The 288358-nt window shown below is 40.1% G+C and overlaps 1 protein-coding gene and 1 non-coding gene across 8 annotated transcripts; both read left to right on the top strand.

Annotated features, from left to right (window-relative positions):
• The first annotated feature begins 101512 nt into the window (after positions 1-101512).
• LOC128772676 (U6 spliceosomal RNA) lies at positions 101513-101618 on the top strand. Its single transcript, XR_008416823.1, has one exon. It is a non-coding gene; the product is annotated as a U6 spliceosomal RNA (small nuclear RNA).
• An 11374-nt stretch (positions 101619-112992) lies between these two features.
• Positions 112993-279420, top strand: SPATS2L (spermatogenesis associated serine rich 2 like). 7 transcript variants are annotated; one of them, XM_053906493.1, is made up of 13 exons: positions 112993-113151; positions 135717-135766; positions 195928-195988; positions 219322-219430; positions 222836-222885; positions 225483-225729; positions 241697-241903; positions 243261-243396; positions 263534-263592; positions 270090-270199; positions 272770-272872; positions 275720-275940; positions 278520-279420. In XM_053906493.1, the coding sequence occupies exons 3-13, from the start codon at positions 195950-195952 to the stop codon at positions 278913-278915; spliced, it is 1677 nt and encodes a 558-aa protein (XP_053762468.1). In that variant the 5' UTR covers positions 112993-113151; positions 135717-135766; positions 195928-195949; the 3' UTR covers positions 278916-279420. The 7 variants fall into 7 exon arrangements, with proteins under 7 accessions (XP_053762468.1, XP_019283922.1, XP_053762489.1 ...); XM_019428377.2 differs by lacking the exon at positions 112993-113151 and adding an exon at positions 113284-113363; XM_053906514.1 differs by lacking the exon at positions 112993-113151 and adding an exon at positions 113432-113690.
• Positions 279421-288358: the final 8938 nt, after the last annotated feature.

The following is a 288358-nucleotide window of genomic DNA, read 5'->3' as shown; positions in this document are numbered from 1 at the left end:
TGTCAGTCACCTGCATGACTCTAAGATTGGTTTTGCAAATGCAGGCTCACACCAAGCTGAACAAGCGGTTTGAAAGCTCCTCTCGGCCTCAAGTGGTGAGAGTTTCTTAGACACTGCTTCTCCAACTTTAATATGCATGTACAGCACTTGGGGAAAGGCTAAAATGCAGAGTCTGCTCCTTAAGGTCCAGGGTAGGACCTGGAATTCTGCATTTCTAACAGGCCCTCAGGTGATGTAGATGCTTCTGGTCCATTGCCTATACTGTGAGTGGCAAGGACTTGGAGGACAGTGTTCCCCAGCTTTCCTCCCCTATGTGGAAAAAGGACTGGGTTACTGGGGTTTATACAGCTCTCCTGCTGTGCTGGTGGATGCTCTTCAGTTTCATTTCCCTTATTTATTTGCACTTTTTCCGGTCAGCTACAGAAGGCCTTCCTGTAAAAAGTGAAGAAACTGAGGCAAGAATTCAAAAAACTTTATTTGAACGTCTGAGATTACGGTCTTACGCTTTACTTTGGTTTAGAAACATGATTTTTTTTTTCTTTTTTTCTTTTTTTGCCCAGCTTTGAAACAAAAACAACAGCAGGCAAATAGTAATTTGGAGATGTAAAAGAAGCAAAATGTACATACAAGGATGCCTTTTCTATGCTGATTCTTTTCTCAAATGAATAATAAGGCCAACGTGGGATTGCCAGGTTTTGCCATAATTTAGGCAATTGTTTCCATGTGTGGAAGTTGACTTAGGATTCTCTATTGGTTGTGTTTATCATTCCCTTTTCATTATTTCATTAGGGCAATGTATGCTTTCAAAAGGGCCAAGATCACACCACATGGATATGTTAGGGATCCAAAATTTGAAAACAACACAGACTGTAGATTTTTTTTTAAGGAATATCTTTGTGGTTCTGGGTATTCCTTTCTAGCCTTCTCAAGCATTTTTCAGTCACCCCATTTGGAATATGGAAATTTCCTGATAAATTCCACCAGCCAAAGAGTTCATACTAAGTGGGTGTCTGTATTAGTGGTGGAGAGGGGTGGTCAAAGCCTGGGACAGTAGAGCTCCAAAGGGTCAACATCAAAGTCACAATGTCATGATAGCAAACCAACACTGACACATCTGGATAATACTTTGCTGTTTATAAAATTCTTTACTGTGTGCTTTGATCCTGAGAGTAAAATGAGAAGGTTAAAAACGGCAGCCTCCTCTTTACTGATTCAATTCTAGTGTAACAAAGAATGTCTGGTGCTACAAGAAACTATAAAATCCTACAACTACAGAAAATACCTATTACAGCTAAACCAGCTAAACTTAGCCTCAGAGATCAGCTTCTTTTTTTAATTTTTATTATAAATGAAAGTTTATTTATTTTGTGAGAGAGAGAGCACATGCATGCACATGTGTGCTCACGCACATGCGAGCTGAGGAGGGGCAGAGGGGGAGAGAATCCAAAGCAGACTTGAACTCACTAACCATGAGATCATGACCTGAGCCGAAATCAAGAGTCAATTCTGAACACAGCCGTTGGAAAGGTCTTTTGCAAATGTAAGTCAGATGATACTCCCACCCCCTCAAAACTCCTCCTTTCAGAGGAAAGACTCAGATTCTTTCAGTGACCTACAAGTACCTACACAATCTGCATTCCTCCAATACCTTTCTGAAATCACTCACATGTCTGCCAATTGATGATGCCTATCATCAGCCAGAACAGCTACATGTGGCTTCTCCATGTGGCTGCTTGGGCTTCCTTATGGTATGGTGACTGAGTTCCAAAAGTGGATATCCCAAAGAGCACCACATGTATGCTGTATCAGCTCTCATGACCTAGCTTCAGAAGTACATAGCGTCCCTTTCACATAGTCACAAACCTACCTTGGCTCAAGGGGAGAAACATAGACTCCCACCTTCTGATAGGAGGGGTATCAAACTTACATTCTAAGGAAAGTATATGGGATGGGAAATACTGTGGTAGCCATCTTTAGACAATACAATCTGGCACACCTTCCCTGCCCACTTTATTTTAAATTGCAATCACTCTCTGCCTCCTGCCTCCTCCACCTCAAAATTCTCTATCCTCATTCCTTTATTTTCCCCATTGCGTGTAACAAATTACCACAAATTTAGTGGTTTAACACAAGTTTGTTTTGTTTTGTTTTGTTTTGTTTTGTTTTACATTTCTGGGTCAGAAGTCTGAAATCACAGAGCTAAAATCAAGGTAGGCAAGCCTGCATTCCTTCTGGAGGGTCTAGAAAAGAATCTGCCCCCTAATCTTCTCTTCCCAGTTTCTATTGCCTGCCTGCATCCTTTGGCTTGCTGCCCCACATCACTCTGACCTCTCCTTCCACAGTTGCAAACTCTCCCTGACTCTGTCCCTTCTGCCTCTTCCTTACAGGGCCCCCTGTGATTACGTTGTGCCCACCTGGATAATCTCTTCACTTCAAGATCCTTAATGTAGTTATAGCTACAAAGTCTCTTTTGCCATATTAGGTGCCATATGTGTAGATACCAGGGATTAGGACGTGGACATCTTTGGAAATGATTATTTACCCTACCAGAGCAGCTATCAGCATTTTAAACACATGACACATTCTAATATTTATGTGCTGTTTACTAGAATATAATCTCCATTACATTAAAGACTTTTCCATTTTATTTTCTGCTGTATCCCATGAGCCTAGAACAGTCCCTGGCACATGTTAGGAACTCAATATATATTTGTTGAGTTATTTGCTTGTCAAATGAATGGTCCCATAAAAGTTATTGACTGCCTATTATATGCCAGATTACATGCCTGAGTCAAAGCTTTGCTAACACTTTTTCCCTTGTTCCCCTTTTCAATACATCGTGTCCACAAAGAAAGCCTCATGTGTAGTTCATCAAGGTAAAAAGGGGTCCAGACCATAACCACAATAAAATTGACATTTTTCATGTCTTTTTAAATATTATGCAAAAAAGTTATTTTCTCTATTAACACAAGCATGCAACCTGAATCTCTGTGATCTCCCCACCCAGTCACTTGTCCTTTATAAAGATATTATGGGTGGAGGGAGAGTCAGACCTCGGGTCTTAATTACCTACACAGGGTTTGAGCACTGTTATTCATTTAGCTCTTAATTGAACTGTCCCACGGCCATGCTTAGAGTTTTGTTTCCATAACATTCCATGATATTTCTCTAGACAGTACACAAATAAAAATGGTTTTTATTTTGACTTTGAATTTCCTGATTCTCTCTGGATCAAGCCAGATGTGTGGAAGAGTGTGTGTGTGTGTGTGTGTGTGTGTGTGTGTGTGTGTGTGTGTTTAGACACCAATCCATATGCTTGCACGGATGTGAATTCTGTGACCTTCTGTTCTTTCTTTTGCTTGATGACTTGTACACACAACCTCATAAGGCAAATCTCATAATTAAGTTGGATCTGATTCAACCATGAATTTTTCAAAAGATCATAATCATCATGGTTTTCATGTTCATTTAAGAAACAATGTAGTCACATATGTCCACAAATGAACCTCACAAAATACTGCCCTTATCAATTTGGTTTTGGAACAAGGGCCAAATTGGACTTATTTATATTCATTTAAGATGTAATGCCTTAGCCTGTCACTAAACATCACACAGAAAGCAGAACCTCAAAACAACATAAAATTAAAAAAACCAATACTCTTTTCTGTGTTAACTAAAGTTAGAGACTATAGGAGCAGAGCGACAGAGGAAAGAGCTTAAGTTTCTTTTCAAGGCTCTGTTTTCACAGCTGTGAAATGGGAACACTAAAATCTTGTTGGCAACCTCCTTGATCTCTATAAACTTGAATTCTTTATATATAAAATCGAGATGATAGTACTACCTGCGGCACAGGGAGTTAGTGGGATGAAATTAGTTTCAGGCATAAAATGTTTCTTTCAATGCCTGATGCTCAGTTAAACATTCAACAAATTCTAACCCGTTATTAATATCTACTCATAGCATTAGGAATTCTAGACATTTGATTTACATTAATTAATTGGTAGTTATTGTTTTTGCAAGCAGAAAAGACTCCTCTAGCTGAAAGACTGAAGAGTCACTCATATAATGTGATCTCAGAGGTACTAAGAATGTTCTACTTACCTTTAGAAGGTTCTCTTCCACCTTGAAATAAAGCCTGATACTTCTCCAGCAAAGCTTAATTTATCTGACTTAAAATGTTAAGATGAAAATACTCCTAGGAGAAATATTACTTTAAGCATCGTTTGCTATTTACACTTTAGAATGAGTGAGTTTTATGTCTTGTTCTGAGAAATTTCCCCAGGGGTAGAAAGAAACAACATGAGACAATTGGCAGCAAGGAAAACAACTTCACCTGCTCCACAATTATAAATAACTTATATGATTATCAAATTTAATGACATATATAATGTTTGGTCTCCGTGTGTATCCCACAACTGCCTCCCGACACCCCAACTGAGTCACTATGCCTCACAGATATTACACATAAAGGCAAAAACCCTTTTACTGACCTTGATTGGACATCAAAATTATGTGGGTAACGTTAAATATTTTTCAAAGGAGTGTTATCTCTCTTTCTAGAGGACATTTATTTGTTGTAAATCTCATGGCTGGGACTAAAGCTTGAGAAAAAACATAGCCATTGCTTTTTTGCTCCTGTTTCTCCCTCTCTTCTGACCTTGCCAGGCACCCGAGATCCACACATCCCCCCGACAAGGCACCCCAGCCAGGCCTGGGCCTGCCAATAGCTTTACTGGCGGAAGGAGAAACACTGCAAAAAAGCCACAGAGTGCAATTAGGTAGATTGCCTATTGAGGAAGCAGTGAATATTTCACTCAGCTGGTAAGGACCGAGGCGCTCATCCCAGCTTTCACAAATGAGCTAACCCTGGCAAATCATATCCATTCTCTTGGCCTTGGTTTCCCTATGAGCGGAATGAGGATCACAGATGATAATAATCTGTAAGACAACTTCTCTAGTTCTAAGACTCTATGATTACTCCTTGACAGTTTTGTGTTTAACTAAATGCCAGATGTCATTAGTTCCTAGGGTTTCATGCCCAACTGGAAGGTAAGCTCCTTTAGGCTATGGCATCAGTGCTCCTAAGCTCCTGGGACAACTTGTCTTTCATTGCCTACATGCAGCAGTGATGGTGCCCAAGGATTCCAGCCTCTCCTTTTCTCCCCCAGAGTCATCCAGGTAGAAATTCTGGAATCTTATGCCTCACTCAAACAGGTTATCTAAATTCTCTGAGCAGTAATTTCTTCTTTTATAAAATGGGAACAATAATCCCATCTCACTGGGCTTGTGGTGAGAATGAGTTTACATAATGTATATGAATTGTCTAGCATGATGCCTGACCTCTACTGGCAATTGTCTCTTCCCTTCAGTTTCACTGCTCTGTGCTTTTAAAATTCTAATTCTTCCTCCACATTAAAGGAAAGGAAACTATTTGGTGAAGCTGAAACTCATTTATATTGGATGATGGTTCCCCCAGGCTCCCGTGGGGTTCAGCCTTTTATCTCTGACTGTGGAAGGCTTTGACGGTTCTAAAAATGATCCTAAACATCTGGGGTGCAGGTGGGAAGTAGGGTTCTCTTTCTAAGCTGGGACTTTGCTCTGATTCTGAGCTCAAATGTCCTCAAAATCAGTTCCTATGTCTACTTGAGTTATTTCCTAGGAAGTCACAGAGAGCTGGGTAAGTCTGAGTCGGAAGGAATGGCAAATCTCTACCAGCTCCACATGCCAAAATGACAACTGTTTGGGCTCCCTTGGGAAGCAGCGGCAGCTGCTGGAGATTCTGGCCTGGGAACTGGTGGTGTGGAGGGTGAGGTGCTGGCATCGAGGGTTGTTTGCACTGAATCGACTATCCCCTCCAGCTGGCCACAGGAGTCCGGGTGAGGAACAGGTGGAAAGAAGAGGAGGAAGAGCCAGGAGCAGCTGGACTGTTGCAAGGATCCCACAGAAAAGGCTATTCCAAGATCTGAGCACTTGGACCCAGTTCAGGGAATTCAGTCCCAGGTCATTAGCAAGGGACTCCCTCCCGCTGCTGCCTATTGCCTTCGAAGGGAAGTCCAAAACCCTTTCATGGTATCCAGGGCCTTTCCCAGCATAATTGCTACCAAGCTTCATCCCCCACAACTTTCCCCACACCAGCTCCTCAGCCTCCATGCCTCCCTGCCCCCTCAGTCTGGAAGGCCCCTCCTTTTCCATACTGAAAACTCTAACACAGTCACAAAGACCCATCTCAGTCTCACCTTCTCTGCATAGGCCTTCGAGTCTCCGCCCTGTGCCTCCATTGCATGCACACCTGGGCTGTGACCTTTCACACCACTGTATCACTGCTGTCTACTTACATGGCTTATTCCTCCTCTAGGATGCAGGCTCCTTGACAACAGGGACCTTGCTTGATCGCCCCTTATTGCCAGCCCTAAGCCTGTGTTGGCACAGGGCAGGTGCTCAATAAATGCTCTTTAAGTGGATATTGAGCCCCGGTTGCAAGAGAATTTATAAGGAGAACATGGGATTCCCCCATGACTATGTCTAAGAAGACCAAGAGGCTCATAGTACCAGGAACTTAATCAGCACTGACACTGATCAGTCTATTAGAAGATTAACCAAAAATAAAAACTAGAAACTTGACTCAACTGTTTAAAAATAGTATTCATTTTAGCCACTTTCTTCCATATTCAAAAATATTCAGATATTTTTTCCTTGCCCGTTTAAAAAAATCCTTTTATTGTGATAGCAGAATCGTATGCTCAGCCTCCAAGGAGCCTCGCGGTGCATTTCACCCCCTTCCTTATCTTTATTATCCTAGAGAAGCAGCTGAGAGAAAAAAAATAATGATCATTCACTGAGGGTTTCAGAACTTGGTCACAAAATGGGCATCAGGGCAGCTAGCTGAGGGTAATTTTTCTTTAAGAAAAACTCTGTACTGTATTAAACATGCAATAGCATTTTCTAGCTTCTCTATCCATTTCCTCCACCCATGGAGGAATTCCAAATCTAATTATAGGCATTTATGGGAACTGCTTTCATTTATGCCTAATTACCATGTAGTACGATAACTATTATGTACCCCACTATATGTGTCAGATTAACTTTGCTATCAGTTTTATTGGATTATCATATGAAACTCTACCAAAGCACACTCTGTCTGGTTAAAGCAAGTTGTCCACTCTGCATGACTGACCATTTGCTGAGGACAGTTATCTACCCATGTTTTAGAAAAAGTGGTCAGAGATTTGGTGACAGTTATTTCCTTTGCACCCTTGACAATACCTGCATGCCACGGGGCCACCCTGGGAAATTTCTTCAACATCTGTAGCAACCGTCTACATCCGAGAGAATGTGGAACGCCGTGGAAAACGCCCGGAGCGTTCAGAACGTTTAGTGGCCCAGAAGTCTTTGGAAGACTCCCCGGGACTTCTAATCTGGCAGGAAGAGCCACATATTTTTAAAGGGGTCTTTTGAATAGTTATTTAAAGAGAAATGTGATTTTAATGTTTTGTTACCTTTGGACCTTTCAGACACCCTACCATGAGTGCCTTAGGTCTAAGATGGGAGCAAATGTCCCCTGGAGCAAATTTCCTAATACGAGGAGGGGCAGGGCAGAGTGGGGTGAGGGAGAGAGAGCCCTGAGGGGAGTCAGTTCCAGTTCTGTCACTCCCTGGTGACTTGGGGCATTCCCTCTGGGCTTCCCACTGTGTAAGATGGACCCATGGCCCAAAGCTGCCGACTGCAGGCTAAAGCGGTGTGGATGTAAATGTCGTGAGCTAGGCACTGTGGAGGGCCAGGGTGAGATGTTGCTGGAATCGATTTTCATTTGCAGCCCTCCTACATCTGTATGTGGATCAGGGCATTGCGGAGGGAGGGAGATGTGTAACAGAGCCCTAAAGACCACAGGGAATATTCACTGCTCTGAAAGTCGTTCCACATTTGCCAAGCACAATGTCACCTGCCCTGTCCCCACGGCCCTTCTAGGCCGTTTGGGCCTTTTCTCTCTCAGAGATATCCCTTCCTGATATGTGCTACAAATGACTGTTCACTCTGACATCTCAGGAAAGCTAAGGAAAGAGCACTTGTAAAATCACTTGTTTGGATAGGCTGGGAAGATGGGGTGGGAGCAAGTCCGTGTGGCTGATGGAGTCATTAGATAGTCCCGAAATGGGAGTTGAGCCCCCAGTTACTTGGGGTTCACCATGGAGGACACAGTCCTGAAAAGCACTGTGTTTACTGGAAACCAAGAACTGAAGGAACGAAGCGTGTGGATGCTGAGGGAGAAGGATGGTGGCAGACACGGCGGCCGGGCTCAGATAGCCCTGGAAGAGAGAACCTGCATGGGGCATCTGTGAGCTGAGGGCCAATTGGTGGTGTTGGGGTCAGGCCACCCCCTTCCCAGGCCGCAACTGAGCCAGCAGGGAGCTGAGGCCTGGCTGGAACCGCCTAACACGACCTTCTTGGAAGAGGCAATCTTTGCTCCAGACGGGCCTCCTCACTGGGCTAGCCAAAATTTCTTGGAGTTTCACTGCAGCCAGTCCTCTGTCCTTCCCTCTCTCCTTTAGGGACAGCAGACCTACGTCCCGATAGGAAGGCTATCCCCTGCAACTCCCACCCCCCTGCTCCCGCTGCAGCGGCTCCTTCCCTTTATCTTTCCACAGTGGTTTCCCCCAGATTGCTTACACTTCTAATTCTGGTTTGATGTCTGCTTCCCAGAGGACCTGAACTGATCATGGGTATATGCCCCCAAGATAGGAGAAATTTATTGTGCCTTTAAAAGGTTATTTTGACTCAGAATACAGGTTCATAATATTTTACTCACAATTTAAATCCAAAAATCTCTGAAAGCACCAAACCTTGATCTGACCTTCTATGAGGCTAATTGTAGTCTATAGTTATTCCACTTGAGTCCTGCAGTTTATTACAGAGTTATAAGGTGTGTGGTTATGGGGCTGCCCCAAAGTCTGCTGGGTATATAATACACAGTACATGCATTATATTCTCTGTAAAATATTTTAGAAACCCGAATTATGGAAAATATGTGTGACTCCAAGGGTTTTGAATAAGACATTGTAGACCTGAGCTATATAGAAATTAAAAGCAGCATGAAATAGCTGGCCTTTAAAACAGGCTGTCAATGAACCCTGCCTCCCAGTCTTCACACCCTTGTGTGAAGATTCAAGGTCCTCTCACTTTGAACCTGGGTGCTTTACCCAGAGCATATGGCATAAGTGATGTTCTGAGTCTAGGCCTTAAGAGATACCAGGGAGTCTGGCTGCCCTGGTAAACAGATCACATCAAGAAGCTAGGCAGACAGAGAGATGTCCTAAGATTACTTGAGGAGTGTTCCATCTGCATCCATCCTTCTGGCCATCCCATCCAGGAAACTGACACGTTATTTAAGCCATCTGGAATGTTCCAGCTCCTGCCATCTGACTACAGTGGTGTGAGACACTCTAAGTGAGAGCACTATAAGAACCATCCAGCTGAGCCCTGGTCAGCTCATAATCTTGTGAGAAATAATAAATCATTGTTGCTTTGAGTTACTAAATTTTGTGGCGGTTGTTAAGTGGCAGAAGATAACTAAAACATTTCTAAAGCCCTTGATGACAAACGAGTTAAGGGTCACAGAATGGGAATAGGAAAAGCTAGGATGCCACCAAAGATGTAATGTTAACAATTTCCACAACGGCCCTAGTATCTATCGGCTATTGAGCTTATATGTGTTGTCTCAGAGCAACCCTGAGAAGAAGGCTTTATTACCTCCATTTTAAGAGATGAAAACTGATGGGAAGAGGAGTTCTGTAACTTGTCAAAGGTTTTTCAGCTCATATGTGATAGAGCTAAGGTTCACACCTAGAAATTTCTTGCAAGACTGACCCTGGCCACCTCCCTGCTATTTCAGCTCCAGTGGAAAGTAATCTCCTTTACGGCGAGCATGAGTCCTCTCTGCTCTCTTGCATCCAGTCACCCCAGGACTGCACCCTCAACCTCCTTATGGGGGATCACCCACCCTACTCTCAATGCATGTGCTTTGGGTGGAGCTCTGTCTCGTGATCTTGGCCTCAGCCCATAAGCACACCCATTCCCCAGGACACTGTTGAGGCTGGGGCAAGGACAATGACATTTAGTGGGGAAAAAACTCTTTCCTGTCTACACCAGACTTGATACAAAGGAATGTGCCCTACACCTCCTCTTCGACTTCATCAAGGTCTTCACAGGTTTTTTACTCCAAGTCTTACTGCATCCTTAGCATTTCCCTGAGCACATCCTTGCCTGGAACACCCTCCCCCCACCTTCTGTTTTTGTCCAGTTATTTCTCATCCTCAAGGCTCAGTTCATATCTCCCCTTGACCCAGCCTGACCTAGTCTCACCCATCCCCCTCACCCTAGAACCTGAGTTTGTGCTTCTGTGGTGCTTGTACATATTGTGTTACATCAATGATCACATTGCTGTATCACCTCTGGTCTACCGATTCTGCAAATTGCTCAAGGCAGGCAGCATGTCCTACCCATCTTTATATCCTCATCATTTTATACAAGGCTCAGTCTTTAAATGATAACATAAACTAGATGAATGGGTGAATGACTATAGGGTTATCGTGACCATCTTCACTTAGGGTGGTTTTCCCGTGGCATTTAATAGCAGCAAATAAACGATGAAAATGTCAGAGTCTGCTTTCGGTTTTCCAGGTGCTCTAGGTTGTTGATAGTTGGCACTGGCATGTGTGAGAGTTGAAATACTGGTTAGTTTTAGGGTTGGGAGATCATAAATAACTTCTTCTTCCAGTTAACTGAGAGCCAAGACATAAAACAAGAACATTAAGATTCAAATGTCAGTTTCATTACAGTTAAAACCAATTGAAGAACATGATTTTAATTTGGTGGCCAAGCTGGGCTTTCAAATACTCTCTCTCAAAGGGGGAGTTTGGGTCTGCAGAGAGAATCATTCATTCAGAATTATTGCCTCCTTTCATGACAGAGAAAGGACCCTTCAATGTTTGCAATGTTTTAATGGTTTCTACCCACACATTCAAGGAGCATGACCAATAGATGTTAATTCTTTGTAAGCCCAATCAATCACGTCACTATTCCTCTCATGTGGGAAAGTGAGAAGGAGCCTATGGGAGAGACCAAGAGTGTTACCTAGGAGAAGTCCCTTCCTGGAAACACAAAGCCAAGGGCATGTGTGCACATTATGTGATGGACATGTGGAAACAGGAACACCAGAGCTTGGAAAGCTGGTGCTATGTCCCTGGAGAAACACAAATGTGCTGGTGTCTTTGACAGTTGAAGGAAAAACCAAAATACCCAGTGAAAGTGCAATCATGAAGTGCCTATATGAGTGCTTGAAAACACTGATTAGGAATTTAAAAACCGTGCATTTTACCCACTCAAGCAATAATATTTATGGCATGTAGAATAACAAGCCTCTTTGCTCACATATCCAATGACATTTCTGAAACATGAACAATTATAGCGTTCTTTAGTTTACTTGGATATGTGGTAATTTCTTGGTTTTAATGGGAAATGCTGAAATGTTATATTACAATGTTCAGGCTGAAATAAATGAGTTTTTTTTTACATTGTTTAGAAAACTTGGGGGAAAAGTGCAACCCTGGCTTACTTCCTATTATAGATTCAAATGTGGCGTGTAGTTGACTGATTTTTCACATTTCAGGCTTAATTTTGTTCTGAGGTAATAAATGAGAGAGAAAGTTGAGCTATGTATTTTTTAAATGGCACTGGAGACCTGGATTTAAGCGTTAACGTGGCCAAGTCAGCCATTTCCATGCAAGTCAGTCCCCTGATCCCCATCTGTAAAATGGGGATATTACAATACCTACATCCATGGGCTGAAGTAAGAATCAAATGAGATGAAGGGCATAGACATCTGCAGGTCAATGCCAGGCATAGAACTAGGTGCTTGATAAATGTTTTAAAAAGTAGTCGATGGGTCATCCCATAATGCATTGCCAAGCCTCCAGCGGCCAGAGGACATGGGGGGGGGGTGGATCTCATTTCACAAGTTTATACCATGATGTGGACTTGCCCCTATGAATAGAGTACATCTGCTAATGTGGAATTAGAGACACACTAAGAGAAACCACTCTTGGAAAGTGTAGAGAAAAAAAAGTTTGAAGGACTTTCTCTAAGCCCTGTGCTAAGGGAATGGAGACTGAAATTGTTGTAGGGCTACTCAGGATGTAGGGATAGAGAGATGATGGGACTTGAGGGAGAGAAGCCTCTTCCTGTAGAGCATATGCAGTTGGCAAGTAGCTATACAATGTAAGAAGTCATTCATTCGAACCTGAACACTCAGCATCTTTCATCAAATATTCAGGTATGTACATTCAAGTATGCCAAGAGCCAACAGTATAATTCAGGCTTCAGGATATGTGCTGTACAGACCAAGTGACAAGAATACCAGACAAAAAGAGAAGTTCTGAAGGAATGGTCATTGCCCATCTGAAAGTTTTCTGTAAGCATCTGTTTACAATTCAGTCATCCTCCTGTGGGAACTCTGGACAGTGAACAGAGAAAAAACAACTAGATAACATGATGGAAGCACATTTCCCTAGCAAGTTACTGTGCTTCTTGTATGAAAGCACAATTGAACAGGATGCGTACGAGGTGTTTGTTCAAGAAAGGAGTACATGTATACCTATCTTCAAATTGACGCTTGAAATTTTCATTTCTTCATTTGACTATGCAAATAGGGGACTTGCAGAATTAATTTGATCACAGATATTATTAGAACTATATACAGGAGGGGCACCTAGGTAGCTCAGTTGGTTAAGCATCCGACTTTGGCTCAGGTCATGATCTCATGGTCCGTGAGTTCGAGCCCCGCGTCGGGCTCTGTGCTGACAGCTCAGAGCCTGGAACCTGCTAAGGATTCTGTGTCTCCCTCTCTCTCTGACCCTTCCCCATTCATACTATGTCTTTCTCTATCTGAAAAATAAATAAAAATTTATTTATTGGGTTCAAGCCCCACATCCGGCTCTGTGCTGACAGCTCAGAACTTGGAGCCTGCTTTGGATTCTGTGTCTCCCTCTCTCTCTGCCCGTCCCCTGCTTGTGCTCTCTTTCTCAAAAATAAAAATAAACATTACAAAAAAATTTAAAACTATATACAGGATTTTAAGCTCATTGAGAGCAGAAATTATATCTTTTTAATCATTGCACCCTTCTTAGCACCTCTTGTACAATGTAGAATCTCAATGCATATCAAATTAATATAAATAAATGTAAATGGGTTTCTCAATATAGAAGATTCCAATTGTTTTTCATATTTTTCTGCATCCTATAGTAGCAAGTGAGATGTAATTACACACATGGGTATTAGCTACACCTTAGTTCCTTTTTGAATAAGCGTAATGACTAAACAATAAATACTACTCTTCCTATATGGCTGCTGTTCGAGAGTGAGCTTGACAGAACCAAAAAGGCAAGTTAACTGACTCAGGCCACTGGGGTATCGTTTCTTGTGTGGTAAGAGAGCTCAGAATCTCGCAGCACTGCGTCCAATATCTCAGCCCTGCCCTGTGTCAGTGTCACCTTTCCCCTGGCTTTTCTTGCTTTCCTGAATACAGCCAGGGCTTCACTATTGGGTAGGTTTCGGGTTTCTCCATTAGAAAGGACAATGCAGCTCATAAAAGGTGATCAAAATATTACCTCAAATAAAACAGTTTTAGATGAGAAAAGAAAGCACCCATAAGTTTTCCTCTTCGCCTGCCCCCAAAAGTGTCAGAAAGAAAGACAGTTACTCTAACAGGAAAAAGAAAAAATGTTCCATTCTGCCAGTCGTGCGGGGGTTTACTGTGTAATGTCACAAAAGAGAATAATTATACTCCACCACCTTGTTTTTCTTCAAGATAGACTAATAGCAGAGCTACACAGCTCAACTCTGGAAAACTCTGAAATGAACAGTATGGGAAGAGGATCACCTGGGATCAGAATTGGGCTGCAATGTTTTACTAAAAGTTAAGTATTCTTCTGTTTAATTTCCTCCAGGATTTATGAAGGCAGAGCCACCATAAAGTTTTATTTCCCAGGACATTCCCTGAAACACTCCAGGCACCGGGGCTAAGAGAATTACCCCTAAGTTTTTCTTGTTGTAGCTTCAACTTGAACTGTCTTCTTTTGCTGTGGTTCACTGCCAGTGCCTCACTCTTATGCCACAATGACCCAAACTTGGAGATTGATAGCCTGAACTTCACTGAGCCAACACAGTTTCCCAAGGAAACTTGTGTATTTATTAACTAAAGAAAAATGAATACCTTCTTTTAAGCATGTGTTTCAGAAGTCTCTGAATGATTTCTATAAGCCACAGACAATAGGAGAAAATCCAAGAAGCAAGCAGGAAGAGAGTAGATAGGATCAACTCAGAACAGCTCCAATGAGACGGAGAACAATACGGTGCTTTGATTGATAAGGTGATTTAAAAATTAAAAGAGAGGAGTCTATCTGTGAGCTGAATCCAGTTACCAGAGATTGATGGATGGCATGAGTCTTCTTTTCTTTGTGGCGTCTTTCAGATAAAGCTGTGTTTCCTTTTAGAGAGGATCTTTGTAAGACAATTGCTAGACTAGAAGGAGTGTGTGTGTGTGTGTGTGTGTGTGTTCACGTGTGCACGCACTGCAGCATTTTAGGGCAGGGCTCTCTACCTAGAATGCAAGCCTGCTCCGTAGCTTTGTGAACTCTGTACTTTCTATAGCTTGTGCATAGATAGCATTCTTAAAAAACATCTTTCCTGGATAAGCCTTCATTTCCAATTGTGTCTATGCACCATGTGGTAGCCAGCATGATTAAGGAAAAAGTGATTGTGTGAACCTCCAAATCCATCTGTCATGTCATTGGCATTGAAGAGCCTTGCTGAAAAATTAGCCTCCTCCTTCCCCCAACTTGTGTTTTCCCATCCTCAAGACAATACGGGAAGCTCTTAGCTAGGAGAGAAGGGAACAAAGGGGCAAGGAATTCAATAAAAAAGAGATCCTAGGCAAAATGAAATATTGTTTCCCTGTCTGTATTGCTTTCTTTCTCTCCAATCTGCCTGAGTATTAACCACTTGTCTGCTGCGCTACGAGGCAGAATCATTTCTAGGATTTGTCTGCAGACGACTGTGATCTCTGAAGACATCAGGGACATCCAGAGTGATGAGTAGTCTGGAACACAAGAGACTAAACTGGACATAAAACTTACAGCCCAATGTGAGAAAATACTTACATTTCCTCCTCCGGAATTTGTCTAGTACACTTGCTTATTAAACTGCACATACAGGCTCAAAGGCTTATTGGATTTTTATATTCTCTGTACACATTTGAGGACCTCCTGAAATTGCATACAAAATTTTATTTACCTGTGCATGTGTGCGTTTTTCTGAGGAGAGGATTTTTGCAATCTTCGGTTTCTTTAAAGGGTCTATGACCCACAAAGTTAAAATTCACTGCAATGAGGTATGTGCTGTTCTGTTTATTTTCTCAGTTATAGAGGGTGCATCTTCCCTCTATAATTCATTGGGGATTAGGAGTTGGAAGACAAATTCTATCCACAAAATACTTAGACTGAGAATAGACCACAAAGAAAACACAAGTAAACCAGGCAACAGATGCTGAATTAGATGATGGAAGAGGATGAGGTGAGGGATATTAGATTTATAAGGACTTTTGCTTTGTGTCACAGTTGCAACTCAGACTCAGCCAAAACATATAACATGTACCATATATGGATTTGGGTTTCTTTTTACTTTTTTTTTTTTTAGAAAAAATTTTTTTTTGATTTCTGCTTATTTCAGTTGCTGAGAGGAAAGGATGTTGAGTATTTGGACTAATGAATTCATTTAAAATGTCCTCAGTTGATATTAGGTTTAAAGACAGTTAATTAAAATGGGAAAATTACAGGGTAGCAAACTTGTTTCAGGTTTAGGAGCTTTGGATGGAAAAGATTATTAACATAGCTTGCCACAAGCAGGCTGGCTTATAGTCAATGAATTTTTTTTTTTAATTTTTTTAATGTCTATTTTTGAGACAGAGAAAGACAGAGCATGAACGGGGGAGGGTCAGAGAGAGAGGGAGACACAGAATCTGAAGCAGGCTCCAGGCTCTGAGCTGTCAGCACAGAGCCCGACGCGGGGCTCGAACTCACAGACCGTGAGATCATGACCTGAGCCGAAGTCGGACGCTTAACTGACTGAGCCACCCAGGCACCCCAAGTCAATGAAATTTTTAACCTATGTACATTCATCTTAACCTGAATATTTTCTAAAAGTTAAAAAAAATCAGTATTCATAGGTATATTTTATAATGGAGTATTTTAACATTAAGAATAAACGATTTTTAGGTAGGGGTGCCTGGGTGGCTCAGTTGGTTAAGCATCCAACTTCGGCTCAGGTCATGATCTTGAGGTTTGTGGGTTCGAGCCCCACATCAGGCTCTGTGCTGACAGCTCAAAGCTTGGAGCCTGCTTCAGATTCTGTGCCTCCCTCTCTCTATGCCCCTCCCCCACTCGCACTCTGTCTGTCTGTCTCTCTCAAAAATAAACATTAAAAATTAAAAAAAAAAAGATTTTTAGGCAAGAAATAAACCCCTAATATTGGGATTAAATGGAGATACTATCTCTCATGAAGAACTGAACCCTAACATTGATTGCTCATTTATCAGAATATGTAAAGTAACCTTAGAGAGACTAAAAACATCCCTTCACAATCAAAACACTCAGCAAACTAGAAATAGATGGAATTTCCCCAAACTGATAAAAGACACCTATGAAAAACCAAAGCTATCCTCATACTTAATGGGTAAGAGTAAAAACTTCAGTTGTGAAGGTCAGTATGTTAATCTGAAAAGTCTATTGATTAACCATTTGTGATAGATTGGATTATTTGTTCCAATTCTTTATTCTCTTGGGTAATAAGAGTATAAGGTCAAACTATATATAATTGGCATTTTTGGGTAAGCAAAAAAATGGTTGGATATCAGCAATGGTTTAACCTAATACACTCATATCTTCATGTGGTTTAACCTAATACACCCATATCTTTTGCCATATAGATTTTCACCACTCTCCCAATGTGGGTGGACTGTCCTCCATCATCTCACTGATGTTTGGCTTAGGCTTGGCCATTTGACTTGCTTTGGTTGGTAAATGTTTGCAAGCAGAGGCTTTAAATACGCTTGTGTGGTTTGGCTTATACACCAAACTGTGCACATTAGAAGAACTTTCCCCGGGTAATCCCTAGTCCAAGGAGGGTGAGACACATATGGAACACACCTGGAGTCAGCCCACAGCCTGGAGCTGAGCCCAACAGACTTGCAGCCTAAAGCCGAGCCTCCCAGCCCCAAGTGGCTGAGCCCAAATCTTCCTGCAGGCTATTGTATGAGAATAATTGTTTCTGTTTTAAACCACCACGGTCTTGAAGCTATTTGTTACTCAGCATTACCACAGCTATAGCTAACTGACAGCATGTAAACAGTGAGCAAGGGAGAGCAGCTGAAACAAAAGCAGGTTGTCTGTTCAAACAGTAGTCAGAGGAAATGGAGTCTTATTAGACTTCAACTGGTAAGTTTCCTAAACTCTTAAAAGAAGACAGGCAGATGGTTGGAGAGCAGCAGTGGCAGTGGACCACCCCCCAAGCAGCAGACCATAGCTTGAAGACAGGCCTGGGATGGTCTCAACCTTGACCAAGGCCTGTGTTGCAGCCCTGCCTTCATAAATAGGGGGAAAGTCAAGAAAAGAAAGTTTGGATTACAAGCAAGGGTATGTTATTAGTTATGATTGTAACATGCTGAGGAATAAGCGCTTGGATTCTATATTGCTTTCATTTACTCTGAGTTTTATGCTCAGTATTTTTCACTTCTGCAAGTCCTAGAGTTGAGAACAGTTTCAGAAATGAAACCACAATTAACTAAAGTTGTTGGAAAATGTATAATCATGGGCTCGTGCATTTATTTATGTCAACAGTTCCAAAGAAAATTGCTATTAAGTCTTACCAACTGTCATCCATTTGTCCTTTTTCATATCCTGGGTTAAACTATTACAACAATATCCTCTAGTGTCCCTAATCATAACAGTAGCTGCTGTTTATTAAGTGCTCATTACCATGTACCACCAGCTCTGCTAGGCACTTTTTAAACATTGTATCTAATTCTCACAATAACATGGAAAGACAGGTATTATTATTTTAGAAGTGAGGTACCTGTGACTCTAATATTGAGTAACTACACCAATAATATAAACAGCTAACGAGAGGGGGAACTGGAATTTGAACCCTGGTCTAACTATAATCCTTTTTAATGTTGAGCAAACATCAGTTTAAGCTGGAGGTTTAGCTGTTGAAATAAAAATATTCTATCCATGGAGATTTAGCTACTCGTATAGAAAAAGATCCTTATGAAAAAGTATAGTCTCAGTTATCTTATTTATCTACCTACTGAAATCCATCAAAATTTTACCGGAAAATGCCAGTTTGATCTGGATTCTATGTCTCTTTCTTTGTCCCAACATTTAATTCATTTTCACTTCATTTATTTCCTGTGTCCTTATAATAGGCTCATCATGGACCTTCGGCTCAGTACAGAATGGAGTTGTTTTTGAAAAAGCATAGTCTAAATGAGAATTCCAATCTTTACCCATATTTCTGAAAAATACAGTGTGGGATAGGAGTACAGAATCCCTAACAGTTTTTAAAAATCCTATATCTCTTGGGAGTCTCTTGCTTTCAACCCCAGAAAATTCTCTCTCTCTCTCTCTCTCTCTTTCTCTCTCTCTCTTTCCTCACCCCCAGCTTCTACCCTCCTGCCCCTTTCCTTTTCAGCCTATCACTCCTGGGCCCTGCCACCCTCTAGACAACCTCTCCTTCCTCCACATCCCCACACTGCTCCCAGGCACTAGCTGACACTCAACCTACCCAGCCCCATAAAGTATTTATTTAGTGCCTCTTTCTTTATATAGTAACAGCCTTTTAGGCAAGATCCTCCCCTGAGGCTCTGATGTCTTCTGGCCCTCCCCCTTTCTTCTGTCACACATCTTCCTCACAAATGTCCAAGAAAGCAAAGTAACTCAGAATACTCTTCAGAAGTGTAACTACGTGGGCAACTCCGGAATATTCTATCTATGGAAAACAGTCTGTGGTAGAAAAAAATAAAAAGGCTGAGACCTTCCTAATCCCCCATATGAATGTTGTTTGCCCACCATGTGATGTGTTAGTTTCTTATTGTTGTTATAACAAATACGACACATTTAGTGGTTTAAACAAGGTAGCATACTGTCTTACACCTCTGTAGGTCAGAAGTCCAACATGGGTTTTACTGGGTTAAAACCAAGATGTCAGCAGGCTGCATTCCTTTCTGGAGGCTCTAGGGGAGAATCTATTTCCTTGCTTATTGGTGTTGTGGGCAGAACTCAGCAAGTGGGATTCAGACACAAGGATTGAGATCCCCGTGTTGTTGCTGGCTGTCAACTAAGGGCCATTCCCTGCTTCTAGAGGCCATCCACAGTTCTTGGTTCATGGCCTTTTCCTTCCATCTTTAAAGTCAGTAAGTGGTAGGTCAAGTCTCTCTCATGCTCCAACCTCCTTCTTGCATCTCATCCATCTAACACATCTGGGAAAGGCTCTCTGCTTTTGAGGACTCATGATGAGACAGGGCCCACCTGGATAACCCAAACTACCCTCTCCTTCTCTAGGTCCATACCCTTAATCACATCTGTAATGTTCCCTTTGTCATGTAAGGTAACATAGCCACAAGTTCCTGGGATTAGGGTATGGGCATCTTCGGGAGGGTCATTATTCTACCTAATACACGTGATAAGTTTCACTGTTATTTTATAGATGGAAAAAACTGAGACCATGAGAGCATTGCATTGAACTGGAAATCCCACTGTAATACCAAGATAATAGCCAAGAGCTGGGCTAACCTAGATCATACACGTCTCAGCCTAGGCTATACCCTTAGGTCGTATATGATTCTTATAGAAAAATAAAATCATTACCTTTGAAAGTCATATGATAACTTCATTTTTTTGGCCTGTCCTCCAAATGTTTTTATTAAGCTGCATGCATCTAGAAAGTTTTCACTTGTAGTGTAAGAAAAGATACAAGTTACAAGATGTATGTTCTTCGGGGAAAAAAACTTAAAAAATAAGTACATGTTGTCAACAAACAGAAAGCCCTGTTAGTAGTTCTGTCAGGCCATCTTCCTGTAAGATTTGGTAATTTTTTGCTGAAAGTTCTCCTCACAATGGTCTTCCAAGAAAATAACATTTTCCTACAACACCCTCTCTGAATGTTTTGAGTTGGATAGGTTGAGATAATTCAAAAGTCCCTAGTCACCATCACACCAAAACATCACATTTTGCTTTGCTTTGCGGAAGATGTTGAAGATGAGACATTTTAAAATATGTGGCTAAATGGAAGGCTTGTCAAGACAAGGTGGGGTAGGGAATATTCGTGTTTATTACCTTTCCGAGTAGCTACTGCTGATACTTTATGCTGTCTAGGAAAATTAGAAGCCCAAATGACATCAGGTAATTGCAACACAGAGAAACAAAACAGGATACACACACGGAGGCTGCCAGGAGCAACCATGATTACATTATCAACGATGCACAAGTCAAAAGGAAAACCATGAAGCAAACTGGAACACCAAAGCTGAGTGAGATATCATCACACATCAAAAACTCACAAGAAGGAAAGCATGTGGGAATTTTGAGGTGTTGCCTGAAAATGAGATAAGAGGCTTTACGTGTGGGACGGTCTGGGGGGGTCTCTCGAAGACCTTTCTCAAAATGTACTGTATTTCAGAAGTCTTGGCAGTAGATGTAATGAAATGCTGCAGTGCGTGCCTTATTGTGGGGGGTTTGAGCTGTGTTCTTTGTTGTGCGTTTTTATCCCACCTGCCAGAACTTTCTATTTATGCTTTTTCTCTTTTTTTTTTCCCATAGAGAACAGGAGAGTCATGATGGGCAGTTGACAAAAAATGTGGGGCTGAATTTCCATAGTCATTCAGTGACTGTCACGCGCCCTGATGCTTACAGAGTACAATTAAAGAGAGTCTCTAATCTGAATAAAAATCTGTTCTTTTGGTTTCGTGTCATATACAATATCACTACAAGCTCATCTACATAGTCTATTATAATGCATACTTTTATACTACTATAGCCTTCACCTAATCAGTTCTCTACAAGCTAATCAGCTCAAATACTGTCACAAGTGGCATAATGCATGCAATTATCCTTAATTCAACTTCTAAACATGGAGGTGAAAGATCAGATTTAACCAAACAGGCTTATCAGGAATTCATGAATTGATAATCATGATTAATGGGAAATCACAGTGCAAAACTTGTTTTAATTTACCTGTTCATGTGTTACAGAGAAATGTGAACTTTCATCCAGAGCAAACAAAGAATGTCTAGACTATCAAATGAATTTTAACCCCAGGATAAGAAACATGCATTCCCTATTTCAAGGATAATCTTAAATGACAGAAATCAGTGTGGCTAAGTCAGGATTACAGTTTTGAAAATATCCCGACCTTGACTCACTGAAAGAGAAATAATTACTCAGAAATGGAATCTCTAGTTATCACCAATAAATGTTTGAAGGGGGGATTTACTTTGAATGGGATAAATTTAACTGCTTGTCTCTGTAGATCCTCAGATTTCTGTAGAGCTGGGCTATTTTTGAAAAGGGGCCTTTGAAGATATCTGCTCTAGTTTGTGTTTCCCTAAATATTGACTACTTTTAAGGCACTCAGAATACTGACCTATGTATAATTCATTCATCTATTGAAATAATATATTGAGCAAATATTATATGGCAGAACCTATACTAAGTATTAGAGATAAAAATGATAAATAAAAGAAATCTCATCTTTGAGAAACTTGCAGTCAGTTCAGCAGGCAAGATAATACACAGAAACTGAAATAATGGATATAACAGGATGAGACGTTGAGGAAAATGCTGATGGGTGCCTTACTTTGTGAGTGTTGTACTATGATGAGTTCACCAGGGAAGAGTAAAATATATAGTAGCACAATCCCAGTATTATGTCTCTGAGAGGCTTGGATTTCCCTTCTAGACCTTCTGTGGTAGTGGGAGTAAACACCTTTCATGTTCCTAGCAGGAATGTAAGGGGTGAGAGCAGATTGTGCCAGCAGGGAAGAGTTGGGCTGGTGTTCAAGGTTAAAGTGGGGGACTGGCCCAGACCCAGGAGGCAGCTTCCCCCAAACTGAATGGGGATGGTGGTTATATGCAGGAGGGAGTGATGGCCAGGATGCTGGGGATAGTTGTGGAATCCTTATGGAAACTGGATATGTAAGGGCTGTGGCTGGGGTCTGTGTCACTGAGTCTTTAATCCATGGAAAGGACCCCTGACAGGCACATCTCTGAGCTTACCCTGCTCCCCCATAGCATGTCAGCATGGACACAGAGACAGCAGAGGACCCACAATGGGCAGAGCAGCGATGACAGGGTTGGTCCCATTCTCTGGGAACTGCTCCAGCACAGAAATCGTATACATTCCTGTGCATGTTCAGGGACTCCACAGACATGACTGTGATTGAATTTCTTGCTGAGGAATGTATTATTGGGGAGCAAATCCATACCAGGTGGTGCAAACTAGATGCCCACAGGTACTACAAGTACCACAAAGGAATCTGGTGATGAAGTGGGCCTGATGTGACTAACATAAACCAGAAACTACCTGCCTTTCAAAGAGAGAGATTGCTACCCAGATCCAACCGGTTATGACCATGTGGGAATGCTGGTGGAGTATAGTGGAAGATCTTTGATTTTTCTGATTTGTTTTCAAGAGAAGCTGAAGTTTTATGTAAACATCTTGAATTTTAAGTATTGCAACTAATTCAAATTTTAAAATGTTGTGTAGACCAAACAAATTTCACCTGTCATATTTGATCTAGAAATAAGTAATTTGCAACCTCTGGGCTACGAGGAAGGCAACAAAATTTTTTTTAAGTTTATTCATTTATTTTGAGAGAGAAAGAGAGTGAAAGCACACGAAAGGGAGACAGGAGAGAGAGAGAGAGAGAGAGAGAGAGAGAGAGAGAGAGAGAGAGAGAGAGAATCACAAGCAGGCTCTGCACTAAGAGCACAGAGCCAAAATCAGGGCTCCAACCCACGACCATAAGATCATGACCTGAGCTGAAACCAAGAGTTGGACCCTTAACCCACTGAGCCACCCAGGTACCCCTAAAAATTTTTTTAAGTGTAGAAAGTGGTGGGAAGTGGGTAGATAAGTTAGATTTTTGAAATGGGAACAGGGGAATAGATGTGGCTTCTGATAAGATATAAGATACCAGAAACAACTGAAAAAATGAAGCAGCAGAATTCTTAACCTTATTTCTCATTCAATCAGTATTTACTGAGTACCCCCTATATTAGGCACTGTGCTAAAATTTGGTAAAGATGTAGGTGAGTGTAAACAAGGAGTCTCTGCAGAGCCCAGGATAGTCTGTGTGCCTGGATGACAGAGTTCAAGGGGAAAGTGGTGAGAGGTAGCCAGAGAGGCTGGCAGGACCAGAGCCTGGAGTGCCCCATAAGGAAACCCTGCAGAGGAATTTGTACTAATCCTAAAGGCAATGCAAAATTAATGAAGGATTTTAAACAAGAGTTCCATGATCAGGTGTGAATATTCAAAGATCACTCACTCAAGGGTAGATTACAGAATGTAGGAAAGAAGGCTGAGTATGAGTCAGGACTATAATTCTGGTGAGAAAGAATGGCCAGGTAAAGCAGGAAGAAGTGATTTGAGAGAAGTGAATGGATTCATACCATTTAGGAGATGGAAGGATGATAAAAGGTAATTGATGAGTAAAGAATGAAGGAGATAAAGGATTTAAGGTAACTTCCCCAAGTTGCTGATTTGGGCACTGTGTGAATGATGGTGCCATTCCCTGAGACAGTAAACGCTGGTCCGAACAAACAAACAAAAAGAAGCAGGTTTAGGGGAAAAGTTTATTTGTTCAGCTTTGGCATGTTAAATTTATGGTGTCAGAGAAACCTCCACATAGATATACGCACAGGCAATTGGGTGTATGGGCTATGAAGTTAAGAGGAAGGTATTTAAGGTATGAGTAGAAAGGAAAAGATTATAAAGACACATAAGAAGGGCAGAGAGGCAAAAGAAGAATCAGATGTTTGTAGCCAGAAGGCAAGAGGAGAAGATTTATTTTTTAAAGAGAGCAAAACAACTAAAATATCCTTGAGATTTCATGACAGTGTAGGACATTGGAAATTTAGGTAAGAGTAGTTTCAATGGCCTGGGAAGCCCAAGGTTTATCTTCATCCTTGGTAAAGAAATATAAACAGCAAATGTAGACAGTTCCTTAAAAAGTTTGAATGTGCAAGAAGTTAAAGTGGAAATTAAAAAGTATATGGAAGCCAATGAAAATGATAATACCACAACCCAGAACCTCTGGGACACAGCAAGGGTGGTCATAAGAGGAAAGTATATAGCAATCCAGGCCTTCCTAAAGTAGGAAGAAAGATCTCAGATAGACAATCTAACCTTACGCCTTAAAGAGCTGGGAAAAAAAAAACAGCAAATAAAACCCCAAACCAGCAGAAGACAGGAAATAATAAAGATTAGAGCAGAAATTAATGCTATAGAAACCAAAAATAAAATAAAATAAAACAGATTGATGAAACCAGAAGCTGGTTCTTTGAAAGAATTAACAAAATTGAGAAACCACTAGCCAGTTTGATCAAGAAGAAAAAGGAAAAAACCCAAATAAATAAAATCAAGAATGAAAGAGGAGAGATCACAACGAACACAGAAGAAATAAAAACCATAATAACAGAATATTATGAGCAATTACACGCCAATAAAATGGGCAATCTGGAAGAAATGGACAAATTCCTAGAAACATATACACTACCAAAACTGAAATAGGAGGAAATGGAAAATTTGAACAGACCCATAACCAGTAAGGAAATAGAATTAGTAATCAAAAATCTGCCAAAAAACAAGAGTCCAGGGCCAGATGGCTTTCCAGGGGAATTCGACCAAACATTTAAGGAAGAGTTAACACCTATTCTCTTGAAGCTATTCCAAAAAATAGAAATGGAAGGAAAACTTCCAAACTCTTTCTATGAAGCCAGCATTACCTTGATTCCAAAACCAGAGACCCCACTAAAAGGAGAACTATAGACCAATTTCCCTGATGAACAGGGATGTGAAAATCCTCAACAAGATATTAGCCAAGCAGATCCAGCAATACACTAAAAAAATTATTCACCGCGACCAAGTGGGATTTTATACCTGGGATGCAGGACTGGTTCAATATCCACAAAACAACATGATTCATCACATCAATAAAAGAAAAGACAAGAATCATCTGATCCTCTCAATAGATGCAGAGAAAGCATTTGACAAAATACAGCATCCTTTCTTGATAAAAACCCTCAAGAAAATAAGGATAGAAGGAGCATACCTCAAGATCATAAAAGCCATATATGAACAACCCAACACTAATATCATCCTCAATGGGGAAAAACTGACAGCTTTCCCCCTAAGGTCAGGAACAAGACAGGGATGTCCACTCTCACCACTGTTATCAACACAGTATTGGAAGTCTTAGACTCTGCAATCAGACAACACAAAGAAATAAAAGGCATCCACATCAGCCAGGAGGAGGTCAAACTTTCAGTCTTTGCAGATGACATGATACTCTATATGGAAAACCCAAAAGATTCCACCAAAAAACTGCTAGAACTGATTCATGAATTCAGCAAAGTTGCAGGATATAAAATCAATGCACAGAAATCTGTTGCATTCCTATACAACAACAATGAAGCAACAGAAAGAGAAATCAAGGAATCGATCCCATTTATAATTGCATCAAAAACTATAAAGTACCTAGGAATAAATCTAACCAAAGAGGTGAAAAATCTATACACTGAAAACTATAGAAAGCTTATGAAAGAAATTGAAGAAGACACAAAGAAATGGAAAAAATGATTCCATGCTCCTGGATAGGAAGAACAAATATTGTTAAAATGTTGATACTACCCAAAGCAATCTACACATTCAATGCGATCCCTATCAAAGTAACACCAGCATTCTTCCCAGAGCTAGAACAAATAATCCTAAAATTTGTATGGAACCAGAAAAGACCCCAAATAGCCAAAGCAATCTTGAAAAAGAAAACCAAAGCAGGAGGCATCACAATCCCAGACTTCAAGCTATACTACAAAGCTGTAATCATCAAGACAGTATGGTACTGACACAAAACCAGACACTCAGATCAATGTAACAGAATAGAGAGCCCAGAAATGGACCCACGAACATATAGCCAACTAATCTTTGATAAATTAGGAAAGAATATCCAATGGAATAAAGACAGCCTCTTCAGCAAGTGGTGCTGGGAAAACTGGACAGCGACATGCAGAAGAATGAACCTGGACCACTTTCTTACACCATACACCAAAATAAACTCAAAGTGGATGAAAGACCTCAGTGTAAGACAAGAAGTCATCAAAATCTTCGAAAAGAAAGCAGGCAAAAACCTCTTTGATCTTGGCTGCAGCAACTTCTTACTCAACACGCCTCCGGAGGCAAGGGAAACAAAAGCAAAAATGAACTGTTGGGACCTCATCAAAACAAAAAGCTTCTGCACAGGGAAGGAAACATTCAGCAAAACTAAAAGGCAACTGACAGAATGGGAGAAGATATTTGCAAACGACATATCATATGAAGGGTTAGTATCCAAAATCTACAAAGAACTTATCAAACTCAACACCCCAAAAGCAAATAATCCCATGAAGAAATGGGCAAAAGACATGAATAGACACTTCTCCAAAGAAGACATCCAGATGGCCAACCGACACATGAAAAAATGCTCAACATCACTCATCATCAGGGAAAAAATAATTAAATAATCTCAGAGAAAAAATAATTAAAATGTTGGACTTTATGGTAGTAAACAAGGCCTTCATTAATAATAAAATCATAATATTTTTTTAAAGTTTATTTTGAGAGAGAGAGAAAGCACAAGTGGGGGGAGGAGCAGAGAGAGACAGAGAGAGAGAGAATCCCAAGCAGGCTTTTACCATCAGTGCAGAGCTTGATGCAGGGCTTGAACAGAGATAATTACCTGAGCTGAAGTCAGACACTTAACTGACTGAGCCACCCAGGTGCCCCCGTAATAATTTTTAAACTGTTACCATTATTACCACTTATACAATGCTTCCTGTGTCCTGGGAAATGTTCTAAATACTTCACGTAAATAACTCACAACTACATGGCATCAATACAAATATGTTCCCCATTTTACAGCCAAAGAAACTAAAGCACAGAAAATTTAATTAATTTGCCCAGTGTTACACAGCTAATAAATGAAGAGTTAAGACTTGAACCCAAGCAGCCTGACTCTAGAGAGGCCATGTCTGTAACAGTTGGTAACACGTTACAGTTGGTAACTGTCTCCATCCTTTTTCTGTCAGCAGGTCATTCTCTGACATCCACACACAGGCATTCTTTTCTACTCCAAAGGAGAAACGGATGAGCCAGACTTGCTACATTAGAATATGAACACATGCAGACATAGCCCGGAAATAGGAAGCAGAGTTGGGAGGTTCTTAATTCCATTTTTCTTTATTCTAAAATACTTAGATCAGATGCAAGGCTTAGTGTTCCATCCCAGAAGGACTGGGAAGCATGCTTCTTTGAAAACCAGCATGTATGACAATTGTAGCTGCACCCCATCCTGACCACCATCGCCCTCCCTGCCCACAATGTGGGCAGTGGTGGTTGGTGTAGCATCTATCAACCCCTTGATGCTGCGGAACATCAAGAAAGGATCACTGTCCCGCATTTCTCTCCTCTACCCGCTGGTGCTCTACTTCCCTGGTGCAGATTTACTCCTTTGCCTTCAGTTAAAGTCCACATACTCTGCTGAACATACCTAGTCATTTCCATCTCATTGTGAAAGTGTTTTCTGAACTCAGTGTTTAATAGATGGTTATAGATAACAAGGTCATGAAAGGGAAAGAAAAAGAGGGTGTAGAGCAGACAAAACGCTGTGCCCACTTAAATTTTATCTCCCAGCTGATGGCGACCATAGGGTTTACAGTTACAGAACAGTTAGACTGAACTATTCAGACCAACTCTAGGACTTAATCTGGACTGCAATTCACTCCTAAATTAGAAGAATTTTTTAGAATGAATGTATTTTCAGTGTCTTTTAGACAATGGAATCTTGCTTGGTCTTTTTTTTTTTTTTTTTTTAAGTAAAATAGCATTTTTTATAAAGTGTGGTTTCTTTGAGGTCTTTAAAAAGACTCCAGCTGTATAGAAATATCTCATTAGTGACAAAGACAAAGCAAGTTTTTTCTGCTTTGTTTGATCTAACAATGGAGGACTCATCACACACTGGTGCCTTGCGTGCTTTCAATGGATTGTATAAATTGGGCATTTTGTTACCATTTTTTAAACATTTCCTCCTCCTAGCATTTGTCCAGGTGCTCAGCTTTCTTTCCAAAGTCACAAAATACAATATGAATTGAACATCTGGCTCATAAAAGTCCTTTTGAAGGCAGAACAGAACGCCTCTCCAGTCAAAGAAAGATGCAGAAGAAAGTATACCTGAGGATTCCTACCAGATATGGCTTGGGGGCTCATCTTGTTCATTGAAAACTGGAAAGTTATTGTCCTTCCTGGATACTGAGCTGCCTGGTATTGTCATCAGGAAGTATTCACAAACTGAGCATTCACCCAGACAAAAGACTGAACGCACATCATTGTGCCCCTAAGCATGCACTCCAGAGAGGGGTAACAAGTATTTAATGCAAACTATCCAGCTGGGTGAAGTTGCTATTAACACAGTAACCCTCTAAAAGATGTGACAAAAATATAAAGCTCAGAAAGCAAGATGGAAAAGGTTGACGCCAGAGCACCTAGGTGGCTCGGTCCGTTAAGCTTCCAACTCTTAATTTCGGCTCAGGTCATGATCTCACAGTTTCGTGGGTTCGAGCTCCACGTCCGGCTCTGCACTGACAGTGCAGAGCCTGCTTGAGGTTCTCCCTCTCACTCAGACCCTCTCTTGTTCTCACTGTCTCTGTCTCTCTCAAAATAAATAAACCTAAAAAAAAATGCTGCTAATTAAAAACAAAAAAATGTTGAAGTCACTCATAGGAATGATGAAAAAAATCAGTATTTGATAAATCCTGTATGACCTGTCAAACTTAAGGCTAAGCTACAATAAAAGTTCACTTCACATTACATGTAGGGGTAGTGGGTTTTGCTTGGCCATCCACGTGTCAGCCAGCATGCAGGCCCTCTGAGGGCAAGAATCTTGCCTATCTTGGTCAACAACTGGATCTCTTTTGCCTTAGACAAGGCCTTGCACTAATTGGACCCTAAATAATTTGTTGACTTCTTTAAAGACCAAATTACCTAGCCTAAACCATTCTATAAATCTCCCATGGAACAATGGTAAACACACACACACACACACACACATTGAAGTATGTTATTACTAAGATTTAGCCTTCAAATAAATAGCTTATTAAAGTGGATTTTTTTCCCCTCAGATTTGTCCCTGTTTTAATAGACACTTAATTTACCTCAGGTCTTCTGTTTCAACAGGAAAGAAACAAAATGATCTTTTCCCTCAGGTAAGGCCTTCCAGAAGGATACATTTTCTCCAGAATTATTTAGTAAATTTCTACCCCATTGGGTTCAAATCCTGGACACCCAATTTAGCCAGAAAAGAAAAACTATTGCCTCAATAATTAAAAGGGAAAAAAACCCAGGCCCCTATTGCCCAATAAACCTCCAAGCTGTGTGACAAACAGATATCGAACAAGCACAAAGCCTGAGAGAAATCCAATAGCATCCACCTCGAGAACAAGCTAGTCTCGGGGGAGGACAATTATCAAGTGACCAGCGCTTACCTCTTGGTTATTTAGTGCAGTAAAGTACAAAGCACCTCTGAGATTTCCTGATGTTTCCTCAGTGCTCACCCATTGCCTTTGACTCAGCCCTCTGAAATTTTCAGAGGCGCTAACATTCACAGATGTCTTTTACTCTGCTTTAGCAACTTCATAAACACACCCTGGTTTCTTTCTTTCTTTCTTCCTTCTTTCCCTTCCTCCCCCCTTTCTTTCTGTTTATTTTGATGGCTCAAGGGCTAAAATTACACAGGAAGCAGAGAACGTATGGGGGAAAAAAAGATTATTTGAGAAGAGTTTAATAAAAGGGCTATTAACAAAAGGAGCAAAAGCATAAGGAATAATGTAGCACTCATCACCCAGGCTAGCATTCGTGGGACTCACCACACCTAGACTTGAAGGAGCAGGGTAGGCAGGGCTTTGTGAGAACAGGTGGGCTATGTAGGCAGGGCCTCCTGACAGGAGCTTAGACCTCCCATCACTTTTTGGGTATCCCACAGGAAGAAAACAGCCGAATAAATACCTGCTTCCTACAGTCTCCTTCCTGTGCTTCCTGTTGACCTAACACAACTGGAAGCCAGAGGACCAAGGAACCTGTTAACATCCTCCATACTTGTCAGAGTCCAGAGGCACAGAGCAGGGCAGAAAGAGGTAGAAAGTAAATCTGGAAGGGTAAACATAAGACATTCAGCATTGTACTAAATCCCTGGCTCCCACATTTAATTTCTAGCTTCATGACATAATTAAGATGTCTCTAAGTCCAATTGTTCCCTCCCTCAATTAGATTTCAAGGCATCTTTATTCTTCTGTCTGCTGACTATATAACCTATTTTATTTTAATTTTGTAGACTTTGATTGCCTACTTTCCAAACTCTATGATTATTTCAAAAGTCACAAACCAGAGTGATCATTTATTTAGAAAACCAATCTGGTATTTAATATCAGACAGACAATGACGGGTATTCAAATACTCACTGTTAGCACTTTAAATATGTAGGGTTTACTTCAACACACTCACACACACACACACACACACACTTTTCCTGGAGCTTACACCAAAAGAGTAAAAACTACAATCCCTCAGTCAGAAGCCCAGCTAAAGTGCTAGTTCTCTTAACATTAACCACATAGTCACCTTTGTGCTAAAATTCACCCAGAGCAGTTTATACTTCTTATGCAACAGGGGTTTGAATCTGGAATGATACATGCAATTCAAGCTTGGAAACCATAAAGAACGTTTTACCTGCAAAGTTTTTACATTGGGCACCTCTCTTCCCTGCTCCAATACCATAACATGGGCAGAGATTCTGCTCTGCTCCACCACACCCCACCCTCGTGTGACCATAATAAAACTCCCCCAGTTCAGGTTTCCTAGGAGAGCCATCAGCTGATGATATCTAGCCGGAGAATCATTTTGGTTTTAAACACAAAATTACTTCAAGTCACACACGGGTCGTTTTTGCAGCATGCACCAGTTTATATGAGTGTATCTTCAATCAAAACTCCATGTCCCTCAGGATAGCTATTTTGGATACCATATTTTCCAAGATTAAAAATAATCATGGTAGATAAAACCACCTGGCCAGGCACATCTCTCCAGCACTCCACATCGAAAGCAGCCATGACTGAAGGCAGATGCCAGTGAATGTCTCAAGACAAGTGAACATAAATACATGGAGACACTTGAGTAGCAGACATTTGATACTATCTCTTAATTTGTTCCACATATCTATACTCAAACCAAAGTTTCTTGAAAGTAATTTAAGAACGATCTAGTCCACAAGAGTACCAGGAAAAAGGAGTCACAAGCCCTTTAACACAAGCTCTTGTATATATGTATCTCTATCTATCTATCTCTATCATCTATCTATCTATCTATCTATATTACTTACCACAGGCTCCAGTTGCATTGTACTTAGAGTTAATGCTACTTCAGACGTGTCCATGTTTGGTCAAGAATACCTTTAAGGTATGGTAAGGATTCTAAATGTCTCCCATGATTATACTTTTTTATTGTTGAATTGTATATGGTATCGTAAATATTCCTTGACATCCACTCTTGCTCCATACGTCAGGCAGCAAACTTTGGTCAAAAGCAATACAATTCTGACCTCCTGGTACACTGACTTAATTCTCTTTGTCTATTTATTTGACCCCTTTATCAGGTAATCATATAAGAGGCATTTTTAGGTCCCACCATGTGCAGTATGATGTGATAAAAAGAAATGAACCTTAGGGAGTGTGCCTGACAGGAACCCTCTGGTCCAGAGAAGCAGCCAGCCTTGGAGACTCCCACATGGAGGGAGCTAGGGAAACAAATACCTGACCTCACTGACTTCCCTCTGCTTGGCTTGAATCCCATTTTCTCCACTTATCAGCCATGTGGTCTTAGACAAATTTATTAGGCTCTCTTAACCTTGAATTTTTTTTGTTGTTGTTGCAAATTTGGGATGGTGATAAAAACCTTTTCTACTAAGTTGATGTGGATGTTGCTGATCAAATGAAATTATAAATCCCTTAGGATGTCACCTATAATACTTATTAAACAAACAACACCTTCCATCCCTCTTCCCTCCCTTCCCCACTCCAGTGAGCCAGGTAAAAGCAGCACCTGCAAACAAGCTAGGAATAACAGAATTTTACCCTTCAAAATGATCATAGCTGTCACATCCCCTTGCTTCCCAACAGGGACCCTCTCTCCATCATCCTATCTTTGTTTCTCCTATGCAGAACTCATTTTTAAAATAAAGTCATTCGGAACACCTGGGTGGCTCAGTCAGTTAAGCGTCCAACTCTTGGCTTCAGCTCAGGTCATGATCTCACAGTTTGTGAGTTCAAGTCACGTGTTGGGCTCTGCACCCATCGTGTGGAGCTTGCTTGGGATTCTTTCTCTCCCTTTCACTCTGCCCATGCTCTCTCTCTCTCAAAATAAATAAATAAACTTAAAAAAAATAAATAAAGTCACTCATTCAGCTCTTATATAACTCTAACTGTTAAAAGTTACTTCTCATTGTGAACAGAAATCTATCTTCAGAAAACTTTTATCCACTTGCTATACATACAATGTCTAACGCTGCTGTGTTATGGAAACCCTTCTGGGTTCAGAATGAGAAGCTGTGAGGTTTAGGCCTCATTCAGACACAAGATAGCTTTGTGACCCTGAATAAATAAATCAACTCCCCTGGACCTCAACTGATCTAGGAAATGGGGACAATAGCACCTGCCCAGACTCCTTCGGGGGGGGTCTTATGGATACCACTTGACATTTCTCTCATGCTCCTCTTCACAGGCCATGCTTCACCATTTCTCCATATGACAGCACCCTCATTTCTTTTAGCAGTTTTTTCATTTGAAAATTTCAAAGGACAAGGAATATTATATAATAGGATCTGATGAAGCAAAAATGCTTAACAAAAAGTAACAGTGAGCAAGAGCCTTCCAGACAATGGGCAACATGGAAAACGTTCTGACTATGAAAATAAGCACTCAGGACAATGGGGAGATGGTCCCAATATAATTAAGAAAATAGCATGCCCTCCTCAGAGTGTGGCTGATTTGAGGAAGGAATTGGGATCCAGCTAAAAAGTTTAAATGAGATACAATAGAAAATAAGGATGTCCGGGGCACCTGGGTGGCTCAGTTGGTGAAGCACCTGACTCTGGATTTTGGCTCAGGTCATGATCTCACACTTTGTGAGTTCCAGCCCTGTGTGGAGCTCTGCACTGACAGCACAGAGCCTGCTTGGGATTCTCTCTCTATGCCCCTCCCTCTCTTTCTGCCTCTCTCTCTCTCTGAAATAAATAAACTTAAAAAAAAAAAAAGAAAAGAGGGACATTCTAAAAGTTTTGAAGCCAGAGAAGAAACATAATAAAAGTACCATAACAAAAATGTCATCTCCTTAAAGGAAGAGAACCTGGCCCAAACATGCAGGAAGGATGAGAAATATGAAAGTTTAGAGTTAGAGATGCCACATTTTTTTCACGCAGTAATACTCACGTGAGCAGATGGCAACCCACACTGGTGGATAAATACACACAGAAGATAGTCTGAGGGGACATCCGATGGGGTGAGAACTTCCTAGATGGAGGAGAAAGCAAGAAGAGTGAGAGTCAATTCTGAGATTTCACATCCACGCACCTGGCAGAATGTGGAGGCTTGGACCAGAGGCAGGAAAGTGAGAGGAAGATTTTTGTGGAGTCCAGAGCAGAGATACCAGTTTACCAGTCACGTGTGCAGTGGTAATAGCCACAGGGGAGGTAAAAGCATGGTAGATGGGCCTCTCCAAGAGAGCAGAGACACGTGGGAGCAGATGGCCCAGTCTGTTTCTTATACTACACCGACTTGGTTTATTTTGGTTTATTTATCATCTTTGAGTGGTAGTACTTTTTCTGTATCTTCATCATTTTACTCATACGGTTTATGAATCTGTGTGATATTGTAGATATTTATGTATATCTTGTCCTTAGCAGACTATAAGCTCTTTGAGAGCAGGGATCATCTCTGACTTTTCTTGATATCCTCCAGTATGTCTAGAAAAGTGTTTACACACAATGGGTGCTATTCAATATTTTGAAGAAATGATGAGCCAGATGGGCTGTATGCTCGATGAGATCTTTTACTAAAAACACTTGACAAGCAGGCAAGTCAGCATTGTAAGTTTGATTTGAAACCTCCAGGCACACAACAATGAGAGATAACATATGAAAAGAGTATTTATTTTTTAAAAGTTTATTTATTCATCTTTGAGAGAGAGAGAGAGCATGCGAGAGCGAGTGGGGGAGGGGCAGAGAAAGAGGGAGAGAGAAAGAATCCCAGGCAGCCTCTGCACTGTCAGCACAGAGCCCATGTGGGGCTCAAACTCACAAACCATGAGATCACGACCTCAGCTGAAGTCAAGAGTCAAACACTTAACCGACTGAACCACCCAGCACCCAGGAGCCCTTGAAAAGAATAAAAGGTACATCAAGACTGGGGCTCTTGGATGGCTCAGTAGGTGGAACATGTAACTCTTGATCTCAGGGTTGTTAAGTTTGAGACCCATATTGGGTGTAGAGGTTACTTAAAAATAAAATCTAAAAAAAAAAAAAAAAAAAAAAGACAGTTCGAAACCAAAACCAAAAGTTTTCTTGGATAAGAGATGAAACAGTAACTCAAAGCAGGAACCCAGGAGCCAAGGTCTGGGTGCACAAGCAGACAGAGGCAGCCGGAGGTCAACCCCTGCACTGCAGTTGGGGCTAAAAGGGTCCCACACCAGGCTGAGATGATCCACTGTTCCTTTTATGTATGACAGCCTAACAAGCCACCCACAAACTCAGTGCTATAAAGCAACAACCATTTTATTTATTTTTTTGAAACTTCTCTTTATTTGGATTCAGAGCAGCCCAAACTTACAAGGATCTTTTTTTTTTTTAATATAATTTGTCAAATTGGCTTACATACAACACCCAGTGCTCATCCCAATAAGCACCCTCCTCAATGCCCATCACCCATTTCCCCCTCTCTCTCACCCCCTATGAACCCTCAGTTTGTTCTCTGTATTTAAGTGTCTTTTATGGTTTGCCTCCCTCGCTTTCTGTTTGGAAAAAAAAAATAGTTACAAGCAACAACCATTTTATTATGCTTGTGGATTCTATGGGTTGGGAATTCAGAAAGGGCAAAGGAGACCACATTCTCTGCTCCACGGTATCTGAGGCTTCACCTGGGACAGCTCACACAAGAGGGAGTGATCTGAATGGCTCGTGGCAGGAACAGCTGGGGCTGGAGAACCCATTTTCAAGATGGCTTTTTGACTCACATGTCTTGAGCCCAAGCTGGGCTGACTGAAGTACAGAAAGTAAGGAAAGTAAAGAAATGTAGGAAGAAATGAGAAAAGATAGACAAAATAACAAGTGTTAGTAAGAATGTAGGAAAATGAGATCTACCACAGGTAGAGGTGTAAACTAGTCCAATCGCTTGGAATTTAGGAATTATCTAGCACAAATAGATGAAAATTCATATCCCTGGTAATCCAGCAATTCCACTTCTAGGTAAAAATCTTAGAACTCTCCTTTTATTTACAAGGGTATCTACCATATTAAATAGACGTTGTTGTGGAACAAAGACTACAACATCTCCATGGCATTCAAGAAGAACCGTGTATTGGGCTCATGCATCTGTAGGTTGGGTGGAGATTAGCTGAGGTAGGTGACTTTGTTCCTGTCAGCTGGGGTGGTTCACACCCATGTGGGTGTCAGCTGATATAAGCTGGCCTCCACCAGGCAGCCCTCCTCTGACCCACTTCGACCATCTTCCTCCTAGGTCTAGTTAGTGGTTTAGGCATGTTCTCATGGCGATGACAAAGATGTAAGAGCACCAACCCAACAACACAGTTTCTTTCCAAGTCTTCGATCATATTACGCCTACTAACATTCCACTGGACAAAGCAAGTCGCAGGGCCAAACAGAAAAATACATTCTAGTAGGAGTAACTCCAAAGTCATCTAGCAAAGGACATGGTTTCGGGGATCAGTGAAGAATTGAGTCTATTTTTTTAATGTTTATTTATTTTGAGAGAGAGAGAGAACGCATGTGAGTGGGTGAGGGGCAGAGAGAGAAGGAGAGGGAGAAAGAATCCCAAGCAGGCTCTGTGGTGTCAGTGCAGAGCCAGACACAGGGCTCAAACCCACAAACTGTGAGATCATGACCTGAGCTGAAATCAAGAGTAATAGGCTTAACTGACTGAGCCACCCAGGCACGCGAAGAATTGGGTATATTAATGTAATCTACCACATTCATTGCAAAGTTGTTTGTAAAAGGATGAAAAGAACCTAAATTTTCATCAGAAACAGGGGATGGGTGTTTTTACCCATCAAAGCACTGTATAGCAATGAAAATAAGTAAATTAGGGCTACCTATATCAAAATGCATAAACATCAAAAACAAAATGTTGATTGAAAAAAGCAAGTTGTAGGATGAAATGTGGAGCCTAAAACCATTTATGGCAGGTTTTTAAAAGCTCCGGACTGTCATACATATTTCTTACAGATATATACATAATATAGTAAAACGATAAAACATGGATAAGAAGATTGACCTAAGCCTCAAGACAGTGATTACCTCTGGAGAAAAATAGAGATAAAATGGGAACCTGGAGAGAGACAAAGTGGGCTTCAGCAGTCAGTATCTGTGACATTACATTTCCTGACACAAAAGATACAAAGCAAATATGGGAAAATATTAACAACTGCTAAATCTGAATGCTGAATGACAGATATTTCTTACATTCTTCTGAAGGCTTGGTGAGCAAAGGGTTACAAAGAGCCAACCAAGTAGTTTTGGGGCCCTGGGCTAGAAACAGTTCCCTACAAAACACAAGGAGATTCTGCCCACTCTTTCTGCCGGTTCCACTCTCTGTCAACATTTTGAAACTGTTCTAGATAAGGATGCAAAGCAAACTGGACCAAAAAAGATCACTAAGAATGAGCAAACTCCATTCACCTCATTCTGATCACTTGTGGGCTATGGTTTTAAATCTCAGACACACAAACTGCTGCTTGTTTTTGTGACATGTTTGGCTGCTTCATGAGTCAGCAAATCAAGTGACTAGGACAGAGTCAAGGTGCCTTTATGGAGAGGACTGAGCTTAAAGGGACTTATTTCACTCACCTTTTCTTTTTCTTTTTAAATTAATTGTTTCTCAGAACACCTCAGCATCTCTTTCTACCCCTGGGGAAAGGAAAAGGACTGTTATGGAAGGAAAATGACACCCAAATTTGGTTAGCAAATATTAGGACAATTTTAAGTCATGGCAAGGAGAAACTGCCAGTTCGCCTGGAAGTATACAGAAATGTCCATGTGGGAGTTGCAAAGAAGGACTGCAAAGTCCTTCACTTTGAACATCTGAGTAAAGCAAAAGTCAGAAAAAGAACATTGATGTTTAAGTAATATAAGTTCCAATACATTTTTCCCCTGTAAAGTTAAATTCACTGTCATTTTATTTTCCCTGTGATATTTCACTTTAAAGATGTTGGCTTGGAATTGAAATGTACATGCATATGAGAAAGCATATAAAAATTGCACAAGTATAATGTAGCCTTTCTAGATGGTCTCTGCTGTTGATCCACGGATGGCTGTGTTAGGATGCATTAATGGTAAACAGATGACATGTCTTTGAAATAGCTGCTTAATTGAAGAAAATAGGATTGTTGGATGCAAGGCCACGAAGGGGCTAGCCGGCATATTTTCCAGAAGCACTCAGCCCAAAATGAATCTATCTGCCTATTTGCAATGTTACATAATCTGAACGGTTTATCAATGGAATAATTTTAGAGTCATTAACTATAATTTTTGAAGTTGCTTATGGTGGTTTTTAATCAAGAAAAATCTCTCATCCCTCCTCTTACACCCCTCTGGAATTATTTACTATAGACTTCGACTTTCAAAGACCCACTTGAATTTTTTCCACTTCTCCCCAACTCTCATCCAAGCCAGCCTCCTCTCTCACATGACAATCTGGTCTCCCCATATCCACTCTGGCTTCCTCTTTCTATCTGTTCTCGAATAGAGAACAGCAAAAGGAACCTTTCTAAAATATAAAACAGGTTATGCAGTTTCCCCTTTGAAAATATCTTTCCTTCATTTGCTTCCTATTGTCCTTAAGATTCATAATATGGCCTGGAAGATCCCACCCCCCACTTATGACTCTACTCATGCTGCTGCCTGCTTCCTCCAGATACTCCTACCAGTGTGTGGTTTTTATTTTCAATCCAAGTTATAATACACTTATAGAAGAAAGAAAGAAATTTCTGTGAAGTTCGTAATGGCCCCATCTGAACAAATATCACATGCCTCTTCTCCCATAACTTCCATCTCCCCAAGGGCAACCCCTTAAAACTTTCAGCTGATTCTTTGGAATTTTGTGCTTACAATTCTAAATACCATACTTTTAAGCCTTTATTTACTTATTTATTTATTTATTTATTTATTTATTTATTTACTTATTTACTTACTTACTTATTTTTAAGTAACCTCAAAGCCCAATGTGGGGCTTGAACTTACCACCCCAAGAGTTGCATGCTTTACTCTCTGAGCCAGCCAGGCACCCTTTTTTTGTCTTTATTTATTTTTTATTTATTATTCATTTTTAAAAACTTTTTTTTAAGTAATCTCTTCACCCAATGTGGGGCTCAAACTCACAACCCTGAGATCAAGAGTTGCATGCTCTACTGACTAAGCCAGCCAGGTGCTCCCTATTTTATTGTAAGCATACTATTCTATTGAGTTCTTACTATGCAAGGTAAGAATTCATTCTCTGCTGCTGTTCTCTCGTCCTGCCCCCAACCGTGTCCTTCCCATTCTCTTGTCTTCTCAACACGACTACCTGATAATTGTGGTTAGACAATACCCTGTGTTTACATTTCTGAGGCTATGCAAACATTTTTATAGCTGAGCCAAGTTGTATCAAACATTACTTTTCCTTTCTTGAATAAATTTTACTTTGCCTGGAGTTAATAGTTGTCATTTTTGGGGCGTCTGGAGGTCGGTTAAGTGTAGGACTTCGGCTCAGGTCGTGATCTCTGGGCTCATGGGTTTGAGCCCTTGTTGGGCTCTGTGCTGACAGCTCAGAGCCTGGAGCCTGCTTCAGATTCTGTGTCTCCCTCTCTCTCTGCCCCTCCCCTGCTCACGCCCTGTCTCTCTCTGTCTCTCAAAAATGAATAAAAATGCTAAAAAATTTTAAAAAATAATAAAATATAATTGTCATTTTTTCCCATTGGCTTGATGTTCTTATCACTAAGTCAGCGCTACACTCTCCATTAGTGTGTAAACATCTTCGCCTTACTCTCAAACAACTAAGTTCATGACAATGGCTATACAAGACATTTCCTTTGTGTGGACTCCTACATCTGATGAGCAACTATAATCCTAGGTTTCCCCTTTATTCTCATTCAGGAGAAAGCTTCTGCAATTTTAGGAAAAAAGCAAAGTGCATGCATGATTCCATTTGCCATCTTTATCCACACTTCTGGCTTTCTTTCAGATCCTTACTTAGAGGCCCCAGGGCCTTCACACATGCTGTTCTCTCTTCCTCAAATTTCTTCCCTGGTCTTTGCCTAATCTCTTCTCATCCCTTAGATCTTAACTGAAAAGTCCCTTTTCAGCAGCATTCCCTGATTTCCCAGCCAGTCATCCTCAGTATATTTTTTCCTAACATCCTGTACTTTGCCTTCACAGCGCTTCCCGCAAGTGTTAGTGCAGTGTGATAATAACTTGAAATATTAATTTTTTCCCTCCACAACTTACACATGACCTTTTCCCTAATCAGATGCATTCAATTTTTTTCAAGGACAAGTAGGATTTTTATAGAGGGAGTGACAAGAGCAAGAAACATTTCATGCTCAGTTTTTCGTCTTCCAATAGAAGCTTATAAGAATTCAAAGGGCAGGTTGTGAGGATGCAGGTGGAGGGAGAGCAGAGCTGATGCTGTAACCTGGGGACGAGGTAAAGAGGAAAAGTAGAGTTGACATCAGGACACTTCCAAGGCTTATCCTTGGCCAGCACCAGGGAGCCCGGGAGGGAGCAGCAGCATACAGCCAGGAGTGTACTTCAAAGATTTGGCAATCTGATGTTAATATTTACTAGTATATAAACCAATATATAAATCAAAAATTAAAAAGATTCCCTTATTGTTGAAGTTATCTAAATTAGAGTATGAAACTGTTTGCCATGAACACAAGTTATAGTATGAGTCAGTCAATAACTCATTGTAACAATTGCCAAAGCATTTGTTGGGTTGTAACAATTGCTGTGTTCGTGTGTTTGATGCAGCTGTCACTATCTAGGGAAGATTCTCCAGGCACCCCATGCCTCCTCCCCTGGGCCTCCCTCTGATTTCAGTTGCAGCTGAGGTAGTTGGCTCCCGTGGACACCATCAGCATCCCAACACAACTGTCTGCTGATCTCTTCACTTTCCTGCCTTGGTGCTTTCTCCAAAGCCACAGGAGTTCACCCAACCCTTGTGCAGACACAGCTTGGAAGTACCCAAGGACAAATACCCCAGAGGCCAACTTCAGACAGTGGTAACCAGGCATCACTGGGAAACAGTGCCCCCCAGACTCCCATCCTTTGGAAAGACAACTTTGAGGTGTGCTCTACATGGTTTTTCAAAGTGTCCTTAATAGGATCTGGTCCCAGTTGTCCACAGTGAAAACCAATATAGTGACATCTCATCTGTTGACATCCCTTTCTGCCCCATCTCATTCCTACTCCCATACTGCTTTCTGGGACCAACTTGCAAATGCACCCCCTGTACATTTGTACATTTGTCGTATCCTTGTCTCAGCCTCTGCTTTGGAGAGAAACCCAAACTAACATGCTCTCTGAATTATTTCCTGGAACGAATCATGGTTCGATACTGGGTATTGTATCAAAATTTTTCAATGACTTCCCTCTTACAGTGATAATCATTTGGTGACTAGAGACCCTGTGAAGAACTGAGTGATGGTTCATGCAGCAGCCCTATCGCAGCTCAGCTGTGGAGTGCTGCCATCCCTAGGAAGACTTTAAAACTTGGAGTAATGAATATGATCTCAACAGGATGGGAGGAAGGCTTTCACAATGCGTATGTGTGTACATATATAGCACTCAAAGCCAGAAAAACAGTCTCAGTACTATAGTGCATGGAGTTTCTGTGATAACCACGTGTTCTGAGATATGCATACTGTAGTTACTGTTATAATTCTTCCCAACTGGCATGAAAATATTCCCATATTTTAGTAGCCAGTGCAGTCATATTAGTGGACCTGCCAGTGATCAGTCCTGCCTGCAGACTTTTATCTCCATTCCAGGACAGGCCTGAAAAGGCCTATAGATAAGCCAGCAGATTACCTAAGACTTTTAAGACTTTGTTAAGTCCTGTCCAAACGTCAACATGTGGAATTCACCCACCCCACCCATTTCAATGCCCCTTCAAAAATACAAGTCCAGACCCTGTTCCAGTTTTCTGCTGCTGTGTGAAAAACATCCCAAAACCTATGATTTAAACAAACATTCATGACAATCTCCAATAGTTCTGAGGATTGACTAGTCTCAGCTGAGTAGTTCTCACTTGGGGTCCCTCATGGGGTTGCAGTAGACTATCAGCTGGGGTTGGTCATCAAAAGCTTGACTGGGTGGGACATCCAAGATGGCTTGTTCACCATCTTCATGTCTATTCCTTAGCCTGGGATGCCTGGAAAAGCTGGAGGCTGTCCAAGCATTTTTCTCCCCACATGTCCTCTCCATATACTAGCTCAGGCTTTCCTGCAGCATGGTGAACTCAGGTAAATATCTGGTTTATCTTACAGCAAGCCTTCCAAGAGGCCAGGTGAAAGGCTTCTTCTGACCTGGTCTAAAAGCCACACCATGTAACTTTTGCTATATTCTCTTGCTTATAAGCAGGTTATAGGCTAGCCAGATTTAAGGAGATGGGATGGCTAAAACAATCTAAATCCTGGGAAGCCCAGTTCACTGGGGGCCATCTTTTAGAGACTACCTACCACAGGCCTAGATATTAGAGGGGGTGAGTGGTAGTGAGAAAGGTACTTGGGTAAAATCAGACAATAGTCAAACCACCCACTTTGCTTAAATATCTATTTGTTTGTGTGATCACGTGTTTGATTAATTCTATCAAGACCAGGGGTTGGCAAACTTTTTCTGCAAAGGAGGCAGTAGGCTCCGTGAGCCATGCATCTCTGTCGCACTTATTCAACTATTGCCCTGCTAGTGTGAAAGCAACCAGAAACAAGATGTAAATGAGTGGGTGGGCTATACAAAATAAAACTTTATTTATGAACACTAAAATTTGAATTTCTTACCATTTTTTTGGAGAGAAAGAGAGAACATGAGCAAGGGAGGGGCAGAGGGAGAGGAAGAGAGAGAATCTTAAGCAGTTTCCACGCCCAGCACAGAGCTGGACCTGATACTCGATCCCACAACTGTGAGATCATGACCTGAACCAAAATCAAAAGTTGGACGTTTAACCGACTAAGCCACCCAGGTGCCCCTTGTATATATGGAAATAAATAAATAAATAAATAAATATACATATTTAATTTCTTATAGTTTTCAGGTATCACAAAATATTGTACTCCTTTTGATTATTTTTTTCAGTTATTTGCAAATGTAAAAACCATTCTTAGCTTGCAGGCAGAACAGAAACACGCAGCAGGCCAGATTTGGCCCATGGACTATAATTTGCCAACCCCTAGTCTAGACTAAGGCAGGGACTGTGTCTGCCTTATCCACCCTTATAAACCCTGTATTTAGTACATCATAGCAGTGCTCAATAAATATTTATTGAATGAATAGTTGATTTATAAACAAATTATAAAGTCCTGAAATAAGAATTTCTCTGAAAAGCCTTTAGTGTTCACCTCAACATCAATCTCCTCCACTTAAAACCTAGGTCAAAAATTACCTTTGCAGCTTTATTGACATTTTCCTGGAAATATAGCAGGATCAGTACACCCAAGTCTCACTTACCCATGCTAAATGTGCCCAGAGTACCTTGAATAATCTGAGATTTCAATACGAAAGAGTGATGGAGGTTTATTGCCTTCTCAGCTTCTCAGAGAGGTGCAAGTGCAAGCCATGAATCAGTAGTATCATAACTCCTGAGCCACACATCGCTGTTAAGTGCTAGCAATATGACACCAGAGAATCCTAGAATTGCCAAAAGTCGTCCTGGAGACTCTTGCTCACGTTGCCTCACTTCCCAGCCATCCTGCTGGACATCCCTGCCATTGACGCGCTAACCACAGGACCTGATGCCAAACCAGTGGTCTTCCCTTTTGGCATTCGAACCTGCTCCTCCTCCTTCCTTGTTTCTTCCTGACTTCCTTGTTTCTATTAAGGGCACAATCGGTCCTCAGTCCCTGAGGCTCAAAACTTTGGAATTTCCTTTTTCCTCTCCCTCTCCCCCATTATCCCATCTTCTCCTTGCTACAGGCCCAATGTAGATCCTATTAATTCTTGTCTAGACTCTAGACTAATGCAATCTCCTAATCCTCCTTCCTCCCATCCCCCACATTCCCACTCACGTGCACACACCTTTTGCCTCTTCCACCTCCAACACAATCTCTAGATGTTAAACTAGGAGTCACTCTCAAATGATACTTAATAGTTATTGCCTTACTTCATAATCATTTCAGTAGCAATCTTCTTAAAGTATAAATTTGATCATGTCACTTGCCTGCTCCAAAAGTTTTAATGGTTGTTCATTGCCAACCAAATTAAACAACCTCCTTGGCCTAACATTCAAGTGCTTCTAACGAAACTTTCTAGCCTCATCCATCATATAGAGCCTACTTTTTTTTGGCAAAGTGGGGGTGGAAGAGACTTCCTGTCTCTCAGTATGTATTCTTTCCAGTTTCCTTAGAAATAGCACTCTAGGTTTTTATATGGGCACAGGGCCACTACATTTTCCAGCCTGCCTTGCAATTAGGCATGTCCGTTGAGACAAAATTCTGGCAAACAGATTGTAAGCAGAAATGTGTGCATCTTGCGAGAAGTATCTTTAAATGGTAGAGGGTGCACCTTTTTTCCCCCCATTTTTTCTGTCTAGTTGGGCAGAATGTGTATGTGATAGCTGGACCTGGACTACCATCTTGGGCTGCAAGCTAGAAGCCACTGATGAAGGATGGCAACATAACATGATGGAAAGGGCCTGGGTCTTTGATGTTCATGGCCATCCTGCCAACCCTGAACTCTCAACTCCTTTGTATCAGAGAGAAATAAGCGTCTATCTTACTTAAGCCATGGTTATTTTGTTGCCTGTTCTTTTGTTTTATCGTTTGCAGGCAAACCTAATCGTGAGGGATATCAGGGGTTACTTCTCATTTTCTCAGAACTTATCATTCTTGCCTCCAGGTCCCTCTGTTGTCAATGTTCCCTCTGGCCATTGTACGCACCATTTTTATATCCCCATTCTCTTCTGCTATGCATATCTCTATCTTTATAATCTACCCATTGTCAAGGCCTATCTCCAATGTCTTCTCCATGAGGCCTTTCCTAATTCTTCAGTCACTAATTGCTCCCACTCCTTAGATTTCTCCAGAATTTTTAATTCCCTTATGCAATGTCTTCCCTCAGAGTGGTCATCTGTAAACTAATCTTAGCCCATAACCCTCCTTTCCTATGCGAGGGCAGATAGCCACCCACGAGAAGCAGGTATTTGTTGAAACACATTTTGGGTGTTGCTCCAGCTCACAGAGACCCTCCTTTCTTTGGGAACTGCCACAGCCCCACACCCACTCCCGTGACCACCGCCATCACATTTTACTATATGACCGCCCATGACCCTGGCTGACTGGACAAGTGATGGACACCTCCCTTTTAGCAGGCCCAGTCAGAGTCTCTCATCTGAGAAATGAAAGTAGAATTCTGAGGCAGCATGTAAACTTGAGAACTATGGGCAGCCATGTTCTACTACAAGAGCTGGTGAAGTGATAAATGTCAGTCTGCAATATGAGAAAAGATGGATAAGTGATGGAGAAAGGTTCTGATGACTCTCCACCTTCTTGGAATTTAATTTAACTGAACTACTGGAGGGTCATCGATTAGTCAGTAGCAAAGTAAGGGAGTCCTTCAGCTATGTCAATTTGGTGGAACAACCACATGGGCTGAGAATTTCACAAACTTCTTTTACTTTCTCCCTTGGCCCCAATTGTACACTCTTTTGGCTTCTGTGGCATTTATTATCTGTGGCATTCACATGATATTTATTGTTTACTGCCTTATTTGGTTAGTCTCGATGTACAAACCTAACTCATAAACCACCGAGGGGCAAGGCTCTCTTACTTATCCTCCTGTTCCTAAAAGCTCAAAGAATCCATTGGTGTGTTAGCTTTTCTGTGTTTGCATTGGGAATAAACTGAACTATCACAGGCCAGTGTTTATTATCTGAATTAGATTAATACCAAGATTGAATTTGTTTTTAATTTAATTTGGTAGAAAACTAAGTCCACAGTGGAAAGAAAGAAAGAAAATGTTATATTTTCTGCACTACCTAAAAATCCTGACCCGAAAGAGAAGGAAAAACCAGAAGTGAGAACGTTGAAGAAAAATAAGTTTCAGTAAGTGAATAACTTTAGACTTTAACGTGAAATTCACTCTCAAGTGTGCCGTGCTATGGAACACGTATTCTTCTGTTTTCTGTGTTCAGCAGACAGCTGGAAACCCACACAGGATGCCAAAACTATGTGACCTACATTTGCAGCTAGACAGCATTTGCTAAAATGAAATCTAAGATTTAGAATCTTTTCGTTTAAATTTCTTTGGGAGTATTATGTATACTGGATGATGGGGTAACAAATGCATTACTTTGTTTTCTTCCAGGTATGTAAAACCACGTTAATATATCTCTACATTCTTAAAACAAAATAAGATTAACAAAAACAAAAAAATACCTCACTTTTGGAGGGACTTTTTTCAGGTATGAAATATTAATCTATTGAAACTTTAACCACATTTTTGCATCTTTGGAATTAAGGTAAAATCTAAAATAAATGGAACTTCTTGCCTTCTGGCTTACATTTGCTTTTTTGTTAGTGTGGATGAATAAATAAAGCTAAATAATTAACATTGCAGTCAGATTCATTCTCTCTTTAGGCAAATGGTCTGTGAGTACATCTTCAGAAGTCAAAAGCAAATGTTTTAAGGGGAACTCCACATTTTCACAGGATTCCCTGAATAGGCTGACTCAGATCTAGCAGCTAACTCCTTAAAGTGGGCACAGAGTTCGTTTTGATGATCATGGTAACCATGGAGGTAGGCAGAAAAGTATCTTTTTCTGAGGCCTGGTCAGGGAGGGATTTCCCTTAAAAATCAAGATCTGTTCTGAACTGAAATGTCCACACCCTCTGACTCTCAATCCCCAAATTGAGCAAAGGCAGCCTCAACCTCAAGTGACCACATATCCTTGCAGCCTTTCGAGTCAACTCACTGGGAGCCTTTTATTTTCCTGACTATCCAGGAGAAATTAACAAGCTATTTCCACATTTCCATGGCTCACATTTCTGTCTGGAATGTTTTTCCTACTCCTCTTTATTTCTCCCCTGCTCCCCCCATCCAACTAATGTGCTGAGATGTATCACAAAGGTCATTTCTTCAGGAAGCCTTCACAACCCACCAGAATGAATCATTTTCCTCTCAGTGCCACCCACAGTTCTGCTCTCATATCTACAGCTCTTACAAATCACCTTAGTAAATGTTTCTGTCCCCTTTTCCAGGGGGCTGCCCCTCCCGACCCATCCCCCAATATATAACATTTCTTTGTGATGTGGCCCTGTTTTACTCATGTTTGCATCTCAGTACCCAGACTAGTCAGAGTTTAACAGAGTCGCAGAATAAAAGTTAGATGCTTTGCTACATCAATTATGCACTCTCCCTCCCGAATTTTCCCTGGCTTTTTTTTTCCTATGCCTTTAAATGTGCTCAAGTGTGTTTGTTTGTTTGTTTGTTTGTTTGTTTGTTTGTTTGTTTTAAACTACCCAGAGTAAGAATGAGACCTTGGCATTTGCACCAACATGGATGGACCTGGAGGGGTATAATGCTAAGTGAAATAAGTCAATCAGAGAAAGACAAATACCATATGATTTCACTTTTATGTGGAATTTAAGAATCAAAACAAACAGATAAACAAAAAAGAGACCAAAACACAAACACATAAGTGCACAGAACAAACTGGCAGTTGTCAGAGGGGAAGTGGGGTAGGGGTAGGGGTGAAATAGATAGAGGATTAAGAGCACACTCATCTTGATGAGCGTCGAGTAACGTATAGACTTGTTTATTTACACATGAATATACACATGAAACTAATATAATGCTATGTATTAATTATACTTCAATTAAAAAAACTACCCATAGTAGATGATTTTGACTCTTTGAATGAGTAAGAATCCATGGGTCCACAGTGACATGAATGAATAATTAAATGAATGGAGGAGAAGGGAAAGCTCTTCCTCATACTCTGAGGGAATTAAATGTAGAAAGGAATAATGAATTTAGAAAATTTCCATTTGCAACCAGTATAATAATAATTGATTCAACAAGAATCATCAACAGATGCTATAGCTAGGGGTGAAAATTTGAAGAGAAATGGGCCATTTACTTAGTCCAAAAATATCTCCTGTAAGATTCTTATTAATTATAAAGAGAAGAACAGAAAGTTTACAGTGAAAAAATCTATCAAATATCACCACCTTGATCAAATAATTACAATGACCAGTACGGAACAAATCAGCACCGTGTGCCTCCTAATATAATGCACTGAGAAAGACACAACATCACTTCTATAGTATTCCTGCAGTAAATGCATTACCAGAATGTAATCAGGAGAAACATCAGACTAACCCAAATCAAGCAACATCCTACAAAATAACTGGACTATTTTCTTCAAAAATGCTAGTTCACTATAAAGTATGAAGACTGATGAACTATTCCAGGTTAAAGGAGGCTCAGAGTTATGACAAATGAATGAAACACTTGATCTGGGATTTTCTTTTGCACTAGAGGACATTGTTGGAACAATTGGCAAAATCTAAATAAGATATGTAAATTAGATAATAATATATCACATTGATTTCCTGATTTTGATTATTGGATTATTGTTATATAAAAGAATATCCTTCTTTTTTAGGAAATACACTGAAATATGAAGTATAAAGCAGCATCGTATCTGTGACTTACTCCCAACCAGTTCAGAAAAAAAATAAATAATGAGGTGTGTGTCAGGGGGCAGGATAGTACATGGACAGAGAGAGAAATAAAGCAAATGAGGAAAATGTGATAAAAATATTAACATTTAGGAAACACGAGAGCTATACAGGAACTATCTGCACTATTGGAAATGATCTGAAGTCTAAAATTCTGTCAAAAAGAAAAAAACATCACAAGTCAATCATACTTCTTTTAATTCCTCATCTTGCAATCAAGATTCCAGAAGAAGGTGTCTGGAAATCTCTGCACCTCTCATTGACGCTCACCCACTGCAATCCATTATCCTTATCTATTATCCAACTGAAATGACTTGATTTAATCTCCAATGATCTCAGTGCCACCAAATTCAATAACATTTCTCTGTCCTCCTCTACTTTTCGTCCCTGCAGCATTTGACACCCTTTGTAATTTGTTCGTAGAAGTACAGGTCCTTAAGCCCAAACACAGTTTATGACCTTTTCCTCATATGCCTTTGTAGCTTCCCTCCCCACCATTCCCCACAAGGATTCTTCTTTACCATTATTGGAAGAGTAGTACTATTTATGTATGGCTCTTCTCATGCATTTACTTTTCCTAGATTACTCTCATTTTCAGTTAGCCAAATCAAACTCATCCACCACTTGTTGGCACACATATCACCTCCTTTGAGGAGTCTTCCCTGAATGCCACATCAGATTTTGGTGACTCCTCTCCACAGCACTTAGCATATCATATAATATAGGTGTGAATTTAATTATCTTTCTCCCCGCTATAAAATCCTGAAGGACAGAGACCATAGTGTATTCATCTTAATATTCTCAACATCTAGAACAGCTCCTGGCACAAATGGAGCACCCAGGGTGCAATGGGTGAATAACTGATTGAAAGAAGTGACAAGTTGAATCTGGAGAAAGAATCTGGCTTCTAGACCTCGAAGAACAGAATTTTATTCTAAAGCAGAATGTTGTGGTTGAGAGAAAGCATTCATTTTTTTAAGTAAGCATATTTCATAGTTATGGCTATTTAGTACACTGGAACTGTAATACCATTTGTGGAACTACTGTCTGACTCCTATAAAACAGACTGAAATGGGAGAGTAAAAGCCTTCCATGCAGACTCTCCTTGATTTGCAGGGCTTCTAGAGATTAATGCTGGTTGTATTTCTCTTTATACTCTAGTTTCCTACGGTTTTCCATTTTATAGAGAAAATGAGGTCTGGCATAGGGCATAAAATTTGTTCATTAATCTGACAGCAGCTTCAAAATGATGCTTAAATAATGGCTTTATTCTTCTGAAAAAAATATTGGTCAAATTGTTGAAACAAAATTAAACTCTGGAAGAGTTTCACAAGAGAAACACTTTATTTTTCCCCATAAGGATTCATCCCAGATACTAGCATTCATAGCATCTTCTCTCAACTAGAAACGAACTGAGCTCTATCTTGCATCTAAAACCAAGAAGATGGGGTCGCCTGGGTGGCTCAGTCGGTTAAGCGGCTGACTTCGGCTCAGGTCATGATCTTGCGGTCCGTGAGTTCGAGCTCCGCGTCAGGCTCTGTGCTGACAGCTCAGAGCCTGAGGCCTGTTTCAGATTCTGTGTCTCCCTCTCTCTGACCCTCCCCTGTTCGTGCTCTGTCTCTCCCTGTCTCAAAAATAAATAATACGTTAAAAAAATTAAAAAAAAAAAACAAGAAGATGAAATAGAGATGACACATTAAACAAACCCTTGACAGAGTTTACATCAGGTGACATCTTACGGAATAACAAATTGGGTGTTGCTATTCTTTTTTAATAGTAACAAAAAGAATTACTTTTTTTTTTTTGAGGGCTATATGGAAAGGCACATTCAGAGCTAAAATTGGCCTAGAACCCAGTTTTATTGGGCTGAAGTCAGTATCCTTCTGTACTTTTGCTTCTTCTGTTATCTTAAGGAAAGCATGGCTTCAGCTCAGTGTGGTTTTGTGGGGTTTGGATTTGGATAGGCATTCTGGAGGGACAATAAACTATTAAAGCACATAAAAGTCTCAGCAAACTGGGAGGGAGGAGAATTGCTGAGAATTCAAGGGTTTTTCTCAGAGTCCTTTTCCAAACACCCAAAATATAAATGCACGTGTTGCTCTTGTGCAATACTCTGCACACAGAGATTCGACATTTAGTGATGGTGATGATTTAGAATACACACAGTCTCTCTTCCTTTTTAAACATTTTTTTAATGTTTATTTATTTTTGAAAGAGAGAGACAGAGTGTGAGCGAGGAAGGGACAGAGAGAGAGGGAGACACAGAATCCAGAGCAGGCTCTAGGTCTGAGCTGTCAGCACAGAGCCTGACAAGGTGCTCAAACTCACAAGCTGTGAGATCATGACCTGAGACAAAGTCAGACGCCCAACCAACTGAGCCACCCAGGCGCCCCTAATACACACAGTTTCTGAGATATAAGACTGGAAGTGTTACAGAGCAATCTTTCTTGTTCCACAAGAGTACGAGAAGGAGAAAAGGTGACAACAGGACGAGTGGGGAAAATTAAGTATTTGGAAACTAGTTTTCAAAGGAGAGTACAAAAGACACAGAAGAACATCTTTATGCTTTTGAAGTAGGCAAAATGTCTTAGGCAAGACACAAATAAAGCGCTGAGCATAAATGAAAGATGGATAAATTAGACTATCTTAAAATATATACCTTCTGTTTATAAAGAGATGCCATTAATGAAGAGAATATACCCCCAGAAGTGAAGAAAATATTAACTAAAGAATTTGATTCTAGAATATTTAAAAAGAAAAAAAAAAACCTCCCGCAAATCACTAAGAAAGGAAAAGAAAACGCAGTAGAAAAACTGGTTATTGATTTGACAGTACTTCACAAACAAAGATATCCAATTGGCCAATAAACATATGAAATGGTGTTCAACCTCATTAGTTACCAGGGATTAAAATTGTTGATCATCCCCAAAGATAAATGGCTGTTTCTGTCTTTGCTCATATGTATAGCCAAGTATTTGAAGATGTGGTAGGACATCTTTTTACTCTTTCTGTTTACTTTGTCCTGAATTGCATAGAGGGAAAAAGAAAAGGGGGGGGGGTGTTCCGAGATGCTAAGCTTCTGTCCTGAATAACAACAAGTGAATTTTGAGAACAGATCTTGGATATTCATTAACAGACCTGGCCCTCACTGAGGAAGTAGGCCTTCATGTCTGGCCTCCCTTTTACATGTATTAGTTTTAAAAATCACAACTCAATCACATCAAATATCTAGATGACCATAACTGTCTCAAACCATTCTCTTTAAAGTGAAAAGCAAAAAAATAAACAAATAAAAGCAAATCTTTAAAGTCTCAAATGGCAACTAATTTACCCAAATTCCAATAACAAATAAGAAATTTTAGATTTTAATTATTCAAGTATTATTTGATCCTTCCTTCAAATAAACAGTCATTTCTTAAGTATCTACTAACTGTCAGACACAGAGCCAGGGTTCCAGGGATGGGGGGATATACACACTTGTGACAGGTCTCATATTTCCAAATAACTAGCTTGGAAAAGCACACATGCAATTTATTTTTTGCTAACTGGAATCAGCTTCTGTCTGTTGGCATATCCCTTAACTTAGTCATTTCCAAATAAAACCAGTTGTTTGGGGGCAACTTGGTGACTCGGTCTGTTAAGCATCCAACTTCAGCTAAGGTCACAATCTCACCACTCGGTTCATGAGTTTGAGCTCTACATCGGGCTCTCTACTGTCAGCGCAGAGCATGTTTCAGATCTTCTGTTCACCCCCACCCCACCGCCCTTCCCCTGCTCTCTCTCTCTCTCTTAAAAATAAACAAACATTTAAAAAAAATCCATTGTTTCAAAGTCTACTCCCAAATTTTTCCTTTCCAACCTTGCCCTCTCCAGGTCACGGGGTTCTGAGTTCCCATAGGCTAATGTAGCAGGAGGAGGAGGAGGAGGGATCCGATTGTCAGTCCTGTGCTGGCATATGCCAAGGTGACTAATCAATCATTTGGGTTCTCAGGCATGGCCACACCTCTGTCTGGCATTAATCGAATCATGTCTCCAGTCCACCGTTTCTGTGTCTTCCTCATCCAGATATTACAAGTCTACCCTCAGCCATTTGCATAACCCTCTTGGAGCAGAATTGTCAGAGACTTTCTTAGGCTGTTGGGGACGGTGTCAAGCCTCTCAGTGAGCACATGCCATGATGAACATTTGTACTTTATTGAAAACACACTGTTGTAATGGGATTATTGTTGCTCTTTACCACCTTTTGGATGTGGTAGGCCCATGTTTGGTAGCTTAAAGTTTGGTTGGATTGGATTTCAAGAGAAGAAATTCAGCCGAGTCCAAGGTGGGGTGGAAATACTTTTATTAGTAAATCAACATAACATCCCAATGGATGCTCTCCAAGAACTTACAGCCTCCTAGGCGAGACAGACTTTTCACCAGTAAATATGAAGAAAACTCTCAGATCTGTGTTAGATACATGTATGCAAGGAATTTATTGCAATCCAAAGGAGAATAGTAAGTTCCATCTGGAAAGAGGCATGAAGAAAAAGTTTCCTGGAGAAGACGATTCCAAAATAAAATTTAAAAGGTGAACACAATTCCTACTGGTGACAAATTAGGATAAAGCCATTTTGGCAGAAGAAGAAATATGAGTAGTCTGAAGGCTTTCTTAGATATAACCAATTTTGAAAGAGACATATTGACATCTCCTATTATCATTTTTATTCAGTTCTCCTTGACTTCCCAATGGATTTTGCTTTATTTTCTAGGTTGTTTGGTACATATGGATTTGTAAGTATTATAGTTTCTTCATATATTATGCCTTTTACCATTGTCTAATTTGCTTTTTTGTGCTATTTAACACTTTTAATCTTAAATTCTAACATGTTGAATATTAATATTATTTTCCTGCTTTCTTGATTTCTTTTTTACCTTTTTATGGTTTTCTGTTTTTGTCTGTTTTGTTTTGGTGTCTCTTACTTTACTTTTATCCTTCATTTCAAGTGATTCTTCTTTAATCAGTGTGTAATTGAGTTTTGTTTTGATCCTAATGTAATAGTCTCTGCCTTTTATGGAAGAATTATGTCGGATCCATCACTGATATAATTGATTTTATTTCATTTATTTCATATTTATGTTTTATATATTTTTTCAATATATATATTTATATTTATATTTCAAATAGTCCATATTTATTTTACATTTTCATTTCTCCCTTTTTCTCTTATTTTTCCTGATATGATCAAATTGCTTTTCATTCCATTTTTCCCTAGTCTTTCTTTCTTTTTTAAGTTTATTTTTTATTTTTGAGGCAGGGGAGGGGCAGAGAGAGAGAATGAGAGTCCCAAACAGGCTCTGTGCTGACATCGGCATCCATATGCAGGCTCTGTGCTGACAGGCCCAATGAGGGGCTTGATCTCACAAACTGCGAGATCATGACCTGAGCTGAAATCAAGAGTCAGACACTTAATCAACTGAGTCACCCAGGCACCCCCTCAGCATTTTTCTAATCTATTAAGTTGCTACCTCTTTTACACTCTTCTCATCATTATTCATCAACTTCTCTTTTATTATTTGAAAACAAAATACTATTTTCACCAACACGATATACTGTTTTCCCATTGATAGGCCCTCTTTTCCTTCTGTTTGTCTTCTGCCTCAGTAGAAGGTGACCTTTAGGATAATATGTTTACTTCCCTCTTATGCCCTCCCACCCCTAGTTCCTAAGGTTTTATCAGACAACTTAGCACTTTAAATCTCAGACTGCTTTAGAATTCCCCCTGAAGTATGTCACTGAAGAGTTTTAAACATGGGATTGAAATGGTTGAATTTGTATTTTTAAGAAAGCACTGTGCTTCAGTGGAGAAGCTTGATAGGAGACAGATATACTTTATAGCTCACATTTTCAGATCATCCATATGCAGAGTAAACATTCAATAATAAATGATGCAAGCATGAATGAGTTATGTGCAAAAATATGTATATTGTTTCCCGTGACAGACATGTTTTTATATTTTGTACTTTACAAACATTCCTTCAAAAACCTCGTAAAGAACAGGTAGATAAGCAAGAAGCAACTGATAGAAATTCAGATGGTGATGGGATCACGAACTGAGGAACTTAATTTTCTGATCCCCATCCTCAAGTCTAGAATGCCCGAAGCTTAGCTTTATGGCAAAAAGAAATTAGGGAATAAAAGCACTGATCTAGAAGTCTCAGAATGCCAAAGAGACTGAAATGAAATGTCGAATTCTACTTCTTTTTCCAGTGGTTTGTGCTTTGTTTTCATGAGATATATGCTATGTATCCTATTTTACCTTTACAGGAATCATGGGATATACTTTCTTCATCAAAGGGTGGTGTTCCTCTAACATTGTACCTCCTTACAGTAGAACTTTAACAGTAGAACTCCTAAGTCTGATGCCACAACATCTCAGGATAACTCTATCTCAAAAGCATAGCAGTGACAGCAATAATATCTAATGTGTATTGAGTGATTATAATATGCCCAATGTTGTTCTAAGTGCTTTATATGGATATTGAACAATTGTAACAGAATTCTCAAAACACAAGAATTTCAATTCAGGCTAAAAATGCACTGTGCCTAATCTTCTGTGTTGGATTCAAGCCTAATGAAATGATTCAGAATATGGAAAATACCATTTACATGATTATGAATATTGCTCAGAATAGGAAACATTGGGGAAATAGTTAAGTAAAACATGGCCTATCCACCTGATGAAATATTAGCTACAGATGTTAGATGATCACACAACTCATCATACTTTTGTGATTATCTCTTTAATGCCTAACTGCCCTTTGAGAATGCCCTTTAATCTATATGTCTATTTTCTTCCCTACTATATTCTTGGTGGCTGCATAGTCTCAATTAATAATGTTATATTATTATTAATAATAATTTACATTCCATTAATAGTGTTAAATTATTGGATAAGCCATATAGAAATAGGAAAAGTGCTCATAACCAAATAGTTGAGCAACCAAAGAAAAAAAAAGTCATTAATATTGAATTTACGACTACATAAAATATGCCTACAAAAAGGACTGGAGTAGAATCCTGAAGCTGAAAATTTCCCTGCGGGGGTGAGATTATGGAATTTACTTTCTACTATTTTCACAGTACCAAGGTTGTAACAAGAGCCTAAATGGGACTTTTCTAGTTTATGAATTGAGACAGAACAATACCTGTTAGTGCTCACACATTCTTGTAACATTTCCAAACCCTGTGTGCATCACTTCTAGGCTCTTCTGTCTTCAGTGTCTCTGTATAAGAAAAGGTCAGCATGAGGAGAAGGTTAGCAGAGAAGGTATCTGGAGAAGAGATCTGCTGGAGTGCTCTGCTTTTCTCAGCCACTTTCAAAGAAGGGACTGGCTCAAGAATACCCCTCAGAGGGCTTGATGTGGGCCCATGAGGTTTGAAGGACATAGACCTATACCCTCCTTTCGCTTAGATAAGTCCAAAGTGAGGGCTGTAGGCAGAGAGAGCTGCAGTGGAAATACTCAACACTTCCAGCAGCTGTCGAAGTGAATATTCCTGGTGCTTCACATGGAAAAGTGGACATCACAACAGGCAGCCGAGTGTGATCTGTCTTGGGATGACCTCATCCCCGATTCTGTGAGAAGGGTACCATTAGAAGTAGTAATGAGCCGCTGCACTGCCCAACTCCATGTGAGATAGGGTGGTACTGAAGGGTAAGCCTATGTGTCTAGAAAGGGTACAGTGAAAGAATCTTAAGAGCAGAAGGTCGCTAAAGAACGGCCAGATGTCCCGCATTAGAGAAAACCATTGCTTGCACCTCTCCTACTCTGAGTCAGGTAACAAGGAACAAGAAGAGAAAAGAGGGCCCTCTGTCTCCTCCTTTCCTCTCTGCAAGTGTCCAAGCATGGGTCAGGTGGAAGCACTGAGAAGGAGCAAAGCTTTAGAATGCATGAGAGATGGGAGATTATGACCTAAATGAAGCTGGATTTTTTTAATACCTGAGGCTAGCATTGTTTGTTAGGATATAGAAGTGACTGGAGAAAATGATGGGGCCTGCCTTAGATGTCTTTGAGTGGCAGACAAAGGAGGGCAGATGGAGCAGTTCTGAAACACTCTGGTGTGAGAAAATAAGGCTGCCTCACAATACCACTCCACAGACTCTAGCTCATTTATTAAACTGGTTCTATGCAGCAAAAGAGAAAAATATGCTTTATGCCTTTTTATTGTGTACATATATATGTGTATATATGTGGTGAGGAATTGTGTTTCTTGCAGAAAAACACAAAAGTAAGTAATAGGCATCTTGATTATAAAGAACAGAAGGAGGAAAGAAGGCAATGGTAAATCTTGATATAAAAGTGACAGAATAAAGCAAAAACTTCAGTCACCAAGTATTTCTTGATTTCCCTCTTGGTTTGCTTCTCCAGATCTGCTGTCTACTGTCTCTTTCCCACCCTGAGTCCTAGGAGGCTGACTTCCATGGACTGCTTCACCTAGTCCCTTGTCTTTGGTTGTAGAGACATCAGTAGTAGATCAATCAGTAGGCTGGAGTATTTATTTCCTGTCACCCTACCTCTCCCCATCACAACCCTGTGCCAGTCCAAGGATTTGGGCAGCGGCCACATTCCTCTGGATTCTTCTAGGCTTCTTGATGTCCTCAGCTTTTCTCTAAAGCTTCCTCTTTTAAGGACTCAGTTTGTACTGGATTCCAGTGATATCACTCCCCTTCCTCTTCAGGCTTAGGGGTGGTTGTGGCTTCCTGCTAACTCCTGGGTGCCTCACGATCCCCTGCTGGTTCTTCTTATCCTACCCACACCTCTATAAAAAGAACTTTTCTTAAATTCTATCCATTAAACCTCTTGATTTAACCATCTGATTCTTTCTGAGAGTATAAATAAAACAGTACCTCTCCTCAATATCTCTATTATTCAAGGGGAAGAGACAAGATAACTCCCTTTAAAGAATTTACTTGCAATCAATCAATGATGAACAAGATTACTGATGTGCCAGGCATATTAGGCACTGTGAAGGGGACAACAGAGGTACAAGATCAATGTTAGTATGATAGTGAGCATGGAATCAGAAGAGCTGGAATCAGAAGAGCTGGAGCTCAGCTCCAACACTTACTATTTACACTTTCTTGTAATTACTAAAGAAGAATAACCTTAACCCTAATTGTTTCACAGGAGTGTTTAAGAAAAAAAGAAAAGGCTGTACATGAGAGTGCTTTGCATATCAGGCATGGACATCTTTTCAGAGTTTTACAAGGATATGACACAGTGCATTGGCTTCTACTGTCCCCTAGCAGGGAGGGACACAGAGCACTCAGAATATGGGTGAAACAGTGGCCATAGGAAAATGTTCCTATCACAAACTTCTGTCTGCGAAGGATCAAGAAGGGGTAAAAAGGACAGGGGGGAGAAATATGATCCATTGAGCCCCCAGCCTTTAATCAGGCACCCTGAGCCTCACTCTGTATGAATCATCACCCTTGTTTTTAAAACCAACAAGACTCCACAGTAACTTTGCCTTTACCATCTTTCTTCTAGCATTCCAACATTTCTCACACCTTTCCAGATTGCCCACTATTTCCAGACCCCATAGAAGCCACATGATACAAAATTATCTGATGGAGACATCACACGTGTATGCATTTTGTGCATTGTAGGGAAGCACTTAGGCAGACGAGCTCAGACAGAGAGAACTTTACAAGGCACACAGCTTCTTGAGGCTGTGCCATCGCCATTCAGATCTTCAGAACACATAATCACATCACTTCCTCTGATGATCAGGAATGGCAGAGACAAGATTAGGTGACTATCTCTGATCTTCTGTTTGCTGGCACTACATATTTATTAATGAGACTTTTTAAGCACGTACTTTTAAACCACTCAGAAAATTTTAAATACTTGTGCTTTAGAGGCTAGTTGGGCATATTAATTTTCCACTGGGACAAATTCAATTGGTTCTATTATATGCCTCAATATTTGCAGATCTTGAAGATCAATACATGCCAGCAAAGAGTTTGCTAACTTTTAATTTGCCCTTTAATTTTTAAGCTGTGTGGTTCTTAAGAAAGAAATTTAATATATTGATTTGAAATTTCATTCAATGAAAAATTAGTTCTCTCTGGGCTGCAGCCTTAAATTAATCATCAGCGAATTTATTGAGTCACTACAAAGGACCTAAATTTCTGTTACATGGGTGGTGGCATGTCATTAAGCAGCCTCCTTCTGCAAAGTGGGAAAAAGATGCTCACGCATGGGGAATGAGTGAAATGCTTCTAGAATGGAATGAACTTTCCTGAACGTTTGCATTCAGCATGCATACTTAAATAATGAGGAAAATAAATAAGAAGGCAATTTTGAAGAAGAAGCTTCAAAGCTTCTTGAAGCTACTTGAAGACAGGTAAAACTTCTGGCCCTAACCTCATTACCCTTTTCTTTTTACTTGGTACTTCTTTCCCTTCTAAAATCTCTCCAAGACCCCCAATTTTTAAGCCATAAACAAGAACCAATTTAACTTTAGTAAACTTGCCCAAATTATATGCTATATCTTTAAAAGAAATCCATTCATTTGTTCAACAAACATGCATCTATCACCTTCAGTGTAATATTCGATGAGGGAACACATACAAAGTAGACATAGGAATTTAACTGTGTGATTATGTCAGTTACATGATGAGGATAGTCATCACCATGATGATGATTTACCAAGCATTGTGCTAACTGCAAGATGTATTTTTGTGAACAAGAAAAATATGGTCTCTGGCCTGGAGTACCTTCCTTGCTCATTGGGCAAGACATAAGATACATAAAAATAAGCAAGATAGTAACAGTGTGATAACCAGTTTGAAGGAAACAATGGAGTGTTTGATAGAAAAACCGGGAAAGTCATTTTTGTAAAGTCTTGTGTAAAGCGTTGAACCAAGGGGTTTAGGTTCTGTTAAAATACCCTATTTTTTTTTTAATTATCATGTGAAACTAAATCTCTTAATTTAATACATTTTGTTACAACTGTTAAGAATAGCAGATAATCATCCCTCTCTTCTTTCACTCGGGCTGTATATGGTTGGATCCATGTTTACTAACTTTATCAGGAGCAGAATATAATTCATAGAACTGTCTTCTGAGAGGGAGATACACAAAATGAATCACCCTCCCACCATGAGGAAACTGAGATATCAGAAATAACCAATTCTAAGTCAAATCTGTCGTTCTAATTCCTGCCTAAAATTAGTCGTTGGATTCATTACCCCCCCCTTTTTTTTTCTTGAGTGTAATCCAATTACTAAATGGTTTAGAAGAAATCCTAACGAAGCAAGAGTACTGGTTAAAGGGGAAAGAAAATTAGACTTTGAAGTACAACCCCAAAGACTGATTTTTTTTCTCTGTTTCTTTGCAAGCATGATGTTTTTGCGTAATTTAATTGGCTCATTTCTCATTTTTTGTCATCTCTTTCTTGTTTCCTAGCCCAGGGCCAGACCACTGTACTTTATACCATTGTTTTAACCTCTATCAAAGGCCTTATTATGCATACCCCATCATAAGTAATATCAAAATCCATAATCCTTACCTTCAACGGAGTTAAATGTAATTGGACTTAAAACAACCAATTATGTCCTCAATTCAGCTGGTGTATAAGGTGAAGAATGCAATTTCCCTGGAGGAAATGGGAACACCCTGATTCTGTAAAATAGTTCTAAAGGAATTTTATAATTGTTACTGTTCCTTGCCAGGCCTATCTCTCCACACCTCCCGAAACACAGATTCCATTTGTGTATGCTACCTACTTTCCCCCCAAACACCCCATCTCCTTCCCGGCAGTGCTTTTGTTCTTTCCTCCTCTGTAGAGAATGCCTCTCTCCCCTCCCTGCAATTCCCCTGCTGAAATCCTACTCATCCCTCCAAGCCCAGCTTAGATGTTCCCTCCTTCTCAAAACCTCCCTCATCCCCAGAATTATTCCTCCCCCTTGTTTGCTCCTGTAACATCTAGCATCTCTCCTCACATTGTGCCTGATTTTATAGATATTTTGTCGTCTTTGCTGTTTCACTTTCTAATTTGTAAATCTTTAAGAACAGGCATTTAGAAATGTATGTTTAGATCCCTTTATCTTCTCACATGTTGCCGTTGGCCTACAATGCATTCCATAATTGTGTTTAGGGAATGAATAATCAACCAGTCTACATACTACATCCATCATGGTTCTCTTATGTTCCAAATCCTTGTGGAGTAGAATATGTTTTTTCTCCCCAAAAAAGAATTATGCACTAATAGGACTTTTTTTTTTTTTTTCCTGCTCACGTTTATAGGAAATATAAAGCCTGGTACAGAGGGAAAGGCTAATGTTGGCTTTTTTTTTTCCCCCGCAGCAATTGCATGTCTAGAAAACCGTTTTTCTCTAATCATTGCAATGAACATGTAATGTACTCTGGTAAACACTGCTGTCTGATGTGAACCTTTCCTTATGCAGTCAGCTCCCCAGCCAGGGTTTTCATTAAACAGTGCACCATGCTGGGAGCTGGGAGCTGTATTATGCATATTCTATGACAAGATGTCTGACTCTTTTATCGGCATGTATCTGATGGTTTCAGAGTAGTAGTATTTTCCACCTCTTAATTATTGAATGCGAAGGTAATTAACATATGTTTATTGGATTGGTAATTTCTTTTCATTAATTCCAGATTTGAGAAAGAGTCTCCTAGAGGATGCCCAGTCCACGTGGACTCAGAGTCTCCAAAACGGGAGTGGTCAGACATTCAAGTCATTAAATCAAAGAATGCTCCTCTCCCTCGCTAATGTTTAGAAGGAACTTTTAGCACACATGCATACACACACTCACACACAGTAATTGGTTTTTAGAATACTTCATCAGCTTAGCTAATCTAAAAACAGAGCAGAACATTTGGTTTTTACATGTGTTGGGCTGATCACCAAACTAGATTACCTCTGCAACAAAAGGCTTTATGAATGAGTTTAAGAGCAATGTCCCAGTTATGAAAACATTTGCATGAGGCTCCAGGCTTTTGGCCACCCTTTCCAGACCCCTCAGACTTGCCCTGTGGTCAAGGACTGCGTTACCTCCAACTCTAGCAATTAAATTTTCAGACAAGCTCCAGACCATGCTCTGGAGAATGGACACAGTGACTATTTTGGTTCATGCCTCACAAGATGTGCATCAAGATGAAGCCAGGCTGTGCCGGCTGCATACCGCCCTCCCACCCCCACCCCAGAAGACCATCTCTAGTTGTGCGATGGTTGCCCTATGACACAGCAGAACACTGCAGACGTTTTCCTGCAAGTTTGAGACTTCACTGTGTCCAAAAATAACTAGACAGGCCGGGTTTGGATCTAGGAAACTTTTTAGCTCATAGACATATTTAATAATGGAAACACTGGTCCAAAATTTCCTACAGAGACCTCTGCTTTGGAAATGGTTTTATTTATACACAGCTAAAAAAATATCATTTCTGAAATAGTTATGTGGGGCCCAGTATTTAATCTTTTCATGACTTCTGGAAAAGTTCTTTCAACTGGCAAAGTCCAAAGCTCTTCTGTTTTTCCTCAACAGCCACCTCTGTAAGTGTAACCAAGACTACAAAAAGCAAGTAAAACAGGGCCCATCCACCTACTTATGATTTGATGTTTCCTTGATAAGGATTTTTTTTTTCCAGAAAATCTAGGTGCATTTTGTTCTGTTTCATACCATCCTATATTTAAACTTGCAAAAAATGGTAGTGGATATTTTTTATTTCATTTAATGTTTAAAAATGCTATGCATATTGTCATTATGCAGCTTAAAATAAATGTTATAATTTCAAGGGAGTTTTGAATTCCCTGGAAAACCCTGCAAAATGTTTAAATCTCATTAAGTCCAAAAACTACTCTTTTTAATCACCAGAGTCTGTGCCACTCTGTTTTTCACTTTTTAACACTATCTTAATTAATTCAGATTTCAGGTCTGTGGTCACTGCTCCATTGCTGGATATAAAAGAAAAAGCATCTTCCCGCAGCAAAGATGACAGACCTTTATAATGTCCCAGGCTGGTGCTGGAAATACAGCAGCAAACAAGACCAAGCCTTTTATCATCTCAGAGAAGAAAAGGACTTGGGCTCTAAAACTGTGGCATTGAAGTGCTGGCTTTGCTACTCTTGGCACAAACTTAACTTCATTTTACAAAGCCTTTATTTTCTCATCCGTAAAATGGGGCAATTCATTCTTGCTTTCCTACCAGCAAGACTGTCGGCAGAATCAAGTGATATATCATATATGTACAAGTACTTTGCAGGCTCCGCGGGATCAGAGAAACATATGTGTTACTTTAAAAAAAGAGAGGGGCATTAAGCATCTGCCTCTTGATTTCGGCTCAGGTCACAAAGTCACCATTCGTGAGATCAAGCCCCCAGTTGGGCGCGCGCTCTCTCTCTCTCAAAATAAATAAACATTTGTAAATAAGTAAATAAATAGAAATGAAAGAAGTTATTTTAAAACTAAACCTACTCTGGCTTTCTTTCGATGCTGAAATATGCTGTCTTTTACTTTCTTAATTGCTATGAAGAGGCTATCACAGCAGAAGAGAGTTTTTCTTTCTGTTCTCTTGCTTTTTGACAGACAGGCAGAAGAAACTAATATGCATTCAGAAAGTTTTGGTCAAAAAGGTGAGCAAAAGGCAAAACTACTAAACACATGTTCTATGAGTTCTTAAACATGCGACAAAAACACAGAACCTAAAACAGTAATTCAGTACCTCCAGCTGCTGGATGTCTCTGGATTAGCGAGGGTAACACTGACTCTAGGACAAACAGCCCCTCACCATTTTATAATAGTCCAAATACAACAGAAGTGTATTTCTTGCTCATGTGAAGACCAACCAAGATGTCCTTGAAATGTAAGGGCTGTTCTCCAATCAGCATTTGAAGTACAGGCTCCTTGTATTATTTTGAATCTTATATTAACCGCTAAATGTGTATACACACACACACACACACACATTTAGAGTTGTGTATATATTTATATATTTAAATGAGATGACCACTTATAGAAATATTACCTGTAGTTTATAAATATTTAAGTATTTTGAATCGAGTAAGTTTAAAAATAAGGATTAGATTTTGTTTTCCCTTTTACACATCTGTTTTAATCCTGAAATCAAATTTCTCTCAGAAAATATTTAAATTCTAAAAACGTCTTGCCTCACAACGCTAAATATACTTGTTAAATCTCCACTCTTAAAAAAAAAATTCTAAGCACACAGGTATGCAAAATTCTAAAATGATATGTGGGCTTCTCTCTTTTTTCACAATGTGATTTTCAAATTACAGGGTCGCTTGGAGAGTAGAACTAAAAGGTAGCTTTTGGAGGAGGAAGAGCACCATCCTTGGTGGAAACACCGCCATCTTGGTCTTAAAGGAACACCAATCATTAAGAAGCAAAAACATCTCTGAAACGAACACGCCCTCTAAATTCAGTTGCGTTTTTATTTTTCTTACATTCTATGCAAGGCTTATGATGTTCTTATGATCTCTTGCCAACGCTTTTGATTAACAAGATTGTGTGGGGAAAAAAATGCTTTTTTGAGCACACCTCATACATTTTGCTAGAATTGCACTGCAGAGGGTAATTAGTGTTATAAATAGTGAGTGTTTATTTGTATGAGCAAACGCCTAACTAGGTGCAGGTTCCAGCTGGCTAGGTGAGTGTTTCCTCAACTGAGAAATGCACACAGCAAGCACAATAGCAGCATTACCAGATACTGGTGCGATGTGGGAGAGGAGCTCAAGGATACTATCCTAGGGAGGAGAGATGTCCACCATTTCCTCCAAGTTAACAGGAATTGGCCTCTGATCCTGGAATTGGACTTCATTTTCTGGCAGCATCAGTGTGGCATCAGGTAGTAGACATGTAGAAGGAAGCTGAGAGCATGGGCTTTGGGCTCAAGCAGACCTGGTTCTAAGTTCTGACTCTTCTTCCTACTACCTAGGTGACTTTGGGCAATTTTCTCAACTTCTCCAAATCCTCCTCAATTAATTTTGTAAAACAGGACTACCTACATTACAGGACTATATGAGGATTGAATGAGATAATGCTTGTAAAGTACTTGGAAAACCTCTGGTATATGGAAAATGAACAATAAATGCTATTATTAAATTAAATTTTAGGACCCAAAAAAGGAACTTCACAAGGACCTATGAGGTTTAATTTTTTAAATTACTCATGAGCAGATCCCTTTGGGTTAGAGAAGCACTATTATTGTTATAAAACTCCAGATTTATTTTCAAAGGCTTCTATAGACTGAATTTGGTCTTCTCTAAAATTTAATAAAAAGGCCCTTTACTGGCATCATGTGGCAAAATAATACAGCTGATTAATTTATATTTAGGGAGAAAAAGATGTATCATCAGTCTGATGTAGTGACATACATATCACATTCCAGAGTGTAATTCCCTCTTGCACTCCCCTGATCATTTGCCTGCCCAGAATCCTGGATGAGAAACACTCTGGGACTTTCCTGGGTTTCAACACCACACGCCTCAACAGATACACAATCCTGGTTTGGTGATTTGAGCAGTGCAAGGAAAATCTCTTTATATTACTAAAAGATCTGGAGAACTAAACAATACTAAGTCTTGTGTTATCTAGCATATCACTCAGGTCATCTTTAAAGGTAGAGAATTGAGACAATTATCTAGATAATTGACAAGTCACGCTATGTCTCAAGGAAGGAAATCGAGGCTTTTCTCAACGTGATTTCCTTGTCGTTGTCTGGCTGATGAAATCCAGGTTCTTTTCCTGGCTCTTATGCCATTTAAATCTTAAAGACTTAGGAATTTATGAACTTCAAAAATTATTTTCTATTTAAATGCATTACTTACTTTGAGAGAAGATTTCATCTATTAAACACCAGTATCAAAGCATGATATTTTCTGCCTTTTGGGGAACTTTCTTTTTCACTCTAGGGACAAAAATAATAGCAATTCTATATTTGTTGGTAACTTTCAATTTCTGCATCACATCACATTAGATTGACCCCATAAAATACTTTATTTCAAAGGCAATTTCACAGGAAATGCTAGCTTACCTCTTTGGCAATTACTACACAACAGCTTTAATGGTTTTGTTAACTGCTGCATCCCAGTACCTAGCACTATGCTGGGCACATACTTGGCACACGGGAAGTATTAGTTGAATATAATAATAATCCATTAGATCAGCCTTAGACATATCATCATATTATAAACCATAGTTTTAAAATAAAGTTTGCTGCAAGATAATTATGGAATCAAAATAGAAATCATGATTATTATTCATTAAAATGAGACTAATAAAACATCTTTATTGATTGTCACGCATTTTTCAAGAGTCAGTAGTAAATAATTGAACAGAATTGTCACCCATATTCCTTTCTACAAATAAATCTTTGATTCTTAAAGTTTAAAGTCAAAACCATCAGGCACTATGAACTCTTTCGATCAACTGCAACTATTCCTTTGCTCCAGGAACTGCTCCAATGAACAGAATTTTCTTGTTTGCAATTTTTAGCTGGCAGATGAGAAACGCATGAAGCTTTATCCAAATGGAAAACTCAGTCATTCTTGGTAAAGGAGAAGGAAAAAAAAAACCTGTCAGTTCTAAGAATTTGTCACTGGGAAGAATATTAAGGCGATGCACCTTATTTGCACTTTATTTGAAATGCAACAGGCATAGACTGGCAACTCCTAATTTTCACACTAAACTGGACTCTCATCACAATTACCCCTACTCTTCATTCTCTAAATGTCCTGTAACACATAGCCACACACTCACTCACTCATTCACTCACTCACTTACGAGTGGTTTCTAGGAATTTCTTGGTGGGACTGAAAGGGTAGCAGACAGGAGAGAGATTCTCTCCCACCTACAGTTGCATCCAGTCCCACTCAGCCTAGGACTCAAGGAGGAGAGGTGAGGCAAGGGTAGCTCTTGTGATACTCCTGGGTCAGCTCTCCCCTCACCCCCGCCTGCAAGTTGCATGGGAAAGTGCATATTGCTGATGATTGCAGAGGCCCTCCTGGGAGGAAAAGCAGTGTTTACACAATTATTACTGAGCTGGATTCCAAACTCTTTATTGTTTTAGCTGTCTGTTTTAAATCAGAGAGAACGGTTAGGAAGTATTTTGGAAACCAACTGAAAAAGAGAAGTGATGTGGACTAATGCAGAGGTTCCCAGACTTTTGAGTTTCATGGACCAGTAACATGTCAAATAAGTTTGAGAACCAAGAGACAGTTGCCTCCTTGTATTTTGCCAAGTAAGACATTAAAACAATACCAAGTCATGATCACCAGATCCTTCATAAAAGGAACAATACTCTAATACCAAAACAGCAGGAAGAACATAATCTCAGAATAAAGGACCATTGTTCCCAAGACAGGATGGTTGGTAACCTTAAACAGTGGGGGTGGGGGGAAGCACTTTTAGGGGATCCCATGGTCATCCTAGAACTCTTCCGATCTCTCTTACTGGTTTTTGTGCTCACCCCCTACCTTCTCTGCTGTGCTTCTGGTTGTTTTCACCAGCAACTTTCTTTAGAGGACTGCCCTCAGGCTTCTAGAGTTGCCTTGGGTTCATGTCCAAGAAAGCCAGAAGTAGTTGGGTGTGCCTGAGTGTGCAAACCTTGCTCCCTTCCTTAGAGGTGGACAACCACTGGGGAGTAAATTCTTCATGTTCAAGCTGAGACTGGGATTGTCCCTGAAGTCATACCCCTATTTGGCTTCCCTCCCATCCTGTCCTGCTTCCCCCACTCCTTTACTGCTTTCTCCCGGGAAATATTCCCTAATATTTCCCGTGCACATAAATCCTTGTCTCAGCGTAGCTTCTGGGGAACCTGACCAAAGACAATTGGGTAAACATTTCTTCCCAGATCAGGGTCAGTGTGTTTATGGCCTTTGAAGGAACATCCAGAGAAGAGACTTGAATGAGAGGGTTTGGGTTCAGGTCCAAGCCTCACCATCAACCAGCTGTCTGATCTTGGTCAAGTCCCAAACCTTTGTCTTTTTCTGTTCCTTATGCATGCAATATGGTGGCTGTGTGGGGGATACGAATGAGGGTGAAGTTGGGAGGCAATTTCACAAACAAAGGTAATGGGAAAAATGTAGTTTCTCTACTTCCTAGAGCTGATCTCGTTTTTCTTATAAGCCTCTGGAATATGCAGTTCCAGCCTAATCAATGTAGTTCATCCAATAATTTAAATAAACTCTATATATAAGTCAGTCTTTATCAGACAAATGCTATTCTTTCAGATGTCCTACTCCTCTCTGAGGTGTCTGGGAGAACAGAAGGAAGATGTGTTACCTCCGAATTGCAGGAGAAAGGAAGACCTCGGAGCTGTGGGTCAAGGACTCAGACCTGACTTTCCTGCTGCCTGGTCTCTTTGACCTTGTCCACCGAGCTCTCGGGCACCCTGCTGGTATTGGGGACTGAATCTACGGCTCAGCAACAGCCAGCAGTTCCCTTGGCTGGATCAGAGCATAACCCACTCCTCTGCTGTCTAGACTTCCCTAAGAATCTCTCTGACATTAGGACCTCCTGAAGTTTAGCTGTGACTTCCATTTGATAGCCACCTGGATGGCACTCTGTACATCTTGTCACAGGTCATTATGTCCCTGCTGTGGTGACCCCTCTGGTGGGTTCCCCAGCCACACTCTCAGTCTGCATATGTTCCTACAGATGATGAAGGACATTCAGGTCTCTGTAATGCCACAGAAAAGCAGAGCAAGCCTAGCCCCATCTTCCTTTCTGCCCAGTCACACTGTGTCATCACTTTATAGTAAATACAACCTACATGCAGCAAAAGGGTATCTTCCTGGAGTCTCAAATAGAAATAGGAGTAAATGTATTCTTCTTTGAGCTTTCCCCTAATACTTATCCCAGATGCTTTACCCTCTGGGATTTCTCTCTGAAGAAGGAAGATCAGGGCTCATAGTTGATCTTTCTCTTATCGCTGTCTTTCTCCTCCCCACAACCCCCTGAGGCCCCGCAGGATGAGCTGTATTTAGTCAGGTTCAGCCCAATGGTACATCAAGGGCCACCACGTACCCTTGTACAGATTTGCTGCACAAGAATGCCCAAATGAGACAATGAGCAGGACTTGAAATCCTGCTCTCTGCTTACCGAGCCAGGTGTTCTGGCATTGGGCTTTTTCTCCTCAGAGCTAGGAGGTCCTTTTTCTAGTTGGCATGAAAGTATTGTAGGGATGAGCGGCAGCTCTGGGCATATCCATTCTCTTCTGAGGGCATTACCCCCCTTCTCTGGAGCTTCAATGCTGTCAGAGGACACAATTTATGAGGGAGAAGAACGACATACACATTGCTGAGTATTTTCTAAATGTAATCCACATTGTAGAAGATGAAGGCCTGACACCAAAGGGGTTTGAGTGATTGGTTAATGAACAAGTAGCTGTTGTGCTTTGCCATGAAGCAGTGCTGTGCAAAGACTAAGGTGATGCAGGAGACGGAGGGGGGATGTACAGCATGAGCCCTAAAGAAGCAAAACTGAAGTGAGCTTTGGGGAAGAGAGCAAGACACCACGCCATTGGTGCAGCGTGGGCTTCCATTCTGTGGGGCTTCAGCGTAGATGCAGGCCCGTGAAGTCAGGAGCGTCCAGGCAAAGCTGATGTCCATGACTGGGATACAGGCAGGGGTGGCCTTGCTGACCTCTTAAACATGGCACAATCAGACTTTTCTTTTCAGAATTTTTCATCAGTCTTGGGCTTTTCTCTACTCTATCTATCTCTATTCAATCCCTTAAAAAACAATAAAAGACAAGCTCCTAGAGGTGGCTGATTTTTACACATGTTCCTAGAACAGGGAGGTTCCTGGACTGCCCTCATGAGGAAAACAGATACTTCTACTGATTTCAATTTGATTTATTTTTCCTGGTTAGAAAAAAACTCAAATATGATTATTAAAGAAAAACTTTAAGCGGAAAACACAATGCTGAGCAACTGTGGATTTAATCCCACCTCCTTAACAGGACACAGACCTGCCATTTAGTTTGTGCCCCACCCCTACCTCGTAAGACATGCTCGGGGGGTGGGTGGCGGTTGTGCCAAAACCTTATTTGGCCAGTGTCCATAATATGACATATGGACATCTGAGCTTCGGTGGTCAGGTCTCTTTACTTCAGATATATCCCTCAGGCTGTCAAGGATCATGCCCTTAAAGGCCTCCCTCATACCCTTGTTGGTTGCCCAAAGAGGTAATTTGTGTCAATCAAAGCAATCGGCTCACTCAGAGGTGGTCAGCATAATGGTCCTCCAATACCTCACAGACTAAGTAAGGGTCAGCATCCATCTAAAGAGGGTGCACATTTCAGAGATTCATAGAAACCAATGAATGACTTATTTTTAGTGAACTAGGGTTCATATCTACTTTATTTCTTTAAACAAATAGATTTATGAATCCATGTAATATCTATAAATATTACAGATTGTTTCTAACGAAGAGGGGAGAGAAAAAAGAGAGGAAGAAGAGAGAATAAAGCCCTTCTCAGAAAATGTTTTCGAGTGCCTTTTCTTTTCTTGTATTTATCAGAATAGATGCACTATGGAAAAATAATGCACTACGTAAATTCTACTTATATTAGCATAAAAATGAAAAGTAATCACAGGAAATGATTACAGTGTAAGTATGCTTATAAATTCAATATTTTTCTTTGTAAAAGATGCAATGCATGATTTTTAGTAGGAAAAAAATGCTTATTTCATATCTGAAAGTGGACTTTTTTTCAGTTTGAGGAAAGAAAAAATACCAGGATGCTTAATGTGAGTTAATAGAATTACAATTAGTGTGAACAACTCTCCATACTGTCTGAATCACTCACCAACATTTCACAGAAATGCCAAGTCTGATGGGCTATCAAATGAGAATGGTAATATTCGTAGTGGTCCCTGCCCATCCCACAGGGATGTTCTGGAAAATAAAATGAGCCAGTAATATGCACAACAGGGGTCCAATTCTGTACCAGCACAGGGGCTTTTCTGTCCATTCTGTCACAGCCCTCTGATCATCAAGGCCCAACACTATCTCTATATAAGATGCAGGGTACACATGTTTTGGGTCATTGAAAAGAATGTGCATGTATCAAGGGAGTTTGGGTGGAGCCTGGCAAAGTCTCAGAGATGGGCCATCTTCCTCCCAATAGGCAATCCAGGGCCACTGTGCAGGCAATTGTGGATGACAGAAACATACCTCAGGGCCTTCAGGGAACAGCTAACATGGCTCCTACCCCTGGTTGACATGCAGGGTTACCTCTAAGTATGACAATGAAAGAAAGAAAAGAAAAGAAAAGAAAAGAAAAGAAAAGAAAAGAAAAGAAAAGAAAAGAAAAGAAAATAATCACCATTTTAAGATTTCTCCTTTTTTAAAGTGTTATTTATTGTGTGTGTGTGAGAGAGAGAGAGAGCCTGCACAAGTGGGTGAGGGGCAGAGAGAGAGGGAGAAAGAGTATCCCAAGCAGGTTCCACAAAGCACAGAGCCTGATGGGGAGTTTGAACTCATGAACGGTGAAATCATAACCTTAACTGAAATAAATCAATCAGAGGCTCAACCAACTGAGCCACCGAGGTGCCTCAGATTTTATCTTGAAACAAACTTACATTTGTGTCCTCTCAACTTCCCTCTCTCCCCTACCTTAGAAATAGCCTTCTTTCCTTACCAGCCCTGTTTCCAGGTTCTGTGAAGCAGAATCAGGTAAATGGACATGTGAAAAACAGGACTCTTGTATAAGCCTTGGTAAGAGACCTGACCAGAAGGTAAGGGGTGAGAGTTTAAAGGATGAGAAGCAAGGTGCCTGGCTGGCTCAGTCAGTTGAGCATCTGACTCTTGATTTTGGCTCAGGTTATATTCCAGGGTTATGGGATCCAGCCCCGTGTTGGGCTCTGTGCTGATCATAGAGCCTGCTTAAGATTTTCTATCTCTCCTGCTCTCTCTCTCTCAAAAAAAAAAAAAAAAAAAAATGAGGAACTTCTGTTTACTATGTCTGAGAAAATGAGAGGAAGAGAGACCCTCAGAAAGGTTTCCAAAGATTGCAGAGTGGCCCATAAAGTAAAACCATACACTAGCCAGAAGATAAAAGTTCCTTCAGAAGCACAAGTAAGGAGGCACCTAGGTGGTTCAGTCAGTAGAGCATCTGACTTTGGCTCAGGTCATGATCTCATGGTTTGTGGGTTCCAGCCCTGTGTCAGGCTCTGTGCTGACAGCTTAAGAACCTGGAGCCTGCTTCTGACTCTGTGTCTCCCTTTCTCTCTGCCCCTCCCCTGCTTGTGCTCTCTCTCAAAAAAAAAAAAAAACAAATAAATAAACATTAAAAAAAAAATTTTAAAGTAAGGCTTGAATGACTCTTTTTTCATTAATTAATTTACTTTTTGAGAGATATCACAAGCAGGGGAGGGGCAAAGAGAGAGAGAGAGAGAGAGAGAGAGAGAGAGAGAATCCCAAGCAGGCCCTGGGCTGTCAGCACAGAGCTGGATGTGTGGCTTAATCCCATGGAACATAAGATCACGACCTGATCCTAAATCAAGAGTCAGATGCTTAACCAAATGAGCCACCCAGGTGCCCCAGGCTTGAATGGCTCTTTAATTACCTTTGGATGCTAGACTGTGGTTTTTTTTGGATGATACACTAACACAAGGCTGCATGAAGCTGGGGTGTTAATTTAGGTGTTTATCTAGGCACCCTAGCCACAGTATCTTTTAATGGCATATATATTGTCTGAATGATATCACTGACAAAACTCATCTGATAAATCTAGTGAGAGTTTAGTAATGAGACCTTCCTCATGTGCCTCAAAAATTCTTGAAACAACTAGAAAATCTTTCAGATCTTCACAATGATGTGGAAAGCAAAAGATTCTGTTTTCCACATGAAAGTGAGTATTTCTAAGGATGCAATATGCTCTAGTAGGAATTAATATGTGAGTCGTGAGTCTTATCATCTATTTCCAGTTACAACCACAGATATTTTTTCACTTTGGCTAAGTCATCCTTTCTGACTCTTTATAACTCTCCCGAGAATGTAGTAAGAGAATAAATCTGATTATCATTTGTATCAGTATCATATATGCCATATTGAACATTTCAACAAAATGAGCCATGTTATCGCAAGGCTCGTGCATTAGTCAGCGTTCTGGGCACCCTGTGGCCCAGTCAAGTTGACACGTAAAGTTAACCATCACAGCTGGATTTAAAAACTTATAAATAAAACCATGTTTTCATCTGACAGAATGTAGTATATGATGTACCCTTCTGCCTGAGAACTAGCCAAGAATTCATCTTTTTGGGTAAGGCCATGCCGATGTTGAGGGAGGCCCCTCATAGATGTTTTCCTATTTGGCGTTGCTCCTGAAGAACAAGCCCTCTCATGAGTTGAAGTGAAGGGAGGTCAAATGCAGGGTCAGCAGCAGGCTGAGAGCAGGATGGGCAAGGTCTGGTAAGAGCCAGAGAGGGCTCATGGGAGCCCAGAGACTCATAGCTGGATGTGTCCCTAGAGCACATGCATGGAAACCACTTCCTCCCACATGAAACCCCCAAGACCTCGTGCCTCCACACTAGAGATTTAAGAGTTGGACAACCTTTGAGATCTACAGCTAAGGGCATGATGAAGTTGCTCAAAGAGGAAACAAAGGAAGCTCAGACCAGTTGTTGAGCTCATACATCAGCCCCAGCGAGCCAATTTCTCTTCTTTGCTTTGTCTCTCAGAGTTCATTTTGTTTTGCAACCAGAAATAAATTTCATTTTAAAACTATATCTAAGTCACACCCCCACTCTTCTATATTAGGGGCACCAACTCTTCCCAAGGTGTGCCTTGCATCCAGATGAGAAATCCTTAGTGAATATCACTCTGGAGTAATAGCTTCTTTATAATAATGACTTACAAGTAACTCATTACCTTCTCACCAGCCAAAAATATGCACTTCTCCAGGGCATATCTACATGACAGTAAGTAAATATAGAAGGAAAGAATTAACTGCTTTACATGGAAATATGCGTTAATTTCTTTTCATGAAAATTGACTTGACAGACTGATAGTTCTGCCCTGATTCTTCAATAGGTAACTGTTCTTAGTTGATTAATTCTCATAATAAACAAGACTCTGGTATACTAACTTGTTGCCCAGTCTTCAAACTAATTTTTCTCTCTCTGTCTCTCTGTCTCTGTTTCTCTGTCTCTGTCTTCTCTCTGTCTCATTTATCTGAACATCTCCTCTGGATCATCAGTCTTATGGTATAATTACTTAGGTATACATTTTACCTTTCTACCACACTGTAAGCTCCTTTACCTTTGTGTGATTCACCTATCACACTTTTGTCTGATAGCACTTAGAACAGTACTTTGCTAACAGAATGCGAATGTGTATTTGCATACAAAAGCTAGTTAATACTTACTGAATAGCCACTAAGTAACCAACATTATGCTATCCCAATGGAAGGACATGATCTCCAACAAATATTTAAAATCATGTTAGTGAAAGGAGAGTTACTTATCCAAGAAACCACCAGACATTTTATACACAGGCTGTTAGGGATCTACCTTCTCCTTCAGTTAGTATCTACTTCAGCTTAGTGCAAAGAAAAATATAAGAAATTGTTCAAAATAAGTGATACTGTATTATATATTACATGGTTTTCAAAAATATTACTGCAGTGTATTGAGAAATACCAATGTATGTGTAGGCAAGAAAAATAGTAAATATAACTTAACTGGCAAGATATTTCTGTTTTATGGGTGAGTAATATTCCATTGTGTATATATACATATACATATATACATATACATATATATATATCTTCTTTATCCATTTATCATAAAAAGAATGCAAGCTTGCCATTTGTAATGAGATGGATGGAGCTAGAGACTATAAGGCTAGTGTATTAAGTCAGTCAGAAAAGGAAAAATGCCATATGATTTCACTCACATGTGTAATTTAAGAAACAAAACTAATGAGCAAATGGAAAGAGAGAGAGAGAGAGAGAAGCAAACCAAAAAACAGACTATAGAGAACAAACTGATGGTTACCAGAAGGGAGATGGATGGTATAGGTGATGGGGATTAAGGAGTACACTTGCTGTGAGGAGCACTGGGTGTCGTATGGAAGTACTGAATCACTGAATTGTACACCTGAAACTAATATTACACTGTATGTTGACTGGAATTTAAATAAAAGTTTTAAGATTTTTAAAAAGAGAAAAAAGATATTTCTGTTTTAGTAAAAACCATATCTATTAAGAATGAGGACCTTAAGTTCATTTTAAAGTTCATTTGCAAGAAAAATAAGCAAGAGTGGCAGGAAAAACCCTTTTTAAAAATTTGTACAAAAAATAACCACACACAACTAAGCAATAACAGCAAGGAAAACTAAAAAAAGGATCAATTGTGAGGAGGTATTTTGAAATATATTATCAAGCCTCTATAATTAAAATTGTGTGGTATTGGCACATAAAGAGAGGGAAAGACCAATGGAAAGGAATAGAAAACACAGAAACAAACTCAGGTGCACGTGAGAATATAATGTGTGATGAACTTGAAATCTCAAATCAGTGGGGGGAAATGTACGTTTTAGTAAATGGTGAGTGATAATTGAAGAATTACAAGGAATAATGTAAAATTGGATCCATTCCTCACACCACACACCAGGATAAATTTCAAATGGATAGGAGACTTAAATGTAAAGAAGTAAAACCATATAATAACTAGAAGAAAATGACATGAGTGGATTTGTAATCTGGGAATGGGAAAGACTTTTGTAAATTTTTTTAATGTTTTTATTTGTTTCTGAGACAGAGAGAGAGCATGAGCAGCGGAGGGGCAGAGAGACAGGGAGACACAGAATCAGAAGCAGGCTCCAGGCTCCGAGCTGTTAGCACAGAGCCCCATGCGGGGCTCAAACTCACAAACCATGAGATCATGACCTAAGCCAAAGTCAGATGCTTAACCAACTGAGCCACCCAGGTGCCCCATGGGAAAGACTTTTGTATCCAGAACTCAAGTATCCAGAAGTAATAAGGGGAAAGATGGATGAATTTGACTATATATAATTAGAAAAAAAATCTTTGAATGGTAAAAATATACTATAAGCAAAGTATAAAGATGAATGACAAATATGGAAACAATATTTGATAAAGGGTTAATGTTCCTAGTATACTTGATGATATGAAAGAATCATTGCCAAATTCTTAGGTGTGATCCTGCTCTTGTGGTTATGTTTTGGAAAAATAGTCTATTGTTTAGAGATACTTATTCAAATATTTATGGATCAAATTGTATGCTGTCTTGGATTTGCTTCAAAATAATCAAGAGGAGGGAGGAAAGGATAGATGAAATTAGAGTGACCATGAATTGAAAATTGTTGACGTTGGGTGATGGGTACATAGGGGGTCATTCTACTATGCTCTCTCCTTCTGTATATATTTGAAATTCTCTTTTACAAAACGATTAAATCTTTTTTGGGGGAAAAACTATATAAAGCACACAATTAGCTTCAGAAACCGTCATTAGAGTCATGCTCAATACATATGTGTGAACACAAATGAAATGCAAATAGTCTGACTCATTTGGCCTAATAAATCCTTATCCTTCATATTTTTAAAATAAAGGTCACCACCTTCATCATTATGGATGACCAGATGCTCTGAGGGACTCTCCTTCTGCAAAACAATGAAATCTTTTGAAGACAAACTCTGAGACCTGACTGATTTCACAAAAGATGGGGGATGTGTTCAGAGGTCCTTCCCTCCCCTACCTCTCCACACCCCCCAAATCATTGGAAACCAGAAGTACCAGAGTCTGGTGCAACTGGAAGGGACAGGGTTACCTGAGGCTGCTCGGACAGTAGTGGGCCGGTTGGCCCACTGGGGTAAGTGTAAAAGGAACCTCAGACTCTGTGCTAACCAAGACACTTAGGAGGCTGACCTGATCCCTGATACAGAGCTCCCAGGCCACCAACAGAAGCAAATCAAATCTGGGGAAACACAGCCATGCCATGTGTTTACATATTACCCATAGCTGCTTTTTGCTACAAGAGCAAAGTTGAATAGTTGCAACAGAGACTGTAAAGCCCACAAAACCTAAAATATTTACCATCTGGACCTTTACAGAAAAAGGACCTTTACACCTTACAGCCTTAAGGATGATGTCAATTCCACTACCACCTCCCTCCTCCCAAATGGATTCTGTTCTTGATTTACTATCATGGCTGGGCAGAGGAGCAGTTTCACAGGCCTCAACTTCACTGCCCTCCACCCCCACAGACAAAAGATCTAATATGGGTGTTATTCCAATTACCATGTATAGGAATTCTAACTGTAGATTCTGAGATCAAAGAACTGACTATGGACCACTGAGTCAATAAACCCAGGGAATACACTATAAGTTGACTTTGGCCAGGACTTTGTTACCTGGCCCTTGTGTGCTCCATGTTAATGGGCCATGATGTCACCTTCTAGCCAATAGTCCTGGAAATATTCAGGCATTACCCTTTCCCAAGTGTATAGTTACCTAAGTAAATGGTCATAAGTCTTTGTGGGGAAGCTCCGGGGTAATCATTATCATGTGCCCTTGTCATTGTATACCAAATTCTTCCTCCCCAGGACCTGGCCTTCTATTCAGTCTCTGGGTCCTAGGTTTACAAACTGTTGCTGGTTCAGAAATTAAACAAAGGATTGTGACTCTTTATTGGGGCTACTGTCCTTAGTCTCCGGTTATTTACCTTTTATTTTTTTCTGACTGCACAAGCTAAGTACCCTTGTCAGCTGCTCATCTATTTTGCATCTAAAAATGCCATGTTCAAAAACAATAAATAAGTAAAAATAAAAATGCCATGTCCTATTAACCATCTCTGTAAGTCTCTACAGGGCAGGCTCCCTTGCCTGCCACTCCAATTTAGCCACTTACTACAATAATTGTGTCTATCTGGCCTTTATCGTATCAGGTCTTATCATCTCCAGTGTCATCCTGCTTGCAAATGTAGACCTCTCCTAATCCAGCTCTGGACTACAGAGGAGAGCCACCACTGAACCTTCCGGTGACATTGACGCCCCTCTCACCAGCAATTCCTATGGCTGTTAACAGTATTTCCTTTGGATACTCCCATGGAACATAATTTTCCAATGAGCCTTCATGCTCACTTCACTAAACTTTTCAGTTGCTTCCTCTGCTGTTTCCCATAGCAATTTGGGCATTTCAACTTCATGTGAACCATCATATTTTCCACATTTCTAGAAGAAGCTCTAATAGCAAGGTTGAAGTATCTCCTGAGGTCCCTGTCATAGTATTAAATCCTAGATCTCAGGACAGTTATCTCAAATCAGTATATTTCTTCCCATCCAACCTTAGGTTCTTACCCCCTCAATCAAGGTCCCTTAGACCTCATCCCATGCACATGCTCCTTGCTTGTACTGGTATGTGCTGATTAGATGCTGTAGCTCCTTTAGCGTATAGTCCCTTTCTTCTCTTATCAACCACCTTACACCTCTAAGCTGGGGGACTTAGACTTAATTATAGGTCAAGAGGTCCAGAGGAGGGCTAGGGGCAGATCCCGAGGGGGCACATGTTGTCATGGGCGGTAGAAACTGCTCTGTTGTCTCAAGGAAGTGGAGTGCGCTCATTCTTAATAGGGACAAGTGGAACACTTCGGAAAGCTCAGAGGTGCAGGAAATCTGTGCACTCAAATTGCAAGGGGTGATTAACCAAGATGTCTACATCCCAAAAGTGGGGCTCCACTTTTCCCCAAACTGGGCCTGACCTGGCATAGCAGACCCATTTTGGTTGGATCCTTAACCTTCTCTGGGGCTTGGTCATTTGATTAAGTCCTGGGCCTTGGTCTTATATTCAACTTTCTCCACCCTTCTGTTGCAGGAGATGAGAGCTCCTTTGTAAGTTATCAGAGAAGTCCTCTGTTTTTCATGACTGCTTTTCAATTGCTTGTTCAGCATTTATAGTGTTTCATCATCGGTTTCTAAGGCATCAACAGTGTTTAGCAATAGTCATCCAATCTCATTGCTCTTAGAGTTGCTATTTCCCACATATTTCTCAACTGCCTGATATGTCATACCAGCTAGTGTATTACACTCCCACACACCATGCCAATTCATCTTTGGTGAGAGCGTTAACCAGCAGATTGCCATCTTGGGCCAGGTGTTACAGGTACTCATCCTACCACAGTGATGGGGGCCTTACTTTCAATGTGGTCCAGGTCCAAAGTCTCATCTTATCATCCAGTTTCTCTGACTACTCCTAGTACTCCAACTGTCTCAGATAAGGTTACTTCTGCAGGAGAAATGGGAGCTATAAGGCAAAGCAAATAGATTTATGGAAATTATAGCTAATGTTCTTGTTCTTGGGTTGAGTGGTTGAGATTCACTGTTGTTTATTTTATTATCTGGTAATTTAGATATATTTACATATAATCTTTTGGGTCTTTCTAACAATATTTTTTAAAGATAAGTAGTCAAAAAATAAATTGCTTATTAATTGTTTATAGTGCATAGCATCTTATGCTACCATAATTAGAAAATTATGAAAAAGCATTACTGTAGTAAAAACATATTAAACCAGTATACATATTCTTTTGTTGTTGTTAAAAGTATATATGGTCTGTTGGAATTAACTAAGAATAGTGGTAGTTCATTATCTTTGTCACTTTTTATTGTAATCTTGGTAATTGATTTTGAATAGAAAAATGGCTCAACTAACTTTTAATAATATATTCTACTTTAGCTTTTAACCAATCAATGTTTTAAGTCTCCATTTTGAGGTGCAGATAGAGATTGATATATCTCCATAAGAAGTCATGATCTGAACAGGACTCTTGAGGTAGCATTCTCAATGTGATGAAGGATAGTTTCCCAGGTCAAGTTTTAACAAATTGCTTATGCTGATCTTGCTTCATTGAGTTTTGTCTTTCCATAAACTTTGTTGCAATATTAATGTATTGATTCTCAGTTCTTTGCATGATGGAATCCTTAAATATTGATAAGATTTTACATGGGCCAGAGTCATCAACAAAAATCTTGGACGACTATTTTCGGTTTTTTAAACAAGAGAGTAAATGACTATTTATGTTTTGTAAAAAATATATCCTGCTGTTTCTGTGGATAATGAATGGAAGACAAGGGTGCAGGGAAGAAGAGAAAGAAGGCACTGAGGAACTCTTACCAAAGTCCAAGTGAAAAACAGTAAGTGTTGGAGTCAGATAGTGACAGTGATGATGGAGAGAAGGAACCAAACCAAGAAACCTCCTGGGTAATATCCTGGAGAAGGACTTGGTGCTCAATTCAATAGAGAGATAAAGGTAAACTATCCAAAGGTAACTCAAGTTTCTGGTCAGGTGGACTGGGTGGAAACGGTGTCATCCACAATTTGGTAATCAACGATGAATTGACAAGTTAAGTAAGGAAAAAACTAACTCAAGTTTTAGCCATATTGATTGTGAGAAGCCTGTAGGGCATAGAGGTAGAGCCGTTAGGGATTATCAAGCAAGATATTTGCCAAAGAAATACTTTGTTAAGATTTTTTAAATTAAAAAAAAAAACCAAAAAACTTCTTCTCTGCTATTACCTCAGTCATGCCTTTCCTATTTCCTGAGAGGAAACCAAACAGATCTCGAGGACGTGTGGGAAGGAAGACAAAATAGCCATAGAGACAGACCAAACTTGAAACAGCCCTAGGCCAAGCCTAGTGCCATGTACAGGTCCATGAAGTCTAATATGGAACTGAATGTTTCTCCATATTATTTTATATTTTATTCTTTTTAAAATCATAGTACAAAATGTTGTCAAAACTATGAAAACTCCAATTCTTTGTAAGTTTGTAACATATGGCTTATACTAAAAATGAATGATTATACACTGATGACCACACAATCCATAATTCCCATTTGGGATAACATAGAAATAATCAATACATAACAACAGGCCCACCAAATATCAATATACAGCAATAAGCCAACCACTCCTTTAATAGATGGGATGTATAAAGCATTAGCAGCAGGCCCACTTTGGGCTTTTATTTTTAGTTGAGCTTAGCTGACCTTTAAATAGATTTGCATTCAGAGAAATGTAAAACTTCCTCAAATATAGTACTACTTAATTCAACACAAACCATGGCAGGGGAAGTGGTGTCTCTGGAGAAACTTTTTATCTTCCAGTAACTATAAAAGAAAGGTTTAATACTAAGCTATTTCCCTGAAACGTTCACATTCTAGTGAAGTTTATAAATGTGTCTTTGGGATTAATAAAAATGCCATGGAATTGTGTGCCCCCTCAAAGCTGTGCTTACCTCTGGGATTATTTTTTTGGCATCTACTCTCAGGGTGATTGTTTCACTTTGAAAGCTGTCCTTGCAATTTTGTTGTGATGCCACCAGGTGGTGATAAAGAAAAAATATGATCAGGGGCACCTGGGTGGCTTGGTCAGTTAAGGGTATAATTCTTGATATTGGCTCAGGTCATGATCTCACAGTTTGTAAGATGAAGCCCCACATTGGCTCTGCATTGACAGCATGGAGTCTGATTGGGATTCTCTCTCTGCCCCTCCCCTGATTGTTCTCTCTCTGTCTCAAAATAAATAAATAAACATAAAACACACACACACACACACCACATTGTGATCAAACTATAGAGACTGTACTCCAGGGATGCAAGATGGGCAGGCAATTAATTGATTAGTGGACACATCTTTCCCACTAATGATTTTAGCTTTTGTTATCACAACAGCGCAAATACACTGTTGTGGGCAAATCTTAAATAAATGAACTGTCTCTTGGACCCTCAACTTTTCCATCTGACCCCTTATGCCTGCAGTTACTTCTTCCATTCTCTTGCCCACCTTTCAGTACCTGCCTCTGCTCCTTCAACAATCACAATATCTGTCTATTAGGTGCCAGGTTTCTCAAGTATTATTTCAGTAATTCCTCATATCAATCTGCGAGGTAGGTGTTGTAATTACTCTTTCACTGAGGAGAATAATACCAAGGGAAACTGAGAAGCCAAGAGGTTGAATAATTTGCCCAAGTTAACCCAAATTATTGGTAATTTCATTGGAATTTTTTTATTGAGATATAAATGACATATTGGTTTCATGTGTACAAAGTAATGATTCAGTATTTGTATATGTTGCAAAATGATCACCACAATATGTCTAGTTAGCACCCATCACCACACAGATACAAAAACTTTTTTCCTGTGATGAGAACTTTTAAGATCTACTCTCCTAGCAACTTTCAAATATGTAATACAGAATCACTAACTATAGTCACCATATTGTACATTATATTCCCATGACTTATTTATTTTATAACTGGAAATTTGTGCCTTTTTGACCTCTTCACCTTTTTCTTCCATCCCCACTCCTCACCTCTGGCAATCATCAGTCTGTTCTCCATGAGCTTGGGCTTTTGAAGCCTCTGGGTTTTTTTTTTGTTTTGTTTTGTTTTGTTTTTTTGGTTTTTGGTTTTTTTTAGATTCTACATATATGTGAGGTCATAAAGTATTTGTCTTTCTTTGTCTGATTTATTTCATTTAGCATAACGCCCTTGGGGTCCATCCATGTTGTCATAAATGGCAAGATTTCAATTCTTTTTATGGCTAAATAATATCCCATTGTGTATATATACCATATTTCCTTTATCCATTGATTCATTAGTGGACATTTAGGTTGTTTCCACGTCTCAGCTATTGTAAATAACCCTACAGTGAACATGGGGGTACATATATCCTTTCAAATTAGTGTTTTCATTTTTTCTGGATAAATACCCACAAATGAAATTTCTGGATCATATGGTAGTCTTATATTTTATTTTTTTGAGGAACCCCATACTGTTTTCCAGAACATTGGACATTTTTAAACCAGGCCTAACTCTAAAACCTCAGCCATTATTACACTATGCTGATCTCATATGTTACCTGCCTGGGCTCCTATAAGGTCTTTAGCTAAAGAGAATCCTTTTGGGGAAAAAAAAGGTAAAATTTTCAGTATGGAAGAGTTGAGGGAAGCTAGAAGTTCTCAGAGGATGTAGATTCTTTAGCTACCCACCAAACCCCCAAATGACATGTTAGGTTGGCCTACTTGATTAAATTTAGCAAGCAATGATTTAAGGCCTCCAGGTGCTAGGCACTGTGCTCAGTGTTATAGCAGAAATAGAGATAAATGAAACCAAGTTCTACATTCTAAGAAGCACATATTTCTTCCCAACCTTTTTTTTTCAAACGTTTATTTATTTTTGAGAGATAGAGAGAGACAGAGCACAAGCGGGGGAGGGGGTGGGCAGAAAGAGAGGGAGACACAGAATCAGAAGCAGGATACAAGCTCCAAGCTGTCAGCACAGAGCCCCAAGTGGGGCTCAAACCCATGAGCCGTGAGATCATGACCCAAACCCAAGTCAGATGCTTAATGGACTGAGCCACCCAGGTGCCCCTGTCTCCATTCTTGGATATCAAACATCACTGAATGGCATGCTATCCTAATGGAAGAAATTACCTTAATGAAGGCAGCAATAACCTAAGGTTTATTAGGTGTAGATTAGTACATAATACAGGACTTTCTTGGACCTATGCCAAATCCATTCATTCCATATAGTATCAAAGACCACCCTGAATGGCAGAGGAAGAGCATGAGTGGAAAGGAGGAGCAGCTGGTAAACTCTTATTTATTTTTAAGCCTATCAGAGTTGTATGGACCACTCATATGTCGTAGTGGGCTTTCTTTTTATGTGTCACCATCCCTTCCTTGGAGAATCTATTCCTTTCATTCATGGTGAGATCCCCATGGAGCTATTAATCACACAGCCTTGCCTCCACTGGCCATTGGAGTGGGCACATGACTTCTCAGATTATACAGTCATGTCCCTCAAGGCATGGTGATTGGTCCAGAGGTGTACATGTGTTCCAAATAGAGCCAATAAGAATCCACTTTTGAAATTGATATATGGACACCAGTAGAAGAAACTATTTTTCCACTGTGATTTCTAACAATGGGCTATGTAAAATTTGCCCACTAAGTGGAGCAAAATAAAGTGTGCAGGTGAAATAAAGCCAAACAAAGGCAAAGCAGTGCCAAGACATGGAATGAGTCACAGGACTCTGATGACATCATTTGAGCTCTTGGTTATATTACTTAGACTTTCAGTTTTATGAAACAAACCCATACACCCATAAGCAAAACATCTTGTATGCATCCAGTTTTTCAGAGTTTGTTTGTTGTCAGTTGATCCAGCTGAAGAAGCCGAATGAGAAGTTAGATTGAAAGTATAAGAAGTTAGGTTGAGTACCTGTTGCTTGGAACCAAGAGTCCTGACTTAAAAAAGAAAAAAGTCTGTAATACCCTTAAACCTAGCAGTTAATGGAGCCACATCCTTAAATCTCTGAGGTAATGAGGCACAAATTAGAGGGCCATGTGCAGATGCCCCATTCTTTATTTGCTGTGCCCATAAAAACAGCTGTCTTGGGTATGAGTTCACTGTGTTTCCCAGGTCTCTTCCGGAAGAATTTAGAGCAATTTCCGCTATTGTCTGTCAGTACCAAGGATGTCACTGAAAGCAGCATCTTGGAATCCTAATATCAAAGCCAGCCTTCACTTCCCTATTAGAAATTTGAACAGTTTGCCATCAGGTATTGGGACTTGACCCTTTTTCTTTGCTCTGACTCTCTGCAGATGCTGAGTAATGAATTGAGATCGCTGATCTAAGGTTTCTATCTCCACAAAGAGAAATATTTTAGCTCATTCTTCTTAGTGCTGAATAAATAGACTTCTGACTATGAATAATCTGAAAATAAGCATTTTGCGGGCCCTCACTGACCATTGTTAAATTGCTAAGTCATTAATCAATTTCAATGACCTGGCATGATGGGAAGGTGAGGTCTGGAAACTAACCTCATGGCTGATATGTGGTCTATGGTGTACTGGTCTGGAATTCAGCTACTGAAACAGGGAAAAATAGCTGAGGTTTCAGCCTCACAAGCTCTGATAATTTACCACTAAAAATAAACATGTGCTCAAGAGACAACTACTATGTAAACACCCTCAGAAAGATTTTTCAGCATCTGCATACAGAAACTGCCATCCAATACCCAGCGAAGCTGAGGGCATAGCACACAAAGAATGCTTTATCTTTGGGGGAGCCAGCATCTGCTGAGCATGAAGGAAAGGCAGGACAAAGAGTTGCTTCTCTTGTTCAGGCAGGGAAATGAAACGTGATTCATTGTTCAGTTTTAAGCAGTCACACGTTTACTATTCCAGAACTATGCTAAATACTGGAGTTTGCCTTTCATTAGAATAGAATGCCTATCCCTAGCATTGGTGTTGGGCTACAAGATACTTCCAGGAAAGCAGAGGCATCTTCCCTGAGTCCTCTGTGCCATGTCCAGAATATTACCTGGCACTGAGTAGGTGCTCAGTCGTTTGTATTTCTTGTCCATCTTTCCACTAATACCATCTTCTTTAGGCAAATACAATTTGTAAAAAAACAAAACCATAAGGCAGCTAAATTAGGACACAAATATGCAAAATCAAAGGACTCTTTCCTTTGCCTCAGGTTAATTTTAAACTGAAAGTTTCCTTACTTGAGGTGCATTTAAAATGCACAATTTACATACAACTTTTCAGCAACACTTTTAGTATATAAGAAACAGGGCACACATTTGTGCGTGCCATTTCACCTCCATCAGGATTTGCAAAAGAAGGCTAGAGGAAGAATTGACGGAACGAACAGCTGTTTCATGAGGCAAGAAGTTAAAAACTTAAAAGCTTTTAACTTAAAATTAGGTTTGGGGATTATCTGAGGTCTTCAAATATTCATACAAATTGTATTCTCCGTTATCACAGGTCATAGGAGAGACTGCAATGCATGAGAATGTACTGTCCAGCATTGTGACAGGAAAACCTCCAGAATCATCAATTCATGGATTTATGGGTTTTGAATATGAATTTTTGCCATGGATCACATACTTATCATGATGAGGAGTTGCTTTGGCCGAGCTGTGTGGGACACAGAAGCCCCTGCCAAGATGAGGAAGGGTGGGGAACCATATGAGAGTGGGAAAGAACTACAGGAGCGCCTGGGTGACTCAGTCGGTTAAGAGCCTGACTTTGGCTCGGGTCCTGATCTCGCGGTTCATGAGTTCGAGCCCGCATCAGGCTCTGTGCTCTCAGCACAGCACAGAGCCTGTTTCAGATCCTCTGTCTCCCTCTCTCTCTCTGTCCCTCCCCTGCTGTGCTCTCTCTCTCTCTTTCTCAAAAATGAATAAACATTAAAAAAAAAAAAAAAAAAAAAAGAACTGTATGCTACTTGATTTCCTGCTTTCTTGGCTTGTTTGGAAGTCTGAAAGCCTAAGTCTGCCCCTCAGCAGAGATCAAACTTCCCTGAATAGAATAGCCTCCCAGTTGAGCTTAGCTCCTCACTAGCCCCAATCTACCCTAGGCTGTGGTTATTTACATCTGTACTAGACGTAATGAAATTCTCCGCCCAGATCTCCCAGATCTAAACTTGAACATCTCTACAGGTGTCTTTCTAAATTTAGGCAGATGGTTTCATTTCTTTTCTCTTATTTTGAGTTTGTTTATGAATTTGTGATTTTACATAGTTACACATAACATTTAAGAAGGATTTTGGTTTCTCATGTTCCTAACTAGCTGGGGTCTGATTCTTTCTTTCAGCATCTGCTGAATAACTGACATTTCTGACCACCAGCTAGCTCCTTTCCATTCTTACTCCCCACATCAGAATTTATGAAAAACTATCATCTAATTCTAGTGCTCAGTAAGTCTCTCACGAGGCGTAAATGTCAGAGACCAGAATTTTAGAAAACATCTTGTGACTAACTCCATAGGCTTGAGTAATTCCCAGACTCTAGGACCCTGGTGATGGTTAATCTTATGTGTCCGCTTGGCTGAGGCACAGTGCCAAGCTATGTGGGCAAATGCTATTCTGGATGTTTCTGTGAGGGTGTTTTGGATCACTGAACTTAGTATAAAGCAGATTGCCTTCATAGTGTAGGTGGGCCCCATCTAATCAGTTGAAGGCCAGAATAGAACAAAATTACTGACCTCCTCCAAGCAAGAGAGAATTCTGCGGCAGACAGCTGGCTTTCAGATTAACTGCAACATTGACTCATCCCTGGGTCTCCAGTCTGCTAAGAGTTGCCAGTCTTCCAGTCTCCATAATTATGTGAGCCAATTCCTTAAAGTTAATCTGTTTCTCAGTGAGTGTGTGTGTGTGTGTGTGTGTGTGTGTGTGTGTCTAATTGGTTCTATTTTTCTGGAGAACACTGCATAATACAACACATTTTCTTCCATTTTAAATTATGGAGTAAACTGAATCCATTCTACAGACATCATGACTGGTATGATTAGCTAAAGAAATAATATGGGCAAAAGAGATTTGAAATAAAGAGCTGAACAAATATAAGGAACTTAAGATTAATAGTGAAAATCAGCAATTTACTTAAAGATGAGCACAAGAAATTTCTTTTTCTGAAGAGAAGCCCTTGCATGAATTTCTCTTCTTTGGTCAGGTCCCCACCAGTGGGCTCTAACAAGTTTGACCCAAGTATGGCCCCAAGGGCCTCAGATGAAGTGGCACTATTTCTAAATGAAAATCAAGGTTGCTCTCTCTGAGTTGCTTACCCAGCTCTTGGGAAGAGAGGGGTCTTAATCAGTCTCTAATAGGTCTGGGTTTTCCAGATGACCTCTGATATTCATATACATTCATATACATTTTGTTCACCAAGACCAGACTGATGACAGAGATCTCTTTGTTCATTCATATTTTTAAGCATTCAACAAGGCTTTATAGAAAAATCCATTGGTGTGCCAAGTGTCCAAAGATGATAAAGACACCATCCCTGCCCAAAAATATACCCTACAGATTCTTAAAATTGCCAAGGGGATGACCTGAAACACCCTCAAGTCCCTAAAATTGAGAATATGGAAATGCTTTATAGCATCCTGGCTTTTCTCCTGAATCATATTTTTTGCTTGGAGTCACATACAATCTATGAATATTTTCACACCACACGTAAACCACCTTTTCAACTTTACTCAAGCTTAATCTCTTTTACAAGGCAGTCATTTTTTCCTTATGCACAGAAACAATTGTTTGTTATGTGTTTGCTCCTTTTACCAGAGTTAAAATCAGTGATGAGCAGAGGGTCAATAGAATCAATGGGTCAGGAGGTTTATCCATTTACCTGATAGCCAGCCTTAGACCAGAAAACTATCTGTCTGGGCCTGATGTCCAGTCTCATAATTGAGCTGATGCCCAAGTGTACATATTGACATTTTTCTCTTTGGTAGTTGACAAGGTGTGTATTAAATACTTAAATGCCAAGAGTAGACCACAAAATAATCTTTGTTCTCATGCCCAACTTGGTTCTCTAGGTGCTGATGCCATTCTGTCCTCTGGGACTTCACACCTTGCCTAGTCATTCTTTATGGTAATGTTTGTTCCCCACCCACCACCACTGGCCTCTGTTCATAGGTCCCTCTCCCCACTCTACCTACCCCTCCCCCCACCGCCAACTGAAAGGCTTGATCAGATTTGCCAGACTCTACCAGATTCATGCCAGTCTGCATGGACTGCCCTAGTCCACACTGGTCCATTTCAGCCCAATTCTAGGCCCTGACAAGAGACTGGGCCAATTGTTTCATTTTTTATTATATTTGAAGTAATTACTTGATTTTTGCATCAAACTCTTTGCTATTTTCTACTACATTAAACTCTCCAATATTATTTTTCTTTCATTTCATCTTTTGATGTTAACATTACCTAATAGAGAAAAATACTACCACTATCTTGACTTGTCTGTTGTTTAACTTTATGTAAATAGGAGCAAATAGTATCGTAGCAACCACAGATATGCGCCATTCAGATCTCCCTTGAGGAAAGAATTTGCGATGAGGACTGCAGTGAGCTGACTGCCTCTACCTATTGCACCATCAAGATCCATTGCAGAATTTATACCAAGACCATGTTCTCCCTAGGCTGCACCCAGCCAATGATTGAGCATAGTGGGGGTACCAGAATCAAGCTATTTCTGCTCAGTGCTGGACCCATTAATAGGCAATCTTTGCTCTAGGTTATCCCCATCAGCCTAGCTGCCCTATTTTCCGAGAGTCTTCTTACCTATCCTCCTTCCTTCCCCTTTTTCTTTCACAGGTCTCAGACTACACTGTGGTATGACAGCTCTCCCTGTCTATTTCCACTCTCTCTCCTTTATTTAGCATATTACATCTCTTGGAACTTCAATTCCATGTGGAATCTGCTCCTAGAGGACCTGAACTGATACACTTTTTGGGGTCTGGTTTCTTTTGCTTAACATTATATATGTGACTTCAAATGCTCAGTAGTCACATGCAGCTAGAAGCTACTGTACTAGACAACAGATACAGAACATATCTGTTACTATAGAAAACTTCATTGGCAGTACTGTTCTAGTGGTTATATAGTGTTTTACAGAAGAGAATACCCTATGGTAAAATAGACTGAATAATGACACCTAAAGATAATCAGTTCTTAATTTCAAACCTGTAATTGTTACCTTATTTGGAAAAGGGTCTTTGCAGATGTGATTATGTTAAAAATCTTTTTTATTTTTTATTAAAAAATTTTTTTTGCGGGGCGCCTGGGTGGCGCAGTCGGTTAAGCGTCTGACTTCAGCCAGGTCACGATCTCGCGGTCCGTGAGTTCGAGCTCCGCGTCAGGCTCTGGGCTGATGGCTCGGAGCCTGGAACCTGTTTCCAATTCTGTGTCTCCCTCTCTCTCTGACCCTCCCCCGTTCATGCTCTGTCTCTCTCTGTCCCAAAAATAAAAAATAAATAAATAAATAAATAAATAAATAAATAAATAAATTTTTTTTGCATTTATTTATTTTTGAGAGACAGAAAGAGACAGAGCACAAGTGGGGGAGGGGCAGAGAGAGAGGGAGACACAGAATCCCAAGCAAGCTCCAGGCTCTGAGCTGTCAGCACTGAGCCTGATGTAGGGGCTAGAACTCACAAACCATGAGATCATGACCTAAGCTGAAGTCAGACACTCAACCAGCTGAGCCACCCAGGCTCCCCTATGTTAAAAATCTTGAGACGGAAAGATAATCTCGGATAATCTCTGTGAGCCCTAAATCTAATCACAAGTGCCTTTATAACAGGGAGGCAGAAGGAGATTCCATGGTCAAAGGAGGAGGCCATGTGAAAAAAAGCAGAAAGAGGTTTGATTTTGGCCTTGAAGATTATGAAGTGGTACAACTTTAGGCTAGGGAAAGCTGGGAGCCACCAGAAGCTGGAAGACTCAAGGAACAGACACAGTCCCCACCTTGCCCCTCCCCCGCCAACCAAGAGTGGGCACTTGATTTGACTCAGTGAAACTGATTTCTGATTTCCCGCCTCGAAAATTGTGAAAGAATAGATTTCTGTTGTTTAAAGCCACCAAACAAACAAACAAACATTATATATGTGAGATTGATCCATGAGCAATCCTTTTATTAAAAAGTCTAATTATAGGGTCACCTGGGTGGCTCAGTCGGTTAAGCCTCTGACTTCAGCTCAGGTCATGATCTCGTGGTTCGTGGTTTGAGCCCAGCATCAGGCTCCGTGCCAGCTCAGAACCTGGAGACTGCTTCGGATTCTGTGTCTCCTTCTCTTTCTGCCCCCTACCTCCCTGCTCCCTCTCTCTCTGTCTCTCAAAAATAAACAAACATTTAAAAAATAAATTTAAAAAGTCTAATTATATATCAATAAGGCTATTAAAAATCTATGGATACATATGTTAAAATTTTATAACTCACTGTAGTCTCTCATCTTTGTGATTAGATCTATTCTCCCAACTGCCTGTTTCCTTGAGCCTCAAATTCTCATTGAAAGTCTAATATAATTTGAAGTTCATCTCTGATAAGAACATGTCTCAGAAACCACTCACAAACTATCAACAGCTTATTCATTCATATAACACATAGACATTAATACCTACACTGCCAGACACCAGGAGGAACGCCCATTGGCAGGTCAAATAAATTCCAAATTCAGTATCCTAGCAGTTGAGAGCCCCACAATGTAGCTCCAGCCTGCTTTTCCAGGTGCATCATCATGTAACCCATACTTACCCTTGAAGATGTATGTTCCTTCATTCCAAGGATTCCTTAGATCTTCCTATTTGTACCAGTCTGACCCTCAAGCAGAGTCAGGGTAGGACTGCATTCCCTCCCTATTTGCACCCCCAAAGGCAGAGCCAAGTTTTGCCTTCAGCATTCAGGGAATGTCTGTGATGCTGGTAATAATAGAGATAGGCCTTAGGAAATAAGGGGGAAAACACTGGGCTGTGAATTGAGAGAACGGAATTCAAGACTCTGTTCTTCCACTTACTGCCTTTGTGATTTGACCTAGTCACTTAATTTTTCTGAGTCTCATTTGTTCAATAAAAAGTTCAAACTGGATTGATCTAAAGTCCCGTATGGCCCTACCGAAGACGCCAACCTCTGATCAAACACAGAAGAGACACTACTGGTGCATTTGGCTGCATGATGAGCCACAGCATGTACTGAATGGTTTGGTTACTTTCATTTTGTCATTTACTTGGATATAATCTTCTGTACTGCCTTGCCCAAATACTGGGTAACCCTAGTCTCCATCTGGTACCTATTCTGTGGGCATGTCAGGGACTTTCATTTCCTGTATTCAAGTCTGGAATCTTTGAGAGCCCTAATTTCAATTTGGAATGGGATAAAATCGGCCCTGCATTTCCAAACTTAGAATAAGTTCAACATTCTATGGTCCATCTGTGTCATTAACATGTTCACACACAAACACACCCAAAAATCCAATGACATTAATATGTAACATCTGTTGTGCATATTAATAACTTTGATTTTTAACTTGATTTTATACAATTGAGTCTTTTGTATGGGTCTAAAAATTTTAATTGTAGGAAGCAAAGTGTTCATAATTCATAATTAGTCATTTCAATAATATTCTTTTGGTTGAGAGTTCCTGCCAATGACCTAAAAATAGTTAAAGAAGTTCTTTTACTTTGATTTTAAATATGAATTCCTTTAGACTTGATCATCTGTCATGTGAGGTTCCTAGCTTCCCTCTGAATTGGATTCCATGTGTGAATTTGTAATGCCTGAAAATAGTAGTTAAAAACACAAGCATAAACAACATACACACGACTACACTCAAGTTAAAATGTTTACTATTAATGAGTGTGATTATATAATATTTTAAGCACTTACTCACACTTAGAAATCTTCCTATAGCTCTAATTTTCCCCAGAGTTTTAATTTCATTTTCTAAGTATATTTATTTGCTGTGTTAAGAATGGCCAGAGAAAGCCTAGATAAATGTCTGACCAGAAATTTAGTTAAGTCTCTTTAGGTTTATGCTATGACAGGGAAAGAGAGGACACTAACATTGATTATGTGTATATATGCTAACTCATATGCCAGGTACTTTCATATGTATATACTCTCATTTAATTATAGACAAAAATATTATAGTAAAACCAAAAAAAAGTATAAATGAACTGCTAGGATTTAGCAGAAGTCTGATGACTTTACTGAATTTATGAAGATTTTTTTCAATGCCTACTTAAGTTCAAGTTGAATAATGAGTATTTATTTGAGTTCTCTAAAAACATCCTCTCTGATGTATAATTAAAGTAAAATCTTCCAGGATAACCTTGATTATTTAAAAACAGGTTCAGCATTTTGACCCTTCTATTTCTCCTATTCTGTCATGTTCATGTAATATTAAAATTACATTTTTATTTAGTCCCCTTGGCTCAGTTTATTTTCTAGGGAGTCTGAGAACAGATTTTCATTAGGTATGATATGTTCTTCATTGAGTGTTGCAAAAATGGGTATCATTTGTATCTAATAGACTTCATTGACATAAAGTAAGACATTTTTAGGTTACTTCTAATTCAAGTTTTGAATTGTTAATGAGTCTGCAGCAAAAAATAGCAATTAAAAAAAATAATAGCACTTAAATAGACCCATTCGTACCTCTAAAGCGTACTGAAATTGTCCAAGCATGTTATCATAAAATAGAAATTATTGGAAGGGCAAAGCTCTTTTATCCTGATTGGCAATGAATAGTCATCAAGAGAAAAGGTTACAAAAATTCCATCCTTGTAGAGAAAGAACAAAACAAAAGCCTGCCCCTTCTAAGAGCAACTTGTAGAAAGTATAGTGTAAGAACGCATTCTTTAACTATGTATAAATAGAAAAACATGGCTAAGAGACTAATAAATATTTTCAAATATTAAAATCTACAGTAGCAATGACAGTGGCATTTTTACTGATTTAAAGTTAGCATTTGGGGGGAATGGCCACATGCTATTGCAGTTCACTAAAGTGGAAATTTAATAAATTGGACTCCAGTGACTTAAAAGAGTCATGTTATTAGAAACAGTTATTGACATTTGGGAGCAAGGAACCATCACATTTACCTTCTGGTTTGATTTGCACAACAGCTCAGGAAGTTCTCCAACATTATTACCATTCTCTTATTATAGATGATATTGATGTTAAAAGCAGGCCAAGATAAGAATGGTCCCTAACTGATTTTGAACTCCCTGTTTGGCTCCATTTTCCAAGAGGTTTAATTAGGGGCATCAGACATATGCACTTATTTACCTTTGTTCTTTCTCACCTATGTTCAACTCCTGTTAGCTTAGCCAGTCAAGAGATTCTATAAATTATAGGCCAGTGCTTCCCAAACTTTAACCCGCATAAGAATTACCTAGAGAACTTGTTAAAACACAGACTCTCAGACCCAAACCCCAAAGATTCTGATTCGATACATCTGGGTGGGACTTGAGAATCTGCATTTTAACAAATTCTCAGGTGATACTCCTAACGCCAGTCCTATTGATTATGCTTCTCTGGAGAATCGTGACTAATACCAGTATACCATGGGAACCCCACCCAAATCATCTTGGCATCTTGGCATCTTGGCACTGCCTACTGCCATGCATGCTACTCAGTGGCTTCTAACTGAAACACTTGCAACTCTGTCTAATGGATTTTTCAGGGCAATAGAATCTACTTGACTGGTACACAGAGCAGCTGAAAGTGCCAGACAGAGAGTGGATCCTGAAAGCACCCTCAACCACTGACTGACAGGAGTTAGTTGTCCCTTACTTCTCAGGGATAATCCAAGGCACATTCTACACTACCTCTCAGACTTCATCCATAGGACCGCAGGACACTGCAGCTGTCCACAGTGGCAATATGCTTGAAACACGCTCTTTATGAGGCTTTCTTCGCTTCCCTCTCTCATTTCCCCGTAGTCCTACTTGCACTTCTAAGGACTACCTCCTAAGCAAACTGTTTTATTCAAGTCCTTGATTCAGGGTTGGCTCTGGGTGCAGCCAAGCTACAACAGTAGTACATACAGTGTGAAAGAGTCAATAAATAACAGTCTGTAACAGTCTAAGCATATTATTTAGAAACATTGAGAACAATGCCAGAGAAACAGATAAAACAGCTGAAAGCATTGCCTCTGGGGAGGAGATCTTGTAGAGAGCTAGGGAAACAGGTAGGCAAGGAACAGCTGGTGTTTGTTAAAACTTTGCAATATTATTTGATTATTTGATATATATATATATATATATATATATATATATATACACACATGTATTTCTTTTATGAAAATAAAAGATATTAAGTATGCTTTTGACTTACTTCCAGAATAGGAGCAGCAGGGGAGAACAAAAATAAAGAAATACTGGTTGATTAAGCTGGAAGAAGAAAGAGATTTTCTTGGAAGAAATGGGACCTTAGTAATCAGGCCAGAAAGATATAAAGGGAAAAAATCTACACGGATTTCATCTACACAGTATAGAAGGGAAGATGTGCCTGAGTCTGAGTCTAACCACTCATAAATATGGGAGGATAAAACAGTGTAGTTTGCTTTAGTCATTGCTAGTCCTTGAAAGGCAAATAATGCTCAAAAGAAATGTAAAAGAGAAAGACCCAAGATTTCAGGGAGCAAGTAAAATAGCATCCTTTGAGAGAATTCAGATGTAAGAAGTAATGAATAGCACTCTCTTAAAGCCATAAATAGGATGCCCATAACAATACAAACTGGGAAGTACCCCTTGGAGAATGAAAATATCTCTACTCAATGATAACAGAAAACTTGAACAGCTTTTGAGAGAAGACAACTAAGAAGATCAAGATAGAATATGCAAAACATTATTAGGTAGGTGAATTTCACAGTGGCCCATTTATTGTAGCATGAGCCCAGAAACTGCCAGTCCTAGGAAAGAACACACTCCAAGCATTCACAGAATTAAGTGGTTCAGCTTCTAGAAATAGCTGAACAAACTCCTCTCAGACCGCAGATGATAACTACAAAGTCCAGGAAAAATACAATAAGAGAATAATCTCAAGTCTAAGAGAGTGAAAGAAAGAAGGTAGATTTTGGAAAGAAGTAGAGGTTTGGAAGAAGAGGATGAACTAAGGTGAATTTCCCGTTTTTGTGACTTTTAGCTCAGGGATAAGCTGCAGTTGGCATCATGCAGAGGAGCTAGAACTCTGAAAGGAAACCAGTTATTCTGTCTTGGAGAACCGGAAGACGTCTTGTGAGGAAATACAGCTGTAAGAAATGGAGAGAATTCTCCCAGAAAGTACTTAGATAGAGCTCCAAATAACTCTTCACAAATCTCTGCTGGACCCCTCAAGTCTAGATAATGATAAGAGAACTGAACTGAGATTTGAGTGCCCACCTAAGAAACAGGGTTTGAAGTATGAACCTAAGCAAGTCAATTGCCTGATAAAGCAACCAAAATTGAGATAAATTGGAGAATCCTGACTAATACCAGTACACCATGGGAACCGCACCCAAATCATCTTGGCATCTTGGCACTGCCTACTGCCATGTATGCTACTCAATGGCTTCTAACTGAAACACTTGCAACTCTTTGTCTAATGGATTTTTCAGGGCAATAAAATCTATCTATATTTATCAACTGAGATAAAACAAAAAATTTCTTCAGAGAAATTTAATACAATCCAGGCTCCACATAATAATAATAATCACATTGCCTGAGATATAGTTTGAAATACCCAACAAATAAAAACCAGGAAATTGTGACCCAGACTCAAGAGAAACAACAATCAATGCAGATCAAACCCCAAATTATTCAGATATTAAAATTAGGAGACAAGAGCATTTTTTAGAGAGAGGGAGAGAGTGCACATGAGCAGGGGGAGGGGCAGAGGGAGCCGGAGAGAGAGAGAATTTTAAGCAGTCTCCACACCCAGCTCAGAGCCCAATGCCAGACTTGATCTCATGACCCTGAGATCATGACCTGAGCTGAAATCAGGAGTCAGATGCTTAACCCACTGAGCCACCCAGGTGCCCTGAGACAAGAGAATTAAAGCAGCTATTAAAGGATGGTCAATGAGGTAGAAGAAATTGCTCAAAATACATGCAAGATAAAAAATCTCAGGAGAAAAATAAAAAGTATAAAAAAAGTCAAACAATAGAAATTCTAAAACTGAAAAGTAAAAAAATAAAGCATTCACTGGATGGAGCAGAATGGAGATGACAGAGGAAAGAATCAGTGAACTCAATAGAATTACTCACTCTAAAGAATAGACAAGGGAGGAAGGAAGGAAGGAAGGAAGGAAGGAAAGAGGTAGGAAAGGAAAGGAAAGGAAAGGAAAGGAAAGAAAAGGAAAGGAAAGGAAAAATTAATGGACAGAAACACAGAGACCTGAAAGACAATATCAAAACATATCAAAACATCTAACAAATTTATAATTACAGTACCAGGAGAATGGTAGAGAATGAAGCAGAAAAGAACACTGAAAGAAACCATGGTCAAAATTTTTTCAAATTTGGTAAAATTCATAAATTGACAGATTGAAGCAGCTCAGGAAACCCCTAGCAAAATCAATATGAAAAAGCCCTTACCTAGCACATGATAATCAAACTGCTAAAAAACAAAAATAAAGAACAAGTCTTGAAAGCAGTCTGAGAAAAATGCATTTCCTCTTGGTTATCGTTAACTTCATATCTGAAACAACAAAGGCTAGAATACAGTGCAGTGACATATTTAAGGTGGTGCTGAAAGAAAAAAAAAATTACATCCAGTGAAAATATCCTTGAAGAATGAAGATGAAATAGAAACATTTTCAGATTTAAGAAAAAGAAACTAAAAGGATTCATCATCAGAAGTCCAGTACTACAAGAATTACAAAGAACATTCTTCAGGCTGTAGGAAATGATACTAGATGGAAATATGAATCTTCAGGAAGGAATAAAGAACACTGGAAATGGTAAACAGCTGAGTAATTTTATATAAAATAGTAAAGAATAATTCTAAAAGGCCATAGAACATTAAGGATAGATACTATAATTCCTGTAGGAATTAGTTGAAACATATAATGGGAACAGGTATAGCTAAACAGCCAATAGATAGATGAAATAGAAATTCTAAAATATATTCAGTTGATCCAGAAGAAGGCATAAAAGGATAAACAGAGGAACAAATCAACAGCAGTAACAAACAGAAAATGAATAACAAAATGATAGACATAAGTCCAACCCTATGAATGAAAATAATTCAATGGTGATAGGAGTCTTTCAACAAATGGCATTGAAATAAGTGGATTATCCATATGGAAAAAAAAATTGAACCCTAGCTCACACTGTACACAACTATTAATTTGCCATGGATCTGCCAAATCCATAATAAAAATCAAAATCATAGTGCTTTTAGAAGAGAACCTAGGAAAATAGTTTCATGACTTGGGGATAGGCAACATATTTTTTAGGCAGGATACAAAAGTGATCATGGATTATGAAAAATGATAAATTCTACTTCACCAAGAACAAAAACTTCTGCTAGCAAAAGTCACTGTTAGGAAAAAAGAATAGACAAGCCACAAAGTAGGTAAAAACTGAGATTTATTTAGAAGGGGACTATTTATAAGGATGTGATCAGGATATAGGGAAACCAAAAGAGATAGTGCCGGACCAGAGCTGGTAACAGCAGAGGGCAAGAAGAGGTTACTGGAACATAGAAGGAGAGAATCGCGTGGAAAAAGTCACCTTTTATAAAAGCCGAGCCCACTTCTAACTTCAGGTGTAAAGCATTGATATGTTAGCTTTGTTAATGCCCCTGCCTCTTGAAATTTGTTCATGGATGGGAATGTGACATGAGTTGACTCAATGAGAGTGAATTGAGGAGTTGTGATCTCCAGAATGCAGATCAGTGACCTTCAGTCAAGAAACATAGCCAGCTTGGGGCAATCCCATAGCATAAGAGCCAGGGGAAAAAACAGCCTACAAAAAAAGATGGAAGGACTTTTCTCTTCCATCTCTCGCATCTTTCACTAGGGCTCCCTTTTAACTGAATCCAGCCAGAAGCCAAGGGCAGGGAAGCTGGTTGATACAGTCGTAGGAGACACTGTAGGGGGCCCACCCTCATCACCTTGGCGTTTACATTCCCATATGATTTTTACCAAAATCACATTTTAACATTTTTATTATATGATTACACAGGACTTGCCAACAGGACCATTCCAGAAGTCCTCATAGACACATGATCAGATCTCTGCCAACTCTCAGCTTCCCAGCTCCTTCAGCTCTCACACTACCCATCATAAGTTTAGGGATTCCAGAAAGCATAGTCTTGGACAGCACATTCATGGTGCCTAACAGACTCCTTTCTGAGAAAGCTCAGCATAACTTCCATACCCACAGCTTACTGTGGAAGATTCCCTTACCCCCTCGTTGCCATGCTTTTTAACACTCCATCTTGAGTTGATTAAGCCAGGTATCTGTACATTTGCCAGTGATGTTTGACAGAGATTTTGAAATTGTAACTGACTGACTGAACTAAAATTTGAATGTGAGACAGAGTCAGGTAACTGGTAGTATTTGTAGCAGAAAGCAGCTAAATCACTAGTATAATAGAGCACTTGAATAGAGTTAGATTCTAACTTCTGAGAAGATTTTTGAAAAAAACAGATTTGCTAAATCTCAACTGTTTCTTGAACCAATTTTCAATTTTTCGAGAGGCCTGCTAAGGTTTTGTGCTATATCCCAATAAACCTGAAGAAACCCTAACAGATCTCAGTTCCTTGCAAACTTAATATACCCAATTGTATCTTACCTTTCATTCAGTGACAGGCATAAAAGAAAAAGGAAACTTACTGCCTTCACAGTTGAGCAGTCTTGAAGTAGTCAAGTGAAGTTTGATCTAGCCACCCAATTATATCACCAAGGACTTTTCTCATTGTCTATTCCTTCTGCCATCTACAGTGTTGGCTTCATTTCTAGGTTTCAGACAGAACCTATCCTCTCAGCTCTTACCATTTTATTATCAAGTGCTTAGAGGGGTAGAGAAAAAACTTCTGATAGTTTCTGTACAAGTCTTGAGATTCACTCTCATTGAGTCAACTCATGTCACATTCCCATCCATGAACAAATCTCAAGGGCCAGGGGCATTCATAAAGCTAACATATCAATGCTTTACACCTGAAGTTAGAAGTGGGATCAGCTTTTATAAAACGATCTGACTTACTAAAGATATGGGGGCTATGAAGAATGAGGTAAGTGGAGAATGGATGCTGAAAGCAACACACCTATCCACATATGTCCACCACCTAGCCTAAATGGTGACCCAAAGATATACATACCTCTTCCAGTGACTTACTGAGCCATGGCATTTGGCTTTAGGACTTCAAAGACCATTTCAAATATCTCAGATATATTTTATTAAGCTCTGGTAAGCCACACCAAAGGGGAAAGATGGGTCTATCCCAGGACTTGTCTCTCTACTGAACTGAAGTAACATCTATAATCAGCCATCTTCTTCCTGCCTCCTACTAAAACACACGGACATACACACACTGTTAAAGTATTCAATTCTTGCATGGGTCAAAATCCACACAGAAAAGATGCTTCATTCAATAACTCTGGAGTTTCTCTAATATGGAAGTTAAGGGTTTTTAGCATTTTAATGAGGTACCAATTAGATACATTCATCCCCATTTCATACCGACCCTGTTTCCTATTATTTCTCTCCTACCTGCAAGGCCCATGAGCTATCTAAATCAAAGCAGACTTATAGAACTCACACTGGGTAATAAGCCAATGGAACACAAGATACAAACAATGTTGATTTATTCCTTTACTACAAATAAAAAAGTTAATAAGTCACCTTGAAAAGACAATAAAGAATATGTTTTTAAAAATTAGGCATACAGTTAGTTTGAGCTGTTAGCATATTGTCCTTGATTACAGAATTTTAAAGTAAAGGTTTCCACTGATTCACAAGAAAAGGCCCTCTTATAATTTGTTTAAATTTATATGTGTTTCAACAAATTAAATACCCTCTTGCATCACAATGAACTTGAATCCATACCTTCCATCATATATGAAAATTAACTCAAAATGGATCATAGACCTAAAAGCTAAAATTATACAATTTCTGGAAGAAAATAGAGGAGAAAATATTTGTGACCTTTGGTTAGGCAAAGATTTCTTGGAAATTATATCAAAAGCACAATCTATAAAAGAATAATTTGAACCTCACTAAAATTAAAAACTTCTATTCTTCAAAAGACAGTTAAAAGTGTGAACAGACAAGCCATAGACTGGGAAATAATATTTGCAACTCATATATATCTGGTAAAAAAAATGTATTCAGAATATACAGTTGATCCTTGGACAACATGAATTTGAACTACCGTGGCCTACTTTATATATGGACTTTTTTTTTATAAATACAATATCATACTATAATGTATTTCCCTTCCTTAAGATTTTCTTAATAATATTTTCTTTTCTCTAGCTTATATTATACTTATACAAAATATGTGTTAAATTGACTGATTATGTTATTGGTAAGGCTTCCAGTTAACAGTAGGCTATTAGTAGTTAAGTTTTGGGGGAGTCAAAAGTTCTAAGCAGATTTTCAGCTATGTGGGGGAGTTATTGCCCTTAACCCCAACGTTGCTCAAGGATCAACTATAAAAATAGCTCTCAAAATAACACATTTTAAGAATGGGCAAAGAAAATTAATAGACACTTCACCAAAGAAGATATAGGAATGGTAGGTAAGCACATGAAAAGATGTTCAACAGTATTAGTCAATAGGAAAATGCAAATTAAAACCACAGTGAGACACCACTTTGCATCCGTTAGAATGGCTAAAATTAAAACTATTGACCACATCAAATGTTGTTGAGGATGTAGAGGAATTAGAACAGACCTCTAATGGGAATGCAAAATAGTACAAAACTTTGGGGAAAGTTTGGCAATTTCTTATAAAGTTAAATATATACCTACCATATAATCTAGTCATTCTGTTCTTATTCATTTATTCGAGAGGAAAGCATATGTCCACACAAAGACCTTTCCACAAATGTTCATAGCAACTTTATTTGTAATTGCTAAAAACTGGAAACAACACAAAGAAAGGTCCATCAATAGATGAATGAATAAACAAATTGTGGTATACAGATATAATAAAATACCATTCAGCAATAAAAATGAATGTACTATTGATACATGAAGTAATATGAGTAATTAAAATAATTATGATGAATAAAAGGAGCCAGTCTCCAAAAGAGAGTGCATAATATATGAGTTCATTTATATAAAATTATAGAAAATGGGAACTAGGCTATAGTGACAGAAATTGGATCAGTGGTTGCCTGGCAGTGGGGGGTGGGAGGTAGGGAGGACATGAGGGATGGATCACAAAGGGGCACAAAGAGGGAATTTCTGGGGGTATGACTATGCTCCCTGTCTTGGTTGCAGTGAACATTCAACAAGTGTACATATGGCAAAACATCAAATTGTACAATTTAAATGTGTGCAACTTTTTGTATGTCAATTACATTTCAGTAAAATGTTAAATAAATAAATATTTACTGCTTGCTTCACAGCATATATACTAAAGTTGGAAAGATACAAAGAAGACCAACATGGCCCCTGCACAAGGATGTGAAGCAAATTTGTGAAGCATTCCATATTTATAAATACATACATACATACATACATACATACATACATACATTAATGACATTTAAATGTGTTTGTTGAAAATATCCAGCCATGTTGTCATTTGACAACATTTACTGAATACTTCCATGTACTGAAGCTGTAAGAAAATGCATGAGACTTAGCCCTGTACTCCAAAGGCTTTCAAAGTTGTTGGCGAGTTCTCATTTTGAACTCATGGGGTTGGAGCTATTTGTAGGACATATAATATAGATTTAGGACCTAGAAGTCTAGAGCCAAGGAACAAGGTATGAGCTGAAAATATAGATACTGGAGTTGGGATACAGAGAGCTAACAAAAACCTTGCATGAGAGAGGAGTCTAGAAATAGATTATAAACTGAAAAGTGAAAAGACTGAGCCCAGAACACTGGGGACACCAACCATCAGAGGCAGGAGAGGGAAGATGTGCCCAGTGTGAGATGGATAGGAGGTGATCGGAGAGCTTGGATGAGAACTCTGAATGATGGCACAGAGGAGCTGAGCCTTCTCCAAAAGAAGGCAGTGTCAGAGGAGGCCATATATAGGAATGAACAACGTCAATTGAATTTGGTAAATAGGAAGTCTCTTGGTGACAGCATTTTGGATGACATTGTAGAGAGGAAGCCAGACACCAGTGCACTAATATTCTTGCATTGCGCTTTGTTTATTGTAAAGGAGGCAGAAAAGAATCAGTTTTAGACATTTGGATCATCCCTTGTCAGATAAGATTCTATAGCACACCAGAGCACTGAAAAGATAATGAGTGAGTCTAAACTTCTGTTTTTTACTGCTCTTCTCTTTCATTTCTCCAGATAAACACAATCATACTCTCCTAATTTTCATCAGAATTAATGGCAGGCACCATTTCATTATTCTCTTTCTCCTGCACTCAAGCCCTTCATTTAAATCCCTTATTTGTCTCTAGCTCCATCTCTGTCCTGCAAACTGAATTTCCACTTTCTCCTCTCCTCCCCATCTTCAGGCATCTTGACATCTGGTTCTGACATGCTGGTGGGTGGGGATTGTAGTGTCAGATCAGGGATAGCCTAGAGAGTTTGATCACCAGACTGTGAGAAGCCAAATGTAGTTGATCTTCTAGATGGGAACTACAGTTTCTCATGAAACCTTTGCATGCCTTGAAATCTTCTATATGTCTCTGAAATCTTCACTACCAATGAAGTTCACTCTTTAGAATAATGACCTACCTGGCCCCCTTCCCTGTGGTGGCCCCTCTCTTTTCACAGCCACCAGGCACTTGACTGCTCTCTCTAGACCATCTGCTACCCTGCTTTTGACTTATTGGCAAAAGGCAATGCTGGGTGGGTGACTTTAGAATTTGGGTTTAAGTAGCTCTTTCAGAGAAGTAGGCTTCAAGTAGTATTGCTAGTTTGGCTCTTATCTCATGTCCTTGTCCTAGTAACTATGCTTCTTCCTTCTTTTCTACCTTGTACTAGAATTCTTGAAATAAAATCCCCATCTCTGCTTCCTTCCTTTTCCTTGGTACCTGGCTTATTGGCTGGCTATATCAGATAAGAATTTAATTTGGTACTAAAGTAGTGAACAATAGTGGCTTAAACAAGATAAAAGTTTATTTTTCTCTAATATAAAAGACACCCAGAAGTAGATAGTCCAGGAATGTTATGATGGAGCTTCAGTGGTCAGGGACCAAGATTCTGTCTTTCCTTCTAGAATAACATCGTTAGTACTGTTTCTATTTTCAAGGTTACCTCATGGCCCAAATTGTCTGTTGAAGCACTAGCCATCATTGCTGTCTTTCAAGGAAAAAGCACAAGAAAGAGGTAATGGGGGGTGGGGGGGGGAGTAGGCAGGATAGAGGAGGCACATAGCTCTTTGTTCTCTTCTTACAGAACTTTCTAGAAAGTACTACCTAGTACCTTGTTGTGCAAACCAAATAAAACAAAGGTTCTAAGTAAGAAGGAAAGAATGGATTTTTGGATAGATAATCAGAAGTCTCTGACATAATTGCTCAGCTTAGGAATTTTTGCCATTCATATTATATCCACCTCTTTCCCTAGACCAGTGTCCTAACCTCTCTCTGAGCCTAATATCTGCTGATGGACTTCTACAAATCTGACTGCCTGCTGTTTACCCATCTGGGTCTCCAAATTTTGTCTGTTTCTAGAGTTTCTATTGCTATCAAGTGTCAATATACTTAAACAAATTACTTGATTAGTCCTAATTGGGCTTCGATGATGTTGACACCAGGTTTGGACTTCTTGTCTATGAATTCCTGGTGAACAATACTTTCCAGTATTGCCAAAGATGCTTGAAGTTCCCTCAGGGACAGGAAGATAGATGAGCATAGTACACAAGAGGCAAATGTGGAGAAGGGTGATGACAATCATTATGTCGGACAGAAACACATCTGTTCTGAAGTAAGCAGATCCTTGCCCTGCTTGAACTACAGCATCTTTTTCTCCTCCTTGTCTAATCAGTTGTCATGTCTGGGATATGCCCCTGCATCCAAGGCCTTCATTTTCTGTTTGCTAACCAGATTGCTACCTTCCAAAATTTCTCCCCATTGTGGCCTCCTTGGCTCAGAATCATTTCTGGCTGTAATTCTTCAGTCTTAGACTTTATCTTAGAAATTATGTTTTCTTCACTTTCTCCTTCACCTGAGCTGTCAGACGCCCATTCTCAATAATAGCATCTCCAGGCTCTATCCCTGAGAATGGTGATAAACAAATTTGTGAGAACAGGCTCATACTGGCTTGAGAGAGCCAATTGTTAAATTTAAAATATATTAAAAATACAAATAAATATATAAAGTTGTTGAACTGTTGATAGCTTGAAACTGGCTGTGATAGGAGTATTTAAAACATGGAAATTGGCAAATGCTACCAATTAGGGCCTTTTATTCCCCTAAAAAGTGGTTTAGTAGCACACCGTTGCTTGTTTCTCTCCATAATCGTCCTTTGTGCACATGCATGTGTGCATGCACACACACACACACACACACACACACACACACACACACACACACAGAGTGCACAGTCTAACTCCAGATCCTCATCTCTTCAGTCTATCTCTTAGCTTTCAATGGCAGATAATCTTTTAATACTTAGCTACATCCAACAATTCAATATTTTGGCTCCTACCTTAAAACAAACACTTGTAAGAGTTGATAATTGAATATATATTTTAGAAAGACATTCTGGACCCTAAACAGACTTATCCAAAACTCCTGACCACACCGTTTGAAAACTGCTAATGTAGCATATCTGTCTGTCTGCAGAACACATATAACCATACGCAGAAATCATTTGTGGGGGGGAAACCTAGATACTTAAAATGGTGTTTCAGTAGAGGGAATTCATGTATCAGCATCAGAGATGCCTCATCACAGAATATTAGCTTCTTTAAACTTAATATTTGAAGGAAGAGAGTCAATTTGTTATTATAGGTATTTCGGAAAGCCTTGTGTAAACTGTGCAATGAAAAAGCTTCAAAAGCCAACCAAAATTGTCAAGTTGCTTTGCCTTTGACAAGAATTATCAATTCAGATAATTCTGTTGCCTCACAATGACCAGGAGCTTTGTGACATAGATCTTTGATGAATAACAATAAAAAATGAATTACTGCTTATCATTATAGTATTTTAGTAAATAAAACCATCCAAAACATGGAAGGGAAAATAATAGAAGGATGATGGAAAGCTAGGGACCACTAGACTATGAATTTTTTAACAGTGTGTCAATTTCTTACTTTAAAAGTCCAATGTTTATAAACATGTTTATAAACATTAGAGTTTCCACATATAGTGACTAGAAGCACAGGCTCTGGAGACAGACTTCCTGGGTTCGTATTAGAGTTTCGTCACTTACTACCTCTATGATTTGGGTCAAATTACTTCATCTCTCTGTGCTTCAGTTTTCTCACCTATGAAACAGAAATAAAAGCACCTACCTTACATGATTACCATGAAACCAAAATTAAATGCCCCATAAAGTGCTTAGAATGATGTCTGGTATGTACCAAACAACTAATAAATATTTGCTATCATTTTTATTATTAATGCTATTTTTGGAATGCTTATAATGTGTCAGCAACTGTGCTACACGCTTTAGATTCAATCTCCTGTAACAGTGTGAGGTACAAATTAGGCCCATTTTATAAGAAAATAGACCCTCAATGAAATGGTATAACTTTTCCAAGTTCTCCTGGATAGTAAGTGAAAGAGCCTGGCTCAATGTGGTCTAGGAGTTCCCACTTAAATGATAGAAAGGTGTAAAACCAATCCATTCCATCCTGATATTTAGTATTCTATTGGGAAATTCTTCCTTCGTAGTCAACCAAACCCCTGCATGCTGTAGCATAAACTATTCTTGTTCTGTCTTCAGCAAAGACAGAAAAACCCAATAACATCCTGTGTTTCCACTCAAAGACATTAAGTTTCCCTTCTGACTTGTTTTCTCCAGGTTTTGAAAACACACAAGTCCCACAGGCCTTCTTCATGAACTGTATTTATTAACCATAGAATAATCTCTGCAGAAGCATTTCCATATTCTCTAACCATAACTTTAAAATTAGACTTTAAATCTGAAGTTCATTATTAATGTAAGTAGGGTGCAGTATCCTTTGGCTGAACTTGCTTTGTTTATGAAGCAGCTGGATATAAGGGTCCTTATCCCGTTTTAGACTTTCTTATCCCACCTTCTTATCTAGAAGCTGCTGTCCACAAAGTGTTCCGACATAATAAGAATTTAAAAGCTTTTCAAGTTTGCACATCATTTTATTTCATGGGGGTGAGTACATATTCATTTACATTTAGTTGTGAAACCAAGAAGACATTTAAATAGTTATGTGGACTGGTGTTCCTTAAAAGATGAATATTATGTCATTGTTAATCATTCATTCATTCATTCTCCTTGTCTGAGTCAGGCACTGTGCTAGATACGGGGAACAAAAGACACAGTCCCTTCTCACAGGGAATGTGCAGGTCTCATCAGGGAGATAAATGCACAATTACCTAATTACAATAGAGCAATGCAGAGAAAGCAACAGGAACGTGGGGAAAAGGGGCAGGGAAGGTACCCTGGAATGTGGAGAGGGTCTGATAAAAAGTCCTGGGTGACCAATCAGAGACCCAGGCTCTAAACCCAGGCTTACTATTTACTTTGTTATTTATTATGCCATCTGTTATGGTTGAATCATATTCCCTCCCATAAAAAGAAAAGATATCCTACCTCAGAATGTGACCTTACTTGAAGATAGGGTTATTAAAATGAGGTCATTAGTGTCGACTCTAATCCAAAAGAGAGGAATTTGGACACAAGGACAGAAGCACATGACAGGAAGACAATGTGAAGAGACATAGGGAGAAGTCAGCCATCTATAAGCCAAGGAACGCATCTTCCCTCACAGCCCTCAGAAGGAGTCAATCCTGCTGACACCTTGATCTTGGACTTCTAGCCTCTAGAGCTGTGAGGCAATAGATTCCTGTTACTTACACCACCCACCCAGTCTGTGGCATTTTGTTATGGCAGCCCTAGCTGACTAACAGACCATTGCACTGTGACAAGTATACGCCACAACTCAGGCTCCATTCTAGGCAACGCACTTAGAACACAACCAATCAGAAAACTGCCTGAATCTGCCTTTGGCTCATTAGTATGCTGTGACTCAGAGGAATCTTGAGGTTTCTTTAAATAGTGACTTTGAGTCTGCAACAAGTTTCTTTTACCCTCTCTAGTATGGATACCACCCATCGGCCTTTGTTTATAAGGTAAGTAATAATACAAGAATATGGGGAATATTAGAGTACAAGCAATACCCAATGGATAAAACTTTCTGGTAAGTAACAGATCAATATGGCACTACTTACAAAATGGTTAATAAACATACAAAAAGAAGTTCCATCTCACATGTGATCCGATTTTTGACAAAAGTACTCTTGGTAAATGAAAGATGCTAATACACATCAGAGAACCAACAAATGCACGCATCCAGAGTGAACTACAGCCTATTCACCTACAACACACACACAGACTGGTGCCATTTGTCTTCCTGTTAGCACAAGGTTGAATGAACCCGAAATTATCTTCCTAGGATTTACAGTGACATGTAACCTTTAAAACCCAAAACCAAAACCCCCAATACCCACCTTCCACTAGGTGTATATTCATTTCAAGCAACAGATTTTGAGAGGAGGTTTTTAACCTGAACAAATGTGAAGCAGTGAAAAGATAACCTAGTAGTTAGCTCCTGGATAGACGAAGCAAGTTCAGCCAAAGGACATTACTTGTTTTGTTTTGTTTTGGTTTTGTTTTGTTTGTTCCCAGCATGCTTTGCCCTCAGGCCGGCAGGGTTACCCTTTCTTTTCTCACCCCAAGTCTTCCTCTTTTCTGGAAAATTTCCAAGCAGAACCCTGGTTCCAGGTCATAACAGCTCCATCTGCTGCCATTGGAACTTGGAGGGAGTGACTCACGCCTGTGCATTTGCCTCAGCAAGCCTTCCACAAGCCTTTGTTCCTCTGCCCAGCCATCCCTCAGCCCCTTGGCCTTGGCCAGTGTCCACAATGGGCTTTTCTTTCAGTCTTTCTTGACTTACGTCCTTTTACTTAAAAAAAATTATAATTATAAAAATGATATACAAAGGGAAAAAAGAAGTGTATAAAGTTAAAAATGGAATAAGTCCTTCATTCCAAGGGTTATCAGTGTCAACAATGTGCATATCCCTCAAGATACATAGATTTCTACCTCCTTTCCTCCCTGCCCCCTTTTTACAGGACATTCTGTACAGATTGTTCTGACTTGCTCTTATCACTCAAAAATATGTCAGCAGATATATGTCTCTCTCATTTTTAACAGTTATTATTCTACAATGTACATGTATTAAATTTATTTAACCATTCCTCTACTCATAAATGTTGAGGTGTGGTCCAGTTTTTTTGGCCCTTATGAGTGGTACTATAATAGACATACACATAAATATATTTTTGCACACTTAGTGTTTCTGTAGGATAAATTACTTGTGATGGAAATGTTTGATCAAAGTACATATGTATTTTTAATATTTATACATACTGAAACTTGCTTTCCAGAATTTTTATCAATTCACAGTCAGTTGAGTATGCAAGTTGTTACTTATACAAATTCACAAACACTTGATATTGAAAAATTTTTTTGCCAAACTGATAAGTAAAACTCACTATCTTGTTTTTACTTACACTCTGATTATTGGTGAGATTGAGTATGTTTTCACATGCTTATTATCACATATTCCTTCTTTTGAGAATTCCTTCTTCATATCCCATGTCTATTTTCTTACTTTGCTGCTTCTTTTTCTTATTGATTTCAAGAAGCTACTTGTTGTTTTGCATATCAGCCTCTTCCTGTTGTGTACATATGTTGCATATATTTTCTCCCATTAGGTAACGTTGTTTATAGTATCTTTCACTGCACAGAAATGGGGGTTTTTGTACCCAAATCTGTTTAATCTTTTCTGTTATAGTTTCTAGAGTTTTTATCATGATTTTTCTAACTAGTATTATAAACAATATTGTGAGTCTGCCATGCTTTCTTTAAGTCATTTTTTTCTTTGTTTAGATTATTAATTCACCTGGAATTTTTTTCTGAAATATGGAATAAGATAGTGGAATAAGATAGTAGTTACACTTAACTCAACAGGTTTTTTTTTACTCAGATAATAATTCCCCATAGGTAGTCAGCAAGTAGATACCATCGAGTGACTCAGAGACTCAAGTTCCTTTCACTCTTACTCTCCTCTAGGTAACTAGTCAGTAAATGACTACTCAGGACACAGTGACCTACTGCCTGGTTTTGTAAACAGAGTTTTATGAGAACACAACCATTTCCATTTGTATACGGAGAGTCTGTGACTGTTTTCCCATAAAACAACAGAGTTGAGTAGTTGCAATAAAGACCTTATGACCCACAAAGCCTAAAAACGTTTACTATATGACCCTTTACAGGAAATGTTTGCTGGCTCTTGCTCTAGAGTCCCAGATTCCTTAGTTTTCACTTGGCAGATTAAAAACAGAGATCATGTAGTAGGTCTTCCATGGGTGGGGACTGGAAGTGGGGTATAAAACGTTGGTCAGAATTCAGTCACATGGCCTCACCTAACCACACAGGAGAATAGGAAATGTGAATTAGCTGTGTGCCCAGGGTGAAAGAGAAACAGATTTGTGGAATTATTAGCCAATCTCTGCCACAGGTACGTTGCAATGATTTGTTTCTTTCTTCCTCTCTATTTTTAATCAGAATAGGCTAGTTTATACTGCAGAAACATTACAACCCCTAAATCTCAGTAGCTTTAACAAGGTTTATTTTCTTGCTTGCACTACATATCCAGTAAGGATGAGCAGGGGTGGCATTGCTCATTGTGACTGCACGCTCCAATCCAATGGAGAAGCCACCACCAGGCACCTTGCTGGTTGCAGGACTAAAGAGAAAAGGGAGTGTAGTGTGGTGATGGATGAAGCTCTTAACTTCTGCCCACAACTGATACTCATCACTTCTAAGCAAGTTGCAGTGCTACACTGCCCTTCGGTAGGGTGGAGAAGTGCAATCCTACCATGAGCTTCAAAGGAAGTAGGGCTGGAATATTTGTGGACAGCCCTAATAAATGTCACACTCACATACAAAGAACACATTCATCTCCTCCCTGCGGGAAATCACCCAGACTCCATCCAGTCACTCCACCTAGTCAAAGTCAAGGATTTCTAAATAATGGCTCTCCAGCAGGTCTGAACAGTGGTCTGGAGCCTGGTGGCCTAGTAGTCTTACGCTAAAGCCTAGCAACTAAAATCACTCTCTGTCCCCACCACTTATTCAGATGCCAAAATTCTAATAGAGACAACAACTGATTATGGCCTAAAACAATCTCCTGGGATCTGAGCTGCTTGCGTGAGAGTGAACCCTACTCTGAATGCCCAGAGAATCAGGAGCTCAGCACAATCTAAAGGGGTGGAATATGGGATTTTGCCGAAATCCATACTGCAGAGAAAGAGTCAGCCTCATTGAGAGATAGGTCAGTGTTGCTTCACAATTACAATTAAGCACATTGGACAAAGGGTGTGGGTGACAATATGGAAGAAAGCATATTGAAAATGCCTTTATAGAAATATTAGAATATATAACATACTTTGTCCATCTCTCAGAGAACATTTACTCTTATGATTCTTGTTTGTTGGCATAAGAAAAGACCTTCACTTTTTATTTCGTTTAGAAAATGGTAAAATGAGATTCATGGATTATAATTATGGAGAATCATTTTGAACAACAGCATCATACTAGCATTAGATAAGCCCCAGATAAAAATTTCAAATAATATAATTTTTCAAATAAATTTTCAGTATCTGGTACAAACACTGATTCTTATTTTTCCATATTCTATTTTTCAACTTTTATATCTCTATGCAGTTATAGAAATGTAATTTGTATGTTTTTTTAATCATTTATGCTTAACTCATCAAAATATTGCTTTGTGAGTTATTCGATGTGCAAAAAGTTTTTACACACTTCTCAATAAGCATTTAAAACCCTCTCTCCCAGAAACAGAAGTTTTCATTTTTTCCAGAGTCAATAATTATTTTCTCTAGTTACTTTATAATTGTCTTTCCATGGGCTAGGCCATTTCCAGGAGAAGATTAATTTTAGTCTAGTTTGTGGTACAGGGGCCACTACTACACTTCTATTCTCCATTTTTTTTTTTTAATCAACTCAGTGCTTTAACATTTTGCTCTCAATACACATGCCAGTTATTGTTGTAGCTACTACCTACTTGCTGGGAAATAGCCCTCAAATGCAAAAGGCCATGTATGGGCTTCTGAAAACTCTTTTTTCTCTCTGGTCATATTCAGTTCTTGAAAGCATTTTTCTTTCAGATTTTACTAAACAAATCAGATTTGGCATCCTGGGAAGAGTATGAAATAGTAGAGGAAAGGAATGAAGTCTGAGTTCAATGTTATTTACCAAGCCTTCCCAGGAAAACATTAATTTATTATTCATTTTGGAATTCTAATTATGGAGATAACCCCCTCCATTAAATAAATTATTTTGCCACAGAACCTAAAAGGTACATCAAATTTAAGTCTAATTGCTACAAGTTACCTTTATACCTAAATTTAATAAGCAATGGGATGTTTATCCTTCATATTTATATGTGATATGGCTTTTATTTTTTTACATTTACTTATTTATTTTGAGAGAGAGAGAAAGTGCAAGTTGGGGAGAGGCAGAGAGAGAGAACTCCAAGCAGGCTCTGCACTGTCAGCGCAGAGCCCCATGAGGGGCTCAGTCTCACAAGCATGAGATCATTACCTGAGCCAAAGCTGGATGCTTAACAGCTGGAGCCATGCAGGCCCCCCATATGTAATATGGCTTCTAGAAGCAAGTTTTCCTATTTTCAGCATAGGTGGGGCCAGACCGTACAAGTTCAAATCCTCACTCTACCATTTGCTACCAGATAACTTAGGCAAGTTATTTAACTTCTCCATGCTTGTTTCTTTATCTAAACAAACAAAACAAAACAAAATGGACAAAAATAGTACCTACCTGATAGGATTGTTTGAAGATTAAATGAGTTAATACTTATAAAGCATTTGCAAATATTTAAATAAATTATGTGATCAATACATAAATCCAGTGTAACAAGTATTGCCACCACAAGTCGCATAAGAAAATGAGTTCCTGTACTTTTAACTCCTCTATTTATTATGGCTGTGCTTTGTCAACAGAGGCACATAATGTTAGCAGACTTGAACTTTACCGGAAAGGTGTTAGATTTTATATCAAATTATGAATTCCTAAAGAGCGGAAGATGTACCATTCTGCTATACACTCGGGGACCCCTTAGGAGTTCGGAGTGTGAGATACATAACTACCCTGGTCTGAAATTTGTTAAGGGGCTTTGACATCCAAAGAACCGTTGAGAAACAGTTACTAGTATTGAGAATACGGGAGGCTAAGAAGTCACCATTTTTAAAAAATAAACTAAATTGGAGCGCTGCCTGCATTTCACTCTACTGCCTCTGGAAGAGGTGTGTTATCTAAAGTGCTTCCATCATGAATAATGATTGAGAAACTGCCTTTACTCTCCCGACTACTGTACTCCCAGGTACAAATCCGTGGACGGATGCCCAGGTGTCTATCTGGAACTTGGTTATTACACACGTTAGAGTAACCCATCCTCCAGGAGCCCATTGTGAACAAGAAGGAAAGGAAGGGGCGGGAACACTCCGGGTTAGCAGGGTTTCTAAGGACAGACCAGAGCCCCGGTACTTTTTGAGCGCCTAGTTAGTTCTTCAGGTCATTTCGAAATCTGCTATCTTTGTTTACATTTTGAGCTTGGCCCAGCACCAGAAAGCATTACTACCTTCTAAAAGGAGAAGCATCCTGCATTTGTAGATAGTGCTGGGGGGAGCAAAGTTCATTTTCCCTCGTGTGGGAGGACGACTCTCCTGCAACACGTGCGGGTTGTGACAAAATCTTTGAATAGCAGGGGCAGTTTAAGTGAGATGGAGGATTGGGGAGAGGCGAGGAGGTAGGTGTGGGGCAAGCAAGCAAAGTGCGGAAGCTGTACGGGGATTCTTCTAGAAAGTGGGGTGGGAAAAGGAGCTAGGGAGGGCGTGTGGAGGGAAGGCATCTGTGTCAGAGCGTGCGTGTGAGCGGATACAAAACCCGAGAGAGGCGTGAGCAGCGCGCTGTGTGTGCGAGCGGGAGCGAGGGGCGCCGGCTCGGGGTGTGTGCGCCTGGGTGAGTGACACTGAGGGGCGGGCTGGCCGGTCGGCCGGCGGGCGGGAGCAGCCTGCGAGGGGCGGGAGTGTCCCTGCGTGGAGCGGGCCGATCCGGAGTTGTGTCAGTGAAGGAATCCAGTCCGGGGGCCGAGCTGGCTGCGCCCTCCGCCGCGAGCGCCGGCAGCGCGGGGCGAGCTCCGGACGGCGCGCGGCCCAGGCAGCGGCTCCCGCTCGGCCCGCCCTCCGCGCCGCAGGGGCCGCTACTGCCGCTGCGCCTCCCCCGGCGACCGCGCCCCCGGCCGCCGTCTCCCGGCCCGGGACAGAGCGACCAACGCTCGGCACAGAGGTAAGCCCGGGACTCGCGGCCGCCGCCGCCCGGGACCCCCCCTCCCCGCGCGCCGGGCCCGGACCGGGATGCGGGGCTCAGGCGGACGCGGCGGGGCCTGGGCGGCCGGGACGGAGGCTCGGCCCGGGCCGAGCGTTCCGCAGCCTGGGCCGCCCAGCCCCCGCCGCCTCTCGGGGCGCTGGGTGTGGCCCCCGCTCGGCGCCGACGCGGGCTGGCGGCACAGACCGGACGCGGAGGTCGCCGTCCTTCCTTTCTCAGGCCGGCGCGAGCGAACGAGCCGGCGGGCTGGAGGAGGTGCCGGGTCCGGCGCACATTTGCGCGCCCAGGGCGAGCGTGTGGCCGCCGCGCTCCGACGTGGACCCGCCCGCCCCGGATCTGAATCGGCCGCGGTCCCTCGCCGGCCCTCCCCAGCGCGAGCGCCCCCTTCCACTCACGGGGCGGAGTGAGACCCACGGCCACCCGCCGCCCTCCTCCCTCGCTCGGAGCCGCGGAGCTGCCCGCCTTAGCCGGGACCGGCCCACCCTCGACCGCGTCCCGGCGCCCGGCGGGAGCGGGATGCGGTGGCCGCGAAGTCGTCGCGATGGCAGGCGGGGTGACGCGGGCAGACGCCGGGCGACCCGGCCGCGGGACAGAGCGGTCGCGCCGCCGCGTCCGGGCTTGTGGACCCGGAGTCCGCAGGCGGCGGCCGGGGTTTCGGATCCGGCGGCGGCGGCGGACTGAAGCCCAAGGCGTCAGTTGTTTCAGAAACGCGGAGAGCGTTCTTCGCGCCCTCAGCACGCTAGACTTTGCGTGTCTCAGAAGATCGGCCCTGCTCGCTCGCACCGTGTTGGGTTGTTAATACTTACTGCAGACGTAGGAGGTGAAGGGCTGAGACTTCACCTGGACCGAGATGCTACCGAGGCTTCACATCTTCGCAAGTGGAGGCTTCCCGTTCTTGGGGGGTTGGGGTGTGTGTGTTTGTGAACTTCGTGAGCTTTCAGTTCCCAGCAGTCCTGGTTTCAGCGGATGTCAAGGTTTTGGAGACCTGACGCTGTAAAGATTCTTTCGGTACAGCATTTTCTTTTCAGTGTATTACAGAATCTGTAGCTTGAGAACTAGTGAAAAACCTAGAACTTCAAACACAGCCTCTTTCTTTACGTGAAATGTTATATGTAATATTTTTCACTTATTTAAAAAAATTAAATGTTATGTTAACTTTACTAGTCCTCTCAAAAGTAAAAAAAAAAAAAAAAAAGACTCACATTTTAGAATCTATGCAGAGGAAAAGGCTTATTTCAGTATTTGAAAGAGTATGGTCGTGTGACCTTTATGACATGGTTTTAGTTGGTCTTAGAGGAACAATTCATTGCCATTCTGATTGATTTTATTTTCTGGAGATTAAGCAGATGTGCAATATGGCAGGGAAAAAAGAGGACAGGAAGTCAGAAATTGCTTCATTCTGAAAAAGAAAATATTCAAGTAGCAAATCCAATTATTGTGAAAGATTCTCTGAAAATAAAGACTAAGGTTGCCTTCTGGATAAAGTATTTCATTGGCTTTATAAAACTGTATCATTAAACCAGAAAGCAGTGTGTTGCATGCATGGGGGCAGTTTTAACAAGTAACTGTACTGTTAAATAATATCTGTGTATGTTAATATTTATTGGATCTTTAACTTGGGCAAAATCAACTTTGGAAATGATTTTCTATTTAAACAAAGCAAACATTGCTGCAATCTCTAATTAGTGTTTTGGATTAAACTCAAGCTTTGTTAAAACCTATTTTATGGAGGAATAGAATGTAAAATATATCAAATTCTGTATCTGTGTGGATTTACACACACACACACACACACACACACACACACACGACTAGCCCCAAAGATAATTTGCATAAAAATACAAATGACTTGAATGCAAAGAATATTTAAGAGCATAGTAAAACTCAACATCTGGGAAAGGAGTAATATACTCCTTTTTTCTTTCTTTAATCCCTGCCTCTGAAAATATTAAATTATTTCCTAGGGATCAATTAGTTTAACGTACTAATTTAGACAGTTGAGACTCCTTTTGTATTTACGTTGTTTTAGGGAGCTCCCTAGTGAAAGTCTTAAATTTATTTGCTTCTGTGTTCCCACTGGTTTTCAAGTGGCCATTGTGGGGATGGGTATCTATGGGCTTGTGAAGCTGTTCCACCACCTCATGATGATCAGGGAAAGAAAATGCTTAGGCCACACCATTGCAGTCTTTGAAGTGCTGCCAGTCGGAAGCATCTCCTAGATCAATTTTGCTGTGCAGATAGAAATACCGTAAGAAGTTAAGCTTTAGAGATGTCTCATTTTTGGTTCTAAGTTTTATCAGTTTCTCAGTCTGTGATCATAGAATGGTCCTGTCATTAACAATGAATTTTCACTTATGGCATATGTGTGAAAGGCGCCTTGGTGGTCTTTATTCTATTTTCTTTACATAATTTGAATCAGCATCTCATGATGTGAGCTAGGACAAGAACTTTTGGTTACAGTTTTGATAAAATGGAAGAAGTTGAGGTTGCTGGTAGTAAGATCCAGGCTGCCGCCACCTGTCTGGCCACATGATAAAAGTGGAGCGGGTTTTGTATGCAGTAGAAAGATATTGGCTGCTCACTGCCCTGTCCTGTTCTGTAGACCCTTTCCTGACTGTGATAATTATATCATATGTCTGTTACAATTTTTGTGCGCAGAATAGCCACTTTTATAAGCGTGGCACAGGACATGAGGGAAGATACATAATATGGAAAGACTTAAGTGATGGAGGCTGTTTATTGATTTTTGAATGATTGTGCATAATTCAGCTAATCAATTCATTCCATCACTGTTATGCCTTAGAGTGTAATCACACAATTAAAATATGATTTTCATGACACAAACAGTTAAAGACCAAGTACACATAATTATAGAGGAAAAACAAACCTTTCTTTTTGCTTTCCTTTTTTGAAGTAGTCTGCTATGAAGGTGTTATTTCCTTGACACATCAAAATGGCTAATTTGGAGTTGTGATGCTTGTTATGTAAATAGGCCATATGCCATATTTCTCCAGTTTATTCGTTCAGTGTTGTAATGGATAGGATCCCCTAAGTACCATAGCTAAGAATAATAGTCTGTGAAGATGTGTTTCTCTCTACTATTTATGTCGTCTCCATTATTTTTGTTTAACAGCTAGTATTTTTATTTTCTAATAAAAAATTCTTAAACGTGGGGTGCCTGGCTGGTTCAGTCAGAGGAGCATGTGACTTTTGATCTCAGGGTTGTGAGTTTGAGCCCCACGTTGGGTTTAGAGATTACTTAAATAAATAAAAACTTCAAAAATGTTTTTCTTAAATATGATGGTGTTACCTATTTGTATAGCATGCAAATTTTTGTCTCTAGTATAGACACAAACTCTGTTCCCATTTATGCATGCAAATTTTTGTCTCTAGTATAGACACAAACTCTGTTCCCATTTATGCACCTGTTTAATAGACTTTTCATGGCGGATGTCCTGCTGTCAGACTAAAGGCTGCATGCCTGATACAAAGTTTTTGTATTCTTTGCTAAACCTATTCTTTTCACAATGAGAAGATGTTCCTTGATACTCGGCATTCTCTTTGTCACCTGGACTTGAGACCCAGGGACCATCCTCTGGCTCCTCCATCTTTCATACTGTGCATCAAGTTCTGTTAACTTTTCCTTTTTAATAGTGTCTCTGAACCGGTCCCCATATCTCCTCTGCATTCCTCACTCTCCTGGATAGCCCAGGCCATCTCTGTTCTAGGATGATTAGAGTGAGCTGTACCTTGGTCTCTCACTAATTGAGTTCTCCCCACTCTGTGTGCTCCCACCACATCAGCCTTCCTAAACTCTTCTCCTTAGAACTCCTCTCCAAGGATTGTCTCGCTGGAAGGCGTGTTGACCTCAGGTTTATCTGATTCTAAAGCCAGTACTCTTTCCACTAGTTCATATACTTTCCATGCCCTTGCCTTTAGTTCCACCTCTCAACCTGGTTTGAATGTACTTTACAGTCTTGCCCAAATTTGGTTTACCAAGTTTATTTTCTAGTCCTTTCCAACATGAACCTTCTATTCCTGGTAATCGGATCTCACTGCCCTTCTAAGATGACTTTGTACCCTTTTGTTCATGCTCTGCTTTTTAGAACATTTTTTTTCCTTTTTCCTCTAACCTAACAACCATCTCCCAGTTAAAGTCAGCCTGATCATGTTACTCACTGGTTTCTTCTTCTTCTGCCCTTTTGTCCACACCATCCCTTTAGACCATCAGGTACTCTCCGGTACTCTTGTATGCTTAATTCTTGCTTTTCCAACTAGACTGAAAGTTCCTTGAGGGCACTGTTCTAACTTGCATGCTATCCTTTAACTGTCTATGGGCCTTGGCATAGGAAGCTCTTGATAAGTATACCAGTGGAGTCCATAAGCCATAAGGGTGAATTTTTTCTAAATAGTGGGCTTTGATATTGCCTGTGTACTGCTCACCATTGTGTCCCCAGAGCCTAGCTTGCAGCTTGACACCTAGTCATGACCTCAATAAATATTTGTTAACATAGAAATTAATGTTGACATTGGATAAAAGGGAGAGGCATTTGAAGGAGGCATCTGTCAAGAGTTTTTCCCATTTTTCTTCTGTGGTTCTAATCAGCCTCTCCATTCATCAGCTGTGAGATTCTGAGACCTCGGCATTTTCCAGTCTTGAGATAATGATGGAGGCTGGCAGTTGTGAGTTGGAATTAAGGAGGCTGTCGTTATTTTAAGGTGGAGTGATGGGTCCCAGTAGTGAGCAAAAAATAAAAGTATTCAGGCTTTATGCCAGTATTTTATACATAAAACAATTAGGCTAGAGTTCTCAGTTAAATAAAAGTTCAGCTAATCGGCCATAAAATCCCAGACTGTATCACAGGACTGCCCAACCTTTTTCATTTTAAAACTTCCTTGTAAATTAAAAAAAAATCATCTGGGGATTCAAGCAGGGATGAAAGGTAAGGTAGGGAAGAGTTGGCACCCATCATACTGTGTTCAGGACAAAATTAAATTCTTCAAACTTCCAATAAGACTCACCTTGTACAAGACACTGTTTTTTGCCAGGAAGGAGTTTATAGTCTAACAGGAGAAATGACAAATGTATCCCAGAAACAAAGGTCTAAGAGAGCTCAGAAGGGAAAATTTCCTTTCCTGGGATATGGTGGGGATCTTGAGTTGTTTATTGCAAGAGTTCAGTAGCTATCATTGGGAGTACAGGGGTAAGGGAATGGTGGCTGGGTGTGGGGGTAGGGAAGGGCAGGCCTATTCTAGAGTTCTGAGTCCAGTATCAGTATTCTTTTACCCTGCCACTGCTCCTAAGCTGAAATCCCACCAGAGCTCTCCTGGGCATTGGTGGGCTGCAGCGTTCAATAATGAAACTTAAAGCATCTACAGATCCCTGCAATAATTACTTTTGGTGCCAAGTGCTGAACTGACCATGACATAAAGCACAAAATAAATCTTGTAAGCAGTATAACCAGTGCATTCCTGGGTAGCATCCAACTTGCTCAGAATGCTCAAAAAGGTCTCCTGCATTATGGAGACACAGCTGAAGGTTGAAACTTTGATAGTGCTCTACATACAGGGAGAGGTCTGCCCTGACTGTGATCTCAAGTAGCCAGCCATCTGTGAGACGCTGCCCAGTGCATCCAGCAGAGCTCAATGAATGAGTAAACATACTGTTATACAGAACCCTAGTTCTGATTCTGTAGAAGTATTCCCATGAGCTGTAAAACTTGGACCAATGGGTTTACGTTTCAGGGAAGACAGATTTGGGGTCAGTGTAAGAAAGGTGGTCCTATTATGAGATTGTGCTATTTCATGAGGTAGCTAAGCCCCACATGACTAAATGTATTCAAGCACATGCTATAATACGTAGTGTCTCATTTAAATACATGCCCTATCTCCATTTTCCCTCAAAACAGTGCTCTGAAGTACATACTTTTATTACCCCTGCCTTACTGAAGAGCAATATTGAAGCCTAGAAAGGTTGAGTAGTGAGTTAGGTGTAGAGCAGATGTCACCCCTGCGTTTGAGGGCTGAGACTGAGTATGTATCGTGATGAAGAAAGGACACAAACGTCAGATGGCCATTAGGATTTTTTTTAAGTTTATTTATTTTGAGAGAGAGAGAGAGAGAGAACACGTGCACAAGCAAGCTGGGGAGGGACAGAGAGAGAGGGAGAGAAAATCTCAAGCAGTCTCCATACTGTCAGCATAGAGCCCGATGCAGGGCTCGATCCCACGAACCGGGAGATCATGACCTGAGCCAAAATCAAGAGTTGGACGCTCAACTGATTGACCCACCCAGGCGTCCCCAGACGGCCATTAAGATTTTTAAGGACCCTTCCTAACAGTAGGATTGGTGGTTTAATTCTCCTTAGGGATCAAGATGTTGATTATTGCAAAGCACAGATTCAGCAGCAGCAGAACCCAATGCTAGAAATTCAGAACAAAGTGAATACAATTATCACCATCATGATAGGTATCACTTATTGATTATCTCATTTAAACCTCAGGGTTATCTTGCAAGGTATAGATTATGTACCTTTTAAAAAAGGGAGACACCGAAGTCAGGAAAGTTACATAATTTGATTGAATCTGCATCGTTGATAAGTTGCAGGAGAGTCTGTTTGGTGTCTCACCCCCACAAGTCCGGGCTTTCTTACACCGCTCTTTCTTACACTGCTTTTTTTCTTACACCGCTCTGCCAGGTAATGCGTGGTGATACTGAAATGTTTACCTATCAGTTCAGCACAGACACTGACCAACCAGAGAGGCCACAAACTATAAACAACTGCTCTGGCTCTCCTGAGTAACCTGAGGTGATTTAGTTAGAGCCCAAAGGTATGCAAAAGGCTTGGTAGTATACCAAGACCACAAATCTCGGGCTCCAGGAAACTAGTGACTTCTGTGCTCAGTATTTATCTGATTTTCTACATGATATGTAGGACTATTTTTAAAAAGCCTTCCTGTGTAATTTGGGGTGCATGGGTGGCTCAGTTGGTTAAATGTCAGACTTCGGCTCAGGTCATGATCTCTTGGCTCTTGACTTCGAGTCCCGCATCGGGCTCTATGCTGACAGGTCAGATCCTGGAACCTGCTTCGGATTCTGTGTCTCCCTCTGTCTCTCTGCCCCTCTCCCACTCACACCTGTCTCTCTCAAAAATAAATACATATTTTTAAAATTGTATTTCATTTCTATTTCTAAATAAAGAAAAATAGTTTTGCAATGGTAATGTTATATCTTCCTTATAAATGGCAGGTTCTTCCTCGTCACACCTTTTCTTCCCTTTATTATCTTTAGTCGGAGACTAATCTCTCTGGACAACATCGCTTCTTGCTTCCTCAGGGACCTTGTTCCATTATCTCTCTTTTCTTCAGGGTCTCAACCAACCTTTTCTTTCAGCGCATTAACACATGCAAGTCTTCTCATTTTTTATAAAAACAGAAGACAGGACGAGCAAAATCCCCTTGGCCCCTTCCCTCTTGGTCTGGTTGTGTTCCATCCCATTGCTGTTGTCAGAAGGACTTGTTCTTACACAGTAACTGCACATCCCTTTTTCCCCTTTCTCTCCAAACCCCCACAGTCCTGTCCTCTCACGATGACCACCTCTGACCTTCAAACTGGCAGATCCTTTGTCTAGGATTCTCTTCTGATTTTTGACCTGTGTGCCTTTGTGATTACTCTCTGCTCTTTGAAACTTTGTCCACTTGTTTTCTGAGGCATTCCTCTCTCCTGCTTTCCATTTACAGCATATTCCTAATGTATTTTCTCTCTCAATGAAACCCACTTCACCAGTTTTTAAATCTGGGAGTCGTCCTAGATTCCTCCCTCTTCCACAACCCCTACATTTCATTGATCACCAAGGCCTGGAGAAGCCATATCTCTCAATCTCATTGGAATCTGCCCTGACCTGTCAAGACCACCACCACCATTACTGCTTTGGTCTAGGCCCTCATCACTTCCCTTGAGGATTACTGCAGTGGCCTCATAACTGGCCTCTGCCTTCTGCTTGGCCTGCCTCCAATCCATTCCCCACACTGCTGCCTTTCTAAAAGGCAGATTTGGTCACGACTCTCTGGTGCTTAAAATCCTTCAGCAGAGTCGGAGAAGCAGTCTCCAGGATAAAATCTAAGCTTCCTAGCATGGCACAAAAGCTCCTTTGTGATCTGGGCTCTCCCTTCGTGTGTGTATCAAAGTCTTCTCTAACGATCCTGGTCCCTGCCCCTGCCCATGGCATCCTTACTAGAGGAAACGAGTTGTTACAGGAAAGAAATGAGAGGAAAGATGGGAACAGAGAAGAGATTATAGAACTATGCTATCCAGTACTGTAGCCACTAGCTGCATGTGGCTGTGGAGCACTTGAAATAATGTGAGATGTTTTGTGAGAGTAAAATACACCACAGTTCAAAGACTGTATATGAGAAAAAGATGTAAAGTGTCTCATTAAAAGATTTAAATTAAAAAAAAAAAAAAAGATTTAAATATTGGTTACTTAATGAAACAGTAATATTTTGGATATAGTAGTTTAAATAAAATATATTATTAAAATTAACTTCACATATTTATCTTTACCTTTTTTTTAACATGGCTACTAGAAACGTTTAAATTGCCTGTGTGGCTCTTATTATAGTTCTGTTGGACAGCATTGTTACAGAACATCTCCTCATTCCCAGGAGATACATCCTGTATGAGCCAAGCCCATGAGCTTGTTGAATGATTAAGTCAACCCTACAGATATAGAGAAGCAGCAATTGCTCAGTTTCTTAAATCCAGAGATACAAAGTGCTTTAGATAAGATTCGGAATCAAAGAAACAGATTGTGAAAGCTACAGCCAGGAGTCATGCATACAATGTGCACAGTGCTGAAATCATGATTAAAGCACATCTGTCTCCCTAGCCTACCCAGTCGCTGTCAGGAGTGAGAAGCAGGGATACTTGTGTAGTAGAGGGAAGATTTGAGATAAACTGTAGGAGCCGGGGAAGGGCAGGTCGAGTCACATTCCTGAGAAGCCTTCAGCTTGTGTGGCACCAGGTGGAGCACCGGGAGCCTTCCCCGGGTCTCTGAGATGCCCCATCCTGCCATTGATCCCTTCTGGTGGGCCAAGGCCCAGCTTCCCCACTGTCTAGCTCTGGAATTCTGAACAAACTAATGAACCAGTAGGTCTTGAGCCTTAACAATATGTGTCCTATAGAGTCATTGTGCATCAAACAAAGTGATGTGCCAAACAACTGTTGGTAAAGCACTTAAGATACTAACAGCAGGAGTCTGTGGATCAGTTGGCCCAAAAGGCTAAGGGCATGAGGGTGGTCAGAAAGACCCAGAAGATAATATACGGTGTCCTAGGAGATACACAAAGCTTTATGTCTTCACAGTGGAAAAGCCAACCAGTGATAGAAACCAGAGCTTATCGAGTTGGAGCAAGAGGGAGATACCTGGAGGTGAGGGGAAGAAACCATAACTGTCATGATAAAGGTTCAGCAGGATCGGATTCCAGCGAAGTCTGATAGGCAGAGTGACTCAGTGCCTTCTCTCCTGGTCTTTTGCAGATTGTTCTGTTAAACCCTTCATTTCAGGGGAGAATCCCTTTGAGCAGTTGTTTTTATTTGTGTCTACTTATTAGGCATTAGTCTACAAACGGAGAAAGTTTCATGTGCTAAAAAGAAAAGTTTGAAAGTCATATATGTACAGAAAAGGGCCTGAGAAAAATGGCGACCAAGTCGATGTGGTTATTGTTCCCCCATCTGCAGGGTGTGGGACCAGTGTAGGCTCTTTGCAGGAGGGTTGCCACTCCCTTGCGTATGTACCTTAGGGACTCTCCATGGGATCAGCCCTGCAGTTTGCCTAGGAAGCCAGAGCTCAGCCTCATTCTTGGGTACCACATTTTCACTTTGTGCCCCAGATTTCACTTTGTCTCCTTCATTCCCAAGTCCCTGCTTTTCGTTTTCATGTAGGAATCCCAAGTTGCCTTAGGTAAGGGTCCCATCATGTACTTCCACACTTTCTTAGGACAGTAGTCTTGCAGCTGAGCTACAAGCCTTAAAGGTAAGTCCCCTGCTGCTCCCTTCCAGGCTTCTTCAATACCAACACCTGCCAGCAATGGGCAGGAAACTCAGTTTGATAGATGTTTGAATAGCTTGCCTGGATACTGGCTGTTACCTGGTTCCAGACCCATGACACTGAGCACTGCTTATTAATGAGCTGCCCCACTGGCCTCTGGGTCCCATTTGTACCATATGTGCAACTTGGGAAGAGAAGAGGAAAGCAAAAATAGGGCGTTTTTCCTAAATTATGCTACGTCCACTTCTTTGTCTCCTATGGGAAGGCTGGTCTCATGTGTAGATGAGAAAGGTAGCCTTCGTGGTGTGATTTCAGACTCTGTACTACTGGAAAGGGCAGTTCAGATATCAACAGCTTCTCTTTTCCTGCTCTCTAATACGTGAAAGCCTACATTATACAAACTCTACTCCCTTTCCTAAGATCAATATGGTTTATCGGAAAAAAGAGGACAAATTTGTCACTTGAAAGACTTGGTTTTGACTTATGTAATTGACTGTCTATATTATTTAAATTATTTAATCTTCCTGAATCTCCATTTTCTTATATATGAAGTGAAATTAATAATACCCGCTTGTTTTGTTATGACTAAATAAAACAAGATATAAAGTGCCCAGCAGCAGGGCCTAAAATGCAAACGCTAGGGAAGTGGTAACATAAACTTGTTAGATGTGTGTTCTTTAGGTTGAATCATTTTATAGACCCTTACCCAAAACTGATAAGGAAGAGAAGAAGCAATCTGGGTCAAGGGGCCCAGATTTCACCCATGCAAGGGTGACAAAGGACCATAAGGAAGTTGCCTTCATGGTTTGCTTAAGGCCAGTCCTACCTAATGGTTTGCATTTGTGAAAATATTCATCTGGGATTATGAGTACAGCATGAAGGCATGGAAAAAAGGCTTGTTTACATCATCTGCCAGGATAGCATAAGAATAAACAAAGCAAGTTTTTGAATCTCTGAATAGCCAGGTGCACTGCCATCAAAATAAACTTTTATTTCTATTCTTTGCTGATACATTACAAATAAAGGAAGTCACTAAAATACCCTGAAAAGGAAGATTCATATACAAATTAGACACTGGGGACAGATTTCACACTCATTTTGTTGGAGCCATTCTTTCCTTAACTGTGGATGTTTGGAAAGTTCTTTTGTTGTAGTCTTTGTTGCTTACAAGAAGGGAAGAAAAGCTTTAGTATACTAAGGAAAGAGTGGTTTTGATCGGAGGCAATATTGTTCTCAGTGTGGGCTGGTTGTAGTGATTTCTAATACATAGCTGAGAAAATGCATTTATTGAAGAGCCGTAAACAGCAGTGAAATACTCTGATCTGACATACTGCCACTTCTGATCGATGAATGTTATTATAGGAATGTGGGCAGTCCTGTAATTTTTAAGGGAACAGTAGATGTTATGCTGGCTATTGTGGCTGCTAACATCCTGATCTAGAAGGTCTTTGTCCCTTCTATTTACTTCCCCTGTGAGGTCTGAATAGTGGACTGAATTCAGTGCACGCATGGGTCTCCCAGTGACTTCCTCAGCTCTTGATGCAATTAACCCCCCCCCCCACTGTAATACGATAGCCTCAGTATAGTGTCATGTGAAAACTGTAAACTCTCAAGGAGAAAATGCAAATCAATTGCTCCCAAAATTAAAAATAAAAGCATTAAAAATATTATTTAGTGCTGGTTTGTGGCATTGAATATATAAAGTCGCTTATTGTTTTGATAGTCCCAGAGCAAGAACTGTTTCAGCTGCGATGGATGATATCAACTAAGGTTGCCATGACAACATTAATTTATAATTTCCAAACTTTGGTCGAATTTCACCTTCTGGACTCTTCCAGATTGCATTTAAATTTATAGTTATTTCTCATTTATTAAGGCAGGCATTTTTAGGTATTGCATCCATAAAGCCCTAGGACTATCTTCATGAAAGTTACTAATGTGAAATTAGAAGCATAGAATGCACGTTGGAAGGGGATAGAGGGTGCTATGGTTTAATGTACCCCCACAAATGCAGTGTTCCTTTCCGTGGTATCCCAGTCAGCCAGCTGCCATTTGAACACTGCCAGGAGCGAGAACTTCACAATTTTGCTATGCTGAGGAATTTTGACAGTCATCACAATGCTTCTAGATCTGAAGCGCCTTTAGATTTGGACCTAGTCTCATGTGTGGTTGGACCAGTACTCATTATGAAGCACAGGCAGACAAAAATGTTGAAATCTGCTTCCCTGCAGCTTCCCCATTTGTCTTTTGTCACCCTTTGGAGTGCCACAGAATAGACACCTTCTGTGTGGTAGCTCTTCAAATATTTGACCGTAGCTATTGGACCTCCTACTCAGAGTCTTCTCTTTTCAGGCATACGTGGTCCCAGCTCTCTGAACTGAAATCTCCCATCCTGTTAACACTCCTCTGGTCGCCCACTGCTCTGCCCATGCTGTTTTAAAAGTGAAGATCTTCGACTCCACTCCCTCCTCCTGAGTTCTCTGAGCAGTAGGAAACTCCCTTGTTCAGGGCACCCTTCTTTTATTAATCTAGTCAAATATTGTATTGGCCTCCGTTTTAAACCTGGGCCAGCACATTGTTGGTTTGTCACTAAAGTCAAATAAAATTTCCAAGTCTTTTCTTAAACAACTACTACAAAGCCAAGTCTCCCTTACTCTGTGCTTGTGCAGTTAATCGTGTGAACCTATGTAGATGATTTTACATTTATCCTTGTTACATATTGTCTCTTTTGGTCAAATCATTTTTCTTCTCTAGCAAGACATTTTTGACTTCTAATTTTTAAATTCAATTTATTAGTGATACTTCTTTCACTTATTATTTATTACACATTTGAGAATTGTACTTTCTCATTGATAAAATGTTGACCAGGACAGGCCAAAGATAGAGACCTGTGACTTTCTACAGGAGACTTGGCATCAGTATGTGAATTTTGTTAGTCTTGTCTTGTCTTTTCTTTTTTTTTTCTTTTTTCTTTTCTTACTAGTTTGATAATCTTTCACTTGTGTTTCCTTTCTTCTCCCCAGGCTGTCTAAGAGGATAGAGTCAGGAAATATTCAGTCAAATGCCTAAGTAATGCTATCATTGTTGATCTTCTTATTGCCAATCTTAGAACCTCCATTTTGAAGTGAAACAAGATTAGTTTGGGGCTACTTTTAGATGGCATTTTTCTTTTGAAAAATTTACTAAAATCATATCTAAATGACCTTATTTTAAATTTAATTTAAAAAGAACAATTTGGTAGAATAAATTCTTGTCTCATCTGCACATTCAATTCATATGAACTTGTTTGGTTCAAAGGAATTGCTTTTTCGTACATCATTCAGTTCTCTTTATAGAATCATTGCTCTGAAAATGTACCAGTGGTGTGACAGGAAATCACTCCTTATGTGTCACTTCAACACATCATTATATTCACACCTTCTGGGGTAGACAGTAATCAGGCTGAGGCATGTCCAAACAGTGTGCTGGTGTCTACGTAAATGGCTCCATGACAGTGTCACTTAACATGACCATGACAGGGAATGCACTAACGGCATCATGTCACTAATGGATGTGTTTTCACTAAGTGGAAAATTCTGTATTACTTGAAAAGATTTTTCCCCCTCACACAAGCTCTTTCAGCTTTTATATTAATATTGAATGTCTGTCAAATACACATACGGTGTTTCCCATACTACATTTGGTTGTATTCATATTCAAAATAGTTTTTCTTTTTAAGAGAGAGGGAGTGTGTGCACACTCTCATGCATGCAGTGGGGGGAGGGGCAAAGAGAGAGGGAGAGAGAGAACCCTCAGCAGGGTCCACGCCTAATGCAGAGCCAGACCTGGGGCTCCATCATGCAACTGTGAGATTATGACCTGAGCCAAAGTCAAGAGTCGGATGCTTGACCAGCTAAGCCACCCAGGCGCCCCTCAAAATAGTTTTTTACATGCTCTTTACCTTGGACTCAGTGGAAAGAAAAAAAAAAATTGAAGGAATACTAGCACTGAATCTATAAGTCAAATCTGGAAGTCTATGGCTTCATAAAAATACTTGTATTTATGTAATACTTCACATTTTACAAAGTACTCTCACACATTTTCTTCTTTGAAATTTTTTTTCTGATTATAAAAACAATTCATACTCCTTGATTTTGGAAAAGATACTAAAATGGATAAAAATAATTAAAAGTCAGCTAAAATTTCACCACTCAGAGATTGTCATTGCTAGCATCTGGTGTGTTTTCCTTCCAGATATGCATGTGTGTGTGGATCTGAGTATTCATGCATGCATACGTGTGTGTGTGTGTGTGTGTGTGTGTGTGTGTGTGTGTGTGTATGTGTGTTTAAACTAGTCTCCTGGTGGAGCTAGGAAGTTTGTATTGAAGAATCAGTGTGACATAGTAGTTAAAAATGCTTTGGAATCAGACAGTTTGAGATTCCAGTACTGGCCATGCTACTTTATATAGTGACTATAAGTTGCCCAAACTATCAAAATTGTAGTCTCTCTTTCTATAAAATGGGGATGATAATAATAGTATGCATCTAGTTGGTTTATTGTAAGAATTAATAAGGTAATACATGTAAAGTACATAGCATGGTACGTGGCTCATAGTCAATGCTCAGTAAATGTGAGCTGTTATCATTATACAGACCTTCTTGTCTGTTTTCCTCACTTAAATTCTAGGAGAGCAGTTTCCCTTGTCATAAAATATTATTGGAAAAATATTTAGAATAACTGCATACATTTCAATATATGAATATGCCTTAATGTGGTCATTTCCCTATGCTTAGACCATTTCAGTTCTTTGCTATCATAGGCGCACCAGCATTAATATCCTTTACGTTATTTTTTTGTGCATAGACAACAGATTCAAAATGAATCACTAATCACATTTTACAGGGAGGTGGGGAAAAAATGAACAGTTCCTTCGTATATACTAAAATACCAGGTTGTATGCTAGGTTTTTTTATAGCAAAATTCTTGTCTGCCTCTTCCACAGCCCCTTTGAGGCAAATCTGTTATCCCCATTTTTCGGATGAGAAAGCTGTGAGGGGAGATAAGTAGTTTGCCCAAGGTCACAAAGACAGTGGTAGTAGAGATGGTATTTGAAGCCAGCTGTCTGATTTCAAAGCTTAAGCTTTTCCATTTTGGCATGCAGTTCATGCCTATCCTTTTAAGGCTGGCGGAATGAATAGTTACCATTGTGCTTTTTACAAACTGTCGCTTTGTACCACGTAAAAGATAGGACACTTGGCTGGAACTCTTGGCTTACTCAATATAGTACCTCTTGTGTGCGTATGTTCTTATATGTTTTGGAATCAAACCTCATTAAAATAAGGTGTTAACTAAAGGAAATAAGACACTGATATGATTGATGAAAGCAAACCTCAGGGAAGAAGACATTTATTTGGTCAATAATACAAAAGTCGGCCGTGTTTTAGTTGTATGGACTGGGCCAGAATTACTTCTCTCCCCAGGAAGCAGGGTATTTCACACAAATCCATGTAGGAATTAACTGATAATAATAGCCAAAGTAAATTGATGGTGTCAAAAGGAATTGTAAGTTTCATTACTTGTATATTAAGGGTTGAAAGGAAAAATCTTTAGCTTTAGCTGTAAGATGATACATCAGGAAAGAGCTATAATATTTGCTAAAGGTATAAGTATAGGTACAGGGGAGACATAGAATATACTGGGGTAAACCCCCACAGAATTATTTGGTGAACTGACAAGTTGTCTTTAAAAAGTCAACCATTCGGAACATTTATCTTGGCAGCTCTCAAATCTGACTTACAGCATGTAGTGTGGCAGTCAATTTTGTAGGAAAAATGCATAATTAATATGAAGATCAAGGTGTAGATATTGCCAGTCAGTACCTAACACAGTTTCTTAGAACAAAGGAACAATTGAAGTTGTCTTTTAATAGGGTAATCCTGGTTTGTCATTTTGTAGGTTTCAGTTCTTAGTAAAAATGAACAAAAAAAAAAATCCTAGTAGTAAAATTTCACATTGAAGAGGTACTTTGTTGCAGAGTTTATAACCAACTATTGTCTAGTCAAGGAAGCTATCTTTGGTTTTGAGCTCTTGAATTTTTATAGCCTTTGAGCTTACACATTCTTACCTTAGAATTGTCCCAGTTTCCCTTAAGTCATTTTAGTTCTTGCAAGGGATAAACAATGTTGCCCATAGCCCAATAACTAAAAAAAGTTTGAATCTTGACAGAACATGACTACCAATTTGACCTGATGAGAGAATATCCCCCATGGTGATATCTTAGCTGGGGCGGCCCAACAAGTTAAATCTGGGCTCTGTGTACAGCTAGTGAGGTTTTAACTGTGAACAGAGAATTGGATATGAATCTGCAGATTGGAGTCAAGAGGTGGCTTCATTGCATAGTAGCTGTCTAATCCTGGGCACAGTGCTTTACTGTCTCTGATGCTTGACTCCTTGGGCTCTAAAACAGAGATGATGACTGTTGCACAGGCAAAGGGCATATGGAGGATTAGATGTATTGAGCAAACCATTTGGTTAACTCAAAAACGCTTTTATGATGAGTTTCCAAGTTATTAATTAATGGCCACAGGTCATCCCTCTCAAAGAGAAGCTGATTTACCTTTTAAAATGTTTTCAAATGGGTGCGCCTGGGTGGCTCAGTCGGTTAAGCATCTGACTTCGGCTCAGGTCATGATCTCACGGTTTGTGGGTTTGAGTCCCACTGTCAGGCTCTGTGCTGACAGCTCAGAGCCTGGAACCTGCTTCATATTCTGTGTCTCCCTCTTTCTCTGCCCCTCCCCTGCTCATCCTCTGTTTCTCTCTCTCAAAAATAAGTAAACATTTAAAAAATAATAAAAAATAAAACAGTAAGATTTTGGGGCACCTGGGTGGCTTAGTCGGTTAAGTGTCCGACTTTGGCTCAGGTCATGATCTATGGTTCGTGGGTTCAAGCCCTGCATCAGGCTCTGTGCTGACAGCCAACTGAGCCACCCAGGTGCCCCACAAAACTTTTATATTTGATGCATTATTGTAGCTTTTAATAAAAAAGACTCAAAGGAAAAAACTATCAGGTGGTAAAACATATTCCAAATAGATTGCTTTATAAAAAATTATAGGAAACTCTTTGATTATTAAAGTAATCATTGTTGCTGGAGGTGAAAAGAAAAGAGAACAAGAAATTGAGAATTTAGACACTGGATAGTGTCTATGCAAGCTTTTCAGTAGTCCCTCTTGGTTTTCCCCCCAGCCTTGGTTATGTCCTTGTTAAAGGCACAGAAACTGCTTCTGAGTCTGGCTGTAAGAAAGTAACTCCCAATTCTGGAGCTGTGCTAACTCCCTTTCCCTGGGCTGCTGTGGGCCGACCTCTCTGCCTTTATTGCCTCCCAGTCATGGTGGTCCTTTCTCAGTCCTTTAGAAGGACAGAATTTGATCAGTAGCTGCCCTAGAGCGGAACGTCTGTAGGACTTTTATGAAGGTGTTTCAGGTAATTAATGATTGAAATGTCTCTGTGGCATTCCCCAGCGATGGGAGTGTGTGAGCTGGGTGCTGGACATTTTAGACAAGTCTCATGACCATTTAGCAATAGGGAGCCAACCGAAGGTCCACAGATGCCTGGACACCTTGAACATGCTAGCTGGCAATGGCTCAGCCTGCTTGCTGTACTCATTTTGAAGCAATTTCTAAAATCTATTTCTCAGGGCTCCTGGGTGGCCCAGTCAGTTCAGTGTCCGACTTCAGCTCAGGTCATGATCTCACAGTTCGTGTGTTCTAGCCCCACGTGGGGGTCTGTGCTGACAGCTCAGAGCCTGGAGCCTGCTTCGGATTCTCCCTCTCTCTCTGTCCCTCTCTCTCTCTGCCCCTCCCCCAGTCTTGCTCTCTTTTTCTCTCTCTCTTTCTCAAAAATAAACATTAAAGAAATTTAAATTTATTTCTCTTACACTGGGGATTATTTCGAATTTTCCTCATTTGCTTTGGTACCACATTTTATTCAGCTCATTTCTTCATCAGCTTTTTTTTGAGTGTCTACTCAGTACTAGGCACTGTGAGAGGGAATAAGAAGTAATCAGAGAGTGAAAAGGAGAGAACATTATATAGCTTTGGTGGAAAGCAAGATATGCCTCCAGAGTTGGGAAAAGGGAGAAGTTAAATACATAATGATTTTCTTTTCTTTTTTTTTTTTTTTGCTGTACTTTCTACAATAAATTATACCACATAAAAATCAATACCAATATTCATTTATGTAGCAAACCCCACTGTAATGAAAATTCATGTTGTCTGTGACTGGGGCAAGCATCATTAGAACACAGTTCCAATACAGTGGAAGACTTTGGACAGTCCCTTGGAGGGAGGTGAAATGGGACTTGACCTATATATCAAGCTGTTCATGGATTTGATATTTTTCATTTCCACGTGTCAACAAATACCTGACTTGATATTAAAGCCAGTTAAATCAATATTTCTTCCTGTAGTCAAGGTACGGCAACATATATCCAAAGGCAACATATCCCCAACAGCCATATTTTGTTGAGTACATATATTTTGTCATAAACCTAACTGATTGAACTACCTTCAGCTGAATAGGATGAAAATATCAACATAGCTAGCATTAAAAAAAAAGCCATAAAAAATATCTTGTCCCTCACCCCTCATTTAAGCAGTCCCATACTTTATTTTGCTCACTTTACTCATAAGGAATGACAAAATGGAAAAGATCTTGATTGTGATAGCTGTGGTTTCTCTGTGCTCCATTGGGTCCGCCTTAACCCTTCTCTCAACTCCCATCCCAACCAGAGGATTTCTGAACATAGCATAGTGGCGTGTGCAAGTGAACCCAAGAGTTTTAGATTGTAAGACCCTAATAATTGTGATAGAAAGGAGGGTAGGATGTAAACCCGTTCCTACTTTTCTTCTGAACGTTTAACTATCAGAAGATTTCTGAAAATTACCTGTTAAAAACTCTCAATGTTTCTATAAACAAATGGCTGAAATACAATTTATAAACACCAACAATTTATTTACTGTTATCAGGAAGGCCTTTCTTCCTTGTGTGCTCTGGATGGAAGAGTGATTATCATTCACTGGGCTCCTACTCTGTGCTAAGCAATTACAATATATCTCACCTTTAGTAGGCAACATGGTACTTCAAGGCATGTGTTATTATTTCCATTTTATGTACAAACTTGGTCTGCTGAGTAGCTCATCTGAGGGCACCAAACTAAAAAGGGATTTGAACCCAAGTTTGTGTGATCCCAAAGCCTTTTCACTTTTCATATCAGGCAATTTTCCATAATATATCATGAACTTGAAAAAACTTTTTTTTTTCCAAAATGTTCAAGTAGCACACGCTCATTATAGGAAGTTTGGAAAGTAGAGGGATTATAAAGAAAAAGGGAAAAAAAACACCATAATTCTTCACTCAGGAGTAATCACTACTAAATTTCTAATTTTTTTCTTTCCAAGCTTAAGAAAGCTATAATTTATATATCCAAGAGAGTATTGTTCCTCAGAGTTGTCATCTTTGACATTTATGCATGTACTCCAACAATGTTGTCATTGCTTAAAACATTTTTGGAATCTCTTTCAGGGCCAATTTAGGAACCAAATTCTCTGTAGAATGCCATGGACAGGTTACTTTACCTGAAAACCTATCAAAATGATACATTTTTTATATGTTATCTCATTTTTTTGCCACCTAAAATTATATGCTGAAAATATTTAACCATCCTGCAAAGCATACCATCATAGCTTTTTTTTTTTTTAAGAACCACAAACATCTTGGGGCTCCTGGGTGGCTCAGTCATTTGAGTGTCTGACTCTTAATTTCAGCTCAGGTCATGATCTCACGGTCATGGGATCAAGCCCTGCATCGGGCTCCACACTGAGCGTGGAAACTGCTTAAGATTCTTTTGCTCTCTCCCTCTGCCCCTCTCCCCTGCTCATGCTCACTCTCTCTCTCTAAATAATAATAATAATAATAATAATAATAATAATAATAATAATAATGGAACCGTAAACATCTTGTGTTGACTTCTGTTGTGGTGGGAGGTAGAATTTACCAAAATGCTACTTAAAGGTTGATGGACATTTTGAAGTATGTTTAAAAGTCTTTGCTAAAATTATATCTGTAAATATTTAATAGCTCATTTGACAACTCATATTATTCATTAAATTGTCTCCACAGCAGTGTTTACCTTTTTTAGTTCATAAATAAAGTCAGAAATTGTTTTTATCAAAAGTTTGAAAAGCACATTTTAAAATCAGTTTCTTTTCAATAGAAGTTTTATACTCATGGAATTATTCCCCTCTGAGGAGTTTCTGTGAAAGCAAACATAGTTAAGTGTGATGAACTTATCTTTAAATAAAGTCAGTAGCACCTTGTGTCAAAATAAATGCTTCTTGAAGAAGCAGTCACATGTGCAAACATACATGGTATGCACACACATACATAGAATAAAAGATTGCTATCAAAGTGGCCATTAGTATACATTAATAAAGTCAAGAAAGTCAAGTAAAGTATCAACAGTTTTCATCTCTTTGGTTTATTGCATACAGCACTTACTTTTAGAAAACAAACCTAACCGTCAGCCCCATTTCACTGGTCTAGTTTCTGCCTTATTTTTCGTAGAGATTCTTATCTTCCCCATCATACTTAGCATGGCACCCTCTTGCCCAGTGTGGGACCCTGGATTTTGGATTGGTGCAAAATTCATTGGAGCCACTCCCAAGGTTCACATTGGGAAGAATGGGCATGTGCTGCTGTCCTCAGGGCTGCAATCTTCCCTGAGATTTCCATGATAGGACTGGATCATGCTCTCAGAGCTAATTACAAAATGTTAAGCCAAGCCTTGTGTTAATATCCTGAGCACTGTTCACAGTGCCTGGCATTGTGTTCAGTCAATGTTTGTTGGATGAATGAAGGGTTATAATGTATTCTCTCAAAAATGGACTGTTGGGAGAAAATAAGTCAAATTGAAGGAGAGAATAGAATTGTAAATTAGAATCTCTGAGCTTAAGAACCTCTGGGCTAAGAACTCTGGGCTAAGAATCTCTGGGCTAAGAACTCATTTAAAGATGAAACCCAGTGAGGTCAGCTGACTTGGGGAAGGCCACCAAGAAAGCTAGTGCCAGAGCCAGACACGGCATCCAGTGTCCTGACACCACCCTCTCCTGTCCTTTCTATGGTTCCTTCTTGTTGTCATTCCCCATTTGCTTCGTGAAGGTTTATCTGACTGCAGGGTCAATGACCAGAGCCCTTGAAGTCCCACATGGTACTTAACAGAGCATCAGGTACACAGGGATTTTCAGGGAACACTTGAAGAGATTGTTGACTTAGTGAGTGATTGGTTGGTTGACTTATGACCCTGGCACCTATCTCTGTGCCTAAGTGGTTACTAGCTAAATGGTGAGCTCCCTGGGGTCGGAGAGGAGAATATTATAACAGCAATAATAACAATAGATAACATTTACTTGTAATAAATTAGGCAGAATATCACTATCCAGCTTCAGAGGCCAGATGGTACTATGTCCCCACCCCACCACTTGCCAGGGATACTTTTACAAAACATGATTTGACCTTTCAGTGCCTCACTTTCTACATCTGCAGAATGCCAGTGATAAGTGTTGAAGAGTTAGCTTATTTGAAGCCCTAGAGAAGTGGTAGGCACTGTCTAAACAAGCCTTAAATGTTAGCTCTTGTACTTGTTAAAATAGCACTGTTGTGTTTTGAATTCATGGTACGAATTACGGCAACTCTGTGAGGAGGGTACTGTTATTATCTCATCTTACAGTTGAGTAAACTGAGACACAGAGAGGTTGCTCTCCCTAGTAGCTCTTAAGTCACAGGTAAGGACCAGTTCCATGTCTGCTTGACTCCACATCCTGTGCTTGGATGTGGATGTGATGGAAATGGGTGGTGTGGCTGCTAAATGTGAGATCTGACCTCCCAAATTTACTTTTTTCCTAGAGCATTCCGAAACGCAGGCTGCTTTCAGGAATATCTCTGTGGATAGTTGGGTAAGTAGAGATGTTCCTTCCCTTCTCCGTGTGCTCCTCCACTGCCCACCACCAGAGGCTTCTGCAGACTCCCAGAAGCCTCCTCACAGCCTTATCAGTCTCTCAGGATCTCAACACCGGTTCTTGTTTATAGATGTGTGGACTAAAGTCACTCATGATGGGGTGCGGGGGAGGGGAAGTGGACCCAAGGCACTCCTACCTCACCTGCATCCCCCTTCTCCACCTCCATTGGCATTTCTGTGGATCTCTTCAGAGTAGTTTCATGCATGTAAAATATTTCAACGCACCAAAGGGTATTTTATAGATGCCCTTGTGATGTAGAAAGGAACTATGGTTAAGAGTGGCGGGCTCTGGAGCTAGACTGCCTAGCTAGCCCTCCTTGCAGTGATCGCTATTTTTGCTGTTGTTGTTGTTGTTGTTGTTGTTGTTGTTGTTGTTGTTGAAGAAGAAGAACTTGCTCCAGTGACTCTAGAAGTCTGACTTGCAATCTTCAGTGCTGACTCAGTGTTGAGTTGGGGTGAAAGGACACAGGCTTCTGAGCCAGACCACATGGCTTTGCATCCTGCTTCGGCTGCCTAGTGATGGTTATGTCTTTGTGTGTTACCTGCTTCTCTGAGTCTCAGTTTCCTCCTCTCTGAGATGGGGATAATTATATACATCTTGCAGAGTTGTTGGGATAGTTCTAGCTCATGTATGTAATGTGAGCTATATAAGATTGACACTTAATTAAATGGTAATTATTATGGTTATCAGTCACTGGTATTTTAATGGGTTCATGAAAAGTGTTTGCTGTACAGGAAGCATGTTGTTATTTTTGATTCATCATGCTTTACCTGAATTTTTATTTTCCCCCCAGCAGTCTTGCTCGTTTAAGTTAATTTGCTTAGCAAGCTGTTGTGAAAAGATCATCACTGGTCCAGACAACTGTCAAATGATTGTAGATTCTAAACTGAGGTAGTCCAAATGAATGAGGTCTTATTGCACCTGAATATTTCCATGAATGTTAATCTGAACTTGATTCTTTTTCTATAACCCTGAAATTTCAGTATTAAGGTGACTGTAACTTTTTGAAAAGAGCCATTAACATTGGTGGGAGTTGGTGGTTTTCCATGAGTGGAATAGAATACTTTTACTTCCTCATATTTGAAATCTGAATCACCATGGAAAACACTTTGTTTATAGTTGTTCAAAGAGAATTATTATGGAAACTATTGGCTCTCTCTCTCTCTCTCACTCTGTTGCGCACACACACGCACGCACACATGCTCACACATACACACACTGCTTAGTTTTTCTTTGGGTTAGGCAACTGAAGAGTTACTATGTAAATTCTGGCAGCCTTCTCCCTATCAGACAAGCAAGGGCACAATCAATTACTGTTTTCTTGGAACATACGAAATAATCAGAAACTCTGATTATTTTGCTGGAAGGCAACAAACAGCTTGATGGAAAGATATACCGATTGAAAACAATTCTGATCATATTTTTGTCAGGAGAATGAGATGCCTCCAGCTGTCTGTCACTAATCATATTAGAGGTAGAAAGCAGGAATGTTTCGGCCTGCAAAAGATTACTCTAATCGCATGTTGGGACACTACTTTTACTGGCTGCTTATCCCAGAACAGTGACATTGGACATTCATTCTGTAACTCGCCTCGCCAGTTGGTCGTAGTCTCAAACATATGTCACATGAGCACACTTAAGGAATTTTCTAATTACAGTTCACAGGCTTTTCTTTTATCTTTTTATGCTTGCTCTGCAGACATCAATGATTGAAATGATTTCTCCCTCAGTATAATCCTATTGCCAGCAGTTACAAAAGAGTAGGAAGATGGCAAATGAAGCCCACAATAACTGAAGAGGTGTCCGAATTCAATTAGGAAGAGGCTCTCCCATGTGGACACATAAGCCATATAAATCCATTTTAATTGTGAGCTTGTGGTACTTATCTGGTCGTGTTTATTTTGGATGCAAGTGCCAAAGCTGGATATAGACCAGAACTCCAGATCTTTGAGCTCTGATGACTAATTTGGGTATCCATTGAATCCCTTAATTCATTTCTTAATTACTTCTCCCAGAGTTAGAGTTGCTTGGTTACAGTCATTTTCACAAAATTTTCATAAATCAAAACAAGTGTACATAGATTTCCCCGCCCTCCTATTGGTTCACACATTTTGCTCTTGTCTTAGAGAACTACTCTTGGTGTTATCAAAATAATCACAAGGCCAACAGTGACAACAACAAAATGAATAAATGTGTTGCCAAGCAGCATAGTAGGGTCTGGACTGAGACACCGGGAGGCTTGGTTTGGATGACTAACTCAACTACTTACAGCCATGGACATTGGTCAGGTTACTTTCCTCTCTGTGTCTCAGCTTCCTTTTGTAATTGGGACCTATTACATAAGGTTATGTACCTATCTCATAGAGTTGTTTTGAGGATTAAAATAGCATTGTATATGAACTAATATGCAGAAAGTACCTGGTGCTACAGCAAATGTTAGTTACTGTGTTTATGATCAATAAGACAATGGGAGACTGATGAGCAGGACGATTTTGCTAGTGCCACAATATTGTCATCTAAGCGTGCCCCGTTTATGCACTCAATTTGGAGATCATTCATGATAGTTATGAAACATTGGAGATTCTAAAGTTGGAATTCATCTCTTACTTGTATTTGTATTCCTCAGTTTGACTATAGAATTAATATTTTTGGCTTTTCATGTTTGATCAATATGAGTGTTAACTTGAACCCTTTTGGTGCAAAATTGCTTTAAAATTTGAATGAACTTTTTGTAGATATAATGTTTGCCCTCATTAAAGTGAAAAATGTGATTATAATATATTAAAAAATATATATATGAGGGGGGTGGGTATTGAGGGAATTGGCCTCAATAAATTCATTGGAAATTTTCAAACTATTTTTTAACAGAGTTAAATGTATTTAATATTGTGGTTCAAACCTAACGAATGTGCAGGAGTGAAAATCCAGGGAAAGATAAATCTAGTAATTTAATGAGCTTTCATCATGGCTACGGAAGAATTAGTTGATATTAAAATTGATTGCCAAGAGATGTACTAGAATTACCTTCCCTTAGGTGTATTTTGTTTTTGGGTTTTGTTTATAAGCTGCAGTAATCTCTATTTTCTTTTCTTTTTTTTTTAAGTAGAAGTTTCAAAAAAATAAAATATAAGTTTCAGGTGTACAGTTTATAATTTGACATCTGTGTACACCACAAAGTGACCAACACAACAAGACTAGTTTACAGGTCATCACCATACAGTTGGCCCTCATCATCATTTCACCCACCGCAGTTTCCTTCCTCTCTGGTAACCACTTGTTTATTATCTGTATCTGGGAGTGCGTTTTTGGTCTGTTTTGTTTTTTTCTTCTGTTTTTTGTTTTGTTTTGTTTTGTTTTTTTAGTTTCCACATATGAGTGAAGTCATATGACATTTCTCTTTCTCCATCTGACTTGTTTTGCTTAGCATCATAACCTCAAGGTCCATCCATGTTGTTGTGGATGGCAAGATTTCATTCTTTTTATGGCTGAATAGCATTCCATTGTGTAAATTGACCACATCTTTTTTTATCCATTCATTCGCAGACACATAAGTTGTTTTTATATCTTGACTATTGTAAATAATGCTGCAGTGAATATAAGGGTGCATATTATCTTTTTGAATTAGTATTTATGTATTCTTTGGATAAATACCCAGAAGTGGAATAGCTGGGTCATATGATAGTTCTATTTAATTTTTTGAAGAACCTCCATGCTATTTTCTACGGTGGCTCTACCAATTTACAATCCTACCAACAGTATGCAAGCGTTCCCTTTTCTCTACATCCTCTCCAACACTTGTTGTTTTTTGTCTTTTTGATAATTACCATTCTAACAGGTATTAAGTGATATCTCATTGTGGTATTGAAATGCATTTCCCTGATAATTAGTGATATTGAGCATCTTTTCATGTACCTCTTGGCTATATGGATGTCTTTTTTTTGGAGAAATCTCTATTCAGATCCCCATTTTATAATAGAGTTTGGTTTTTTCTTGTTGTTGAGTTATATAAGTTCATCGTGTATTTTGGATATTAACCCCTTATTGGATATATGGTTTGCAAATACCTTCTCCCACTCAGTATGTTGCCTTTTCGTTTAGACAATGGTTTCCTTTGCTGTGCAGAAGCTTTTTACTCTGATGTAGTCCCATTTATTTTTGCTTTTGTTTCCATTGCCTTTGGAGTCAGGTTCACAAAGGTGTCATAGAACTTACCACGTGTGTTTTCTTTTAGGATTTTATGGTTTCAGGTACTACATTCAAGTCTTTAATCCATTTTGAATTAATTTTTGTGTATGGTTTAAGACAGTAATCTGGTTTCACTCTTTTGAATGTGACTGTCCAGTTTTCCCAAAACCATTTATTGAAGAGACTGTCCTTTATTCATTGTATGTTCTTGGCTCCTTCATCATAAATGAATTGTCTGTATATGTGCAGGTTTATTTCTGGTCTCTCAATTCTGTCCCATCTTTCTGTCTGTTTTTTGTACCAATGCCATACTGTTTTGATGACTGTAGTTTTTGTAGTATAGTTTGAAATCAGGGACTTTGATTAGGGTTTTTTTTTTATTTTTTATTTTTATTTTTATTTTTATTTTTTTATTTTTTAATATATGAAATTTACTGCCAAATTGGTTTCCATACAACACCCAGTGCTCATCCCAAAAGGTGCCCTCCTCAATACCCATCACCCACCCTGCCCTCCCTCCCACCCCCCATCAACCCTCAGTTTGTTCTCAGTTTTTAACAGTCTCTTATGCTTTGGCTCTCTCCCACTCTAACCTCTTTTGATTAGGGTTTTTAACTATGTTAGGACTCGGCAGTTTCACTTGTGCACAGATGCATGTGCATGAATATATGTATTCTAGAGACATGTATACCCATGAGCATCCAGAGGCAGGTGTAATATGTCCCTAGTAGCATTGCTTGTATTCATCTCAAATTAGAAACATCCAAAATACCTCTCAGTAGCAGAATGGCTGAATAAACTGCAGATGTGATTGTAAGATAGAAAGCTACACATCAGTAAAAAAGAATACACTAGAGCTATACACATTAACACAGATATATCTTACAGACAGGATGTTGAAAGGAAGAATATACAAAAGCATATATAACAATCTTATTCTATTTATATGAAGTGTGAAAACAGAAGAAACTAAACTCTGTTGCTAAGGGGTACATACATAAGTGGCTAAAACTATAAAGAGAAACAAGGAATTTATTACTGAAAGAATTAGGATAGTGGTTACCTCTTTGAGGAGGGTGTGCTAGGGAAGAGAAAGGACCTGGAGGGCTTGCAAGGTCCTAACAAGGTCCTGTTCTTTTACTGGTCTGGTAGTTACAATATACAGCACATTGCATCAAACATTAATGTTTTATGTGCTTTTCCGGTTGTGAGTTATAGTTCATAATCTTAAAAGTTTTTTTTTAAATGCAAAATAACTTCATTTGTGGTCTGAGTTGGTTTGTCCCTTGTCCTGCATAGTTTTAGGCCTAGAGATTCCTGTGATTATAAGGTGCTCTAGAAATAAACTATTGCTTTGTTTCATGGCAAAGTGGCCTCCAAGTGGAATATACACCCTGGGAAGCTCTTGAGAAGAATCATTTGGGTGGAAAAGAAATTGATTAGAACTTTCATTTAGATTCATTTTGCTTTCATGAAACATTATGATAACTGATGGTGACTGTACTGACACTGGCATCGTCCCTGGGCCCACATGTCAGGTGATCAGTTATCACCTGGAGAGAGGGAGGTGAGGCCACCCCCTTCACAGTGACTTCCCTGCTGGTTCCTCTACTTGGGTTATTTTGTGAAATATATCATGCCGCTTTAACTGGAGTTGCAAATTCTATATTTTAGTTTTAACAAACCCTCACAAACTAACACACTCTTTAAAAGATTCTATAAAGAATTTCCATAAATGGAAGACAGTTTTCATATTGCAGGCAACAAGAAAATGACCGAGTTGAGCATGAACTCTGTCAGCCACATTACAAAGTGATGACTGTGACCATCTAATCAGATCTTCTAAGAATCTAGCCACGAAAATTATAAATTACTTGGGAGACATGTGGATTTATGTTCACTGTGGTTAATTGATCCTTAACCTTGTCCTGTGTATATTTGCCTTGAGATAATCATGATTAGCAAAATCTGTCCTTTTCTATTTTGTTCATGTTTATAAGGTATATAACATGTTAATATAATAATATATGTGTATGAATTATAAATAAACAACCGCACATATTTGAAGATACATGTTGAAAACATCTTGAACACCACTGCCGTGTAGTTCAAAGGACATTTCCTGCTAATAGTTAAAATATGTAGAAGATGGTAAGCTTGCTACCCAAAAGGAGGCACCTCTCAGGCCTGATGGTTTTTTAAATGTTTATTTACTTATCTTTGAGAGAGACTGCATGTAAGCAGGGGTGGGGCAGAGAGAGGGAGTCAGAGAATCCAAAGCAAGCTCCATGCTGTTAGCACAAAGCCTGAAGCAGGGCTCAAACCCGCGAACTGTGAGATCATGACCTGAGCCAAAGTCGGATGTTCAACCGACTGAGCCATCCAGGCGCCCGAGCCCTAATGTTTTTTTGTTGGCAAATATCAACACCAAGGCAATACCCTATATATTTTACTTTATTAAAACTTTTCTCAAGCCTGAGTTGGAGTTGGAGTTGGAGTAGAAGAGCTCAGAATAGTTCCATTTTTCTATTTTGCTTGTATTCTTTGTATAAACCTAACCTTTTTTCTTTTTCATTTTAAGTTTATTTATTTTGAGAGACAGAGAGATTGGAGGAGACGGAGAGGGAGAATCCCAGACAGCCTCCATGCTGTCAGCGTGCAGCCTGATGTGGGGCCCAAACTCACGAACGGTGAGATCATGACCTGGGACGAAACCAAGAGTCAGATACTTAACCAACTGAGCCACCCAGGAGCCCCTAAACATATCCTTTTAATTAGGGTCTGGTATGTTAAGAAAAAAGTTGATTACCATCCAGTAGGCATTCCCATAGCATAAGTGATAGAAAGTGCTAGATGGCGTGTAAGTCATGGGTTGCAATGGGAAGGGCACTGCCAGCAGTCAGGAGACATGGGTTCTAAGCCTGGTTCTGCCTCTTGCCAGCAGCCAGGCCCCACAGCATGAGGTGCTACCCTCTCTGAGCTGCATTGCCTTTTCTCTATCATGAGGGTGATAATAGCAGCCCTTCTCCAACCCTTACAGAGATCATGTATGAGAGCATCTGTAAAATGTAGAGTTTCCTACAAATGTGACCAATTATGATCATGTCTCTTATACTTCTCTTTTAATGAAATGTAACTTTTTATTAAAGTGCTGATGTCCTTAACCTACAAGATTCTTTGATTGGAAGCTACAGAGACTGACTGACTAGCTTAAACAAAATTCCCAATTATTTTAATATTGTTTATTGGAAGTATCCTGGGGTGTCTCACAGACTTGAAGGAAGGGAGGAACCATGAAACTGCATGAAGGGCCGCGACCAGGGAAGCTCTGGTAATCACAACATAGGGTTCTGTGTCCCTCTTCTCTAAGATATTGTTAGTGTGACCAAGCACTGATGTCCTCTGTTCTCTGTTTCATGCTTCCAGGTTTGAGGCCCTTGGAAGAGAGAATCTAATTCATCCAATTTTGCTTGACTGACCACTTTTGACCAGTCATCCTTGGGTGACGGGACAGCATCACCTAGTATAGACAGCATTCCCAGGAGGTCTAGTCTCATATGCCCTGGGCCATCTCAGAAAATCAGGGATCCCTGGAGCCCCTGGGTGGTTCAGTTAGTTAAGCATCCAACTCTTGATTTCAGCTCAGGTCATGATCTCACGGTCCTGAGAGACGGAACTCCACGTCAGGCTCCATGCTGATGGTGTAGAGAGCCTGGTTGTGTTTCTTATTCTCTGTCCCTACCCTGCTTGTGCGCATGCATGCTCTCTCTCTCAAAATAAATAAACTTAAAATTTTTTTCAAAAAAAAAAGAAAATCAGGGATCCCAGTGAGCTTCCACCTACAACTGGTAGTAGTGTTTCAATAATTGCTGATGACTCAATTTTCTTTAAGGAATTTACATAAAAAGAATCAAGTATAAGTATGAAATTATATATGAGCGATTTCTTCAACAAATGTCAACACACCTGATTGAGCCTGCGCTGCTTCTCTTGTTCTTCTTTGGGTGGACACTGACCTTGAACTCACTTTCATTGACGTAGTAATTGCTGTGTAGGTCCCAAGGGCCATCCTTCTGCTTAGGCTGCTTCTCTAGGGTTTGACTCCGTGTCTGCCTTTAGCTACTGCTTGACCTCTTGTTAGAAACAAGGTATTAAATCCACCTTATCATTCCTAATGCCTATATTCTCTTCACTGACTGCCTGACTTGCCCTGAAATTTTATGCCAAAGCGGAAAGATGGTAAGAAAGGGGCACAGGATCTGTGTGCTGTCAGCAACTCATCACACTATTGAAGGACCTTAACTTTTTTCTCTTGGGGACCTATTAAAATATATTTGAATACATCACAGCCATTCTTAAACAGGATGTTTATAGCCATTCCTCACACCAAACCAGTATTTCATAAGTACCATTTGTTCTGCCAGAGCTTAAGCAACTATTTGTAATATTTCAAGAATGGAAATGATAAAAATATATGCCCGAAAAACTGATGAATATCTTCCAAAACAAGTTAAACATCACTTTCAAACATTGCCCTGATAGGTCCTAAATTGAGTATTGTCCCATTTGCACCATTTACTATAAACCTATAAAGAGTTCCAAGATTCTTTGTTTTTCAAGCACATATATACATCTGAATTCACCAGGGTTTTTATTGTTAGTACACAGTGACATGGTCCTTCTGTAAAAAAATATTTCTTTCTTAAGAAGAGAAAGTGTACCACTAAGAAAGAGAGACATTAATAGCAATCACCATTTTACTTAGCCTCCATTTTCCAAAATGCTGAGTTACAACATAATCTGTAGTTCATTTTTTTTACCAACTCTCAATACATTACCAACCAAGTGCCTCATGCTGGTTAGAGGGATGATTTATTATTCATCATATTTTAAGTGCTGAGCCATGAAATGTTAAACTTGTATTGGCAGCTGCTGTCCAAAAGTTTGCAGGTGTCCTGTCTAATGCTTTGAAAGTCCAGCATTAGCAATAAATCACAGCATACATAATTTTTCAATAAAGTAATGGAAAAGATTGTTGTATTCTGGTTCCTCTAAGCTTTGGTATTTGGAAGTTACTTACATGGGAAATTCAAGTCAAGGGGTAAAACATTCTCAGGCTTTAACCCTTGAACTTTGAGTCAGCCATAGTCAATAGCAAAAGCATCTTGGTAGCTTTGTTCTCCTAACCCTGAGATCTCTTGGCTCTGGGAACTGACAAAGTGCCAAGTATAGGCCTAATTGCATTCCTTGTTACTGAGGAAAAAAAAAATCTCAAAGGAATTTTCCTTTTCTTTCAAAGGAGTACCTTGAACATTAACATTTTCCAGAATAGCAAAATTGTTTCTAGGACTTTTGCAAAGCTTTCTGAAAGGAGATCTTGAAGACGGCTCTGGCAGCCAATTAAGAAGGCATGCGTTGCTTACCTAGAGCAACCAAGAGTGAAGGGAGATTAAATCAAAGAAGTAGGAGAGATATGGCTTTGTCCTCTGTGAGCTTGCACTCTGATTAACGAACCGATGTCTTCTTTCCTTCTTCTTTCTCTGTGGTCTGCTCAAAGATTTAGCAAGATAGCACCCGATATATTCAGCCAGACCCATAATAGACTACCGGCTGTCTGAACATAAGTTCCATTCACCAGTATGCCCAGTGCTGTGCCCATTGCCAGTACATAGGGATGTTCAATTAGTATTTGGTGAAAGAAGGAATATATTCTGGCAGTTCTTTCTGGGATCTATATATTGATGAATTATATATTGGGCCAGATAAACTCTGATCAAGGAATCGGTACCCAACTTTAGTAGATTGGGATCTTCCAATGCACAGAGCTAATATTCTAGTGGAGGAGCCAGACAATGAAGACACAGGTAACCAAGTGAATAAACAGAGTAATTACAACTAGCGATAAGGGCTACCAAAGACCTAAACGGGGTGAATGATCAGAACTAAGGGATTGGAGAAACCAAAACCTAGAAAAATGTAAAAACTCAGTGGTACAGAAGGAATTGATACAGAAGGCTTAATTTACTCCAGAAGTTAACATATCCAAAGAAAACCTTCAGCTGATTGCAGCATTTCTTAGTGTAAATAGGTTTGCAGAGTTCTTACCATACTGACCATATGTGTTTCTACTTTGTAGAATTTTGCTTTAACACATCAGTTAATGCCGAGGCCAAGGGTTAGCTCTCTGCTTCACTTCCCTTCTCCAGGCTGCAACTTCTGTCCCAAAGCCAGGCAGCTGCCTCCCCAAACGTATGATGCCGGTCACATAGGAAACCAGGTGACCAAAAGAAGGTAGATCAGCACAAATTTATCATCAAAGCTGAAAGAAAGAAAGAACCTCAGAGTGAATGCTCTGTTGACGGTGGGTCAGAAGTGTTATCTTTGTATCTCAAGGACAGAACATTTAGTAAGATTTGGGTACAAAGTACACATCACCCTCCAGGCATGCTGAACTATGTCAACCAGAAAACTGTTCCTTAGGGTTTACAATTTCCTCTTTTTCCTAAATTAAAAAATGCTAATGTGAACTCTTGACTCTCAACAACACGTGTTATTATTGTATATAGGGCAAAGAGTAAATAAGACACTCGCCTAATGACATAACAGTTCATTTTAACTCAGCAAGCTGGAAGTAATTTTAGCTTATTTTCTATTCTCCCTGCTTCTTTATGGAAATAGGCCACAATCATTTTTATTCTACCATTCTTCATAACCTTATAGCATGCTTCCTGTTGATGCTATTAAGAGCTGTTTTTAAAGACCCTTGAGGGATATCTTTTAATATATTCGTTTAAAAATAATTACTCATCTATAGTACCCCCTTAGAATGTCTGAGGGTTTGGAAATATAGAAACTTCTTAATGAGATATGCTTAATGGTCTATGCAGAGTATAGCAATGTTTACACCTAGTTCAGTTAATGTAAATTATATTTAACTAGTCACTCTGGAAGAGTAGTAGATGTTTTAGAGTAGATTCAATACCTAAAACCCACCATTTGGCTTTTATATATAATATTTATAGATAAAATTCTATGAGTAGTATTTATAGACTTAAATGTTTGCAGTAACATAAAAAATTGTTAGGGACTTTTATAATGTGAAGAATGTGTCTTTTTGGGGCATAAAAATATACATGTGAGACAGATCACTTGTATTAAAATTCTTTATAAACTTTAAAGTAGTATACAAATGTAATTCATTATTGTTCTTTTTAACACTTGTGACATGCAGGACTTCTGGGCTGAACAGCAGTCTGTAACTGTGTGTTTTAATGCTCAGTATGTTCCTGTTTCAAGTGAAATTTCCTTTTTCATATAACTCTTTTTTTTAATGTTTATTTATTTTTTGAGAGAGAAAGAGTGTGAGCAGGGGAGAGAGAGAGAGTCCCAAGCAGGCTCTGAGCTGTCAGCACAGAGCCCGATATAGGGCTTGAACTCATGAACTGTGAGATCATGACCTGAGCCGAAGTCAGATGCTTAACTGACTGAGCCACCCAGGCACCCCCTTCACATGCAACTCTTATGTTAGAGACACCCTGAGTTCCTTAACTTGGTTCCTTTACACTACACTTGACTTTTGAACCCCCAGTCCATACTTGTGCCACTAGAAGCATGCTTCGCACGTTGCTTTAGAAGGAGGTGCAATTTCTAGGAAGGAACCTCAGCCTACATCACATCTGCAGTCTAGATGATGGCTCAGAACCCAGTCCTTCCCGTGCACGAGAAAAAGACTGAGCAGTCACTCATTGCTGGTCTTATGTGGCTCCTTTTATGGTCCTCTGACATGTCCACTTTTCCAGAACCTCTCTGCCATGACGCTCTCTTTGCTCTTTGCATGATACTTCCTTTGTTGCTTTGGTATGTTCTGCAGGCTGGTTCTTTTTTCATAGTTATTCCAGCTGCCTGCGGTTTTCGTCCGACAGCCCTGAGTATTGGTTGTTCTCTCTGTTCCTTCCTAGCCTCCCAACACCACGTTCTCTACACTTCAGCCTCTTCCCCCCGCCCCCCCACAGCCACAGGAAACTACAAACAAGAATGTGTGTCCTGGTGGTACCCCTCTGCTGATTCCCCACTGCCCTCTTCGCTGAGGGAAATTGCTGTTTTCCACAGCACTCTAGAGTTGCCAGCTGCATCTTTGTTCTTCTCCTTTCACAGAAAGCTCACGTGGAGTGGATGCCGAGGGAGGCGGAAGGGCTTGGGGGGAGCCTCAGCCCTTTCTCTCGGCGCTCACCCAGAGAAATGCTTCATTGTCCACATCAAGGACCAGACCATGGGAAACAGACTCCCCGACAGTCACCATGGGCTACACAAATATTACTTCCATTTAGCCTGACCTTTCATTGTGCTCGAAAATGACTGAAAATACTTAAATCGTGTACAGTATTTTTCTGGAAACAAAAATTAATGGCGTTCTTTCAAGAAACCACACTTGAACTTTTGCCCTTTTCTTCCTTTTTGACTCATTATATCCAATTCAAGGTTTCCTTTTAGTATGCATTTTTCTTTTGTGAGAAATAGCTAATTTTTCTACTGATAAAATTATGAATCGTAGAAGCAATGTAATTGTTAAAAATAAGGATACCTCATTTGGCCTTATAATATTTAGCTCTGGGAATTGAGTCTTCTGAACATTTTTTAAGTGCTTACTGTGTAAGCCAGACTGACTTTCTAATTCTATAACTGCTCTAATGTATTAACTCAATTAATTCTCAAAACGGTCCTATAGTATTGTCATTTGTCTATATTTGATGACATAGACACTGAGGCACAGTGAAGGTAGGTTGCTCAGGTTCCCATAATTAATGGTGGGCAGGGCCTGGGCTTGAACCTAAGTGGTCTCACTTCAGCGTCCACGTTCTCAGTCGCTGAAAAAACTACCTGAGTGACCCGACTGTGTCATGTAACCTTGGGGAGCCTAAGTTTCCTCATCTCTGAAGTGGGAATAATAACACCTACCTTACTCAGTTGTGGGGAGGATCAAATAAAATAGCTATTTGAAAGGGCTTTGTACATTGTGAAGATCTACAACATGACGTTTAAGTTTGGGCCAACTGTTGATATTTTCTATTAGTTGTGTGGGTCTTATTATTGACTTTGGCCCTTGCTCCTTGGATATACTGCTGGTTCAGATGAAAAACTGCGTGTTTTTCTTGAGGTTTCCTGGAAATTTCAGGAAAACCTCAAATTTCACAATGAAAATGATTTTTTTTCTTCCAAAATGGTGGCATTTGGGAATATTTAGAGCATAGGCCAACTCAGCCTAGCACTTTTAATATGCCAGGGAATTTCAGTGACACTTGTTCCCTGTAACTCTCCCTGATTAATGTAGCCCCTAACACCCCTTCCTTTTTTTTCCCCCTAAAATGGGGGGGGGGGGGAAATCAATTTTCTTTCAAGTCTTTGCTCACCATGTACTGGTGACTTATCATTAAGTGTCCTTGAGTGTGTAATACAGGGTCTGGGACCTTGTCTCTTACTGCTAGCATGGGCCCACGAAACAGAAGAGATGTTGGACAAGGTTTAGGTCAGTGGAAATCAAGTGCAACGGATGAGGATTTAGAAAAGCTATGCTCCCCACCACTACCCCCCACCCACCGCCGTCCCACCTCCCCTCAAAAAAAGCTTCAAAATGTAGGACAGAGAAGCAGAGCTAGACCCCAGAGAGATGTGATGGGTGGTGCTGGAAGAGGAGGACCAGGGAACAAAAAGGAAGAGGAGATTGGGAATGACAAGCCTATTGGAGATGGGGTTTCCTTGCCACTGTTCTAGGGAAGTGGGAAGCTTCCTCTTCCTTCTGATGTTGGGCCTGCCTTCCCTGCTGTCAGCCTCCTGAATTTTCAGGTCTCACAGTTCTCTCACAAATTAGAATGTTGGGATCTGAATTCTTACTGTCCCTTGCGGAGAATGAATAGCCCAAGGGCCTGACTTTTTGTGATTCTCTGAAGCTTTTATGCATCCTAGATATTGAGTTATTCCTGTTTTGGTTTGATTTTGGTGGGACTGGTGTTGCATACCGAGGGTCACTTTGTTTTAAGGGGTCTTCCAGGCAGGATTCATGATCGTAATGAGTTATTTTTTCCTCTTTTCTGGATAAGAACAATATCTCTGTCATTCAGTCTCCAAATATAGCAAGCAGTTATGATAGAAGAATATCCTTCTGTTAGGAAAGAAGTTGGCAGCCTCAGTGATGTGAAAATGTCCAATTTAGAAAACACGTTTAGAAAGAAAAGCTGCTTTAAGTCCTTTTTGGAATCAGGTGGAATAAAAAGGAATAAATAAAAAACTTAAAAGAATGTGTGTGGTCTGACAGCACATTCCACTTCCTCTCTTTAGTCTTACAGGTACTTGTTGATTTTGCCTGAATTTAAGATGTTATTTCTATCATTTCATTAAAATGTCAGACTGAAAACTGGTTCTGGCATCTAATTGGGAGCATAACTTGGATGATAGATTTTTTAGCTGATGCATGTAATCAGAGCACTACAAGAATGTTGCCAGGGACTGTCTAGAATCTCTTTACGAATGTTGTTAAGTTTATAAAAAGACTATTTAACCAGGGAAAGAGAAAAAGGCATCAAATCCCAAAGAAAGAGTCAAAATGAAATGTATAAGTTAATCATGGCTAGAGGTGTATATATAGGGAACTTCTAGTATAAAATCATCTAATTGATTAAAGTGTCTATAGTTAACATTCATCAGAATTATAGATATAAGCACATCTATCCCATTTGACCAACCCAAGTGTACCTACAATTTCTTTTCATGAAGTGCTGAACTGACCAAAAAACTTGATGTGCAGGTAACTCAAGTAAATTAAATTGTGTGAGTCCCTTTGCAGAGGGTAGTTTGGCAATATGTGTTTTTTTAAACCTTTACTTAATTTTTTTTATTTTAAGTAAACTTTATGCCACACGTGGGCTCAAACTCACCACCCTGAGGTCAAGAGTCGTGGGCTCTCCTGACTGAGCCAGCCAGACTCCCCTTTTAGTCCTTTAAAATGTGTTCACTGTTTCATCACAGAAATTTTATCTCTAGGAATTGACGCTGAGGAGGTAACTAAGGATATGTGCAAAGGTTTTAGCCACAAAGATGTTAATCACATCATTGTTTATAATAGGGAAATAAGAAATTGCTTACGTGTACAAAACAGATTAGTTAAAACTATTATGCTGTATAGTCAGAGTGAAATACTATTCAGCTACTATAGATGATATTGTAGATAAATGTTGATAATGAGAAGATGTTCATTCTATATTGTTAAGTGATAAAATCATGTTCTAAAAAAATAAGTATGCCCAGGGTGATGACATTTTTGTTAATGTATGGATGTATTCTTAGAAAATGACCCAGAAATATATTTAAGGGTTAAGTGGTTCTCTGGGTGGTATGATCATGGGCATTTAAAATGTTCTTCTTTTGTGTTTATCTGGGTCTTTAATTTTCCTAAACATACACTGCTTTTATAACAAGAAAGAACCAACAAAGTTTATTTTTAATTGAAGAAAGGAAAGTATGTGAGCCAAACCATATGAAAATGACTGATTGTGGATAACTAGAGACCTCATGTGATGTGTTTCAGCTGAATTTATTTGTAAACACATTTCAGCTGAATATGTGTGCCGTGATTTGAGAAGAGCAATTGCTGTTTCATACACCTGATTTAGCAGAGATTATGAGCTTTTTTCTGAATCTCTGCAAAATGAAGGAACTCAACTTATTAGACCAACTCCGGGGTTTCTTCCTATCCAAACCCCAGGTCTACACTTTCTAGGTTTATGCAGAGAAACTGCTGAGTTGGGAACTCCCTGCATTTCTCTTATTTATAAGTTGTCAAGTGATGAAAGTATATTAGTAAGGATTCATCTTATTATTTGTAGTACACAAATTAACCCACTCTACAAGTTTCTCCCTGTTGTCTATTTTCTGCTCTTTTGAAGGGAGACCTTCAAAAGATCTAGTTTTTCCATCACCTGTTGATTACCCTAGTTTTGAACTTTTGCCGAAAGCTTATGGTGAAGGTCACACAGCCGAGAACCACTCCGTGTTCCAGGGAAACTTTGGCAGTAGATGGGAAGCAGTTGAAGCAGACAGTGGCAAAGAACTCACTTCCATTAGAAAATAAAATTTCCACTAGCTGTTAAACCCTGATGACCTCTCAGCCTCTTCCTTTGGTATCATGGAGACCTCTGTCTGTCCACGCTTCCTGGGCCCAGCTTAGTTCAGGGATGGGTGATATCATACATTTTCACTCATTTATCACTCTTGGCAGATGTCATGGTATTACAGTCAATTTTCAGGGGCGCCTGGGTGGCTCAGTCAGTTGAGCATCCAACTGTTGATATCAGCCCAGGTCATGATCTCATTGGTTTGTGGGATCGACCCCTGTGTTGGGCTCTTCAGTGACAGCACGGAGCCTGCTTGGGATTCTCTCTCTCTCTCTTTCTCTCTCTCTCTCTCTTTCTCTTTCTCTCTCTCTCTGCCCCTCCCCAGCTCACAAGTGTGCTTCCTCTCTCTCAAAATAAATAAACAAACTTTAAGAGTATAGTTTCAATACGAGTTCACAATAAACATAGAGGTAAATTACAGTACGCATCTGGCGGGCAAGCTTCTTCATTCTGTATCTTCTGAAATGGGCGTTAGTGGAAAGAGTGTTGTGCCATGGGGTAGGGAACCTGTGTTTTGAATCTGGCTCTGGCATGAGCTTGTAAAACATTAGAGAGATGACCCAGTCTCTTTAGGTCCAAGGTTTTCTCTGTACAGTGAGTGGGCTGAATTCAGTGGTTTTCAAGCTTTCTTTCAGCTCTGAGATTGTATGAAAATGATCTGCAAAGGCCATTTATTGTTGTCTACATAACTCAAGACTGAAGGCAAAGCTTCTGTTAACAATCCAGCCCTGTGACTCCCCTGCCTCTTATCTCTCTTGGTGTAATAAACCATTGTTTTCTTGTTTATCTTCCTTTTCTGATGCCACACTACATGATTTCAGGGAGAATCTCATTTTGGCATTCTCCATATCCTCTAATGTATGATATGTCTTTGTGACTAGTGAAAAAAATTCTTAAAAGCAGCTACTTTCATTATTCTCCAGTTTTAAAAGCTATCCCCTGAGAACTAAATGTCAATTCAAACATTCCTACATTTGTTATCATTTCTAACCTAACCTATAGAAGTCTAAGACATAATTTGAAACAGAGAAATTCCTGCCTTGAGACAGTGGGCTCATAAATATGTAGTATGATTTACCCCTATAATTTAAGAAAAAAATTAGGATATTTGATATTTTTAGCAACATTTTTTCAGTGTCTACGTTGAATATGAAAAATTGTGCTGCTGCACGTGTGCCAATCTTGCATTTTTAATTGTAGATAGCACGTTTTAAAATTGAGCAACAATTTCAAATGAATCTACTATAAAAGAAAAATCAGGTTACTATAATGAAAGATTTACAAATCAAAGATTTTACTTGTGTGTTTTAGCTTGATGTCTCATTTGTAGACTCTGAAAAATGTAATAGCTCCTTAACCCTTGTATATAAGAGATCTGCTTTCTGCAGTAAGCACAGAAAACCCAACCTAAACAGGCCACAGAAGAAACTGGGAACTGCTCACTCAGTACCAGTTCTTTCTTTCTTCCTTAGTTACACACTGATTTGATTCAAGGAGGCAATGTGCCCAGCCAAAAGACTGCATTTCCCAGCCTGCTGCCCTTAGAAGTGGCCAATAAAGAAATCTTTAGACGGGACTTCGAGGAAACCTCTTCAGCAACAGTTGCCTGGGCTGTGCATTTCTTGACTCTGCTTCCTCTACGTTCCTCTGTGTTGGCTCTTCTCTGAGCTCCACATGTTCACAAGATGGCTAAGGCAGCTTTAGTCCCATCATCATCTTCCTTCAGACCCAGCAGAGAGAAAGTCCAGTTTCCTAATAGCACAAACAAAGCTCCAGATTTGCTTCTCCTTGGCCTGATTGTCTGTTGGAGGTTGCAGCAAAGCCATGGCTGCGACACACAGAATGATGTGCTTTTGGGTTCATCCTGAGACATCTCTCCCCTGCCCCCAGCTTCCAGCCCAGTTCTGAAGGAGGCTTCACTGAGTCCTCCAAGCAAACTAGAGCTGCTGTGGGAATGGATAGATACTGGATGATCAGGGCACAAGTACCCACCCTACCGAGTTGGCCAGTTTCTTCTCTTGAGTTATTATAGCCTCTAGTAATGGGGCAAACTAATCATTTGGTTTGCAGAGTTACAGCAAACAACGATTTGGCCATTGTATTCATTTATGGTAGATGAGATTGAAGTCGCAAGGTCATACCATTAATCCAGATTAGATATCAAAATATATCTGTCTTTAACTTTCCAGATCAGTGTCTTGCAATAAGCCATCTAACTTCTCTTTCTCATCACCACCCTTTTTGTGGCCCTGTACAAGGGTAGAATCAAAGTTTAGCAAAAACTGTTTTTAAACCCCAAACAACTGTATTTTCTAGTATAGCTTGTCGACGCAGCAGAGGACATTGTTTCCGAACATAAAGTTGTATAACAAGTTAGAGCCAAATGGAATTTAAAATGACTTGTGATAAACCCTGAAAAAGTGGTACTTTGAAACAGTAATGTCAGCAAGCTGCCTATTATGTAACCATAATACCAGTGCTCTGAGTTTAGATGGAGGAGCTACAGGGCAATGACAAAAAATATTGTGGGCTTCTGTTTTGTATGAGTGAACATGCAGAAGTGATTTTGAAGTGATTTACTGCAGTTGCATGTTGGGACATGGTATGCAGCAAGACAGATGATTATGGCCACAGTTCTGAAAATGTTCAGATGGCTTTCAATTAGCTTTGGGAAAGTCTGCTTCTTGCAGAAGCCAGTATTGATTTTTCAGAATGCCTCATAGCTGTTCAGCAGAAGGGCTGATCATGTCAATCCTTTGAAGTCACAGGAAATGTCATTGGAGAGTAGACTGCAGAAGCTTTCTTGCCGCGGCTGGGAGACTGGCTATCTGGGTTGAAGATAGTAGGAACAAGAGTACGGGTTCGGTTAGAGCGAGACCTGGGTCTGACTCCAGCCCTTTCACATGTACCAGTAGATCACGCCAGCTCTTGGAGCCTCGATTTCCTCGTTTGTAAAATGGAGGTACATCAGAATCTAATGAGAAAAGGCATGTAAAGCTTCTAGCAAGTGCCTCAGACCTATCTAAGTGTTTAGTAAGTGTTAACTATCGTTCTCTTTTCAGAGTTGACCCTTGAAAAGAGGGAGGAGTGTTGAATTTTTCACTCTTTTTTCTTGAGTTTCATTAAGTAACAACAACAACAACAAATGTGTGAGAGTACAGAAGTTGAGTTTGGGTTGACTCTACCTAGTGATGCTTTAAAAAAAAATTTTTTTTAATGTTTATTTATTTACGAGAGAGGGAGAGAGAGCACAAGTTGGGGAGGGGCAGAGAGAGAGGGAGACAGAGGATCTGAAGTGGGCTCTGTACTGACAGCAGAGAGCTCGATGTGGGTCTCAAACTCACGAACCGTGAGATCATGACCTGAGCCAAAGTCGGATGCTTAACCGACTGAGCCACCCAGGCAGCCCTACCTGATGATGCTTTTGCTTTTTTTTTTTTTTGGTTTCGTTTTTGATGATGATGATGTGGAAAAATGGAGAGCTGATATTGGGGTGCTGTAGGTCCCCTAGAGTCCTGTACTATACTTACTTGGGATGCAAGTGTGTTGAAAACAGCCTCTCTGGAAGGATGGTGTCACTGCATTACATGTAAGAATGGCAGCCATCTGCTGTGGGAGCAACAAGGATTCCAAGAAGTCAGTGAAATTTAAGGCTGCAGATGGCACCCTGTTGAAGACCCCTGACATTCTGTCTGTCTGTCATCTTAGACCTGCTAGTAACAGTGAACATCTGAAAATTCCAGGACCCAAGGATGAGAAACTGAAGCTTAGAAAGGAAAAGTGACTCAGAGGTCGCATGAAGAGTCAGTGACATAGACAGGACCTAAAGCCAAGGTTTCTGATGCCCAGGTCAGGGGAAATAATGACTGTAGCTACTAGAGCCACTAACTCTGTTGGTTATCCTCAAAACCTCTCCTTCTGGTCTCCTGTTATTTGCCAGGCTTATCCAACCGCTGATGGACAGGAATTCATTCCCTTCTGCAAATTCAGTTTGTTAGAAGCTACCTGCCCCCTCCCCAAATGTCAACATCTATAGGTCTTCCTATTGTGGTCACTCTATTTCCCATGAATTGAATCCATATCTCTTGCCTAGAGGTCTAGGAGTAACCCCCTCCTACGCTGTTGAGTCAGAGAAGGGCCAAAGGTCTCACTTTGAGTGCCCAGACTTCCTCCTAAGCCCCTCGTTTCTAGCCTGGTGCCTCAGACCACCCTCCATTACACCTGAAGCCTCTTGTTTCTTGGATGCAGTTTTTTCAGAGAATAAACCCGTGTCTCAAGGGCTGGGGAGGATGGTTGCTTGGCTGCTCTGAGTGGGGTGGATATGTCACCCTCCTGAGCCCTCTTGGGGTTCTTTGGGAGCCAGTTGGCTGGCTTCTCCTTTGTATGTATGTCTGTGGGCCCTGAGGTCTCAGTCTCCTCTGGAGAGTCAGTTGCCACTCTTCAGTTTGCCTTCCATCTTCCCAAATTGTGTCCCATCTTGGCCATTTGTGTCTCCTTGCCCATTTGTTGTTCCTTTTGGACTTTTACCATTTATATTTATTTCTCACCATCCTAGTAGGTTTTGGAAGGAAGCAGAGATCAGCATATCTATTAACCACCTTCTCCCAACCCCCCAGAATGTTTGTAGCCTCCCTTTTTGGTGTATTGTCCAAAATTTCATCTCTCTTAATAGAAGGATGGACTAACAGGAACCATTAGGTCTAACATGGACCTAAAGCCTGGTGAATAAGGATTGACCAGGGATGACTGCACTTAATTTTTTTTTTTTTTTTTTTTAATGAGTGTTCCAGACCTTGGCCTTCAGCTACAGAGAGCGGGTTAAGGAAATCTCTCAATACTGATGTGTGAGGCGTTGCCCCCAGCAACAAACACACCATATGTTCAGTCACTACCAAGAACCTCCCAAAAAATAAATCTCAGGTTTTGTGTTATCACTAAAAATTAACCTCACAGCATGGTTCACAATCATGTTTATGAAAGTGTTTTGAAAATGAAATGCACCACTATGAAATCAATGGATGGAAATCAATGAGAACTCTGAGAGAGAGGCGGATTTGTATATTTCTTCTGTAGCTGAGTGCTTGCTGGGAGGAAGTGCCAAACAACTCTCTCAGTGTTTTGTGTTTTTAGAGGCACTAACCAGCAATAGAAAGCCTTCCCACAAGTGTGCACATATCAGGGATGCAGGGGAACAAATATGTGCTAAGTGAATACACTTAACGTATGGTAGTGGATTTTTGTGACTGAAGCAACATGTTTGCAGTAAAAACATTTGAAGGCAAGACACTTTTCAAAATCCTGAGAAGTTAAAATTAAATGAGTGGCACATATTTTATTTTGCCAAGGACTAAAATTTTCCATTAAAAAATAAATATATTAGCCTTTCAGTAACTTTTCTCCAACATCTGATGTATTTTGGTTAATACTACTTTATTCCTGGTGCTCTGACATGCATAATTGTTACCAAAGGGACTCACTAATACTGTATTCAGAATTGATGACTGATTTACATAGCCTTAAACTGAAAGGTGAGGCATAAAAATTTTTGCATTTACCCCTTCCCCCATTCCTCCAGTGGGAGATTATAAATTGAGCTTTTGCTTTAATACCACTCCAGTTCAGCCTTGTAAAAACATAGCTAACAATAATGTAGACTTTAGTGTGAAGTAGCCCTGTGGACTGCATTCAGGATGTACTGGATTCTAGAAATACCTAAAGAGCTTGGTTATAAATCCCTGCCCCTTGACGTCGTTCTTTAAGAGGGTAAATCTAGTTCAGTATTGTTCAATTAATGGTTGCTTTCTATTACCTTTTAATGGATTCTGAGAATGTTGTCCTATCTCTTCTCCATTGTATTTGGCTACCTTTCTGGTTTGGGTAGATTCCCATTTCAGTGTACATCTCAAGTGTTAAGTGTATGTTCTTTTTTTTTTTTTTTTAATTTTTTGAACGTTTATTCATTTTTGAGAGACAGAGACAGAGCACAAGCGGGGGAGGGGCAAAGAGCGAGGGAGACACAGAATCTGAAGCAGGCTCCAGATTCTGAGTTGGTAGCCCAGAGCCTGACGCGGGGCTCAAACCCACGAATCATGAGATAATGACTTGAACTGAAGTCGAATTGCTTAACCAACTGAGCCACCCAGGCGCCCCTATGTGTATGTTCTTGAAGAAAGAACCAGAGACTAATGTGTTTCTGTGTCCCCCCTCTTGGCGTTTTGTTAGTGCCTAGCTGATGAGACAAAGCCTCATGGTTTATAACCAAAAGAGAAGCATGCTGCATTTGTATTCAGAGTTTGTTTTCTTGTGTGAGCAAAACTGCCGATTTAAGGACAATAGAAAAGGGCATACACTTAAAGACATAAAATGAGTTTTGCATGCTCTCTATAAAATGCAAAACGTTTTGGTTTTGAAGCTGCTGTATAACCAGCAGAAGCTAAAACAACAAGTAAAGGCAAACAAGCAGTGTTTCTCTTAAACATCATTCCAAATAACTGGTTTAACTAGTTTTCCCCCACTCTATTGATCAGTTGCTCTGGCCTCGTACAGATGCAGCTATGGAATGCTCTTGTGAACCTGCTGCCTTTTTTTTTTTTTTAAACCCTTGGCTTTAGAATAGCTGGATTTAATGGCAGGGGGCCTCAGCCTCTGTTCCTGAAGGCTGTTTTCCTCCCACTCCCTTGGAGAGGGAAGCATGATTAATTTCTCCCCTTCCCTTTTGATTATAGGAAAAATCGGGTACAACGTTACTCAGTGCCAGCACACCTGAATTCAGGGGGCAGCTCCCCAGACAATTGCTCTCTTGTTCCTTAGTCTCATGGGCCTGGGGAGCAGAGAGGGTGAAAGGGTAATGAATTCCTCTAGGTGGTGATAAGAGCTACATTCCAAGAGGATTAACAGCACAAAAAGCCAGCTTCTAGGAGGAAAAAAAACTGAAAAAGGGGGGAGGGGGAACACCCACATTGACACACAAACATAGGGGCACAGTGAGCTCTTTCGTGTGTGCTCAAAGCCACATTCCAATTTTAGCTGTCAGAAAACGAAGCTACTTTGACGAGAGCATCTACAGGTTGTACATGGCAGAGATGGTCTTTAAAAAGGCTTGGGATCATACTTGGTTTGCAGAAGGGGACTGTGGTCATATCCTCTGCTTTACCATAAGAATTACATCCAGCTACCATCAAGTACCTTCTTAATCATAAACATTTTCAAAATACCTTGATTTCAGATTTTTCAACCTAGAGGAGCAGAGAAGAGGGGAAGAAGAAGTCCGTGTAATTTGTTAACCACATCTGAGAATGGTTCTGCAAATGGAAATTTGGCCCCATTTAAACTTTGCTCAAACAGCATGATCACTGCATTGAAATGTGGGATCTTGCTTGTGCAACTCAAGTGGAGGCCCCTTGTATGTGTTTCAATGGATATATTTGGTGAAACGTAAAGGCAGTATCATTCCTGTGTGCTAATCAAGGGCCAGAACCAACCCACACACATCTGCCTAGCGATTCCTCACTGCTGTTATGAAAATAAACCTCTCATTTTTTTATAGGAAGTCACTACCCCCAAAGGAGAAAATGAGAGCATGTGGATGTAGTCCCTGATTTTCTCACTTCTAACCCTTAACCACCCCACACCCCAGTTGCTGCAATCCCCCAAATGTTCAAAATTTAAATCTAAACACTCCTTGTCTTGTCATATCCCCTCTTGCACACACACACAATCTTAGTTTAGTTTATCTGCCAAAAAATAATTCTGAAGGTGTTTCCTAATCAGACACATTTCTTGAAAAATAAACATATAATCAATTCTTATTGAAGCAGTGACTTTTACAAGTACTGTGCTGTAACCATAAATACATCACACCATTGTAGGAAACTACAGCTTTTACATTTTCTTGTCTGAACTCTGCTCCTCTTTTTAGTGAGAACATTCCATAAATATCCAAGTGGACCTTGGGTAAAGATGCTCAATCCACATTTTGCATGGCAGAGTCCATTGGAAATCTACCCTCTTGATGTCAGTACAGGCTTAATGAAGTTAAACATTTGCCTAGTGAATTTGTTTTTGAGAGGAGTTACTTCAGGAAGGCATGTTGGAACAGATCTAAGCTTAGCTAACCATGAGTAATTCTTTGCCTATGTCCATAATTTTAACAATGTGAATCATTAGCTCAGACCCTCTCTTTATCCCAAAGAAGAAAAAATGCATTGGCCAAGACCATGAATTTTAGTGAAGGCTCTTTGTTCTTAGTAGAAAAGAATGTTGATGTTCCTCACCTTTGTACGATGAGATGACTTTAGCGTTAGCCTCATGACCCTAGAAATGGAGCCTCAGGTGTTACACAGTGTAACCAGCCCTAGTAAAGAGCCACATTGGGCAGTTTCCATCTTGCCTATGCACTTTGGTCACATGCCTCTGGAGTCCTCACCAAAGTGATGCCAAGGATTCTTGTTACTATCCCTTCTTCCCATTTTGAGGGGTAGTTTGTGGAAAATATAAGTGGCTTTAACTGTAGATAGGTTTTAAAGTGCTTTCTGGGATACACAAGAAAATGCTTTTCAATTGAGTTTGTTAGTCATTTGCTGTGACCAAACAAACCAGATTTTAGCAACAGAGGCACTACCTTTCACGTCTTGCCAGGGTTGTGTTTTGTAGCTAAACATGACATTTAGGAAATGTCAACTCTGAATGACTTTTTAAAAAATTGTAGTAAAGTATATGGTTGGATATACGTACAATCCCTGACTTACAAGAACTTGACAAACAAGTTTCCAGTAGACATAAAAGGCTGCCCTTCTTCCCTCTCTCCCCTTTCAGGATCCCTTTCATTTCTCCTCTTTGCCCTACTACCCACCTTCCTCCTGTCCCCCCTCAGTGCCAGGCCATTTCAACACTGCTATGGAGACCGCCTGTGGAAAAACTTGGCTCTTCTGGAAAAAGCTTGGTTTCTATAGAAAAAAAGTGGAAGAAGAAGCTATATATACAGTAGGCACAACTGGGCCTGGCCCCAGAGATAGCTCCTGGGGAGGACCAGGTGGATTCACCAATATTTTCTTTAATGTGGCATGATTCCTTTTAATTTCATTTACTTCTATTCATCTTGACTTAAAAGTATCCTTTTTTTTTTTTTTTTTTTTTTTTTTTTTTACGATCTAGATGTTTTTGAGAGAGTTGAGGAAAACCACCTTTGTTCATTTATATGTTCATGTGGATTGGGTCAGGCTATAGTGACCCCACATACAGACACACAACCCTTGTGTATGTTTAGTGCTTTCTGTCTCACTGTTTACAAAAGGTTTCCACACACACATTTGTTCTTCAGCTGCTTTACAAATGGTGAGACAGACTCAGAGAACTTGAAATATTTGAGCTGCTAGAAGCAGAACTAAAAACTGCAAATTTAAATTCTGAATTTAGTTCTCCTTCCATTCCATATTCCATTGTGTGTGTCAATATTTTTATGCATGTATGTGTTTTTGTATATGCACACATGTGCACACATCTCTGCCTTTTTAAATAGTGAAGCAAACCCATGGACAGATGATTAAGAAACAATACAATGCAGAGAATCTCAACCATCTCTCATCTTGATATGCTGCTGTTTTATAAGATTCTTATACCTGGATGGTGAAAATTAGATAACTGGGCTTTATTTCAAGAGCTTTAGAGATTTGAGAGTATTGTGTGTGCCTAGAAAACATACTTAAAAACCTGAATGTTAAGGTTTTACAACTTGACTAAGAAATAGCTATGTAACCATTAATTAAAAAATTAATAACATTCATGAAATATATTTTTATTAACAGGCCTAATCCCAACACTCATAGTATTTTTCCATCTGTGGTTTTGAATTCCTTATATACAGTAAGTCATTCCACTCTTGGTTAATGGGTATTACTTGTATCTACAGAGTGTATTTGAATTCCATACCAGGAAGCCAGGTTCATTAGATATTTTCATGTGTTAACCTTCTGATCAGGGTTTAAATAACAGAGTTCTGAAACTGAAAATGATGAAACATGCAGAAAAGCACATTTTACAGGTCTATTTATAGTCATAATAATGAGAGTTCTAAACAGATTGTTTCGCTGGCAATGAACATACAATGGGGACATCATAAGAGATGAACTAGTGCCATTTTCTGAGATAGAAAATTCTCACATTTTACATAAAGCCAGAAGTAAAAATGGTTTCCAAGAAAAAACATGTGTTAAGAATTATAAGTGTTTAGCTTAGAAGGAGGGAAAAAAATTGGGTTATCACAAACATTGCTTTTTTTCCTCCCAAAGTATAGAAACAGTTTCCATTCTCTAACTCCATGATGTCATACTCTGAATAAGAAATGGTGAAGGAAATGGAATTATGCAAATGAATGATAAACTTGTTATCAATCAGATTTAATAGGAAATGAAAATCTGAAGAGTGTGGTAAATAGCTAATAAAGCCTTAAGGATCATGCGATTATTATTTGTTAGAATCTTGTTTATGATTAAAATTATGTAAACTTCTACCTAAATGTTTTTTTCAAACTATAGCAATTGTCTTCCAGCATTCTTCATAGATGTTGAATTTTTGTTTCACTGATTTTTATTTTATGGCCAGGTTTTTGAGGACATATATCTACCCCTCTCATCTGCCTCACCAGGATAGTTTACCCCTATTCCTGCTGGTCCTCCCAATGGCAGTATCTATAGAATTACGCCTGGACTCTGCTGCAGTCTTTAGCATTGCTGGCCAAGTGAGACCACTGAGAAATGAAGCCAAACCCAATGTCATGAAAAGACTTCTTCCTGTCTGAACCTGGCAGAAGTTTATAGGCTGTAAATCTCAGCTCACCCTCTCACTTTCTTTGGAGGCAGGTAGGCATCTATAGAGACCAGCAACTTCTGCCTTTTGAAAGCTACTATGTAACTGATGTGATTTTTTTTATTATTAAATACCTCTTTTCTTAGTTTAAACATGATTTTAAAAGCCTACCCAGACCAAATTATTTTTTCCGTACTTTAATACATCTTGGCTAAATTTTAAAGCACAGGTTGTATTTTATATACAGTGACTAGAGTTTCAGTCCATTTACATGCAAGTAGACCATCATAATGTTAACTGTGAACTAACATTGGGTTTAAAGTCTTCGTAGTTAATTTTAGAGCAGTGGTATATATGCAGGAGCAGTACCTGTCTCAGAGTGCATGGCAGACATCATGTTTGAGAGATGACAAGGATAATCAGTTTGACTTCATAGCTGAAGGCACCCAGGCACACAGAGCCAGGGAGAGACTTACTTAACCACTGAGACAAGGAAACTGCCCTCATGTCAAGCAGCTAATGTCTTGTCACTTGCCAAACATTCCTGCTACAGATTCATGTTCTGAAATCTTCATGAACCAACTAGACTAACAAACTGTGTGGTCTGGATTAAATAATATCTGCCGAAAAAGAAAGAAGTGAAGTTAGCCAGAAGGCCAGATGGCAGCTGTATTTTCTGCAGAACTCCATTTGGAAAGTAAGCTTTATGTAATTTTTGGTCATTTCTTCCCATCTTAGGAGAGACTGTTTTCAGAATAAGTCACACAGGTTTCAGAAGATGAACTGCATGGACATAGACACATCATATAACCTGTCCACAGGATTATAGCTATTTGACAAAAAAGCTTGGTTTCTTTTCTTTCCAGCATTGTTATCTGTTCTATCCTCTATCCTTTTTTATTATTCAGCTGTCTGAATTACCCCAGAGTAAACTCCATAGCTTAGAATAATGTGGAGTTCACATATAGGAATAAACGTGGCTGAAAAGGTCATGAACTTATTACTAGTCTTCACTTTGTGGTTGACTGGATTGTTCAGTTGTGTGTGGGAAACCAGTTGTTGTCAACTACATACACACAAACATGATGTTTCCTTTTTCTTCAAGGCCAAGTGCCATTTCTCAATTGCATCTTCCAGCAAACTTAGTAAGTAGTACCTTGGACTCATGAAAATTTAGTCCGTGTTCCATGTTTCAGCATTTTACTTTGAGGTTACAGGGTGAGCCTCAAGCATTTAAATAGGAACAGAGACACATCAATTCACACTGGGAGGGGCGCCTGGGTGGCTCAGTCAGTTGAGCGTCCGACTTTGGCTCAGGTCGTGATCTCACGGTTTGTGAGTTCGAGCCCTGTGTCGGGCTCTGTGCTGACAGGTCAGAGCCTGGAGCCTGCTTCTGCTTCTGTGTCTCCCTCTCTCTCTGCCCCTAACCCACTCACATTCTGTCTCTGTCAAAAATAAATAAACATTAAAAAAAATTTTAATTCACACTGGGATTACTTACCATAGCAAATCAAGATAGAGGAAAATTTCCAGAAATCAAGTAAGATTGTTCATTTTCCAAATGGTGGGATCATCTCTAGACATATTTGGTTTCTTCTCTTTCTTCCTTCATATCTTATTGGTTATGAAGGTTTGATCATATTCTTTCTAATTGACTATTTGTTTCATACTTTCTTTTCCCTTATCTCCTTCATCACTCTAGCCAGACTTTCATGGTCTCATTCTAGACTCTTCAGAGCTGCTCTAACCAAATGCAAATATTGTTCCATCTGATATGCCTCCTAACCCCAGTCTGATCTTCATAAAAGATCTTTAAAGCATCCAGAAGTTCCATATTTTGTTCTTACAGGGAATCAGATGCTGATATATCTGCCTAGATTTCATGGCCCAGAGCCACCTTCTCACTTCTCTCTCTCTTCCAATAACCAACTTCATTTCCTGCTCCTTCACATTATGTGGTTCTGAAGCCAGTGTCTGATGAAAGCCAACCTCTATCCCATTTCTGTGATGTCTGGTCTTGGAATAAAGTGTTCCAAGATAAGTCTCACTTGGAATATCCTTCCCTTTTTCCTTCTAGATCAATAAACATCCTATTCATCCACTTTCTCCTTCCAAGTCAGTTCAACACATTCTTCCTGAGGATGCACCATTAAATAGAAATTGTCCTTACTACGCATGGTGAGGAGTGCAAGGCTGTGTGAAACAGAGTCCCTGCTGTGCTGCCTGAATCTGTCTGGACTGCTCCAGACCTCCAGATTCTTCTTCTCCAGACTTGTGTAGTACTTCAAGTCTAGACCGGTGGGCTACAGAGTGGACTGCTCAAAATAATCCACTGGTGTGCAGGAAGAAAGTACTGGAACTTAACATTTACATTTTTTCACCTCATTTCAAATTTCTATCTTAGAGTATTTTTATAAAGTATATATTAGTACAAAGGTACATGGTTAACGTTTACAAATAAATAGTATACACATATTAGATGTCCATGTGCAAGCATTTTTACTAATGGAGTGAATGATCGAAAAATATAGATTGTTGCCTGGGTGGCTTATTCGGTTAAGCATCCAACTCTTAATTCCAGCTGAGGTCATGATCTCACTGTCATGAGATCGAGCCCCACATTGGGCTACATACTGGGCATGGAGCCTGCTTAAGATTCTCTCTCTCTCTCTCTCTCTCTCTCTCTCTCTCTCTCTCAAAAAAAAAAAAAAAATAGAGGCTCAAATTCAGAACTTTCTTTGGGGTTTTAGGAGGTCGGCAAACTGGCCCACCCAGGTCCATTTATTCTCTCATTCAAAAACTATTTGCTAATCCCCTAGAGTGTGTCAAGCAGTATGGAGAGAGAGAAGTCAGGTAAGAGGAGATCAAAATGTCTGCATTATTTCTGATAGATGCTCACTGGAAAATGTAGCTTTATATCAGGGCCAGGATGGTTTGCTAATACTTCACCCCTGCAGTAAGCAGACCCAGTCACAGGCAAAGTGGGCAATTACAGCACAGTTTCTACCTCCCTCCTTCCTAGCCTGGGCAGGGCCTTTGACCAGAGCTTTTACTGCTTGACCAAGAGCAGCTAAGAAGTCATCCTCTTTGTATGCAGGCAGAAAGATCCTAACAGGGGAGAGAGGGAGGGAGTTGAGTGGGATATGCTCAGTTTATTCTTTTAAATGCACTTACGAGATAAGCCACTTCTTCACAGGGGAGGGAAAGTAGGTAACAGGTGCGGAGAGATCACGGTGTTTCTCTAATATAGGGGTCCCTCCTGTCAAATACACCACTGTTTTTTTTGGCTTTTATCACCTCTTAATAAATAAGATTTTTCTCTTGTTTCAAATGTATCTCCCTAAAAAGGAGCACTCTTTTCACTGAAAGTACAAGCAAAACACATAAAACCTGTTGACAGGATTTTGAATTGAGTGTTTGAAGGCCTAAGATGTATCTGGACTGAGGCCTAGAACCTGATGCCATTATATGGCCCTTCCCCAGAGTTCTCGATCTGATTTCCCAACCCTGCATTAGAACAGAATGCGTGTGTGTGTGTGTGTGTGTGTGTGTGTGTGTGTGTGTGTGTGTGTTTGAAAAGAATGGCGTGGCTGTCAGTCTTATCTGGATATATTGTAAAACTCTTTTCCTAGCTCTCCCTCCCTATTCCCCACCATACACTCACACACGCACACTCACATGCACACGCATGTGCATATGGTTCCCTAACATTAAATTTTGCAGTTTGGAGCACATAGTGGGATGAAAGACCCACTATGATGGTGGTGGTGATGAAAGGTGAAGGCATGTGGTCTGGGAAACAAAGCAAAGAGAAACAAAAGCTTATTGCTTCTCATTGTTTGTAAGCAGAAGGTAATTTAATGTCATTCTAGAAAGAGGAAGGGAGAAGGAGAGAGATGCATTGAAAGCACACTCCATCTTGGAGTGAGGGACTTCGTTAAGGTCCATTCTAGTCCATCCTCGCTCCTCCTGCCTGCGCTCACAGGGAAAAACTCTAACATGACATTCTGGAAAATTAAAATCTATCCAGTTTTTAAATACTTACAGAGAAAGACTTTACAGCCTCCCCTCAATAACTAATTATTCAAATGATTAAACATAAGCTCGGATAGCACTTTTCTCCAAACTGTCAATACATTCTTGCTTCAGTTTAAAATGGTTTCCGTTCCATAGTGGAAGAGACAGTTCATCACCATCTTCTGTGTGATACAGCAATATTAAGTTGACCACTAGATTTACAACTGAGCAAGTCAATCCAGTGCCATCATATACTTCTTTTTGTTTACTTTGAATCTTCTGGGTGGTGCCTCTCTGTATCCTCTTCAGTTTTTCACACCCTGATTTAGTTGTGGAAACTAAACAAAAGAATTATATGGTGGTTTCTGTGTGTTTCTGTGTGTGTATCCCAAGTAGTCAGCTTGAAACAAATTCAGTGCTAATTTACAGCTTCTTACCTGTGCATTTTGATTTCTTTGGGGTATTCGGACATTAATACATAATTCTTTAGGATACAGAAATCTTCTTAATCCAAAAATGTGAATCCTGGAAATTTTAGGAAGGTCAGTGAAGGAAATTTTTGAGTAAATATTAGTTAGGATTTTCTGCTGTGGTAAAAGCAAAACAACAGTGGCTTCAAAATGTACAAATCAGTTTGTCCCTGTTTAAGTGTTCCTCAGCATGCAGACTGACATAGAGGCTCTACGCTGAAGGGGACTAGTCTTCTTATCTCGTTGCTCTGTCATCCTGTCTTTATGGCTTCCATTTCAAGATATTGTCACCCTTTAGCTGTCAAGAGGGGGCGAGAAGGAGAGGAAACCACATCTCTCGTTTTAAGGGGACAACCAAGAAGTTGTGCATTTCCCTTCCATTCACATCCAACTGGCCAGAACGAAGCTGCATGAGCATACTGACTGAGCTGCAAGGGAGGCTGGAAAATACTCCAGGTCCTCATGTGCCCAGGTAGGACTTCACAGTTCTAGTACTAAAGAGAGAAGGAGAGAATGGATAATGGGGATAACAGCCCTGCCCCTGGCTTTGTAGATAGAGCCAGCCTGAGAAGCATGCTTTGACCATGAATTCAGTGAGGGGACTCTTAAGTGGTGTAGACAATACCCAAGGATGTGAAGAAGGAGAGAATCTTCTCTGCCATAGAATAGCAGTCTGCTGGGTCATATCGGCATTGCAACCTAGTGGATCTCAGGCTTGGCATTCAGTAATAAAGGTACACCTCTCCTGCTACTAGGAGTGAAGTTGAAACTTACTTAACTCCGAGAATATTCTTTGGCTTCTGTACAACCTAATTAAAATAGTTTATCTAGGGGCAACTGGGTGGCTCAGTCAGTTGAGCATCCGACTTGGGCTCAGGTCATGATCTCACAGTTCATGAGTTCAAGACCTGCATCAGGCTCACTGCTGTCAGCGCAGAGCCTGCTTTGGATCCTCTGTCTCCCTCTCTGTCTCTACCCCTGCCCTACATGCGCTCTTTCTCTCTATCAGAAAAATAAATTTAATAAATAGATTATCTAAGTGAAGTTTCCAAACTAACTAGGTTCGGCATAAAACCAAGATCACAGCTTTGCTCGGTTACTCTCTTTTCAGGACACAGAAACCACACTGCTCTATTGCCCCTTGATCTAGGTCATCCTATTAGTTTAAGGTATTGCTACATTTCCATGAAAGAGTCAGTAACATATATTTGAGGACTGTAATGAAAAAAAAAATAAAACTTTTTAAATGATAGTAAATGAAAATTTTAACTTAAAAAAATTGTACTACCCCATTGTAAGATCTGCATCACTTTACGAATGTTCTAGGAAAATAACCATAAAAAGACATTTTGCTGATTACAATGCTATACATACTCCATCTGGGACTTGTAAGTCGTATTTGTTTACTCGATTAGCCAGGCGCTTTTTCCTGTTAGTGTCCACATTCATCTTTTTCAAATGTAAACCTGGTTTTCATCTCAGCCTGATAAGACCAACCTGGATTTTGACAGTCACACTGATTTTATCTATTTAAACTGCTAGAAGCAAAATCTGATTTTGTTCCTGGCTTTTGTTATTGAGAAAAGTAATAAAAACCAGGGCAGAATTAGATCAGGGACATCCATTATTTTAACCAGGAGCAAAAAATAAATATATAGCTTTACCTAAGTATTGGATTAATTTAAGTATATGGGGATGTTAAAAATTGCATTCAAAATATGTTTCTCAGCTGATTATTTATTTGATGTACACATTTAACATTTCTATCGTCTCTTGTAGAAATAATAATATAATAATAATGAAAACTCTCATGTGTTAAGTTTTCAGTATGCACTTGCCCTGCACAAATTTTTCTGTGCTCGGTGCTTAAGCCTTGAATCCATTCCATTCAAACTACATGGCTGCTGACACAGCAGAGGAAGGAAAGCCAAGGAGCTTTGGGTGGAAGATAAACAGCAGTTCTAGCTCAGTATTAATACTCCCAGTTGAATAGATTGTGCATTCTCAACAGGTGCTACATTACCCCCAAGAGGGTGAAAACTGGCTCTTGAGGCGTGAAAGAATCAGATATTATGGCTGAAGTCAGAGCGTGGGGGGGAATTGTGACAGTGGAAGAACAATCAGAGAGATGCCACAATGCTGGCTTTGAAGATGAAGGGGTACAGGAGCTAAACCATGGAGATGAGCCATAGAATCTGGAAAAGGTAAGGAAGCAGATCCTCCTCTGGAACTTCCAGAGAGGAATGCAGCCTGGTGACACCTTGATTTTAGCCCAGTGAGATCCATGTTGGATTTCTGACCTACAGAACTGTAAAGATAATAAATAAATTTGTGTTCCTTAAAGCCCCTAAATTTGTGCTAGTTTATTATAGCAGCAATAACAAACTAGTACACCAGTTTCCTCCCTGTTCAAGAGAAGGATAGAATGATCTATGTCACAGGTTTCTTGTAAGCATTAAATAAAATAATCCATGAGAAGTACTTAGCATCAGGAGCATAGGGACATCCTGGCCTTGCCAGTATTCAGATGAGCAAGGTTTGCATTCTGAGTGTACTTTTCCCATGTTGATGTTGCTGATAGATTTCTTTCTTTATGTCAGTGACAACAGTCAAGTTTTATGCTGGCCCTGTCACTTTAAAAGGATTTTGTAGATTTCTCCTCAGATCCATGATAATATTGATTGTATATTTCAATTGTGGGAAATTCCATTTGCTAACTTCCGTGTACAACCAGCTCTTAGGTCCTTCCCTCAAAGCTGTTCTCTTCCTGTGTCTTCCCTCTCTTCTGCCCTGTCTGAAGTAATACCTGAAGCTTTGGTGGGGTCTGTGAAGAGGTAGAGGAGGAAATTCCCAGCAGTGGTAGAGAGGAGAGAAGGGCCAGCTACCAAGCACCCCAGTAAGGGAGGGGGAGTGCCATGTGGGACTTCCATTCCAGAAAGAGGCATTCCAAGTTAGAGCCTGGCTGGGCTGGGAAGGATGAACTCGGGTGTATTGTTTTCTTTTTTTTAACTTTAAGAAAGTGTGTGTGTGTGTGTGTGTGTGTGTGTGTGTGTGTGTGTGTGTTCTTACTTTTTTAACAACTAAGAAAATCCCTGCTGAAATGAGAATCTTCACAATGTAACATTCACTGACTTGCTTCATTAAGTGAGTTGGGTAGAGCCTAGTGTAAATGAAGTGAAGTCCACAGGTTTTTCTCTATCTTTGTCGAGTCAATTATTTTCACAGAGAACAGCTTTTGCGTTATTACAAGAAAAGAAACTAACAGTATTGTATTCTTAATACCCTGTGTAAAAACTCTGTGTGTTTACATATGTTACTTTTAACTCACAGCATTGCTATGAAATAGATATTACTACTCTCATTCCCTGCTGAGGAAGAGGGAGTGTCCTCACAATATCATTATGGAGTAGATAAGTAGATATAATTAGCCCCATTTATAGCTAGGTGCTCAGGGACCCAGGGACGGTGGCATCTGTACTGGTTTGGCTGCAATAGCAGTGTGACTCTTGACTGGGACTGCTGCTAGCCTGTTGCCTATGCAGGACCTTTTGGTTGAGGCCATATTTTAAACCTTGGTTTTTAGTCTTCAAGGTCCATAAATTGGACTTTTTCTGTGAGCTCAGAGATGCTCAGACTCTACAGTGCACTAACAAAGTTTTTTTTTTTAATTTTTTTTCCAACGTTTTTTATTTATTTTTGGGACAGAGAGAGACAGAGCATGAACGGGGGAGGGGCAGAGAGAGAGGGAGACACAGAATCGGAAACAGGATCCAGGCTCCGAGCCATCAGCCCAGAGCCTGACGCGGGGCTCGAACTCACGGACCGCGAGATCGTGACCTGGCTGAAGTCGGACGCTTAACCGACTGCGCCACCCAGGCGCCCCTGCACTAACAAAGTTTTAATAAGAATGATGGATCAGGGACACCTGGGTTGCTCAGTCAGTTCAGCATCTGACTCTTGGTTTCAGCTCAGGTCATGATCTCACGGTTCATGAGTTTGAGCCCTGCGTCAGGCTCAGTACTGGTGGTGCAGAGCCTGCTTGGGATCCTCTCTCTCTCCCTGTCTATCTCTCTGCCTCTCTGCCCCTCCCCTACTCTCTCTCTGTCTCTCTCTGTCTCTCTCAAAATAAATAAACTTTTAAAAAAAAGAATGATATATCAACCTTTATTATTGGGGCATTTATTTCTATCTAAGGATCAGGACATCCCCTTTCCAATATCAGGGGCTCATAGACTTCTCTTGCCCTCCACACCAGTCTGATCCCCACACTACCCTAGCATTCTTTCTGAAATGTACACCTGGCCATTTCACTCCCATGCTTGTGACCCTTCAGGGACTACTTGCTACCCTCAAGATAAAGTTGAGGCTCCATAACCTGATTCACAGACCTCTTTTTCTCTAGATTCATCTTTTTTCTCTTCATTTGGTTCTAGGGATACTGAACACCCTGTCAGGCCTGAATGTCTTTTGCATCTGGGTTTTGGTGTATTTTAATCCCTCTGCTGAGATCACGTTCTTCCCTTTTGTTCCCTCCTCACTGCACCCCATTCATTTGGATAATTCAGGGCCCAACTTAGATCTAACATCCATCTTGAAGGTTTCCTTGACCCTCCTGATCTTATTTGCCCCCCAAGTCAAAGTGCTCTAATAAAACCTTGTATATCCTCTATAATAGCATGTGTTGACTTGTGTCTTGTTTATTTGTCTGGTAACCCTCATCAGAATCAAAGTTCTCTGAGGCCAGAGTTTGTATTCCGCTCACTGTTTTTCTCCCTAGGTACTTGGTACAAGTCCATGTATATAGCAAGTTTTTGATAAAATGTTCTTGAATATATAAAGAACAGAAAACCTATATTCAAGTCCTGGCCCTGCCACTTTCTAGTTGTGTGACTTTTGACAAGTTCCTTATACACTTAGGGTCTCAGTTTCCAAATTTATAAAAAGAGAAATTTCACTGAGATGTTACAAAGTTCTCTTCAAACATGAACATACTGGGATTCTAATGCAACTCATTAGCTATCCAGAAACCATAAATCCACAATCAAAGTTTACAAATGACAAGTTGGGAGCATTTCCATGGACTTAATTTCTTGAACATGGATTGATTATTTCATTCCATTCACTTATATACATTAGTAGTCAATAGATTCATACCTGTTCTTATGTTGATATTTTTGTTCTTGACCCAAGGGTTTATTTTCTGAAGGATACTCTCTTCATCTTACACTGATTGATACAAACGAAAAGAGCCTCATAAGCCTGAGAAAATAACAAAGTCTGTGTATGTCTACTCTCTTATTCTTATGTCCATCTATTTTTGGGAGTTAATGAAACTTTTTGCTGTACTAAGAATTTCAAGTGAAGGTAATTAAAAAAAAAACTACTGGGTGAGAATAGTAGTTACAAATAAGAAAAAGGTCTGCAATTTTTACTGATTATCCATGGACTTGAGTTGGTAATAGATATGATACCATATATAACTGTGTGAAATATTTGATATGAAAATAAAAGGAAAAAAGAGAACCACTAACATCCCGTTGTAAAATTGTTAATGGCAAATGTAAACCATTGTAGTAACTCACACATGGTGTCTGTTAGGTTAACTTCCTGGTGAAGGAATCCATGTCAAACTACCAGATTGTATTTGTGCTTATATACTTTGGAGGTTGCTTTCTCCTACATTCCTAGCACTAATTATCATAGGAACCAGAATCTTAGTATATCTCAGATACTTCTTGCTAGTAAATTAAACATGTTTAGATATTTCATTTGTATATGTAATAATCTAAAGTAGTCATTTACTAAGAATTTCTATTGGTATAATTACTTTTTCCTAAAATTTCCTCTATATTTCCTGTAATTGTGAATAACTCAAACTTCAAAACAGACTTAAAATTTTTCAAAGTTAGTTCCTCAGCCTATTGCAAAGTCTTGATCAATATTATTGAAATGATACACCTACTGCGATAAAACATCAGTGCTCTAAGTAAACTCACTACAAATGATTTTTATTTTCTGCTTTTAATTGAAAATTTTCTGGCCCAATGCCGAATTCCTTTTATCTTTGGACAAAACTGTATTTGGCCTAGCTTATGGGCTAATTAGCATTAGGGTCTTTTCCCCTCTGTCTCCATTATTTTTATGCATTATTGCTTACTTAGCAATCCATGATGATCTCTGACCTCCTGACTCAGCAGAGCCCATTTCCAGGTCAGGTGGCCATGACCTCATGTAGACAGAGCAGTTTATTAGCAACACACCAAGAAAACACCAAAGACAAATGGATTTGTTGTTCCTTTACTGACAAGTTACTCTGAGCTCAATTCACAGCCAGTGAAAATGACCTGATTCAAATATTTGGTATAGAAACCTTGATGAAAAAATGTATACTTTTCAGGAAGATAAGAATATATCTTTATTTCATATGGAAAATAAATTGGCATTTATTGGGAACACAGTTTTTGCATTTTGATTACAAATTGCTTAAATTACTTTGTAAAAAGTAGATCAAAGAAATTAAGAAAATAATGTTCATATTTACATGCCTGAGTGTTGAAAGTGAATTCTAATTTTTAGGCTGCATGTGGGGTATACGGATATATAAATTAAAGTTCAAACCCTAAAAGTTACTGGTCATGTTAATGACCAACTAAATTATACTAGAGATTTGACTATATTCTGTTAGCATGTTAGTTATTCCCATCATTAAGATCAATGATTCTTAATGGCAGGTGGTTATAGATGCAGTTCATAAACAATGTAGTGCTTTCTCTCGTAGCTCTGATTTTTAAAAATTACTTAATTTGATATTTCAATAGCATCACAAGAAAATAATAATGTTTTCCTCATCAAAAGATTGAGAAACCTGCTTTAATTAATCTGCACTTAAGAAAAAGTTGGTAAACGGCAGTTTTTGACAGAGACGAAACAAGGAAAATGAATTGTTCCTATGGAGCAGGAATCCAGATGTTTTAGGATAGACAGAAAGGTGGGTATCTAAAAATCCAAGAGAGGACACACTTGGCGAAGTTAAAAGGAGGAAGGAAAAAATAGTGTCCACAACAGTTTCTTGCATGTAGTATGCACTCAATAAATCGTTTTCACTGAATGAATGAACTGAAACCACTCAGCCCTATAAGCATGGGTGTAATTTACTTCTGATACAGCATACAAAAGTAGCACAAAAATAGTAAATAGGAGTGACAAAAAACTTAAACTATTTGGGTATCTGCTAGAAGTCTTAGTCATGTTTAGGGGCACCTGGGTGGCTCAGTCAGTTAAACGTCTGACTCTTGGTTTCAGCTCAGGTCATGATCTCACGGTTCGTGAGTTTGAGCCCCACATTGGACTCCATGCTGACAGTGTGGAACCTGCTTGGGATTCTCTGTCTCTCTTTCTCTCTCTCTCTCTCTCTGTCTCTCTGTCTCTGTCTCTCTCTCTCTCTCTTTTGCCCCTCCCCTGCTTGTGCTTTCCCTCTCTCTCTCTGTCCCCCCACCCCTCTCTCAAAATAAATAAACTTAAAAAAATAGAAGTCTTATTTGTGGTTAAAGGAAAACAGGGTTTCAGATACCAATTTACCTCATTTTCTTCTCTAAGAGGGTAAAGGAAATGAAAAGAACTGCTATTTTGGATCTGATTTTCACCAAGAGATTGGTTGGTAAAATAGAAGTAGAAGGAAACTTTATTCATTTATTCAATAATATTTGAGTGTCTACTGTGTGCTCAACATTTGGAAAATTGTGACCATGTCATTTTAGCTTTTGTGATAACCAAGGACCAGGTGATGGATATAGCCAGATGTGTACCACAGATTTTAGGAGGGAAATTTCACATTTCAGCGAAGAAATGGCCTGAAACTCTAGACTAAAGGGATGAGAAACTCAATTCTTCAAATGAAATTGGGGCTCTTGCTATGTGCTCTCAGTGTCATGCTAGATCAGGATTGCCTTTTCAGTCACTTCTTTTTTTTTTTCTTTTTTTTTTTTTTTTTTTTTGAGACAGAGAGGGACAGAGCATGAACGTGGGAGGGTCAGAGAGAGAGGGAGATACAGAATCTGAAACAGGCTCCAGGCTCTGAGCTGTCAGCACAGGGCCCGATGCGGGGCTCGAACTCACAGACTGTGAGATCATGACCCGAACTGAAGTCGGCCGCTTAACCGACTGAGCCACCCAGGCTCCCCCAGTCACTTCTATTTGTTGCAAAACTTCAGGCTTCAAGAGGGCAGGAGTGTATCTATCATGTTTATCTTTATATCCTAGTAAATAGGACAGAACATGGTACATAGTTGATACCCAATACATCTCTCTCTCTCTCTCTCTCTCTCTCTCTCTCTCTCTCTGACACACACACACACACACACACACACACACACACACATTTTATTGTATATATAATGAGTTAAGCAATAAACAGTAATGAAATTCTTATAATCATGAGTATTTTCCCAAATTATCAAAGCTAATGCATGAGCACACACACACACACACACACACACACACACACACACACATTTGTCAAGTCTAATAGTCTACAATGTTTTGAACAATTGCAACTAGAGGTTTGAATGTTCAAAAACAATGAGGAAGAGAGATGGCTATGGCTGCAAAGGGCATGCTCAGATTAACTCAAAATATAAGAGATTATTTAAAGAAGAATGCAAGGACAGGCAAATAACCAAGAACAAATACCAAAGAGAGAGATAATCCCATTAGATTGGTGTCAAGAAGCCTAAAGTCCAGAGTGAGCTGAATTATGTTAAAAAAAAAACAAACTAAAACAACAAAAGAGACTTAAAAAAGCTCACAAGGAACAATCCTACAAAAAATTAAAGTCATAAAGTAAAGTAGACATAGAACACTGGAATGCTCATGATGTCAAGTGTGTTATTCTCATTTTTGATAATGACATGGTTACAATTTCTGTCAAGAGTGGAATATTATTTTTAGTTGTACTTTTTACCATAGAATTTTGTTTTACTTTTGGAGAAAAAATAACAAGAAAAGTACAGGACCTCTGATGGGCAAAACAAAGGACTGTACATCTCTTCTTATTCTTGGCTTTTAATCAAGGATCATGATTTCCCACCTGATAAGGGTAGAACAAAATGTGGATGAGGGAATTGAGGCCCACCGTAGCATTATACCAGATCCTAAGCCCTTCCTCACGGATTGGGGTCTCCTGGCCCAGATTGCAGCTATGGGACTGAGAACATCACATCTGTGACTCTCCCACTCCAGCCAGCCATCTTCAGGGAATGTCAGCAAACAGATAAAGCCCCAAATGCCTAGAGATTAGCAAAAAGAGAAAACGTAACATCTCAGCAAAATTTTAGAATTTATTCTGAAATTTTTTAGAATATTCAGAAAAGAAAGTGATAATTATTAGTCACCAGCAAGAAGTCCAGGGGGACTAAATGATACTCCTGGTCAATAAAGTAATCGGAATGCAAGATGAAGAAAATGTGGTAGTTATGGTAATATAGAAATATGATCCAGCCAGTTTTCACAATATCTCAAGATTTCATTGTGGATTTAATAGAGAAATATAAATGGAATAACAGTACTTAAATGAATTCACAAGTAGGCTTGCATAACCAAATCCAAAGAGTGCTAAAGAATAGGTCCATGTTATCACAGAGAGGGATCTATAGACCTTTACGTCTGTTTTATTCTAGATTTTTCTTTAGCAATGACTTCAGTGATGATGAATTTGATAAAAATAATAGAAATAAAAGACACCTCTTAAAAACAGAAAACAAACTGAGGGTTGATGGGGGGGTGGGGGAGGGGGAAAGTGGATGATGGGCATTGAGGAGGGCACTTGTTGGGATGAGCACTGGGTGTTGTATGGAAGCCAATTTAACAATAAATTATATTAAAAAATAAAAAATAAATTATTTAAAAAAATAACAGACACCTATGAGATTCTTAGGTGTGAAATACTGTTCAGTTACTCTGCATGCATCAGTTTATTTAATCCTTACAATAATCCAATGCAGTCAATACTTTTATCACCACTTTATATATTTTTTAAAGTTTATTTATTTATTTTGAGAGAGAGGGAGCCCAGGTGGGGGAGGAGCAGAGAGAGAGGGAGAGAGAATCCCAAGCAGGCTCTGCACTGTTAGCACAGAGCCCAATGTGGGGCTTGAACTCAATGAACCACGAGATCATGACCTGAGCTGAAATGAAGAGTCAGATGCTTAACTGACTGAGCCACCCAGGTTCCCCCTTATCTCCACTTTATAAATGAGTAATCTGCAGCACAGAGAGTTTAAGTAACTTCCTCAAGGTCACACATTTCTTAGGTGTCAGCGCTGAGATTCAATCCCAGACTGTTTACTTAATGGCATAGTTTTATCAATGATATCCTTCAAGCTTGTTAATGACCAAAGTGAAATGTATAGCTGAAGTGGCAAGGTGTAGATTTGGTGTCCAAAAAAATTCTAGTAGACTGTAAAATTGGCTGAATTGATAAGATAAAATTAATTTGAAGTAAATATAACCTCATGCACTTAAGTTCCAAAAAAATCATCTGTAAAAGTAAGGACTGAGGAAATGAGACTTACTAATTGATTGAATGAGCATGTCTTAGGGGTTTCATTAATATAGGCTCATTATGACCAATGTACAGTGTGATGTGATTTCAATAAAATGCAATCTTAGGTTGCATTAAAAAAATAATAGGGGCACCTGGGTGACTCAGTCGGTTGAGGATCCGACTTCAGCTCAGGTCATGATCTTGCAGTTGATGAGTTCGAGCCCCACATCAGGCTCTGTACTGATGGCTCAGAGCCTGGAGCCTGCCTCGGATTCTGTGCCTCCCCCTCTCTCTCTCCCCCTCCCCTGCTCATGCTCTGTCTCTCTCTGTCTCAAAAATAAATAAACATTAAAAAAATTAAAAAATAATAATAATAAAACCATAGAATCAATATATATACATACTGGTATATAATATTTTGGTACCTGATAGATATAACATAACAATATATATGGTATAGATATCATATATATCAGAGTGAGAATACTCAACGCAATGTCACATGAAGAATGAGTGTACTCTCAAAGTTCTAAAGGTCTGACAATACAAAATGTTTTGTCCATAAAATAGTTTAGAGATTTATGAAGTCCTTTCCAAGTCTAACATCCTGTGATTCTGTGAATGATTGTGTACTAGTATAGAGAAAGCATACTTAGGACAAATGTGACACTTGGGGAAGAGTAGTTAGATTTATGGGTTAACTGAAAGCATGACTAGGAAAGCATTGCATGGGAAGTTATAGGAAGGTGATTGACTCAGTTTTACCTAAGAATTTACTCACAACTAGCCTCATGCAGAAGAAGCTATGTTAAGAGGCATTGAATCTCCATCAGGGAATTTGTTTGAGAAGATGTTGGATGGCCACTTATTGAGGATATTGGAAAGGAGGTTCATTTACAGGTTAGGAAGACAGGAGAACTCTGAATCCCTTATAACTGCAGATTCTGGAAACATGGACAATTACTAGACCTTTCTTTGTGAAATAAGTAGTGAGGGATGGATGGTGAGTGTTGAAGCTGTTCCAGCTTGCAGGACTGTGAGTAAGTTGAGACCTGGAGATGCATTCCATGGGAGTCAGGTTGAGTTATGAACCAAATCAAACAAAAAAACTAAGTTACGCAGAAGGTATTCATGCCTTTCTGGTGACAATTTTCTTTAGATTTTGCCTTAATGGTAAGTCATATATTATTTTCCAACAGAGCCATATATTTGGAAGCATTTCCAGTCTTGTCTGCAAGCAGGCCTTTTCCGTGACCATTTTAGACTCCTGGGCACAAAGAGCCCAAAGGGAAGCTATCACTTCTGGGAGCATGCCTAGCAAGTGTCAGCTAGACCTAACTTGGTTTCAGTGTTCATTTCAAGCTTTCAGACAATACGTGACTAAGACAGAATGAAACCATTCTAGATGCTTCATGGGAAACTTAGAGGAAAGACTGAGGAAAGATTACAAAACTAGTTTGTCTCCCCTTTTGGAATCCTGGAGAGATTCTCCAGGGGGAGAATCAAGGGACTCAGAGGTCCCCTATTTTCCTGAATTATAACTGAATCCCCTCTCCGGCATCCCACTAAGTAGTCAACCAGCCTCTGCTTGAACAAATTCTGTGACAGGAGACACACTACTCTTAAGATTTGTCCTCCCTGAGAAGGGGAGAACAAAAGTTAAAACACAGACAAAACATTGTTCTTCCCATTGATAACTTTTTTGTCCCATTTGACTTTTTTTGCCAAGCCAGCTTTACATTTCTGATTCTAATTCTTGTGAATACAAAGATTTCCCAAGTGGAGTGAACCCATTAAATATAGTTTTTAAATTGTTTTCCTTTATTTGCATTGAACCAAAATAATGACAGTAGTCTAATAGAATAAGCACAAACTTGGGAATCAGTTTCAGAGGTTTTGAGTTCCTGCCTTGCTATTGACTGGTTCTGGGACCTAGGCCTTAACTTCTGTATGCCTACTTCCCCCATCTATGAAATGAAGATAATGATACTTTCTTTGCAGGAGCATTGTGAGGACTTGGTGAAATAGACATAAAGAGATAAAATCCAGCCTGGTGCTTGAGGAGTCTATTTTGTTTGCTGTTGTATTCCTCAGCACCTAGGACAGTGCCTGGCAAAAGAAGGTGCTCACTAAGCATTTGTTGAATGAATGAATGAGCTCCCCATATGATAGCTCTTGCTAAAGGCATGGCAGCGCTATCAGATATGGGAAGCCTTTGTAAAGCAAGAAGCTGATTGATTATTCAAAGGTTTGAAGAAGGAGAATGCTTTGTCACAGCTAAATTTATTTTCTTCCCATAATGCAGCGTAGCTTCAGGATTTTTAAAAACTTAAACTAAAACTCTAAGCATTATTTAGTCTTTGTAGTCTTTCCTCAGTCCTTACCCTATGTTTTCCATGAGATATCTAGAGTGGTCTCATTCTGTCTAGTCATATATTGTTAGAAAGCTTGAAATGAAAAATGAAACCAACTGAAGTCTGGCTGGCAGCCATTCAGAAATAGATTTTTTTTTAAGTAGATTAATTTCCAAAGACATTTTCTCTCTTTAATACTTATTCATATTTTTAAAAGAACCACTTAGTAAAACAAACAAGAGTGTCTTTTCAGCATCTGGTTATCTCTTTCTCAAGACTGAGTTTGGTTAAGTTGGTTATCTCCCAGGATGCAAAACCAGGTAAAAATAAAACCAAATGAAATATTCAATGTAATTTATGAGTTGCTTTCCTGGAGCGAAATGAAACTCAGCTACATAGCTTTTATTTGTTTTGGAGTGTATATTTAATATTAGTCAGATTAAAGAGTATATTTTTGCAAAACTAAAAGGACAAAGAATTAATTTGCTTCAAGTTGAAATAATTTTTTTTTAAAGTCAAGTTTCAATTCAGCATTTCAAAAATAATAGAGAAAATTGGGTCTAGTTTCAGAACCCATAACCAAAATGACAGAGGAATGGGTCAGAGAATTGGGGTGGGATGGGGATGAGAAGGAACTCTCCCATTTGCTAAAAGGAAAACAAAACAAGGACATTATCTCTTTGCAGCATTATGAACACAACAAGCATACAGCTGAAACCACACCATATAACACCTTTCACGTATTGCTTTCTGTTGTCATCTAATCGCTTACTGCCTGCTAGTCTTATCTCTCTTCAGAGCCAATCTTAAAATTATACTGCATTACAATAAGCTGAACACATTGCATCTAGCCAAGATACATAGTGGGCCCCCAATAAATATTTATCAATTGACTTCTCTGCACTATGGAGGTAGGCTTTCTTTCTGGCCTCACATGTGACTTACTTGTTTCTGCCGGAGAGGTTTCAGTTTTGCTTTTCTTCTTACCTAAAAGGCTATTCCCATTAATTGCCACTACTTCCTTAAAGTAGTACCAAAGAGCACCTCGCCTCAGGAGCTCTAATATACCCACCTAAATTAAAGCTGTCTTCCCCTCTAGAAGCCCCTTTAATAAACATGATTAGTCATTTCAGAATGATTTAAGATTCCATTACTGGCATTCTTAGTTCTCTTGGTTCTGACCAAGAGAACCGACGCCCCATAACATGCACTCCTCAAGAATAGGCATCGAGTACCATTTCCCATATTACACACACGTGTGGATGCCCCTCTACATGCAGTGTCCAGCCCATGGGGAACTCACTCAAAGGATATGTTCTGAGGCTGGATGATGAAATTTTTAGCATTAGTAAAAAATCAAACAACTCTAATTGCTTGTCTCTATCAGTCTGCCAAGAATGGGTATAAGTGGAATCAAGGCTGTGAGAGATGGATCTTTTTCATCAAACAAGTGATCAAAACCTAATACATTTATACCTGAAAATTGCTTTAAGGTAAATTGGATGACTAACAGAAAGTCTTCCAAAGGGAAATAATGTATTATATTTATTTGAGAGGCCTGTACAATATTTGAACTACTGTACAAAAAACCAGTTTTGATTCAATCTTTATAAAAATGATTTGGAAGAGATTAAGCTACATATTGCTGAGGCCTGTAGACCATTGTAAGCATTTGGTGCTTTCCCAACTTCCCCCAGTGTGAGTTGAGCTGCAGGGCAGGCTAGAGCTCAGTGCAGGGAGAGATGGTGCAGTGTCTGTCTGCTCCCCTCTTACAGCTTCATGCTGTAAACTAAAGGAGTAAGCAGGCAGGCCATGGGAAAGGGTTACAAAGAGCCCTTACTGTCCACAGCCAAAAAAAAAAAAAAAAAAAATCTGTATCTATGGGTAGAGTTAACAGGGATATATAAATGGTAAGGGTAGTGGTTCAGTGTATTTAGCATTGGGTTGAAAAGCAACTATTTTTTGTTTTCTCATATTCCATAGAAAGGGTACAATTTCAGTCTTCTCTTTTGGACAGAGTGTATATAGGTTTTGATAGAGGGGAACTAGCGGGCCAGTCTGGTGCCCTGGTTACCCCAAATACAAGACTCTGCATGAAGAAGTGGTAAAATAAGTAACAGACATTGGGGAAGTCACCTGGTTAAAGAGTTGGGATATATGGGGTTCGATATGGGAAGATGTGGAGGGCTTCAGTGCTCATGATGGGACCTTGGCTCTGAGAATGACCAACACATTGCAGGTTTGGTAATACGAGGAGAGGAGGATTAGGAGTGAATTGGAGTGTGTGTAAAGTGACATGACTAGAACAACATTTGACAAAGCTGGGTTTAATGGTGGCGTTTAAAGTGATAACCCAGTCCTAGGTGTTGAAAACTAGGGAATGAATTAGTAAAGATTCACTGCAACCAAGAAGGGAAAAACAGAATGAGAGGACATTTATTCCTCTTTTTTCCACGTCTTTCCTGAACATTTACTTATCAAAGGCATTCTCCTAAGTATTTTGGAAAAGAGAAAGAAGTGTAATTTATCAGAGATAGGCTTGTTAGAGGGAAGGGATTCTTTTTGTAATTCATTAAATCTATTAATCTTGTACATTTGAAATGCTTTAAAGGACTTTACTAATTTTCCCATTACAGCATATTTCAGGTGACAGATTTCTATTTTTCATTACAGTTAGAAATTGAAAGAAAATTTACTAAGATAGTAAATATGACCTGTAGAATTTTTAGCATATCATAAAATGGTCAAAATGAGTTTTTATTATGTGTGATTGCATTAGAATAAACCCAAGGGCATTAAAATCATATTAATTCTCTCTTTTTTATCCATCTTAATACAATTAACCTGAAATCAGAATGTATAAAAGGAGATTTAGTAATTTTTAAGCTGTTCTCTAATTAGCTCTAAGGCTTTATTTGAACTTTGCTCTTTCTATATTGTAATTGTTTATTGTCCTCTGAAGACAAGTACCTTAGCTATGAATTTGGTCACCAGAGCACTGATCACATCTGGCTATCCCCACGGCCAGAAACTGTGACCTGGCATGAGTTTCCAATCCATCCTAGGGGAACAGGTATTCGTGAAAAACAACACGAAAAACAAATTACCCTGTGGACATAGCCCTGAGAGTTTGCGTCCTTCGTAGTAATGCTGCATTTGGGCCTTAGCCTGCCACCCACTCCCCTCCAGAGCTGCCCCCATCCTGTAAGGTGGCAGTGTCCGAGATGGAGGTTAGGGAAAGTGGACATACAAGGGCAATTTGTCTTTGGAAGGTTGTGTTTCAAGGGCCAGCTCCCTCGCTGGCTTGATGCATGACCGTGACCTCTTAAGGCTTAGTTTCTCATCTGTAGAATGAGGATTATAGGAAAGCAACCACACAGGCTATGGAGGAATCTAGTGAGATTATTTCTCTATTTCTATTTATTTTGTGTGTGCCAAGCACTGTTTTAATCACTTTTACAAATATGAACTCGTTTCATCCTCATTGCCACCCAGTGAGGTACTTATTATTATTATCCTCATTTTACCGATGAGGAAACAGAGGCATAGAGACGTGGAGTAATCTGCCCAAATCCCAAAACTAGTAAGAGGCAGAATTGAGTTTCAAACTTGGTAAATTGTAATTATTTGTTTTCTAGCATAAGAAGATAAGGAAGAAGCTGAATAGCAGAAAATAGGCAGTTTCCTCTCTGCAATCAGTTAAGGGCCCAAGATGCTATGCACGTTGTAAAAAGCACCATAATTCATGCACATGCCTCTGCCACTCTGCCACAGGGCCAGCTGGGGGTGGTGGTGGGGCTCCCTGGTGACTTTGCCTGTGGGTGGTTACTGACATGGTGGGGACCAAGACAGGCCTGACCCTAAAGAGAAACAGCACCTTTCTGACAACATGTTGAACTTACAGGCTGGGTTTTTAAAAATCAAACCAGCAAACATAGGTATCGTATATAGGATTAACTTGCCTGCAGGCAAAACAGATGTAACAGTTAAGAAAGCCTTGCCCATTCTGCCCTCCAGCCCCCCACCCATGGTTATCCCCACCCTCATACGCCTCACATTAGCTTTTCACTGGTAAAGACAATGTTCACCATGAGAACTTCATTCCTCTGAGCAAGAGCATGACCCCTCGTAAAATGTATGTACATGTGGACATGGTAGTACATTATTCATTTAGTGCAGAATTAGCCAACAGATGCTTCCAGTTAGGTCTGGAACCAAGAACAGGTTTTATTTATTTATTTTTTTAAGTTTGTTTATTTATTTTGACAGAGAGAGAGAGAATCCCAAGCAGGCTCCATGCCATCAGCCCAGAGCCAGACATGGGACTCGATCTCAGAAACTGGGAGATCATGACCTGAGCCGAAATCAAGAGTCTGGCATTTAACTGACTGAGCCACCCAGGCACCCCTAAAACCAGGAACAGGTTTTAGAAGGGGGAGGGGAGAGAGCAAGCCTCAGGGTATAGTGCCAGGAATGTTTGCTAATTGATTCATATGCTGCACGAGTGTCACAGGAAGATTAGAAGCCTTTAGCAGATGACCATACCCAGAAACTGACCTTTGGAATGATGACTGGAGTCCCAGCCTGTACTGTCTCTTAGCCTCTGGGGCAGTCAGTGTAAAGGTTGCAAGTTCAGTCTTACAGTTACGCCTTCCCTAAGATAAGAAGAATGAAGAACTGGGCATTCACTAACAGGGACCCAAAGGCAAAAGCACTGGCCAGTTTTACAGAAAGGGAACAAGCCGTTTCTCAGAGGGTGAGTCCTTCTGAGCCTCAGGTGGCTGAGGCCACCAGCCTACTGCTGGTTACTCAGCCACACCCGGGATCCGGCTACCTACCCTGTTTCTGACTCCACCTGCGTCACTACTGCGATGACGTACTGGTCATGGTAAAAACGTGTTGATAAAGGTGGGCCAGTTGGGGAACAGGGCTTATCTGCGTGTTGACAAAGCCAGAAACTTGGGCTTTGCGCTGGGAGCTGATTTAGAACACACCGGGAAGCCTTAAAAAGTGAGTTGAGGTTGATTTTGTCGGAAAGTCCCAGGAGTAATTATGTCCAGGAGTTTGGGGGTGGGGTGGGGTTGGTGTCATTGTGTTAGAGGGGCTGGCTGCTGGTGGGTTCTCTCCTGCTGGATAGTGAGGCACTGCCTCAGTTTCCTAGTATTCCTTTCCCACCAAATGCCAGTACATGTAAGGTAGACATCTTCTACTGTCTTTACTCAGTCAGTGCCAGTGCCATTTCAAGACAGTAGGAAAAACCTTTCTCTGCCCCTCTGAGAAAATCATTAAATGTTTCCTAAAAGAGTTCTGACTTAATGAATTAGGAATATTGTGAGCTCCTTGGAACAGAGGTTTCTGAAACCAGACTCTGCACTGAAAAGATGATGGTTTCTCTACCGGTGTTTATTCCGTGACAAATAAGCCAGCTTCCCGAGTTGGCTTTGAACGTGTAGCCTTTCTTTGCCAAGTTTAGTTAGGACTTCTCTTTGCCATTCTGGAGTTATATTGCAGAACCATAATGCATGTTTTCTTGGGAGATGAATATCTATGTTTTCCTTATAAAGTTGCTATAAAAAGTTTTAAGAAAGTATACAGCCCCTGCTGACTGCACACATGCCTCCAGCCCTCCGCTATGCCAGGAGACTTGCAGGCTGGGCAGACCACAGTCCTGATTCTGAGCCCTGCCCAGAACCTTAAGCCAGCTCAATTCCAACTCTGATTTCCTGAGTCCACACTCTGATTTCCTTCACCACCTCCTCATCTGGCTCTTGTCTGTGTTTTTGTGTATACATCTGTCTCCATCCAGTAATAGAAGGAATCAGGAGGTCCAAGCTGAGAGCTCAGCTCAGGCACTTATTAGCAGTGTGACTTGAGTAAGTAGCTTACTCTCTGTCACTCCATTTCTTTTTTTTAATAAAATGAGGATAGTGTACTCCATAGAGTTATTATGAGAATTAAATGGGTTAATATATGAAAAGTGCTTAGTGCTGTATCGGGTACACAGTAAGAATTCAGTAAGTGTTACTTTGTAACCACTGACAGCATTCCCCATAGAGCCAGGTACATCCAAGGTGTTTAGTGAATGTTTGTCAGATAATAAGAAAAAGCATTGCCCTCTCTGTAGGGATTGCCCATGGCTAGTTGAAGAACTGGGAGCAAGGGAAGAGAGGGAAAGCGTGTTCTTTTTCAGCATTTGGGGAGTCTGTGTAAGGCAGTTGGTGCTCAGGTGTGCGAAGAACTTGCTTGGTTTTTTGTCCATACCCCTCTGGGATTAGAGATTCGTTCAATGGGCAGTAGGGGTATGGGGGGCAAACTAGCGTAATCTGCAGAAAGAGAAACTATTATGGCGTGCTTGGAGAGGATAGAATTTCTTCTTCTGAACCTCATAATGCCAGTCACTTCACCTTTCCTGAGGCTTCTCTGAGGACGGGCATGTTTTAAAGACTTGAGCTGACATCACTGCATCTTGAAACATAATTGAACTGCTGGTACAAGTAGGTACTCGCACCAGGCCCGGGTCACCCATATCTCTATGGAAACACGTGTTTGCTTGAAAGCCCCTCGATCAGAAGCAGAGCCTTCCAGGAGCCAGCGTTGGGTCACTTTTAGAAAAAGGCATTTATTTATATTCTCAAGCTGTCAAAGACCTATGAAATGAAATCATTTCAAATTAAATAGGAAAATCTTGCCACAGCTGAATGCTAATAAAGCCTGCCACACACCCACCCCGTGTGCTTGCAGTGCCTGAGATCTGCCGCATTCAGTTTAGCTGGCCTTTGCTCTTTTGCTTCCATTTACACTCTGCTGGCGTGGAGAGGTGGTTTGGCACTTTATGCAAAAATGGTTAATCTTCATTCATACGCCTTTGCCAGTACTAAAATGGAAAAATTCAAAGCTGGGCCGGCCATAAAGTGTGCTTTGTGCTCTTCTCTGCTGGCTCTGGGTGTGCAGCATATACAAGGGCGCACAATTGGGATGACTCTGCCCTCCTACCCCCGCTGTGGGGCTGTTGAGTGAAGACGTTCTCCCATAGAGGTCTGAAACTTGCATCAGCACATCTTGCCCTAGATGCGCTCAAGTGATATTCTAAGTGATTGGAAGCTTTTATCTGCCTCTGGAAGCAGGCCTTTTCAAATAAGTATTGACTGTTAATGACCTGTTTAAATAAAACATTCAATTTTCTTTCTTCCCCCCACAAAGAACTTCGTAGGCAGCGACATTTCTAAACCAAAGGCTAACCCTGCCTTTCAAAAGAGGCAGAGCCTGGGCTTTTAAATGTGAAATTTTTTCTGACATTTGCCCTTAAAATGCTTTTCAGCAAAGTTGTTCTAACAGTGAGTTTAGTACATTGAAGTGTCTTTGAATAAAAATGCAACCTTGAGGGGTTTTTTTTCCCCCTCCGAATTAGCAAAATTAAACAAAAAAAGTCTAGGTAAGTATCTTTATATGAAATTCATATTTTAATCACCATTCTCTGTTTCATTGTTTATGTGTCCCCATTCCTAATAATTAAAGCAGCTTTCCTCTAAGGAACAAGGCACTGCACAAGAACTTTTATTAAACTGTGGGAATTAAACCACAGAAGAAAGAGCTAAAGCACTTGGAATATAAGAGACCTCAGTAATTACAGCACCAGATAAGGGGCAGCAAAGGACTGAGGGAAAGGGAAGAGGGCACAAAACAGAAGAGAGGGCTCAGGCAACAGGAAAGTCAAGCAACAGAGAACCTATGTAACGTTAAATTTAAGCGAAGCCCCAGTTTCATAGAAGGAACACTATTTCCCTCTTCAGCTGGCATGCAAGTACCCCTGGTCATGCTTGGGGGACTGGACAGTTAGTCCGTGACCAGTTTAAAGGTGATCTTTACAGGAAGACAGCCTAGTACATTGGAGACAGCCCCCATGCTTTTTTTTTTTTTTTCAGGTGGATTTTTAGCTTTCTGCTGCCTTGGCTGCTAAGTGCTCCCTTCATTCCCAGGACCCTTACACACTTGCAAGGTCTGAGAGCTGAAAAGGGCCACAGAGGTCCTACTCGGAAGGGTAGAGAATATGCCACCCCAAAATGTGATTGTAGGAGTTCAGGACGTACTACCAAAATATGCCACCTTGACCTATTGATTATTGTGAGCTCTCGGCATTTGAAAAACAGCAAAGGCAGGGAGAGGCTTTCTGAGGCTCTCTGAACTTCCCTCTGGCAGTTTTATCAACCAAGTTAGACTGTTGACTCCTGTCATGCCTAAACACATTGGTTACAAACTATCAGATCTCTCGTCTTTCCTCAAAATCATTTGCTGTCCTCTGAGAGGCCTATCCCCCCCCCCTTCCCTGTTAACACGGTATTTAATTCTGAATTCTAAGCCACGGTGAGAGCGCCTCACTTTCCCCTGCGTACCTCCCTTCTATACGTGAGTGCACATGTTAATAAACTTCTGTTTGTTTTTCCCTTGTTAATCTGTCTTTTATTATAGAGGGGTCTCAGGTAAGAACTCAGAAGGGCATAGGTAAAATTATTTCACTTCCCTTATAACTCCAGCCTCTTGTTCTACAGCTAGAGACCTGAGGCCCTCATGCTATATACTGTGATGATCTAGAACCTTTCTTCAGATGTCCATAAGGATGTGGTGCCCCATATAGACAGACCTATTGAAAACTTACCTGACCTGTTTCTCATTCTCTCAGAGCACTGCTCTCTGCTGAGGGCCAGTTGACGGCAGTGCAGTAAAATAAATTAATCTGTTACAGTGCACCTTCTTCCAGAGGTAATAGCGTGCTATAATAAACCGAGTAAAAATGCAGATGTCTGTTAAGTTTATACAGGTTAGGAACTGGCACTCTGGGAGACCGTTGGACACTCTGTTTTGACTGAGAAGCTTTTTGCTGCTTCCACCAATCACATCAAGGGATTGACTTCCAACTCACAAGATCTGTCCTGATTCTTCTCTCTGAGGCAGCCATGAGAAAATGTCTCAGGAGCTACCCACATGATCACAACACTGTCTAGGCTGTACCGAAGTCACATACATAGACACTGTAACTACTTTAATTTAGAAAGAAGAAGCAGTTAAAACATTAGGCCCTGGAATGTCATGGAGCCCCTGGGCAGCATTGGAGAGCCAAGGAAACACTTTGTTGGCTCAGGGCCCGCTAAATGCAGCTTTCTACACTCTCGTCTGAGGTAGGAAGCCGCAGGAAAACAGCCATCTCTTTATAACAAGTATATTCCTGTCCATTCCTGTGTGAGTTTAGCAGTTTTGCTCTGCAGTTTGTATGCCCTGCATAGATAACAAGGCATATATCACATGCCTGCCTGGCCTGAGAAGCCAAAGCCTGGGATGGGTTCCATTCTCCTTGCAGAATCCTTGCTGCAGTTCATATACACTGAGCCCCATAACTTGTTTATGATGATTTTGAGGTGCTCTAAGTGGACTCCAGAGTCAGTGCCTGGGTTTGAATCCTGGCCCTGCCACTCTGGCTTAATTACTGAATTCCTAGGCCTCAGCTTTCACATGTGTGAAATGGGGGGATAATCATCATTTTTACTTTATAGGGGGAGCATTAACTGAAAAAAATGTGTTGAGTACTTAGCGTGCCCCGCGTTATAACTACCCCATAAGTGTGTTAATTATTATTAATAGTATGTTGGTGGAAAGATCATTCTTTAATGTAATTTGTGGGAAACTGGGCTCGCATTTATCTCTCTAGGCTTCTATAAGAATCTGTTTGTTGTGTGTAGTGATTGAGATCAAGGAAGAGGCCCTTTCTTAATATTCCCAGGATGGAGACTCTGGAGTAGTGGCTCTCAGAGCTTAGTTTGTGTGCATCTGAATGCCCTGCTGTGGGGATGGGTGGGGTGGGGGTGGGGAGTGGGGGGGGGTAGGGGCGGGGGTGGGGAGGGCTAAATGTTGATTGCTGTGCGCCTGCCCCAGAGCTTCTGATTCATTCTGTCTATAGCGAGAGACAGAGAATTTGTATTTCTACCAAGTTCCTGTGTGCCAATGATACTGCTCTTCTGGGAATCAAACTTTCAGCACAGCTGCTCCAGGACTGCACTTTCCAGTAGGGATATAATGTAAGCCGCATAGGCCATTTACAATTCTCCAGTAGTCACCTTTAAAAAGGTATAAAGAGGGGCATCTGGGTGGCTCAGTCGGTTAAGAATCCAACTCTTAGTTTCGGCTCAGGTCATGATCTCACAGTGTGTGAGTTCGAGCCCTACATTGGGCTCGGTGCTGACAGCTCAGAGCCTGCTTGGGATTCTCTCTCTCTCTCCCTCTCTCTCTGCCCCTCCCCCACTCACTCTCTCGCAAAAATAAATAAATAAAACTTTAAAAATATTGTAAAAAAATTTTTTTAAATGGTAAAAAGAAATGGGTAAAATTAATTTTTATGTTGCATTTGATGTAACCCAGTATGTCCAATATTATCGTTTCAACATGTAATAGGTATAAAAAGTATTGAGACAGTTTACATTACTTTTTTGTAGTAAGTCTTTGAAATCTGGGATATATCTTATAGCCCCAGCACATTCCAGTGCAGTCTAGCCACAGTCAAATCTGGCTTTGCATGAAAATGACCTGGGGGGGGTTGCTTTTTTCAGGCCTCAAACCCCCCCCATACCACTTGGCATTGAGGCCCAGGAATCTCTGTTTCTAAAAGCTCTCCAGGTGATTCTCATGATCAGCCAGAAAGCCAGTCGATCCCCATCTTCTATCAACTTGCTCATTTACCTACTCTGCACCTTATTGTCAGGATGTCTGACACTTAACCTATCCCCTTCAGCTATATTATGATGATTTATGAAATACTCTGTGAACAGCTCTAATTATGCATTGTGACCTTTATACTTTTATAGATCATGGGAGAACTTTGCATAAATGATCTTGAAAAAAATTGTTAAAATCGTTATTTAAAAATTTTTCTTACGTATCACCTCTGGTTCCCTGAATTCAATTCAAGAAAAGTGATGTAATACCTGGGAAAAAGAAAGTGACTCTAAGAGCAGTAATAGGTTTTAGAGAAACAAAAGTGAAACTTTATTACTGTCTACCCAGTAAAACATGAGGGAAACGGAGTCAGAAAGCAATTTGGCATTTCAATAACTTGTTTTCACTTTTTATGTTGAATATGATTGTGTGAGCATTATAGATACATATATTTTTTAAACTCAGAGTTTGGTAGTTGATTAGATTGTCACATATATTAAATTTCACTGAATTGTATTAATTAGAAATGCTGAAACATATTTGCTATTCAGGTTTATTTTTCATAAAGAATATTTATCTTTGTTATAAACTAATAGATTTTTCTGACTGTCATTAATGTATATTAAGTAAGATCTTGCATAATGAATAGTACAGTTTGATATAACTTTGCACATGAAGTGATTGGTAACCATATTTGTGGGTTATTAATTTTACACTGGAGAAGTATATAGATGATATATTGGTGGTAAATTGTGAAATTCTTTTCTTTGGGGTTGATATCTTTTCCTAATAAGTTTTGACTTTGGAATATACATATATATATATATATATATATATATATATATATATATATGGTACTATTTGTATATGTAATATATAACTAATATAATGTATAATATATAACTATTTGTTACATATTTCTCTGGGATGTATATAAAACTTAGATGGTATCTATGTATGTTTGTAATGTTATTACTAAAAGCTAAAGTACAACTTTAAGGAAAAAAATTTGAAGCAACATCTAAGCTATTGAAATGTTACATCAATATCAAGAATTTCTGGTTATTTTAATTTTATATTGATTGATATGTATGGAACATGTATTTACGGATTTGAATGATTAGGCTTTAGTAACTGGTCAGTTCTGAGAACACTCTTAAGTGATAGTAGGAATTAGAAACCAGGATTTAAAAGCTCTTTTGATCAAAGTAAGTTAGGATATGGTCATCAGTTGTGTCCAGTAGTGATAAGCTACCAAGTGTGTCACCACGTGTGATGTGAGGTGTGTTGCTCCCAAACACCTATCACTCACAGCATTAAACGATTCTCAGATTAACTCAGGGGTCTGCAACTATAAGGGCTGGGATTTCAAGTTGTCAGTCTCTGGGCTTGTTTTGTTACTTTGGAGGAGATGACAATATGTGTAGTGGAGGAAAAGATCTTAACTATCTAAGTGAAACAATTAAGATTCGGATCAAATTGATCTGACTGTCCAGAAAGAGTTCGTAGCAAAACACAGAATCCCAACAGAATAGAGGCACAGCATAGTATCATTTTCAGAGCGGAGAGGAAGTTGGCTATGGAAGGGTAATGGGCATATGATGCCATGCCAGTGTGAGGTGTGCTTCACAATAATCCAGAGGTAGTGCCAAACCGAGGGTGTGGACATTTAACAAGGACCTTCAGCACACTGATAATCAACCTTGCCCTAATGTTTGTCCTTATCAATAGAACTGTTTGACTGTCTAGCCATTTAAACTCTTAATTCTTTAAGTTTTATTTAGATTAAAATCCTCCATCTAGTTTCCATAACCGGAATTGTAGCTGATTCCCCAATCTCTCTGTTATACACCAGCCAGCAGAAAGCCTTGATGTAGAGAAAGCATTGCAATCCACCTGGAAGGGAGAGCCTAGAGGCAGTGCTCCACACAGGTGAAAAAAATTAAGGGAGTAAAATGAGCAAAGAACGGTCCCTGTAATTATCTTCTCTTTCCGTCTGAGAAACCTGTAATAGCCCCATTCCACCCTCGGAGCCAGCTTTTCCTTCCACACACACACAGCTTTTCCTTCCCTTTTGTGTGTGTGTTACACACACACAAATGTTGTAATTAATCTTACTGGCACCACTACCAAAGAAGAGTCTTCTTGAGTTAGACTTTGAGGTCAAAGAGAAAGGGAATTGCCAAAGAAATATGTGTGTGTGTGTGTGTGTGTGTGTGTGTGTGTGTGTGTATTTCATCTACAAATACAGATCACCATTCAGTTTTGCCACTTCCTCAGATCTCAGAAATTTTCTGTCCTCAATGAAATTCTTCCCTGATTCTCTGTGGATTATAACACTCCAGCTTTAGAAAATGCTTCACACCCAAATCCTAGACATCAAAGCAAAACAAAAACACAACACTTTTTTCTATCAGATTTCACACATCTATAATGGCAAGATTAGATGTGTCCAGAAGATTTAGCTAGTCTAGTCTAATGAAAGGAATTGTGGCTCACAGATCTATCCTAACAAATAGTACCAAATCCAGCTGTCACCTTTGATCCTTCATAGTTCCATAGGTATAATATATATATTCCCCTCCCTCCCCCATCCTTGTTCCCTCTTACAATGTCTCTCTCTTACATACACATACAGGCAGGCATACAATGTCCCATGCAGAAAAATCCATATATGTACTGTTCATGTTTACATGCCTAAACTCCCATTTGAATAAGAAAATCAACCATCCAGATGTTTTCAAATATGATTGTAGACCATTTTGCAGGTGTTGTGATGACTGATCAAAGGTTCCACTTTCATCTATGGCTTATCAACAAAAACTCCTGATTATTTGTCCTTGTACCTCACATGCCATCTGTCTTCACTGTTATAGATCATCAGAAAATAATCCCGTTCTCTTTTCCTAGCAAATCTTAGGAGCAGGAATAAATGAGAATGAAATTCAGGTATTGTTTGCCAGCTATTCGCTTTCTCCCATATGCCAAGTCAGAGAATACAGAATTTACCATTTGCAGGGTGGGGGGTGGGGGCAGGACACCTGGGTGTCTCAGTCGGTTGAGCATCCAACTCATGATTTCGGCTCAGTTCATGTATGATCTCATGGTTTCTGAGTTTGAGCCCTGCATTGGACTCTGTGCTGACAGCACAGAGCCTGCTTAGGGTTCTCTCTCTTTCTCTCTGCCTCTCTCTCTCTCAAAATAAATAAATAAATATTAAAAAAAGAATTTACCATTTGGGACAGTTATTTAACTGGGAGTATTCAATGGGACAGACACTCTTTGCAGAGCATTTGGGAAGGAGCTGTCTTACTGGGAATTGAGTACGCAGGGTCTAGCCTGTTAGTGTGCCCAAATGCATGTGTTAGTGGCATTAGCATTTGGAAACTTACAAGAATGAAATCCTATTGTTTATAATGTCTGATAATGCATAATAATATATGTGGATTCCTATTTGAAGGGTAATAAAGTTTACATATTGCTAAGCTTTCATCCTGAATCAACAAAATGTAATAGATCTGAATTTATGTTTTATTTAAGACCTAGGTTTAAAAGAAAATGATGAGGAGAAATCAGAGAATTTTTGGAAGTTATCCCTGAAATGTATCAACTCTAGATGCACTCATTGTAGCATAAGTCAAAAAGAATATAAGAAAGAGTTTCAGGGGTTTTTGATTGACAAAAAGTGTAAAACCTGTAAAGAGGAAGTATATCGATACCTTGGCCTGTCCTGCTGCTAATTTTTGAACCAATCTGTTTGGCCATTTAAGTCATTTATGTTCTATTTCAAAAAGAGATTGAAACTATTAAAGACTTAAGATCTGTCTTCCATAACAATCATGAAAGGTTTAGACCAGATGAGAAGAAAGAAAACACCACTGCTTCTTATTAAGAATACAGATCTTCTCTGAGTGGGTCACTTCACAAAAAAGATTAGACACCAGCAGTAGAAAGCCTAAAGAATTTAGGGAAACAGAAAGATTATGGGCAATTTTAAACTCCATTTGATAGAGATCATGAGTTTATGGTCATTAAAATTATGGTGAAGGGTTATATATGCATTGATCTGGAAGGCTGTTCATATATTGATAAGTGAAAAAGCCAGTTTAAAAACTGTTATGGGGGCGCCTGGGTGGCGCAGTCGGTTAAGCGTCCGACTTCAGCCAGGTCACGATCTCGCGGTCCGTGAGTTCGAGCCCCGCGTCAGGCTCTGGGCTGACGGCTCGGAGCCTGGAGCCTCTTTCCGATTCTGTGTCTCCTTCTCTCTCTGCCCCTCCCCCGTTCATGCTCTGTCTCTCTCTGTCCCAAAAATAAATTAAAAAACGTTGAAAAAAAATTAAAAAAAAAAAAAACAAAAAAACTGTTATGTACAGTGTTTATGTTTAAATCTGGAATCATTTCTCCTGTTTCTTCCTCGAGTGCTTTGGTATAGTTATGTATATGCAGGAAAGACTCAATAAATGTTTGTTAAATTAACTAGCGGCTAATAAAAGCTTTGGGACAGCAAGGATTGGGATGACAATGCTTAGTTAAAATAGGTATGCTTTTCCTCCTCTCACTATTTTTGACTACCTGTCTTTTACTTAATAAAAAAACACAGTTTGGGTACACACCCATCTATCTTTGTCATTTTTCGTGTCCATATAGTATGAATAAAAGATTTTACATTGTCTTCTAGAGTTATAATATGCTTTTAGAACATATCTAAGACAAATGCTTAGCTTGAAAGCATTTTTACATTCTAAAATGGTATTTATGATTATGGCTGAACGAGAGCATTTCAGCATGGGAGAGACCATTAAAATAACACATTGAGAAATCAATTTTAAAACTTTAGACTTAATCTTTTCTTCCTTCTTTACAGGGCTTATTCCACTAGAAGCAAGATGGCTGAACTCAATACTCATGTGAATGTCAAGGAAAAGGTACGATATATTTCTGTATTGGCTTATAGAAACTTCACAAAATGGATAATGTAGTCTCCAGCTAGTAAAAATTCAATTGCAGTGGAAGAAGAGAAAAGTGGTTTTGGGGGATACATAGTAAGTTTGACATGCTAGCAAACCATTCAACAGGGGCACCTGGATGGCTCAGTCGGTTGAGCATCTGACTTCGGCTCAGGTCATGATCTCACAGTTCGTGAGTTCGAGGCCCACATTGGGCTACGTGCTGACAGCTCAGAGCCTGGAACCTGCTTCAGATTCTGTGTCTCCATCTCCCTGCCCCTCCCCCATTCGCTCTCTGTCTCTCAAAAATAAATTTAAAAAATATTTTTAAAAAAACATTCAACAGAAAGAATCATAAGGAACATTTACTAAATGTGTGTTAACGCATATTACATTCATTTTCTCATTTAATTTTGACCATAACCCCGTGAAGTTAATACTGTTGTTATTAACAGAGGGGAGAACAGAGACACAGAAAAGTTAAGCATTAGCCTCAATTTAAATAGCTAGTAAGCTACAAAGCTGGGATTTGAACCCGGGTAGTGCCATTCTACAGCTCATACTCTTAGCCACATTCTGGGTTACATCTGAGGGCTGGGGTATTATGTTACATCTCCAGAAATGGCCTCATACAGAGATGTCCATAGCATTACCTAGTGGTCCTGCTGGATAACCTATAAAGTTTCTTTCAGCTGGAAGTTCATGACTCTGAAAATCCCCCTTCTCGTTATTTGTTGGAGGCTGATTACATTTCAGAGCCCTTCCAAGTCTCATCCACCTCTGTGAAGTTTCCTCCCCTTAGGGTCAAAACCCCTCACTTCCTATATATGCTACCTTGCACTGTTAGCTCCTCATGATCATGAACCATATGAGACCATGGTATGAGACCACGGAGATAAATTTGTCCAAGCCATTTATCTGGCACTGTAGAGACTGAGGCCCTAGAAGAGATATGTCCATGGTTGTACAGCAGAGTGAGAAGTCCTCTCCACCTTCCACAGGGCTACCTCCCACCTCCACTAGACCATAAACTACTTGAAGGCCAGAGTTTGTCTTTTATCTCCTTGTATCCTCACAGTACCTAAAACATAGTGTGAAGGATGAGAGAAGTGGCACTAATGGAGTCTCCACGTTTTTTTCTTTCATTTGGCAAAGACGTGTTGGACTGCTACTTTGTGCCACTGTTCTGGATGCTGGGATAATGGCGCTGAACATGTAGAGGAGGTTCCTGCTCCCATGGAGCTTGCTCTTTAGGACAGAGAAACAGAGAGTCAATAGAGAACATATAATTTCAGATAGTGTAACGATGAGGGTGGCTGTGGGAGGGGGTACTTTAGATGGGGTTGGTCAGGGCAGCCCTCTCAGAGGAGGTGATTCTTGAGCTGAGATGAAGACGAGAAAGAAGCACCATGCAGAGACCTGAGGGCAGATTCCAGAGAGAAAGGCAAAAGCCCTGAGGTGGGCTCAATGGAATGTGTTTGAAGAGCAAGTGCTCCCTGTTGCCAGAAAGTAATGGGCAAAGGGATGGGAAGGGGAGATAAGTGAGCACAGCAGGAACCAGTGTTGGTGGGATATTGGCTCTTCATCTGTGTTCCTGGACCTCCATAAGATCCACGGGTGGAATCCAGGGCTCCACAAACTTGCATGAGAAAAAACACATTTTCGTCTTCACTCACATCTAAATGAAATTTAGCATCTCCTTTGATTATGAATGCAGGGAAAGGAGAAAACCCACAGTTGCAGCAGGAGTATCTGTGACTTTCATAACTAGAAACCACAGATCTCTTCATATCAAATTACATTTGCTGCAGACAACCCTGAGATATTTGTTCCTCACTACTTCAACATTACGATAGCTATTGAAATGGCCGCCACATTGTGCGATTTGTAGTTAATAGTGTAGCACATATATTACTGTAGCATACGTTTTTTAAATTTTAACTTTATTTCAATATGAATGGTGGTTGCCTTTATACTTATATGTATTTTATTTCAAACATTCTAAGACCCCATAGGTTTCACCAGACCGCCAAAGGGAATCTGTGCCCCAAAAGGTTTAGAACCTGAGAGCCATGTAGGGCTTTATTCAAAGGACAAAAGTAACTGCTGAAAGCTTTTAAGCAGGAGCGTGACTTATGTGGTATTTTTTAGAGCTCACCCTAGCTCTGTCCACTACTGTGCTACCTATTTTACAGATCTTCATATTAAATAACATTCTGAGGACAAGGGGGCTTAAGGTGACGTGACTTGGTCGAAGTCAGACTCTCAGGAAATGTGGAGGAGCAGGGGTTCAGACTGTGCTGTGTCTGGTTCTAAAGCCTGTCCTCTTTCCACTACATTACTGCTTCCCACAGTTTTCCACCAAAATACCCTCAGGGCAGGAGAACAAACTTGTGACCCCAGGTCTCCGAGGACATGGTCAAAACCATTTTCCACAATACATAATTTGTTTGGAGTCTTCATGGGTTACCTTAGATATCAACGCAAATTTTTTAGCCATTGTATTCTGTAATATATTGCATATGTTATTTTAATACAAAATTGTTTTTACTTATTGAGTATTGAACAAACAATAGCAGAAAGACGTGCCCCTTTTATATCATGGCTTCACCTTCTTACTGACTCATAGTCTTAATCTTGGGTGAGACTATGTGTTTCCCTGTTTGAGAAGTTGGGTCTGGCACCAGAGTACCGACCAAAGGTTAGCCCTCTTCTGAATGCCTGTTGATGGATGGGTTGAACAGCTTCTAAAGTTGTGTTATGGGAAGGAAAAGCACTTTAAAGAATCAGAGTCATGGTAATTGATTCTTTGCAAAACATGGCTAGTTGGATAGAGCGATACTGTAGGCTCAGCCGAAAAAGTGTCTTATTCAAAACAGAGGTGACATCCAGCCAGTAAGGGAAGGAGGCCGATCTGTCAGCACCCCAACCACAGAGGTTCTGTGTGAATGCTCCCTGCATTGGCTTAGACGCCACACCAATCCACTTGTCATGATCAATGTCACATATGCACATGAAGATTAAAAGTAGATGGTGTTTTTGCTATTGCAGTTCAGTAACTTATCAAAACATTGGCATTGTTTTGAAAGAGGGTGATGTTTAAGTTGTAAATGTTATTAATCTGCATGACAATGAGAGTAAGTCCCCTCCAACTCAATTAGTACCTTCCGTCTTCCTATAGCAAAAGGTTAATAGATCTCTCAACTCAGTAAAATAAATCATAATAGACAACTGAAAATTCTGTGATCATTTATAATTTTACGTTGATTTATTTTAGTGCATTTATTTCCTTTAGTTATTAGCTTTTATGGCCTTTTTATGATTAGTTTGTTTCTCAATCTGTCACACAGGGCAATGACATTTTAGTTCTGAAAATTAAGAATAATAACAACTGTTTTGTCTTAAATTATAAGCTTTTAGAGACCTGAGAACAGGTGTATGCAGTATTTTTATACAATACCTAGTGGAGCACTGTGGGAAGTTAATACTTAATAAAATCCTTGTGATGAAATGAGTTCATCAGTTACCTCTAGTGGATCCACTGTTGGATGAATTGAAAAGGAGAAGGTACTTTTGAGGCAATCATTTCTGTCCTCAGGCAGCTTTTAGTCCAAAGGAGAAAATAACAGTTTAAGGTGTAATATCCAAGACAACTGAAATTTATAGTTGACACTCTCTGTGTCTATTTTATTTTAAAATATCTTTCTATTATTGGATTACAACTGTAATGATTTAAGTTGGAAATGCCATTGGACTTAAAGTTCAGTCTCCTTTTTTTTTTTTTTAAATTAATTTAATTTTTAAATTTACATCCAAGGTAGCATAAAGTGCAGCAATGATTTCAGGAGTAGATTCCTTAATGCCCCTTACCCATTAGCCCATCCCCCCTCCCACAACCCCTCCAGCAAGCCTCAGTTTGTTCTCCATATTTATGAGTCTCTTCTGTTTTGTCCCTCTCCTTGTTTTTATATTATTTTTGTTTCCCTTTCCTTATGTTCATGTGTTTTGTCTCTTAAAGTCCTCATATGAGTGAAGTCATATGATTTTTGTCCTTCTCTGGCTAATTTCACTTAGCATAATACCTTCTAGTTCCATCCACATAGTTGCAAATGGCAAGATTTCATTCTTTTTGATTGCCGAGTCATACTCCATTGTATATATATACCACATCTTCTTTATCCATTCATCCGTTGATGGACATTTGGGCTCTTTCCATACTTTGGCTATTGTTGATAGTGCTGCTATAAACGTTGGGGTACACATGTCCCTTCGAGACAGCACACCTGTATCCCTTGGATAAATACCTAGTAGTGCAATTGTTGGGTCATAGGGTAGTTCTCTTTTTAGTTTTTTGAGGAACCTCCATACTGTTTTCCAGAGTGGCTGCACCAGCTTGCGTTCCCATCAAAGTTCAGTCTCCTTAGTGTGACGTACATCCTCTGAGATCTGACCCTGTCTTCTTTTGCACCTTACTTATTGGCACTTCCCCACAAACCCCCTTCACTGCCACCATCCTGACCTCCAATGTTCCTTGCCTGTAGGCCTTAGCAAAAGTCGTTTCCATCTCCTCCTCAGACACCTGGCCCTCATTCACTTCCATTTCAGGAGCCCTTTCAGAGGAATATCTCCTCTCTTTCCTCCTGCCCTACCTGAATTCTTTGCCCTTCTCCTTTTAGCTTCAGCAGGGCTCTCTGCATTCTGCTCCAAAACCACTATGCAGATCGCAATGGTTAGCTCTGTTTTCTCGCCATGAGACTATGTGCTCCTTGGGGGCAGGGATTGGGCCTCTCTTATCTTCATATTCTTGGATTTGACACAGAGTTGACCCCCAAATACAGTTAGACAAATGAATGACTAATGAATGAATGAACATGCCTACTTGAATAGTTAAGTTCTTTAGAGACTACATTTCCCATTCATGATATTTTGCAAAATCTCAGGCCTTCTTGAAAACTGAAATATAGGCTAATGGAATTGTCATCTTATTTTAGTACTCTCTTTGCTATTAAATAAAGCAAGTTTTAAATTGCTTCTAAAAACAGAAAGTAGTGTTGCTTAGGTTGACTGACTACCTGTAGTTCTGCAAAAAAGCAGCATCTTCATAAGATGGTTGTCAAAGACAGGTGGCTTCAGGAAGGTGTCCTCGTAACAAATGAGGTCCTTTGGTGAGTAAAACTCATCATATCCTGATGTACCAAAAAAAGAAAAAAAAAGAAATAAAAAAAAAGAAGAACCCAAGAACCCAAAGGAAGAAAAAAACAATCCCCATATCTCACTTTGTTAAGGAAAGATACCCAGAACAAAATTTTTACACTAATCAGGGAACGTATTATTTGGGATATAGTCACTTTTTACAACTCTTTTCTAAATGACATATTTTTTAGGAAGTTCAACACTAGAAACTCATGGATGAGTTAAGGATATAGGGCTCAGTTGTTACTATTATATTATTTCTCATACAAAACACTAGATTATCAAGCTAAATTGACTTATAAAATTTTATATGTAATTGTCAACTAAGAAAAAATTATTAGAACTGACATAGGCAAACTTTTTAGTCAGATATTTTCATGCATTATTATAAATCAGTTTAAATAGAATACAATTCTGCAGTACAATTTGGTGATGGAAAGCAGAGGGGATCCTTGCTTGTAAAATGGGGTTACAAAATATTTGCTGACTGTCCAGTTATGAACTGATATCTAATTCCAACAAAGAGTGATCCCTATGCAACTTTAGGGAACCATGTATGCTTGGGAAGTGATCTCGAGTAAGGTAAGGTTGTGGAGTTTGGAGACAGAGGCAGAGATTATTAGCCCCCCAGTTACTAACTGAGCAGTCTGGAGCAAGTCACCTAACTTTTCTGGGCCTCAGTTTCCTAACCTGTAGATTGGACATGGTAATAATACCACTTAACAAAGTCAGCAAATACAAATTGAGCTTTATGAGCTCTGAATCATGTAAACTATAAAAGATCTTGGGGAGCTCATCTGTTTATTTTACAACTTAAAAAATGGAAGAGGAGCTCTAATTAGCATTTTTGTCTGGAACTCAAAATATAAACTCACATAGAATTGAGATTAGAAAAAATTAAATAAATAAAAATCCCAAATGAGAAAAAACATAAAACTGGACTTGACTTTTTCAAACTTTTATAGCTATTGCTAAGCTTCACAAAAAATAAGTGAGGCTAGAAAACAGAATGGTATGGAAATGGGGAATAGTTTAGTCTAGAATATACTTGTTGGGATATACCACTTATTGTAAATAGCTTTTAGAGCTGGTAAAGTTATAGAGATAAATTGGGTTGTAAACAGTAATCATAGAGAGTCATTAAAATGAAGAAGGAAGAATAGAAGAGCCTCTAGTCCACTGTGGGGACAGAAAGGGGTCATCTCAACATTTCTACAGATGACTGAGGTAGACTGTGTGTCCTAGAGTCTGTCCTCAACAGATGGGCAGATGTCTCATTTTATCTTTTTTTTCCCTGTAACTATCTTGATCTGTGTTTTCACAAAGTACTAAAATATAGTTCAAGGCTTTATGTGGAGTGGAGTATGATCAGAAAAACCCAAGCATTTGATTAAAGAAATTTTAGCAGGATCAGAGCATCTGTGAAATATTAACTTCATTTAACAGAGAACTCATTTCATAGGATGTGGAATAGTTTTAATGATACACTGTTGTGTTTGTTTTTTTTTGATTCCAGTGTAGTTAACATACAGTATTATATTAGTTTCAGGTGTATGATACACAGTTGTTTTTAAAGACCAAATCACGCAAGCTTTGAGGCAAATCTTAATTTCATAATTTTGTAGGAGTGTTTAAATCAGTTGAGCCCAGTCCTTGAATTCGAACAGCAAAAACACAAACCACACAAACAGCTTCCAAGTTTCACCACAGACAGGTTCTTGTCATCATTTTCTCATAGGAAAGGGTCATTAAATTTCCCTTTCAAAGGAAGGAGAAACATTGACAATAGTTATTGCCTAATGCTTATGTACAGAACTGCTGTTATTGTTGCTTGGCAACCAGAAGAGATTTGACAGGGAGTCTAAAGGAACTGAATGAATAAATGGAAATGTCAGCATCAGTTTCAGGGGATAAGAAGAAATTTACTATTGCAGGATTAGCATCACATTGCTTTTTCTAGGTTACATGATTGGAATTCACAGTGTTTCTGTTCGGCTTCTCCTGCCCCCCCGCTTCCAGCCTTTTGCTATAAAAGGAGCCCCTTTTGCACTATGGTTGAGAGGTATATGTAAACAGAGATGGTTAATGCTAAAATATACAAGAACACACCAAAAATTAAGACTTTGGGCAGCAGGGAAGAAGTTACCTCTGTTGGCAATCTCTTGGAATTTATGGGCGCTTCACCAATACTCTAGCTGTTTCTCACAATGATCCTTCATATTAAATTATCCAGTTGGTACAGATTTTTTTAAAAAATGACAAGGCTACAATGGTTTTCTCTCTTCTGACCTTGAGCACTAAAAATCTATCCAGATACGTTAGATTAGATGAGATGAGATTAGATGGATTCAGCACTTAAAAGTGTGCTGCTTGCGTTATTATTAAAGCTTCTCTTTCTCTGTACATCATTTCTCTACAACTTGATTACATGCTCCTTATAAACACAAATGGACTTTTAATTTAGTTGTGTACCCAATGACTCCTGTAATAGCAGTATCATAGACTTTATGCCCCTAAAATATTTGTTAACCAATATAGAGCTAAATAACTGAGCCAAGATTCTGTAATGGAGGTCCTCAGCCATGAGGAAGAAGGGAGGAAAGAGTGGACGATGTCTCCCTCATTTGGGGCAAGCATTAGAATGTCAGTGGGAAAAGACAGGAGTAATTAGAAAAAGCCTGTTTGTGTTTGTTTGAGTCCTCCAAGAGGTAGATGCCAGATGATTAGAGGAGCAAGAGATTTCTTAGAGGTAGGAGAAGGGAGGGAGTGCTTATAAAAAGAGAGAGGAAGCATGAGCAAGCAGAGAGAGTCTACACACTGCGTGCAGGTCTGGTGCAGGTCTGGTGTCTTTGAAAGAAGAGAGAGATGAAGGGAAAGTCGGGTAGGAAGAGTCTGAGCTTGGAGTGTGGTTTGAAGGATGTTTCCGCGGAAGGGGAGTCCTGAGGCCAAAGCTGTCAGCTGGAAGGGTCCTGTATCCCTTGGGAATGATCTTCCACCACCATCTACCATCACAATCACTGGCTGGGAGCATCCTGTGGGGAGCGTGGCCCTGGCTGGGAGCATCCTGTGGGGAGCGTGGCTTGGGTTCAGCTCCACTTCCCGCAGAGAGAGATTTCCATGGTACCACAATATTTGAGCATATAGCAAACATTTATAGTAAAAAATGAAATTGAAATACCTATTTTGAAATTCAGTCGTATAAGAGAAAAGCATGAGATTTATATGTTCATTGAAAAGAATTAATAGAAAGTTTGAGAACCATTGTTAATTAGTAAATTAAAATGCAAACTCCAGAATCCTCCTTCCCTTAGCAAGCTGAGCCATACTGCCACTAGTATAGGGGTTCTTAACTTCTTGGACCAATGATGATTTGTGGGTCCCATTTTCTATTAAAAATGTAGTCTATTTCTAACATGTTCATTCTACTGAAAAAACTGTGTGGCTTTGGTAGATTGTGTAACCTCTCTGGACTTCAGTTTCTTTATCTGCCAAATGAGAGAATTCATGTAGAGGATTTCCAAAACCCTCTCCAACTCTAACGTTGGGTGAATTCATGGTCCTTACCACCTTATAGGTGTCTTATAAGACTGGAAAAGGGGACTGCGTCGTGGATCAGAGACCATGGAGGCAGTCTTAGCTGTGATACAAATTAGCTGCCTCAATTCAAAAGTAGGACATAACCTCTCTGTACCTGCTTTCTTGTAAAATAAAGGAATTTGATTAAACCAGCCCTATGCTCCATTTGTTGTTCACTAGTAGGGCATTTCTAATGCCACACTGTCTACAGACCCTTCAGAACTCTGCTTCTCAATCCTTGAAGATAATTACCAGTAAAAATGTATTGAAATGATGATGGGGATCAGTTATATAACTTAAAGTTAACAGTTTTTCTCTTATTGTGGTAAGAACACTTCACATGAGATCTACTCTCTTTAAGCATACAATGTGTTATTGTTGACTGTAGGCACAGTGTCACACAGCACATCCCTCGAACTTAATCGTCTTGCATAACTGAAACTTTATACCTGTTGACAGCAACTTCTCATTTTCTTTTCCCCCAGACTCTGGCCACCCTTGTTGTTACTCTCTGCTTCTATAGGAGTTTGGCTGTTTAGATACATCATATGGTGGAGTCATGCCATATTCGTCATGTGTCTGACTTATTTCCCTCAGCATAGTGTCCTCAAAATTCTTCCCTGTTGTCACATATGAGAGGATTTCCTTCTTTTTTAAGGCTACTACTATTCCATTGCAGTACATACCACATTTCTTTATCCACTTATCCATCAGTGGACATTTGTTCACGTTTGGCTTTTTTATTGGCTGAGATTGTAATTTCAGCTCTTCAACTAAGGCTGAATGTGCAAACAGTTTTAACTTTCTACTGCTGTTAGAGGAAAAGCAAGTGAAACTCATTAAATTATGGGGAAAACAAAATCTAATCAGTCAGATGATAATTTTTACTGATGTTGAAACCAGCCTGTGTGTTTTGACTTGGTCAAACCCATTGGAATTAAAACATAGTATGTAGGTGAACAAGTACACTTCCCCCAAAGTGAGTGTTCCTGGTTCCTGTAGTGTTCAGACAGTCTCCTTACTTCATGCCAAATGAAGAAATATCCAAAGTTGATATAATTTAGAGATTAATTTAACTCCTCTATTCTGGTATTGACTAATGGGTAATTAACTTTTTCATTCTGGTATTGATTAACTGGTAATAGTGACTTATATCTCCGTGGTACTCATTATCTGAAAAGTTCTGTGAATGAGCAGAGGGAAAAAAATCCATGGGGAAAGTAGACTTCATTAATTACCTTTTTCCCCCAAAGTGGAGAGCTTAAATTCCAAAGAAAGGGAGGAATGATTTTTACTGAATATTCTAAATTAGAAGCAGAAGATCAATTAAAAGCACCTTACTTTTCTATTCTGATTAAAATCTCAAAACCAAAATTCCCTGTAAAAATAACATTGCCCCCCTTTTTTTGTGTCCTCACTAATAAGTCCAAATGTGGAATTCATCAGAGAAAATAACTAGACAGAATATTTACCCAAGTCCTAACACGGTGTGGGTGTAACAGGCTGGCTGAAAACAGGCTTCCAGTGGGCTCAGGGGCTCACCCTGCCCTAAGTTTTGTGCAAATCTAACTGGCAGTTCTGGGAAAATATGAGGGATCGAGCACAAGTACAGTAAACATGCAGGGAGACACTGAATCCATGCTAGCTAAATGGATAAAATGAAATGTGTATGAAGCTCATTCCTTGTCTCAATGTGGATTACAGGGGCCAGTGCTGCTAACAGCAGCCATTTGATATATATTTTTTAAACCTACAAGTGTCAGATTAAAGGTCAGAATTCTACAATGAAAAATTTATCATGGACTAAATTAAAAGATTTAAGACATTTGGTTATCTGATTTTAATTTGACTATTTCTTTAGATGGGAAAAAAGTCCATGTGAGTATCTCTTGGTCTACAAGTCATCAGGTTATTTCTAGAAATTAGAGAAGTTGTATAACTTTAAGATACCAATTTTCATTTAGTATTATAACAGCAGTTAAATTAATTTGCTTTTTCTTCCCTCAAATGTACAGTGACTTTGCAAGGTATAGATCTAGAATTGATGGAAAGAAATCTGGGTGGTGGCGGTTGTTTTCAACCCTTTGAGTAGATTGTATTCTCCAATAGCTATAACAATATTTCTCCCATTGAGAAGTGGGGTCTGTGCCCCTCCCCTTAAAATTAGGTAGGTTTTTGGAACTAGCTGACCAGGACAGTAAAAAGGAGGTAACACCATGTGACTTCTGAAGCTCGGTGGTTCAGCTTTTTTTTTTTTTTACTAGTTGGGACACCCGTGCTGGTCCCCTGGGCTGCCGTAGAAACAGTCTAACTGTTCTAAGCCCACCATGCCATGGGGAAGCCCAGACTAGCCCACAAGGAGAGGCCACACGGAGAATGCCTGAGATACATAAATACAGAGAGATGCCCAGCCAGACCCCACCTGCAGCTGCGTTCCTCTGCCTGACTCTACTAGCTCCTCCATCTACATACACGAGACCCCAAGCTGGACCCACTCAGCTGAACTCCTCCCAGATTCGTGACCCACAAAAATGTTGAAAAATTACAGGTTGCTGTTTTTTTTTTTTTTAATTCTTTTTTAACGTTTATTTATTTTTGAGACAGAGAGAGACAGAGCATGAACAGGGGAGGGGCAGAGAGAGAGGGGGAGACACAGAATCTGAAACAGGCTCCAGGCTCTGAGCTGTCAGCACAGAGCCTGACGCGGGGCTTGAACTCACGGACCGTGAGATCATGACCTGAGCCGAAGTCAGACACTTAACCGACCAAGCCACCCAGGCCCCCCTACAGGTTGCTGTTTTTAAACCACAAAGTTTTGGGGTGACTTTTTATGAAGCAGTAGATAACTGGAATGCCCTCTCTAAAAGTAAAACTGTCCTAAACTAGAACTGATATTTTTGAAGTTATAATGATGCGTAAATAATGGAGGTGTGGGCGGCTAGATAGTGCATTCAGGTAAATGAGTTGATAGGTGAGCAGTTATACCTAAAAGGAGGTCTGTCCCATGCCACTTTCTTTTTCTTCCACACTGCCCCACCCTATCTATGACTTCCCATATCTCTCATTCATGGTTCTCAGAGTCTGGATAGACATTAAAATCACTAAGAAAACAAAAAAATAATCAATAACCAGGCCCAGATTTAATTGTTGGAGATGGGGCCTGGGTGTAGGAATATTTTTAAAATTTACCAGGTAATTTCAGTTTGCAGTCGGGGCTGAGAACCAATATTTGTTGCTGACAGTGCCCAAATCTGTTTTCTTGGCTCAGTTCTTCCTTGGAGCTGCAGATTCAGAGGTTCAGCTGCTCTCTAAGTATCTGGATATGTGGATACCTCAAGAATAGTGCTCCATCTCTACCATGGCTCCTCATCTCTCAGATGACACCGCTATCCACATAAATGTTCAAGTCAGAAACCTGGGTCATCCATATTCCTTTGTCCTCCTCGTTCTTCGCATCTCCTTACACACAAATCAGTCACTTCCTCCCAACTAATTTGTGAGTTATTCTTTAAACTGCCCCGTCTTGGTCTAGTTTCTGTTCCCTGGACACTGCATTAGAATCCTGCCATCCACTTGACCTCCTCCTGCTAATCCACATAGAGACCACAGTGACCTTCTCGAATATGCAAATATCACTCTCCTCTTCTGAGTAAAACCGTTCAATGGCTTGCCCTCAGAATAAGGCTCAAAATGAGAAGATGGCTGGCAGGGCCCTGCACGTCTTTGCCCCATGCCTTTCAATCCAGCTTCATCCAAAATCCCCTTCCTTTGAACCTTTAATGCTCCCACAATCCTGGACCATCATTGCTTTGAACGTGCTCCTAGTCACTCTGTCCTGTCCATTAACAGATGTTGTGTGCTTTTCTTGGAACACTCCCATCTCTTCCCCCCTGACCCCTCTGGGTCTTAATCACCCTTCATCCTCAGTTCTCAAGTGGGGGTTTCCCTGACTCTAGATTAGGATAGGTTCTCCTGTTATCAGCACCCAAAGCATCTTTATTTCCCCTTCTGTAGCATTCATCAACCATCTGCCTTCCTACACTATAAACTCCAAAGCTGGTCAAGGAGTGTATCTGTCACCACCTACAGTCCAGCTTTTAGCATAGTCTGTACATTGTGACTGACTGAATGAATAAACAAATGAACATGGATTAGGAGGTAAATATTAGCTCTGAAGGAAGTTCTTGTAGTAATACTCTGGCTTTTGTACTTGGCTCTGGCCATCCAAATTCAAATCAATTTGGATAAGATATACAAGATCTCAACTAATTTAAAAAATGATGCAAGGTCAGAAGGAATGGCTAATGCACTCCCTGATTTTGGTGGCGAAAGCGAGGTTCTAAAGGCTAACAGCTGGCTTGAGGGATAGGTCAGAATTTACAGATTGAAATTTAACAAAGGTGAATGCAAAATCCTACACTTGCATTCTAGTTGGTGCACAAGTACGGAACAGGGGACACTGGTCACAGAAACAACCTAGGGTGTGTTAGCAGCAAAGTAAGCTCCATCTCAGCCAGTAATTGGTGTGGCTCCTAAAAGTGTTAGTGCCATCTTAGATTCCTTTAATGGATAAATGGAGCCCAACCAGGACAGGTGCAGGTCCCACAGTCCTCTGCTCAGATCCAACCACTTCAGGAACAATAAGCTTCTTTTATAGAAGCACATTTCAGTCAGATGCACTTAGAGGAGCTTGGCCAATGTGGTAAAAGCTTGGGAAGCACAGCTGATTTAAAAAAAAAAAAAACTGCTGAAGAACATACATTTACTCTATAACAGATGGAATTCTGGGGCATACTTTTGGTTCCTTGAAAAAAGTGAAGGGCTGGTCTTTAGGAAAAGGATTATATTTACACTCTGGAAGACGAGGACCACGGACTGGAAGTATCTAACATCCTCTCTCTGGCCACATCCTTTTTATAATGACCTTTCTCAGCCTCTTGCTCTCTTTGACATCTGCTCTGGGTTCTCAACAGGATCTTTCATCCCTCAGCCTCTCCCTACTCCCAGTCCATCATCCCTCTTCATAGACCACAGATGCCTTGATCGGCTACATTTATGATTCTCATGCCCCATATCCCTGAGCTCTAGGATGTCCTAGTGTGTTCCTTAGAGTTTATAACCTTGAATCGTTCCTTTTCTCTGCTCTGGGCTTACTGAACAGTCTAGGGAAAATCATGACAAATCTGCACTATCCAACATTCATGGTTGCTCACTCCTGCTCAGCATTCTTCCACGTATAGAGGCCACTCCCATCACCTTCCCATAAGGCAGCTCTAAGCCTGTTCCCACTTTTTAAGCCCTGAAGCAAGCTCTAACACTCTCACTTAGGAAACAGTGTCCTTTCATTTTCCTCTTCACGATCTCAAATTTCCATTATATCTTCACTTTCTTAGATTTTGAGAATGAGAGAGAAGAATCTCCACTCCTTTCCAAACCTTGTTTTTCCACATGGATTTTGATACCGTTTTCCTTCATTTCCTCCAGGACTTTGTTTCAGAATTCACCTCCTGTCTTTCCTCTGCTCAAATCCTTTCTCATTGCCGACTCCTTCCCTTGGTCAGATAAGCACACTCAACCATTTTGGGGAGATTAATTGTACAGTGATTGTTTTAAGATAGATTGGAGAGAGGAGAAACCAAGCCAGAGAATCCAATCAGAAAGCTTTTTCCAGAGTCCAGGTGAAAAGCAAAGGGAACCTGTTGGGGGTAGTGAAAGAGAGCAGAGAGAACACGTGAAATCAGATGATTTCTTTGTCAAAATGATCCTTGAGCTAGTTGTTATTTATGATTTTGCCTTATTTTCCCACTGTTTTGTCAGTTCCTGGAGGCAAAGATTGTGTCAGATTCATGTCACTTTACCTCACAAAATCTGGCTTGAATGAATAGTTAGAATTCCCTCAAAATATGTGTGTGTGATGGGGGAACAGGATGGTGTATTTTTTTTAAAAGCGATTAGTTGGTGAGCAAGGGAAAGACATCTCCATTTTAAGAAGAAGAACGGTGTAGACCTTCACTCCTCAAATTGTGGCCCATTGTACTAGCTTCCCTTTGTTGTAGCAAATCACCACAAATTTAGTAGCTTTAAATAACATGATTTAATAACATTGATTATCTTACATTGATGGAATTGGAAATCCAGATGGTTCTTATTGGGCTAGAATCAAGATGTTGGCAAGGGCTATGTTCCTCTCTGGAGGCTGTAGGTGCAGAATTTGTTTTCTTTCCTTTTCCAGCTTCTGGAAGCTGCCTGCACTCCTTGGTCATGGCCCCATTTCATCTTCGGACTTAGCAGTGGCTGGTCAGGTCTTTCTCACATTGCATACTCCGACATTGACTTTCTTCCTCCTTCCACTTAGAAGGATGCTGTGGTTATAGTGGGCCCACTGAGATAATCCGGGATAATCTCCCCATTTCAAAGTCAGCTAACAACCTTAATTCTATGCAGTCTTAATTTGTGTGTAACCTAACATATTCATAGGTTCCAGGGGACTGGGGGCATGTATGTCTTTGGGGGCCATTATTATGCCAACCACATCTGCGGACAAGCAGCATGTATATCCCCTGGGAGCTTATTAGAAATGCAGAATTTTGGGCTCCACCCCAAGCATCTGAATCAGATTCTGCATTCTGATCAGATTCCTAGATGATGTGAATGTACTTTAAAGTTTGAGAAGGCACATCTCATTTTTTTCCACCTTCAAATCTTCATTATTCCTTCTAATCCTGGTTTCCTGCCAAAAAGAAAAAAAAAAGTTAATTTTGATTTGTACCCCTGGTGTTAATTCCCAAAAAGTCAGCCAAGTAGAACATGACAACACCTCATGCATATTTTTTTTTCCGCTGGCAGAAAGTAGATGTTAGAAAAGGCAATTAAATTATAGCATTATCCATGATGCCAGGATACTGGTCTACAAAGAGTATTTTCTTCCTCAAGAAGATTCTTGAGAGAACTGCCTTCATTAGTGTGTGGATATTAGTGGTCCAGCAAGTGAAGCAAAACATACACAGATGAGCTGTGTTTAAGGCATCTCTGAACGGCTCAGCATTTGAGAAATATGACCAAAGCTGATTATAAAATTCCTTTCAAAGTTGCAAGAATGGCAAACCCATAAATAACTCTGGTTCTCACTGGTGTGCAAAGGAGGTTGCTGGCTGTTTGACTGCTGTCCTTAGGGTAGGGGGTAGGATGGAGCGACAACACTGCAGGCTCCTCAGGGCTAGGACCAGCCATGTACACCACATACATGGTATATAGCCATATACCATCCTCCTGGTACCTAGGAGGCACTCTGTTCACTTTGGGCTGGAATACTTTTTAATCCTGTAATACTTTACACTGAATTTCAGAAACGCACTGGGGGGGAAATGGACAAATAAAACTGTAATATTTCAGTGGCTATATTACTAGGCTTCCTACTTCCTTTAGTTCATTCGGTTGTACATTCATCGATCATCTTCTGATGCCACCCATTGTTCTAGACCCAGTAGATATATAAATGTGATCTCTCTCACTCAGGGGCTCATGTCCCAGTGGGACAAATAGTCACATATGTAATTATGCCAACACAAGTTGCTAGAAGAGGTATGTGAACAAGGCTCATGGGCCTTCTCCATTCTGTCCTTCACATTCCAACTGGATTTACCTGTAAAGTCATCCGTTTCTCCCTTTTGCCAATTGAATTGATTATTTGGCTTTATTATTCTTATTTCCAGCCCTGGCTGCTAGTGTTGTGTCTAGCACTTGCTGCTTATTGTAGAAAATGAAACCCTCTCAAACTAGTGCAAGTAAAAGAAGTTATTATAAAGGTCTGGGGTAGGGTCTTATGGGACTTCAAGAAGAGCTAAAGAAGCAGGCAAGGCAGGAAGTGAGGCAGCTCCAGAACAGCCCCTCTTCATCCCTATTTTCTTCTCTCCCTTTGTATGAAAAAGTCCAGACTCCCAAGGCAGAGACTCTGATTAGCCCACTTGGCTTTTCTGCCAGGTTACTTCCTGACCTCAGTGATCTTTGTCACTACATTCTGATTGCTTCCTTCATATCACTCACTTAGTGTGAGTTGCAGTAATACACATTTTAAATTTATATATTCACTTCTCTTTTCCTCTATGGGTTTGTAATGACAGTATCTGTTTCGTTAGTGCTATATCCAGCCACTAGTATGGTACTCGATCACAGAAAGCATTTGGTGAGTAAATAAAGAATGAGCAGGCCGGAAGAGGGGAAGCAGTGATGGGCTTCCTTATGGTACATCAGCTTGCAGGTGAGTGAGGGCTTCAGGAGAGCCTCGGGTCTGCTGACTGCTCAGTGAGGCTGTACAGGAAGGTTCTTAAGGAGAGAGGTATACAAATAAATTTTCACCAGCACCCTAGCCACATATTCTGTCCATTTCAAAGACGTGCCGATTTTTACACCTAGAGGGACCCTTCTCCTTCATGGCCCAGTGTAAATGTGCCAACCCTTTTCTTTTTAAAATTTATTGAGCAGCTAATATGTGCCAAATTCTATATCTAACACTTAACATGCATCATCTCTTTTCATTTTTACTGAGACTCTAGCAGGTCATATCCTCATTTTACAGCTGCAAAACCAAGTTTTGACAGTTTAAACAGTTCATCCAGGGTCCTAGAGCTAGGATGGAGCAGGGCCAAGATTAGAATACAGGTTTGTTTCAATTCAAAGTTCCTAAGACATTTAGCTGTCTCCTCTGTAATCTGCCTTCTCCAGGCAAACTTTACTGGTTCTTTCTCTGGAGTACCACAGTACCTTGTTCATAAAGACAGCACGGGGTTACTATACACTTTCAGGTGCAAACGGTTCTGGCCCCACTGCTACACTGTCCCCTTCAGGGCAGGAACTGTATCTGTTCCCCTCTGTGTTCTCTGTGCCTGTCACTTAGTGGGGGCTCAACCAACATCTGACTGCTGGGCTGACCTTTGGAATGATAGGCACTTACTATGTTATTTTATATTTTTAAAATTTCACAAAATATGGTACCTAAAATGATCAGATCTCATAAATATTCCTCCCATCTCTGTTATTGAAATTTAGAGGACATATACACATTCTCCTACCCATATAATGTTTAGGTCACATCACAGTCACCTGACCTCCACCCCCATATTATTGTGGATGGCAAATGCAGAGTGATAGGATGGCCCAAACCTGCTCACAGAATAGGCCTTTGACCCAAAACAGCAGCTAGATACAGCTACAAGTTGGCATTGTCTCACTCAGCAAATAGTTGTTAAATACCTACACATGCACATGATCAGTCAGGCAGGGTGGGCATGTTGACTATGCAGAGGTGTCTGAGCGGAGGACTCTTGCCCTCATACCGCTTACCATCTAGTAAGCACGGCATGTACACACTCAGCATGTAGGGTAGAAGGCGCTAAGTGTAAAGAGACACCTGCTGATAAGAGCCGTGGGAATTGTAAGGAGGCAGGGTGACTTCTGGCAGGGCTAGTGGAGAAGGACCCCACGGAATACGTGGCACTTCAGCTGGACTCTAAGATTCGGACAAGCAGACACCTCTCCTGTCAAGGACAAAGCTCACAGGGGTGGGGGTGGGAAGCCAACACTGGGCAGAGCGAGAGAGGCGTTGGGAAGGGCAGGCTGGAGCTGCTGATGGCCATGAATGCTCAAATGTAGAGATTTAGCTTTCTTCTCAAGAAAGGGAGTAGAATGGCCATGATTATACTTTAGGAAGTGCAGTCTGGCAGGAACCTCGGAATGAATTTGCAGAGGAGACGCCGGAAGCAGAGAGAGTAGTTATTTTATGTTTATTTGATAATACTGGGTCTCTACTGATCACACAGCTGTGTAGGTGGATTGGAAACTTTGGTTAGAGAACCGTTTTTGAAACTCAGACACAGTCTAAGTGACTCATCAGTAAGCCAAGAAGAATTTCTAAGAGTCATCACAGACAGGTTCAAAAAATGCACAGTGTGAATGAGGAAATCTGCTAACAGCTCTTAAAGCAGACAGCGCAAGTCCAGAGGAGGGAGGTTAATGTGGGAAACTGAAACTGAGCAGCGTCTGTGAAAGCCACTCTGCCTGGCTGCTCAGCGCAGGCGAAATGCCAGCAGGGCGGGCCTGAGGCAGAACGGGGCAAAGCCTGCCCGGCCAGATAGAAAGCCCCAGAGAGAGGAAGGCAGGAGATTAAACCGCTGAAGGTAAAATCAAAACAACTTCTGAGATGCAAAAGGCGGATTTCTCAATTGCAAACTGAATTTGCCAAACCGGATTTAAATTAGTAGAAGCCAAACAAGGGAACGATTTGAGAAAGGTAAAGCTGTTGCTAAATGAACCGCTACCTAGCGGTCCCGACGGTCGCCCAGCAGCCTGCACTGCCGCCTGCTCCACCCCTCCTGGACCGCTCTGTTCGTGGCGTGAGAACCCTGGAGGGATGCAGTCAAGTGCAGCTTCAAACAGTGGGCTTCGACGTGAAGCTGCAGCAGCAGGCACACCAGCTTGGGCTGTGGCAGTGGAGTAAAGGCTGTATGTCTGAAGCAGTCCCAAAAACAGCCTCTGCGAAACAGTCACTGCAGGCGTGAATTTTATGAGTTCCCTGTATGCAAACTACCATTAGTCACGCATTGATTGATCCATTCCTCCAGGAGCTTCATTTCCAAATGCAAAGGCAGCCTTTCAATACAACCTCACTATAACACTGCCTTTGTCATCCACTCCTTATTTTTAAAGCTACTTCATAATGAGATCTTTTTTTAGATTTAAATGCTTAGACCCTTTATAACTCTGCTGCGTCATGAATAGGGACCCTGTGAGGTTCCTGTATTTTTATGTGCACGTATAAGCATGCAGAATTTCTCCATCTTTCTCAAAGACATTTTCATTGGAAAGTAGACGTAGTGAATTTATAAATAAGAGGGTGGAAAAACAATACTCCCTTCACATTAGCCAAGCCCTGGGATTAAAGCAAACACAGAGCTTGGCCCAGAAATACAACTAGAATTCAACATTACTATGGAATACCTAAGAATAGGCAGAAATTCTTTTTTCCCATTTCTTTAAAACTTGACATTCCTATCTTAAGTATCTTCCTCTGAGAATTGTGTGCAATATTCATAGTTAGATTTAGTATCAGAACTCAGTTATTGACAATTTTCTTAGGATATGTTCGGAGCTAGAATATATAAAATGACAAGGATAGATGTTTTCTGTATCTGACCGTGGTTTTATTTTTTTTTTCCTTTTAAAGAGGAATAGGCAAGTGTTGTATAAACGTCTAAAAAGAAACTGTCCCTATATGCTGTGGTTTATATATTATGTTTTACCTTAATATAATAAAATCTGTTTTGCAGAGGAGAGACTGGAAGCAGGGAGAACAGTTATTTTATGTTTGTTCCATAATTCTGGGTCTTTACTGATCACACAACTGTGCAGGTGGATCAAAAGCTTTGGTCTACATGGGGGGGAAAAAAGTTACAGAGAGGGAGGGAGGCAAACCATAAGAGACTCCTAAGGACTGAGAACAAACTACATGGAGGGTGAGGAAGAGAGGAAAGTGGGTGATGGGCAAGGAGGAGGACACTTGTTGGGATGAGCACTGGGTGTTGTATGGAAACCAATTTGACAATAAACTATATTTTTAAAAAAGAAATCTTTGGTCTAATGTAATTATAATGCAGTTAATGTAATTAATAACTAATCATTGCATTATTTAGAAGGGTATGGCTGATAAAATAATGTAATTTTTAAGGTTTTGTTAATGTTTATTTTTGAGAGAGAGAGAGAGAGAGAGAGAGAAAGAGAGAGACAAGAGTGGGGGGAAGAGAGAGAGGGAGACACAGAATCTGAAGCAGGCTCCAGGCTCTGAGTTGTCAGCACAGAGCCTGCTGCGGGGCTCAAACCTACAAACTGTGAAATCATGATCTGAGCCGACGTCGGATGCTTAACCAACTGAGCCACCCAGGCACCTCAGAAATTTTATTTATTTTTATTTTTATTTTTTAAAGTTTATTTATTTTCAGAGAGAGAGAGAGGGAGGGGCAGAGAGAGAGAGAGAGAGAGAAAGAGAGAGCATCTCAAGCATGCTCCAAGCTGTAAGCGCAGAGCCTGACTGGGGAGGGGGGACCTTGGTCCCACAAACCGTGAAATCATGACCTGAGGTGAAATCAAGAGTCAGGCTCTTAACCAACTGAGCCACCCAGGCACCTCAAGATTTTTGTATAACACTAACCAACCATAGTAGCTTGAAATGTTAGAATTTTATTTGAAAGAACTACATTAGAAGGGTAACATGTAATGTTTATATGTAACTCCAATGCACTGGTAACTATTAAGCCAATTGTATCTGTTGTTGGACACACATTGTTAGTGATTTTCCTGGCTAAATGCAGGTGTTTTTGTTCTTGTTTTTCTCTCAGCTTCTCTTTTAAAAAAAAAAGGGAAATGGGGATGTATTGGTCAAAGAGTACAAACTTCCAGTTATGAGAATAACAAGTTCTGGGGATCTAACATACAATATGGTGATTATAGCTAAAAATGCTATATGCTGTACTTGAAGGTTGTTGAGGGTAGATCCTAAACGTCCTCACCACAAAAAAGAAATGGTAATTATGTAATGGAATGGAGGTATTAGCTAATGGTATGGTGGTTGGTAATCATTTCTCAGTATATAAATGTACCAAATCAACACCTTGTACATCTTAACTTACACAATAATAGAGATAGAGATAGAGAGAAAGCTATCTTTCTAACATGATGAATGAATAAGAAAGTACAACTTAACAAAAGAAAGGATAGTTGAGAAATCCTCACATGGCCTTTGCATGGCCTCGTAGGCCGTGCATGATTTAGTCCCTGCCCACCACTGGTCCCTGCTTATATTCTAAAAGCCTCAGTTCTGCCTCCCTCTGTGCCTTACTCCACATTCATACTGTTCCCTCTACCTAAAATGTCTTTCCTCTTACCTCCTACCCATCTCTTCTCACTTGTCCTTCAGATGTTAACATACCTATATAAGGTCAAGTCTCCTTGTCATATGATTGAATGGCATTAATCACGATGTATACATATATATTTATTTATGTGATCATTTGATCAACACGTACATGCCCCTCTAGTCTGTAAGTTCCAGGAAGTTTGGTGCCTTTGTCACACAATAGGCATTCAAAAAATGTTCACTGAGTGGATTTTTACAGAGGGGAAAGAGAAAAGATGAGAAGGAACCTATATCTGAAGAAGTAAATTTTTTAATATAGAATCTAAAAAAGTAAGAACTATAAAAGGTGAGAATAGAAAAAAAAAAGCAAAGGAATCCTGAGACACATACATACAAATACATATATTACATTAGAGTCCTTGGTTAAACCCACATGTTTATGAACGTCAAGATTCAAAACCAGCTTTCTGATCAATAGTGTCAAACCTCTGTAAGTTATGTACTTCCAGCTTGTGCTGTTTTCTCATTATAATCTAAGTACTCTCATGTACAGATCTATATGAGATAGGCTGCCTATTTTCTGACATAATTAGGAACTAGGCTATATTTAACTATACTTAACTAAATGTTCTGGTTAGGAGAGTCACATTACACATATCGTACCCATATAATCTGTAGTCCACGAATCTGATTACAGTAAACTGCATGTAACTCTAAAACTCAATTAGCCATAATTTAACCATTGATAAAAACACACAAAGATTGTGCTGTGCTTTCATGATCATCATTATGGCTACCACTTACCTTTGCACCATGAGGACTCTAGAATCTATCAGTAGCAGCTACAATAATCCCCTTGATAGAAAGCTGGGTGAGCTAGGTTTTGCTCAGATAAGTAGAGCATACTGTAGTAATTCCAAGTTCTGTGAGATAGAGGTCAATGAATTCTATTAGTAAAGAATCCATGCTAAATTTAAGAAATACATATAGGTCATTAAAAATTTATTATCAGCTTAGCTTAACCTATTAAAATCCTTAGCTTTCATATATGTATTTACTTGTACGATGTTTTAAATGTTTGATTTTTAGAAATGTGTTTGGGAACATTCTGTATTATGGCTAAGATTGCCATTTCAAAAGTACAGTGCCCCACACTTTTATGTCTTTGTAAGCATTAATGGAGTTTTACAGCACACTTGTGTGAGCTTTGAGATGACTGCTTGCACTGTGCAGATAAGAGAAGCTGAGGCATGGGGCTATTTCTGTAAGTTTTCCAAAGATGCCCCCTGAGCCAGTGTAGAGGAGAGCTTGAGACAGAAAACGATCTGTGTCTTCACTGAAAACACCTCTTGTATGCATCCTTAGTCTTGGGGATAGGTTGAGGGTGAAAAACCAGAATTGGCTTTTCACACTTACTACCACAGTCCTAACAAGGAGCTCTTGGTGGACATGTATACATAAATAAAAAGGGTATCAAGGTGATTAGCAGGATGAACTTTTGCTGGTCTGAAATGCTTGAGTCTGCTTGATGGCAAGATAGATTAGTTGGCTTTTCAAGGCCTTCTAACAGTTATAGTCTATCCAGTATGGACAATATTTAAAGTGTTTACCTTTCTTTTTCTTTTCTTTTTCATCATAGATCTATGCAGTTCGCTCAGTTGTTCCCAACAAAAGCAATAATGAAATCGTGCTGGTGCTACAACAGTTTGACTTTAATGTAGATAAAGCAGTGCAAGCCTTCGTGGATGGTAAGCATACATGACCCCTGAACCTGTTAGAACTAAATAGTCTATATGTTCTGTGTTTTTCCTCAAATGCATTGAATGTCAATTAGCTACTGACAATGTAATTCTCATAAAAATATGCTAAGCTTTAAAAACACATCCATATACTCAATAAGAGCAGAATTTGGGATTTCTTTCTCCCTCGTGTAAAAAAAAAAGATTGTACCTAGTTTATAAAAGATACCTATTATAATGATGCTAATTCCATTGTCCACCAGTCTTTCCAATTTGTTATTAAGCATGCCCTTTATTTGATGGTGTCCTTGTGAATGGAGGGTAATGCACTTCCTGATCTGGAAAGCCTCCTCAACTCTTCAGCATAGCTGTACTTAGCTGCAGTCCTTGAACTTGATGCTTACATAGTCTGAGAGGACTGGTTTATTCTTTTTTTTTTTTAATGTTTATTTATTTTCGAGACAGCATGCTCACACCCCTGTGCCGGGGAGGGGCAGAAAAAGATGGGGGGGTGGGGGTGGAGACAGAGGATCAGAAACTAGCTCAGCGCTGACAGCAGAGCCCGATGTAGGGCTCAAACTCATGAACCATGAGATCATGACCTGAGCTGAAGTCAGATGCTTAACCAACTGAGCCACGTAGGTGCCCCAGTACTGGTTTATTCTTTAGTAGCCTTAGTCTATGATTTTGAGATTGCCTAATTAATCAGAATATCAATTCTGCTCATCTACCTCTAGATCCTTTTTGCTGTCTAAAACAGAATTTTCTTTAGACAAGCAATTGCCAGTGATATCATAGAATCCAAAGTCTTAGGAATATGTTTATCTTATAAATTTGTAACCTACGACCTTATTATTTCCTGTATATTATGGGGAAATTCTCCCCTCCTATTTGAACAATTTCCACTTATGGACAGAGGTCTCGTACTTGTCCTCAGTTACCATATGGGTTCTGTCCTGGTATTAGTTTCTGTGTTGTAAATATGGACTGGCTAAATATAATCTGATAAATCGGGTCAGGGAACACCTGTCAGCACATTTCTCAGTTATATCCTATTTATACTTTCTTTGTTAAGGATGGTTTGATTTACTTATTTTCCTAGGATTGGAATAATTTTCCTAAAGTTCTACAAGTATGGTTGCATTTCAGGCCAGGTCTTGAAACCAGGCCACACTCTAAATCTAAATTCTCTCAACTAATCTCAAGATTTAGGGTCCTAACTGATTTAAAAAATGATTGTCATTCAAAATAGACCTGCAAGCAGACCCATAATGAGCAACCTTTCTGTTTCTCTCTGTCTCATGGACTGGCAGATACGGAGTTTTTAGTCATAAGAAAAAAATAGTAGAAAATCTGATATTGATCTAATTCGCAGCATTTGGTGCAATTTGTCTCAAGAAAAAAATTTTGGAAATCTGCACATCCTGGCGCAGATAAGCTCTCAAGATTCACTTGCCAACGTCATTCACATGGAAAAAAGCTTTAGGACAGGAAAAAGGTTATTATCCCCATTCTTCCCCACCCTCACTTGGATTGAAGCCCCCACATTCCCCATCATGAAAGTTTTCATTACAAAGTGACCCTGATGAAATGCACAGATGCTCAGTAACTGATAGACTGTCATCAAATCCGTTTGTATTTAAATAGAGCACCTTGCTTGTCCTTGAAATTGTCACCTCGTTGTCAGTGTTGAGATCTCATTGAAAAAACCCATTGATTGCTGAGAAATCTCATATCACTTTGGTTGGGGACCAGTTGGAAAACTTGTTTAAAAACCACTGAAGTTCAAAAATATTTGTTAGGAATCACTTATGAGGCATATTAAAAGCACTGTTTCTGAGTGGCTTCAAAAGCTTCAAGCCGTTTCAGTATAATTAAAATTTAATAAAACACTTTCTAAATTCTCTGTGAACATGAGTATTCCTTCTTAAGAATTGCTCTCAAAAAGCTCATTGTCCAAATTGCAAATAGAATTTATGTCAAAATGTGAAAATTAGAGGAATAATTGTAAAGCCATAAGCAACTCACCTCCTTTCTCTGATTAGAAAGAACATTATTTAACACTGCTTTTTAATTTTATTTTATTTAGAAAACTGAAGTTTAGCTGTAAGTAAAAACTACCCTAATGATTATTAGCCACTGGATCGGCTAAGAAAAAAGCCTAATAAAAGTGACTTTCTAAAGTTCTTCAAAAGGAGAATACTGTGAAACATTAATTCTCTGGGCAAATGAGAGAAAGACCAGCTCAGTTAATAAAAAGTCTGAATTATAACTTACTTTTAAGTGCGGTGTTATTATTTCAAGTACATGTAACTCAGAAAGCCTAAGAGGGGCATTGAATTGGAAACTTTGAATAGATAGGAATAATTAGCCTGTCTAAACATTTGTCAAAGCAATATGGCCTTCTGCTTATCTAACAGTGACAGTGGACTCAATAATTGGGGCCCTACTAATTTGAAATTTGTTATAAAGACCGGCCTGAAGTTTATCTCTGTTTAGCCAACACACTCATTGTACAGAACTATTAGTATAATGAGATTGTATGAAAAGGCTTAAAATTGTTAAAAGAATACATTTAAGAGCTACTCTTTTAGAATTACCTATTTATAGGAAAACAAATGACGTATTGTTGAAATTACCCCCAGCCCAGTTGGAATGAGGGAAGAACTTTGTTACACCACGTGGAAAACAGTTATCATAGCTGACTAACAGTATACATGTCTTTTAAAATATTTTACAGCTTAATCAGGTTAGACTTTTCCTCTGAGTCTGTGCAAGGCCACATATGTATGTGAATAGCATGGAGAAAACCTGAGATTAGTATGTCAGTCGATGAATTTCTTTTGTTTCAAAGTAGAAGCCTCGCAAAGAGCACATCCCATCCTTATGCACAGTGACGAGAGCAAAACCAACCTCAGATAATCTGCCCTCCTTATCACGCTGCTCAAGTTCAAGTTGCAAACATAATGAGTGGGGGCAGAAAAAGAGCAGGAGTGGCCAAGCAAAAAGCTTTGATGCACTTGGTTAATAATATTCAAAATCCCATGTTTGGTCTGGAAGATTATAGGTATTTTGATTCATATATCAAACAGAACAATTTTAATTCCACCTATGGCAATGAAGCTAACAGAACATTCTCAAGATATATTTCATTTTCTCTAAGACAACATAATGATAAAAAGGTAAGCTTCATGTAGTGGGGCTTAATACTTTGATAAAACCAAGATCATGCAGTGAATTAAATGAAAGTCTGGAAATAAAAAATGAAACTGGCATTTTTATTAAGGTAGGATGTATCAAAACAAATGAAAAAGCCACAAAAAAAAATTGCTACCAGGATGGAAAGACAGAGATGAATTTTGTGTGGTGTTTTATTATGTGAATACGTGTTGAAGGTTCTTTGTCTTTGTCTAGGCAGTGCAGTTCAAGTTCTAAAAGAATGGAATATGACAGGAAAAAAGAAGGTAAGATTAATACTGATTGTAAATTAATCACATCTCCAATCAAAACATCCATGGTTGTTACCATTTAAACAAGGTTACCAATTTTATGCTTCTTTCAAATATGTTGGTATGTAGACCGAGAAAACTTGCAAATTCAAGACTCTCTTCAATTACCAGCCACCCTCACTACTAATGCCCTTGTTTTCTGTTGGAGTGTTTTTAACCACCAGGTGTGCTTTAGAAGTCCCAGAGTTTTTCTTTTTAAGTATTAAGGGGAACCCAGCCGGAGAATTCAAAGGATTCAAGACGTTAACTTGCCTGAACATATTCCTTAGCACAAAGGAAAAAATTAGGGAGTGTTTTAAAGATACTTGAAAAGCTCTAAATATATTTTCACATGTTTTTCCAACTGAAAGAATCTGTCCAAAGCTGCCCTGAGTTGCTTTGTTTTTTTGTTTTTTTGTTTTTTTTTTTTTTTTTTTGCGGAGTTCTAAACTAGATCTTTAACAAAGGAACAAGAAAATACCTTAAAGCCATAGTAAGAAAGGGACCAATTTTTTTCCTTCTTGATAACCCTGGCAAACCACTCTTTGAGAACAGAGGGAAGGAGATTTTACTCTGCCCTCTTCGAATTATTTTCCTTTCTTGGCTAGTCACAAAGGGTTTGACTTCTGGGCACACGTGAGGTGCGCCTGTGTCACATGGCACTCTGTCTCCAGAACATGCCTGCCTAATCTTGTGGACATATATGGAGCTCAGTAGCTCCTACAAGGTGCACCAGTCTTGTTCTTGGCCTGCAACCTGTTTTAGTCTGATTCTGTTTTCAAAGGAACTGCCCCATCCGTACCCATAATTTCCCAGCCAGGCCTTGTGTTTTGGGTATCCCACAATATAATACTCCAGTCTACCCTTCCCCATGAGGGAAGATCACAGGCCCACAGAACAGGTTTTGAGAAAACAAAAGGCAGCATTACTTCCATAAAATCCTGAGATGACTGAGATTACTGAAATTACCCTTCGCCCTCTGTTCTCCCTTTAGTTTCTTGTGGAATAGGAGGAATTGGGAGATTTTTTTTTTTAACCTTTGTGTGTCACCCTTTTTGACAATCTCTGCTTATCTCTACTCATGGTTTCCCTGACTTCTGTGTGAGCTGAAAATGGTTTGCAAGTGATTGAAAGGCAATATTGACATGTCCGTGGAAAAATCTCAGATGTGTGGTTTGGGTATCAGATTTCTCTGATGTGAAAAAAAGAGCAGAGGAACAACTGCAGACCCAGCTCACTAAGCCTCCATCTTAGAGGCTCAGTGGGAAAATGGTCTCCCCAGCCCAGCAGACATGCAGCTTGCATGGCAACCTGTGCCGCCAGCCCTTCCCTTCACCCAGGGAATGGCTTCTCTCAGCCAGAGGAGCACTACTGGGGGAATGATTGTGGTTTCCATGGGAAAGAAAGGGAATGAGGAGGAGAATTAAGAGGAAACAGTTTCTTTTTATTTTTTCTTTTCAAATGTGTTGAAGAACAAAGCCAGGCTGATGTTCCACTGGCACTCACTGCTGCAGCAGGCGGGTGGGACAGGGTCTGCTCTAATGGGTCAGGCATCTGTTCTGCTTGGCCAAGGTCTGCGCCGTCCTGAATGTTAAATACATTGAGTACCCCGAAGGTACAAAACCAAAGTCAAGTAAAGCGTGCAACATAATTGGGAACATCTTCTTAATTTCCTGTATATTATTATGTATCATCCATTAGGGCATCTTAGGAGAGGTACCGTAAAACCCTGCCATATTGTGATAATTGGGGTCCAAAAACATTTTAATGGTCTAAAATGCAGGGTGGTGTTATTTCAAAGTAAATAAAGTGAAACCATGTAATGCTGTTCGCCTCATAGCCGAGAGGTCGTCCAGGATTCCAGCTGCACAGTCCAAATCCAGGTGGACCCAGATCGGTTTGGCATGGCTTTATAGCAGTTGTCTGCGCCAGCTTAAATTCTTGTGGGGATGATTATGTGTCCTGTGGCTGCCTTGCACTCTGTGGACAGTGGCAGCCATGCCAGGAATCTCCTGGTTGATTAGTATCTATCTCGGCAGACCCAACCTGGACTTTGGGGACCTGCCTTCTACTTCTTTGCCTACCCTTTTCCTACTGATTCTCCTCCTCAACCTCCTAACCTCCCCGGAGGATCAGAACCCTTGTCTCCCACCACCACATCACCAATTTAAGAAATGTGAGATCTTCTCCAGTGGCACAATATCTGAATTCAAGTTCTTTGAAAGCAGTTCTCACAGGATTTTACTATATTACCGTTCATATATATATGGCTTCAATTTGCTCCAATAATATTTCGACTTTTAGGCCATTCCCTGCTATTTTTTCCTTTTAAGGGAACTTTTATTTGCTCACTATGTTTATGAGGTAAAAGTTTACACAACTTACTGTGAGAAAGAAGATACTTACATTAATGTGGGCGGTTAATAAAAATGTAGGTGTTTTTGCCCATTCTAAAGGGCCAGAAAGCAAACAAGGTAACATACTTCATTTTGATGTCTAGGTTCACTTTGTATCTAAAGGGTCTGAGCTGAATAATATTTCATTTATAATATCTCATTTGTTTCTCATTCTAGAACAATAAAAGAAAAAGAAGCAAGTCTAAGCAGCATCAAGGCAACAAAGATGCTAAAGACAAGGCAGAGAGGCCGGAAGCAGGGCCCCTGCAGCCACCACCGCCCCAGATACAAAATGGCCACATAAATGGCTGTGAGAAGGACAACTCATCCACCGATTCTGCCAGTGAAAAACCAGTCCTTATCCCTCGTGAGAAAAAGATCTCGATACTCGAGGAACCTTCAAAGTCCCCTCGTGGGGTCACAGGTCAGTAATTCTCGTACAGAGTTGCTTAGGAAGGCACGGAAGAAAAGGATGCAGAGGGAACCCACTGAGTTGATTGTTTCTACTGTTGATATTGTTGAAAGAGAAGGGTTGTTCTGCATTGTGCAGGGATGCAGACATCTTCCCATAGGGAGGGGGTGGGGAGGATGTTGCAGGGCCAAAGAATAAAACTCAGTTTAGCCCCGCACTAAGTCAGAGGATTATTTTTTCCAAGGAACATAGTTCTAATCTGTATTAGCATCATCGGGAAAACAGAAATTCCAGTTAAAAGAAATTTTCTTTCAAGACACCTTTTCCTGGGATAAGGGAGAAATAATTGATGACAAGAGCAAATGTTATTAAAGGGTAGATCAAATTATTTTAACTTTTGGTATTTTATATTATGTGACAGAACCTAACCTTCCAGGGTGTTAGAATCTGGAATATTAATTATTTGTGCTATAGCTATATCTTAATCAGTCCACCAAAGGCTACTTTTTAATCAAGTGTATGACGTTAGGTGCATCATTTCATCTCTAGTGTCCCATTTCCTTTCTGTAAAATAAGGAAACTATACGACAATGTACTAGATCAGTGGCCCTCAATACCATCTTACTGAATACTCCATTTTATAACAAATCCTAAAATAAAATTCATAGATAATATAATCTATATAATCTATCTAGAAACAGGATTTCAATAAAGCAAAAAATGTGAGAAATCAGGAACCACTAAAAAATAGAAAACCTGATAAAATGGTCTGATATACACACCCTCTTATAATGAATCGCTTTGCACTTAAAAGAGAACAGTGGTCAACAAGATATTGTAGACAGTGGTTTTTTTTTGTATTTCACCTGTGATGTAAGAGCTGAATGAGAATGTTTGTATATAGACACAGCATCGCTAGGAAAGCAGCTACTACAAAGGCAGGCTGATGCAGGGGTGCTAGTTGTTAGATACCGTGACTACAGGTGTCGTTGGCCATGTGATTTTCCCAAATGGTGCAAAACTTTTGATTGGTTCCGAACACCATAAAAGACAATCTTTTCTTAATTTACCTAGTATTAAATCCCAGAAATCCAAGTAAATCCTGGAAATCTATAGGAAAATTATATTAAAAAATACTTGTGTTTATATGTAAAGCATCCAACGGGACATGAGAAAGTTCAGGACACAGGATGATTCTTTGTTGTACAGGATGCCTGTGATTGTAAGTCACCTGGCTATAGGTGTAGGCCCCTCCCCCACACACAAATTTTAAAAATGCCCCATCAGTTTTTCAAAGTGCCTTCGAAGCGGTGGTAGATTCTCCCAGTGAGAACCAGATAATTCCTGAAGTCCTTCTAGTTACAAAATCCTCCTTTTATTGACTCAGTGACTCTTTAAATTCTTCCTACACGCAAAGCACTGTGCTCTCAGGCCATAGTAAATTCAGAGAAGGGTATGGTATGGTTGAGAGCCGGAGGGGATCACATCCTGTTATTTATTCTTGAAGAGAAGGCTGGGTTTACAGTTTAGGGAAGAGAGGTGCTACATCCAACTGAGTGATCCGGGGAAGTTTTGTGGGAGTAGTAGTTATTGAAGGACCCATAAATTTGAATGAGGAGAGGGGATTTGGAAGGTTGAAAAGAAGTGGAGAAAACTTGACTCCATACTCTTGTATGTCTGCAGTCTCTGAGTAAGACAGGCCCTGCCTAGGAACAATTCAGTCCAGCAGAAGATGATGCAAACAGAACATCTCCTGGTGACATGTCCCAAATCAGGGCTCCAGTGAGGAAGCAATACATTAAATAACTGACATGCTACACAGCACACTAGTGAGTTTGCAACTTGCTCACGAAGCACTAATTTTCTTCCATAAACACATTACCTACCAACTCTCTTAATAGTGAGTGCCGTAATTCAGATCATCCTTACTGTGCAATGCTTCCTTAAAACCAACCCAACAGGGGCGCCTGGGTGGCTCAGTCGATAAAGTGTCCGACTCTTGATTTCGGCTCAGGTCATGATCTCACAGTTTCATGAGTTCGAGCCCCATGTCAGGCTCCATGCTGACGGTGTGGAGCCTGCTTGAGATTCTCTGTCTCCCTCTCTCTGTCCCTACCCTACTTGTGCTGACTCTCTCTCTCAAAATAAATAAACTTAAAAATTAAAAAAAAAAAAAAAATAGCCTATTTCCCTTTAGAATCTAAATTTTCCAGGAATTTTTTAATTCAGTTTTTACTATGCCTACAGTTTTGAGAATGTTTTGATTTATAGTAAGGGCAGGGGAAAGAAATTAAATAATTGAGTGGCAGATTCCCAACTTTGCTTGTTATTGCTTTCACACGAATTACTTTCAAAATCTAATTACTCAAGTTGCTGTTTTGATATCAATCACAGACTAAAAGCCTAGCACGTATATTTGTTCATTTACTTATAATTTATACCTTCTTTCTAAAACAATTTCGGTAACTCTATCAAGTATATGACATTAGAGCAAATTCAATATTGAAGCGCTTCACTTCACAGTGGATAGCTGCCTTGAAAGTTAAGTACCCACTGGAGGAGTTCTCTGTACAAGGAGGTTTTTGTAAACTCTAACATGAAACTTTGTGTGAAGAATCCTTCATTGCACTAAGAGCCATCCCAATATCCTTTCAGTTTTGTAAGTTTAGCATGAAGGCATTGAAATATGTCAATATTATTTGTTAATGTTACTGGTTCACTTCAAATCTATACTTCATGTAAATTTTCCTGTTAAGGACTGAATGATGATCATGGAAGATTATTAGATGATTTTGCAAAAGGAGGGGAATCCTCCTGGTTGACCATTAACATCAGCAGCAGCTCACTCATAAATTTAAAAATGAGTTTGTCACTAGTTAGGTTTTCCTTCCCAAAGATAATGAAAGTTCATCAGGAAGGTGGTGCCAAAACTGTGAAATGGCCTTGAAATGCTCATCCAATCCATTGGAAACCCCGAGACCCCTAACAGGTATTTCACAGATGAGTGTTAGGTCTTGGACATTCTGTACCCCATTTTGAATGTAGAGCCTTGGCACCGGAAAGGATGGCAGTGATCCTTGAAGCCCATCTCCTCACTTTATTGCCGAGGAAGCTAGAGCCCCTCAGGTTGAGAAGATAACCCGCACCCCTGGGGTAACTCTTTTTAGTTTGCAAAAGCCTGTAATTTAATGCATGCATTCATAGAGTCTCTGCTGAAACCGTGGGCTCCATAACTCCTAAATGATGTATAATTGAAAAATTAGGAAAAGGTAATCCTAACAAAGCCATATAATGATATTCTGTACTTGAGTGGGTTCAAAGTATGAGTGTAAAAGAAATCTCCAGTCTGCTTGCAGTGGAGCATTTATCAATCTTTCCAATAATGAAACTGGCTCAAGAAAGCTTGCCCTGAATGCCCAGCTGGGCAGCAGGCTGTGAACATGTGGAACACACATTTTATCTTTTTATAACACCTTGACATTCAAGATTTCTCTTTTTCAAAAATTTTAAACAGAATCACTTTCTGGTAGGGGAGAAGTTAGCTTTAAGATATATGCAGGTGGTTCAGGGGTGTTAGTGTGACTTCCTACGTGAAAAATAACCACCAAACGCATCATCATTGCAGGCTGTAAATATAGCACTGTCGAGTGGGACAATGCTGCCTGTCAGCATGTAGCTTAGAAGTTTGGGAGTTTGATTTAAACTTAGTACAAAATTACTTCTTTAAGCCTTGGAGTAGTTTTTTTTTTTTCTGTATTTCGGAATTTTTAATAACAGCTCAAATTAGATCTTTTACATAATCCAATCATGATCATTCTGTGTCCAAGTACAAAGTCAGACAAGGAATAGATTAAGATTTATTTTTACCAAAAGTAATGCCAAGGATCATTTTTATTCCTAAAGTCCATCTAAATGTCTAAAGCACATTATGACTTTAGGGTTCAATTTTCCTAAATATTCTTCCTGCTCTACTTTTCTTAAGGCATGTATTACTGAAATGTTTAGGTGGTTATCACCGGATAGGTCAGAATAAGAATTCAAATTCCTGTGTGGCTTTCTCTCACTGGACACAATTCCCACTGAATAGGAAAGGAGCCGGATTACGGGCCACCAACTGACTCCATTGAGAGAAACTTTGAGGCGGGGCTTTTCTTGGCTTCAGCTCCCCTGACGGCCAGCAGGCTTCCTTTATGTCCCCTGGTCTTGTGAAGCATCCTGGGAAGCCAGCTCTTGTGTTATTCGTTACCTGTCTCAAACAGAAAGCTCCATGCTGTGTTCACTGACCTGCACAAACCGGACTTCACAATCTGCTCTGTATCACAGAACAGGAGCAGCCCAGTCATTTTGCCTTGACAATACACATTGTCTATTTGGGCATGGCACTGGCACAGAACTGCTTTCTCATTCTCAAAGTGAGCGGAACCAAACATGAGAGAAAGGATCCCGTTATTTTAGAATGTTCGCTGCTTGTCCCTCATTTGTGCGTCTTGTTAACACCCCACACCACCACACACACACACCTCACCAGACTGTTTCACAGTATTTTTATGGTATGAGGTTTCCTATAGGATTTCCAAGCAGATTTTTTTAATGCTACTGTCAGTCCTAGCCTCAAGATTATCTCCCCTGCTTCTCTAAGCCCCTATATTGGACCAGAGGATTAGAAAAGATCAACAAGATGAAAGCAGCTTGCCTGGAACTTTAATAGTAAAGCCAAATGTGTATATTCCAGGATTTCGGCAGTGCCAGCCCTCCAAGCAATATAATATTGTAGCTAAGAACCAGGCTTTAGCATTAGAGGTGTTTGGATTCAAGTCTTGGCCTCATCGCTTACTAGGTGACCTGGGACAAGTTAGCCACTCTGTGTCTCCGTGTCCTCACCTGCAAAATAGAAAATATGACTCCACTTTACAAGACTGTGGTATGCAGTAAGTGAGGTGTCTAAAGTGATTAGCACAGCATCCGGCATAGAGTCAACCCTCAGATCATTTATGTGTCTAGTAAACATTTTTAAGCATCCTGACATGAGCCAGGAATTCTAGACGAAGCAAACAAGACAGCAAAACTTCTGCCCTCATGAAGTTTGCATACGTTTTGGAAGGTGAGGTGAAGAGATGCATAATAAATCAGAATACAGCTAAGTTACCACGAGAATTCTAGATGATAGTAAACGTTGCGAAGGCAGTGAGTAGGAGAGAGATCAGGGCAGGGGTCAAGATCAGGTGTGTAGCAACCTGAAATAAGGCCGTCATGTCCCGTGAGTGATTGAAGAGGAGACATGGGAGCTGAGACCCAGAGGCCTCAGAGCAGGTTCTCCCACACCAGGTTACAGTGGTCCAAGCAGCCAATGTTTTATTTAGACCTTAATTAAGGACTTTAGCTGAAACCCTTGCAGAGCCATAACCATGGGCTTTTTACTCTTTTTTTAAATTAAAGATACAATACTTTCTTAATCTATGTAGCCGATACTAAGTAGTGTCCTATGAACTCGCATTTTGAAAGTTTACATTTGAAGCACAGTAATTGCTATTCTCACTCCTCGTTAATGATTATTTTAGCATCTAAATACTCGGTGTTAGCTCCTGTTCATGGTTGTGCGCTGTGCAGTCACACCCTCAGTTTCACACCCTCAGCAGCACCATGTCAGAACTGTTTGGGGAACGTTAGGGGAGGCCTTCAACTCCATTTTCCATGACCAAGACCTCTGCTTCCTTTCTCCGGGTGTGACAAAGCAGAAAGAGACAGACACAGACATGGGGTGTAGTGACAGGAGGGCATAGGAAACACACAACCCCTCGGGTATTTTTCTGTCACCTGGGTAGAGTGAAATCCACAGCCTTCTCCCTTCTCCTTCTCATTTGAAAACTACTTTTGCTGCAACCCTGCAGCAAACACACAAAACTACTCTCTCTGAAGAGCTGATATCTTCATAACTTCCCACCCATACTTTGTTATGGCGATTTCAGTAACAAAGAGACTTAATTAAATGGAATGCACTCCTTGCAAAGAACAAAAGGCCTTCCAAAAAAAATTGTTTTTTAAATTTTTGAACAAAGATTTAAATGGCTCTATCAAAATATAGTGAGAATTGACTCTGTTTTTCAGTGAAATAAGTCAGTGAAACAAATTAAGGGAAATTGTCCACCTTGTGTCATTGGGCAGCTTAATTCATTGACTTTCTTATCTATTATCTTTTAATATAAATAAACCTGTAAAGGTATTAGTAACAAATGAGACCTTGAAAGGTAATGTAAATAAAACTAAAAGGTCTGCTTCCAATCTGAAAGTTACCAGCTTTATGCCCACCGATCTGATCAAGTTTAATAGGACTTGAAATAATAAAGTCTATCTGTCTTTGATAAAGAACTTACAAAGAGGCAGAACCAACAGACATTATGTCTTTGAAATAAACCTGTCTGTTTGGGTCTCTGTTTCAAAGTTGTTGGTTCCTCTGACTCTATGTTAATTATCCTGTCATGCAGTGACAGAAGAATGACGGACCATGCAAATCCAGGTGCGTTGTCACTGTAATGTGAAGAGAGTTTTCTTGGGGCTTTATCACTAGACCGTTATTCTGTAACAGCTAAAAGAATTATCTTTACTCACCGTCATCTCTTCACCTCTGTCTCTCACTTATCATCTTATTCAGTATGGCTTACAGCCCCATCACTCCAAAGAAATTGCTCCCACGATGATTATCAATGGCCTCAGTGGATTAAATTTAGCACGCATTTTCCAATCTGTACTTTATCTTTTTCTGTCTGTAACATTCAGTGCTGTTGATCACACGATCCTTAAGGACTCTATTTTTTCTTTTCAGTTCCTCTGACATGACACCCTCCTGATTTCCCCTCCATCTTCATTGCTCCATTTTTTCCTTTGAGGGTCATTCTTCTCTACGTAGGCTGTTAATTGGTACAGCTTGTCAAGACTTGGTTTGTTCCAAGTCCTTTCTCCTATAAGACCCTGTACTGTCTTCTTAGATCATTTCAACCATGCCCAGGTTTTAATTATGTAAGCTTGCTCACAAATTCCTCTTCCCAGGCCAGGCTCCTCTCTGTGTTCCAGACTCTTACTTGACACTTTCACTTCAACAGTTCAAAGCACTTCGACAATATGCTTAAAGCAAACTCATGATCTCCCTTCCAGTCTTAGCTTTCTTTTAGTGTTCCTGATCTTAGTGAACTATCCATCCAATGTGCAAGCCAGGAATCTAGACATCAGTCCTGACATCTTCTCCTCATCCAATCCATCAACAAGTCCTCTCGATTTTCTTTTCCAAATGTTCCTAGAACCCATCTGTTTCTCACAGTCTCTACCTGTGCCTCCCCACCAAAGCCATCATCCTCTCTTGCCTATGTCGCTGTACGAGTCCACTGATTAATGTCCTAGCTTTTAGATTGTTCCCCTCTAAGTCATTCTATATCCTGAAACCTTTTCAAAACACAAATCTGAACTCTTAAGATAAAAACCGAAAGTCTTACCGTGGCCTACAGGCCCAGCGTGGTCTGGCCCCTAAGTGATGCTGCAACCTCACTGAATGGCCTGCTCCTTCTTGCTGTCTCTACTCCAACCCTCCTGGTCCCCTCTCAGTCCCTCATATAGACTGTGTGTGTGCAGTCAGGTTCAAGTCCAGAGACCGGAACCACACAGTTTATTTGAATGGGAGGAATGTAATACAGGGAATTACTAACTAAAACACTAGAAACACGAAGAGGTGATTAACTACTAAAAGGAATAAATGAGGATTCTAAGGGTTCTAGACATGGCAGGAGAGTAGTTACTGTCTCTAGAAAGGCTGGACAATAAAGAGAGCCCTCCAATCCAAGATTGAGATTGTGACCTCATTGAAAGCATGTGGAACATGCAACCTTGTGGCAGCAAAACAACTACACTAACAACCAAACAAACAGACAAACAAAAACTGTCACAGGGCATGGACTAAGCTGTTCTGTAGAAGAACTTTACCATTGCCAGAGGGTGTAGATAGACTGGAACTGCTTGAAGCCACTGCCAGTGCGGGGGATGCAGGGACCATGGCATGACTGCAGCTGGAGCTCTTCTGCATGGCTCCCACCTCCTGTGATGGATAAGCATAACAACAAAGAACCGGAACTAGAAGAGAAGTGTATTCCTGTCCTCTTAGCCCTGCGTGGTCACTTTATTGCCCTCCACTGATAAAGCTAACATTCTGTGAGCTGGCAAAAGAGAATCGTTTGCAGGGGCCAGCTCCTGTATCACAAAGTAAGGCAAAGAAGGGTGGATTTGAGCCAAGAGAAAATAACTTGATAACTGGCACACAGGGCTTTCTCCTGCCTTAAATGCTGTCTCTGCCTAGAGTGCACTTTCCTGCCTTCTTACCTGATGAGCTCACAGGATCTATCTCTTGGGGAGTTACTCCTTGCTGTCCCTACATCAAATATGCCAATTACAGATTGCAGAATGCTGTGTACTTTTCTTTCATAACACTTACCATCATTGTAATTCTACATTTGTCTGTGTGCTGGTGTGATTTATATGTCTTCCTAATACACTGCAAGTTCTGGAAAGATGGGGGCCACATCTGTCTTTGATCACCATTCTTGTTCTGGTGCCTGAAACAGACACCGGACACAATAGGCACTCAGACAAACAAGCCTTTCTCATGGTCTTCACTGAATTATTAGTGATAGAATATGTAAAGTACAGGTGAAATTTAGTAAAGTGGCTATGCTGCTTTTTAAAGATAATTAGGGATTTTGTATTTCTGATTTTTTTTTTTTTCAATATATGAAGTTTATTGTCAGATTGGTTTCCATACAACACCCAGTGCTCATCCCAAAAGGTGCCCTCCTCAATACCCATCACACACCCTCCCCTCCCTCCCACCCCCCACCAACCCTCAGTTTGTTCTCAGTTTTTAAGAGTCTCTTATGCTTTGGCTCTCTTCCACTCTAACCTCTTTTTTTTTTTCCCTTCCCCTCCCCCATGGGTTTCTGTTAGGTTTCTCAGGATCCACAGAAGAGTGAAACCATATGGTATCTGTCTTTCTCTGTATGGCTTATTTCACTTAGCATAACACTCTCCAGTTCCATCCATGTTGCTACAAAGGGCCATATTTCATTCTTTCTCATTGCCACATAGTACTCCATTGTATATATAAACCACAATTTCTTTATCCATTCATCAGTTGATGGACATTTAGGCTCTTTCCATAATTTGGCTATTGTTGAGAGTGCTGCTATAAACATTGGGGTACAAGTGCCCCTATGCATCAGTACTCCTGTATCCCTTGGGTAAATTCCTAGCAGTGCTATTGCTGGGTCATAGGGTAGGTCTATTTTTAATTTTCTGAGGAACCTCCACACTGTTTTCCAGAGTGGCTGCACCAGTTTGCATTCCCACCAACAGTGCAAGAGGCTTCCCATTTCTCCACATCCTCTCCAGCATCTATAGTCTCCTGATTTGTTCATTTTGGCCACTCTGACTGGCGTGAGGTGATATCTGAGTGTGGTTTTGATTTGTATTTCCCTGATGAGGAGTGACGTTGAGCATCTTTTCATGTGCCTGTTGGCCATCTGGATGTCTTCTTTAGAGAAGTGTCTATTCATGTTTTCTGCCCATTTCTTCACTGGGTTATTTGTTTTTCGGGTGTGGAGTTTGGTGAGCTCTTTATAGATTTTGGATACTAGCCCTTTGTCCGATATGTCATTTACAAATATCTTTTCCCATTCCGTTGGTTGCCTTTTAGTTTTGTTGGTTGTTTCCTTTGCTGTGCAGAAGGTTTTTATCTTCATAAGGTCCCAGTAGTTCATTTTTGCTTTTAATTCCCTTGCCTTTGGGGATGTGTATTTCTGATTTTAAAAGAAATTTATACTAATGAAGAAATTTTAAAAATGCAGTAAGGTTTAAGGAAAAAAAAACAGAAACAACCACTGTTAAATTTCATTTCAGAATTTCTTAACTGCACAGATATATAGGATTTTTTAAACCAAAGATCACATTATGTAGTATGTGAACTTTTGTATTCTTTTTCATTAACATGACATTACAGACATTACCTCATACCATTATATATTCTTTAAAGACATTATTTAATGGCTACATTGTGTTCTTATGAATTTGACATATTTCTTTTTAATTCCCAAACTATTGTCCCTATGGATTGTTTCCATTTGTTTATTACTATTATAAATAATGCTATAGTGAATACTTCTTATATATAAATCTTTATAAACAACTATGATTATTTAATTGGCATATTTTCTTAGAAGTGGAATTATTGGGGTCAAAGAGTATGAATATTTTTGTAATTTTTAATATATTGCTGTCCACAAAGATTGGACTAATCTTATTGTTTTCATTTGTAAAACTGACAATAGGGCAATGGAACATTTTAAAATGTTTAATTTCCATTTGCATTGTTCTTTGTGAATATTTAAAAACACTAAGATTATGATCAAAGAGCTAATTTATTATTATTATTATTATCAGTTATCATAAAACACTAACATATTCACTTAACTACTTTTAAGTGAATGTAATATGCTTTAAGCAACACAGACATTAGAAATTTTAGGCATAATTTTATAACAACTAAATTATACTGTGTCTTTTTATCAGTTTTTTCTAAGTAGAACTACTTCACAATACTTTACAATGTTAATCATCATCAGACAATGTGTTTTACTGTGTATTAGGAAGATCTTAACTCAGTGGCTTAAAATAATTTCTTTAGACCTACTCTTATGGTTATACATTTCTTAAACTTAGACCTGAATTCTATGTGTACTTCTTTCAGCCTACTTATAAGTAAATAAAACTTTCACTGAAAAGTAAAGTCTAACAAGAAAAAAGAGTTTTCAGAAACTTCCAAGTCTGAACACATACATGTCTATACATAGATTATGAAAAATCTTTGAATCTAAGTCCTGTATTTCTCCCAAGAGGAAGATTTGTTTTCTTTGGTACTGTTAGCAAAAAAACAACCACCACAGTTTATGTTTTGTTGTGTAAAATAAATCCACACAAGAAGCAATCAAATGTGACCTATAACAAAGAAAAAGATTAGAAGCAGAACAATATTGCTCATGAATAAAGAAGCAAAATCTTCAACAAAGTATTAGCGAATTGAAGTAAGCAATATATAAAAAAGATAGTACACTATGACCAAGTGTGCTTTTTCCCAGGAATGCAACGTTGGCTTAACATTTAAAAACCAATTAATGTAATTTTCTGTGTTAACAAAACAAAAGAGAAAAGCAATATGGTCATCTCAATTAGTGAAACAAAATCACTTGGCAAAATAATAAAAACTCCCAGAAAACTAGGAATATAAGAGAATTTCCCAATAAGCATATGAAAAATCTGCTCTACAGTTAATATCATATTTAATAATAAAATGTTGAATGCAGTTTCCCTAAGATCAGAGCAATGCAAGGACTGCAATTCTACATTGCACTAACCTAGGATTCCTAACCTTTAGAAAGAAAGAAGTTAAACTGCATTTAAGGATGTCATTATTGCCTATAAAGAAAATTTTAAGAAATCTACAAAAAAAAACTAATAAGGAAATTAACAAAGTATCTAGGTATAAAGTTCAATATATAAAAACTCAGTTGTATTTTTGCATTCTAGCAGCCAACAATTGGGAAATGAAATTTTTAAAAATACTATACAATAACCTAAGATACATAAAATACCTATGAATAAATTTAACTAAAGTTGTTCAAGACACTAAAAACTGAAAAACAATGCTGAGACCAGTTAAAGAAAAGCTAAATAAATGGTATGATGTATCATGCTAAAAGATCAAAAGATGCAATATTGTTAAGATACTGATTATCTACAAATTGATTTGTAGATTCAACTCAGGCCCAATCAAAATCCCACCCGATTTCTTGTAGAAAGATACTGATTGTTTTTGTAGAAGTAAGCTGATTCTTTTTTTTTAAGTTTATTTATTTTGAGAGAGAGAGAGAGAGAGAGAGCTCAAGCAGGGGAGGGGGAGAGAGAGAAGGAGAGAGAGAATCCCAAGCAGGTTCCACACTGTCAGCATGGAGACCAATGCAGGACTTGAGCCCACAAACTATGAGTTCATGACCTGAAATCAAGAGCCAGAAGCTTAACTGAGCCACCCACGTGCCCTGAAATAAGCTGATTCTTAAATCTACATTGAAAAGCAAAGGTCCTAAGATAGCCAAAACAATCTTGAAAAAGAAGAGCAAAGTTGGAGGGCATATATGACCTGATATTAAGACTCGTTATATAGCTACAGTAAACAGGAAATGTGGTGTTAGGGGTAAGGATAGACAACTACATCCATGGAATGGAATGTGGTCCAAAAATAGACTACACATATATAGTCAATTGATTTTCAGCGAAGGTACCAACATAATTCAGTGGGGAAAAGTGAACTCAGGTTTACTATGCTATGGTCTTAGGCTACATTTTCACATTTTACATATTAGTTGTTAAAGGCAGAGAGACTGTGTCTCATTTATCTCCTGTGAATAAGCCAGTGCTAGCACGTAGTGGGCCCTCCATATATGTCTGTTGAGTTAGATTGAATCAGAAACCAGAATGATACTCAGGAAGATATACACCATGTGTGTTAGGATTTGATAAATATTTTTAACAAAGGGAAGGCTCAGGTGATAGTTAAATTCAAAAACATTAAAGCTTCTAAGAGCCATTCTTAAGATTAAACTAAAATAAATAAAAATTAAATTGTATATAATATTTATTGAAATCTGGGCAGATTGGGTGTTTCCAGAGATAACGTTTCTTTCTAAGATGTAACTACTTGGGTTCAAGTATTTGATGAATATTGGATAAAGTCACAACCAGGGACACATATCAAACTAGGCTCCCTCTAACTAGAAGGGTCCCAGGCATGGAAAGTACCAAAGTAATGCTGATTCATTCATTCATTTTTTCAGTACTCATCATGGTACCTACTATGCACCAAGCATGTAGTGATGAACAAGACATATATCACTCTGTCACCACTTATCTCATGTAGAAATTTCAGAGGATTTTTTAAGGTTTCACTAAAATCAATACTCTCTTAGCCTAGAATTAATAGTGATTGCAGATTTTAGACCAATAATCTCACGCTCCTTCTGATTTAGATTATGCTCCTCAGTAGAAATATAATGTGAGCTACAGATGTAATTTTTAAATTTCTAGCAGCCACATTAAAAAAGTAAAAAGAAACTGGTAAATTAGATTGGGTAATATATTTTATGTAATTTAATATACACAAAATGTTATTATCTTGACATGGTCAATATTTTTTAAATTATCCAAGAAATATTTTTAATTCAGCACATCTCAATTTAGGCAAGCCACATTTCAAGTGTTCAGTAACCACATATAGCTAGTGACTACCTTGTTGGACAGGGATAGGAATCAACTCTTGGTAAGCTACAGGCTGTTGAGGTTTACAAGTAGATTCCAGAAAGATAAAGAACCGATGGTACTTCTGGCCATAATGTTAGAGGGAAATCACTGTATCCAGGAAAGAACCCCCATTATTCTGTTGCTAGAAATGTCAGGATTCGTGGTTAAGATGAACCTAATTCTGTTATAGCTGAGTAACACCACCAGCTTTTATGTGAAAGAGCCCCAGAGCTTTACTATATTTGGAGACAGATCTGTACAGCCAACGTGCAAATACATCCAAGTCATCTTTGAGAATTTCAGATCTTCCCAGTGTTCAGCGATTTCCACCAATAATGAGACAGCTTTTCAGGACCCAAAAAAAAATCCTGCTACTCAGATTTCTCAATGGGTATTTGTTGGATGAATGATAAAACGAAGCAGTAGCCCACATACCAGTTCTCTGAGACACAAACAAAATATTTTCAGCTCTAGGTCACTGAACTCATGCTCATTTGCATGCTTGCCTTCCATTTAAAATTCTAAAGCATCCAACAGAATAATTTTTTCCCTTCATTCTAAGGTCATTATTTCCATTAGGCTATAATACAAATCCCCTTATTTTCAAGAATAAGACTAATTTACTACACTATGCACAATAAGCTATATTTTAGATTCTCAATTTATACTATTTCACCAAGGCTGAATCTTCTCTATGATTTAGAGAGGGAATGAGTTGGAGCCAGCCTGTCCTTAACCACAATTTTAACAAAACATTTACAGACTCATCAAAAAATTACTTTTCCATCTTTTCCAGTAGAGTTTCTCCAGGTGGGTGGTGCCATCCACCTTCACCCCAACAGAATCGCCTGGCAAGTAGAATCATGGGCCCACTGCTGAATCAGAATCCCTGGATGCGTTGTCCAGGAATTTGCATTTGTAACAAGCACTGAGGGAGAACTCAAACACACTAAATCTTGACAACCACTGCCCTATACTGAAGTTCTCCTTTAGTATACATAAAGATAAAGTTGTATACTACCATTTAAATCTGTTTACTACCATTAAATACCATTTAAATCTGTTTACCATTTAAATCATTGCTGGAGGAAATGGTGTTTTCAGTATTTAACTTGTTCATTGCCTTTGCTGAACATTTCATTGTGTAATGTAATTTACCTTTAAAGAGTATTCATCATTCAGACCATAAAATGTATGCTGTGCTTTCTTGATAGATGGATTCAAGTAAAGTCAAATTTACACTTGTCTTAAATGGGCTAATGTCTAATATCAAATTGACTAAGACCCAGATCATATTCTTGTGCACTTTCTGAGTACAGTCTCTATAATGTTTGTGACAAGTGTTAGGAAAAATGTTGTTTGTTCTTTGTTTTTGTTTTCCTATGAAATCATTTTAAGAGTACTTTAATTCAGTCACAATTTTACAGATAGCTATTGAGCCAGACACAGTACTAGGCTTCAGAAATGAATCCGATTTCAGTATTTGACTTCAAGGGAGTCCTAGCCTCCTCAAGGCAAGGATGAAGGGCAGACACATAAGCCTTGTGCTAAAATACAAGGCAGTAAGTTTTTAAGAGGCAACATGAGAGCAGAGAGAAGTGAGGCAGGGTGAAAGGGGCTGGGATTCATAGAGATGACGTTGTGCGCTGTTTGAAAGTGAGCCACAGTCAGCCAGAAAAGTGAAGTCATTCCTACAGGCTCATGCAGGACATAGGGAAGCTCAGAACATTGGTCTCCTGGGTCTAAACCTGCACTCTTTCTACTACACTCAGCTTTCTCTAAGAACCTAGCCTTCAAAACATGCTGGCTTCCCTTTTTTTACACCCATAGCTTTCTCTGGTTGTGAGTAAGATGTTAAGGGTGATACATTTCCTTCTCAGGCCACTAAGGTGCCATTTAATTCACTCCAGCAATAACTAATAGAAACCTACCTTTAAAAGATGCTGAAAGCAATGTGCTGCTAATTTATTGCTACATCTATTAAAGCTCCAGAGAGACTTTGACTCCCTAGATTTTAAATATAGTTGAGATATTATGATGTTTCCCAATTTAATCCCTCCATAAATTAAGTGAAATGATTATAGTACCTGTTGTCACTTCATTCTTGCCCTATCTCCAATCACTCTTCTGCCTTCATTAATTCAGAATAAAATACTACAAGACATTAATGTAGCGCTTGGAGATAGGAGGGCTGCATTTTTATAGCCTCCATATGAAATCATACTTAAAGATGCCTATACCTTTACTGAATGGGGAAAAAAAATCTTCTCATCTCCTAATAAATAACCTTTGTTATGAGTGAAGAAACCAAGGCTCAGAGATGTTAAGTGGCTTGGCCCAGGGTCACCGTGCAAGTAATTACCAGAGCCAAAACACCCACCCCAGGTCTACCAACTCCCAAGTGCAAGGCTCTATTTTCTAGTACATCCTCAAATCTTCTAGAGATTCTATTAAAACAGTTTCCTCACTGCTTGCAATGAAGGACATTGTTGCCAACATGTAAACAAAATGAAAATCTTGGCACCCCCCCCCATCACTTTCTCATCAGTGTTTTTAGCTTATCACTTCACAGTCATTATTTGGTGTTTTCTTACAGAAGGCAACAGACCACTGCAACAGAAACTGTCCTTAGATGGGAACCCCAAACCTATACATGGAACACCAGAGGGGTCAGATGGCCTACAGTGGTCAGCTGAGCAGCCTTGTAACCCAAGCAAGCCTAAGGCAAAAACATCTCCTGTTAAGTCCAATACCCCTGCAGCTCATCTTGAAATAAAGCCAGATGAGTTGGCAAAGAAAAGAGGTAAAGTGATTTCTTTTGCACAAATGATTCAACCTATTTTACACACACAGAGAAGTGCCAGAATGATAGAACTTTCCAAAAGATGCTGCTTAGTGAAGAGAGATGCACATGAAATTGCCTTTCTTTCTGTGACCAACATAGATTGAAAAGTAGATGTGATTCCTCCCATATAAATCAAAGGTCTCGAGTGTTTAAGAGGAATTACATCCCCTTTCTCTGCCTCTCTGTGGTCATTCTTCTCTTTGTAGGCATGGATAAATTTGCACCACAAATACTTTCTACCCTAATGTCTTAGGAAGCAAATGTTAATGCAGGAGCTCTTTTAGTAACTTGAATGCTGAATGTTTCCCAGACACACATGTTCTTAACTTGCATTGAATGAAGATGAATCCAGAAGCTGATGATGTCTTCTTTAGATGATCTTCTTCATGTAAATTCAGTTCTGTGTTAGAACCTTCAGACAATGTAACACCGAAAGAGGGTTTTATATCTGACATGCTATATTTTTATTATTTTTTGAGCTTTGCTATACTTTATACATAACTGGTATTAAAAATGAAAGGGGATAAATCACTTCCTTTCTGATTCCCAGCAGATTAAATAATATCCTTCTCATTCAGCCTTAGTTGTATCTGATTTCCTTGGCTTTGGTTTGATATACTTCCTTACTTTTCTGGAGGGAGATTTCTTTCTTCTAAGAAACATGGCCTTGTTGGGATAAGTACAATCCGCCTATTCGCACTGTACTATCTGTACACCTTGGTGACGGTTTCAGGAAGTCAGGCAAGATTGGCGCCTGCAGAGCAGCTTTCAGTGCTGTTGCTCTAATTACAGGGCTGGCTCAGGACTGATGGGCCAGAGCCAGCGTACCTGGCACCAATGCTCCGTCCTCTCTCTAGCTCATTTGTACCTCTCCCAATCTCCATGTCATTTTCCTCATCCAAAAGCCCTGCTGGCTTCTAACCACACAGAGTGGTGAGAGCCAGCAGCACAAATGGTCTTTAGACATATCAGATTCTAAGAAACTGCAGTTCGTGATAGAACATGATGATCAGAACCTCTTTCCAAAGCACAGAGGAGACACGTATGCCCAGAATGGCCCACCCACAGAACCCACTGGTAAAATCACAGCAGTCTCAGGGGCCATACATATCCCCACTGTGGATTTTTAAAACTCTGGGTTATAAACATATAAACATCTTCTTGACAGAACTTTTTTTTTTCATTGAGAAACAAAAGATAAATCTCTTATTAGGGGGTGGGGTGAGTTAGCTGCTTTTGTCACTGTTGCTATTTAGCTCACAAGTAAAAAGATAAAGTGTTCAATTTAACATTTTTTTCATGACATTACTTGTAGGCCCAAACATTGAGAAATCGGTGAAGGATTTGCAACGCTGCACTGTGTCTCTAACTAGATATCGTGTCATGATCAAGGAAGAAGTGGATAGTTCAGTGAAGAAGATCAAAGCTGCCTTTGCTGAATTACACAACTGGTAAGTAATTCAACTTAGAAACTATAAACTTGTGGCACTTGAGCTGTTCCTACAGGTAAAAGCATCTGATGGAAAACATTGTTTATTTAATGCATAAACATCACAGAACAACTCCTCAGTGAATTTTTTTTAAGTCCTATAGGCAGAGGCATATATCTTGGGAATAAAAATGAAGGGAAAGTGTTTGAATAAAAAGAAACCTGATACACATAATTCATTGGAGTCTGAAGCTGGCCCCAAAGTATATGAATGATGTAGAACACCACCTCAACAAACGATATTTTTGACAAATCCCTGGGAGGCTAATATCATGAGTGATACTGAGAACAAATATTTTCCAGCTTTATCATTATAAAATAAGAAAGACTCCCTTAACAAAACTCAGAAACATCTTAGGCAAGCTGAGTGATAGAATCCCATTCTGAGGTATCCTGAAGGCTGGAATTAAGAAATGGTACTCTGGTGTGGCTTTGGTCCTGCCCTGCCCTGCTCTGCAACTGACGCTGAAAGAAGGCATCTCTTTGAGCCATGTATGTTTGCTCATGTCCACAGCTGCAATGAAATATCTCCTGGTAAAGGTTAAGTTATTATAAGTGGAAAAACTTCTTAGTGTATCAGTCAAGACTTTTTCAGTTTCGAGCGATGGAAACCCAAGTCACACTAGTTAATGACAAAGGAGAATTGTTTGGCTGATGTACATGAGAAATCCACAAGATTCTTTTAGGCGAATTTGGTTCTAAGCCCAAATTATGTTATGAGAATTCAGTTTCTCTCTACCTTTCTCCCTTTCCCCTTCTCACCCTCCTTTCCTCTCTCAGTGTCTCCTACAGTCTCCTGGTTCTGCTTATCCTTGGCTTGATTCTTAGGTATGATCTCTCCATGTGGTAGCAAAGATGACCCCCAAGCAGCTGCAACCTTACATAATCCTTAGTTCCTGTGATCTGAGAGAGAGCTTTGTCTCTAGTGTTCCAACAGAAATCCAAGGGCTAATTTACACTGGGTAGGTTGGGTCAATCTTCTGTCCCTAAACTAGTCACTGTGGCAAGAGGGACAGGGTCTTCCCACTAGCTAGGCTGGGTCCTGTGCCTACCACAGAGTTAGTGGTGGGGTGAGCCCCACCTGAACCCCATGAACTGAGAGTTGAAAATCACTGGAGAGTTCCCCAGAGGAAAATCAGGGTGCTAAAAACAGAAAAACATGTCCGCAGTGCCCAGGCTCACATGTGTTCTCTGTATCTCATTGGCCTCCCATGATTCTAGAATTTGGTCACATCTTCTGCATGGTTTTCCTTTCCAAGTCCTTTCTTTGACATAGATGTGCTTTTTAGCAGATTATAGTTGTGTAAAACCAAGGATTATGCTTAACACAATCTAAAATTCTTGAATTTTAAACCATCTGCTATGTATAAGATCCCCATGTGCATAAGATACCAGAAACTTGAAAGAAAACCATCTCCTTCGGTTATCATTCAGTGAGGAATCACTTACCCTCCACCCAGTCACGTCATCTCGACCTTAGTGGAACTCTTCTCTGTTTGATCAGACAATAAACCAAGTAATTGTTCAAAGTAAACTCCAAGATTATGTTTGAAAGTACTTAGAGAACATAAAGATGCTATACAAATGAAAGGTGTTATTATGATGGTTGGTTTTTTAAATTTTACAGTTCTGTGACTTTTTTAAATCTATCCTTAAATTACCCTAATATACATAAGCGCACTCAACTTCCAGGCCTGTTTTCTAGAGCCAGAGTCAGCAAACTTTATCTATAAAGGGCCAGCTAGTAAGCTTTACAGTCTGCAAAGTCTCTGTGCAACTACTCAGCTCTACTGTTACGGCACGAAAGGCAGTGGGCCAGATTTGGCTTGTGGGGGTCGTAGTTTGCTAGTCTCTGGAGGCATTAGTTAACTATTCAGAGAAGACCACTCTGTCTTACTCTTTTGTGTGGCATTTTAGAGTAAACTCTTCCTCTGAGGCCTCTGTATGATACCTTCCATCTGAGTGACTCACACTAATTGACAAAGTGTAGCAGTGACCTCAAATTACCTCTCTCCTCCAGCTGCTCTGAGTACTTTTTTTTATTTCCTTAGTAAAATGAATACCACATGGGTCACGAGACATCTCGAGATTTATAACAGACTCTTTGACTGTTTCACTCCTCGAGATCTGAAAGTGTGGGGCCAGGGAAGTCAGCACCCAGAGAAGTTGTGTATCTTTTCTCTGCTTGTAATTCACATTTTGTTTTAAACTGATGGGTAAAGATCACTCCTGAATGAGCTCTACCAAGCCGTACTGCTGCTTAAAAGTCACCTCTTAACAAATGGCACATTTCCTCCAAACTGAACAAATATAGATTAACCATTTTTTTACATGCTGTTGCTACAAAATTAGTAAACAGCAGCACTTGTTTTGTTATCTAACCTTTAATAAAATGATCCCAAAATAATTACATATATATTACCTTAAAAATAAAACAAAAGTAATTCTTTTTAATAGGCCATTAACATACATTTCGACCAAATGGAAAAACTTTACCTCTGTTCCAAGTTAGCCTGCAGCCCAGCCAACATGGTGATTTACTTGAATAACTCCCTTTTGTTTTCTGAGGGGGAAAAAGGGATGAATTTTAGGGATTTTGGCACTCTTAAAAAAAAAAAGCGGATCACAGAATTGAAGAAGGCAGCTTACATGTTTTAAAAAATGCAGCTTTCCAATTGGTGGTGAAATCATGGACCCCAGGCATTAGAGAGACTTGCGAATGCAGTGCTGTTCACATGTAAACCTCAGGATCACATTGTAAGGCACATCCAGATTTGGAAAATGTGGGACAAGTCTTGCAGAGAGTTCCAAAATGAATGCTGGTTCAGGGACAGATGTTAACTCACCTGGTACGCAGCGACATCGCACTTGTGGTCCTTCTGTCCTTACTCCGGGCCATCCGGTGCTCTCACTGAAGCATTCAGCAGGCATTGTGTGTAGTTTAGAAATAAAAAGAAACTCTCAGGTAAGAAATTCTGAACATTCGCTTTGCTGCCCAGCTTCAGGAGATGAATCCTGCCTGATCAGATTCCCCAAAGCCTGCCGGGATTCATGGGAATGGTGATTTGGGGGGGCTGGGAAAAAGTACCTGCTTGCACGTGCTCAGTACCCAGCGGGCACACATCAGAACGAGATGAACCAAATGCTTGTCCTTCCCAGTCTGGCTGTGAAGAATACTTTTTTCAGTGCAGTTATTGAAGAAAACCATTAAGTAGCTAAATTATAATATCAAAGTGGGCATTTGGCCAGGACACAGTTAGATAGGGCTAAATGACCATTATGTGGATCATTCTCTTTTCCCAGAAAGAATCGGGGATTTGAGAGGGCAGCAAAGATGACATGGTGATCCCACACTGTCTTAACAGAAAATAAATTTTGCAACATGAGTGTCTATGAAAAGTCACATCAGGAACTAACATGAAACAGCTGGTTTCCTTTCTATATGATTGGCCCCCTACCACAACTGGAAAATATTCGTCCTTTGGAATCATAGCTGCCAGATTTAATTGGTTTGTGTGCAAACTAGTCTAGTTTCTCATCACAAATTTGTGTGTGTGCGTGTCCAAGTTGATGGTGAAGGCTTAAAATGAACAATAAACATTAACTTCAAAAAACATCAAGGCAGGAGAATAATACTTGATAGCTGTGCCATATGCCAGGGGAGAAAGTATTCCAGAATAGAGCTGTAAAAATTGCTAGGTGCTATTGTCAATTTAACATCTAATTAAAAGCACTCCTAAAAGGAAATGGAAGATGGTGATGAGCCAGAGGGTAGAACGTGTGCTGGGGATGGGGTAACAGGGCCATAGGGAATGGAGGCTGGAAGAGACAATATTTTTAGGCTGCTTTGCTTCCATACAGGAAAGGGAAATCAAAGCATGATTCCTGTACAGTGTTCTTACACCTCATGTTTATTTTTTCCTGAAGTGGCGCCAAGTCGTACTTAAGCAGAATTTGGAGTAGGCCAGTTCCAGCCCTGGCCCCCCAGCCCTTGCCTTCCTCTTTCTTCGCCTGCTTTCTCTCCACTGTGAGTGTCCTCCCTCCCAGCAAAGACAGGTGGACCTCCTGCAGCTCCTCACAGGCCGGGGGTTCCTCCCCACACCACTGGCTACCAGATGAACTTGTAATGGGGTCCCCGTATCGCGTTCCTTTTTTCCATATTAACGGTTGAAACTCACTGTTGTGTCACTGATAAGCTCATCCTTTTGATGATCATGGGTCCTCCTTCCCACAGTGACATATTTTTATGCTCGCAAGTGTTAACCAGAGTCTCTTGAGACTCTTCTCCATCAGCCGAAAGAATAACCCTATAAAAGTGAGAATTTCAGGCTGAAGAAAAAGCCATTCTGAGATTAAGTGTGTCTGCTTCCGGCATCCCTCAAATTCCACTCCACAAAGGCGGCTTCTCATCTGCTGTGGAGGCTTCGCTGTTAGCCATGCAAGACCACACATAGACCAAAGGGTGGTCAGCTGGGCGGCCCCGCATGTGGACCAGATAGCATCACTGTGACATTTGAAACGTCATGTCCTTTTTCCAAGGGCTCCCGAAGGGGAAATTGCCAGTGGAGACTTTAAGAACAAGCAATGCAACAATGTGCCACATACCCCCAGTTTACTGCTCCTTGGGTGCCCGAATAATGTAAAAATCTTGGCACATACCACCTTGGAACTGCTTCAGTTTGAGTCCAAATAAGACCAATTTTCTTCCCTTGAAGGTTTACACATAGCAGGATTCTTTCCTCCTGCTATTTCTCCAGCAGTCCTGGGCTGGTTCTCCCCACCATACCCCCGCCCACCACATTCCCCAAACTTTTAGCTGATTTTTGGTCAATACCTGGCTTCCCATTTAATGCTAAGAGCCTGGTTTCCCCAGGACGTTCTCTTTGTGAATAACCGAGCATTGACTGAAAGATCATGCTTGTAAATTAATATTTACTTCTCTCCATACCGAAGTATATGTGTGTACACTATAATTAAAAGCTCTGAGAGCACTGTGGTCACCCTTCACCTAGGTGCCACCACCAGAGATGTGGATGCCACTGGTCTGACGGGGACTCCGGAATAGGCTGTTGCTGTTTTTTTTAAAGAACTGCGGGTGATTCTTCTCTGCCTCTGTGGGTGAAAACCACTGGCTGAGAGTCATACAGAGGGAGTGGTACATCTGGGGCTAGTGCACTATTCTCAGCTGGATGCATTTGCCCCCCAGGAGACTGTTGGCACGTCTGGAAATCATTTTGGCTGTCACAACTGCAGGAAGGGAGTGCTACTGGCATCTGGATACCCCTAAATATCCTACGATGCACAGAACAGCCCTCCCCTCCCAGCACCCATAACAAAGAATTATCTGTCCCAAGACATCAATAACACTGGGAAAGCCCAGGCAAGAAGAGAGTGAGAGGAAGAGTCCATCAGTCCTTCTACAGGCCCTGCTGTGGCTCCTTGAAGGAGGGACCGGGGTTCCTCCCCTTTGCTGCACTTCTGAGTATCTATCTGCCCCTCTCCCAGTTGCCCTCCTAACCCACTGCTGGAAACCTGAGAGAGGAAATTTCCTTTCCAGTCATTTCCATACCCAAAAAAACATAACCATAGTGTCCTCTTCTTTTCAAGGAAATTTTAAATGTAAGCTTTCTAACTATACATTTTACAGGTTAAATTACATTTTTGTTTCCTTAAGACCATAAAAAACAATTATGTTGAAGTGTAGAAAATTGAGGGCTTTGCTTTTTGTCTATTTTGCATTAGAGAATTCAACTCAGTCCTTAGGAGAGAATGGAAAAATTAAGAACCAAAGGTTGCAGCTAACAACAGGCAGTCCCTTTCATTAGCCATTCTGTCTCTACCTGAGTCTTTTTCTCATTTTGCAATAAAACCAATACCGCAGGGTGGGGGGTGGGGGAGCCGAGGATTAGGATGAAGATCTGAGGTACGTGAAGATAAATACAGTAGGGAATTGTTTCATTAAGTGTCTGTTTAAAGGATTATTATTTTTCTCTGGCTTCAGCCAGCCAGCAGTATTACTTGGTGCTCCTGGGCATACGTGGCCTGTGTCCAGCTACTGTAATGCCAGTGACATCCTCAAGTGTGCCAGCCCTTGAGCTATTTAAGCTGAATGAAAACAGGTCTCTTTGTGCCTTATGGTGCAGTTGTGGTTGAGCAAACACTTGGTGACTGTTTAATTAGGAGAATCATGGAAGTTGCGGCCGGCGCTACGTCTACCTCGATGGGTGAGGGGAGGAAAAATATGTATTAGGTGAGGCAGGTTCTAGAATCAGAACTGTACCACAGAACAGATGCTGTGACAACAAGCAGACTTGGTTTTTGAGTTCAGTCACATGGAAGATACTGACGTAAGCGTGGATAAGAGGTAGAGACTCCATTTTAAAACCATGGCTGAAGTGGTACGCATTCCTCTTGCACCGCAGAGCTCAAGAGTTCTGGAAGAGCGTGTTGTCCTTTTCTCCAGGCCATTCAACAGGGGATGTTTGTAATAGGATTCCCTGTAGGAGAGCTGACGTTGGGAACCTTTTCAGCCATTGTGATGTAATGATTTACAGACTTTGCTTCCCTGTTAAAATACCAGCAATGTGTTAAACGATTGCTAGATTTTGCCAACTCCTTAGACGTGTAATGAAGACAAAGTCAGGAGTCTGCGTTGTATTTTTTATGTTTTTTTAAAGAAATTTAATTAAAAAAAGTCTCTATGTCCTTTCTGCTTTGGAAATAAATATAATCTTCCCATTGATCAAAACCTGTACCAACAAAGATTTTCTGACTAATCTCTTTCCTTCTCATCAGATGATTTTTCTAAGTGCCCACCTGCTTGCGACTTGTACAAAGAACTATACAACGGAAATTAAACAAGCCTGTTCCTCCTCCCCACACCCAATATTCGAGGTTATGCCAGCATATTAAAAGAACTCACAGTATGGAGATAAACATACACCTGCAAAGGATATCAAGAGGCAATGATGGAAGAGGCTAATAAATATATTTATGCCTCAGGAGAGCCATATGTATGGTTTTTGTTGCTGTCCTAGCTGACAAATTGCCCAGAATGACTCCTTTTCCTTACTCTGCACCAGTCCAATAAACAGAAATAAGCTCCGGCATCCATTCTGAAATTGTGAAAAGGGTAAATACCATAAACCACGGAGAAACTCAAGGTTCTTGTGACTTTGTGACTAAGGCAAGTCCCTGTGGTACACTGTATTTCAAATCTTGCCTCGTTTGTGAATATGTGTCATTCTAAATAGGTGTAGCTCACTCTTTGGAGGTGAAAGCTTCTTTTTTCCTATTTTCTCTCCTCCCCGAGGTTTTCCTCTGCATTAGATGTTTCCCCAGGGCCACTGCAAGGACTGAGTGAATCAGTCGACATGAAGGAAGAGCAGGTTGATAAATTAAAAAAAAGTACCGGACTGGCCTTTTCAGTTGGGGATGGTCCCCAGGAAACCAGCATAAATAGCACCCTGTATTGATAGCCTTTCTGAGCTGCGTGTGTGATTACCTCCATTCGTTATGTTCGTCACACACTCGGCAGTGGAGGTCAGCTTCCCTTTCACCGCAGCCTTCTCTGTGAAATAACAGACCCACAATAAGAGCTGGAGGACAAGACGTTGATTGCGATTTCAGTTGAAATCTGAAAAGATTTCTGAATCTTTTCAGCAAAGGAAGGCTATGAATCATACCCACCTGGAAACATGCTCCCGAATACGGGGTTAGTTTTCACCACAGAATAGAAATTGAAAAAGGAATTAAGCAAATTGTTCTCCCTGTACAATCCCATATGGGAAGTATGTGGTGTGTGTGTGTGTGTGTGTGTGTTTCACTCTATAGTATCATCTATTTTCACTAGGAAAATAAGACAAATTTGTTCATATATATATTAGTATAAATATAAAATACAGTATAGTTTTCAAAGTGGGATATCCTAGATCACAACTTCAGAATGGATCTTAGAACTTATTTCTGTTTATTACACGGATATAGAGTAAGACTGTAATCTCTGAGGGTGAGACTAAGGAATCATTCTGGGCAATTTGTCACCTAGGACAGCAAGAAATCACAGAACAGCCTGTGCCTGAAGTCATGTAACAGAATTGCTTATATGTCAGTTACATTGTTCTTTCAGTGACTGTAAACTTTTGGTTCTTAGTAAGCCATATGATAACAAAAGTCACATTTTCCAAGGCTGATTAACCACGTAATTAGGAGGCATGGAGTATAGAGTTAAAATAGCGTTTTAATCTCATCTCCACATATTCTAACCCTGAAGATGATTGAGTTTCTTAACTTCTACTCAGCTACAAAATGGGGTACTACTGTCACTATCTAGAGGTTTTATGAAGATTCGTGTACAAGATTCATGTACAATGTATGCATTTCTCAGATTATTCTGGTAAATCTGTAGCCTGACCCATATAGGTTGGTTCTCTTCCCTTCCAGATAAGCATTTAGTAAATTTATTTCTCTCTGTACCAAGACAATGGGAAGAAGTTGTCCTTCTCCACTTTTCTGTTTAGCATGCAGTGGATCCCAGCTATGAGATATGGATATCTCAACACAAGTTTTTACTGTTCATTGCTTGATGAAGACAGAAGTAAGGCAAAAGCCTTTTGACCCCTGATTCTGAATGGCCACCAGATCAACCCTCGTTCCCCCTTTCACACCTTGCCCTGCCTTCTCTCTGCTTTCTCTTCCCCTTTCTTCATTCACCCATCCAGTAGGGAGATGAATGTGTCGCGAGCTGGTGTTTCTCAAACTTTGGAATGCACAGGGGGCACCTGGGCCCCATTCCTAGCGGCTCTGCTTCTGTGGGTGCAGGTGGAGCCCAGGCATCTGCATCTAATGAGTGCAGTGGGTGCCAGTGTACCTGGTCTCAGGACCACACTTGAAGAAACACTGCTGGTAATACTGAGGGATAGAAGATGATGTCTTTACAAAGAAGGTCCAAAGTCTAATGAGAGTGTACAGAAGCAAGCTGTGTGATGCAGTGTGGCGAAAACTGTTGGGAAGCACGCATGGGGTAGGGTTTCTGGCTGGCAGGGAAAGGGTCCACCACAGAGGTAATGCTGGAGCTGGCACTTGAAGTAAGGCTAGGAATTTGCCAGACTGAGAAGGGAGAGAGGATTCCATGCAGAAGAAACAACACAAGGAACCACAAGCATGAGAGACCCCAGTGCACTCTCTGGGAGGAGCACATTCCCTGGGTCTCATTCCATTAATAAATGAACTATGAGCATATCCCTCTCGAACCAGAAAACTTATTTGTAAGTCACATATGTATGCCACTGTTTAATCTGTATACTAGAAATGAGGAAAGTCTACTTTCTAAAATGAAGAGTAAAGTATATGAAGTTTAACATTTCATTTGTTACCCCCACTTGGGAAGCCAGAGAACCAGGGCAGGTGCTGGCATGTGAGGCTGGAGGTGCTGGGCGGTGAAGAGCATCAGGTGCCCAGGTCCCCTTCTCACGCAAGAGCCCATCGGGAGGCCAGGAGCCATCTCCGCCAGGCTGGGGCCTTGGGCTGGATGTGGGCCAGCATTGCTGTGACTCCTTGTGCCACATCAGTCTCTTCCAGTTTCTGTTCCTCTTAGTTGTGTTCAACAACACTGATGGCTTCTGCATAGATGCCTCCCCTCCCAACCCCCCAGATTGGAAAGAAATGCAACAGTGTTCTGAGTGGTTGACTCTATTTTGGGTATGAAACGAAGAGATATTTTGCCTCATTTTGTTTTATTTTGAAATGTGTTTTATTTTATCCTGCTTTCTATATTTTCCAGCTTTTTAAATGAGCATGTAAAATGAAATTAAAATGTGAAGAATGTTAACTCTGTTCCTTAAATGGCACCCTTGTGCTATAAGACAGTTAACATCCACAGATAAAAGTTTGCTTTTTGTTCCAGAGTTAGTATAATTTTTTTTAATAAGGGGGTGGGATTAAATGATAATTTTTACAGCTATAGAAACTGAAATACAGTTAAGTTACTTTCCCTGAATGGTGATCCCCAGAGAAAGAAACAAAACTAAGAAATAATTAGCAAAGGTGAGCCTGGTAGCGTGCCTGGATGGCTCAGTCAGTTAAGCATCCGACTTCAGCTCAGGTCATGATCTCACGGTTCGTGAGTTCAAGCCACACAGTGGGCTCTGTGCTGACAGGTCAGAGCCTGGGGTCTGCTTCAGATTCTGTGTCTCCCTCTCTCTGTGCCCCTCCCCACCTGCACTCTATGTCTCTCTCAAAAATAAATAAACATTAAAAAATTATATTAAAGGGGTGCCTGGGTGGCTCAGTCGGTTAAGCATCCGACTTCGGCTCAGGTTGTGATCTCACGGTTTGTGAGTTTGAGCCCCGCATCAGGTTCTGTGCTGACAGCTCAGAGCCTGGAGCCTGCTTCGGATTCTGTGTCTCCTTCTTTCTCTGCCCCTCTCCCACTTGTGCTCTGTCTCTCTCTGTGTCTCAAAAATAAACAAATGTAAAAATAAAAAGGGGGCGCCTGGGTGGCTCAGTCAGTTAAGTGTCCAGCTGCAGCTTAGGTCATGATGTCACGGTTTGTAAGTTCAAGCCCCACGTCAGGCTCTGTGCTGACAGCTCTGTCTCCCTCTCTCTTCCCCTCCACCACTCACCTCTGTCTCTCTCTCTCTCTCTCTCTCATAAATAAACATTAAAAATTTTTAAGAAATAATTAGTAAAGATAAATTATATTATTAAATGAAATCATATGTAAAATTCTAAATGGAGGTATATAAGGAGTGTAGATTTTTCAGCTGAACATGGGGTATTGCAGAATTTGTACAGTTTATAGGATTTTGCAACTCTGATATCATTTTTAAAATTCCGAGAAGAAAAAGAATCCCTGTGTTTTTTTTTTTCAATTAGCTATTTGCTTTTTGAGGAACCCTGGATTTTATAAGTATTGGAAGTCATTCCTTATGCTAAAATCTGCACGTGTCTCATTCCACAGGTGCACCTCACACAGTGTGATGAAATATTCATTGACTGTGATTTAAATCATTGTAGGATCCCAATATAAAATACAAAACTAAGAGATACTAACATTAACAGATAATATTACCTCTGATAAAAGAAACAGAACTAAAACGAGTTCAGCCTGATTGGCAAACTGAGTGCAGTTACTGCATTCATTGACAGCCAGAGGGATTTTAACTGCTTTATATTTTAAGTGTGATTCATGCTCAGAGGCACCATGCGCTGCTTTATTTCCCTGATAGTCCCAATGACTAAGCAGCTTTCCAGAGGGCTGTCTCAGCTTACTCTACATGCTGTAGACATGTATGTTGGGTTTTGTTATGTTTGCCAAATAAAAGGGTGGGATTCGGGAAGTCTTTAGAAAGATCAGTTTGTCACCATGGCTGCATTCAGAAAAGAAGAATCCCAGTCTTCAAAAAGAATGCCACTTGTTGTAAAATCTAAACGTAAAAAGGTACCGAGTAGAATGTGACAGACCCCAGGGTCCCTGTACAACTAAAGAATGCAACATAACCAGCTACTTAGTACTGAGCCTGGAGTGTAAGCAGCCACAGTGGGCGAGGAGTAGGGTGGGGGAGACATTTCTGGGGTAGACTTTAGAGGACGTGATCACGTGGGAAGAGAAGGAAAAGGAGTCACAGAAACTGGGTGAGTGACGATACCAGTGACCAGCTTCCAGGGCACAGGAGAGGGGACAAGATGGGGATATAGGGCAGGAAACATGATTTTCCCTCTACCCTTTTTGTTCTCGGCCAAGACCCCTGTAATAAAAGATTAATAAGAGAAAAACAAACAAGTTTGTTAACATGTGCACCTCATGTATACAGAGGAGATACCCAGGAGGAAGCAAGGAGCTCCCACGGTGGCTTAGAATTCAGAACTAAATACCATGTTAACAGGGAAAGGGGAGAGGGGGATATAGGCCTTTCAGGGGAGAGTAAGTGATTCTTAGAAAAGATGAGTGGGCCCTTAGAAGAATAGACGGAAGGTATGATCATTTGTGACAAAGTGTGTCTGAGTGTGGTGTTGACTTCTAGGCTCCTCTCCTGAGACAGGAGTCAGCAATCTTACCTGGTTGGCAAAACTCCCCAGGAGGGGATTTATGACAACTGAGTTCCTTTGGAGGCTCCGCCTTCAAGCAGATGAGGGGAGTTCAGAGACAACATCTCCCTGCCCCGGCTGTTTTTCAAGTGCCTGCAGCTCACAATCATCAGTACATCAGAGTGCCATATTTGGGGGTGGGGGGCATACTCTGCTACCCTTCAGGAAGCAGAACAGAGGAGGAACAGGGAATTGGCAGCATACAAGGTCACGGGTGCTGTTTGCAGGCACCTGTTGTAAGTGGTAGAGGTGCCAGTCCTCTGACCCTAGGAAGCCACACATAGTCTCACGCATTTGTGGCTACCAAGCCAGGACAGAAGCTCTGTTGACAACAGCAATAGTTGAGAAATGGGTGAGCTGAAACCCTGGGTCCAAGAATTCCTGCTAGTACTTGTGGAGTTGGACTGGAAATGGTACCCATGGTAACAGTGTAGTGCACCTTAAATGTTTAATAAAGGTGGCACCTGGTGGGCACAGTCCTCTGACCCAGGAGAGGGGAAGGACAGGCAGCCTCTTCCATCAGCGCTAGCTCCGCAGCTGAAGGCCCACGTGGCAGCCACCAGGCACTACGAGGCAGCCGGGAGCTCAGCTGGCATTCCTCTGGGCATTCACAGTTCCTACTCCTGATGCAGTAGGAAGGGGCACAGCCCACAGTGGGGGCGGGGGGTGATTTTACATTACTCTTTCTCTTCAGTGAAAGAGAGAAATTCTTTATATACAAAGTCTGGCTTTCTGACTTTATCACTCATTTGCCCACTTTATGCTCTTTGGTACAAGCCAGAAAGGCTGAAACATCACCTTCTTTCCCCCCCAGCAGTTCCCACATTCCCGTTCTCTGTACTGGGTGCGGGGGGTGGGGGGGGGGGGGAGACAGGAGGCTCTTCTGCAGGATTCTCATCCTGCCCCTCCGCTCCGCCCGCTTTGTTCTGCTTGGCAGCTGAGGAGGTAAGCACTTCATCCACAAGAAGGTCCTGAAGCCAGATGGTCAGGGATCAGATGGTCTGGGCAGTTTCTCTCACCACAGCCTCCCTGAGGCAAACTCATGGCGATGAGCTGTGGTCTAGTTTTAACTCTTTAACATGGAGTCTGGCTGCTGTTGCAGATTGGTGTCTTGAAATTCCCTTTGAGATCCTGCTTTCGTTCCCCCGTACCCACCAGCAGGTTCTGCTCTCCAGCTTATCAGCCACTGACAGTCCTGTGGCTGCCTCCCCATCACAGCATCTTTATTGACGAAGAGCACTGGACTCAACGTGGTGCACCCAGCTTCCAAAGGAAGCCGTTTCGTCACTCGGTGTCTTAGCCTCTGGATTTAGAGAAGAGCCTTTCACAGAGCAGAAAATAATAAATCTCTTCTTGCTGAAGTGCCTCTCTGATTCTTTTTATTATTGTTATTATAAGTCCTCTACAGAAAAGAATCAAGACAGTGGAGAAACATTTTTATAAAATGACACTTTATCTCTGTGATTAACTATATAATAAACCATAAAGGCTTTGCCATGGTAATCTCCTCCTTACACCTTATTGCTTTAATAATAAAAGCTTTTTTATGGCAACAGAATAAAATTTTACTATCCAGACAGTTTAGATAAAATGAGAAGATGTGTTTTTGGAAGGATAAAGGGCACATCTGAAACATGTGAGGTCAGCATAGGTTTTATGTGAGCGCAGTTTATGTAAAACATGTTCAATGTGTCTTAAGTCTGGTGCCCTCCAGAGGACTTTATCCAACCGTTTAAAGAACTTTTAGTGGTCAGTGAAAGGCTGAAGAGTTCTGTATTTCTGTCAAGTACAGAGGATTACAGTTCCAAAGCAAAAATGTTCAAAACCAGATGATTAGTGGGGGAAAGCACAAATTTCAATAATTTATTAACACCCTAATTTGCATACAGAATCATCAACTACCTGTTTTGATTCTGAGCCAAACCCTGTGTGGTTTGGTGATTATCATTGCACTTTTATTCATAAGCTTATGTCTCAAATGATTAGATTCCATCAGTGACAAAATTATATAATTTTTTGCTTAAACATGATTTATATGCAAGCACTACCGTATACCAATTAAAAAGTTTCATTATTGCTATCCCACGGGAAAAAAATGAATATGTTGTCTTCCTTCCCATTTATCACTATTGAGCAGTTTCTCTTTTTTTTATGTTTCAAGTTTTTATTTAAATTCTATTTAGTTAACATATACTGTAATACGACTTTCAGGAGTAGAATTTAGTGATTCATCGCTTACATACAATACCCAGTGCTCAGCACAACAAATGCCCTTCTTAATGCCCATCCCCCCACCCACCTTTCCTCCAGTAACTCTCGGTTTGTTCTCTATAGTTAAAAGTCTCTTATGGTTTGCTTCCCTCTTTTTTTTTCTTTCCCCCGTGTTCATCTGTTTTGTTTCTTAAATTCCACATATGAGTGAAAGCATATGGTATTTAGCTTTCTCTTATTTTGCTTAGCATAATCCTCTGTCTCCCTCCACATCACTGCAAATGGTAAGATTCTTTTAATGGCTGAGTAATATGCCAGTGTGTGTGTGTGTGTGTGTGTGTGTGTGTGCGCGCGCACGCATGCACCACATCCTCTTAATCCATTCATCAGTCGATGGACATCTGGGCTATTTCCATAATTTGGTTATTATTACTATTGAGTAGTTTCTTGTCAAGGAACCCACAGTTGTCTAAGACCATAAAGTAGAAGATTTTTAAACCCAGAGCTTCCCTGAAAAAGTGATAATTTTAGTGGAGACCTGAAGGAAGACTCACAGTTAATGAGGTGAAGAAAGGCAGGGTTGGGGAGGAGGTTGTCTTCCAAAAGAGGGAAGGGCATGTGCCAAGGCCCTGTGGTGAGAAGAGAACAGAGCTCATACGTTTTGGGATTTCATGAAGCTTAATCAAGGTCATTCCAGTAAAGTGTTAGTGCTCTACTTGTTGTGCCTGCCACACAGTAAGCACTAAGGATGTGTCAGTTATGATCAGCTCTCCTTTTAAGGCAACTCAGGGCTGACATCTTGTCTGCACAGGTATACCTAAAAAGCAAGCATGTGCCCTTTCTGTTCCTCAGTAGGAATGTGGTCTGTGACACTGCCTTTGATTTCTCTGTGACTCTTCAACTCTCTGATGTCATTTCTCTCAAGACCCTCCCTCCTGCCTTCCATATCTGGTACTCCAGATTACCTGCATATCTGGTACTACCCTGTGTCCTTACCTGCCTGCAGTGTTTCTCATCAAGTGCACCTAGTGTATGTATCTGTCCTAGGACCTCTAAGAAGATCTAGTAGGACTCATGCAGGGCACTGATGAAAGTGCTCATGAAGCTGGATGTGACCTCAGGTCCTGAGGGCATTTGGAATTTTTTAGACACAGTCTTTCATACCCTTCCTTCGATCTGGTTCTCAGCTTGATGTAATGCTGGCTCCTCACTGTCTGACAGCCTGCTAGGGAACAGACTGGCCTTTACTATGAAATCCTCTTCACCCTCTGTATCTACTTCCCTTCCGCAATCCTGCTGCCTTGGAAGTGAAAGCCAAAGAAACCCTCAGGTGTATCTTACTGAGATTCTTGAGGGAGGTTTGGAGGGAGCTGCTTCAGTCTGGCACCTAATCCTGGTTTGCATTCAGTTCATGGGTTCTGAGCAGGGTCCTGACTCAGCAGAGATTCCTGGCTTGCCTTTCTGCACATGAGGTTTGAAAGCAGTCATACGTAGCAATGCTTGAATTACTAAGACGCTTGAGGACAATCTTTTGTTGAAATACCCAGAGGAATGGAAGCATGGTTTGATGCCAACCTCACAGCTTTATCACACCCTCAAGTGGGCATTAAGCAGATTAACAATTTATTGTGAAAACCTTCATTCCTCCTGTTGGGCCCCAGAAGGCCCAAACTAACCACTGTATGAATATCCAGCTTTGTTATGCGTTAGACCTGGGGATATGTGTTATACCCAAAATGTCCATCTCGTAAACCCTCTGGGCACATAATTATGTTAACAAATTTAATCAACAAGAATTTACCATGATCTTGTAGCTAGTAAAGAAATTAGCAAAGGCCCGTTCCTCCACCATTCTCTCCTCCCAACACGCACACACAGGCTGCAGGGTTCCCGGGGTCTCAGCCTTGTTCCGGGACTGAATGCGTGGGAGGACCGTGGGACCCTGCCCGGGCACTCCCCGCGCTGTGCTCCTCCCCCACCTATGAGAAGGCTAAGGACACCCACTCTTGTATTGGGTGCATGTATGTCCTTTAGTTATGTGTACCTTGTGTGCCCTCAAATCCCACAGACTCTAATTAGGACATTGGTTTCGGGTGGAGGAATTTCTTCTTGCCGTCATTTTCTTCCCTGACCGTCTGCTTTTTGCTTTTCCCCAGTAAATTTGGCAGGTCCTCTCCCCTTCGTCTCAGCTTTCCCCAAAAGACTGTAGGCTCCACAGGGATGGCAGGGGGCTTCATCCACAGCAGCATTCCCTGCCTCAACACCCTCGCTGGCACATGGCAGGCACTCAGCAAATACCTGTGCAGTGTGTGTGGTTTCTAGTGCTCTTTGTGGCACATTCCTGCACTGCCGTCCCAAACCTGTGCAATCCTGCTGCACTCCATTGCTTAAGAGAATGGAGCACAAGCTACCTGCAGGGCTCACATGACCTGTAGCCCATCCTTCAGCTGGAGTGTCCCTGCTCCTAAGTTCCTAAGAAGTGGTCCTGGACTCCTATTCGTGTCCAGTGGAAGTCAAAAGCCCTCTGTAAGATTTGTGCCAGTTCCGGGGTTGAGGGTGGGCTCCACATTCTCACCCTCAGTCTGCCTTCCCATCTGTTCAGCCTCAAATTGACCCAAACGTGGAACCCAGCCACCTCCTCAGCTGACCATGTGTGTGTTCACTTGCGCACATTCAGACCGGCTGCACCAAGCACAGTGAAGATCGGGCGGTCCCCAGCGAGGCTCATATCACAGTCCTCACAGTGCACACCTTAGACTTCTGGCTCCCGGCAGTTCTTTTGCCCATCCCACTACTGGTGATTTCTCCCAGGGCCTTCACTCTGTACAATTCCCAGCCTTCTTGATGACGCTTCTACCTCTCTCTTCTGCCTCTCTTTCTGTAGGGGATAGAAATTCAAAACATTTTCTTAGGCAGAGTAGCTTAATCGTATTGTAATTGGGGCTCCTGAGTCCAGATTTCTAGGTTCTCCTCTTATCTCCCTAATAGCTCATCCATTAGCCTTCTTTTCCCTAAACTAATACAGAACAGCCCTCTCTGAGAGGGTTGTTAAAAACAAAAACAACAAATTGCTTGGCCTGTATTGGCTACATGTGAACTTGACAGAGAAGCTAAATATACCTTATAATCACAGGAGCATAAGCCTGTTGGCCTAACTCAGCATTTCATATGATTAATAAACATATGCTGGTTTATGAATAGATGGCCTTTGGAAAGAAATTCAAGAAGCTAGTGATGGTAATGGTGGAGACCTCCAAGGAAGGGAACTGAATAAGCTGGGACAGAGACAGGATAAAGACTTCCTTCTTTTGTATTCCCTGTATTTAAAGCACATTGACATCATACCTATTTAATGTCAATAAATAAGGTACAAGTATCCTGATGTGCTGGCTACACCAAAGTGATCATATCCAGTGACCTTAAGCCATATGCTTCATGGGGATAGTTGATATCCATACTTGATGGATTAGGCTTAGAGCCCAGCTCTGGAGAATGTGCCATTCACTCTACACGTCAGTTCTTTCCACGAGGATTTCCTGGTTGGAAAGAGCTGAGCTTCTCGGCATACTGTCCTTGCTCTCCAGGTGTTCAGGTTACATCATCTGGATGAAGAGCCCCAGAACTCCTATAGATATATCCCTTCTTACCTTGACAGAGATTACAAAATATTACTCTTAAGAGGAAATAAATTTTCAAATCACTTTAAATTTTAAAAGTACACCCGATGGGGAAAAAAGTACATCTGTTGAAACAGATAATAATTATGGAGATAACTGCAGTGTATTAAAGCATGTTAATTATGAGTTCATAATCAAACTATACAAACAAGCAAAAAAAAAAAAACCTCATTGGTTACTTTGGGGGGATGCTAAGGAACCAACTATCATTTTGAAAACTGATACACCAGCATTTACCCTGCCTTACCTACTTAAACGGCATGATAACCCAAATAGCTGATAAGAGAAAGTTTCTCTTTGTGAAAGTCTTCTAGTAAATAAATGAAGGAATGATAGAATTTGAATATCCCCTTTTTAAAACCCTATTGATCTAGGCAACGATCATCAATGGCTAATATAAAAATAGAGATGTCCTTTGTATTTCCTATCAACTTGTGAGATGGAGGAATCCAAATACATTCAGGTTTGGTTTTTTTTTTCAAGAGGAGTATTTATAACTGTGTTGTGTCATTATGTGTCTGCCGGTAGAAGCAGATAACATAAGGTATTCTTTAGAAGAAAAAACAAATCTGAATCTAATCAAATTTCTGTATCTCATCACAAATTCATAGGAAAATTAAAAGAATGGGTTAAATACCCATGGAGATGTAGTCAGCAAAATTCAGACTGTGGATAGTGTAGCAGGACAAACAACCTGGTATATTCAACAAATGAGTTGCAAAGAAGAAAAAAAAGAGATGGGAGGGAATTTATAGATTAAAACAGATTTAATAGACAATCAGCCGATTGCAATGCTTGGAACTTGTTTAGATCCTGGTCAAACTGATAAAAAATCTGTATAGGACAATTAGGGAGATTTGAACACTGAGTATATCTGATAACGTTAAATTATTGTTAATATTTTTAGATATTATGGTAATACTATGGTTATAGTCCCAAAAAGTCCTTATCTTTTTGAGATATGTATTGAAATATTTATGATGGAAATGAAAATTTAAGAACATCTCACATCTATGCTTATATATACATAAGGATATATCCTTATGGAAGGATATACTGTTGACTCTTGAACAATGCGGGGGGGTGGGGTCCCCCATGCATAATCAAAAGACTGCATGTAACTTTTGACTCCCTGAAAATTTAACTTACAGCCAACCATTGACCAGAGGCCTTACCAATAACATAAAGGGTCAATTAACACATTTTGTATGTTGTATGTATCGTATACTGCGTTCTTACAATAAAGTAAGCTAGAGAAGAGAAAATGTTATTAAGAAAATCATAAGGAAAACACATTTATGGTAATGTACTGTATTCCCCCCCCCTCAAAAAATCCACATATAAGTGCACCTACATAGTTCAAACCCATGTTGTTCAAGAATCAACTGTATAAAGGAAGTCTCACATGTGTTGCTGTTGTGAGGGGAACTGGGAGTCAGGATGGAAGAGAAACAAACTTCTAGACAGATAATTATTTACTTTATGCAGGTAATACTTTTTTCAAAGAACTAACCAAAAAATAATACAGTGGGGTGGGAGGGTAAGTAATTTGAAGTTGAAATGCTTCTTTGGGGGAATGATAAGGCATAGACTCTTTGAACACATGGATGGGTGGACCCAGATGATATTTCCCAAAGTAGGTCCCAAGACCATCTGAATCAGAGATGGGCTCACCTCCCTGCCTCCCAGCCAGAATCTAGAGGAGCCATGCACAGAGACATTTGAGAACTACTGCCCTTGATAACCTGAATGGCAGCTTTTCAAATACTCATTACATTGTTGTGGAACTTTGGAATTCATAGGGCAAAAATACTCCCAAATTTAAATTCAAAGCAGCACAATTCTGAAAGTCTGAAAAGGCTTTTTTTTTTTTTTTAGATTTGCTGACAATGATTTAATCAGCAGATGTCACTATGAAATACTTGAGAGCATCCCTTCCGTGTTGCCTCATTTTTGGAAAAGGCAGAGTGTGCTGCTGGCATTGTAACATAGAAATATTTATGATAATTTTGTCTTTTGTTTAATGAAAATAATTTTTCTTCTGCTTCCAGTGCTTATTAAAAGTTTATCTTTGATTAAGCATTCTTTGCTTTTGTTTTTGTTTCCCTCCCCCTTCCCCCCCAGCATCATTGACAAAGAAGTTTCATTAATGGCAGAAATGGATAAAGTTAAAGAAGAAGCCAGTAAGTAGACACATGGTTGTTTGGTCAGGAGCCTCCCAGTCAGAAGCAATCCATAGGTCGACTGACACTGATATGGATTCTGAGTGGGGTCCTAAAACTCACACTGATTAATGAGCTCTGTAACCTTAGGCAAGTCACTTAGCCCCTGGAAACCTCAGGAACCTCATGTGGAACAAAGTCAGAGGAGTAGCACCACTGAGCACACAGCAGAATAAGGCACTTGGCAAATAATAGCTGTTAGCTATTTAAAATTTTGTGCGTATAAAGGACTACTGATAGTTTTAATCAGGCTTAACATGACATTGAATTTAAAATTAAATTTTAAAACATAAGTTTTTAAGCTTTCACAACTCACACGTCTTTTTTTTTTTTTTAGTGTTTATTTTTGAGAGAGAGACAGACAGAGGGCAAGTGGGGGAGGGGCAGAGAGAGACGGAGACACAGAATCCAAAGCGGGGTCCAGGCTCTGAGCTGTCACAGGGTTCTGACTCTGGGCTGGAACCCACCAACCATGAGATCATCACCTGAGCCAGTCAGACGCTCAACCAACTGGGCCACCCAGACACCCCAGCAATTCACACATGTTGCTATGTTACTTATACAGTCCTTTTCACTTGTCCTTTCTTAGGTTCAACTAACACAAGTTTAACAAATTAAATTCCCCTAAAAAAAATTTAGTCCATTTGAAGTTTACTTAAATTCCCTCAAACATTTTGAAGTACATTTATAAATTTAATCCATCTGATTTTTTTCAAGCATTTCAGATGCCTGACAAGGCAAACTCATAAACCTAAGAGCAACATATTCCAAGCTTTTAAGCAGCTCTTATAAGATTAATAATTCAAACTTAGAATTATACTAAATGAAGTTTTCTTAAAACCCTCCCGCTTCTGTTTACAAACTTAGTCAAATCGGCTGACACCTGCCAGATTAACACCTCAAAAGAAAATCAATTATGTGTTTTAAATCAAAATCACAAATGGGGATGGTTTAATGTAATAATGTAACTGTTTAAACAATAAACAGATGATCTTGATCATTGCAAAACTCCTAAATATAACACAAAATATCAGTATACCTTCGGTTTGATTTGTTTTATCTTTATACTTGTTTCTAATTCTGAATTTTCCACTGTTGTAAGGTAACTCAACAGCTAGTAGGACAGGACTACCTCAAATAGGCTGAGGTTCATGGGCTGGAAATTTTAACTGAGACAAGATGGCTCAGTCAGATTCAACACCAAGCCACAAGTGGAGTTGCCGAGCCCTTTTTTATTATCGAATTCAGCCTGAAGTTGTTAATGGGAATGCTAAAACCGTATTTTTCAGCTGGGATTTAGTTTTATAGTTCTTATCTCCTGGGCATTTAAAGTTTTTCATCCTTACCCAAATTTTATCTTGTTAATTGAATGAATGGCAGTCTGTACCCCAACCTGGTTTCAGCTAAATTCCTTCCCCTTTGACTGCAATGCCTTTCTTTTTATCAGAATGAAGGATCAGAACAGATTCTTCATTCTTTTTGTATTTTTCTTGCCTGGCCCTTGGTCATAATTCAGTAGTCACTTTTTATGGAAAATAGCTATCAGTGTGTTTGTTACACAGTCTTTCAAAAATAATCTTAAGCAACATGTTAGAATCTAAAATGCAGCAAGTTTTATTAAATAAAACTAAATGTGATCCAGGGTTCAGCTGTGGAATATTTAGGTAGTTATGCAATCCCTTTGATTGTGAAATTATTTTACTCTTATGAAATCTGTTGATTTCTTCGGTAAAAGTTGATTACCACATGATTTGGGATTTTCCCTGTTTCTCAGGTATAGCTTATTTTTTCTTTTAAGTTTCATGTGCTATTGGTAAAAATATTCACAGCCAGCACAGACACAAATGTTTCTCTAGTACCAAAATGCATAGTTACTAGCACGTCACTTTCTAACAGGTTAACGAAAGACCACAGATTTCACATGTTCATTCTATCTCCTTGAGACAATAATATTGGGTGCCAAGACCTGTGGGATTTAGAGTATCTCAGGAGAGCATCCTTGTTTTTCAAATTCATTCAATCAATAAACATGTACTATGTGCTTTGTATGTGTTATGTACTGTCAGAAACTGTGTTAAGCAGCAAACAGTAAACTTTGGGACCTGCACATAAAGAGCTTTCAGCCTAGCTGAAATGGCAAGACAGTTGGCAGTGTTTGCCTAACTTCAGTAATTGATGCCATAGCTCTGGTTTTAGAACTGCCCAGAACGTGGGGAAGCCATTTTGCATGCATTGGAGGCAAGCAGAACTGAGTTCAAATCCAGGTTCCACCTGTTTATTGGCTGTGTGACCTTGTACCATTTTGTTAACTTCTCAGAGTCCGAGGTTACTTATCAGAAAAGGGGGAATAAGAATAGTATCTATCTCAAATAGTTATTGTAAAGATAAAATGAGAAATATATGCCAGGCACTTAGCACAGTGCCTGACACAGTATGTGTACAAAAAGGGAAAAGCACTTACTGGTAAAGAAGTTTGTCCAGCCTTCTCATGTGACAGCCAGAAAATGGAAGCCAAAGGGGTTATGCAGCATCTCTCAGGTGACATGCCTGTGTCAACTATATGTCTTCTCCACAGGCACAAGGAACCACTGAATTTCCCTCCACTAAGAACTGAACTGTCTTTACAACCACCATCTTGAGCTTGCTCATCTATGATCTCAAGTACTTCCCATACTTTCTATTTGCTGCACATGTTATAAACCTTATTTCCTCAATTATGACATAAGCCCCTCTATCTGTCATGGCATCTAACACAGTGCTGAAAAGACTGTAGGTACTTCATAATATTTGTTAAATGAATTACTGTAATTAGTTAGTGTAGGCTGTCGGATCCAATATTAGTAATTGCAAAAAGAGGACGTATATTCTAGATGACTATATCTCACTTTATTAATCACATTTGAGGTTAGCATCTTTTAGTGTATGATACTGAACATGTCACATCAGTGATGTCATTTAGCTCCACAACAGCCTTACAAGGTATATATGATCATGACATTTACAGATGAAGAAACAAAGCATGTTGCAGTGCTGTGGTCTCAGACTTTGAGTGAAATTTTTTTGAAATTTGTTTGAGGGTAATTTTGTTGAAGGCCAAAATAGGTGTGTTCTTGGGATATCAAATTGATTGCCGATCTGGGAAGAAAACATTACTTTATATTAACAGAAACACAGATATATTATGAGGTAAAAATGCAGGATTCCCAATAATAAAAAGGGTTTCAAAGAATCTTTGTGCTTGAAAGCTTTGTGCCTATTTCAAGTCCACCCTCTGCTAAGGAATATTATTTGAGAAGCCCTAAAATTTTCCATGGTTCAAGCAACAAGAGCAAGCTTCCAATGTGTTGCAAAAACTTGAAGGAATTTATAAATCCTATTGAGAAAATGGATTTCAGCATACCAGATACTGTTTATAAAAGCACCGAAATAATATTAATGAAGTCATGAATGCAGTGAAAATTAAAGCTTTATGAAACTGTCTCCCTCTACAGATTTCCAAAAGGATGGTGCTTGCAAAATATAACTTATTATTCTATTTTAAATTTGGGGATCAATGAATCTTAGGATCTGATCTGGCTTTGTTTTTGCTTTTTGTTTCTGTGGTTGATGTTTTTGAGGTGAAAATGTTGGTGTCCCCACAGAATTCTGGCTTTAGATCTCAAGTTTTAAGCCTTTTTCATAATGAAATGCTTTGAAATGTTAATGAGACTATATGTAAAACTCATCCCAACACTTGCTGATGCAAAATATTCATTTCCATGCACATTTGCATGAGGGTAAACTCAGAGTTTATTGGTGATCTTGCACCTGCATTCCTATTTTAGGGCCCATTTATATCTATTTCTACAAAATCTTTTGTGTGAAGGCCCAAGTTTTTCTCAAAAAGTACAATTATCCCTAATTGTCACCGGTCCCACAAATGATCCATTAAGAAAAGTCAGATCTGTTTAATTGTGTAGTCATGGTCTGCTGACCCCTTCACTATCTGCTCATCAAGTCTAGGCCTTCAGAATTTTTTATCTTTGCAAGAGCAAAATACTTTGTTTCATCTTCCCGCTAGAGAATCGTCTTTTCACACTCCAGACTTTCGTCCCATTCCTGTGGTGAATTATAATGGCAGACAAATAAATAATCAGCCAAAGGTATAAGTGCTGAATATAAGTGGCCCTTCTAGAAAAGGGACTTCTCTCCTTCTTTGCATATTCCTTTTGAATAATGGATTGATTCATTCATTCAGTCCTCCATTCAGCAAACATACATAGCGGGCACCCACTTTGATTTTTTTTTTTTTTTCAACGTTTTTTTATTTATTTTTGGGACAGAGAGAGACAGAGCATGAACGGGGGAGGGGCAGAGAGAGAGGGAGACACAGAATCGGAAACAGGCTCCAGGCTCCGAGCCATCAGCCCAGAGCCTGACGCGGGGCTCGAACTCACGGACCGCGAGATCGTGACCTGGCTGAAGTCGGACGCTTAACCGACTGCGCCACCCAGGCGCCCCGAGTGGGCACCCACTTTGTACCAGGTCCGAGTCGGCATGGACACAACCATAAAGTGCAGCCTCTGCCATGATTGGAGACGGCTACAGGGGCCAGGCTGGTAACCTTAATGAGCAGGGCAGAGGGTGACCATGGCATGCTGGGCACCATGCTCCATCTATAATGGGCAACAACAACTCAGGGGTAGCCAATGGTTGCCACATGGCAATGCTGGCCAACTTTGGCCAGAAATGCCAATATTTTAAGGGAAGCCAGAAATCCAGGTTCCAAATGGAATCTCCTAATTTTCAAATGTGGACAATTAATTTGTAAAAGTAATGTGTGGACCAAATAAAACACAGGTACACTATGGCCCGAAGTGTTAGTAGGCCACCTTTTTGTCACCTCTGGTCTGACTGGATAACTGGGACATCATTCAGTAATACATCATCTGTGTTCAGATGGAAATTCTTTTCACAGCCATCGTAGGGACACATTTTACACTAGCTCCTCTGTATTTTGAAAGACTACAGGCACAGATCAGCCTCTGCTCAGCTACATGGTATTGTAAATGGGAAGCAGGGGGAGTCCTGGTAAAAAATCAAAGCATGATTAGAGTAGTTTGGCAAACAATTAGGCTTTATGAGTTACAGATTACTTATTTTATTGACTTCTCAACATTGGTATCAGCATAGAAAGACAATGTTTCTCTGTGGAATAGTTTATAGTTTGCAGGAAATCTTAACTCTTGATTGCTTCTAAACTTTTTTGGGAGTTTTTAAAGTGACTTTTTGACATTTATAAATTAAGAACTCTTACAATCAGAAATCGTATTGTTTGGCTACGCAGGTGTGCTACAAATCTGGTCTAATAAAGCAGTTGGCCTTTTTTCAACCAAGAAGTAATGTGAATCCAACATGGATATCATCTTAGTTGAATGGACTTCTTTTTTCTTGTAACTCAAAATGCTTGTCCAAAAGAAATGAAGGCAGTTCATATGTGACTTAAATTCAAGAACTACAAGTTATCTATTGGAAGATGAAATTTCATATTTAAATCTCACCCTATGTGTTTGTATGCATTGCTTTTGAGCTCTGTGATCTTTTGAGAAACACATACACGCACGCGCACACACACACACACACACACACACACACACACACAAACACACGTTCACCTGTGGACTACTACGTTTACTTGAACCTTTAGGTCATCTGACAGATGTGTGAAATATGGCACCAGAAAACTCCCTGGTGTCTTCTCCACATGTGCAGATGCTAAAGAGTATACACAAATCCAGTTCAAGCAGGCTTTGACTTAACCTTGAAATTTTTCCATGGGGGACACTTAAAACAAAGACAAGACACTCTCTGGTCTGGAACTTCTCTCTGACTGCAAAAATGAAAACAGATCTGCAGAGTATCAAAAGCAGACACATTTTTTAGCTCACATAAAGCCAGTAAAGTAAAACTTCTATGTCGTATTCCAATAATAAACCTAGTTGCTCTAAAGGAGTAAGTGTTAAAGGTCTGATAATGTTAGAATTTAATAGTGGACACAAAGAATGGTTTTTGTTTAGTGGACTCCTTTTCTTTGCAATACCATTCAGATAGTATTTTACTAAGTGTCTTTTTCTTGGTGATAGTTGTTCTGAGTTCTGAGCAGTTGTTCTGCACAAATTTGAAAGTCCAAATTAAGTAAGTGGGATCAGACGCCAGTGAAGAAAACAAAGAAGACTGTGGGTGTACAGTGAATCAGAAGGGACCGTGTTTGATTTGGGGATTGGCAGATAAGGACGTACGGAAATGGGTGATTAGTCATGAGCACCAGGAGCAAACCCACCTCGGTGACCAACTCAGAAAACATAGTCATGGTCCAACAGAGTGATCAGTGTGTTGAGAGAGAACTGATACCAAGAAATTAGGTCATTTAATATGTTTAGGTCTCTGGCCCTAACGTAGTATTCTTTCTTATTTGGCAGTGGAAATCCTGACTGCTCGTCAGAAGAAAGCAGAGGAACTAAAGAGACTGACAGATCTAGCCAGTCAGATGGCAGAGATGCAGCTGGCTGAACTCAGGGCAGAAATTAAGGTCAGTTCTAAAATATCCCAGCCTGAACTCTGAGCCAGAGATCTGATCCCCATTATGTTTGTTTTGCATGCATAGAGTGCTGCTCTCTGAGGACCTAACATCATATACCCAGCTCTCTTTCACAGTGTTGAACTAGAGCATTCAGAAGGGCGAAGAACCAACTTAATCACTGTATTTAAGTATGCTATGGTTTGAAGGGATATATTATTACAGAGAAGTACGAGCTATTTTCTTAGGCAGTGGAGACTGACCCAAATAAAATCTATTCAACCATGAATTATAGCTGGAATGGGGGGTATTATTTTCACCATATGTAATTTAGGTGTATGTATATAAACACACGTGTGAGTACACAGTGAGTATGAACTGAGTGTAACAGTAAGGATTCTAAATCACACACAATATACAGAGACTTCTTTTCTGTATCCTTTTCTAGCTCACTTGCCCTTTTATTGAGAATACCACCACAAATATGTATTTATTGGATTTCTACAGTTGCAAGCAATAGAAGCTGACCCTGGCTAACCTCAAGAACAAGTGGAATTTGAAAGAATATGAGTGCAGCTCACCAAAGTGTGATCTGAAGACTCCAGGCTACACTTAGGCAGAAACCCAGGCAGCCACCTGGGTAATACAGGCAGCAGTAATTACCAGACACTCTTCAGGGCACCATTAGAGTGCGTGACCTTCAGATGTCATCACCCTTTGTGCCACCCCACCCAATTCGCATCCCAAAGAAAGAGATTCTGATTGGCCTCCACTTGGATCACATACACCATTTGGCCAAGGGATGCCTTGATTGACAGACCTGCCAACACTGCGGATCTCTGAAACTGCACTGGGGTACAGTAACCAGAAAAAAATGGTTACCAGAAAGGCGAAAACAAGTATCTATAACAAACCAGGACATTACAATTTATACATCTTCCCTTCTCCTCTTCTCTTTCCCCAGTATACTAAACATACACACATGTATACATGCACTTGGCTTCTAACCACCTTCTAGAGTCTAGAGTACCTTGAGGACTCAGCCGCTACTAGGTTTTACATAGGATTGTCTGCTTATCCAGGCAAAACCTGGTCGGGCATGGTGGAAAGTGGCAAGTGACTTTTGACTCCCTTCTGCCCTGGTGAAGCATGAAAGGGAGCCCTGTGAGGATAAGGACTTCCTCCGAGGGTCCTGTGAAGTCCTAGTGGCCTTTCCTTCCTCATCTGCTCTTCTGGTCGTTGTTGCTTGCAACCAGTCAATTGCAACTTCCTCCTAACTAGTCTCTCTCCCTCTGCTGTCTCCCTTCAGCCTGGTCATCCACCCTAAGACCAGAGTTACACCCCAGAGCAGATCTGGTCTCCCCCAGTTTGGTCCACCCTTCCCATCAGAATAAAATCCACAACTGGACTCCAGTATATATATTCCAACTTCGAGCTCTCATCCCTTGTTAGAACATCAGGTGAAGAATATGAAGTTGCCAGTTTCCTAGTCTATTGAAATTTACTTATTTTCCAAGTTTCATTTCTGCCTACCAAAATCCCATTCATCATGAAATGGTTAATGGCACAGGCTTTGGAGTCAAACAGTCCAGCTCCTGTGACCTTGGGTAAACTACTTTTCTCTTAGATTCCTAGAACCTTGATTCCCCTTATATAAAATAGAGATAATAATAGTACTGACTTTGTAATAATGTGATCAGATGAAAATGAGATTATCTGTTAAGAATTTGGCCCATGTCTGGTAAGTGATCGATAATTTTTTTTGGTGTTCCAGCACAAATGCTCCCCCTTACATAACTCTTTCTCTGTTCCCCTCTGTAGGAAATAATTCTTCCTCTTTTATATTCTTAAAGCACCTTCCACATTCTACCTTATATTATGTTTAGTGGTATCTGTTTCCCTTGCCATGTGGTAAACTCCCTGGCAAATTCAGGAGGGACTGAATCATAGTTATTTCTATATTTCTCACTCTGACATCTACACACAGATCTAAATTTTAAATGAATTGAAAAATAATCTCTTTCCCACTTCCTTTAACAGGAAGTGGGAAATTCTACCATTGAAGACATTGAAATCTTGAAATTCTACCATTCAAGATAATGTTTTCTAGTTACTAAAGGCTTTTTGCGCTTCCTGGTTCCTGGCTCCCTATCACAACAGGGAAGGATGACGTGTTTTCTCTCCAGGGATAATACCTGAGCAAGCCATTGGCCAAATTAGGAAGACTGACAGAATGCAGCCCCAAAATTTATAACAGGACAAAACATGCCAGAAGGAGCGCAAGGGGTGCTAAAGGTTAAATACATGAGTCCAGACACACATTTTGCCTGATCACGGTTTTCTCCAAGTCTAGGCAGGGGAAAGACAGGATCCTCACCTATTCCCAGAACAAGAAGGTGATCATGCTCCAGACCGGTCAAACCAAGCCTGATTTAATGGAGCCACACGGTGACAGAACCGGCATGACTGCCTTCCTGGTTAACACCATCAGTGGTAGCCGAAGAGCAGAGTGAATGAATCTGCAGTGTGCCTCAGTCATTTCTCTAACTGTGGGGCTCCTGTTTTACTTCTCTTTCCTCCAGCACTTTGTCAGCGAGCGTAAATATGATGAAGAGCTCGGGAAAGCTGCCCGATTCTCCTGCGACATTGAACAGCTAAAGGCCCAAATCATGCTCTGCGGAGAAAGTGAGTTTTGCATACTTGCTAAATAATTCTGTGTGAGTAAGCTTGGTGCTATTTGGAGTTGATATTGGAAATGTCAGGTGTGCGGTCCCCCAGTGGGGTTAAAGCAAGGTCTAAAGAGATTTAATGATCTAAGGTCATGACACAAGTCACTAGAAATGTCAAGATTTGAACGTAGAGTCTTCAAATGCCACTGCCCATCAGTAAATCCCCAGGATTTATTAAGCAGTACAGAACAGGTCAACTAGTCTATATCTTTTGCAAACTTTTCTTAAGCACTGCCAGATAAACTGCCTCTCTGATTTCAAATAGTCTAGTTCCACAGAGACCTGTTACACTGAGAGCCAGTCTCCCTAACAAGTCTGGGAACAAGCGGCTCTTGTCGTAAAGGGCCCAGCTGTCGTATGTGCTCTGCTCAGCAGTGCTGGGAGCCTGTCCCCTGGTCGGCTCTCTGTGCTGAGTGAAGTCTGAAGATAATGAAAGACTTCACTTCAGCCATTAGCTTTAGTCTTGTTCGCTATTAAGCCTTAATTAGAGCAGTTAATGTGCAACAAAATTGGCTGATCTTTTTTTTTCTCCTACTCCAGCCCACCCACCAGGGGAGGTGGGAATGAACAGTGAAATGGCTTTAAGGACAGGCACAAGGGGGAAAGAAGGACTAGTGAGGGACATGGAATACCCACAACCTCAGAGTCAGCTGAAAATTTGAGATTTGGCTGCATTTTTTTTTTCAGAGTCGAAAGTGCTTTTTTTCTTGATCTAAAATTAGAGAACTATGTTAAAGAGAACTTGACATTACTTCTATGTAGCTTTTGCACTTTTTATGGGCATGTTTAATTTGTGTAAGTTATATATTACATCTATAATTATACTACATGTTACAATTTATACTATACTACATAATATATAGTAATATGAGATGCTTTTACCATTTTATAACATATGGCTGAGACTTTTCCATGTCAATATATTTAACTCATAATTTATATAAATATAATTGATGTGAACAGTCCCCTGATTGTGGACATTTAGGTTGCTCCCAAATTTTCACCATTAAAGTAACACTGCTGTAACCATCCTTGTTCACATATCTTTGGCAGTTATCTGATTTTCTGACTGCATTTCTTTTTTTTTTTTTAAAGATTTTATTTTTAAGTAATCTCTACACCCAACATGGGGCTCAAACTCACAACCCCAAGATCAAGAGTCATATGCTGTACGAACTGAGCCAGCCAAGTGCCCCCTTATTGCATTTCCTTTAAATTATTTTCCTTTTTTTAATACATGTTCTCTCCCATATATAAAAATCTACCCATTTATCATTCTCTACCCCCAGCTTTTGCCCCATCTCTAAAAACACAGACAGTCTGCTCCACAGTTGGCAATTTAACTGCCCAAGCTACTTTCCATTTCAGCCTGATGATGAGCAAGACCCTGATGCCAAGTGACTGAAGAGGGGTGGGCAGCTCAGCTTGCCTGCTTTCCTCCAGAGCACGTCCAGTGCCATCTAGTGGGAGGAGCCATCCCTTACCAAATTCCAAGGGTCCACATGAAAGTCAGCCTCCCCTGTTGCAGACAATAGTCTTCAAAAGGCTCTTTCCAGATCAGCTTTGTTGACAGCATATTGGAAACCCACAGCTAATGAACCAGATATAGTTGTCCCTGAGCTGTAGGAAAGACTGACCCCCGTGAAACTGATCTAGTGAGCACAAGAGCCACTGAAACCCCCTGGTCATGTTCGGACAGCCCCCAACGTGCTGTCACACCTTACCTATAAATAAGGGGACTATTTATCCCTTATTTGGGGGATAAATGATGCATCCCTGTCCTTTCCATTTCTAATGTTCTATGATCCCTACTAGTCACTGCTAATCCTCTGGAAGAACCCTAGGATTAAATCTGATCCAACAAGGGTAGCAGAGAAAATTACTTTTAAAAATTGGTGACAATTTTAAGATTCAAAGGTCTTACTGTCCAGCATGGCAGTCAAATTCTGGTGAACTGTGAGAGGGAGGTCATAACTTTATCCTTGAGTGATTCCCTCCAGCACTGATTCAGCATAATCACATAGAAATCATCCCATCAAAAACCACCTCTTTCAAAACCAGCGGGAATGGTGATAATAAACATTGAGCAGACCTGCCTGAGCCTGCTGGGAATCTGTCTGATTAGTCTGCATTGACTTTAGCATTGGAATTGGTGCAGATTTGCAGTGGAGCTGTAGCAAATGAGGTTGAGAAAAGGCCAGATAATGTGGCTCTCATGGAATATGCAAGATGCTTTAGGGCATGTTTGGGGCTGGTAGGTCTGGCCCTGTTGTCGCAAAATATGCATGAGCCAGGCTGACAAAATTCCTGACACCCAACAGAACATCATGGCTCTGATGAGCCAGGTGTCCACGTGCCTCCTGGTTTTTCTGCGTCTCTGCAGCACCCACTGGTCTAGGGGTCTGACATGGAGGGCAAAGAATGGGTTTGGTAATGGGGCAGTCAAGAGGCAAAATACACTTGTGGACAGGCATGAGAGGATACTTCCAAGATTTCATTGTCTCTCTTCCTTTTGTGGTGCTTAACCTAAAGAATAATATTAACGTTGCTCAGATATGTCTTATTTCCTACAAATGTTTCCCAACTTGGATAATTATGCTGTAATGACAGTTCAATGATTCTCACTGAAGAGCTTCACTGGCCTCACAAACACAAAAGTGCCCTTTCAAATAACAGCTTTAAAAAAAAAAAAAAAAGGAATGTTTTTATGAAGCTTCTGCCACTTTCTCCCATCTTTTCATCGGTTACTAAGGCAGGAGTGTTTGTGGCATAGCCCATAACACCACGCGCTTTCTTGTTGCAGTTACACACCCAAAGAACAACTATTCCTCAAGAACTCCCTGCAGCTCCCTGCTGCCGCTGCTGAACACCCATGCAGCAACCTCTGGAAAACAGAGCAACTTTACCCGAAAATCATCCAATCACAACAAGGCCTCAGAGGGTAAAGCAGCAAACCCAAAAATGGTGAGCAGTCTTCCCAGTGCTGCCGACAGCTCTCACCAGGCCGTGCCAACTAATAAGCAGGTAAGCCGCTCTGGGGAGGCAGACCCTGGTGCAAGGTGCCGGGCAGAAACCACCTTCCTGACCTCGGAGGCCTCCATCAGCCACTGGCCTCGCAGAACTCCCCTGGTCCATCCAGCCACATTTCACAGGCACTTTCCCAGGTGGAGGAAGTGTCCTTCGTACACTGTGGCATTAGGAGAGTCCACCTGAATGAGCCAGCTCTTCCTGTGCCTTTGGGGCCACCACCCCCAAGCCCTGGTCACTGGCCCGTGTGCAGAGGGGACTCACACAGACGTGGGAACAAGACTACCTGGCCACTGACGCTACTGGAGGGAGGGAATCTGACATTTGGTTTTGAAGATTCTTTAATTCCCATTGATGTGTAGTTTATCAGTAAGAGGCCAAAGTTAGCTCAGATTTTTCTCTCTTGGGCTTTTGGTATAGAGAATATATTTCAAAATGACATTATTAATTCTCATCTGCCGTAACACCTAAAAATGTAAGTGTCCAAAGGTCAGTCTTCCTTCATTCCTTTGCTCCTCCACTATATGCTTGAGAAGTGATTTCCCTCTTATCATAGGAGAATGAACAGGAAATGGAATTTGATGATAACAGACGTTGGGCATGCTATAAAGACACCTTTCATGAATTCTAAGAAAGAGAGCTCAAATAAAGAGACTTTTTTAAAGCATTCCCAAATGCTGGTTTTCTAACAAGTGCCCTGTTGGATTTTGTGGTCTAGGTCTTTTAGAATTCTCATTAATTACACTGACAGACATTTCTCTGGCCCCAGGTATCTTCACCAACTCTAAAACAGCACTTTGACAAGGAGCATTTCATATTTCACATCTTCATAGCTTTTGTTCACAGCTTTTGTTCTTTGGTCATTATTAAACCCCATACTAAAATTAAGTCTAAAATTTAGTCTGGGCTTCCCTTTCACTTCTTTAAAAACAAAAGCAGCCAGATTAAATGCTAGCCGCATAGATACTTTTTCAGCTCACTGTTATCATTTTCAGCAAAGCATTTCAGGCAAAGGCTCATTTAAATGGAAATATATACACAAGCCAGAGCCCTGTAGACCCAGGGAAGAAAGGCCCTTGTACCAGGCCCTGTGCTTTCTCCCAGCCACGGCCATCCCTATGGAGCAAGACCAGAGATGTCACTACTCAGAATCTGTATTCTCCCAAGTACTCAAGATCCTGGAATTCTATTCCCAAATGGCACCAAGCCTGCTCTCAGGATTTTTTTGGACCACTTCCCTGGATATATCACCTTAAGGGCAGACCATACTACCAGTATGTACACTCCTAGGTCCGAAGGATGATCATTCATGGGTGTGAGAACAAATCTTAAGTGTGCAGGCTGAAGTGTCCACATTTGTGTGTGCAAGGCCCACTCACAATGTTGGAAGGAGTCAGAGGGAGGAAGAGACAATATTCACTCATGTGGTACATGGGCTTGCCTTTGTGCTCTTGGCCTGGGCCTTGAATTATTAGAGGTGGATCTGCCATAAACCTATACCATCCCATCACAAAGCACAAATGTAGAACTTTATAAATTTGTAAGTCATAAAATTACACATTTTAATAGTAGAGATTTGATTTTCAACCAAGGCCCGTATTCATGGAACAACCTATTTATGAATCTTGTCAGGAGACAGTATGTGAAATGGGAATAGCTCCACCACTTTCTAACTGTAGACCTTGGGCAAGTCCTTCAAATTCATTATCCTCATCCATAAAATGAAGCAAATAATAGCAACTGTCTTAAAGGGTGAGTGTGATGATAAATGAGATGGTACCTTGCTTGATGCCTGGAACACTTTAAGCCCTCAATAAATGTTGGCTGTAACTGACCTCATAGAGTTCAGAAATCTTTCCCTTGTACAGACACAGACAAGCTAACCATTGCTTCCTTTCTACTCTTCCATTTATATTCTTGGTTGCTGATTTGTTGAAGGCTGTCAATTTTCCAGTATGATGTTTCAAAACTCGTTGGCTAAGAACTACATAAGGTTTAGAAGAACTAATTATCTCCATGAAAATACATGTTACTTCTATATCCTGCCAGGATCTATCAGATACACCTTACCCTTATACTTACCCAAGATAATATTTCTAAACTATGATATTTGTTTCAAGATGATAAAATAGAAAAACTGCTTTAGAGAAGAAAAATTACAAACCGAATTTTAAACAGAATTTTACATTTCTCCTCATACATTGTAATGAGAATTCATATTTCTAGTCTGTTTAGAAGGTCCAAGAAATTTTCACGGTAGAGAATCATCATTATCCTGCCTCTGTGTTACATTCATTACATTATATTTTAAGCATATTTTATGGGATTTCTTTATCCTGGTTCTTGATTTGTCTGTCTTATACTCTGAAACCTCTCTTCCAACATCAGTAATTGGAGTTCCACTTGCAAGACTGTCCACTGTTCTTTTAAGCTCTTATCAGCTTGACCTCATTTTCATCTTGTCATTGTCTTCTAGGATGTAAAAAAAGCTTACCTGTGGCTTAGAAATTTGGTTTCCCTGATGGCATCTGCGGTTTGTTGGCACCTAATACCTATCTCTTTTCTTCTTTTGGTAGAATGGATCTTCTAGCCAAAGACGAAGATTTAATCCACAGTACCATAATAACCGGCTAAATGGGTCTGCCAAGCCCCAGGGCAGTGGTAATGAAGCTGATTTGATGATGAAGGGCAACAACCGCCATGAACACAGAAGACAGCCGCACAATGGCTTCCGTCCCAAAAACAAAGGTGGCGCCAAAAACCAAGAAGCCCCCTTGGGAACAAAGACCCCTGAGGCCCCGGCCCATTCAGAAAAGCCCCGGCGAAGGCAGCACGCTGTAGACAACTCTGAGGCCAGGCCTTTCCGGGGTAATGTCACTAGGGTTTCACAGTGCAATCTCTGCCCTACAAGAATAGAAGTTTCCACAGATGCCGCGGTCCTCTCAGTCCCAGCTGTGACGTTGGTGGCCTGAGCTAGGAGAGAAAAAAGCAGTTTTCACTCAGTTTTGGTTCCCTGCCCGAGGTGCTGACCCAATTCGCTGCCAAAAGAGAGTCAATCAGAATATACAAACCCTATATGGTTGTGTCATCCTCTCTTAATCATTTTTACTAATTCTAATAATCAGCTCTAGCTTGCTTTCATAACATTTCATGGCTTTGCTTGATCTGTTGATGCTTTTTCTCACCAAGACATTGCAGCATTTTAGCCAGGCAGTATTTACTCATTTGTTAGGAAAATCAAGATGTGGCTAAAGATCAGAGGCTCAGTAGCAACCTGTGTTGTAGCAGTGATGTCAGTCCATTGATTGTCTTTAGAGAGTTAATGTTGGAAAAAAAAAATCCTTACTGATCAGACAAACATGATCTGCTGAAGACACATGCGCTTTTGTAGAATTTAACATCTGGTGTTTTTCTGAAAAAAATATATATATACATATATTGCTTTATTTGAAACAAATTAAAATATGCTGCATTTGACACCTGGCTTGCTTTTTTTTTATTGATGCCTACTTTATTATTAAATGTAGTACTTTCAGGAAAACTTTAGAGGTTGTGGCACAGATCTCTCCACAATACTCTTTCTCTTCGGACAAGTCTTTTTTCAGAAAAAAAAATAATGCCTCACAATGGCCCCTGCCAGTACATTGCCCGCATATGAGTGGATATGCACCCCAGTCATCTTAGACACAATGTGGTAGTTTGGAAACCTTGGTTGCAAGTGACATAAACCTCAGCTCAGCCTAGCTTAAACAATAAAGACAATTTATTGGTTCAGTGACTGAAAAGTCCAGCAACAAAGTATGCCTTGGGTCCAATTTGATCAGGGCTCCAGCTCATTTCTCTTGATTACCTCCGCTCTCCTTCCTCCATAGGCTGACAGTGTGTTCAGAGTGGTGGCAAATAGCTGCCTTGCTTCTAAGATTCAAGTCCATGCCCTACACTGTCTAGAAGAAAAGAGATGCTCTGCAGATAGCATGCATGGGGAGCAAATATCCTTATCAGAAGTCCCTGCAAGGGTCTTGAAAATCATTGGCCCAGATTGCAGGTAGGCTTGTCACTACAGCAATCACCAGACTGGGGGAGAGGGCAGCAAATAAGATATACTTATTAGCATAGACTAATGGGAGTCCAGCCCCGCAGAAACACAGGGGCTGTGTGGGAAGGGCTACTGTTTCCTCAGGAAGGGAGAATGGACACTGGAGGGCCCAAGCCCCACAGAACCCCACGTCCCCTATCTTTGCAGGGCACTTCAATGAGGGCACTTTTTCCGTCCAACTTCTTTGTGTCCTACAGATTGGTTGGCTTCTTTCAAGTGCAAATGCTTATTTTGAGCTCAGCGTTAACATTTTTTCTGGCGGCCCAGGTTCAGTGGCTCCCCTCCACAGAGCGGCCCTGAGCAGTGGCCCTGAGCCACGCAACCAAGTACAGGAGGATGTTTGCCTTCTCCGCAGAGAGCTTTCTGAAGTCTCTGAATGTACCTAGAGATTTAATAGGAATTTTAAATGTTAAGTCACATTCCAGGAAGGAAGGAAGGAAGAGGTGTTCGTTCAAATAAGAAAGATAAATGTTCAGGACTGCAATCCCTGTTTACTCCATCTGAGGCCCTGAATTTATATTTTACAAGACAGAAGGACTTTGCACAAATTTTGTGTAGCAAGATTTGGCCTGCCACTGAAAAAATGTCAGTTTAATATGTGACCGCTTTAAAGATGAGTCAAATAATTCTTGCAGCAGGAAACACTACATTTTCCAGGTCAGGAGTGTACCTGCCTTTGTGAGCCTTGGCCCTACCACTCTCAGCCTTGACTGACTGCTCTCAGGGTTAAGACAGCTCAAACACATTCCTAAGCACATTGCAAATGCTCCCAGCTCACAGAAAAGAAATAAAACAGAATGCTAAAACGTGTTCAGACCTAATTATGGTTTTTTTCCTAGATTTTGCCTTTCTTATGAGACCCTGGGCATGTGAGCATTTACTAATTTGTATGTTTGAAATGGTAATTTCAATATTGTAGTGCCACTGTCAGGCCATTTAAATACTATATTATGTCTGCTCAGGTGGAACCATTGTGATCCTGTCTGGGTCGCATTCTGCCATTCTTTTAAAATGTTTTAAACTCCTTTAAAAAAAAATCCACAGGCAGAAGCACTCTCCTGTCTCTGCTTAATGCACAATAGCCAGAAAAATAGATTCTTCACTCTTAAACATTTCTTTAGTAGAGGTTAAAACATTTTAATACCCATGAAGATTGAATAACTTCAAAACTCACCTACATTGTACCAAGACCCCATCTGTGAAATTCAAACCTCCCTGTTGGGTTCCCATTACATTCCAAATTTCCATTCCATTTGAGAATCTCTGCAGACTCCAGCTCTGTCCTGTTGAGCCTACCCTAAGGGTGCTGAATGCAGCAACACTTAGAAAGTTCAACAGAAGTCATACAAAATTCATCCTCAATAACAGACATTATGACAGTTTGAGGGAAGAAACTAGAAACACAACATATCCAAATTAAGGCTCAGTTCACAAGTAGTTCAATACTGCTGGCATCAGAAAAAGAGATTCTAATTAAATATTCCTAGGGAAGCAACATCAAATGAGGTTAATGGGAAAAGTTGCCAGACCAAAAGCGACCTGCAGATTTTTGCCAAAGTAAGAGATTTGGGACTTGCGATTCTGAAAGCCTAGATTTGAGCCTCAATTTCAATTTAATCATGAGAAGAGGGAATCTAGGACCTGATCAGTTCTTTTCCTAGGGCAACTGGGGTAGGGGAAGGGTCAGTGGAGTTCGGAGAACTGATTAAAGACTAGAGGTAGGGGTGCCTAAATTCAAAACCTAAATTCAATTGCCTGAGAGTTTTCCCTCTCTCCCTTTCTACCTTGTATCCTACCCTGCCTGTTTAGAGTGCCCTCTTGTGTCTAGAGATGGTAAGATTTTCACTTCTCTACAGACACGCTAACAAGAGCATCCAAGAACTCTGTAATGGCTGGCACCTTTGTTACTACACTGGCTTCAGAGGCCATACCTAAAATGCAGGCACAGGTGGGCTAGGACTCCAGAGTTACCCCAGGCACCAAAAAAGTGAAACAAAAGAGAAATAACCAGTTACCTGCTCCCACATTTCTTCAGCAAACTCATCATCACCATCTAAATCATTCATCTGGCTAATATGCTGCTCCCTGAAAGTACTGAGCCATCCTAACTGCTCTAATTTGGTGAGAAAAAATATGAAGAGTTGCTAAGTGCCAGGGATTCTCTTGTTACCTCAGAATTTGAAGCACGATTTTCATACTATTCGTTGCAAGCTATTAGAAGGAACTTTTTTTCATCCTTTTGCTTTTTCTAACAAGGCTTTATAAATCCTAAGGAAGTTTTCTGTCTATTCTTAGTTTCAAAGAACTCCCTGGTCCTTGGAGGAAATCAGCCCAAACCAGTGTTTAATCCCATTACGGCAGCCCCCTAGGCAAAGGGCACTCTGGTCTGGACCCAGTAGTGCTGTCCAAGAAGCACACAAGGTTGCTTTCATCATGCAGGTTCTTATAAATTATTTTTGGTGATTGATTTTCACAGGACCCCTTGCTTGTGAACTCTGCTTCTTCTCACAGCTTTTGGTGCTACCAGTAAGTTCAAATCTCACAGGTGACATTGCCGTACACAGTTTTTAGGGAATAAATAGATTCTAAGCAAATTTGTTTCTTTGCTTGAGAAAATATGTAGATTTCTCACACATAAAAATAATTATTTCAGAGCTGTAAGTGCAACAATGACCAAAGAATTTCTACAGAAAATGAGTGTAAAAGGTGCCTCCCATCAAAAACAGAAAATACCTATTTTTAACTTCAGGTGCTTAAGTTTGAATTAGATTTACCAGTTCCTAGTCTCTTGTGAGAACATACACTTTCTATAAATTAGTATCACTGTGTAACAACCTGGCCAATAATTTTATTACCCCTCTGCCAATGCCTAACACACAGTAGGAACTCAATAAATACAAGAGAACAGATAGGAAAGAGTGGTCAACTCCAATATGCCTAGAACATTGTGGAGTCTAAATGCAAAATAATCCAATAAGTCAATTCTAAAGAAGATGGGAAGAGAACAGAGCTACTAAAGTTTTGACCCTTGTGGCAGACTAGCTGGACTCACATCCAGGCCTCACCACTTCCCAGCTGTGTAAACTTGGGTGTGTTTCTGAACATCTCATTGCCTCAGTTTCTCCATGGGCTGATAACCATACATACCTTGAAGGTTTTTTGTAAAGACTGAACGAGTTAATCTTTGCAAACCACCTGGAATAATTCCTGGCACTTTGTATGGGTCAGGTAACCACCAAGTAATTACAATGGGAAAGCTTTATAAATTTATATGGGGAAACTTTATATATATGTTCTTTTTTATGTGTGTTTATGTGTGTGTAGGTGTTTATGAATGAGAGAAGAAATAATTAGTAACGAGGGATTAGCTACTAAAGAGTACAGGAATAGCAGACACAGGGACAGTTACCACTGGAGTTGAGGCAGACTGTCCAAGGAAAAAACAAGTTTGGGAGAGCCACCCACCCCTACTCACCCTGGCCCCATAGGCTGAGATTCTGATCCTCTAGAGGAGGGTGTACCTGTGGTCCACTGAGGGTCAAGAAGGTCACTGAGATGCTGGCAGCAAGAAGCCACCTATGGGGCACTGAAGAGCCAGAGAGGAGCTCCAGAGGAGGTGCTGGCCACTCTGCCAGGGGTCCCCCTGCAGGGGTGCCACTGAACTCACTAAGAATCTGGCTGGGGTACCAGCAGGGATACTGTTGAATTATCTGGGGAGCCAGAGGGGGTAGGCTGGACTGGAAGCTACTGCCAAAACTTACTGAGGGTGAGGGCTTCTGGGGGCCCCACACCCCAACTAAGCACCACAGGAGCAAGAACACAGGGATGCTCAATGAACGAAGAAAAAGCCCCTTCCTCCCTCCTGTGGTGTCCCTCCAGTGACAAAGCCAGATGGCTAAAGAGAACTGCTTATAGGGTCCAGCTCCTGGATCACAAGCAAGGCAATAAGGAGTGGATTTAGAACTGTAGGGCCCAAGGGCAGGCCACCCCCACAGAACCAAGAGGCAAAAGAGTTGATAACTGGCATAATCTTAGAAAGCACTAGCCGAGGATTTGATAAATAATAGCTATGCAACATACAGAAGACTAAGCAGCATGCAGAAGTCCTGTCCCGCTCCTCTTCAGAAATGGAGCAGCAAGCTTCCATAGGAGGCCCACCATAGTGCTTAAGAGCCTGTACTCCAGGAAGATAGCATTCATGTGAATCCTGCCTTAGCCTCCTACTAGCCGCTAGGTGGCTTACCAAACCTCTTGGTGCTTCAGTTTCCTCCTCTATAAACTGGGGATGATAATGATAATATACCTACATTCTAGAGTGGTATACTAAATATGTCAGTATATAGGGCTTAGGGGAGTACATCTTTGTTTTCCTTAGGTAGTTGCTTGCTCAGAACAGCAAACAAGTGTTTTTAGTATTATACATCAGGGAAAAAGAATTTCCCTGCCCTTCAAAGTCCTTCTAGCTAGTCTAAGAATCAAACTGACATGAGGCAGATTAACAGGAGAAAATAAATCTTACTTTCATACATATGGGGAATCCACACAGACATGAAATTCCCCAGTCAGGCAAAATGAGGTATACATGTATCCTGAACTAAGGAGAAGTGGGCAGGGATCTGGAACTTCAAAGGGAAGGAATGCAATTCACAGAAAGATGAAAAAAAGTAAATGTTTGGTAAATAAATGTTTGCTGGGCCACTCAGAAATAATGGGACATAGGGGACTTTGATCAGAGTCCTTGCTAGGTTCCTCTCTGTCTAGGATATCTAGTTCATATTATTCTATAGTTATCTCTGGTGAGTGCTCTCTTCTTGGAACAAGTCCTCTATCTAAATTCTGTTTAGGTCCTTGATGGGGGAAAAAAGGAGCTTTTCCTGAATCTGCTGGGTTTTGATTGCTTTCAGCTCAAAATAATCTTCACGCCAAGTGGTCCATCTTGGGGCAGGCTGCCCTTGGCTCCTACAATACCAAAATCAAAATTGTAACTGGGGGCTAATAGGATACATTTTTAATTGGCGGGCCTGAGACATCCTTTAATTCTCACGGCTCCATTCCTGCTTGGGATGGACAGCTGTGATGTTTCCTCAATATACCATGGGCCCCAGTTAGGAGAAGTGATTATTTTGCTCAGGTTAAGCCACCAAACTGAAGCAATGGTTCTCAACTAGGGGTAGTCAATCTTGTGCCCATCCCCAACCCCTAGGAGACACTTGGAAAAGTCTAGAGACATTTTGGTTATAACAACTAGGGCAGGGATCCCTGGCCAGGGATGCTGCTTGACATCTTACAGTGCACAGTACAGTCACCCACAAGAAATAATTATCCAAAATGTCAAATAGTGTCAATGTAGAAAAGCCCTCATCTGAAAAAAAGAAAGAAAGAAAGAAAGAAAGAAAGAAAGAAAGAAAGAAAGAAAAAGAAAGAAAGACAAACCCTCATCTGGAGGGTACAAGGGATTTGGAGGAAGGAAAGAGAAACAGAGCTGATGAGCAGGCACATGTTGCCTTGTTCCCCCAGCTATGCTGGGGGTTCTTGATTGGTTCAGCCTAGCTTACCAAGTCCAGACTGTATAACCTACAGCTGAAGTCTAAATATATAGCTTCTGAAGCCCTTGGCCTATTCCCGTCATCTACATAGAAGTTGAGTTCCCACATCTTCCAAACCAAGAAGTTAAGGGCTGAGTTCTTGAAAGAGCTGCTATTGAAGCAGAATGTCCAAAGTTTTAAGAAATCTTGGCAGACAGAAGCAATAGTTGCCTTTTCCCACCTAGCAAATATACTCCCTTTTTCTTTCCGTAACATGCTTTCTGTCTAAAACAAGTTTCTCTTCAAGGCTTCAGGCCCCCAGTTCACTTCCGTAGCTGGGAAAAATTTTTACTAAGGTAATGAGGGCTTCGGGGTAAAGGAAGGAAACAAAAAGTATGAGAAGCAACAATACAGCATGAAAAGTTGTTAAATAAACAAGTAGGGAAGAATACTGACTGACAGTTACTATAAAGTTCTATTTGTCTTAGCCAGAGCCTACATCAGGAACCGTCTAGCTATCAAATATGAAATGTATACAGGCTGTCCAAGACAACACATGTGAACAAAGAAAAATTAGCTTTTCTGTAACAATGTGTAAGAATGTGTAAGCCATGTGTATCTCATGAGGCTGACAGAACTGTAAGTGAAAATGGCCCCTTAGAGGCTGCACCACCAACCAAATTCCATGAATAGGAAATTCTGAAAACAGCTGGAAACCAATTTTTTTCTGTTAGCTATTCATGATGTTTCCTTTTTTGGCTTGAAATCATGCATACTAACTGCAGCCCTCAACAAAGAATCACTCATCCACTCTTCACTGAGGAATCAGCAACTTGTTGACAGTTTTCAAGGCTGTTTCCACATATGGGAAAATGACAGTATTTTCCATCATTAGAAAGTTCCTAGTTAACTTAGGAATACACATATGTAAATAATTTGAATACTTTCCATTTGCTATAGAAGTTCTTTCCCTTCATTTTATCCAATTCATACTTTCCACTTAGTATCTAACCAACATCCTACCAAATATAAATTAAAGCTATCCAAAGGGATTGCAGGTATAAGACAATTCTTTTTTTTTTTTTTTTCTTAAGTAGGCTTCACACACAGAATGAGGTCAAACAGGGGGCTGAACATGGTTCCCAGCGTGGGGCCTCGAACTCACCACCCTGAGATCAAGACCTGAGCTGAGATGAATTGTCAAAAGCCTAACCAACTGGGCCACCTGTGTGCCCTTAAGGGGCAATCTCTTTTAAGTTACCCTTATATTCATACAAATGTTAGCATTCTCCCCTTTACAGTACAATTTATTACCACAAGTCTTTGTGCACGTTCAAAATGCTATTTAAATAAAAAAACCTTCTATGCACAATTTCTCAGGTAAAGTCAAATATACTGGCATGTTAATTCCTTCTTTAAAAATCAAGGAATAGCTGGATAATAATTATACTGTATTTAACCACAGACTGGGAAGTGAGTCAACAATTTTTTCAGCGTTAGCACTGGAATAGGACTCAGTCTGTGAATGAAAAAGAAATTGCATCAGCAATTCTAGCAGAAGCAATAAAGCAGGAGGGGAGAGGCCAGACTGCTTTTTTCCTTTCTCAGAAGTCAGGCAGTGTTGGCACCAACCTCTCTGAGATCTCGTGATCCTTCGCTCTGGATTACTTTAAACAACTTGACAAGTTATCTAACTGTTATGGTCATTACTAATGGTAATTTTGGTCATTAGCAATAATCACCCTACTAAGGAACCTCCACTACCACCTCTTTTGTTCTGACTGTATCAACTCTGCAAGGCTGGAAATCAGTTTCCACACCCCCTGAAGATTGCCACCAGGCACATTTAAAAAAAAATAATTGGGGCGTGGGGGAGGAAGCTGGGAATTGCCTTAACTGTTTAGAAATTTACTGAAGGACTACCACATACCAGGCATTACACATATAGAGGCAATGGAGTCCCCTCTCTAGTAGGAAAGATATGTTATCCAATAGTTTAATACCTAACTGTTCAACAACTTTAAATATTAAACAAATTCACAATTTTAGTCTACTTCCTCCCTCTAGCTTTTCCTTTGTTCAGTGATGTTGTGTCATTCAGGGGCCAATATGGGGGGATGTTATGGGGGGTGTCATTATTGTACAGCTCTTATTTTGTTCAACCTCATTTTCTTGATCTTTAAAGAACTGGGAAAGACTACCTTCATTATATTGTTGTGCTGAAACTAAAAAGCAAAATGAACACAATAAAACAAAGTATATGAAAATACTTTATAAAATATTACAATGTATTGCCTTATAAGGCAACATTGAAGCAAAAAATTATTATTTAAAAATATAAAATATAAAATGCCAGACTTAGGGCTTTCCATGATATAACTAACCAGTTTTAATCAGGACAAACCAGTTTTCAACACAGATTGCCTAGAAGGGCATAATCATATATCTTTTTGATACGAGCAGTACTAAAGGTCCTACTCATCATAAGAATTTGTCTCCTCTGACCCAACAACTGCACAAACCTACATTTCCAAAGTAATGACACTGAACTATTATTTATAAAGCATACTTTCTCTTTTCTTATTTTTTATTTTCCTGGAAGACCAGAGGGTTATGATAAGTTACTCCTTTGTGTCTACAGAATCTGGAGAAATGTGATTTCATGCAAAAGTACCTAGTCCCCAGGGAACCACCCCAACTAAAGTAATTTTCAAATTACTTCAGCATTCTGAATTTGACTTTGACTCTTGCTACCCATGGTCCATCAGGGACCACTTGTCTCTTTCCACCTTGG

This window comes from Panthera pardus, unplaced genomic scaffold, assembly GCF_024362965.1.
Source record: "Panthera pardus isolate Hobbes unplaced genomic scaffold, ASM2436296v1 HiC_scaffold_10, whole genome shotgun sequence".
NCBI lineage: Eukaryota > Metazoa > Chordata > Mammalia > Carnivora > Felidae > Panthera > Panthera pardus.
Note: the sequence above shows the minus strand (reverse complement) of the source record. Positions and strands in the feature narration are given on the sequence as shown.

Bases quoted from the DNA above. Each gene is read 5' to 3' on its own strand.
- SPATS2L (XM_053906493.1), top strand. From the start codon at position 195,950: ATGGCTGAACTCAATACTCATGTGAATGTCAAGGAAAAG. The intron at 222,886-225,482 runs GTAAGATTAATA...TTCTCATTCTAG, and splicing joins ATATGACAGGAAAAAAGAAG to AACAATAAAAGAAAAAGAAG. The intron at 243,397-263,533 runs GTAAGTAATTCA...CTTCCCCCCCAG, and splicing joins TTTGCTGAATTACACAACTG to CATCATTGACAAAGAAGTTT.